At 38.5% G+C, this 288,358-nt stretch overlaps 5 protein-coding genes across 14 annotated transcripts; 4 read left to right on the top strand and 1 right to left on the bottom strand.

Moving 5' to 3' along the window:
• The first annotated feature begins 155,747 nt into the window (after nt 1-155,747).
• On the top strand, nt 155,748-165,789 carry FRG1 (FSHD region gene 1). The gene is made up of 9 exons (XM_076336349.1): nt 155,748-155,872; nt 156,244-156,311; nt 158,110-158,232; nt 159,163-159,220; nt 159,405-159,519; nt 159,859-159,963; nt 160,746-160,837; nt 161,879-161,989; nt 162,893-165,789. The coding sequence occupies exons 1-9, from the start codon at nt 155,787-155,789 to the stop codon at nt 162,927-162,929; spliced, it is 795 nt and encodes a 264-aa protein (XP_076192464.1). The 5' UTR covers nt 155,748-155,786; the 3' UTR covers nt 162,930-165,789.
• Nucleotides 165,790-168,911: 3,122 nt separating this feature from the next.
• ASAH1 (N-acylsphingosine amidohydrolase 1) lies at nt 168,912-186,791 on the top strand. The gene is made up of 14 exons (XM_076336348.1): nt 168,912-169,029; nt 174,084-174,130; nt 174,321-174,411; nt 175,614-175,700; nt 176,683-176,761; nt 177,687-177,761; nt 178,572-178,617; nt 180,050-180,194; nt 181,391-181,445; nt 181,650-181,731; nt 182,328-182,459; nt 182,693-182,816; nt 183,363-183,419; nt 184,123-186,791. The coding sequence occupies exons 1-14, from the start codon at nt 168,952-168,954 to the stop codon at nt 184,210-184,212; spliced, it is 1,188 nt and encodes a 395-aa protein (XP_076192463.1). The 5' UTR covers nt 168,912-168,951; the 3' UTR covers nt 184,213-186,791.
• Nucleotides 186,792-197,544: 10,753 nt separating this feature from the next.
• LOC143159477 (general transcription factor IIE subunit 1-like) lies at nt 197,545-201,112 on the top strand. The gene is made up of 4 exons (XM_076336347.1): nt 197,545-198,007; nt 199,372-199,573; nt 200,088-200,314; nt 200,718-201,112. Exons 1-4 carry the CDS (start codon nt 197,560-197,562, stop codon nt 201,110-201,112), a joined length of 1,272 nt encoding a protein of 423 aa, XP_076192462.1. The 5' UTR covers nt 197,545-197,559.
• Nucleotides 201,113-202,750: 1,638 nt separating this feature from the next.
• On the bottom strand, nt 202,751-249,451 carry PCM1 (pericentriolar material 1). Of its 10 annotated transcripts, none has more exons than XM_076336337.1 (40): nt 249,376-249,451; nt 244,191-244,308; nt 243,340-243,585; nt 241,965-242,237; nt 241,227-241,397; nt 240,939-241,055; nt 237,384-237,561; nt 235,248-235,357; nt 234,607-234,823; nt 233,173-233,371; nt 232,703-232,879; nt 231,803-231,960; nt 231,357-231,571; nt 229,562-229,716; nt 229,351-229,480; nt 227,433-227,567; nt 225,691-225,881; nt 224,913-225,110; nt 223,747-223,969; nt 223,480-223,625; nt 222,331-222,524; nt 220,957-221,131; nt 219,909-220,267; nt 219,204-219,362; nt 218,344-218,400; nt 217,014-217,186; nt 216,802-216,930; nt 216,088-216,208; nt 215,632-215,769; nt 215,255-215,388; nt 214,020-214,154; nt 213,276-213,473; nt 210,875-210,934; nt 208,931-209,069; nt 208,086-208,231; nt 207,058-207,133; nt 205,800-206,050; nt 205,486-205,578; nt 205,251-205,374; nt 202,751-204,009 (listed from the first exon to the last, which is right to left on the bottom strand). In XM_076336337.1, the coding sequence occupies exons 2-40, from the start codon at nt 244,284-244,286 to the stop codon at nt 203,984-203,986; spliced, it is 6,222 nt and encodes a 2,073-aa protein (XP_076192452.1). In that variant the 5' UTR covers nt 244,287-244,308; nt 249,376-249,451; the 3' UTR covers nt 202,751-203,983. The 10 variants fall into 10 exon arrangements, with proteins under 10 accessions (XP_076192452.1, XP_076192451.1, XP_076192455.1 ...); XM_076336336.1 differs by lacking the exon at nt 249,376-249,451 and adding an exon at nt 249,125-249,368; XM_076336340.1 differs by lacking the exons at nt 210,875-210,934; nt 249,376-249,451 and adding an exon at nt 249,125-249,368.
• Nucleotides 249,452-260,214: 10,763 nt separating this feature from the next.
• Nucleotides 260,215-281,474, top strand: FGL1 (fibrinogen like 1). Its single transcript, XM_076336335.1, has 8 exons — nt 260,215-260,270; nt 265,246-265,321; nt 270,703-270,883; nt 273,362-273,521; nt 275,569-275,666; nt 276,619-276,707; nt 277,279-277,466; nt 281,249-281,474. The coding sequence occupies exons 2-8, from the start codon at nt 265,256-265,258 to the stop codon at nt 281,406-281,408; spliced, it is 942 nt and encodes a 313-aa protein (XP_076192450.1). The 5' UTR covers nt 260,215-260,270; nt 265,246-265,255; the 3' UTR covers nt 281,409-281,474.
• The last annotated feature ends 6,884 nt before the right edge of the window (nt 281,475-288,358 follow it).

Genomic DNA, 288,358 nt, shown 5'->3' with positions numbered 1-288,358 from the left:
AAGGAGAGGTTGGCTGACAGGGGACCTTAGTAACAACCTTTCAAGTCTAAGTTAAAGGGACTGAACTAATCTCTCCTGATTTCCCTGAAATTATGCAGTGGCAAGCAGATTCCAAATTTTATAATACCCAGGATGTTAGTTAGCATTATACTCTTGCTACATTATATGCTGGGGTTGGAAAAAAGTGCCTTAATATGTATTTAAAAAAAACCCTAATCTATTTTCCAGGAACTGTAGAGTAAATTGTACCTGCTTCACAAAATCTTTACTGTTTCCTCCTCTTCTGTTGCAAGATTATTTCCTAAATGTAATAGCTGAGATTTTAATGCAATTATTTTTTCTTTATGATAACCTAAAATGCACTAATGTAAAAATGATACAGATCTTTCTTTTTATTGGGCAGTTAGTGGAAACTTTTACTACTTGCTCATCATTTCCAGTCCTAGCTTTTTTAACTGAATCATAGCACTATGAAGAAATGGGTCTAACTTTACCTATAAAGTTCCAGAATCCTTTAATTAAAACCCACTATTCTGATGTCTGCTAGATATACAGGGCATGTTTCAACCCTGGAAAATACAAAGGAGCAGGAAAGATCATGTCCTGGTTTCGGCTGGGATAGAGTTAATTTTCTTCCTAGTAGCTGGTACAGTGCTGTGTTTTGGATTTAGGATGAGAATAATGTTGATAACACACCGATGTTTTAGTTGTTGCTAAGCAGTGTTTATACTAAGTCAGGGACTTTTCAGCTTCCCATACTCTGCCAGCGAGAAGGTGCACAAGAAGCTGGGAGGGGGCACAGCCAGGACAGCTGACCCAAAATGGCCAAAGGGATATTCCATATCATATGATATCATGCTCAGTACGTAAGCTGGGGGGAGTTGGCCGGGGGGGGGGCAGCGATTGCTGCCTGGGGACTGGCTGGGTGTCAGTCACCAGGCGGTGAACAATTGCATCACTTGGGGTTTTTTGGGGAGGTTTGTTCCTCTCTCTCTCTCTCCCTCTCGTTGTTTTACTTTTCATTACAATTTATTATTATTAATAATAATCATAATAATTTTATTTTAAGTATTAAACTGTTCTTATCTCAACCCACGAGTTTTCTTACTTTTGCTCTTCCGATTCTCTCCCCCATCCCACGGGGGGGGGGGGGAGAGGTGTGAGCGAGCGGCTCTGTGGTGCTTAGTTGCCAAGTGGGATTAAATCACGACAGATCTCCCCATTGGTTGATTAATAAATGACTGGGACAAGCTGCCTTCACAAATGCAGAGGGGTTTTCCTGTCTTTCTGCTTTAGAAGAAAGGAAAGAAGGAGAAAAGCAAAGATTTCACCACCCTTTGAATTTCAACATTCTCCAGTGTCACGGGCTTTCTTGCTGTCCTGGTCTTTTTACTTCTAACTGCGGCAAAGATGGGGAAGGAGCAGGCTCGATGGCTGATCACTCATTAGGGTGGTATTCACCACCCCATGAACTTCCCTGCATACTCAGGAGGCCTGGAAGCCTTCTGGGAGCTTTCTGAGACCTCAGAGATTTTCCCATTCTCTTTTTGCATGAAACTCAGGCAATCTGCATTTTCGCTAGAGATCATCAGTGACCACATCATAGATGCGAACATGACAGCCAGGACATTCACCCAAAACACAGAGAACAAGGTTCATCGCTGATCTAGCATAGACAAGGTGAGGACTCAAACTTGCTTTTCTCAGGCTTTATGCAAGCATCCTGCCCATTGGAATACTGGACAGAGCAATAGTTAGTGCTCTTTTTTTTTTTTAATAGAAAATCTGCAATAAACCTCAGAATTGCTTCTAAGACAAGTTTATTCAAAAATTGTATGATCTTGCATAATAGTAAGAAATTTTCAACCAGAAGCCATTTCATCAATCACAACAGAATTCCCACCTGTGTACCAGCAAAAGCTTACCTCTGCTTGCTAAGAGAAGCCACTGCCTTCATGCAAAAATGCATTTTACATGAGCTGATACGTTCAAGCAAAATATGGGAAAAACAGTGTTCATTAACATATCCAAAGACTGTTTAAATGAACTCTTATTAGAGATGCATCAAATTCTGGACAACTTCTATCTAGCACATTTGGTCATACTTTTTTATTCTTGGATTATCATACCCATGGCAAGACTCTTCCATTCGTGCCAACAACAGCTTTATCTTTGACCAGCTCTCCCATCCTGGATGGAAACCACTACTGACATAAACATCTGGTTAGAACTGGGTTCTCTTTAAGTCACAAAACTGCAGGTAGATATTATAAAATAAATTTGGAAAACTGTGATTTTTATACTTCCATCAGAATGTTGCAATTATTCCAGGTCTGATTTAATTGATTTAATATTCAATTACACGTGTGATGGTGATTATGTGATGTAATTCAACACCCAGAATATAGTACACTTGGAATATTTTCCCAGTTCTCTCAACTCATATCGGAACCTTGGGTAATATATCTGTGCTCCTTGTGTTTGCCATAGTGGTAATTAGCACTTGTAAACATATTTGAAAAGAAAAATTTAAATTCTTAAATAAATACATAGCAGCAGGGATTATAGCTATCTTTCACCTTCAATTCAATAAAAATTAACTTCAAAATAGAACCCCTGTATGACTGTGGACTTTATTTACTCCAATACAAATTTCAAAGACAAAAATGAAAGAATCTCTAATGTCTTTTTTTGGAAGTTGGCAGTAGAGGAGATGCTGTGGTTACAATCTATCTTTTAATAGGAATAGATTTGTTTAAGCAGTAGTATTTGATGACATCAGAAAGCAATTAAGCAAAATTCACTGATAAAAACATGCTTATCTTTCATTTACACTTGCAGGTAAAAAAACAAATTTGTATCTGAATTCATATAAAGAGATTTCACATCACGGAAGTCTGTCTATCAAGTTTAACTATTTTAAATTTTACCTCTATCTATCATTCTCCCTCTTCAACTAATCAATAACTCATGGTTTCACTGAAGATTTTAGCGTGTAGCATTTGGATTTTAATCACTCATACTTTGCTGACTGGAAGCTTTTATTCACCCATACAAAATGAATAACCTCTATAGACTTAGAAAAACACATTTAAATTAAATAAAACTTACAATCAAAATAGTCTTGCTAGTTTAAACCCTTGATTTAAACTAAATAAAATAATTGGCCAACTGTTGAGCACTCTGGGACTTTGTTAGTCTAAAACATGTTTTACAGTGAAAAAAAGTCTTGTTACATTGCTCAAGATCTGAATACAACTGTTCCAAACCTTGGAGAATATTCAATAGGTGTAAGGGCAGCAGCATCTGGCAGAAGACCGCAGATTTACTGCATATACTATGCACCATTTTTTTAGCATTCTCAAAACTCTTAAAAAAATCTTTATTCCATTATCCCCGTTTCATAGATGCAGGGAGAAATAAGCACAGAAAGATCTGAGACGCTGAATCAACATCAGATCTGGGAATATCCATCCTGTAGACATGTTTCTTGACCAAGGCCCACCACCACCAGTATATTCCAACCCATGAAATGGAATAAAACATGAAGTGAACATAATTATCTTTACATAGGCACTACCAGGATTTTTAAAACTGGAAGAAGAAAATACTTTATATTTCTCAGCTAACAATTGTCCTGTAGATTAAAGATAAACAGAAGTCTATCAAGTCTATCAAGTTTTAACTATTCTAAATCTAATCTCTTCCTATTTTTCTCCCTCTTCAACTAAAGAATAACTCAACTGTTTCAGTGAAGATTTTACAGAATGTAGCACTTGGATTTTAGACACTCATATTTTCCTGAGTACAACATTTAGCACTCTACCCCATGACTGTCATTGGAGAGCAAAAATGAGTCAGCATGCCTAGTTTATCCTTCTGTTGCTGTGATATCCTATATATAAACCGTAAGTTTCTGCTGTTTGCTAGGCAAACACCATTACATCCAGTGCAGATATCATCCTACCACGCAATGCAGAGTTTTGGAAAGTCGTCTTCTTTATGGCACGCTGTAGAACCCAGCCCTTAGGTTTTTTCCTATGTACGGATGGGCTTGATGTTTGCAAACAGTGGACAACGCTTAAAGAATATTTAACTTTTAAACATTCTTAGCCTATGAATGAGAACGTTTAGCAACATCTCATTACTTAATCAAGAAGGGACTTCTTTTTTAATAAAGGAGAGACTTCTCTGCTCTTCAGAAAATTGTAATTTCTCAGTTTCCTCCTGTAAAATGAAGATGATGATTCTTGCCTGCAGCTACTGTGAGTATAATGGGATACTTCTGAAGCCCGTAATAAAAAATGGCACCACTAGCTTCTGTAGAACTACCTGAACGCATAAAACCTTGAAAACTGGTAGCAACAGGATAAATTTTGTTCACCACGACTTACATAAGACTAAGCTGCGCTGCGTGTCCTTGCATGCACACACACTGTATCAGAAGGAATTTCTAATGTCCACAAAGTGTCTGAAATTTTACACTGCTTTCCACATTAACCAAACTGAAGTCTAGGCTAAGCAAAATTTCTCTGCTAGAACCAATGAAACTGCATTCTTTCATTTTGGTATGAAATTTACTCTGCAATACTGAATAGTACCGTGCATGTAGTATTCTGATAAAACATGCCAGAACTGCTTTCAATTAATTTCATTTTAATTTCACTAAACTAAGATAATCCACAGAAGCCCTAAATCTGATATCATAATGGTATAAATCAGAAGTTATTCTACTCAAGTCAGGGAGCTGGTGCAAAACCAGAATAAGTTAGATCAGAATCAGGACCACCAGATGTTTATTATCATCGAGAGGCTTATGACACACAGTCCAAACTAGTCTAAACTATTAGCAATTCTAAGTATTGGGCAGTGCTATAACTTTTTCATATTTATAGTTCTATTCAGACCTGGGTATAATTTTCAGATGAGTACCCAAGTGAGGAACCATATTTTAGTGAAATAAAGCAAATAAAGCAAGCTAATGTAAAGTGTTAGCCACCTGCTTGTTGAGAAATTATAAATCACAATACTTACAAGAAAAATTTATTCCTTTACAGATGGTAACTTCTTCCAATAAATGAGTGGGAAAGTTGAGATCTTAAGCATCTATGCCTAAAAGCAAAATGAGATAAATCCCCTTCATCTGTTCCTGTACTGTGATAGGAAATACACAGGTATGTGTTTGGGAAGGCAGCCTTGCATTGTCACAAATGTATGATTTTCCCCAGCTGGGCAGACACTTTTAACGCTATCTTGTAAGAACATGTATTATTACAGAAGATGTTCTTTTCAGCTAAGTTGACATTTCAGAGCATTTAATAAATCGAGCTGTAAACGCAATGTCATTCCAGCCAGAAGTCATTCTTATGATTATTTCCATACTAAAATTTTTTGGTGAATATGTATTTTCATTAGTTAGGGAAAGCAGCCAACAATTGTTAGGGAAATGAAATAAGGATGCCTGAATGAGACATTTCCCAATGAAATCAATGTAGGAAACTGTTCTGGTGGCTGGAGATCCTCGTGTTGAAGTAGAAAGTAAACCTCTTCAGACTGCAGGAGTTCTGGAAAGCTGGCACTATCCAACAACTTGTGCAAATGTGAACATTTAACCTGCTGTTCCTAAAACTGACTCCAAGATTCATGCAGAGCACAGTTGTCAAGTGACCACTGATGACATTAAACAATCCTTTTCAAAAGAACATTGCTGCTATGGGTAGATGAAAGGAACAGCAAGCCTGCAATAGCATCACCCAGCATCTCAGAAATAGCAAATTTCAGTTACAGCGTCACTGCAGCTCCTGATTACTGGTAGCGTGCTTTACATGTGGCTTCAGTAACTAAGTTGTCTCTCTTGTATATTTGCTTCAGTGAACCAAAAAAAACAAATAGGCTAGAAATTATAGAACAGTAAAATGCAACGATCTTGCTTTCATTTAAATCAATGAGAACAGATAGCCTAGTGGTACTTGGTAATACAAAGCCTCAATTCCAGCTTCTTAATTTTAGTTTTTCACAGTAAAAGATGAACACGAAAACCTTAATGTAAATTACATTTTCATGTTTAACAAAACAACTGATGACGATTTTGTTATATTGGGTTGGGTTTTCCTGTGCCTAATAAGGTCCTAGGTCAAAACAGCTCCTGTTTTCCTCCGGTGTGGATTCTCTGTTGTTTAACGAGGGCTCAGTTGCAGCCTTCCCCCAGCTCAGACAGCATCTTTTTCTTCTACCCAAGACCACATTTTCACAGAACTTGTAGGGACTTAGTATCTTTGAAACACCTCCACTACTGTCATATTAGATTGAAGCTAAGAAATGGGATCATAATTTTTTAGGTCAGGAAGAAAGACAAATAAACAGTATGACTGATACTTCCATATGAGAGCTTTGTACTGAACATTTCTTAGCCCACTTGTTCACATTAAAAACACACTAAATTTCTCCCAAGTACTTCTTCTCAATATCCACATAAACTCAGTTCCTTTGTTATCAGTTTTCGTTGCTCATGTGCCTTAAAGAGCGTTCCCATCTGGCATCATCCTCAGATTTCTCATTTAAATGGGAATACGTACACCTACAACACATGTTGCAGCACCTGTAGTAAGATGAATACTCTCCACTAACTGAGAGAATCTGAAACTACTACAGAAATAATTTTCTGAGAATTCTGAATAAAATTTCATAATCTGTAAATCAAATGGCTATTTTTTTATCTGCCATTTTTTATCAATTATTTTGATCTTGAGGCTTTACTTGTTCAGTCAAGTAACAATTCAAACCAAGCCAACACTGAATGTACCAAAGAAGTGTTTCAGGTATCAGGAATGTGCTTTTCATTTGTATCTATCTCCCACTTTCCCCATGTATCAAACCTTGGTATGTATAACAGTGGTCTCAGAGAGCACTTGGATCCTTTCCAGTTGAACTCAATGAGGAGACAGAAGTCTAGGAGCACACCTAGTGCACTCTCACCCATGGAACAGGCTTGAGTTAATTTGATCTAAGACTGCTGAAATGTGTATAGCATAAATGTCAGATCCTCAAGATCAATTCTTCTGCTCTATAGACCTCCTCCTATTGCATTGCTCTACTTGTTGTTGTAGACTGTCCCAGTTACATAGAGTAATACTCTGGACAGAACTACGGGCAAACAACTTCAGACAGTTGACCTTAATTTGTGTATAGAAAACATTCTGTCTAGGCAGGAAACAAATCTTTCCAGTGATCCATTGTCATAGGCACCTCTGCCAGGAACAGAGTTTATGAGAAACACATTGAGCGTTCTCTTCAACCACTCACAGAAGGCTGCAAGGGCTCTTTCATTGACTACAATGGATTTTGGATCGAGGCTTTAAAAGCTAAGAGCACATAAGCATCTGTTTGCGCATACAAAGTTCTCTGCGGGCCTAACAATTTAGCCATACAATCACACTGATGACTTCTCTGACAGATTTGATGCTTCTACCATAAACTGTTTTTGATTAGTGGGACTAGACATTACAGCCCACAGACAAAGGGATCTATTACAATTAGGCTGGGGTAAATTATTAGCATTTCATATTCTGAAAGCCATCTTCATACAGTGCTTTTTTAGCTCTCAGAACAATCTTTTCCACAGGCATGAGACATTGGAATTTTAATGCCTAATAAATTCTGTGAAATATAGCAGTGCTCTGCAATACGCAAGCTTTAGACAGCCGATGTATTTAGACTGGCTGGCCACTTCCACGTGTTTCCCACCCATCCGGCTGATCGCACAGAAACAGGAGTGGAATACCAACCAAGCCAGATAACTGAAGACACTTCAAGTCTTACAACACACTGCCGAATACTCAGAATACCTTCGCAACTCGATCAGTCTGCCTTACATGGCGCATGACAACAGAACGCAGTGGCTCCCTCAAGCAGCCAGTACAGTATGAACCCACTATCAAAGCAAGAATCATTATGTGAGCTCCTCAAGCACGAAGCCATGCCCACTGCAGAATGATTCTGTGTTCTTTGGATACTGCTGCTAGAATTCTGCACCATCGTGGATGTCAGCAGAGCTATCTGAGGTGCAAATAAATTTAGGGTCTGGCCTTAGTCACCTTATTTCCTTTCAAATAATTGATCTTACATCTGTGTACTTACTTCTACTTACAGAGACAGGATGAATTTTTAAATCTACATTTAATTCATGCAAAATCATCCCCTAAGGTCCATGAATACTTGGAGAATCTTTTACAACTCTTTGCAACTTTGGCTTTAATGTTAAAACAAGATTGATGCTGCATGCCTCCTTGCAAAACAGCAGCATCAGCCAAATACACAAAAATGCTCACTTATGGAAAATGCAATAATTTTTAATGCAATTTCTAGCCATCGCCAATTTCTTCTGCAGTCCCCAGTAATAGGGAATATGAAGCCTTTTCTTGATGTTACTGCAGATCTTTCCTCACATAAACTCTTATCATCTGTCACTAGTGAAAAATGCACAAGCAGGAAAAGATAATGCAAATACTAAAACGCTGTCAGTTAAAACGTTTGAGAGTGCATGCTTCGGGATGATGAAAAAGCCCCTTTTGTATTGAAACTTAAGTGGTAATGTTCTAACTGGAACAAGAACAATATTTTTAATCTGTGCTTGAAAGATCAAATTAAATCTGCTGCAGTCAACCTTGGTAGGGCTGTATCTATCAGAGATGACTTTTTTTTTTTTTTTATGAGAAAGCTACCACTCCAAAGCTACTGGATACTCATTTGTCTGGTTTTCTGTAGACATTCAGGGAGCTAGGGCAATCATTTCTAGCTCAAAAGAACATCACAAAATACTAGGAGATCAAGAGAAAAAAAGATGTCTTGATAAACAGTCCATGATTTTCTTGAACAGAGTCAGATTTCAACAACAGAATTTCAAACACAAACTAGTCACAAGTTCACAGTACTTTTACGATAATGTATCAGTGCATTATCTCACATCTTTCAGTTAGTTACAGTCCTACCAGCAACATCACTGCAGTATTTCTGGCGCCATGGCTGTTTCCACTACAAATTCCCTATTTTACAGGCATTAAAACTCAAGTATTTGGAATCCCATAAGCTTGAAACTTATTCTACAAGCTGTCAACTCAAATGCAATACATATTTTTCCTCCCAAAAAAATTTAATTTAAATTGGTTCCACCATTTTTCTTTATAGAATCTAGAGAAGGGCATGAAATGAACATTTGACAGCTACTAAGAAAATACGTGTTCTCAGAGAAGCCAAAGAAATCACAGCACTTAATTCACCGGCTGCTAGCTGTTTACTGCAATCTGCTTTTAAATATGCTAGCAAAAACGTGAAATATGTGTTATTTTTGCTTTACACAACAATTATGAACATTTATATTAAACATCATTCAAATTTCCTGAGGTAGTAAAAAGAGGTATTTGAATTCTAACATTTTTATGCATCTTCAATATATGTAAAGTGTCTGCTGAATACAAGGGGAAATATACCAATAATTCCAATGAGCTAAGAGAAGTGTGAAAAAATGCAGAACTATAGTACACATCACGAAGTGAGATGTTCACAGCAGCCTGGTGTTCAAACCCCTCTGAATTTAACACCCAACTCCCTTAAAATTCTCAGCCAACAATGCTGGGGAAGGTCATGTGAAAAGACAAGGGCCAAAAAGAAAGAGACAGAAAGACAAAAAAGAATGAACCATATAAGAATAATCAGAAAGCAGGACCTGCTTCAAAAAGAGTGAGCTAGCCCCAAAGAGGATACAGAGAATCCAGCAGAGGCCAAGGCCATCGATCTCTCAGTGACTGTGGAAGTTTCTCTCCATTCTTGTTATTCCTGAAATTATAAGATCAATATTTTCCTCATCGGGTCCAAGCAACAAAGATTATTCATGCTGTGGAGAGACAAAAAATTATTTTTTTCTGCTGGTATTCAAAGAAGCTAGGGAAAATGTACAAAACACCTGATCCATTGACCACTTAAGTCAATAGGAAGACTTCCATTTGAGGTCCAAAGTGGCTTCCTACTTCAGATATGCAAGATGAATTTTGTCATGTTTAGACAGATAAGTGACTTTTTAGATTACAACTATCATGTGTTTTCATATCAACCTTACCAGCTGCAACAGGGAAAACCTGAACAGTCTCATAACAGATATATACCATTTCTTTACCGCTTTTCATTCTTCCCAGAGTTGCTCAAATACAGAAATCCAAATGTCCTTAGCATGCCCAGTGCTTGATGAAAGGGATTTTAAAGCAACAAAAAAAAGTTTATTAGAGGTACCTTACCTCTTGATATAGCCAAGTTATTCTCATTCCTTTGAAAAGAAACTATGCCTAAGACATCACTTGCAACACCATAATGGAAATTCATTGCTTAGATCTTAACTCTCTGTGACACATCCAGAGTGTCAAACAATGGAACACACTGAATTTGCGAACAGCATTAGTCATCCTTACCTCTGATTCTGCTTTTTCCAGCAAAACGTTTTTAACACAGAAATTGTCCCTCAGTTCTCTTAGAAGATAATCAAATAACTAAAATTCTCTTTCAAAATTCCAGTCTCATTACATCCATACGTGGTATTTGTCTCTTTGGACCATTTCTAAATCCAACATCATTAACACCGCAAACTGATTACTAGAATGTCTAAAAGCATGTGGGGAGTTATTTTTGAAGCTTAAAGAATAGGGCTACATTTCAGAAAAAAATTGCAAGCATTTCACTGAAATACTATTTGTCATCATCAAAACATGAAACTTCAGAGAGTGTACTATGTATAAAGAGCAGAGCAAGAACACTGCACTGAAAAATTAATGAAAGTGAAACAGATTGTTTTATTTCTAATTAGGAGCTGTGGCTGACTAGAACAGGAAGGTTTCACTGAAGATTCACTACAGGGAATTCTGTTACATTGCTTTTCTTGGAAATATTTCTAAGATCAAGGATGCAATACCCTGGAAATTAATAGAACAGGAAAAGAGGAAAGAAAGGGGAGGTTTCAGTGGCTCTTCACACAAAAGGCTGACAATAAAAAAACAGGCCTGCTTGGGTTATTAAATCATTGCTTGGTGAAAGTGCAGTATTATAAATGCTATAAAGCACAGGGAATGTGGTCATTCAGTTCAGATTTAACTAATTTTCTTTGCATTCTGTGGGAAACAATGCTTGATACAGACTGTTAATATGTTTTATTGAAGGTTTTGCCCTAGGACTTCAGCTAAGGTAAACTCACTGGAAGGAGGGAAAAGGGATTCTAACTCCTCTAGCCAAGACCTATAGATAAAACAGTTCTCCAAAAGTAAGCTATGCCATCCAGGAGTGGAGCTGGCTGGAGTAATCTAACTTTGGAGGCATACAGTGTAGATGACTACATCTGAGGCAGTCATTCAAGTCTTCCTTTCTATGACATGAAGAGGCACAATTCATCAGACCTAACCTAGACATCCTAGGACAAGGATGAGATGTGTGCCATGCCAAGGCCCATAGTAGCTAGCTAAAATGTAAAAGTATTCATCAATATATGCAGATTACCACCATTCCTGGTGTCCACAAAAAACAAATCAGATCACTCTGCATGCTGCAAAGAGGCTTCCTGTAATATTTTTTACAAAGAGCCCTGTACAGTATATCCATAGCTGTTTCTTATCTCATTGTACCCTGAGGGTCTGAAAAAAAGCCAACGAAAGTTGCTGAAAAACTCCCATTGGTTTCTGAAATAACAGGATGCAGCTCTTAATCATCAGTTCTGGAGCATGATGAAAGAGAAGAACCTGCACAGAGAGATGTAACAGCTATCAGCTAGCATCCTCAGTAGAGAAAGAAACCTGTTTGCATTTATCTAGTTCTTCCAAGGATATCAGTGCATGAGTTTACAAAGGACAAGTAAACTACAGAGCTATGTTAAGACATAGGTACCTAGCAAATCAATAGCACGGTCAGAAATCTAACTCAAGAGAAATATCTTATTTCCCTTCCCATGACCACCAATTTATAACAGCATAGGTAGTTGCAGAATAGTTTCTGAAACTACATCAAAATATGTGTTGTGAGGGATGACTGTCAAGCTCATAGAATCTAGATACATGAATCAAAAAATTGTGCTTGTCTTCCTACTTCTGCCTCTAACTATGGGTTACGTTATATTCCCCCCTCCATATTTTTGTTTCTCCATCTGCAAGATGGTGACTTCCTTCCCCCACCATCTATAACACTGCTTAATTTACAGCTGTAAAGTGCTTTGAGACCCTTGCATGAAAGTATAGGGAAACATAAAGTACTCTTGTTTCTAAGCTTATCATTACTATGAAACAAAATAGCTATTTCGAAGCCATACTGGGAATGTGTTATTTTAATTTTGACTGCTTTGACATTGTGCTGTGTTTCCATTCTAGAGTCTTTATGGGATTTACCAAATTCTCTATTTATAAGGCTATGCTTTCAGGTTAGTAGCGACATGAGATAACAGACTTCTTACAATTATTGTGGAGAAGGGAAAGGATTAAATCTGACTGCTCGTTTTATATCTCAGCAAGGATGGAGAAAGCGAAGAAAAAGAAATTGCAAGGCTCTTCCGTACTTTCTGTGGAGAGATGCCTCTTATGGAAAAGCAGAGTTTCTGGGTGCTCATCTCTACTGAATTGAAGCCATATCATTGCAGCCTCCATTTTAATTCCTAAGAAGGGCAAAATAAGAGAGAGGTTAGCAAAATGAGAATTTAAACTTAGCCAAATATTTCCTTTGGTTTTGAGGCCAAGAAATTTCTGAAGTTTATTTCTCTTTCTTTCACAGAAGAGAATTTAGAGCTCAGACACACTGACTGGAATGGAAGAGTAATCAGTCAGAAAGAACAAATAAATTTTGTGTCTGCCTCTGTTAGTGGGGAAAATAATTGAAAGCATGACTGCTTATGCGGTTCCTCTACAACTTCAAAAGTGTACAAAATCACAGAAAAGGGAATGCCATCTGTTTGTTGTTAGGGTCATGTCTTTTATTTTCCTACTTACACTCCCACTGAAAGCAATGAGAAGTTTTCAGTCCTCCGTAATGAAAATGACATAACTTCATTTTCTCTCTTACATTCAGGTTACAGTAGGCTTTATTATGCATCTTCCTCTCCTCCTGAGTAAGTTTAAGTCTTTGTTAACTAGCACCTTTGAACATTATCTATAAAATAGAACAAAAGTGGCAAAAAATGGTCACCACCTTCTAAGAGAAGGAATGTGACCATAAGGATAAATAGTGGACCTCCCTCAGGTCTGAATGTTTGCATCGAGAAGATTATTAAAAGCAAAGCCACTGCAATAACAGAATGCGCCCTTGGCATAATGAAAGCAAGATGTAAAAATGTGTTGGTGAGAAGGGCAGCTTTGAAGCAGCTGCAGCCCAAGCTCTGTAATAATATCCGAAGGAGGATATGCTGGTAATGGAAGTGTGCCTTGTCTAACTTCAACTATTCATCTCAAGGGGCGATTTACAAGGTGATAAAAGGTTCCAAGCTGCAAAAGGTACTTTAGGCAGTTAAAAAGCAGCTTTTTATGATCATTTCTTCTGTACAGTACACGTTGTTTCATTAATCAAATGCTTATTCTATTAAAACACCAACTCTTTTAGCTGGTAGGACAACAAGTTTTACTACCATGAAATGGCATTAAAAGCCACAGACTTCCCAGCTAAGCCTTTGTAATGATTCTAACACAGCCCAAGTGTGGCTGTCTCCAGCAGGATACCTGAATGGCACGTCTGCCCTGCTTCACTCCTTGGCAAGTTTCTTGGCATGCTTCAGTTCTCAAGGCCACGTCGCCCTTTCCAAGGAAGAAAGCACACAGGGCACACGTGTACTCCCTAAACCAGACCAAAACAGGCGGCTCACATCAAATATGACTCTGTCAGCATTAAGTTGCTCATTAAATGAGCATTAAAAGCCAAGCACGGCTGCGGCAAAGGGAAAGCTTCCATTCACAAAGACGACCATTGCAATGCTTTAAAAATATCAGCTTTTTCATCTCCTAGAGGCCCGAAATCCAACACTCACAAGGAGAGTTGTAGATCTGGGGACCTGGTGTGTGAACCAAAATAAATAAATAAACATTTTAAAAAACTTTTGTCAGCTCTCTTTTTAGTCCTTGAAAGAGCCTTCCCAAATCAAGGGTGCCACAGACCACCGGCTAGGACACTCCATTGGTTTTCTACTCCCTAAATCATCAGATTACTAAAGAAAGGAAAGCGATTCTTTGTTTTGTAAATCTAGCCCAAAAATTGAAAGCATTTAGATTCCTACATCCTCTTCCACCAAAGAAATCATTAAGTGTAACTCAGACAGGCAGACAAAACCGCAGTACAGTCTCCCAATCATACTCATAAACTTTTCAGTCGACTTAGGCATGGAAAATATCCTCTATGTTAAGCAGGAAAGTAGAATGAAACAACAGATACTTGGAGTCCACATAGTTGGACTTAGAGAGTGGGATGGAGGGGATGGGGAAAAGACCTGGTTGTTTATTTGCACAGCAACCACAGTGACCAACAGGCAATTTAAACTCGCATTTTAATGAACTTAAAATGTTAAAATAGTAACTATACTAATAAAGGAGAAAAAATGAATCATGGTAATACAGCAGCTGCCAGAGGCTTATAAATCTAAATCCTCATGAAATTAACTTTAAATGAAATCAGTGTAGATACATTATAAAATACACACTGGTAAAGTAATTTAAATTTACCAATTACCCACTGCATGTTTCAGGGGTACTGCTGAAGTTCAGGTTGTTTTGGTAAAATGTATAACCAGAATCCTGTAAATGTTTGTGCAGGTTAAAAATAAGTCAAAATAAATATGTTTCAGAAAATATATCGTATTATAATAGCATTAATAAAATGTAAAGGAATGAACATCAGATATTTAAATATTCCAATATGTTAAATACCAAATCAACATCCTAACACAAGACAAACAGATTTTTCTATTTAGATAAACAAAAATAGTGACAAACATTTTCTTGTTTTTCTGTGAAGTGGTAGTTTCCGTATCAGTACGGAACAATCACATCTTATTACAAGTTCAAATCCACCCACGGCGGGTGGATTATCAACAACATTTCAACCAAAACTACTGTGGGAAAGCTACACTTAGTGTTACCTTACTTAGCTTTGGAGAATCCTTTTGAAGTTTGTAAATTACTATTTTGCTCTGTTGTCTGACAATACAGCAGGAGACTCGCAGTAAAACATGCTATTCATCACTCTGTGTAACTTGCTTAATTTGTGTGTGAAAGCAATCTGTGTCACAGTAAGAGGCAAGGTGTCATAACTGCTGCTCAGGATTCAAAAGGATTAACTTATACCACAGGGAGGTGGTTACAAGGGAATTCTTTCAAAAGCACAATTAGCGGCTGAAAAAAAGGCTATACTCTTTTAATACAAACTGATACAACCCTAAAGGTATTTGGCCAGATATAGAGTGCAGAGCCTGACCTAGATAAGCCTTGATGAAACTAAGTGGCTACTGCATTATAGTACCCATCAAAACAACCAGCCAGCAGGTCAGCCTTCCTGCCCGCACAATGCACCCAACTTCCCGTTTTAGTCGATGACCAGTGGTCAAGTCATTATGGAAGGCAGCTCTCTTCCCTCAGCCCAGCCAGCACATGCAGTTATCCTGAAGGCTGCAGTCTTTCACTGCCAGCTACACTTCCTCCTGATTTCTCTACAGCGTAGTACAGTGGAAATTCTCACCAGCTCTTCCCGTAGCCAGGTACACAACCTTGGACATCTGAGATACAGCATAGACCTTTCTGCACATTCTCCCAAAAAATGACAGATGCACTCAGAAGCACAGGAAGAAGTTGTTCATTTCTGGCCATGTTTCAAACCACAAGTCACTCTCAATTTTCTGGAAAGCAGAATAGAAAACACCAGTACATCACTTTCACCTCACTGAACACTAACTGTTACCTTGGGGCAGGCTTTCCTCTTACTACTCACATTTTTGCAAAGAACTCCAGAAGATTACCAAACTCCACGCACCATGAGTATTCAGTTGACTGTCAATTGTTCTAGCTAGACTTCTCCTGGGCAAGGTTCATTACGTATCAGGAAACATGGAGAGAGTTTGAAGTCTATCCTCACCTCTCAGATCACTAGCCACAGGTGTCTCCACTTTCCAAATCAATTTTGCAGAGGTACAACTGAAGCAGTAAGCATAGTCACTAGGACCTCCAGCAGAAGTCCTCTGAAATAAAGTCCTAGAACCACAGCAAAGCTATCTCATCTCTCATGGCTTTGGGGAATCATTGAGTAGCTTAAATAAATACCATCACTGAAAAGTCTAGGAAGAAGAATGGAAGAACATTCAATCAAATACTGGCAGTATCTACTTTGCAAGGGCAAGAGAGGTAATTTAAGTTCTTATGTCTGGACCCTTTAAGCATATTAGTCATATAGTGCTTTCAGAAAGTTTGAACACTATAGCTGCTCCTTGAACCTTGGGTTTCAAAAGGTAGGTGCCCATTTTGGAAACGTCACCAAAAATATTCCCCTTACCCCACACGTTTTATTCTCAGAAAGAGTCTATAAGGTTGGGTTGCTATCTGAAAGCAGCTGTTCTGTATTATTTTTAAAAATAAAGATATAAATAAACCCTTTCTTAAACAAAATTTGGTATTTTCTTCTTGTGCTGTCCTGAGAAATACTTCATAATAACAACTTAGAAGTAGAATTTTTCACACATTTCTTCCTGATGGATTATTAGGAAAGAAGGCAGAGTCAAAAATCAGTATCTAGCCCAGTTTCTTCTAGCCCTTGCTGTATATGTCTTTGCCTGCACAAGGTACTGGTTGCAGTGATCTGGAAGGAGCTGACTGCTTATATTCATGTTTAAAATCAATTTTAGCATGAAATACATGAGATCAGCCAAAGAAAATGTTTAGTAGCATTAAAACAATCATTTACATTTACATTTCGCCAATCTGTTAACGGCTGTACTAACTAAATGTTAAAAAAAGCCTCTTATTTCTGCAGAGTCAACAGCTCTCTGCTTTCTCAGGAATATTTCAGAGCCATAAATTGTGTCTTGTTTTTGCCCAGGTACACAAATGGTAAAAGGCTACTGCATAGCAAATTACAGACTCATCACTGCTTTCAATTTCTCTTCAACTCTTATACTGCCAGTAACTCAGGGGGCAAAGGTGACACAAGCCTATCTTACGAGCCTCAAATACAGTCGTAACTACTAATTAAATGTAAGTTAAATTAATCCAACTGAATCACTCTTTGACTTAAACATAATGTAAGGGGAAATTATAAGCTCAGGCTGTTTCACTATGGTTCCTGATTGGTTCATGTAAAGTGAATAAACAGAAAGCAGAAGCATCCCCTTTTCATAACAAACTTAAAAAATACTATAAATGGAACTAGTGACTAGATCCTTCATATCCAGTCTCAGCAGAAAGAATATTTGAGACACAATTTGAAATCCATTCACAGTTCCATATGTTCATGACCTTCTGCTCAAACTGGAAAGTTCAGTAAACCACAAGTGAAGTTGCACAGCTGGCAATCCGGCAGGGTCGCTTTTTGTTTTTTCATTAATCAGCAGGCTGGCCCCCTTCTGACTCACCTCACTAACCCCTTGAAGCTTTTTTATTTGTAAAGGAATAATTCTTAAAATACTTCTTAATGGGGGTAATTATCTCCAATTTCTACATGTAATTAAACCAAGGAACAGAAGATCTAAGTGACTGCCAGAGGTCATTCAGAAAGCCAAGAAGAAAATATGGTGGCTTTCCTCTGAAGGAGCTGCTTAAATGTTAAAAAATATATGAGCTGAGAGAGAGAACACAAAAATTCCAGAAAAAAAAAAAAAACAATGAGCAGAGTCATGAATTATGATTTGGCAGTAATCAGTCCATGACAGAAACCTTGTCTCTTTTACCCTCATGGTACTTGGGATAAAATACAAAATAATTCAGTGCCAGTCTCCTTGATAAATCTGGCACTAGAAAAGCCCTGAATGCAATATTGTCTAGCAGATGATAAATTTGCTATAAGAAGTACAATGGCATTAAAAATCAGAAGTCCTAATGAGCAAAAAGTTGAACTTTTGTCCACACTTCCTACACCTAAACTTCTATGATTTTTAATCAGAACTTCTTAATGTGACATTAGTATGCAATTAAGTTCTGCTTTTCATTATATGAGATTCTCAAAAGCACAACAACATTCTTCTCTAGGAGCTAAAAGTCAGTTGTTTAAATCTTGCGGTAAGATTGCATTTCCTCTGAAAAATATCTTGAATAAACTTTCAGACTGAATATGATTTTGGATTAGATGCCCTTGAATTTATCAGATATTATAACAGAGGTAGGCTAGCTGGTATGTATGCTACAGTATCTACAGATATTTCATCATATACATTCCTAGGAAGTAAACAGCTAACCAGACGTTATGCCTAAAAAGGCTTTTCTTATTTTAGGAGACAAGTCATACCTGGCCTTAACTTTTATCTTATGCCAGAAACCACCAGAAACATGTCAGAAACAACGCCATCATGACTAGCTATATTGCTACTGCTAAATTAGTAACTTCACAAAATTCACTAAAAGGACAAGGCAATGGAAGACTGTAGGCATTCTGTACCTGCACCTTTTGGAAGTAAAAAATGAACTGGTTTACTCATGAAGGCGGCGGCCTTAACGTATCACAGGACAGTATCACAAGAAAGTAATAAAGAGCAAAGTACTACTCTATAAATACCTACCATGATAAGAAAACGGCAGTTTAGGAACACAGTTTCACTTTGCAGAAATAAAAATACACCCATGTAGTACCACCTGCATGTAAGACGACTGCTACTAATCTGAGGCTACCTCAAAGTTGTGGGGCCAGTACATGCTGTAGCTAACCCCAGGCCTCTGGCCTCCTCTCCCATTGTGACTGGGAATCTTGCACCACAACTCCTTTTCAGATGAGACATCTCAGTACCCTCCCTATGGGACTGAGGGGAGTGGAGGAGGAGGAGGGGACAGAGAATGTCCTTAGTCACCTTTGCTCCAACCTTCATACACCGAGCACCCACCATCCTTCTAAGGAAGTAATGGGAAATGCCAAAAATGCACCTCCCTCCCGGTGGCAGACTGCTGCAGAGGGGCACTTCTGGCGCTCTTCGGTGCCTGCCATCTCCATTGCTCACCCAGCTCCTCAGCTCCCCGACACTGCAGGACCCGCATCTCCCTACCAGTCAGCCTTGTGATCTATTCCAAGCCACAGACAGCAGTTTCATTTTTCACAGAGAATTTCAGAAGCTGGAGCTTTAACTCTGTATCAGAATGAAAAAAGATTTGAAGTAGCAAAATTCTCCACAAAACGGAACGCCCTTTCTCTCCCTTACTGCACTTGAGATGCAAGAAAAAGCTCTCTGCAGAGAAGGAGCAAGAAGAAGGGATCAGTCCTATGCTCTACAGCCACACGCTGTAGAGACTCAGACTGGCACTGACTTTTTCAGCAGTTCCAGAAGTGAGGACACTGGAGTGAGCTGGAGGTTCAGAGATTAAAAGACCACCCATTCCTACAAGATGAATCAGACCAGCAGATAACAAGAATTTGGGGAAGTGAAGTCCAAGCTTTAAACTGCCTAAAAAGTTCCTTTCAGTGGAAAATACAATGGCTTAGCAACCCTAACAAGTAAACAGTACGAGCACTATGTTCACTTTTACACATCCATACGTCATTCCCAATGGTCAGCAATGTTGTACCCAAGTGGAACAGAATTTCTTGTCACCATCTCTACCTGCATCACTGTGACATACTCAAAAGGAAGAAGCATGATAATTATATTAAATAACTGAAAAGAACACAGCCAATTGCGCTTAATGATTTTTTTTATTCGTACATCAGGAAGAATTAATTGAGCTTTCTGTGAATTTAAGGAAGATAAAACACCAAGCAGGGAAAATTACCACTGCATATATGGCAATCATATCAACATCATTTCCACTAGTAAGTGTACTTTTATCCTTATCATACATACCCTGGTTACATAGTAAGTCTCACAATAATGGATACTTTCATTCTGCCTATACAGATATCGACTAAATTCGTGAAGAAAAGAAAGCTCAATAACCAAATATATCTCCTATCTCCCGCAGTGAGACACATTCTGGGGTTTCATAATGAACATGTTGCTTAAATTACTAGACTGTCACTTCTCCCAAAAGATTTGAGGCACTTTTATTGAATTTATTTCTCCAAGTTTGAAAAAGCATTGTAAAATGACTTTCTGGCTCATCAAGCTGTTTTGATAATGGCCAAGGTATTGACTTGACTTAAAGAAAATAGCTTGTGTCTGCACAATGATGGAGAGAATGGTAGAAGGCAGGAGAGCTATAGGAATGTAGGTATTGTCTGGATATATCCATATGAATGGATATAACTCTAGCCCCAGGTCCCATCTCTGACAGTGGCTAGCCTTGGATATGTCCTTTATTTTTCTCTAAAGCTCCACCAGAGACAGACACGTGGTGAGCTGTCACACACAGAAATCTCACCCTACAGATTGAAACTGACTTAAACCTTTGAACTGGAATCATTTCCAAACACTGCTTTTCTAAGAATTACCTATCATTTTGGGTATTCTTATCCATAAACACTCATCCTCCTGCAAATTTATGAGAACTTTTTTTGGTTTAGGAGTTTGGGTTTTTTTCTTCATAGAAGCAATAGTTTTCTCCCACCACCACTACTATATCATTTCTTTCCCCAAGAAAATGGAAACATTTCACCTAAAGCATTTTTTTAATTCCTTTTTTGGGAGAACCTTTATTATTTCATTGTGTGAACTGATACAAATGTGAAACTATCACAAGTTCATTTTACACATTTGTTATATCGTTCCACCTTTGTTTAGGCTACATAGACTCTGTCTACTGGTTTTCACAAGAAGTCTGCCTTTTAACGAGTCCACAACTGTAACAGACTTTCTTGACTGTCAAAGGAAATTGCAGCAACACAATGTGTGTGTGATTCAGGACTTAGTCTGTGTGAAAACAAGTTATGAACACATCTCTCAACTGCAGCATATGGTGTTATGTGAAAAGAAAAATCAACACAAATCAGCAATTACAGCAACACTTCAGAAAGCCTGTGAAAAGAGTGCGCACCTACACAGGGAAACCAAACAACTCATAACCTGATGAGGTTCAAGTTACTTCCCAGAGTCAAACTGAAGGGTAATCATATAGCACTGGCTCATTTCACAGTCAGAATGAGCAACAGACTAATTCCCTCCCGCATGACGAGAGTGTAGCATAGTACTTGCAGAAAGCTTTAAGGTTCAATTTCAGGGGTGGATCAGTTGATAGTGAATCAGGCTCTCATGTAGGAAACCTGAAACAGGAGCTGTCAAACATGAGGGCATTCACAGCCTGTTGCAAGTGTTCAGTCAAGTCTGATTTAGCAGAAAGGTGTCTCTGTGTCATGCAAGAAGAGCTCAAGCTAACCATAAGCTAACCATTTTTTTTCCTAATTCTACCTATCAAACTCTCTCATGCCATCTTCCTATATGGCTCATTTCACTAGTAGAATACAAGGGGGAAAAAAGGGCTAAATTGTGTTCCAAACACTGCAAGAAGGAAGCAGCAAGAACAATGCCCTATAAGATCAATGTCCAATAGTATCTATTAAAGACAGAGAGGCAGGTTTCAATAAAGCCAGAGAGTGATGAGCAGGAGGAAAAGCAAACACCAACTGGGGCTTGTGCAATACAGCAAAACATTACCAAACCAGAAATCTAGACGCACTCCTGGTATGTTAACAACGACCACTTACAAATGCTACTGCCAGCTAGAGTCTTCATATTTAGCTGTATTTCGTTGTTTTCTGAGTTTTGTTTGGAGGGCTACAAAAAGTTGAAGAGTTAATGGACAATCTTACTTTCTAAAATTCTAAATCTTACCATTTTTCTACGTGTCTTACATGTCTATGGACATGTTCTGCAAGCAAAAATGGATGAAATCTGACTTGAGAAATGAAGATAATAAGGGCATAGTTTTCTTATTAATATGAGCCTGAGAAATAAAACAAGATTCAAAGAAAGAATTAAGAGTTGTCTAGCAACTGTAATTTGAGGTGGTTAGCCACTGTGTAAAGTTGAAAGGGTGAATGAATACATAACAAACCACTGCGATATTTCTAACTTTAAACTGGGAATCCAAAAATGTCCAGTGTTACCAAAGCTTTGCATTTCCTCACCAGTACGTACCATACCACAATTGACACTAAATAGCAGGCAGCAAAGTCCTCTCTAGACTCAGTATAGAACAGGCCCTTTGAATCTATATGAACTTTCCACCCCACTCCTCATGGTCCCATAAAGCCCTCATGGTCAATGCGTAAACCCTGGAAGGAAATGATCAAACTTAGATGATAGGAGAGAACTTCAAGATTACTCCTGATCCAAAATGCCTTATAGTAATGAAATTAAGTGTACAAAACCATATTTCAAGCCGCTTGCTTGAAAGCAAAAATGCACTGTATTGCAAGTCCCTCAACATCTCATCCAACAAAATTAAACCAATATCTTCTGTTCCTACCTGGGTTTTTAAGTCACCAAGAATCAACATGAAACTGGAAGCTGATTAGGCCTTTAAACAGCTATGTAACCAAAGAAATCTAGTTAGCCCTGTCTCACTCTTATTGCAACAATCAAAGAGGTTGATACCATGGATTTATCAATGGCTGAGAAGCTTACAGAATAGTATCTACAAAATATCAGAAGTTTTCAATACTTTTACTTGATTTTAGCATTTGAATTTCAACAGAATAAGTAAAACAAGTTATATTTGGTCTTTCCACAGTCCTCTATAGGTTCACAACTCCATATCCACCAATATGACCAAGAATTTACATATAGCTGGAAGGTTCTGGGACTTTGTCTAAAATAACTTCGTACAGAAGAAATTAATGAGTTGAATTCTTCTAACCAAGAAAGTCATAATAAATTAATATATCTAATTAGAACCAACCTCAGTGAGATTACATTAAAATCTCATTTTGTTCTATTAAAAAATTCAATAAAACTGTGCAATTAAATTAGGCAATCAGTAAGAACAAGGAGATTTTCTTGATGTTTCATCTACTTTGTTCGGCTATTAGAAGTCATTTTTAACAGCTTGTTGACAATGCTCCTCTCTTGACAGTGCCACAGGTAGTATCAGATGTCAGCTTTCAAATCTGCTTCGACATATCATCCTTGCATTGCCATTTAGCACATCTGCCTCTGCAGGTAATTGAGTTCTCCTAGGAAGCCCAGTACTTCAGTAGTGTGAGAGATAACAGTTTATATGGTGGAAAAGGGAAAACAAAAGGCATACTGAATTTCAAGCTAAACTGATACAGAGTATGAGACTATAAAAATGTAATTAGAAAGACACAACCTGTTGTAGAAGCTACACAGTCTCAGCTTGTAGATGAGCTCAGAACTACGTGGCTTATATCTGTATGCATTATTTCATTGTCTGCAAGTCTGAAGGATGGTTCACTCTTGCCATCTACTACACTTTAATGCCTACTGGCATTGCTTTCCCATATTGATCTTCAGCAAAAATAGATCTGGCCATACTGAGCAAGAAAAATCTACTAGCCAATTTCCAGCAGCTCTTGCTCAGCACAAAGTGCCATTCAATATGGACTGTGAGGAACTAGAGTAAAACACTTACCACTTTCTATATTTCTTATGTACAAATGACAAACTGCTGTTACAGACATCTCTCTGTTGCACATGTCTAGCTTCTGTACATCTTGGCTTGTTACCTATGCCATCAGAAACATCTTTTCCTGAAGGCTGGTCTCAAACACAGAATCAAGATATTCATTAGTGGACTGATACCAAATGACAGAACTGATCAAGCTGCCACATCACCAGAAAGCTCTGACATTCTGAAAAAAAATCAGTTCTAGTATCAGAAGAAAGAAAAACAGAATTTTCACTTCTACATACAGAAGAGAAATTGCTTTTGTCTCAAAATACACAATGTTTTGGTGCATTCCTTCACATTCTCCAGGAAAGAAAAATTATTCTTTCAATTCATCCACCTTTCTGCAAGGAAACCCAGCAAATGGCTGCTGTGACTCAGACCCCTGTACTGTTTGACTCCAGGAAGACTCACTCAACTGCTCTGGACAGTTTTTAGAATGGGGCTCTACAAGCCTGTTTAAGCAGAGGGGGTTTTTATGCCTCTGTGTCCCACTCTACAGTGCCAAAAGCCTTCTGCTCCCTGTGTTTTCAGGTTCCTAGCTATATGATAGCTTAACTGAGAGCCCAAGGTTCTCCTGTCTTAGAATAGCTCAACTTCTCCAAAATAGGCTATGAAAACCTACTGTTTTCAGTAGCTGATTAACAATGCAACTTCTGTTCAAACACAAGTCCATTCTGCTGAACCATTTCTGCCACACATGAAGGTTTTGATGAAACAGCACCTTGAAAATCCCTATTCAAATTAAGTCAGAGACTGAAGACTGATTTAGGAATGACCTTCAAGACATTAAATAGTCAGGTAGTCTAGTCTTTCATACTTTCCTGGTAAAGACACTCTTCAGGTTGCCTGGTTCCCCAAGTGATCTTTGTTGATTCTCCTTACTGCAGAATGAGGTGTAAGTAGCATTTAATAATAAATAAATGCTATTGTAACAATGTTAAAACATCCTATCTTGACATTTTAGAAATAAACATTGCAAATGTCCCATTTCATAGTGCCTTTCCATTTGAAGTGACTTTGTAGAATATATACAATTACAGTTTTGAAAAGGTGAAATTGAAATTAAGTCAACCTGAAATTATTTGTTCTGTACTCATTTCACCATTCAAAATTTTACAATTTTTTATCCTACCTGCAATGAAGAGGAATGTAAAAAACTTGAAGTCCTTCCCAAAATTGCTTTTCCCCATTTACAGGACTCTCTCTGTGAGCTGAATATGGAGTGGAAAGGAGACTGTTCCTGTGTTGTCTAATCTTCACTTTTAAATGCAAAACAGCCTTTGTGACAAGGCAGCTGTCACTTTTTTTTTTCAGCTACAGAATATTACAGAATGACTCACTATGATCCCTATCTCCCACTCAAACTCCTGGGTGCTTTGCACTTGTTTTGTTCTCTGGTTTTTTGTTTTCCTTAATCTGAAATTCAGTCATTTGGACTGAGAACTGCAGAGTATAAAAAAACATAATGCTTCTGAACTGCATTTTAAAATTTAATGGTGCTTTAGTGCTTCCCTTCAAAGTATGCAGTACACTACAGGGTTCTTAAATCCAAAACCTCAGAAGCTACCACCTTCTTTATCTGCCCAAGAGATTAGCCACCTTCAGGAAAGCAAGAGAAATAGGACCTGTCTCACAAACATATATTGGTACAACTTTTACAACACAGTATTTAAGAGAGACATAAGCCATTCCTGTTCCATCTATCATTCTTGTGCACATGCTACATGTTATTAATTCAGGACCTCTGGGACAGTCCCATAAATCTGTATGGAGTTGAGGGTCTGGGGTGGGGAGGGGTGTTTGGTTTTTGCGGGGTTCGGCGGGGGGGGGGGGTAAGAAGTACTCTGTGATCCAACAAGCCATTGTTGCTCCTTTGGATCTTAACACACATAATACCATTTAAACATATTGTAACAACCTGCATGATAAAGCCACTGCTGCAGCAGTTGTCATTTAGAACATTAATACTGCAGCTGGTTTAAATTTTAAAAATTTAATAAAAGGGCTTTGTCTACATTAAGGAACAGAGGGGAAAAACTTTCTTTTTTTTCCCAATAAAAAGACTGGTAGAAGCACGAAAATAAATTTGAAACAAGCAGAGATGAGCTCTGGAATTCCTAAAACATACAACAAAAGAGCTTCTCAATTTGGGGCCATCTCTGAGAAAACAGAATAAAAACAATCCTGTTTGTAAATATAAAATAAACAGACCTTGTGAGCTTTTTGCATTTTTTTTGTCTCTAAAGGAAAGGCATTGAAAGGTATGATTCACTTGCTAGGGTTCAACCCTCAACATATTTCTGCAATTCTTTCACATAGGAGTTTAAAACTCCAACGTTGGCGAACCCTTTAACCTTTTCAGTAAAAACTGCTTGCAAACTATCACTGAGAATGTTTCCAGAAGGAATAAATCAGTGTATGGGGTGCATGGCTTCCTTCTAGTCTCCCCTTCCTAGACTTCTTTCTCCGCATATTCTAATTTGTCCTTGTCGAATTGTACATCGTTTTCACACGAACCTGAAAAAAAAAAGCCAAACCTGCTGGCTAATTTACAGTACTGCCATTAAAGGAGGCCCCACATGGACTGGGCATCATTAGAAAGTTGTCAAGTGTTCATGGAACAGATTTTGGGTACTGAGGAAATGCTGTTGTTTCTGGTTCCTAAATTAGGTGTATTTGTTACAAAAACAGCAGGAGTAATGATGCCACATCTCCGGTAGATTTATGCTTAATTGTTCCATGATGTTTTAATTGATTTATACTAAATATGCAGAATGAGCTCATCCTCCTCTAGACATCAGAAAATCACATCGAAGGTACTGTTAAGAATGCCATAGCTGCAAGGGAATTTCCCATCTGATTTCACGTCTGAAAAACTGCAAGGAGGAGAACACTCAACCAAGGAGTGAATTTCTAGTGCCTGCTAAGGGATGAACTCTGATGGTAATTTTTCCAATAGCTGAGCTATTCAGAAGTCACTGTCATGTGTGAAGTTTCTGTCATCTAATAAGGACGGAGCTCACACAGCAGTTTTTTTCTCTGTAGGGATACTACTAGTATCTTTTTCATCCTTCTCGTTCTTGTATTAACATATTAATTATCCTTCAGCCAGAAGGGGAACCGATGACCAGACAGCCAGGAACATGGAAAATTCTTTTAATTTCCATGCCTACATTGTTTTCAGTTTTACTGTTCTTTGCTAAACTGAAATGCCACTCAAGTAGCCCAGGTGAAAGCTATAAAAGGGATGGAGATTTTTCTCCTTTTAGAAGATCATTACTAAATTCCCTTGAAAACTATTAAAGCAACTTTTAATTATCTGATGTATTATAATGATTCACTAATGGTATAGAAAAGGTTATCTCATTTTTTCAAGTCTGCAGTCCATGGGACATAAATTCATCTAGGCCAAATATACATTCACTTTTGATTTAAACAAAAACATATATGCAAATCAATTATGTTGCACTTAGTCCATTACTTTGATTATTTCAGCTGGATTAGCTTTTGATACTGGATGATAATCAAGTTATATTTTCATGCCTGACAGATAACCCAGAGAAAAATTGTATCTTGACATTTCAAAGATTTGGAATATTGCCTAGAAATACTATATTAAGTAGCTACGGGACATGTGAAAAGATTAAGGAGTCTAGAATTAATACAAAATCTAACTGAGCAATTTAGAACTACTTTCTGACCTGAAAAGAGAAAAAGAAGAAACTAAACAAGATGGAGATGAACAAAGTCTGGGATTTTCAGATTTAAGACCCTGGAAACAATTGGGCAAATCCAAAGTTCTCTGAATAAGGTGCTGCTGACAGTAAACGTGAGCTTGTGCTGTCTCACACATGGAAAGGCAGAAAAAAATCTATTAATGCGTTTAAGCATTTTTAGGTAACAGGCTTTTCAGCATAGGGAGAGAGATTGCTCAGATAGCTAAGTTTTTCCATTTGAAAAGTCTTCACTTAGTCTATTCTTCCACCTGGCCACACTCAAAAGAAAAGGTCATTTCAATAGATTAATTTATTCACCTACACTTTCTGCTCTCCTCTTTGCCTTTTATTTCTTTTATTATATAAATTTTTATATTTATATAATATTTAATTTATAATAATTTATTTATATATATAATAATATTATAATATATAGTAATTTATTTATAATTATATAAATAATTATTCTATTATTTTCTTTCTTCCCAGGAAATACCTCCTCTGCTGAAGATACGCCAGCATAAAAACCTGAGGCAGATTGAAGAAGCAACTCCAAATCACACATTCTAAGGCAAGAAGGAACTCGTGCAATCATTCATTTTAACCTGCATAAAGCAAACCACAACCTTCCCTAAATTAATATCCATTTCAAGTCCAGCAACTGTGTTTGAATTCAATCTCAGAAAAAAAAAAATCTAAAAAACCCCCTTGATTTTGGAATTTTCATTGGCAGAGAATGCATAGTGGTTCATGGTAAGTATTTCTAATGAAAACTCTGTCTTTAGTTTATTCTCAGTTTTTCTCATTTCAAATTCTAGCCATATGAATTACTATAACTTTCATTGCTAAACTGAAGAGCCTTCCACTACATCACATCTTTTGTACGAAACTGAAGACACTGCATTTGTGATTTCTTTACATCCCACACAACAAAACATTTGTTTACAACTCCTTAATCCATTTCCTAACTCTTCTCTGGACCACCACCATTCTTTAAAATAAGGTTTAAACATCATAATGGAATATATTGTGCTAATAGGTGTTGTATCAAACACAGAAGCAATCTAATCCTCCAAATCTTACTCAGTACTGCTCTCTTTTTAAATTTAGAAACAATTATTTCTAACGAGCTCCTCATTTCACTAAGATTTCTCATGCCTAAAATGATGTCTTCTGTTCTGTATTTACTAATTTCGAAGATACCACCTAAAGAAAATACGTTTTGATAGAAGCAAATGTGTGTATAGTTAGGTATGAAACGTAGGCTGCATCTAACTCCAATCTTTTAATCAAAATAATACCTTTTTTGTGTAAAATATATGTACTGCAAGATATTTTTGTGGACTTGCCAAATTCAGAAGTCATTCCCCAACTCTTCAGATGCCAAAGCCTCTCTTAAGAATCTATTTTCTCTCTCCTTTCTCTCATTTGTCTTCTCCTTTTCCTCAAGCACTTTTTAAAAGAGCTTGTCAAATCTGCTTTATAGCTTAGACAGGGGGAACAAAGGGCAAGAAACATCATTAAGTATCAATCTTCTAGTTTTAACAGCCTGGGTGCAGGGATCTTAAGAGTCCAGGATTCAAAAACATGATCTAATCTAACAGTTATGACTTCCCCTTTTAATTTTTTTTAATGGGGTCTAAAATATATACATGTTTGAAGGGGGAGGGGTGAAAGTTAATCCTGGTTGCCATGTCACTCTACAAATCAAAAGCAAGCAATCCATTACAGATAGTTTTGAGGGCAACAGTACTACAGTGGTATTCCTGATGGATTTAGAAATTATGGTCTGTGGAACTTCACAGGCATTAAGCATGAAAATAAAACCATTAGATCTTCTCAACAAATGCAGTCACTATTGAAGGATATATTTTTTTCTTGCTCGCAGTTGGGTTTTTATTTTTCCAAATTGGAAACACACCACATAGGGGAAGTAATAACATTGCAGTAAAGTATTCAAAGCCCAATTTTTATTCGCATTGATTATCTTTTACATTTTGAAGTATTGCCTTTGTACATCCATCTGTAAATGGTTACGAGATAGGAATTCAAACCCTTTTGTTCATTAAACCATTTTGTGAGAACACTACTTTACTTTTGTTATATCTTTGGGCAAAGTGGAAAAGAAATATGACATGCATGGTTTTTCATTCACCTTCCAAATTCAAAATCTGCATTCCTTTTTCTGATCCCCATGACTCAGAAAAATACATACATTTTTAGTCTGTTTTACCACTATAATATGAAGTGCACACAGAAAAATGCTTCTTCCGATCAGAATTTGAATGGTTTCATGAGTACCTGACCCCGATGTTCTCTATTTTAATCATATCAAAATTACTTGCATGTCCCTAAAAAATAAGAAACCACCTTTTTTAGATGGTGAGTAGATGACAGGCTGCAATAAAGGAGGAGGGATCTTTCCAATAGCGAAAGATATAAAATATAATATTTTATCATAATCATGTTTATGATTCGAAACAGCGTCCATCCATATGTCACATCATATCAAACAAATAAATTGTGATGAAGAGGCGAGAAGGATGACACACCTGATTAACTATTTCTTAAAGGAGAAATGTCTTCTCTTAGGGCATTCATTCCAGATCTAAAGTGCACATCATGATCGTTTGATCATTAATAGTTTTTGACGTTATTTGGAGTGTGATTCAGGCAAAATCTTGTCCTTAGTGAAGTACTAAACTAAGTATTGTATCATTACTACAAAAGATATTTCTGAGTACACATTGGTTTGGTGGGTTTTTTTTTTCTTTTTTGGAACAGCTAGGTGAAAGACAGCTACTTACAGATGTTGGGATGTAGGAATATATACCTAACTTCCTTCATCACATAATGTAAATCCCAGAAAGAAAAAACTTCCCGAAGATAGAGGAAGCTATGCCTTTTTTTGTCAGGTAATTTGTTCTGAGTTTGCATTTGCAGAGACCCTACACAGACATTTCTGCAAAGGATCATTAAGTAAAACGTACAATGAAAAAAACGTGCATTTTACTGTAACAGCTAAAAAGCTAGAGGTAATACTCAAGCTGCCAGTCTATTTCTTGCACATTTGCTGCAGAAGTTCATGTGTTCCCTCACTTACTTACAGGATACTAAAACGAATGCTCTCATGCAGATATTGGTCAACTATCTTTTTAACTGTTCCCTGCTATATCTTTGAGGCTTCATTTTTCAGGGTGCAAAGTGCTCACAGCTGCCATGACTTTCATAGTTACTGCAAACAGGACTATTGCACCCAACAGATTTTATCTAGCTGGTGGAGGATTCTGCTGCAAATGCCAGTTGTAGTTCTTTGATACGGCAATATGCATTGTGGAAAAATAAATAAATAAATAAATAAACAAAATGAAAAGCCTTATCAAAACAGGATGTTTAGCAGAATGGAGAGGATGACAGCAGTAGAAAATACACATCTCGACAAATTACTGGAAGGTACTAATGGGAGAAAGAGGGCAAATAAGAGTCTATATAAAATATGATAAAGCAATGCAACTGATCAATTAACAAACTATTAATGGTCACTGTAGTCTCTTATGGACAAATTCATTCAAATTAGCAGAGTTATACATAAATGACTTGACACATGGACTATCTTATGAGTAATGACTGCAGAATCAGATATTATATTCTTTGGATTTATTTCAATCACTGAGTTGTTACATGGTGAATCATATCTAAACAAGAAAAGAAAGAACCTAAATGTACTTCTGAATCTGCTTGATCTCTTTCACAGAAAAATACCATGACAACTATTTATTCATAAAAGCAATATCAGTCTATAAAAGCTGTTGATAATACAATAATAATTGTTGATAATATTGCTCTAAAACAAAAAGCAAGACGAGGTGACAAAGCAGAAGAAAAAGGAGTTTCCTTAAATAAAATCTGCTTAATAGTTCAATCATTGCAATTTAAATGTAAGATAATCTCCACAAAGGACTCTACTCTGGAAAAATGAACCAACAATTATCATACCCACTGCTGCAACTTGCAGAATCTGACAATGAATACCTGATAAATCATAGATGGAAAATTTCTAAAGGCTTGAAAGAAATTACATTCATACATAATGAAACTCCTGTTGCCATGCTGATACATGAAGTGTTTCTCTCTAGAAATACTATTTTATTTCCATTTTTTCCAAGATTTTCTTACATAATTTAACATATAAAATTTATTTCCTAATAACCATGCTTAAATAAATTATTATTGAGTTACTTTTTATATATATAAGTATGAAACTGGGTTTTCTATTATGAATTAGATTAAAATAGACTGTAAAGATAGCCATAAGAAATGAACACTTTCATAAATTGATTAAATTTCCCTATACAAAATATACAATGTTGCAATCACTTAAAGCCTCTAATTAATTGTTAGATATGTGCATCAGCACGTACCATATGAAATTGAAGCTGTATAGGCTACATGTTGGATTATTTTCAAATAAGTTTCATTAACTACTTGCTCTGATTTTTGCAATGTGTAGCAGCACTGTAGAGTTGTCAAAACAGTGATCATTGAAGGAACATTAAATAATGAGCATTGTCTTTGTATTTTTGGTTAGCACCACTTTCTCTTCTATGTTTATTTTTGGCCATTTCTTATTATCTGCCACTTACCTGATAAAATTATTTTATGCCAGCATCAGAGAAAGTTCATAATTATTAAGAATCTGTTCTTCTATGCAATGGTGTTGACTAAATAGCTCTGCCAAAGTACTTAAATAAGGTGATAAGATTCTATGTTGCCTGAACAGCACGTACTTTATAAAGGTTTTCTTTTGATAATCTAAGGTACATCAAGATAGATGTTTACTCAAGTAAGAGACAGGTTTCCACTTCAGAACAGGACTACCCATCAACAGTACTCGTGTGAAAATAAAAGTAAACTCTTACTGAATCTTTTGTAAGTATTGTGTATTATTTCATGATGTAATCTGGCAGAGTGGAAGACTTTACGATGAGAAAAGCATAAAGGACAGCTATATACTCATGATAAACTACAACTATCATGCACAGTTAACTACACTGAAGGTATATGGCCACAACTTATGCAGGCAGATGCAAAGTGGCGCAGATCTGCAGACAGATCCAAACGAGGTAGCTCAGGCAGTACTGTCACAGCAGTCATAGCAGTAATCATGGCCAGGTGCCAAATAGTTAGTACCTATTCTCTTGATGGGTTTTGTTACATATTTCAAGTTCCGCTGAGGCCATAACTATACAAACTATTACCATCCAGGCTAGTCCATTTACTTCGGATCTGCTTACAATTTCAAGCAATATATTACTTGTAGACACATCCATATTACTTAGAACATAGGAATCACTCTCAGCACGTGATGGGAGTAAAAATTTTCAACCCACTTTTTAGTATTTGAATAGCTGTCATGGTTGTAGGCTCCAGACACATTAGGTTTCTGTACAGGCACCTTCTAAACAATAGGATGCCTGCAACAGACAATTGTTAGCAATAAAACAGTCATCTTCCTAGATCAGTTGCTTCAGCTGCAGGTAGATGTAATGAAAAGTAAGTTACGGGAAAATATAGAAGGAGGGAGTAATTGAGACATTTCCCATATTTGTTGCTGAATTATTTTGACAAAACCCCACAAAACCTAAGAAATTCACTTTTCAAAACTCATTTTTATCTAAGATAGTTTTTTTCCTAAAAGTGCTCAGATTTGAATGCCAAAACTTTAACCAAGCACAATTGCACTGAACTCTAGAAATACTCCATTTTCTCTCAGTCCATTTTTTTCACACAAAATCAAAAATTTTAAGAAATTATCATTTTCTTCCTGGAAAGTATGTTTTCATTAAAGCAAAAAAAGTTTACTACCATATGCATATATAGGTATGTATATATGTGGGTCTTACCTCAAAGACAAATGTTAGTCACCCTGCGTATAATTCACCCACTCATTAAACCCCTTTACAATATTGTAAGAGCTGACATGAGAGCATAAAGAACAATTTAGTGGAAAAGTGCTAAGGTAGTGGCATGGCAGTGGAACTAACAGGCAAAATTCTCTCTACCATGGGAACTGGTACAGAGCCACAGATGTCCAGGAAACCAATGTACCAACATATAAAGTTACACATTAAGTATTTCTATATGTGTTTTATGTAGCTACCAAGTTGTGTTTGTAACATTCAGTAGCCATCCTTAAAACATAATAAAATTGTTCATGGTAATATTAATTCTATGTTTGTGTGGCTGTACGAGGGATGCACAAGTAACTGAGAACAGAAACAGGACAAAAAGGGAAAAAATCTATTTCAGTTACACATGCATAATGTGTAACTGAACTGAATTCTGCCAAGTCAATGGAACAGCATGTGACATAAACCAGTTTAAAATTAGGCCATGAGAATCTATCCAAGTTACAACCTTCCAAAATGTGACCACATATTAAGAGTCTCTATTGCTCATAACATGATATTAGCTCCATAATGCTTTGGTCCTGCTTCATGAACAACGAATGCTTTAAAACTCAACCAAGTAGCAACACTAAATAGGAATAGCAACTCGAGAGATGACCAACTGAACAGATTAAATATACTTTTTAATATCTGTAAAGTTGCACATTGAAAAAGAAATCCTACAAATAAAATAACTGCAAAAATGCACGCTTTATGTGCCTGGTGGCTTTTCAAAGGCTTATATTGTGGTTGCGAGCAGAGCTTTAGTACCTCTGGTGATACTATTATGTTACAGCACCAGTAGATATGGAACATTTGGAGAAGTGGAATTCAAAAGGACTCACTGGTTGGCAGACAGCTATAACCAGAGTTGTTTGGAAATACTATCTTCAAATGAAATGACCTCTATGAACAAGGACCCATAGGCTGAACTTCATTTTGTTATTGTTTTCCTTTTGCATCTTAATACATTTAGTTACTGTAAACTACTAACAATAAGGTATTTCACTGACTGCATTTACAGTAGTTTGGTCTCTCTCCACGTCTGGTTGGACAGATGTGTGTATCCTAAAAACTTACTACCCTGAGAGAGAATGTTTGTTAACATGCACTCAAGGTGAAAGGTGTATTATGGACCATAGCTGGAAGGCACTGGAGCAATACAATGCACCCTAGAATACGAAAGGTAGAACAGACCTGTACCCAATAGCAGTGTATCATATAACATACATGGAAACCTAAGACATATTGAATACAGGCTTCAACACAAACAGCTTTCTTACTAGGATTTCTAAATGTATACACAGGGCCTATGAGCCATTGGGTTAGTGCATACACTGCAACAGCTTTTTTCTGAAACTATACAAAGCCTGAATTTTTAGTTTTGAAAGTACTCGTACGTGCAAGATGACCTCTGTCAGGGTATGTCTGCTCCAAACATACTGGAATGTAGACTTGAGCTATCCCAGTTTGCTTGAAATGGAGCAGCTTTGGCAACGGAAGCATCCAGTCAAAGCAACACATATTTAATCAAGGACTAATATACAGCTGGAAAAGTGAATATCCAGGGTGAGTTATTATAAAATACAATACAAAACTAGAGCAGTAGAAAGTGTGAGAATAAATATATTAAGAGATGCTGAAAATGTATGCAACAAATTTATGTAGATCAAGGCATTCCTTCTTTACTATATCAGTGGTGCCTGGCATGTGATGTGAGCAGCATAGTAATAATTTTATATATATGGTAAATATCTACCATCTGTGTTCTAGACACGAACTGTAAAATGCAGCACAAAACAATTAAAATCAACAGAGACAAAGTTCAGGGTATAGAAAGCTTTTGATCCACAAAAATGACAGATGTTATATTTGAGTGACTGAAGGCCAAAAATATGAGAGCAAGTACAAGTCAGCCTTTAAAAGTGCAGCTCAATCCATATGCCAAAGGGTTATTTGGCACTTTTTTCATATTCCTGGAGACAGAGAAAGAAAAAGAAAAATTTATTTAAAAAAATTAATTAGGTCACAAGCTAACAAAAAGTCAATAACTCTTTCTAATGGATTTCAATAGGTCCTTCCAAGTTCAAGTTCAGAAATTCATAAAAATTTACATTGTATTGTTACCAAAGCACAGCTTTTTCCAGAGTTTTAGGCTAGTGGACAGAAGCTTTCATATTTCACTTTTTCAGAGAAGCATCCCTGAAGTACACCTGTTCTGCAAAAAGTCTCAGGCCTATCATTCTTCAGGCAGCACATGCCATATACTTGTATGGACAAAATGATAAACCATTTCTATGTTATTTTCTGCATATTTTTTTTTTTTTAGGGTTTAAGGTAGTCTTCTTCCAGAACACTGTGTCCCTTCAGCTAGACTTCCTAGCCGCGCACTTCTTCAGTGAATCATGAGCCCTACAGCTTCTTTCAACTACAGCTACTCCTGATCTCATTCTCCCTTCAAAGTCTTCCTGTTGCTGCTCCTGCTGTTGCTACCAGCTATTTCTTTTCCGCTTTCTAAACCTCCCTGACTGTTACTCCAGCTCTACTCTACATTCCACCTCCAACAAATCAGATATAACAGCTTTTCCTTCATCTTAGGACTATTCCTTAGCATGCTCTTTACCAGACGTTAAGATTAATTTTGTTCACTAGTGTATTGGGTTTACTAGTGTACACTGCTAGTGTAATTTTATTCTTCCAGTGTATTGGGTTTACGTGGCTGTATGGTTTATGTTGCTGTTGGCAACAGGGTTACTGCAGGTGTGGCCTCTGTGAAAAAAGACCAAGGATTGCCCCCATGTCGGACAGAGACAGTTCCAAACACCTCCAAAATGGACCCGCCACTGGCCAAAGCTGAGTCGATCGGTGAAGCTGGTGATGCCTCTGTGATAACATATTTAAGAAAGGGTAAAAAAATGCTGGGCAGCAGCTGTGACAGACAGGAGTGAGAATAAAGGTGAGAGAAATAACCCTGCAGACACCAAGGTCAGTGAAGAAGGAGGGGGAGAAGGTGGTCCAGGCATCGGAGCAGAGATTGCCCAGCAGCCCCTGGAGAAGACCATGATGAAGCAGGTTGTCCCTGAAGCCTGTGGAGAGCACCACACCGGAGCAGATACCTACACTGCAGCCCATGGAGGACCACATGCTGGAGCAAGTGGATATGCTCTGAAGGAAGCTGCAGCCCATGGAGGGCCCACGCTGGAGCTGTTTTTTCTTGAAGGACTGTAGCCCATGAACAGGACCCATGCTGGAGCAGAGGAAAAGCATGAGGAGGAAGAAGCAGCAGAGAAACTATTACAGACTGACCCCAACCCCCACTCCCCATCCTCCTGTGCCACTGAGGGAGGGGTTATAGGAGGTAGTTGAGTCAGGAATGAAGGAGTGAAGTTGAGCCTGGGAAGGAGCGCGTGGGGGGAAGGTGTTTTTAGTTTTGTCTTTGTTTCTCACCATCCTACTCTATTTTTAATTGGCAATAAATTAAATTAACTTTCCCCAAGTCGAGCCTGTTTTGCCTGTGACAGTAATTGGAAAGTGATCTCCCTGTCTTTATCTCAGCCCATGAGTTTTTCCATCTTATTTTCTCCTCTGCCCTGTTGAGGAGGGGGAGTTATAGAGCAGTAGGGTAGGTGTCTGGCAGCCAGCCAAGGTCAACCCACCACATCCAGATAATGTTCAGATGCTAGGAACCTCACGAATGCTCAGCTGACTCACTGTACTTTTAGGTATTCATTAATGAAGTAAGCTCTTACCATTAACCAGAACCTAGATGCCAAGCAAAGGTTCTTCAACTGAAACCTAACAACCCTTACAGAAAAACAAAGCTTCCGGAGACGTAAAGTATACAACAGTATTCATAACTATATCCATCCTGAATAAGGACTGTTGACAACTGGTATTATTTATCATTTCCAAACCTATAAAGAATTCTATAGAATTATTAGGTACCATTGCATAATAATAACCAAATTAATATTTTAGATACATCTAGGCACAGGGCAGAAAATAAAGAATACCCCAGGCAAAACAAAACCTTGGAGACTATCACAAAAAATCTTCACTGCAATGAAGAAAGTTCATCCAACTTAAACTTAACCAAGGGAAATATCTTTGTCATGTCTATCCAAAATCAGTTACCTATATTAGCAGAAATACCTAACCTGTTTTTCAGGCATCATTACAGGGTGCGATGAAGGCTTTGGTGAAAGTATATAATCAGATGCCAATTACTAACCAGGATATCTTCAGAAAGGTTACTAATCACACATCCAATGCGAAGAATGACTCAGCTGAAAAGAAGTTACACATTCACCAAGTTAATCCTGTGTTTTATGTGACAATAAGAATTAAACTAAGTCCCAGCATGGTAGGCTAATCGAAAATCATTTTTTGTTTAACAAAGGTACTTTGCTATGTTTTGTGTATCCAATGGATCTCTATATGTGAATTTGTCAGTAAATTTCTCTTCAGATTAGCTGCAAGAGAGCTTTATACATGTATTGTCTCTAAAATACAACTGATTTTTTATCCTTATAAGATCAGATTTCTATTTCATTAGTGTAGAATTCCTGTAGTTAAACAGTCACCATCTCCATGAAATTTACAGCTACAAAAATGCATGTTCTGTGTTTTCAGAATATGAATGTTAACACAGGTTTTATCTTCACTGTCATTTTGCCAGTTTTCATTTCCAGTTTGACTGCATCTTCTTTCAGGAAAGAGCCACACTTACGTATGTTGTATCTCCTTGAATAGCTCACAACACGTTAAAGTAACTTTCACGTCAACTGAATCCTCTCTGAGCTACGTGTCATTATCTACAGTTAACTATGAGAAAATTAAGACCAGAACTTGTAAACACAATTGATAATGAAAAACTATATATCAAATTCAATGATTTATGAAACCACAAAATCTGTGTTAAAATATCATTGCTTCCAGAATGAACTGATGAGACTAAAGGGAAAAATCCAAGTAATCAAATAATTCATAGTTTATTTTGGTTTTGCTACACGCTGCAGTCCAATGCTATATACAACATGATCATCCATTATCTAGAAATCGCTAGTGTGGTCCAGTAAGATGGGATAAAATTGAGGTCCAGATACAGAGTAATCTTATGTTTGGAGGTAAACTGGTTACATACACTGACATGAGAAGACTGTTTTAAGTGGCAACTTCCACAGACAATGTTGCATTGATAATATGCAGAATGAATTTAACTTAGATCAATCACTGGAAAAGTCTCTGAAGTAGATACTGTCTCATTACTGCTAAGACTATTTGAATGAAAGACTATTAGGACAATGCCATGTATAGGCAATAGCAAGCAAATTCCGCACCTTTCTTTGTTTTTCTCATTAAAGGACCAATGTTGATTGCATCAGCATAGGCATGGCGAGTCTAAGCCATCGATACGACTTCCCATATCCTGCACAGATGACTAGCATGTATGCAGTAAGTCTGACGTATTACAGCACAGGTAAAGATTGACTCCAATGTTATATATGGTGGCCTACTGTACAGGACTTTCTGTGCGGTCCCACAAACAGTTTTAGCCCAAAAGAAAAGGAGCAAAAAACTGAAGTGCAGGAATTTGTTATAGCAATTTTGCAACAACATCCAATATACCTTAGAATTCTGGCCTAATTATGTTTCTTTGGATTTCACTGATGCAGGACTCAAATCTACTATGCAATATTCTAGAATAGTAAGAGAGTTTTTGTTGCACCTAACTCCACATTTAAGAATTCAATGTTATGGGCAATTTGAACAGGAAATAATGGCTGCAGGAGAATAATAAGTGCTTCAGGTCTATTATGTTGCTAGGTTAACTTGCCAGGATAAATGGCATCCCTCTTCACCTTCTTCAAAGCTTTGTTTTGCAAAATCATACTAGTTTCTTTGCTTGTAACTCTTGGGCTTCTCCAAAGACAGTCATACAAATTTCACCACATTTGATGAAAAAATTCTCTGCTTTTACTACTGCAAACCCATTGAACAGGTAGACTTTTTTTAATTGGAAGGTGGATGAAACAATGAGTGAAAAATGGGTATAAAATTCTCCAAATCTGAAATGACAGTGTTTGGTCATCACCTCATATCTAAACAAATGTTGGTAAAACCAAAAAGACAGTAATCCAAAATTTGCAACCACATAGTTAAATGTAAATTCATCAAGTCATTGATCAACTATCATTGATTCCTTGATCAATTAATTCACTGATTATTTAAAAATTCTACCGAGAACATTGTAGTCCTGTAAATTCTCTCACCATTCAAAATCCACAAAGAGAAACAAAGTATTTCGTATTTGAATTTTTAACTACTTAAATAGTTAAAATCACAGTACATAAAAAGTTGGAGAACGCAGGCAACACTTTCTGACTTTTGTATGCATTAAGAAACATATTACAGTGCAAAATATTTTAGCTTTCAAAACATCAGCTTTAATTCCTAATCAACTATCTATCATTTGGGATGCTTGTCAATTTGAGGGCTCCTTAAAAATTACTACTCGAAGCAAAAATGGGTTTTGCCACAGATTCAAAAATGGAGAGCTGAGAACCCTAATGTGCAATTATCAGGAAATTCTTTTCACTATAACTAGATGCCTTACCATAAGAAGACCCAAGACCCGATCTTATCATGGCCCCAGCTCCCCAGTGGAGCAGGCACTTAGGAGTTCAGATGAGTTAATGTAAGTGTCTCATTTAGCTGTCATAATAGGTAAAGGGACTAAGTTCAAGAAAGCAAGAATCAGATCTCTTACTATTCAAGGCAGGCAGATCACAGCTCCCCCTATCATCAAGATAGCCATGAGGTACAAGTACAGCCCTCTAGAGTGTTTAGCCCTTTATTCATGGTTTGTGTAAGCTGTTGGAAAGCATGCTAACAATAAAATAGTGCTCATGGTCATGTACAGTAAAGGAGGTGTTCTTATGATTTCACTAACACCCCCTTAATCTAACAACTACTTGTCTCAGCAGGAGGAACGTAATACTGTACTTTACTGGCTACTTTTTCTAAAACTCTTGCTCCTTCCTTTTTTCCTCTTCCTTTGTCCTTATAAATATAAACCCTCCATATGGTGAAGGGACCATTTAAACTGTTCTCATAAATACCAAATGAAATATTTTCACAGACAATAAAAAGCTAGTTGTCTAATCCTTAGTTCTCCAAGTGTTTTCTATTCTCATTCAGCTGTTCCTTAGCTTTTGATGTTGCTGGCTTTTCACCCTCCCCTCTGTGCTAAATTAATGTAAAGATTTTACTTTCATTAGTGTTTTTAAAACATTTTCAAAAACAAACCCATCACTAAGTTTCCTTATCACAGTTCTTCTTTTCATATTATTTTTAAATTGTGAGCACCAAAGATACGGCCCAATCTTCCCAGAGAAACAAAATAACAACCACGGTTAGAAATTAGCTGCACGGGGCTGTTTTCATGGTTTAGCTGGGAGGCAAAATGCCTGTATGGTTTCAGGAATAGTCATGGAATTAAGACCTAGAAACGTGATATTTTGGGACTCCTCCCCTACCAGTTTGTGCTGTGACTACTCTGCACACTACTGCCATTTGTCACCTGCGATCAAGTAGTACAGTTCCACTGAACACCGCATAGAATCTGAGCTACAGACTGACCAACCGATAACAGCGTACGGACATGTGGAGTCCTACACACCCTATCAGTTTGGACAGCACACTGCCATCCTAGCAGTAACCTGTTTCCCAAACACTGTAGGAGAAGATCTACCTGTTTTATGACCAAACTTAGAGTGCATGTGCAGATACACTCTAAGTACAATGAATATGGAATGTACTAGTCTCCATATTTACATAAGGCCACGTGTAAATGCATACAGCTTTTATATATGCCTATGTTTGCAAATCTGCCTATCTGAAACTCTACGTACTCTCTCAGTAAGCTCAAATGACAGCATGACTTTCAAGATAACGAAAGTCATGCCATTTTTTTCTCAAGGGTATGCCAGGCGGGGGGTACCATCATGGTTATCTCTCCAACTAGATAAGAATGTCTGTCCTGGTTTCGACTGAGATAGAGTTAATGTTCTTCCTAGTAGCTGGTACAGTGCTGTGTTTTGGATTTAGGATGAGAATAATGTTGATAACACACCGATGTTTTAGTTGTTGCTGAGCAGTGCTTACACTAGTCAAGGACTTTTCAGCTTCCCATGCTCTACCGACTGAGAAGGCTGGAGGTGCACAAGAAGCTGGGAGGGGGCACAGCCAGGACAGCTGACCCAAACTGGCCAAAGGGACATTCCATACCTCATGCTCAGTACATAAACTGGGGGAAAGCTGGCTGGGGGGCCGCTGCTCGGGGACTGGCTGGGCATCGGTTGGCAGGTGGTGAGCAATTGCATTGTGCATCACTGGTTTTGTATATTCTTTTATCATTATAATTATTATTATTATTATTATTATTTTCCCTTCCTTTTCTTTCCTATTAAACTGTCTTTATCTCAACCCACAAATCTTACTTTTTTTTCCCCGATTCTCTCCCTCATCCCACTGGCAGGGGGAGTGAGCGAACAGCTGTGCGGTGTTTAGCTGCCTGCCAGGTTAATGTCAACAATGACATTTTGACAACAATGTCAAAAAAGCCCGTAAAATCCAGGAGATACTGGGCCTGATCCATATCAGTACTAACAATTTTTGTTACCACACAGGAAAAACTCACAGAAGGGCTGATTTAGTTAATGTCACATTTGAGAAATCCTTCAGAAAAAATAACTACTTAGTCTACAAGGAATTTTCAAAAATTAAGACAAATACATTCAAGAATAATGACTCCCTAATGAAGAGACCCACTTGTCATCAGGTATTCATATTGCTATCAGGTACTTCTCCCGGCTGTAGAAAAATGTGTTCATAGAACTTATGGAGAGAGGAATTCAGATACTAAAAACCGCAACCTGCAACAAGAGGTGAAAACAAACACTGTGTTTCTGTGCCTGAATGCACAGCATGCATGGCATCTCCAATCATTAAGGAGTTTATAATCAAAAACTTTACTATCCAGATGGGAACTGAGGCACAGAGAGACTAAAGCATTTCCTCAAGACTATGCCATAAAGCTGTGAAGAACCGGGAATCAAAAAGGTTCCTTCCAACCTGGTTGAAACCTAAGTTCACATGGTCAGCATGCTACACTGACAGTCTTCCTTGAATCATGCAACTCCTTTATGCAGGAATTTAAGCCAAACACAAATACACTTTATACTCTAAAAAAAGAATTATAGTTTTCAATGATCTCTTCTTCACACAAATACAGAGGTTTGTGCATCTCAAACACCAAAACATGAAACCTCAGCAGCTATCAAAGCAAGGGGGTTTAGTCAGACTTCTTGAATATCATGCATTTGTTTTTATTACAACTCGTATTACTCAACTCTTTGACAAGTTCTGAGAAAAATGTTATCATGAAGGACCATAACCTTGTTTTATGAAGATTCAGCAGCTTTCACATGAATAGCATTCCTGCCATAACAGGACCTAATATTCCTGATTTTCTTATAAAATCAGATAACAAAACCAAGGCCTGTCTTTTTTTAAAGGGAGAGGGAGAAGGTAAAAGCCTACGAGATCTCCCAAGTAACTAGCGATAGGACGAGAGGAAATGGCCTCAAGTTGCGCCAGGGGAGGTTTAGATTGGATGTGAGGAAAAATGTCTTTACTGAAAGAGTGGTTAAACATTGGAACAGGCTGCCCAGGGAAGTGGTTGAGTCCCCATCCCTGGAGGTATTTAAAAGACGTGTAGATGAGGCGCTTAGGGACATGGTGTAGTGGACATGGTGGTGTTGGGTTGGCGGTTGGACTCGATGATCTTAGAGGTCTTTTCCAACCTCAATGATTCTATGATCTGAAGAAAAAAGAATGGCACAATATAATAGGACTATGGCACCTAAAACAATACTGATTCTTTACAAAAGTATAAAGATAATACCTCACAAGGACACTGAAGTGGAGAACCGTGCTTAGCACAAAACATTTTCAATGACGGCAAGAAGGACACAGATAGTTCAATCTGCACGTACCCAAAGAAAGCCTGCAGCCTGACAGAATACCCAAACCTAAAGATATCCTGTCTAAGGAAGATCCATTATCTTCATTCAGGGAAAAGCTTAAATCTTTAAGGACCAATGAGAAGGTGCTGTCTTCGTCCAGTGGTTTGTTATTTCCAGAAGGCAAGGGAGCTGGGGAGGAAGCTGGTTGTTTTAATTTGGTCTGAAAGAATGCAGCAAGACTCTTCCTCAAAATTTATACTTCCTTCTGGTTTCAGCTATGATGGAAATGATATTAAGAAATCCTTAGTGGATAACCTAGTGCTTGTGGTTTGAGTCTTGTCTGGAAGCAGGGATCTGAAAGAAATACAAAACTGAAATATAACGGACAAAACCTGATTTTCTCTGAGGATGCAAGAACATCGTGCCAAGTCCATCTAGCCCAGCACTCTGTCTCTGACAGTGGCCGGTAGCAGATGTAGACAGGAAGGTAAGGACAGAAGCAGCATACAAAAATAGTTCTCTAGAATATTTTTCTCTGATTCATATGATTTGTGTCTTCCAGACTTTCTGAGCCACAGGCAACAGCCTTCATAGATTTTCTTTTCATAAACATATCTAGCCAATTTTTGAACCCTTTAGTATCCCCAAAATCCTGGGACAATAAGCTTTTACAGCTTTACAATGTACTGTGTGAAGTATCACTTTTTGCTTGCTTTGAATCTGCCACTTACAGTTACAATTTCATCCCCTCCAGGTCCTGTATAAAAAAGACAATGAACCCTGTTCCCTGTTCAAATATCTATACCACTTGTGATTTTATACACTTCTACCATCTTCTCCAGAATCTTGGAAAATGGGCGTTTTGTAGAGTATTCAGTAACAAACAAGCAAGCAAACTGGAGGGAGGGAGACAGAAGAACACTATAACTGCTGATTTTATCTGAACGTTTCATCCACAGATCTGCATTAGCTTGCAGTTATTCATCCTGAAAAAGAAGCTGCATTCATTTCTCACACCACACACTGTTAATCTTCTGTAACTATGTACAAACTCGGAACTACATTTGTATAATCAAATTTTCTACTACAGCTGGCATTCTTGCACTCTCCTCCAGCAGCAACTCTTTGAGGAGAGAGAAAGCAAACAGAATCAGAAAAAAAATGGGACTGTAGGAAGAAAAGTATTCTTCGTGTAGGTGATCAAATGGAAAAGTCCTACTGCAGGGTTAATCACATCATCATTCTTTGCCAGAAGAGCAGTCTGTTATCTCTACATAAAAGGATGGTTGCAAGCATACATCTCATAAGAAAGTACTATAAATGGAAGTTAACTGTGACTCAGGTCCAGTTAGCACTCTTGTTGACCTTTTCGAGTAGTTTTTAAACTGTTAATGTGTTAATCAGTCAATGTACTTTCTTTATGCAGATGTATTATAGAAGATTATAGTAAGAGTATGCCTTTTTTTTTTGCTGCGTCGATTCCTTGTCCAGTCCACTGTGCCTGTACAAGAGAGATGATGGCAGAGCAATAAAAACACTGATCATGGACAATGGGAAGGCGAGACTTTTTCTTTCAGCAGCAGTGCTAGTTTATTGCTGGCTGTGAAAAATCGTTAAACAATGGCTGCTGACTGTTGATGGACTAAAACAACTGACCAACATTTGTCTTACATCTAGACTACAAGATCTTTGGTGTAGAGTTTCTTTGTTGGTTTTATACTTAGGGAACATCAGCACAATCAAGTTCAGATTCATGAGCTTAATAACGGTAATAAAAATAAAATTAAAAATAAACTAAATTTGTAGAAGAATGTATGTGCATAGTGCACAGATAATACTAATAATGTTCTTTTTCCATAATATAAATAATCAGAGGACACAATGGATTCCAAACAATTACATGTTGCTGGGTATGACCAGCAAATTTTGGAATACATAAACTAGGTGATATATTTCAGTCTTGCAATTTTCTGAACCTGCAACTCCAGGAGCACCACTAGAGGGCCCACAACTATTTAAAGTTTTATTCTCAATTTTACACTGCACATAACACAGTGAACATAAACTTTCAAAGGGTACGCAGCAGGTTTCTTGAAGATACTGTTAAATTATTTTCACAAAAGTCAGTCTTCAGGAAACGTAGTGCTTAAATGCTAAGACTCAGATCGGCTTAAAACCTGATCAAAAAATGTTACTTTGTTGAGCCGAAACCATTCAGCTGAAATGTTTCAGGTTCAGCATAATTGTGTGTCATTTTCCACGGGACTCACAATGAAGTCACCGCAGACCATCAGAGATGACAAGAGGGACTAAATTTTGGTGCTTCAGGACCTCAAAGGCCACAGGTAATAGCTCAGCTGGACTGCCATAGGGCCAAGGAAGATGGAATCCTGGTGTCTGTGGTTACCCGTGCCCAGAGCCAGCTTTCGGGCTGTTTGCTGCAAAATCTGAAAAGTGCTGGAGTAATTTGGCTCTTAGTGGGCCCACTTGGGAGCTGCAGGGTCTAACACAAGTTTCCTCCTTATTTATTATTTGGAGGAAATTTTGACTTTATGTATGGATGCATATATATGCATATCCCCCACTCCAATTTGGACATAACAAAAATATTGGGGGGGGGGGGGGGGGGGGAGTAAGTATTTGGAAGCCAGAAATACTGATTCTCAACAACCTCTACTAGCATTGTTATTACCATGCTAAAATAAATCTGAACAAGCTAGAAACAGTCAAAACCCCTCTGTTGTAAAGGCAGAACTCCCAAGTTTCTGCACTAAAGCAGATATCCTCAGTTATGTTTAGATATTTCCTCACTTATGAAAAAAACAAGCATCAAAACCCCATTAATGACCAGGCAAGAGAAGTGTCAAGAAAGAGATTGTCCGTAATGTAGCATCTGAACATGAGGAAAATGTTTTACTTCAAAGCTGTCACCATGTTGTATACAGAAGCATAGCTGCCTCTTTTCAAAGCTTAGGGGTTTGTCACCATCATTACCATCATTATTACTGCAGGAGACAGTGAGAATCACAAAAGCTAGCAACAAAAAGAAGTAATCCATCTCTTCCTCCTCTTCCCTGTGAGAATCACGCTGTTTCTGTGAGATAGCTCATAGATGCTGTTGTGGGGCGAAAATTACAATTGATATGGATTTTTTTTTAATCAGAATTAGACAGTCTTGTATAATATTAACCTCTTCCTATGGGTTTTAGTTGGAGTGTAATGTGAGATTCTCTCCACCACCCTTGATTCTCAACATTCCTTTCATGAGAAAGAACAAATTATCTCAGACACAGCAGCAAAGCCAATGCTGACATGTATAGTAAATTGTTGTGAGGAAGTAAGGTGTACTCCTGCGGCCATGCACCTGGAGTGAACAATATGAACACAAAGGATTTCTCTAGGGAAATCACAGAGCTTTGTCTGAACCAGTTTCAGGAAAATAAAAGCGAATCCCTGGTTACAGACTGACTCTTCAGGAGCTGAACAGCCAGCTACTTACAATAGTAGCTTTAGAAAGTGATTTAACAACAGCCAGGCTGGCTCTGATGCTGCCTTTTCAAACTGCAATACAAATCAGTTACAGCTGGCTGAGCATCTTTCCCACCAGGGCTACGAGTACCTCAGATTCACACTCCTGTACAACATCGTCTAGTAATTAAAAGAACATCAGTAAGCTCTGGCTTTTCAAAGGTCTGAAAGGCATACAAAGTATAGAAGTGTTTTCTCTTCATTCCAGAATCCAGTTTTGCATTCCCTAAAGTCAGAAGGAACAATAATCCCTATACAGTCTTCTGGCAAAGTCAGTAGAAATTCCTGTCATTCATTTCAACACAACCAGGATTTCGTATTTTATGTTTACCATTTAAAGACTACCGCCTCGCCTCGGTCGGTAGGAATGGCAGACTGTCAGGCCTCACTTGAAAACTGCTCTAAAGCTAGCTATAACATGTGTCGCAGAAGGAAGAGGGAAGCTTCTGCTAGCTGGAGGCCAGACAAGAGAGAGGTTTTCTCACGAACTGAAGACATGAGCTCATATTCTCTAGCATGTGCCAAAACCAAACTTGGAACTGTGGCATCATTGTCTTTCAGTTTACTTCCATGTTGCTCACTGTTGATGCAAAGTTGTCTCAAAGTAAGCTGTATTGAAAAGGTTCTGTGTATACTTGCCCAAAGATAAAAACTATGCCCTAGGGAGCAAATGCCAAGAGTAAGTGGACTAGCCATAGGAAAAAAAAGAAAGAAAAAAAAAAGGCTTCCAGACTGAAAAGAAACTGAGAAGGTCTAATCAAAAAGATAACTCAACAAACACTAGGAGTCAAGTGAGGAAAAGAAATTGGTTCGTAGGAATGAAGACATGCAAGAGAGAAAGTAGTTACTGGGGTACAAGGAAAATGAGCTTTTGGGGGAAACAGGAAGGGAAAAAAATGAATGAGAACTAGTATAAAGAGAGGCAGAAATGTTGCATTTCATCTTAATCAAAAAGCTGAGAGCTTTTCAGTGGAGTTCACAGGACATGAATGTCTGATTGCTGTAATATTCCTTCTGATATATATTCCTAGCAGGTGCTCCCTGATTATTCAAGGGTAGAGAGTACCCCTCCACTTCTTGCCTGTCTTCTGCAAATAACCAGCCTAACTAAACTATTTTTGTAAATGGAGAAAGTAAATTTTTAATAACATTTGTGAATATCATAATGGAATAAGGCAGTCAATTTTATACTTAAAGCTTTAAGAAGAACAAAACTGTGTTTATCATCAGTAAGTGACACTGTAAATACAATTTGGAAGAGTTTTTAAAAGGCCCTGCAGGTGAAAAATAGCTAAAAAACAAAACAAAACAAAAAAAATCTAGGCTTAGTTAGGCAATCATTACTAATTAAGAAGAACTAATGCACTGATGTATTTCACGATTAAAAAAAAACAAGAAAGAACATTAGGGAAATTTTTGCAGCCACAATATTCAAAGTTCTGGAAAGATTACAAATAAAGAATTCCAATAATCCAATCTTAAATATATGTCAGGAGTGAAAAGTGCCTCTGTCTCATAATAGAGAGAAATACCTACAATCTAGCAAGATTTCAATGATAAAAGGCAGTTCCTTATACATGCAAAAGCACAAGAAACAATCCTCAATCAAAGGTAACCAGTAGATACCTGTTTGCAGTAGAACTGGAGGTCATCAAAGGTTAGAAAAATAGGACTGATATTTCTCAGCAAATTTAAGAAACCAGCTCCATTTTGCCAGTGTTCAGAGGCATCTGATTTTGAAACATTAATGATTTAATGCCTACCAGACAAAAAAAGACACAGAGATGTCACGTTTCAAAGACACTCATAACTATCATCAGCATAAAAATGAAAGTTCACAACATGATGATGAAAAATTGTTCTTGGGGCATAATAATTGGCAAATTGGTACATCAGAGGAAAACAGTACAACTCACCCTATCACAGGGAGATTCCTGGAGAAATTAAAAAATACATGCAAGTGTTGCTCTCCAAGAGACTCCAAACACATGTATAAGACTGTGCCCTGTGTGAGCTTTAACTTGGTGCATCGTTTGGGGTCATGAAAGGTTTCACAAGACTGAAGTGGAAAATGCTTAATTTATCCACAAAATAAGTTCAGGAGGAAAGCTACACAAGCAGTCCTGCCCAGCAGACTGAGAAGGAAAATCACTTCAAAGTAACTGCATAGTGAAAGTGAAGTGAAAGCATAATAGTATTCTACATCACAGCCCTGGGTCTAGGCAATTTGCTTTGTATGCAGCTGGGGGGGTCTATTTGCACAGTAGCACATATCATACTGTTTCTGTTCCCTGAAGCTGTGCCACATGCCACAGCTGGAGCGTGTACTGGAGGATTAGACTCAGTAAAACACTTGGCTGCCCACAGAAATGGCACCAAAACCCCAAATCAGGAGGTTCTCAATAAATAAGCATTGTGGAAGATTACCCAAAAACTCCACCTCGTGCTGTCAGACCTTGCTACAGCTCAAAACACTAAGAAATCAGGCAGAGGTGGGGGGAGTCCAAAATCCAACATCTATCTGAAACTTACTTAGTGAGCTTCACAAATTTTGTATACAGAGGCCTGAATTCTGGCCATGATATTTTATCAAAAAGCATCACAAGGATTCCGCTTTTCTTTTGGTTTTGCTCTTTTTGGTCCCAGATGTGAACGGGTTGCTTCCATCCCATGGACAGCTTTCAGCTGAAGGAACCCAGTCACCTACTTAGTTCTAATTGGTTGGTTGTTTTCCTAAAGTGTGCATAACCTGATGTTGTCCAAATATACAAAATTTCAGCTTTATGAATCAATATCAGAATGGTTAGTAGGTATAGACTTTTAGCAGTTTTGTAGAAACTACTTGATGAGCCTCCTTCAGGCCTTAGAACAATTCTAGCCCTATTTTCTTTTTCTTTCTGAATATATGACCATTACTTTTTGTAGTAAAATGGTGTCCAGCAATTCCATTATGCTTGATAGAAAACAGAGACGTGACAAGGAGGAGAACCTGCTAAAGAAAAATGATAACCGTCATGATAGATTGTTGTAACAGACACAATGGGTGAGCACAGATTGAGAGGAGAAGGTACTGACCTGAGTTTTATAAGAGTCACAGCTTGTCACTGCCCTAACCAATGCAAAACAGAGTTCGTTTGTCAGCATCACTGCAAAAGTAGATTCTCTGGTAAGTAATTTCATAGTAGTAATCCAGTTTTAGCAAAAATCCAGACAAGTTAAGAGGAGAAACTGTGAAAGAAATGTGACTTTTCGTTCAATTATTAAGTTCTTTGATGTCATTTAACCCCTCATTTTGTATGCACTGAAACGGAAACATTTATTTTAAGTAGTATTTTCTCCCCTTTCTCTTTTTAGATCACATCAACAGACTTTTTTGTTCCTCTCTAGGGAAGGCAACCTGCTGCTACTTTTCTGTTAAAAAGTTCACAATATGGAGAAGCATCAGGAACAATTAGCAAAAAATGCTGATGTGAACTCAGCAGAAAGTCTACATAGACTCTCCAAGGAAATCTTTGGAAGCACAAGAGAAAAAGCAGCCAAAAATCCTCTGTCATTTCATGTACTCAGGAAGACTCTTTCAGGAAGTATGCAATAATTTATGGGCAAACTGTGCGTATTGCAAAGAGTCTGTTAAGAGAGCTTCAATGTGAGTGTTTATTTTTCCACTCGGTATTTCCATTATTTGCATAAGCTTCTGCCACCTTGCAGCAAAACCTCCTGTGATGGGCTACATCTGTTGCAGCATGTTGCATGCTGCCCTCCTCCTTCGCCTTCCCCCTGCCTACTGAAGAATCACAAGCCAATATTCCCTATTCTATCCCCAGCCTTCTGCTTACCTGACAGCTCTGAACAGCACGGTCCCCATGCAAACCAGACAAGGTATAGCTCTTGCACACAGGTACATCAAGCAGTAGGCACAGTATGATGATATGTCACTGCAGCCTCTGCTAAAGCAACTGAAACTTCATTAAAAGTCTTTATTCAGCAGAAGGTATTTCCAGGGAGAAGACATTCTTTTCAACAGTTTGTAGCAACGCCAATTCCTGCAGGTCTTCCTGTTCTATAACTTTCATTTGACACTGAAGGTGACTAGATACATTTATATATAGACAGCCAAATAATATCCACTTCCCAGTTTGCAAAGTATGTTTAATAAATATCTATTTTTTAATTAGGATAGGTCACGAAGTAGCTAAAAATAGTTAATGAAACAGCTGAATTTCCTAGAACTTGAATACATTTTCTGCCAGAGTTCATCACTTTCACTAATCTCAAGAGTTTGCTTACTCCACCTCCAAAAATGACCATTTTTGCATAAGGTAATACTCATTGTGAAATAAATATATTGTAATATGGCCATTCGTGACCCCAAAAGCAAGATTAGAGCACCAAATTTTCTGTTTTGAAACAGAAACTATATACACTCTATATAGTGTATACACTCTATACACTATACACTCTATACGCTCAGACCCCTTCTCTCATGCTTATTTCCTTTCATTTGGAAATTTTTCTAAGAACTTTCAATTAAGGTCAGGATAACCCACCTGCTAAGTAAATCACTAAGCAGTGCAAATAAAGCAGTTAAGATCTAACTGTCTCTGATGAAGCCCTAAAAGGAACAGCCCAGATCTGCTAGATTACCTCTTCACCTTCAGAAAGCCTACTGTTTCTTCCATTTAGAAAAAAACATAGATGCTTTAAAAATGGAATTGCCACCAACAAGCATGTCTCATCAAAACTGCATGTATCTGTATATTAAACACAGAGGAGTTATGGTTATCAAAAGAAACTTTGAGGATGCCACCAGCTAAAACTTTGAAACCTTCTTTTGCTCTGGTAATTAGAGAGTCATTCCTACAAACACACGCAGCCCACATTCAGTCTTATGGTAAACCTGTCAATAAAATGGATGAACAGCTGCAGGGTTCAAAAATCACTGTCCAACTACAGTGTTGTGGCAGTACAACTACAGTGCAATCTACCAACTATTTCATAAAGTGCAACTGTTTACGAAGTTTAAAGCTTAATCAAGACATATCAGGAGGAAAATCAGACTATTTCCAAAAGCCAAAGAATGGGATTAGCCTAAAATTTGGGTGAAAAATCATTCTAATGGCATCTTAAAAGAGAGAGATCAGTATTCTGTGAAAACAGTCACTAGGTAATCTGTAAACTACACTTTTCTGACTGGCTACAGGTATCATCATTTGTGGATCATTTCAGATAAAGTGCCCATTAAAACATATATACTCTGTGTGCTAAGATCCAAAAACAGAGAAGCACATAAAGTCATGCACAAATACTTTACCTACACTACCTATAATTATTCACTGTTGTGCCCTCTCTTCTTTTGATAGGTGCAAAACTACATATCAGTTGAGGAGGAGCCTGTAGCCAGATTTATCAGGAAAGGACTGAGGGCCTAAAACGGTTATAATTTCCTCCACTTTCCTCTCTTAGGGCAATACTACAGCCACACAGTCTTCTTGTCCAGCTACACCACAGCTACACCCAGCCCTGAGCTGCTGGAGTCACGACTAAGAGAAACGAATCTTTCAGCTCAGGTGGTAGAAAGTTATTCCTTCAAACACAGAGATGCCTGGCCTTGCTGCAGATGCTTAGCACATAGGCAAAATGATCCTCAAATATTTTGAATTCAAAATCAACAGTTTATGATGCTGTTCCTCCTCTCACCAAAAACACACACAGATGCACAGGGTGTTTTTATTATTATTCCTGATTTCAGTTCATTCTTCAATGATTGAAACTGTGAAAGAGCAGTCATGTCCCCTGAACAAAATTTTACCTCTTTCTCATGTCCTGCCTAAACACTCAGAGGTGTGTGCAAATAGTGCCATCAAAGTATAGCAAGATCCTATCACACTGGAGAGTACCAGAAATGACAGTAATAAAATCATGCTGAACTGTTTTTCCTTCTGATTTTTTTTATGTCTGTAAGAAGTATTGCCCTGTATTTTATATTTGCAATATTAGAAAACACTACCCCCATCTACAAAGCATATGGTTGTGAAGATATTAGCATTTCACTATCTATCCAGGATACAAAAGTAATTTCAAAATGGTAATTAAGCCTTTGAAGATCATCCAATTAGTGTGAAAAAGTACTTTGAACAAATTTGGAGCGCTCTGTCTAAATTGAATTGATATAACACCGTTGAAAATCTCAATTTTTTAAGCTTTGCTACCTGTGTGAACACCACTCTTTTTCTAAATATTTTATGCTGTCTGCACCATCTTCACCAATTACTAGGAGTTGGTTTATGGCTACCCCAGGCTACCTGAGGAGTAGGAGGAAACATACCTAATTAGTTGACTGAAAGTGGCATATCATCAGCTCATGACATATGTCACATGGCAAGTAGGAAGGACTTCTTAATATTGAATACAGTCCAAGTAAGGGAGATTCTTTAAAATGGACATTAGATGGTTTGTTCCAATATCCTTAGGTTCTTCCCACATACAACCATAATAACCTCATTTCAGCCAAAGAGGCAGACTCCCAAGGTTGCTAAAGCTGGGAAGATAAAATGAAGTCTACACATAACAGGTAATGTTCCTTAAGGGGATACAAGCATGAGCTAAAATGAGTGGTTTATAATGGGCATGTTCTTGCCCTGATCAAGCCTTTTCAAACTTGACAAGATTGTGACTGTCTTAGTCCTGCTGGTGAACCATTACTCAAAGGTGTCATGTTGATGTAGTCAATGGGACAATTCACTGAGTTACTGCCCACCACTACGAACTAAATGCCCTTTAGTGAATAAAGGACATCAACAGAGCCGCAATATCCTGCTCTAGAAATGCAGTGATCATATCAGGTACGAAGACTCCTATCAAAGCAGATTCTGCAGTATGTATATTTATGATTTCTTCTCTCTTCTAATCCATACCATTTCGACAGCACATTAAGGATGTCTTCAAAGTTGTATAGATGGAAAATAAACAAAAATAGGCCAAAGTTTAATGGCATTTAAAATGTATCAGTAAAACTGGTCCAATTTTCAGGGTTGTATGTTCACACACAACAGATTTTGAGTTTTCCAGATCAGTTATTTTGCTATTATTTTGCAACTCACGTTAGGATATTGCAAGGTATTTTACACAGGAAAGGTCTCTTCCACTCTTCATTCAGTCAGAATTGGATAGAAGTTCACAATAATCTATAACTGCACTCTCTCCGCTTCATAAAAAGTATTGGACATAGATAAAAACACGACGATTCCTTTTTTTGGGAACAAACACAAAAATGACACATATAGGTTTGCATTGCTGCATTTATACTAATACAAGTTACAGCACCACTGCAACTAGCATCAACAAATGTAACACCAACAATAACAGGCTCCAAAACAACAATCACCACTATAGGTAAGGACTTTCATCAAAAATTTAATGACCCATAATTTTGCCTCTGGACTATAACCACCTAATCAGATGGTTAGTGCTGCTAATAACTGAGCTGTCAGATGTTATCATGTTAAAAATAGCATTCCCACTTGAACTATGATGGTAACACACTAAATTATTTAAGAAATCAGCATAAAGGCATTAGTATAAATGATTTCTGATTAGTGTCAATGCAGTCTGAGACAAAGTTTCAAACACTTCAAATCACTTACAGCTCTTCTTAGCCTTTCCTGTCAGGCATCACATAGTTTATTCCTCTCTGACATTTCTTTACACATATACGTAGTGGCCCACCTTCAAGCACACCTAGTCATAGGGCTGTAATGCTGCTCCTCAGAATAATGTTTTCTGAAGTTGTAGCTCCACTCCACCTACTTATTAATAGTGCCTACTGTTGTATGACTTTTATGACTACAATCATTCTGGAAATGGATGCCTCCAAATGGAAATATCATTTCAAGGTAAGGTGCTAGCATTCAGTTCTGTGACTGTCCACTGCATTTCTTCCCATTTCTCCAGTTTCTCATATAGTTAAACCTCCTGGTTTTGAGTTTGAAAATTAACAGGACTTCTTTCCAGTTGCATTTAATAGGACTGGAGAAAAGAAGGTACTGATGAGGCAAGTTTCATGGCTTTCCAAGAAGGTATCATGTGACCACAGGATGAGCACAAGTGGATTGGAAACTGTTTCAGGTAATTCTGGGTAGCAAACCAGCCCTAACTGATCCAAGGTCAGGACAACATAATTGTAACTTGAAAGTCACCTTCCACCTCTCCAACCCTGTTCCTATCTCCTGCACTGCGTGCTACTTGGCTAGTCAAGCTAAGCTGAACAAAACAAACCCTAGGTTTGTAACTTCCGCATCCCGCAATGCTTCATAACACCTAAGGTGTTATGAACCCTACTAACCATCATCAACAACAAATTAGAGTTCAGAGCTAGATTTACTAGAATCAGGCATTTTACCAGAGAAATCGTAAGACTACTGCACACCATGGAAAAAAGGAAGATAGGATAGATATGAGTAGTAGTTCAAATGGCTTAAAAATAAAACTGAGATACAGTAGTAGTATCTCATAAAAACAGAGTTGTATGGGTAGACGTGTTCCTGCCCTCACAGTACTGTTGTCAGTAGGGCCTACTGTGCTGGTTTTGCCTGGGATAGAGTTAATTTTCTTCATAGATTGGCTATGTTTTGGATTTGTGCTGAAAACAGTGTTGATAACACAGCTATGTTTTAGTTACTGCTGAGCAGTGCTTACACAGAGTCAAGGCCTTTTCTGCTTCTCACACCACCCCACCAGCGAGCAGGCTGGGGGTGCACAAGAAGTTGGGAGGGGACACAGCCGGGAGAGCTGACCCCAACTGACCAAAGGGATATTCCATACCATATGACATCATGCTCAGCAATAAAAGCTGGGGGAAGAAGAAAGAAGAGGCAGACATTTGGAGTGGTGGCGTTTGTCTTCCCAAGTAACCGTTATGCATGATGGAGCCCTGCTTTCCTGAGGATGCTCTAAACACCTGCCTGCCGATGGGAAGTAATGAATTAATTCCTCGTTTTGCTTTGCTTGCGTGCGTGGCTTTTGCTTTAACTTTTAAACTGTTTTTATCTCAATCCATGACTTTTCTTACTTTTACCCTTCTGATTCTCTCCCCCATCCCACCTGGGGGGGAATAAGCAAGCGGCTGTGCGGGGCTTAGTTGCTGGCGGGGGTTAAACCACGATAGCTACATAAACAAACCAGCATATATTTATAGGCAAACTATAGTAACAAAGTGCCTTTAACAAAGGATACTGATCACAGACATGGGGGGCCATCCTCTCCTATTGGGATCTTCTTGAAGTTTAGTGTCTCAAACCAGCAAAATCCCTCCTGACAATGAGAGAGTTGCACATACGCGTGCTGGTTTTGTACCCATAAGGAGCAGAAATCAATCTTTTCTATAAGAACTGGATGTGTATCCACCATTTGTGCCTTTGAAAATCTCTCTTATTTTCATGTAGACAAGAGCTGAAGGATTTGAAAGTCATAATAACCATAAATAATCACAACAAGCATGGTGGGGAATAAGAAAGGGCAAGAGATAACAATAGAGAGAATATTTTTCTTTAGAGGTGATTGCTTGTCAAGTGAGTGTATCATATAATTTGTTTTGTGTCCTTTTTTTTTATAGGGTCTGTTTTTCATTTGTGTTTTAATTGCCAAGAGCAAGATGAGAGGGCTGGACTATAGATTACTTGTAATAATGTTGACAAAGACAACAAGTTTTAATAAGAATGAGAGCAAGTTAGGCATAAAGGAAAGAGGATGTTCAAGAATATGGAGAAGTGTGAAAAAGCACAGGGGAACAGATATATGCACAGCTAAAGAGACAAATACATCAGAAACACACAGTTAAAATGACTGATTCTGCAGTAAGAAGAATCTTGAACAACTTAAAAAAACACCACAACACTGGAATTACACCCTTGGGAACAGAATACATCCTTCAATAAGAATTTCACATCTTCAACAGTAAAAAGGACAAAGCAGTGATATGCCTTCCTGACCATAAACAGCATAGGTTTTCTGCATCCAATGCTCCAGTGCAATTTAAAGGCTTAAATACTATTCCCACTGAAGTTAACAGGAATCTGTAGCATTTAACACCTTGTTAAAGGCTAGCACTGCCAATCAGGATTAGCCCTTAAAGAAAAGAATTTCTCTAATATAATGTGTTTAGTCACTGTAAATACTGCAGTTATTCTCACAAGAGGAAAAGTGGCTGCTATGCCCCCATTAGCTTTTCTCACATAATCCCAATCATAAAGTTAGCCAGAACAGGCAATGCCTAAAAGATTAAAAAAAAAAAAAAAAAAAAAAGTGAAAACTGAACTTCAGCTACCAAAAAACCCTATAAAATATTCATCAGAATTTCTGAGGCAGGAAATACAGCACATCACAGTTAACACAGTGCGGTGCAGATGAATGATATTCAGGGTTTAGATGCACACAGTAATTCATCTGATAGAAAAATGATATTTCCATGCCATAAGTGGCATAAGGCTCCCGTACATCACATGCATCACCTAACAATATTCCTGCTTCACACTTGTTCAAACATTATTCAGAGTCTGACACCCTTACAGGCCACTCTCTGCTGATTTCACTCTTTCCTCACACTGTCAGGTTGCTGCTTCCGTATTTTCACACAGCAAGCCGATGATCCAGTGTTTTCTCTCATGTTCTGGTTAATACACAAGCGATTTTTTTTAAAGCATTCATGTTAGCCAATGGCACTGTAATAACAACCCATTTGGGTCCTTTGCTATAAAACATGTCATACTGTGATTTGAATAATGATCAAACTCAATACCTCTGTGGTAAATTAGATGCTACAAATATTGTTGTACAAGGTAAAGTGACATGAATGCCTCTTTTTGCTGACAGTTGAAAAAAAAACTTGCCTATTAATATAAAAGTGTAAATATGCAAGTAAGAGATCCAGATGAATATTGTCAAATAATACTAGAACAAAAATGAAATCCTCAATGTCTTTCAGTCCATAGTTATATACACTAGTTATACTGGTATCCTGTCTGCAAAATGATGAATGATAAATAACCTAAGAACAAATACACCATAAACACAACTGTCTAAAAAAAGATTACTGTCCATGAAATATGTAACACAGCAATTAGTAAACTGGATAGACATTCAGGAGGAGTTGGCTCACCTGAACATCATTTGTGTGCAGAGTTTATTAAATTGTTATGTAATATTTTATTTTTCATGCATTATTCTTCACACCAGTATCCTAGGTAGTGAGATATAGGTGAGGTTTTAAATTAAAAACTTAATTTGGAGGCACCTCAGCAAAAGTCTCTATTGAATAAATAGGTACCTTCAGAAAGACAAACAAGAAACCTACTATATTATGCTTCCATTATAGAGGTCAGTGGCGTGTTCCTATCTAGAAAACTGTCTAGTTTTCTATTATTTAACCCATATAATACATGTCTATTCAGAAGACCAGGGGATGCAGAATTAGAGATTTACGACCTTCGAAGACCCTGCCCCAATTTCTTTTATTTTACAACCTGAAAAAGGAAAGCAATATGCAACAAATTAGAGAGGACACTAACAAATTAGCGCAGTACTGATCTATATCTTTTTACCCTCAGTATGCAGTAGCTGAAAAATCCATCCCTATCAACTCAGTTGTCATAAAGGGATGATTTCTTTAAGTGTTGTGGCAGAGATGATTCCTTGCTTGCAGGGTTGAATATCCATTGTACCTTGAACTATTCCCTTAACTACAAGTTCTGCTCATAAATCCTGCAGAGTGTCTGAAGAGACAACGCAGTAGTTTGTAAGAGGCCAACCCTGTTCTCTGCCTGTCAAGGAATCCATCAGTTTTGGAGAGGTCGGTGAGAACTAAATAATGTTTGCATTTTTAACATAAAGTGGTTAACTATTAATCATGGGCATGGTTGCACCAATGAAACATTTACAGTATATTTTTTGTTTATAAAGTTTCCCATTTCTGTGCATCTTCCCCAACAAAAAGGAATCAGCAGCATTCACTTTTCAAAAAATAAAGGAGGAAACAGAAAACTCTATTTAGAGAAAAGCATCGAAGACCAAAAAAAGAAATTATGAATAGGTAATAGGAAACAAAGAACCAAGACTGCAGAAATCCTAGCAGAATGTTAACATCCCGACAAACTGAGCCTAATGCTCCACTCACAACTTCAACAAATCTTTGATACATAACAAAAAATATTTTTCATGGAAATGGGGTGTAAAAGAGGAGATGCATAATGTATGAGACAAAAGCAAATTATCTCCATTCCCTAAGGGAATAGCTTTTGTCTCACATGTAGGTCATGCCGGCATTCATATTTTCAGTATTCTTTATAAACCCATTCAAGCACTATAGATTATTATGTCAAACTGGTACACTGGGATTTTTTTATTGCAATTAATATCCCTTGTAAGGAGCTTTGTAGAATGAACTCAAATATCACCAAAAGCAATTAAAATCTATGAGAGATGTGAAATGGAAGGTTAGGTTAGCTAACGGGAAAAGTGGTGTAACATACTTTTCCAGGATATGAGAAGCAGGGCAGAAAATTAACAGAAAATCATACCAGCAAGGCATGAACTTGGAAGAGTGTGAAAACAACAGACAGGATAATAAAAATTGTTCACTGGTAAGAACAAATACATATGAAGCAACCAGAGACAAACCCAAGCTTCTATTTTAGCAATGCTTATTTTAGGATTATTAATAAAATGAAATGAAAGGGGAAAAAAGGAATAATCAAGATTTCAGTAAGTAGAACTCAAACTTCTGGATGTCCAGTTTGAGACACCATGGAGAAGTATACTTTGATACATATGATGCACAAACCTGCAATATTATTTTTAACGTAGATCTGCTTGAAACTCTTCACTGGATATTATTTTGCAGTCTGTTTTAGTCTAAATAACATGAACTGTTAGAGAGATCATGTAATAAGCAAAGATGTGATTAGTTTCAGTCACACAGCTTCATTAGGAAGAGAGGAAATGGCCTCAAGTTGCGCCAGGGGAGGTTTAGATTGGATGTAAGGAAAAATTTCTTTACTGAAAGAGTGGTCAAACATTGGAACAGGCTGCCCAGGGAAGTGGTTGAGTCCCCATCCCTGGAAGTATTTAAAAGACGTGTAGATGAGGCACTTAGGGACATGGTTTAGTGGGTGGTGGTGTTGGGTCGACGGTTGGACTCGATGATCTTAGAGGTCTTTTCCAACCTCAATGATTCTATGATTCTACGCTGGTTTACTTGTGTTTTAAACTCAGAAAAAATACTTTACCTGAAACATATACAGCTATGTAATCAGCACAGATTTTTAAACTCCAATTTCAAAATAGATATGCATGATAGACAGTTTTTGGGGGACTGTTTAAATTGTAGTCCAAGCCATAAATCATCCATCTGGTCATACCAAACAAATGCTGATTTCCCAGACTTTTTATATCATATTGTACCACAATATTTCTTCTGCTTTTTTCACTGCAAAGTTACCTTCTAGAATTACCACATTTCAGTGACACATGTAGGTCCCAACTTCCTCAAGCTGCAAATACCCAGGACCCTTTTTCTAGGCTTAAGTTCCATTTTCAAAAGCCACTCCATTACCTGAATTTAGGCAATTCTCCCCATAAACATAGATGGCAATGGAACTTTAGCACAGAATAGGCACATTTCTTCCCCAACAAGGTGCTTCTGAGCATTTTAGTTGCTTAAGCAACAAAGAATTTTCAGGCCAAACCTGACACACTTTGGATTAAGTAGTGCTAGCATGGAGACAGCTTGATTGCTCTGTAGGATTTAGCAGTAATCATGTGCCTAAACCTCAACGTAGGTTGAGAATTTAGGAGAGCTGGATCTAGCACTATATGTTTATGCACAATGTGCATTCTGGCTAGTAAGTGGGCAGCATGATCTAAGGAAGAGATTACGCACGTATGTGCACCTGCAGTCTTTACTTTGGCATTTCCTAACTTTTCAGGTGTGGACTTCACAGTCTTAATACAGTTCTTTTAATACAGGTGTTTTGTAACCCACATGGAGAAAAAGCTTATTTATCTTTGCTATTTGTATCAATGTAAATTTCTGCTCTATACTAGGCATGAGATTGAATCTCTGATTAAAAGCACAAAATTCATCTAACCCTAAATTACCAAGTGCCATTGATAGCATCCACAAAGATAACAAAACAGCAGTGCTTTTTTGTCTCAATTCACGAAGACACTCTTGAACAGTAACATTTGCTAATGCCAATCCTGGGTCACTATTCCACTCATGAAGACAGATTTCACAACAGCATTTGGTTATCATCAATGCCCTTTCACCCGCTCTCTAAGTCGCCGTTTAAAAAAATTACTTTGATGCCTCTTGCTCATTTCCTTATTTCAACAGACCGCAATCCATTTCTGCCTATAAGATTACCAGTGAGATATCTTCCACAGAAAATGATGGAATTCTTTTCATAAAATAGCCATGTACAGCTACTCTCCATAAAGTACTGAAAGTACTCTATACCACATTTAGTAGATTGATGAATTATCTGTAAATCTCTCACCTCTATCTCCTCTAACATCTGTATTCTATGACACTGCTTATTTTAAACTGGTGAAACCCACACTGTCCACCTTCTCCTTACAAATCAATGGGACTTCTTGCAGAAAAAAAGTGACATTCATATGAGGAAGGCTGTCACAGACCAGCCTTATAAGCAAGCCAATTACAGCAAAATACAAAAACATACAGCTTGCCATGTCACAAATAATAGAATTGTGAAATGCCTTTCATTTTTAATTTATTCAAGTACAACACTTCCATTTAATACATTTGGTTCTGATTGTGTGATAGTACAAACAAAAGGATAGTCCTGTGGCCAAAGAATGGAATTAAGTCAGGAAATGAAGCTAGTTTTGTCCCCAGCTTTATCAATTGCTGTGTGCCAAGACCATTCTGCAGTTTCCCATGACTTCAAAGCAAATTAGGTCTGCTCAGAAGCTCTGAAAATTCAAGCACTTATTTAGGCACTTAGATAGGGCTCTAAAACAAATGATGTGCCCCAAAACCTGCTCTGAGGGTTGCATTCTCATAACTGTTTTGCACTGCAATTTATTACATACATTCTATGATCTGGGTTTTGCTATCATATGCAAATTCTGCATGCAGAATGAAAAAAGAATATGTAACAGATATCTTTGTTGCAGGGTTCTGGAATGTAAATAAAAAATAAGAACTCTCCTGTAAGTATGGATTAAATCCATATGAAGCAAAGAGCAGTTCATTTCACTGTCAGTGCCCCATTTAATGAACTCAGCCTGTTCTGAGCTTCCCGTAAAAGTTGCATTTCTGCCATTCACTGAAAATGATATAAACATTAAAATACGGAAGACTTATACAGCCACTTTTTAAAATTACTTTGCGCCATGTTATCATATGTCAGCCAACTGGATATTATATGTTAATCCAAAGATAAAAGCATGAATGAATGTACAAATGGGTACACAGTTTTCTGATAAACCTTTTTTCCCCTAAATCAATATTGGAATTGTCACTAAACTTTAAAATCTGCATCAGATTTTCAATCCCAGTTCCAACCATGAAATATCCAATAAAGCATCCATTTATGTTTGAAATAATATAAAACTGTTGCAGGATTATTTCACAAAAAGCAATTTTTCCAACTGTTCCCCTTACGTTAAAACTAACTGCAAGACCAGAATGTGTACTGATTTACAGTTCTGAGTTCAAAAGAATTCCTTTGACGCCCACTGATAGTCTCATATTTATAATGGTGTAGCTGAGACTCGAATCTGTCCCTTTGTTTACATGTAGAAAGACAGCCATAGGAGCAAGTGATCAGAATGACTATATTTTCCTCAAAAAGGGCCAGCTGTCAGCTTTCTTGTGCCAGTGTATCAGTGCAAGAATCTGCAGCCAGGGTTTCACAGGACACAGTGCCAATACAATTTAAAAGTGATTAACAAACAACACTATAGTCAGTGTAATTTATTTGGAGAAGGGAAAAAGATGGAAGAGCGCTTATATTTCAAAAGCAAGGATTCAGGCATAAAGAGTTGGCATGCCTCCAGTTTGAGTATTGTAATGAAACTTTCATTTCTATGAAAGTAACAGATTTTTTTATTATTTTAAACACTAACAAGGAACAATAAAAGTTTTTGCCAAAATATTTAAATAGGAGCATGTATAAGACAAAGCATGTAAATCCTTTAAACCTCCATCCTTTAAAAATAGTTGTTTCTTCTTGATACCCCAAGAAATCAAGCAGATACAAGATACAAGAACCAGAGATTTACACTGATGGAGCACAGCAGCAAGCACGGTACAGGGAGCCTATATGCCGGACTAGAAGGAACTCTAATGTAACATGTAACTTTTAGATGCACACATGCATTTCAAAACCTGGATCAGGACATCAGGAGTCACTGAATTTATAGGGCTTCACAAAGAACAGTATAGCCTCTTTGGCAAGCCAGTCATCCACGTTAGCTACTCTTCCCTCATGTTAGCATTATAGCTTATTAACACCAGCTAGAGTATAAAGATGCAGTTGAGACAGAAGAAACAGGAGGTGTGGTAGAGAAAACCTGTTAGTTAAATGCTAGGCCAGGTGATAATGAAGAGCTTAGGATAAGTTTTAATGTTTTGCTATTTAAACTGTCATTAAAGTGAATCTCTAGGATAAGACTACGTTTGGACTATGTACTGTGCAACCATGAGCCACATTTGGTACAGAATGGGAACAGGATGGGCTTACAAATGTACCCTGTCTCTGCTTAACCTCCTCTAGGCTTCAGATGGTTAGCAGTACAATGTGTTCTAATTTTAAAAGATCTGTACTTCAGACACTTTTCAACAGTTTACCACAAAAGCACAGCAAATTTAACAGCGGTTAATAATTTTGCCTAATTTAAGACTTGTCCCATGGCACAAACAAATGGCCAGGCTCTTGACTCTGTAAAATTTATATTCTAAATCAGAATCAAAACAAAATCCAATCTTCTTACCCAAGATACTTATTCTTTCCTTGCTGCCCCTTTCACCAATAAGCGAGAAAAGCATTCATGAAAACAGAAAATCTGCATTAGAATGAACATGAAAATCTACAAATCAAATTCTGTTCTTACTGGTAACATATGCAAGACTTGTGTGTGAAACAATCATATTCATTCATTATTAAACGGTACGCAGCACATATCCCCAGTATATCCCCAAATATCTCAGTGAGCATGGCTTCACACCCATCAGAAAACAGGAATCTTTAAAACACCAGAAAATACAGATAGTAACAACTAATTGGTTGCTGGGGACTTTCAGGTAATTACCCAGGCTTCATGGCATTCAGCACTCAAAAATCTATTGGGTGGGACAGATGGGAGAAAAGCAGAGTCATCATTTTCATTGCTTTTGAAATGAACAGGTCTGAAGTTTCAGGAAGGCAGAATGTTCTAAACAGCACAATATATTCTCTCCTCCAGAATTTCACAACCTCAGGAGAAGTATGTTCAGGTTATATTCCTTGATGACTGACTCCATTATAGCTAATGAATGATGATGGTACTTGCAAAAGTTAAAGTGTACCCAATACTCTTATTTGTGTGAGAGGTAAACAGTTGCAGACAAGAAATTCAGAAGAACTTCCTCTTGCTCTGCTGAAGCATGATAACTTCACTAATTCAGTGTTGGCAACTATTTCTTACTTTGGGACCAAAAAGCGATGCTGTCCAACACTTAACTGCCTGTTGTTTAGTCATAAACACCTGTTAGTATTTACCATCAAAACTTCTTTGAATTGCAATTAAATCCAGATTCGAGCAGGAGATGGGTGGCAAAGTTCAGGTTCCCAAGATTTTACTTTTTTTTTCTTCTGGTAGGCGATATTCTAATTTAAGCTTTTCAGGTCATATGACTGTACACATAGAAAGCTCAAACCTGGATGATGACCAAATTGCACTGCATTAGAAGGTTTGAAAATTCAAGAAATCAAGGTTAGCTGATTTTTAAGATTATGACAGTGCACTAAATTTCTGAATCTGTTTTATCTGTTTTATCATAGTTTTTGCTAACAAGGCCTGTTATTGATTTTTTTAAGGTAGGAGATGGTGGAGGAAAGGGTACACAAAAAATGTGGGAAATGTGACACAATGGTATTTTTCATTCTTAACAATGAACCACTGTTCTCTTTCTTCTATGGCCTATAAATCCAATAATAATACTAAATGCTGCAATGTCTCATAAAGTCCATTATATATCCTGAGGACATTCGAATAGTCACAATGTTTAAATAGACATTCAAATAAAATATGATTTTTAAAATGCTGCTTACCTTCTTCCATTTTTCTCCTTTCTGGCAGGTAGTATGAGCTGAAAATGATCTAACTAGTAAACAAAATTAGATTTCAGTAATTACAGGTGACAATTTTACTCTATTGCCTTTCTAAATGCAAAGGTGAAACCAATTAAATTAAACTGTTAATTCTTTATATAACTAACTTTTATGTGTTTTGTATTGTTTTAACCAATGTTTCCGAATTCTGTTGAGCTATAAAACAGAGACAACCTTAATACACTAAAAGAGATTTAAAGTTTCAGTTTAGGGCTTGGTATGCTAATTAATTAATGCTATTTTCATTCCTTTTAAACCTGTAATGAATGACATGTTAGAGAAAGCAGAGAAAAGGTACACTGCAGAAAGCCTTTGTTATATTTGGTCTGTATTTTAAAAATAAAAGGGAAATAGTTTCCTGGTAACTAGATGCCCCTCAAATTATTATATCAATAAATCTACATTCCTTGGTTTTTCGAGACCTCCCACACTGCCAGACATGCTCATGCTGGAACTTGAAAGACTGAATGAGACCTTGTACTTAGTATGCCTGAAAAGCATAGGCCCGCTGTCCACAGTAATGACTTGCTAGGCCCGAGATTTGTATTCTCGCTGGCAGTACCTACAGAGAGTAGAGGGGGGAGAAACACAGACAGAAGTGGAGAGGAGAGAAGCAGAAGGGGAATCTGCGTGACAGTGTGGAGAGGACACAGGCAGACAGGATCAGTTTTAAAGAAATGGACAAAGATTAGATAATTAGCACAGCCCAATTTTCCTGAGACCTGGAACATAATGCAAGTTTCCTTGCAAGTTTTCCTTGCTCTCAGCAAATACTTGTGAAATCCCAGGGAAAGCATGTGCCTATTATTCTTACTTGAGAGAGCCTAACCCAAAACGAACAATTATATTGCTAGTCCATGAAGCTTCTAGATCCAGAAGTTCTCTCACACTGATGTGCCATCTGGTTCCACACACCAGAATTTCAGGGGGTTCCCACAACTTGTTTTTTGATCACAGAGACAAGTACAAAACACAGCTATCAGAAGCTAAGGCACGCAAGGATAAAGCTTGCCAAGGCAATCTAAATTCAGTCTCATGTCAGTGATTGTTGCAAATGGTCCTTAATTACATGAACACAAACTATTTTTCACTACACCTTTGTCTCAGTTAGGCATTTCTTCAATATCTACCTTTATATATGAAATGCCATATCCTACTACCTTTAAAAATACAATCTCGTGTGTTTTACATTTCTCTGGAATATATAGAACAGACAGTGTCCTATGTATTGTCATTCACACAAAGAAGTTGCTACTCTCCTATCTCTAATGAAGAAAAAAGTGGGAAAAAAGCATTGGTGATACTGATACTACTATAAAACAGTGCCTTAATCCCAAATTCTTATGCAAGTGGCTTTAGAGAAAACTTAACTATCCATTATTTCTGGGCCTCACAGCGCCAGAGGGGTTACATAATGTAGATGATTTTAAGAAATTCATTGCATAATTATTGTGCTTTTGGCATATTTCCTTCTGTGTGCTTCAAATTCTACAGAGCATTTCCAGTGTAATACCATGGCACTCAATGTAATTACGCTGGAAACTATTTTCGCCTTTTTATTTAAATCCATTACAGTGCTTATAATAGGATATTGTATTGGATTCTATTTATTTTTAAACTGCAAACATGAAATAGATGTGAATGTCACACAATAAATGTATCCTTACAAACCTCTGCAAATTGGAACAATTACTGAAATGGCATGTATCTCTTTTTACTCAAGTCTGTGCCAATTGACATTTTTCTTGTTTCGCACTGGAAATTACCTAATGCAGACAATTAAGACCAACTATGGTACCACCATACTCTTTCTGCTAAAAGTATTCTCTCAGCAGCTCATTCTAACCACATTAATAGAAATATTTTGACAACAAGGAGAAATAACAGCCTTGAAAGAGCTGTTATCGAATTTGAATAGCACAGAAAATCCCTAAAATGTTACCTAACTAGATCTAGTCTGTTAATCATGCAGTTAGATCTGTAACAGCAGTCCTTATTTTTCTCTGCTGCATGTGTTGTATAAATAATTGCATTCAAACCAGTGTACATGTAAGGATTCCTAAATCTGGAATAACAATTTATTATAAAACCTATATTTCAGGGCACAAATGTATCATCCCCTGAGCATTCTAGATAGCAAGTCACACATGTACTTGTCACAAGTGCTCTTACCTTGTAAAACATGGCCTTGACTTTAGGGTATTAATTGTACGTAAGATGTGTCCTACTGAGACATTACAAAGCTAACACTTTGGAGGATTACTGCTGGATTAGTCATTTTTTTAAGAGTTGGTCTTTAGGCCACTAAGGTTAAGACTGTAAATCTGACAAGGTACACAGTGCACTTAAAGAGACTTTTTATTCTCAGTTTAAAGAAAAAGTGACTCAGCTATCAGTTTAATACGTGAGAAGCGACGAAAGTAAAACTGTGCTTCTCTTTACTCCCTGAAAGCCCTGGGTGAGATCGTTACTGCACCTATAACCCTTCTTCATTCCACCCTTTATTAGCATTGATCCAACTCTAGAACTACAGCAGCAAGCTGAACCGTCACTCAGCTCACACAGGTTATAACCAGGTCACCCTGACTGCACTGGGGAGGTAGCATGCTCACCTTCTAGAGAGACTACTCATTCATCAACTTTGCCAGCTAATGAATGGATTAACACTGGCAGCAACTAAGAAGGCTGATTTTTTTCCTGATTGGTTATGGTTCAGATGAAAAGATACAATCATGAATATACAGTGGCAGTCCAAAACTATTTGCTCTTCCTGAGCATACAAGACAAAGTAGAAGCTACCATTCAGTACTAATACAGATTGCTTTTCAATATCAATAGGCGACAGAATAATTATATGGAGTAACAAAGAAGGTCAATCTACATACAAGATTAAAACAATAATCATAAGAAGAAGGAAGAAGCACTGAAGAAAGGCTTTCTTCTCAGACTTCACAATGGAACGATTGTCAGCTATGTAAAATTATACCCAACTACTACTACTACTGCCTAAAGGCATCAAAGACAACTATTATGTTGATTTTGTATGTGCCAGAATTTCTTTACATGTCAGTTAGGAAGGCTGCATGACCTTGACACTAGAACAACAAAAGACACTGTGAAATCTGCAGACTCACACTGAAAAGCCTGCTTTGGAGAAATGTCACTTACAGAACCCGAACTGCTCTAAGACACTTGTAAAGACTGATGAATTTCAGCTGTTAAGCTCCTTTTAAAAACAGAGCAATCCTGAAACAGTGATTAAATATGGAGGTCATCTCCTTAGCTACTCTTGTTAGCACTGTAGAGAAAAATGTTGTAAAAGCAATGTTTTATCTTGCTTCTGAAAATTAACCATAAAAATTAAATTATCAACAAAAGGGCATTGTAGCTCTAGGATGCTTCCTATTGAAAGATCTCAAAGCAATTTATAGACATGGATTAATTTAGCCTGGAATCAACTACAAATATATTTCTGACTTACATGAGGAAAACTGAACAATCAGAAAAATCAGCTGAAACGGGTCACAAAGATATTATGAAAGACCTCAGCGTTAACACCCAAATCTTCCAACCTCCTGTCACTAACACAGTTAAAAACCCACCCTTTCTTCTATCAGGTAGCTAAATGATGCCCATTCAGGAGTGTGCAAGAAAATTAAAACATATGTGCCATAGGTGTGGAGTCAGCATACATAGCTTAAAACATTTCTAGTACCTGTGGGAATGCTCTCCTTCACTGCAAGACAGCCTCCACCCTCTCTCAAGGAGCCTAGTGAGTGCTGAGCAAACCACAGAACAACCTCCACAACAGAATACCTGTTCTGTATACAGGGAAGGCTAATTTTAGAGCTCAGGATGCTACGAAAACATTGATTCCTCAACATATGGATTCATAATGTGGTTTTAAATCATACTTTTACCTCTTTCTCTCTCTCTTTCTCTCACAGGCTTGCTATAATGGTATCCCATGTTTATTGATAACTGTAACTATCATAATCAGTGAACAGAACTGTCAGGAGACATTTTTAGCAGGTAAACATCACCCAGTGGATTTCTTCCAGCCTGGTACCATGTATCTGCAGTCATGCTTATTGGGCAGGGTTGACAGGAACTTGAGCTAAGCTCCTGCTATATTAAGGTTATAAAATTTTCGTTGTCTGTCCTTCCAGGTGTTATAGAAAATAGATTGGAGTAATGCTTTGACAACCTAGTTGACATATTCAAAACATATGCCCCAAGGTTCTTAACAAATTGCAAATTTAAGGCTGATCCCAATAGCACTCTCATATTCATATCTCAGGTATGATATTCATATCTGATATTCATCTCTCTCAAACTGAGTAACTCATAATAATATTATTACTGATTGAAAACTTCATACTACTTTATCAAGTGTTAATATGTAACATGTTCTTACTTATAAGAAGGTGGTAAAAGGTTTTGTCTCATTCTCCCAATTTGTTACTTGTTAATTCAGTAATGTACTGGGATTGATTCTAATAAAAATTAATGGGAATATTTCCACTGAGTCAGGAGTCCAGCTAAAGCCAGTAAGGGCCAGATTTCCAAAGTCTGGGAAAAAAGCACTGGATGACTTGTAAAATGGTGGTTGTGCTGCTAAAATGTAAAACATTATTTTAATTCTTGAAGAAAAGAGACCACAAACTATAGCTTTTAAGCCAAAATTGGCCACTTCCCCACTACTCTAATCAAGTGTAAGAGACTGTTATGGGCTGGCTAAATAGACGTGTAGAATTTAAAAACCAGAACACTCACGCTCATATTCAGCTCGGTCTTGCTTCTGTAAAGAAGCCTAGCAAGGAGGTCCAAAGGAGACAGGTGTGAGAGTGGGGTGTGCTACATTCACAGTATTTCTCATACTCTGAAGTGGAATCCGAAGCAGTAAGCCTTGTGTTTGAGTTTTGATATGAAGTTTGATGAAATTCCAATTTTAAAATTATCCTGGCCTGAGCAAATTTTGTTTGTCAAGCCAGCCAGGACTGGCTCAATTTCAAATATTTGGACTCTAACAGAATAACCTCTAAATTGCTCGGATTGTTCTGGGAACAGCTGGCAAGGAAGAGCTTGTGTTCTACCAACACTATCACTGAAAGAATTAGTGTGCATTTCCAGACAGGTGCAAGCAGCTGCACTCACTCGACTTGGATGGAGGTTTTCTTCATCTAGGCACTGAGATGACGCAGTCCAGAAGCTACTTAGTGATATTAGCAAGATGTTAGGCCTAAACTAACATATCCTGCACCCAGCAAGGCTTATTAGCTCAGGCCTAGTGCCGTGTTAAAATAAATTTCTGCTCTCAGATTAAGCTGACTCACAGCACGAGTGGAACAAACTCAGTCCCACCTGCCACCTCCATGGGGATATACAGAGGTGAAAACACCCTCAAGAGAGCCCTTACATGGCAGCAGACAGAATGTAATTAATAGAAGACAATATATAACAAAAAAACCCTTTTTTAATTATCATTGTATGAAAAGTCACAATTAAATTGCAACAAAAAGCTGTATTTAAATCAATCCCCTTTCAGAAATTCTGATAGTGAAAACCAAAAAGAGTTGGCAGATTGCGAATTATCTACATTATTATAATTAAAGGGAGAAAGAGCCCACATCTTCATGCTACAGCAAAAGAGAAGAAAACTTAAGCAAATAAAGCAGAGCTGAGTCAGAAGTGGGTTACTGACAAATTAAAGCTGCTGAAATATGCTTGCTGGAAAACAGGGAAGGGATTAAAAAGCAAACTCCTGTGAAAAATCTGTTATCTTATTCTGGTAAAGCAGAACCAGTTTTAAAGAAGGACTTTCAAATAAGAGGCAAATTGGCAACTTCCTAAGAAAGAAGTGGATAAGCTCTAAGCAGCTTGGTTTATCAAATGGAAATTTGCTTTCAAAAGGGGTACGCCGAAACAGAAATAAGGAAAACAGGGAAGTTTGCCCAGGAGTGAGCCTCCAGCTTATTTGTAGGGAAAACACTGATCAAAGCTTGCCAAAACTAGAGAGTATTTAAGGTCTTGTTAACACAACTGACAAAAATCAAACTTTATTTTCAGCTATTAATAGCAGCCCAAGAGCTACAAGAATCAAGATTTAATCTGAAATAGAAAGAACTGTTTCAAGTAAGTTGATTCTAACTTGAGATTTCATCCTGCTCTTGTTAAATTTAAAAAAAAAAAAAAGCCTCCATCGATTCCTGACACAGTTACAAAATGACAATATACAGTGATAGAGACTTGCTCAAAAGGAGCTCAGGCTTCAGATGTGATCAGATTTGAGCAGTTACACACCACTGTGAGTGAAAAGGTGGAGAAAGAATCTCAGCTGGGGAAAGGAACACATACTATGGCAACTAACATACAATCTTATGCAATCACTGCATGAGACACAGGTCAGTGAAACTATCAGCAAGGGTGCTGTCAGGGAAATCACAAGATAGCACAGAGGAAACTAAATGCACTACTTCTAATTTACTAGGAACGCCCTGCATACACTATCAAGTGTCCATGCAGCAGGTAGGGTAAAGCTTAGTACTACCTGAAAAGGGAACTGCTGCATAGTACCGTGTTCTACGATTCCCAACTTACAGAGCATTGGCCTCCAAGTGTGTTGGAGTCAATGTCACAGTAAATAATGACCAAAAGACATTCTCTGAAAAATTCAAAGAATTACTATAAACAGGAGGGTTTTTTAAGCTATTATTGGAAGTCACATCATTTGCTCCTGTTTCAATTAAGCTTAGGTGATGACACTTTGACTGTTCCTGTGGTATTGCATGGACAAAGGAGAATATTTGACCAGTGCCTGTGCTTTTCTACAGGAGTAATCCTGTACAGAAATAGTCTTCCTACTCTCCCTGCTAAAATTTCAAGTCTCTGCTTTGTCATTAAACTGCATGAATGTTTTCCCATCAGCCTCTACAGTCGCTCTCCACATCTCCTGCTGGAGCTCTTCCACTTTGTACAATTTAATTCAATGCTCCTTGGGCCAGAATGAAGGACATTGATTATAAAGACATGTGAGAAGCAAGAGTAGTAACTGTAACACATATATCATTTATATATAGTGCAGCAGTTCCAACCAGACGGTTTGAAAGAATCTACCTAGAATAAAAAGCCAAGAGCCTGCTAATTGGACATTCGCTTGGGTTGTTAGAAATTGATGTTACACTGAATCTAAGGTGACTTTATCCACTCTGAGCTGTTTAAGCTACCTCTGACCACCTATATTTTGCCTTGAAGTCTGTATTAAAGCTATACATATGACCCATATTGCTCTTCAAAAAGAACTTAAGAATGAGACCTTTTCTGCAGAGCCCAAATTAAGGAGGAAGTCCAATCAAATATATAAATCCACACACTTCCTTTCTGCAATATATGGAGACGTGCTCTGGAGAACTTGCAGATGAGGTGAATTAGCTCTATATGTACAATATCCTCTGCTTATGTTAACCCTTTGAAGAACATGTAGGGGCTGTAAAGAAAGCATTGCAGCAGTTTTAGCTAAAGTTTTTTAACTGACTTCTTGAAGAGACAGGTAATTTATTTGTGAATGATAACCCTTGGCTGAAGTTGGATGAAGAATGCAGACAACAGCATGGCTACTCTTGACTTGGAGAGAAACTACCAGATGCTGAGGAAGAAAAAAAAAATCTCAAAAGCAGCTAAGTTTGTCTCCCATCAGATGTCCATTCACAGATTTTCTGCAATAGCAAAGTAGATCCATGATTTTCTGAAGAACAAGAAGGAAAATAATCTGGACTGAAACTCTCCAATCACTTATATAGTCTGAGCAACACCAGAGAGCTTCAAACCAGCAACTAGTGCCCCCATGACAGAGCCCTCAGGTTTAGTCTATCCTAGTTATGACTGACACTTTTTCCTACACGTAGCTCTTCCAGGAATAGGATCAAAGCCAATCCCAGACGAGAGACATTGGCTATGAAGCAATAAAACTAACTAGAGCACAGAAGAAATGTCACCATCATCTGGAAAAACTGAAGCTTCTAGCCTTGGAAGGGCTGTAACTGTCAAATTTAATGGCTTCACTTAACTTCACATAACGCTTCCTGGTTTACAGTGACAACAACCTGTTAACTTATGTCTTCATCTCAACAAGACTAACTGCCACATTAGCAGCTTAAAGAAAAAGTTGAACCTAACTTTATAGTTACTCTCATCCAAATACATTTCATGCGGGAGAATTCTGGTATGTAAATATATATACATTCACAAAAGGAAACCAAACCGAAGAGAAACAACCAAGGATGTTTTTAATTCTGTTTTTTAGTCTTTGGGTGAAAAAAAAAAAAATACAAGTATCTTGTGTTAGGGTTACTCCAAACACTTTTGCAATAGAAGATTCCTTTTGAGATTTACACCAGTCAGTAAAGCATATTACATGAAAGACATTTTGACCGCAGAAAGACCTCCCTATTCCTAAAATTCTTGACTAATCTTCGGCAAATAACTTAACAAAACAACAGGAGGTACAGCAGGACTGCTGTCCTAAGAGACAAATATTAGCATTTGCAGACATGCATAGTAGGAAACCAAACTGTCAGCTAAGCTGGCACTAGTTTCAATATAAAAGAGGCAAGCGTTATGATGGAGACATAAGACTTGAAGAAACCGCAAGAGTAACCATTCTCATAACAATTCTGCTGTACCAACCTCAGTTAAAACAAAACCAATGAATATTACCTTTTCAAGAGTAAACAAACTTCAGTTATTAGGTATGATGGTGTGCTAACATCCAGGAGATTCCAAGCAGCGGTAAGTCTTCTCACCAGTTAAGCACTCACCTGGTTCTGGAAAAAATAAAAACAAAAATAATCAATCAAATCATCACACAATGCATAACTAAACTATGAAACTAATTCCCACAGGGTATTACAAAGAAAATTAAATATAAAAGGTTTCAAAAAGCAACTAAATAAATTCACCAAAGAAAAAAATACTAAGTGCCATTAATGGCCGTACTCTTTTGGTATGTTAGACTACAGGGAAAAAAGTTAACTTTCAGTTTAGAAAAGGATTTCTTGTCATTACAACGTAGTGTGGTTAGCCACAATATTGAGTAGGTAAAATTGCCCACCTGATGATTCAATCTAATATCATTGCTGGTTCATTGGTTCATTTATTTAATTTTAATTGCGAATCTGATTAATAGTTAAAATACTTACATTTCTTGTTAGTTTAATGAAAAACAAAGTGATTTTAGTTTAATGATATGTTTGGTTTTAATTTTAACTTGCTTGTTACAAGCCACAGAAAGAATGGAGAGGATTTTTTTCCCCTCATTTTCTTTCTGACAGCAACTTGTGTTTGAACTGTGAGTGTGAATAAAATTACTGAATTTATCTAGGTGCCACATAATTTTCAATAAATTAATTTGTTCTTCCTTTACACTCCTGAAAATATCAATACATCTCATGACACACGCACATGAAACTAACTGTAACTAACCACCTCCCTTGGTACTCCCCTGTTGTGTAATGAAACATAGCCCAGGTTGGTTGTGACTGCCTGAATCTCTTATGTTTGCCTAATCATAACTTTTTCTCCATCAAAAATATAACTATTAACAGAAAACAGAACAAAACCAAAATTTGTCAAAAGTTATTTAAAATGGTCTTCATGGTGCAGTTGGTGTTTCTTACATAGAATTACAAAACTTAAAAAAAATCACATTAATAGTGGCCCCTTAAGACACTTTAAAGGTCAGATTATCAATAATGACACACAGACTATCAACAAACCCCAGACTAGACGGAGATACTAGAGTTTTGATTTGGTGATACCAAAGAAATTTTGAGCGTGCCCTGAAGGATGAGTTAACAGAGAAGATACAAAATTCTTTCCATAACCATTTGATATGGTTGTATTTAGCAATATAAGTCCCATTGCATTTGCTGCCAGCAATTATGCTTTTAAAAACAGGGAGACTTCCCCATATTAATTATTTATAGAATTTATCCTGCCACAGTGAAATGTACATCATTCCTTTAATGGTGAACATAAAGTATTTACTTATGTGCATCTCACTGTATTTTATTACATGAGAAAATATCATTCCCTGAAGCCAATATCTAAATTCCATTTCATGTCATTAGTTTTTACATATAGCAGCTAAAGATCAATTAAGTCAGTATATTTTTATTACATTAAATAAACTGGAGAGGTTGAATGATTTTTGTTCATGTTTTCAGTGTTACAATTCATTTCTATTAATTGTCAGTTAAGCTAATTGCTACCTTTGAATCACAGTAGTTAATACTAATATACAAATACTGTTTGGTTGTTGTTTATACTTGCCATAAATTAATTGTCATCAAAATTAACCTCTCTCACTGACACATGATAAATTACAAGAAAGTTGATAGTCTTCTACAGGCTTCAATAAGTTTCCATTCGCTAACCGAACACTCCTATTTAAAAGAGTAAGGCAAATACAACAGCAGCCACAGGTCAGCAACACTTCCTAGCACATGCTATTAAAGTAAATTAATCTGATATTAATCAAATGTTCAAAGTAAAACATCAGTTCAAAGACAACTGAGAAAAGCACCTGCTACTTAGACTCTCCACCTATGGCAGGTATAACATTCAGCCCATGAAACCAACGCTGCAGGCTGCATATGGACCCAGAAACAGTATGTGGCTGGACTAGCATTTAGGCATTAGGCTGTGGAGTCGGCAGTAAGAGGTCAGTGCATTTGTCTGGGGAGACAAAGCCGGTGACTGCACTGAAAATTAGACTATATAAGAGGGATGGGGCTGAACAGTGAGACATGGGCAACTCAGGTGTTTGTGAACTGGCAGTCAGAAGTGGTGGTGACTGGCACAAGTCTTTTGCAACTGCAAGAACTGAACTAAGCTGCAAGAGTAAGAGGGTCCTCTGTGACCAGGCTAAACTGTCAGCCACACAGCAGTACAGAAGCTGACCCACCTTCTTACAGCTATCACACCACGAGACAGTTCAGTCCACTACCTGTCGCCTGGTGTTGGTAGCTCACTCAACTGCATCTCCAATAGACTTCAGGAAATAAATTCTGCCCTCAGTTGCCTAACAGAAATCAGCAGGGTTGCTCAGTTGTAAAAGAAAGAATAATTCATTCCAATAACATGGATTAGGAGCTAAACTTAAACCAGTCTACCTCTACTGATTTCAATTGATTTACACCTGGGATTAATAGGCTATTGATGTTTGCATCTAAGTACACAGACTAGACCATGAGTTTAAGACAAAGCCCACAGTTAGCAAAGAAAGCAGAAACAAAGCAACCTAGCCTGTAGAGCTGAAGAGCAGTGTGATAAAAGTACAATACATCCCAAGCACTGCTGGGGGGGGGGGGGGACACGGACGTGGCGGCATGGGGAAGCCTGATAGAAGAGTCTTAATGAGTTAAACATATTCTAGCTGCTGCCCTGCTTGAGTACGCAATCTTGAACATGTTTCAGTAAGCAAATATTGAAGGATGCAAAGGTGTTTTAACGAAGGGAGGGTAACCGAGGTATAAAACACCATTTAAGAGAGATCTCAGAGCTAGAAATCAAAATCTCTTTCTATTTTTGTGATAATAAATTGGTAAACAGTGTCCTCAAAACCCTTTCTTGTCCTCAAGCTGAACTGAAGCACAGGTCAGTGCTCTAAATTTGGTTTTTGAAGCTATGTTCTTTGGGGTTTTTTCCTGCCCAGTAGACAATTTGCACACTGTCATAGTAAAGAAGTGTTTTCCCTTCTCCATCCATTATATAGTCTGAGACAAAGATTCTACCTTGGTAAGTAAAAAATTGGGATTTGAGTATCTTCAGGCCTATGAAGCACCAAGCTTTTGTCTCCCACATATTGAGCAAATATCCTAACCAAGAGGGTATTATACACAACCTCATCCAATAGTTGCATTTCAGAAAGGCAGCACCCATAGCTATGTTTTGTAAGTGTATGGTCATTTCAAAGTATGTTAGATTTACCTGGAACATTGAGGGACTTAAGCACTAGAAGACTACCACATGCAAGATCCACAAAGAGGGCCTAAGTGATGCACATCTTTCCTTCCTAATTCCAAGAAACTAAGTAGGCTAATTCAAGAGGTAAAGAGGAATGGTACTGTTTTCTCTGTTTCACTTAAACAGAACTGGATTCCCCAGCTAAAACATAGCTCTCTTTAAAATCTCTATATAATAGTGTTTAACATACAATCCACTCATAACTATCACATATGACTCTTGATAGACTAGATAGCTCTCAAGTGCTCACCAATAAAGCTTTTTACAATTAACCCTTCACCAAGAAAAGCTTATCAAGAGTTTGCATATCACAAAATGCAGTTCATTTCTAATTTTTTTCCAAAACCAGTATAAACTCCCATATCCTCAGGTGTAGTACTCAGCACTGCTAGGTGGAAAAATACTTGCAGATCATTCTTAGGCAGTCAGGTCTCTGGAAAACATATTCAGTATTTCAAGCAACTTGATATTTGACGTAGATGAACTTATTGCATATTCAGATTCTCCTTTGAATTCATACTTGCCATTGTAAAACAAGCAAATGTGAATTATAAGACCCTTAAGCAACGTATGCAGAGGATTAATCACGTTGCAGTCTAACCGGGCACTGAATGTCACCATTGCTCCACACAAATACTGTACCATTGAAAGTGCAATTACTAGACTGCAGATAAAGTGAGCCATAAAATGAGAAATCTCATCATATTTGACAGTGCATTGTGAAGCATTCCCCATTAAGGGATGGGAATAAAATGTTTATGAGCTAATTTATTCCAAACATGCTTGTAACTGTCTAGGGTTAGCACTGTTTGATCCAAGAAAAAGGTTATGCTGATTTGAGTGAGAATGACACAAGACCTCAAACTCTGAGCATATACACCAAGTTTGAATTTTTTTTTTTCAAACCAAGACTACATCAGAAATATTACCTGCAGTCAAATCACACAAATTCATTGCTCCCTGGCAGCTAAAAGAAACTCATTGTTTCTCTGCTTGTATTGTTCAAATAACTGGTGTATGTGTATTATTTTATCTTTGTCTTTCCTGCTGTCATATAGAATAGTACTGCCAGGAAAACTGTTCTTCCACACACACCCCTCCAAAAAAGAGGCGGGGGGGTGGGGAGAAGAAATACCAGATCGCACAACATGGATGCGGAAAAAAAAAGAAAAGCTGTTAATATTAAAAAGCTGAAAGACATTACCTTCTGTATTTGACAAAAGCTGTTAGAAAATATCAAGCTCAGTAATAGCAAGTAATAAAAAAATAATGATTTAAAAAAATCTAAAACAGCTGCCAAAATTTAAAGACAGACTGCAAACTGCAGAATGTAAGTCTGGGTAATAATGGTGTAATATAGAATCGAATATCCTTTAAAAACCACAGCTGATCCTTCTGAAAAATAAAATGGAAAGGCTAATAATCCAGTTTAAGTGATAGTCTATTATGTTTGAAAAAGCAATCTTAACTTCCTCAAGGTAATTAAAATTTCCTTCATCTGTCTTAGCTTGAGCAGTTGCCAGTTATATACTTCCAATACAAAGAAGACAGAGCAAACTGTAAACTATAAAGGGTACTGAACTAAAGCTACCCACCAGCACGAAAAACAGCATTAGCCAAACACTCAAACTCATCCCACTCTCACTCTATGTTAATACAGATGCAAAACTACTGAAAGTGAGGCATGAAACAGGGGCACCCATAATCCAAAAGTAGGGGGGTTTGGTCCCTGAAAGAGGGTTGAAGAAAGCAACATAAAATTAAAACTTAATCTTGCCATTCATTAAAGTAGGACACACTGTCTTCTTTTGCATTCCCTCAGCATATAGTGTAATTACAGCTGAGTAAGGATAGCAGGTGGTAAAGCTGGGACTACAACTTTTAGAAAAAAATTACGAGAGCAGGCATATTATTAGTGAGGAATATAGTCTTTCTCCTTTTACTCTGAAATCAGTCAGAGTGACAGCCACTTGTGCCAGCTGAGCGCATCTGGTAACATCTGATCCACCTATTTTAGAGTAGGGGGACAATACTATTCTCACTTACGTAAAGGTAGTAAAAAGTTTTCCAGTTGAAAATTTCTTTCAAGAAATAGGTAGTTTTTTCAAACTCACTGCATCTATATGGTTTTCTGATGCCTCATTCACCCCTCTGGTGTGGTGAGACCACAGCAAGCCCCCATGAACATCCATGTTCCCAGCTGAGTTAACACTGACGTGCAGCCAGGCTTCCGACTTTGCCACAGCCCAGGAACACCGAGAGTCTCTGCAGCAGTTTTATCCCCTGCAGGGAGCTCTAAAAAGTTTCAAGAAAAGGAAAAGGAGATGGTGCTGCCAGTTTTTCTGAGGATTTATAAATTCCTATTCCCAGGGAGGTCTCAAAAATGCATTTTTTCCTTCCCCTTCCGAAAGACTTTTCTTTAACCCTTAGAACATGCGTGTCAGCTCTTGGCCATCTAAAATCCCACTTGTTAAACATGAGGCAAGTGTAGGTTCTCTTTATGTTAAAAACAAGGATGTCTAAGAAGTTCTGACACTCTGACTTCATTCCACAGCGTTTATTTTTACAAGGCATTGTCACATTCAGGAAAATCATGCATTTTAATTTCACAGTCGATTGCTCTTTACTAGAACACTTTTGTCACCGTTAGATCAATCTAAAATATACTGAAAATTCTGAAAATTATAGGACTTATCCTGCCCTAATTCCATCTCGCTGTTTTTATTACTTGCTCTAGCATCTGTGGTAGCAGACTCATAAGCCTGATACGTGCTATTGCATTCTACTCAGAACACCCATTTCTCATAGAAGTGAATTATCAGGTGGAAGACAGGCTTCACTGGTGGAAACTATTGCTTAAACAGATACAGATTATCTATGGAGCAAAAAAAAAGATTTCCCGAGATACCTACTGAAAATTGACAAACTGCATTATGTTCCCACTTAGTGACAACCTCTTCTGCTTTGAAAAGTAGTAAATGTATGCTGTAAAGGTTTATTGTTAAAGCCCTGCAAGTGATTATCTGAAAGAGATCAGGGACATAAAAAAAATTCAGGCATCTGAGGAAGAGAGACCATTACTGTACATAAGCACAAGGATGAATGGGACTGACAAGAGCTAGAGCAAGTGTTAAGCAGAAGAGATTGGGACCTCTAAATATGAAACTAGAGCTAGATAAAGACTAGAGATCATACCTACCTTCTGAGTGAAGGTATTTTTATTGAAAATATTTTTATGAGAATTTTTTTCCCATTCAGGTCATTTATTCTGTTTACCAAAAAGTTGAAGGAGGGAGACAAATATTCTAAGTTTTTTCTACTGCAGTAATTTCTGTTTTGATGGAGAAAGGTACACCATTTTTTCCAGCATACTACTGGATAATACTTATCTATCCACCTACATATCTTTTATGTAGCTCTTGATAAAATAATTGGCAGAATTGTCTCTTCTTTCTTTCAAAATGGAATTCCAGTTTTCTTTACATTCTCAGCTTCCTGAAATATTCACTCTGAAGTCAAAATATTTGTAAGCCATTCAACATCTTCCTCTCAACATAAGGCAAACCAATGCTTAGAAAGATGCAATGGGTTAATACTATTAATTCAGCCCAGTACTACAAACGCCATAATGAGACGTGTTAACCCAGTACTAACCAAATGCATGTTAAATGGGAACCTGTGAACTCAACTGCTCCCCCCGCCCTCAGGTGAAACTGGAGATGAGTTAAGTTTTTGTAATATTAGGCCTGATTATAGACAAGTTATATTTACTTTAAAAAGAGGCTGTGAAAATCTAGTAAGGAAGGGGTTCTCAGGATGCAGTCTGAAGATGAAGCTAGTAACTACTGATTTCTTGATCTGAGTCGTACCTAAGCTATTTCTTCTGTCCCTTCTCCCTGTAACCCTACAGTGCCCAGATTTTTAAGCATTCACAGGGTAGTGCTGCTGCGCCTCTCTGGACATGTCCTGCACTGGGTGTGGTGGAAGCTGAGCAGACTAGGTGATGCAATTCTTCAGCAGTGCCTGGGCTCTGCCTCCCAGGAAAGGCTTGTACTCAAAGGGGTTCTGCTGAAAAAGAAATTCCCTGAGCAATAGCTAAATAGGAATATTTCATTGCCATACTGCAACACTACACACATGCTACGACTACCAATATGGCACTGTTAATGCTTTTTTTTTTTTTTTTTGAAAGTTTACTGCAATGAAAACAGTGGGAAGGGTAGAAATAAAGAGGAGGTGGTTAAAGGGCCACAAGACCTGGAATGATGACAAGCAGGGATGTAAAATAAGGGCAAAGCCAGTCTCAGCCATGATAGGGTTACACTAGGCAGTGAGCATGCAATATAGTGCCTGCAATCAAGCATTCAAATAATCCTGCATCCAATCGGCAAGGCTTGAGCTGAAATGCAACAGCTAAAAAACTCAAGAGGCTTGCCCAATTATCAGATAAGTTAGGTGGTGATCATCCTAAGTGGGAGACATATAGATCTTTCTCTTACTCTAAAAATCTTTCCTCCAAAGTTTTTTAACTTACCTTTGGTATATTAAAGATGTATTGTAGTTATAAACTCCTGATGGAGCTCCTAATTATAGAATCATAGAAAAGTTTGGGTTGGAAGGGACCTCTAAAGGTCATCTAGTCCAACCCCCCTGCCGTGGGCAGGGACATCTTCAACTAGATCAGGTTGCTCAGAGCCCCGTCCAACCTGACCTTGAATGTTTCCAGGGATGGCGCATCCACCACCTCTCTGGGAAACCTGTGCCAGTGTTTCATCACCTGCAGCGTAAAAAATTTCTTCCTTATATCTAGCCTAAATCTACCCCCCTTTAGTTTAAAACCATTCCCCCTTGTCCTGTCACAACAGGCCCTGCTAAAAAGTCTGCCGCCATCTTTCTTATAAGCCCCCTTTAAGTATTGAAAGGCCGCAATAAGGTCTCCCCGAAGCCTTCTCTTCTCCAGGCTGAACAACCCCAACTCTCTCAGCCTTTCTTCATAGGAGAGGTGTTCCATCCCCCTGACCATTTTCGTGGCCCTCTTCTGGACCCGCTCCAACAGGTCGATGTCTTTCCTGTACTGAGGATTCCGGAGCTGGACGCAGTACTCCAGGTGGGGTCTCACCAGAGCAGAGTAGAGGGGCAGAATCACCTCCCTCGACCTGCTGGCCACGCTTCTTTTGATGCAGCCCAGGAGAAGATTGGCCTTCTGGGCTGCAAGTGCACATTGCTGGCTCATGTCCAGCTTTTCATCCACCAGTACCCCCAAGTCCTTCTCGGCAGGGCTGCTCTCAATCCCTTCATCCCCCAGCCTGGATTGATACCAGGGCTTGTCCCGACCCAGATGCAGAACCCTGCACTTGGCCTTGTTAAACCTCATGAGGTTCACATACGCCCACTTCTCGAGCTTGTCCAGGTCCCTCTGGATGGCATCCCGTCCCTCTGGTGTGTTGACGGCACCACTCAGCTTGGTGTCATCTGCAAACTTGCTGAGGGTGCACTCGATCCCACTGTCTATGTCATTAATGAAGGTATTAAACAGTGCTGGTCCCAGTACGGACCCCTGAGGGGCACCACTCATCACCAATCTCCATCTGGACATTGAGCCATTGACTACAACCCTCTGGATGCGACCATCTAACCAATTCCTCACCCACCAAACAGTCCACCCATCAAATCCATACCTTTCCAGTTTAGAGAGAAGGATGTTGTGGGGGACTGTGTCAAAGGCCTTACAGAAGTCCAGACAGACAACATCTGTAGCTCTTCTCTTGTCCACTGATGTAGTCCCTCCATCATAGAAGGCCACTAGGTTAGTCAGGCAGGACTTGCCTTTGGTGAAGCCATGCTGGCTGTCTCAAATCACCTCCTTGTCCTCCATGTGCCTTAGCATAGCTTCCAGGAGGATCTGTTCCATGATCTTGCCAGGCACAGACATGAGACTGACAGGTCGGTAGTTCCCAGGGTCCTCCTTTCTACCTTTTAGAAACAGGTGCAATGTTTCCCTTTTTCCAGTCACCAGGGACTTCACCTGACTGCCATGACTTTTCAAGTATCACAGAGAGTGGCTTGGCAACTACATCAGCCAATTCCTTCAGGACTCTGGGATGCATCTCATCAGGTCCCATAGACCTATGTACGTTCAGGTTCCTCAGGTGGTCATGAACCTGATCTTCTCTTACAGTGAGAGGGACTTTGCTCCCCCAGTCCCTGTCTTGTGGTCCATCCACTTGAGAGGTGTGGGAAGAGAGGTTGCCAGTGAAGACTGAGGCAAAAAAGTTGTTGAGTACCTCTGCCTTCTCCTCATCCGTTGTCACCAGTTTGCCAGTCGTGTTCATTGGGGGGGTACACTTTCTTTGACCTTCCTTTTCTGGCTGACATACCTGTAGCAGTCATTATTATTATTCTTTGCGTCCCTTGCCAAGGTCAGCTCCAGCCATGCCTTGGCCTTCCTGACCCCATCCCTACACAACCAGGCAGCATCCCCATACTCTTCCCAGGATACCTGTCCCTGCTTCCACTGTCTATGAATTTCCTTCTTGCCCTTTAGTTTGACCAGCAGGTCTCGGCTCATCCATGCTGGTCTCTTGCCTTCCTTTCCTGATTTCTTACACCTGGGGATCAAGACCTCTTGTGCTCTATGGAAAGCGTCCTTAAAGATCTGCAAGCTCTGTTCTTGTCCCTTGTCCCTGAGGGCAGTTTCCCAGGGGATCCTATCGACTAACTCCTTGAACAGATATCTCTACCCAATGGGATACAGACTTTTCATTAGCTACCATAAAGTGAAATACTTACCTGATAAAAATTGCATCTACAACAATGAGCTGTGGGGAATAAAAGCCTATATAACTATTTGTTTTTCTGCTCTTCATATTTTGTGTTGGACAAATTGACTTCAAGTTCTTACTTGAGGTTGAAAGTTTATCCTGCAGGTCTCATTGAAGAAGGTGCAAGTTTAGCTCATTTAGCATGCAAGTAAAATAGAAAAACAGCTCGAAAGCTATGCACCACACAAATAAAAAGCTGAAGTTTGGTAAACTGACAGATAGAACTCTCTTATTAATCAGGATAAGACACATGGTTTAAATATTCTGCATACCACATCTGCACCTGCTTTTACTACTGTAAGTTTCTTTCAAAAAAAGAGGAAAGGACCATTCATACTACACACTCTCCTAGATGTATAAAGTTACAAAGCCCAGTTGTTCTTGAAAAAACTCCTTTAAAAAATTAAAATCAAAACCTACCTGTGGAAGTGAAATTCTTTGGATGGTGTGTGGCCTACTCATGTAGAATAAAGAACTCACCTCAAAATAAGCAGTATAAAGCAAAGGTTCATAAATATTTAATGTCTCTTGCGCCCTTTTCTTCTATGCTTTCCCTATATTTAATTCATCTAGTTATTGTATTAACAGTGTGTTTCCTTTTGCTCTTTCCTTCAGTTTAAAATGCAAAAATGAAGATGCTGCAAACTGTTAATTGCCAGATTCTAAGCACAGTGACAAAGTGCATATCCACATATAACATGCAAAGCCTCTAATACTTCAGTACAAGCAAATCATAGATGCGTCAAGAAGTGTTAGGCTGACAGTTGTACAAAGAAACTTATTTTTCTCCCATAAGACAACAACCACATCCTCCACTGATGGCAGGACCAGCAAGAGCAAAATCCATCAAAGCTGAACATGTATAGCATTGCTGACACGAGTACAATTCCTGTTGATGCTGCTGGGAGATCCCGCTGCTCACTGTGGTCTCAATTTTCCAACTGCCTTGCTAGATACTTTTTCTGAAGTACATTTCCTATTTCTGACATCTTCGTCCTTACTAGGTAATGACCCAAATAAAACTGCATAAACAGTCTTAGACAAGAACTAGAAAAGATCTGATTCTTCTCTCAGTACTTTTACGCTGGCTTATTTGTTTTCTTTCTGGTAAAAGTATGAGAAGAATCCTAGGAAAAGGGCGTTGTCTTGTTTTGTTGATTATCAATCTGTGAAGGCTATTTGTGGACTTGGCGAAGTTGAATTAACAAGACCAAAATGTCACCAAATTTCTGAACTACAGACCTCAACCCTTCAAGCTGATCTGCCCAGGCAGATCTTTCCTTCTGTCCCCATTTACATATACGAGTTCATCTAACACTGTAGCAAATAAAGTATTTTAGAAAAGGATCTGGTCAGCACCAACCCTCATGCTATTTTAGATGTCTTTTTTTTTTTTAATGCACATGAGATAATTACTTAATCAGACAATTAACAATTTACCTACAGTTCTTTGACTCTAGCTACAAAATGGATGAGCACAGCAATTTTCCACCCAGTAGTGAAGAGGAACTGAGGACAGTTGCCTATTATTCCCAAACTGAATGTTTAAAATTTAAATTTAATGCAGGCAAAAGAAATCACTGTAAAGGTGACTTAATAAATCTATCATCATGTCCAAGAAAATTTAGCCATTCTAGTAGTTGCTGAATCTCAATAAAAATAATCTAGTGTATTAATATCATCTTATCTTCAAAAAAAAATCCCTCTGGTATTAAATCTTTAGAAACAGTTGACCCCTACATCCATTTTATGGCACAAAGTTTTCCCAACAACAAGTTCAAGATGTATAGCACTTTTTCAAGGCAAGAAATCTCAGGACACTTTTAAAGAAGATGTACCAAAAAAAAAAAAATTTCAACTGTAGTGTACAATGCCAACCTAACAATGAAATGTGAGAATAAGAGAAGTGTTGGGTTATTTGATTTAGAAAATGGCAGTAAGCATAAATATAAGAAAACTAATGATTCATCCAATTTACAGTGGTGATTGGTATGGACTCAGTTTGCAAAAAGGTAAGCGCACAAATTCAGGCTCCAGTTTCAAAAAAGCACGTATTTATAGTAAACAACTGTCATACTCATGCTCATATGCTTGGCTGACTCCGGGCCATAGTTATTTCTGCAGAGAAATCTATTGCAGCACATCTAAAGTAACAAGAAAATAACCTATATATTTCTGACTAAGCTGAACCCACACCAGGCATATGCCAAGCAGAAAACTACCTAAAACAATCAATTGCCAAAAGGAAGTAAAATTATACCCTTCTACTTATTTTGTCTAGAGCCCTTTCTATAGAGCCCTTTCTGCCTCAGGATGTAGAGTAGTAGATACCACTTGCAAGGAAAGCATTTGAGGGAATTCCTTGTGTCTGTAACCAACAAGGAATCTCCTCCATCCTTTGTATTCCCTATAAAAAGGGAATTCCCTGGCAGCAGGAAAGGCAAGGACAACATTTTCAGGGCTTTTCAAACAGAATCCCATCCTACCTCTACTTTTCACCTTCTCCACTTCCCAAGTAGGAATTGCCCCAACCACAACCTTCGTCTTTGGAGACAGCACATTTCAATTTTATTATCGTGTTAAGAAGCCTTGGATGAGGTCTGCAATAGATCTAAAAGTAATTACAGACAACCCAAACCACAAAAAAACAAACCAGCAATACTGGATGATTCAGCACAAGCTGGGAATTTAGGTGAATCCTGGATACTGTGTACAGGCCAAGTAAATTAGTTGATTCATTTTATACAGACTGAGAAAATAGATCATAGAATCATTGAGGTTGGAAAAGACCTCTAAGATCATCGAGTCCAACCGTCAACCCAACACCACCATGCCCACTAAACCATGTCCCTAAGCACCTCATCTACTCGTCTTTTAAATACCTCCAGGGATGGGGACTCCACCACTTCCCTGGGCAGCCTGTTCCAATGTTTCACCACTCTTTCAGTAAAGACATTTTTCCTCACGTCCAATCTAAACCTCCCCTGCCGCAACTTGAGGCCATTTCCTCTCGTCCTATCGCTTGTTACTTTGGAGAAGAGACCGATACCCACCTCGCTACAACCTCCTTTCAGGGAGTTGTAGAGAGCCATGAGGTCTCCCCTCAGCCTCCTTTTCTCCAGGCTGAACAACCCCAGTTCCCTCAGCCGCTCCTCAGAAGACTTGTTCTCCAGACCCCTCACCAGCCTCGTTGCCCTTCTCTGGACACGCTCCAGCACCTCAACGTCCTTCTTGTAGTGAGGGGCCCAAAACTGAACACAGTATTTGAGGTGCGGCCTCACCAGGGCCGAGTACAGGGGCACGATCACTTCCCTACTCCTACTGGCCACACTATTTCTGATACAGGCCAGGATGCCATTGGCCTTCTTGGCCGCCTGGGCACACTGCCGGCTCATGTTCAGCCGGCTGTCGACCAACACCCCCAGGTCCTTCTCTGCTGGGCAGCTTTCCAGCCACTCTTCCCCAAGCCTGTAGCGCTGCATGGGGTTGTTGTGGCCGAAGTGCAGGACCCGGCACTTGTCCTTGTTGAACCTCATACAGTTGGCCTGGGCCCATCGATCCAGCCTGCCCAGGTCCCTCTGCAGAGCCTTCCTACCCTCGAGCAGATCAACACTCCCGCCCAGCTTGGTGTCGTCTGCAAACTTACTGAGGGTGCACTCCATCCCCTCATCCAGATCATCAATAAAGATATTAAACAAGACCGGCCCCAGTACTGAGCCCTGGGGAACACCGCTCGTGACCGGATGCCAACTGGATGTAACTCCATTCACCACAACTCTCTGGGCCCGGCCATCCAGCCAGTTTTTGACCCAGCGCAGAGTCCACCTGTCTAAGCCGTGAGCCGCCAGCTTCTCTAGGAGAATGCTGTGGGAGACAGTGTCAAAGGCCTTGCTGAAGTCGAGGTAGACCACATCCACAGCCTTTCCCTCATCCACTAGGCGGGTCACCTGGTCATAGAAGGAGATCAGGTTGGTCAAGCAGGACCTGCCTTTCATGAATCCGTGCTGGCTAGGCCGGATCCCCTGGTTGTCCCACTCATGCCTTGTGAGCGCCCTCAAGATGAACCGCTCCATAATCTTCCCCGGCACCGAGGTCAGGCTGACAGGCCTGTAGTTCCCCGGATCCTCCTTCCGGCCCTTCTTGTGGATGGGCGTCACATTGGCAAGCCTCCAGTCGTCCGGGACCTCCCCCGTTAACCAGGACTGCTGATAAATGATGGAGACCGGCTTGGCGAGCACCTCCGCCAGCTCCCTCAGCACTCTCGGGTGGATCCCATCCGGCCCCATAGACTTGTGAGTGTCCAGGTGGCATAGCAGGTCATTGACTGCTTCCTCCTGGATTACGGGGGGTTCATCCTGCTCGCCGTCCCTGTCTTCCAGCTCGGGGGGCCGAGTACCCTGAGGATAACTGGTCTGCCTGTTAAAGACTGAGGCAAAGGTGGCATTGAGTACCTCAGCCTTTTCCTCATCCTCAGTGACAATGTTCCCCCTTGCATCCAATAAAGGATGGAGATTCTCCTTGGCTCTCTTCTTGTCATTAATATAGTTGTAAAAACTTTTTTTGTTGTCTCTAACGACAGCGGCCAGATTGCGTTCTAGCTGGGCTTTTGCCTTTCTCATTTCCTCTCTGCATGACCTAACGAGATCCCTGTACTCTTCTTGAGTCGCCTGCCCCTTCTTCCACAAGCGGTAAACTCTCCTTTTTTTCCTGAGTCCCAGCAAGAGCTCCCCGTTCAGCCAGGCCAGTCGTCTTCCCCGCCCGTTCTTCTTACGGCGTACAGGGACAGCCTGCTCCTGCGCCTTTAAGACTTCCTTCTTGAAGATCGTCCAGCCTTCCTGGACCCCTTTGCCCTTCAGGACCGTCTCCCACAGGACTCTCTCAACCAGCGTCCTGAACAGGCCAAAGTCCACCCTCCGGAAGTCCATGGTTGTGGTTTTGCTGCCCCCCCTCCTTACTTCACCAAGAAGCGAGAATTCTATCATTTCATGGTCGCTAAGCCCAAGACGGCCTCCGACCACCACATCTCCCACCAGTCCTTCTCTGTTAGTAAACAGCAGGTCGAGCGAGGCACCTCCCCTAGTAGGCTCACTTACCAGCTGTGTCAGGAAGTTGTCTTCCACACACTCCAGGAACCTCCTAGACTGCTTCCTCTCTGCCGGGTTGTATTTCCAGCAGACGTCCGGGAAGTTGAAGTCCCCCACGAGAACAAGGGCTAGCGATTGAGAGACTTCTGCCAGCCGCTTATAGAACGCTTCATCCGCCCCTTCATCCTGGTTGGGTGGTCTATAACAGACTCCCAGCAGGATATCTGCCTCGTTGGCCTTCCCCCTCATCCTTACCCATAGACACTCAACCGTACCATCATCACAATCGTTGAGCTCTAGACAATCAAAACACTCCCTAACATACAGGGCCACCCCACCGCCTCTCCTTCCTCGCCTGTCCCTTCTGAAGAGTCTGTAGCCATCCATTGCAGCACTCCAGTCATGAGAGTCACCCCACCATGTTTCTGTGAGGGCGACTAAGTCATATCTCTCCCGCTGCACAATGGCTTCCAGCTCCTCCTGCTTGCCGCCCATGCTGCGTGCATTGGTGTATATGCACTTGAGCTGGGCTATCGATTTTGCCCCCGGCATCGGCACGCCACCCCTCGGCTCATCTCTAGCGAGCCTGGCTTTATCCCCTTCCCCCTTCGAACCTAGTTTAAAGCCCTCTCAATGAGCCCTGCCAATTCATGAGCCATGATCCTTTTTCCCTTGTGAGACAGCTGGACTCCGTCTGTCACCAGCAGGCCCGGTGCCATGTAAACCTCCCCATGATCAAAAAAGCCAAAATTCCTCCGATGGCACCAGCCCCTGAGCCACGCGTTGATCAGGTGTGTTTTCCTGCTCCTTTCGGTATCCTTCCCTGCCACTGTAGGGATAGAGGAAAAACACTACCTGTACTCCCGATCCTTCAACCAGTCGCCCCAGTGCCCTGAAGTCCCTTTTGATTGCTGCAGGACTTCTCTCTGCAACCTCGTGTTTTTATGTTCCTGAATGCAGACAAAGCCACACAAGTTATTACTTCAACCCAAGATTTTTTATATGAAAATTGCATACACAATGCAAAGGAGGAAAAAATGGCCCATATCTAACCAAAACTTAATTTGAGGTTTTTGATGGGAGAAAGTGGAAGACAGTTTGAATCTATCAATTCATAACAGAGCTCATGGCTTTAAGCTTTCAAATGCAATTAAGTAACATTTCTCCACAGCAAAATTTAAAGTAAAAGCTGTGTTTGGTCCTTCACAAGGACTGCATCCATTATACTGAGAGCAACTATATTAAAATCACATTTTCCAACTAATTCAATAAGAAGAAAAAATATTAAGACTTTAATGATTACTTCAAGACTTCTTTAAGAACTTTGAAAGTCAAAAAGAACTATACAAAATGTACTATGAATATAAAGCACAAGCACACAGGGCTGAAATAAAAAGGCTGAGATACCAATCAACTAACAATGAAGCAGGAAAAGATCCTATAAATATGCTAAGAGACAAAACCAGAGGAAAATACAGGTTGACTGTTTCACAGGGAAGGCAGGTGAGTTGATGATAAGGAAAAGGTTGACATATCAAATAGCTTTATTCTTTACAAATAAGGTGAATTGTAACCAGATATTTAAAAAGTGAACAGGAGTGTTGGCCAAGTTAGGAAAACAATAGGTTAAGGAATATTTAGATAAATTACATGTACGCTAGTTTGCAAGGCTTGATTGAATTCAGTCTTGAGGACCCAGTGAACCAGCTGAAACAGTCTCTCAAACTTTAATGAATTTTTCTAAAATTCACAGTGGACTGGAAAGTGTCAGGGGACTGGAGAAGGATAATCATGGTACCATCTTTAAGAAGGAGAGAAAGAAGGGACTGGGGAATTGGAGACAGCCTAACTGATTCCTGAAAAGATTCTGGAACATATTATTGAGCAATTTATAAGCACCTCAAGAATAATAAGATGATAAAAAACATATGACAGGGATTTGTCAAGAAAAAAAGCTGTATCAAACCAGCATAATTTATTTCATTGACAGAGTTGCGAGCTAATGGATAACAGGGAAGCGATAGATGTGATACACATTAACATTACTTTTTTTTTTATATTCTCTATGGCAGTCTCATAAGTACGCTAAGAAAATCTGGTCTGGATTAATTCCCTGCAACATGGGAGAACAACTGCTTGAAAAAACTCCCAAGCAGTCTTCAGCGGTTCCGTGTCAAACTGAGAGAGCATTTCAAAGAGACGACAACAACAACCTAAAAAACCTATTTCTAGTCAATGTTTTCATTGATGATCTGAACGACAGGCAACGTGGAAGGTGAAGAACAGGGGAAAATGGAAAATAAAATATTTGCAGACAACAAAGCTTAAAAGTGTTGCAAGCACTTTGAATTCACCTGTATTTTCAGGGCAATTCTGAACATTTGCAGAAATTATTCAAAATCAGAAGCTGAAATTCACGAAGACAGGGGTAACACTGTACTCAGAGTGAAGAAATCCAATGCCTAAATATGAAATTCGGAAGATCTGCCTAAGTTAGGTACTATGGAGAAGAAGCAAATCAACAATGGAAAACACACTGTAAAATAGTGACATTCAGCTTCAAATATATTAACTGTAATTATATCTGTAATATGGGGGTAATTAGTGCACTTTCCTTACTGCTTTGAGCCTTCAGATAGAAAGAATGTGCCCTATCTTGGATAATGAATTTAACAAGGACATACAGCAATTTGAAAGAGTCCAAAAGGAGAGCAACAAAAATACAAACAGGTTTAGAAAAACTGTTATTTGGGATTAAAGCTTGAAAGAGATTGACCTTCTTTGATTTATTCTAGAAAAAGAAAAAGGAAAAGTAGAAGTTTTCAATACTTAGAAGGTTGTTGTAAAACAAATGGCAGTCAACTGTTCTCTATGTTCACTCATAAAGAGAAGAAGATTATTATTTCCATATGAAAAAAGATTAAGCTCAGATGCTAAGGAATATTTCTAGGACATGAGAAGTACCTGAATTGTCTTCACACCTTTCAAGGCAGAGGAAGGAATTGATCCTGTCTGACAAGACAGGATCTAATCAATAAGAGCTCTAAACACTGAGCTATTGTATGAAGGAAGGAGGACGTTGCAAACCTTCTTCACTGACTGTTCTAGTGATCCCAATTAGGAGAGCACATTCAGAGCACATACCATAGAGAAGGAAAGCTTCTTCCAGGGACCAAAGCAGTACAGGCTGTTACTGGGCAGGCTAATGAGCAAAAATTCAGACTCCTGGGAAATTTTAACATAAAAACATAGTCAGTGCATTTTGTCCATGATTAGGCAAGACAGATGAGCAGAGGTTTTGTAATGGAACTTTGAATTAGCCCCTGAAGCACAAACAGGTGGGATTTGGGTGCTTGACATCTTTGGTAAACTTATAGTCCAAGTTGTTTATACAGTCTAATGAACTTTGACATTATGAGCCTGAGCTTGAAAAACTGACATGTTTTTCAAAATAACAGTACATCATCCCTGTTTTCTACAGCCTCATCCATCCATTGAGAGAATGGATAAATAGTGTCAGTATCGACAAGAACTTAAGCCTTCAGCAAACGTATGAACAAATTTACTAGTATTATATATAAAAATCACTGATGTACTTTGGAGGTGAGCCAAAGCTGGATCCTGTGTATGCTATCAGAGTTCTATTTATATTGTCTATTCACAGCAGGTCAGGATCTAGCATAAAGGCAAGTTTGGTAAGACAGACAATAGCATGCAAAAGACAAACCTAGTGTCCAGTAAACCTAACGTCTGCTAAATGGTGAGGGACTGGTGGTTTTTTCTTTCATTACAAATATAAAAGTAAGGTTTGCAGAGACTGGAGTAAATTGCTGTGGAAGAGAAACCATTTGCCTAAATGAATACTGAGACTACAGTTTTTTAATGAAGAAGGAATACACTCCATACTACATTTTTTTCCCCATCACCCTCATCTCATCCCTTGACAATCACATCCTGTTAAAATATTTTAAAGACATGTTTTACCGGCTGGGAAGAAGTTAGGCTTCTGCCCTCACAACTTTCCTTTTCCCCTAGAATGAGAGAAAAGAGTGGCGGTGCTCTCTGGCAAGGAAAGTTAACAATCTGTACAATCTAATAAGATCCCACTGAATGATAATTAACATTACCACATTTGAACTTTAACTTCCCTTGCTTGAAGCAATGACAGTATTCACTGACCTATGCAGAAATCCTGGGGCTGAACTGAATACCACAGTACTCTTGCCCATTAACTTTTGCTGAAGTCCTGAGCCTTACTCTCCTCTCACTTATACCTTAAACTGGTTTGAATCAGAAGTGGTATCTACCAGAATAATATAGTAGCATCAGTGCAAGAGGAGAATTAGACATTTCAGACTTCAGTGCTTCACACTGCCAAAAATCCAGAGCAATATGCTAAGGCTATTGGGAGACAAGAGAGGACTTAGAGGTATTCTAAGTGGTATTTGTTACTCAAATCAGTATGGATCTATAGCTGAAAATCTCTCATTAATGACTATGATGCTTAATATGTCTTTAGGCAGAGATTCAATCCATCTTTTCTATGTTGCTCAAGCCTCTGTTTCTCCCATCTAATAGTTCAATGGTTTCCTAACTTCTGTTATTTATAAGGTTCTATAAAGTGACAGCAGGTACTCCATCTAAACTTAATACAGCTTAAAAGGGAAAGGTTGGTGAGCAAGGGAATCTTTTTCATGTTTCTTCTACCACCAACACTTCCTTGTTTCTGGCAGAGGAAATGTTCCTTCCATTCCAAAGGAAAATTTTCCCATGTGCAATTTTTAATGTTAAAAAAATTATATCTCAGCATATATGTACAGACCAGTGAACAAAATTGCCATGTCTGTCTCCCTTTAATCTCTGGTTGAAGAAATATAACTACCTCTCCTTAATCACATCTCACTTCATGCACTTTTTCCATTTAGTAAGATTTCTTTGTATCTTATTTTTCACTGCAACCCCTACATACTCAGTCAGTTATGCTCTTAGTAGTAAAAGAGATCCCACAAAATCAAGAGAGTAAGTTTTCATTTTAAAGGGTTAAAAAGCCAGATTTTCCACACAAAGCTACCTACAGTTAAATACCAAAGTAATTGATCTAATTTTAGAAACAGTTCCTTTATCTTCAGTGAGTTGTAATGTGACTGCTGCCTCTTACAACACTTCTGAAATACTGTCACATTCACCATGACAGATGTGGGTGATTAGAACCAAGGAATTAACTACATGCAGAAGGGATTGGGAACAGACTGGTTTTGATGGAAAACCTAAAATCTACCAAAACTGGGGGGGTCAGGTAATGTTGTTTAAAAATTACTTTCTGCCAGTAAAAACAAAACTGTAGGAGGTAATTATCTGACTCTATAAAAACACTATGCTTCTTGATTGGACTAACATATGGACTCCACAAGCTCCCTGGACCCAAAAAACAGTAAAACTCTGACCCTGATAGAGTCTGACATCAGTCATCATAGGTGGCGTGGAAAACATTCGCCACATGGAAGAACAAATCCAGAGTTCTAATCCCAAAGGATAACAGAAAATCTTTACTTCCTGCAGAAATGCTTGCCAAAGTACATTCATGTCTTTTCCTCTGGAAAACACAGTAAACATGATTTTTGGTCAATTCTTTTATTAACAAGAAAAAAATCAAAGTAAATCTACACAAGAGAGTATCACAAATGTCTTTCATGCAACAAACTGAGTAGATCTCAAAAAGAAAATGACACGTCTCTAAGCACAAGCAGAATTTGTGTTAAAGGATAGCTTTAAAATTTTATGCTAAAGGATCATTTGTGGAAATCAAAGGTTCCAGTCAACCACAGTGTACACAGGCTGCCCTATAGTGAACGTGCTGTTTGCCACTGCAGTGCCTGCATATTTACTAGTGCCTACAGGGCATGGGCATCACTTTGTATTTCAAGAGCAGCCAAGTTTTTCTACTCACCATAGATTCACGCAGAAAAACAGGACATTGGGAATTATTAATTCATTATAGTATTTGAATGAAGACAAAATTCTCTTACAAAAATATAAGAGCAAGCAGATTAATCAGAGCAGGAAAACAGAGACTGATAAACAGAATTATGACAAGAAACTGCCTCTGCTAAACTGAGCAGAAGAAAGAAGATCAGTTACAACCTGTCACTGTCCCTTTTCCCCAGTCCCTTTTTTCTCTTTCCTTTTTGCAATTAAGTTTATAAAAGCCTTTGTTCTGATGTCACACAACAAAACATAAAGAACTGCAACTTTAAAAATACAGGGATGTAGAATTTTCACCACTGTTTTATTGCTACTCAACAGATCCAATACCATGAGAAAGGATACACCTTTACCACTAATATGCTCCTTATCAGTGCAGTCTGACAACACAAGCATTTACACAAAATCCAGAGTATTTCACCTGCAAACACATGAAAAAAGCCACCAGACCCACATCTCACACACAGTCAGTAATTTGGAATGAGATACCTAATTAATCTTATTTGATTTAATCTTTGTGACAGAGAAATAATGGCCAATTAACCAATGGTGTTTGCTACTCCTTGAAAGCTGCTAGAATGTCCATTCAATGTTGTTTCAATCTCAGAAAAGAGTAAAACAATTTTCATCTGCTGGGATTTTTTCTGTTTACAGTAAGTCTGCTGGCCAACACAGAGTTTTGCACTACGGCACCACATTCATAAAAGAGAAGCAAGCCACGACTCTGCATTTATAACAAGAGTAATTATTAATCTAGGCCTTGTTGTCAGAATACATTTCAATTGATCCCAGCTGTTTACAGGAAAGGAACAGGCAGGTGCTAGAGCTGTATGCCTCTGTTTATGGTAGTAAGCATAATAATGATTTGACAGCAACACTCATCATAATCATTCCTGCCCTGCTGTCACACACATGTATACAACCTGCTAGGAACAAATCCTTATGCAACAGAAAGCTAAATATGATTTGAGTTGTGACTTGTGGGGAATGTAAAATGATTCTTTCGGGAGTTATTAGGTACTACTACCTAATGTCTGACATTTAACATATGTGTGTCCGCATGGTGAGTCAGTCCAAAATCCTCTTTGATCAAAATGAGTACATCTTAAACACTAACTGCATTTTACAAATACTTTAGATCCCTGACCAGTTGCAACAGTGCGATTCACAAACTATCTCCTCTTACAGAAACCTTTCTATGGCGTATTTTTTATAAAAGTATTGACCGGAAGACAGATGCCTTTTAGTGCAATAATATATATGCTGTGTTATATATAGATCCAAAATTGATTGTTTTTCTGTTGGAAGCAATGTCTGTTTCCTGAACTTTCTTTATTTCACCCAGTGCTGTGATAGATGCCTGCAGCACAGTAATCTATATTCTCCTCTTCAATGCTTAACTCTTTCTGTACCACTCACTGTCTTTGACATCAAGGAATTCGTACCACAAGCCTTTGAGATGTGCAATATATTTCAGGAAAGCTGCACTCTTGCATTTTTGTGTAACAAGATGTGTTACTTTTTAAAAGGTATAGAAAATGAGAGAGTATACATGGAGCCGTGATCCTAATAAAGGCCAGTTTCTCTTCTTAGCTAAAAAGCACTGCTTGAGTGGTTGTAGCAATCTGAATTTGAGATAGTTGAACGTTATTTGTGAATAGTTCAACCAATTTTTCTTACGTCTTGCTAACCTATTTATTCATAAGTACATTTTCTTCTGTTAATCAACTTTGAAAGCAGTCAAAAATAGTCATTATACTAACTACTCAGAAACTTTTTTCTTTCTTCCGAATGGAGAACAGGTCACAAATATGTTTCTCTATTCAGCTAGCTCTGCCTTTAATACCCACAACTAACAGGCAGAAATGCGCTGACAGAAATGCAAGAGCCACAAGCCCAGCAGTCCTGCATTGCTTTGCATGTCTAGGCCTTGACAGGCCAGGCTATTTCTGTATTTTATTACCTGTTATTATAGGGTCTTTACATTTGACCTGTAGCTTGCAACTATGAAATGTGGTACATATCAAGGTACACTACGTTATTGAACTTTTAGTACAGTAGAAACAAATGTGACTTAATGCAATAGTTTAATTGCCATTTAAAACAAATGCCAATCTTTTAAGTGATTTAACTAACAGTTGCTTACAAGTAGCAGGTGTTTTGCCTGCAGATGAAAGAAGATAGCAGCCAGTTTCTCCAGAAGCTATAATGTCAACAGTAAAGCTATTGTAGGAAAAAAATATATGAAATTTATTGAATCTGTTATGTTTTATCATAACAGGCAGGGAACTTGCATTACTCTGTGCTCATAAAGAGGTATTTAACTTTATAATGCTATCCCTGTTATTCCTTAATAATGGATCAAATTCAGCATTAACTAAGCCAAATACTGTCATAGGCAGCATTCTCATTCAACTCAGTAGGCTACATCAGAGCCTTCGAGGGGATGCCAAATGGGCGCAAATATCCTTGAACCACAAGAGATAGCACTGCCACTGCTACCAATCAAGAAGCATGACCTGCAGGTCCAAAGCAGCAGTGATGTCTCGAAAAAGCTGGACTAGAGCATCAAGAGACACTCCACGTATCTTTATCTCAGTAAAATAGTGCTTAAGGACAGGGAACAGTCACCAGAAACATAGGTTTGATATAAACTAAGACCCAGCAACAACATATCTTAGAAGTACTTACATTGGGATGACTAAAGATCTGGTTTCAAGAACCAGTTTTCCAATGGGGAGGACAGAGATTGTGGATTTTAATCAGTAGGTGCCTGTAAATAAAAAGTATTTATATCCAGAAGACTTTGCCATACAGAGCAGATAAGTGCCACTAGATCCCCTTTGCATAAAAACACCACTTATGGACATTTTTTTCTGTTCCTGTAGGTCTCCTTTCATGGCGTTAACATCCAAAGCTTCCTTTGCTTTTCTCTTTCTGTGATGTACAGTTGCACTACAGATTTAGGAGCATTAGCAGAGAAGGAAAATGCAAAAAGTCAAGTATCTTGTGCACAAATATCTAGAATAACATAAACACTTCCCCTCTGTAGAGGATATAATTACTGTACCAGTGTTATACTGTAATCAGCAAATGCTTTTGAAGTGACCCACTTCATATTAATGAAAAGCATAGCAAGTACCATTTCCTTACTATTCATATAGTCAACCATAGTCATGCATTTGACTATTTTACATAAAAGCACAGCCACAATACTAAAACACTGTAACAAGCGCCTGCCCATTTATGTCATTATGGCTGCCATTTTTGCAGAACACCGTAACCCCATGGAACTTCATAGCTAGGCAGTAAGAACAGAACTTAGACCTTTCTGCTTAAAGAGCTCCAAGCTGAAGGAGAACTCTGTCAACTTCCAACGTTTGGAGCATTTTAACACAAAGAGACTGAATTATACCCATCTGAACTAATGGCAACCATGCAGGTGTAAATGAAATCCCATCCCCAGGACAGCAGGTGGAAGTTCTGGCTGTGATGTCTGTGGGACTGACCTCTTTTTCTAGTGTGATAAAACTTATCTCCAAGCATCAATTCAAAAAGTTTTGTATTCTGTATTTAACATCACTATAATTAAACCAGAAGCATATAATTTTACAGTTCCTGATTTCACCCTAACGACATGAGAGCCCATTTTGAAGGGAAAAACACAAGCCTGAGCTTTCTGAGTAATAAATATCTTTGTCGACTGTAGCAGGATTAGGGCACTCTAATCAACAATCAGCTCCATTTAACCTGTGTGCCTGTATGGCAAGAAGGAGACACATGCCCAGTTCACTGTATTTATTTAAGTAATTAATAGTTTTGAAAACAAAACATGATCTTTATATGTTTTTAAATTAGAAATACTCCAACATGAGGGACAAAAAATCTTCACCTTTAATTTGTACTTACAAGAGCCATGCATTTTGACTAAAGTCAAAGGCAGACAATCCCAGGTAAACACGGAGAAAGATAAAAGGCCAGTCAGTTGTCATAACAGTTGCAGATCACAAGATGTTAATGGTTGTGATATTTTTCTTAACTACAAGTACATAAAACATTCACATCCTGATGAATCAATTTGTGACCTTTATGCATGGTAAGACAGCTAGTGGAATCTGACCTATTCTTATATGATTTGCCAAAAAACATACGTTTAATAATTAAAAGAAACCACCTATCATTTTATTGGCCTTATATAGGTGTTCTGGCATGTACTCTATTACTAATATATATTAACTATGTATTAATATTACATTAAAAGGAAACTGAGATAAGCTTAGGAGCACACAAATGGATGCCTATACACTAAAATTTAAAATAAAATATAATGTCTAATGAACAACTATAAATGCCTTCTCTGCAATATCTGAAATACTGCCATTATTTGTCCCCAAATCAGAACTAAGGCTTTTATTTTGAGACGGCAATGTGACAGCAGTTTTTCTCCTCCTCCTCCCATCTTGCTGTTCTTTTTCTGTTAACTTTTTTCACCCTCTATCTTTATTGTCTTTAGTCGTGCCCATGGGATCCAAGTTGTAGTGAGTTTTATACTTTGCCTAGAGGACAGAGAGATTTGTGGTCATTCTTATCTAGTCTGATAATGATTTCCAAAGCTTTGGCTGTGTTGCTGAGGAGGCCTTGTCTTCTGCCCTCTCAGGCTTCACCCTTGAGGTTGACAGCTTCATAATTCCTGAGGAACACAGCTGTCAGAAGAGGCTGTAGTCACAAAGAGAGATTCTCCGAGGTAACATGTACCAATTCTATGAAGGACTTTGAAGATTAACACCACGACCTTGAATTTAACGTAGCATCCTGTGAGGAGTCAGAATCGTGAGGCGAGTATCAACATGATGTGCCCTAATGGGCTGGCATTTTGCAAGAAGCAGGATGTTACATTCTGAAATACTTGAAAATTGTTTCAGTCTTCGTCAGAGATACACACTCACAGACTAGAGCTTGCATAGTGCCAAAGTACTCCAGTTCAGAGCGTAGCAAAGCATTTACTCACTTTCTAACGTAAGTATATAAACAGTACTATTAGCATCAATGGCTTAAGTTGTGCTTGGAGGTAAGCTTACACTTAAAAGCTTTGCTGGATTGGCACAGTATCCAGCATTTTTGCAGATTCAAGCAGGCAGAGGGAGTGAGGATAGATTTCCTATTTGATAAACAATTTCTGATCAGTTGTAGGTGAAACAAATGTATTTCTCATTCTGTCATGAGCTCTGTGTGTTAGCAGTTTGAGACTAAAAGATTAATTTCCTAGTTTGCAGAGCAGTTTGACAAACAGGAATAGAATCATTTTGCAGAGGACATACTGGACCCTGCTTTTACTAGCACTTTGTTTGACATGCTAGTGTTCAGCTGAAGGCAGATGTCTTCCATGCAGCGATGGAGATCAGCAGGAAGCCACAGAGTTGGCAGAAGCAAGTCAGACATAAAACTGTAGTCCTGCCGAAAAGACAGCTGCTACACCAGTCATTTCACCACCTACATGTGATGACAGCTCCAACCTCAGCATTTTATGTAATCACAACAAAGCATAAGGAAAGAAGCAATACCATAGTAAAGGTAACAAGCACACAGAGATATCAAGGATTAAAAAAAAAAAAACCACACCACAAAAAAACCCCACCACTGCTCTTTTCTCTGGGGGGTCCATCCTTGAAATGATCTTAACACCATTCCACGACCATAGCCAAGCCCTGACTTCAAAGTGAGCTTGAGATCCACAAATGTAACTAGTGCAGCAGCTTGTCTTGGGTAGAGGCCAGCAGCAAAAGCTATGGGGAAGAGCATAAAAAGGGGAAGTACAGAACGAACTTTCCCCATTGTGCAATTCTACCTCCCAGCAATCACAGTTTGAAGATTTTAGGAGTTGAAGGCTTCATCCAACCGTTGTTTCAAAAATCTTCCATGAACTTGTGCAATGTCCTTTTAAATCCATTTATTCTTCAAAATGCCCTATTCTAGTGCAAAACCTAACTATGGATCATGTGAAAAAAAATCTTATTTTCATTTGTATCAAGTCTGTCCTTTGGCATTGTCAATGGAATGTCCTCTACTTCCTATACTGAGAGAAGCTGATTTTTTTTTCCGTATTGACTTTCCTGTATCTGTACCATTTATGATTTTATATTAACATATTGTCCTCCCAGCTCACCCTTCATCCCATCTGGCTCATTTAGAAGGTGAAAGCTTCAGAATATAGGCAATACTAGGGGTTTTATGAACAGTTCTTTACATTATCTCAGTAAAAATAGTATGTGTTTATTCAACCAGCTATTTTAAGGACACACACTGTTTGATAGCTTCGAGAGGACTTGGTGGACAGGGATGTGGAAGCCGGTTGGTTCATGTATTAGTTTTCTTTCTTGTAAGATTACAGGGAAAAATTCACAACACTGACCAGGATGGTACGACCCTAGACTGTGGGTCTCGACCCAGAGCTCTCTCAGTACTTTAGAAGGATTTAATGCCAAAAGCTATTCTGTTTAGTTCCATGAATTTACTCAAAAGTGTTAGGAGAAAAGGTGTTTGATATGACTAGTTGGAAAGATCATCCTAAATACTAATGATCTGGAAAGAGAAACCTTGAAATACGTGATTGTATCAGCTCTCTTGTGCATGTAACTTCAGATGCAGGCTGGGCAATATTTTGCCTTGAAATTGTGATACATTTAAGGTCCATGTCTAATAATCATTTGCAGCTGAAATACACTTCCCCTTACCAAAGAACATATGATTCTAGCCCTCAAAGATCATGACAGAAGACATTGCTTTAAAATGTATAAAATTTGCCTGAAGAAATATCTTTAAGTATAACATTTAATAACTGCTATGATGAGTCAGATCTAAAAATAAATTCAGAATGTCTAATGCTAAATATTCAGATCTTTGTTTAATCTCAGTAATTTCAGGAGGCATGCGTGAATCTATGGAAGGCCATAGGCCTTGGCTCTCTGTTTCTATATATCCACAGAAACAAATATCAAGACTCTAAATTTTTCCATTTAGATCATGATAGAAGTTTGAATTGTTGCTTTTTCCCTCTACATCTTTTTTATTTCCTTTAACAAGAGATTGCTACAAATTTTTAGTACAAAAATCATCGATAATGCTAGAGACTTATTGTACAACTTATTGACAATAACTGAACAGAGTATTTCAGAGGGAAAACTGATAACAACAGCAACACCGAATCCTTCAAATACTCAAGAAAACACAGACTGATCATGAGTATATTAAAAAATTAGATGATGTAGAATAAATCTCATTTTATACATAGGAATACTATAGACTGGACTTCCAGATTTATCTCATTAGAGGATAGAAATTTTTCTTCAATATACACTAGTTAGCTGGTTAAGTAAAGTGACTTTTTGGAAAAGAAATCTTTAACAGGCATCTTTAACCAAGAAATTGCCTTAAAGTTTATAAATTAATTTACCTCCCAGTAGATCTTGGGATCAAGTCTACCCCAATTTACTAGGAGGCCATATCCATTGCCCAACATGACCAATTGTTTACAAGAGCGAGGCCACTAGTACTAATTAGAAATATTGTATACACAACTTCCCTGCCACTTATATGTGTTGCACACTGTCTTCAACTACTCTGTAAACTATGTAAAGCAAATCACACATCATTTCACCGTTTGCATAACCCTTAACAAAATTTAGTATCTCTACCCTGTTTCCTAGGTCATCAAAAACATTGCCTTTTTCAGAAAGACTAGCAAGCTTATCTGCTTCTTTAGGAAAACCTCAGCATCACTCCACTGTTCCTTCTCCCCCTGCTAAACCAATTGACCTCACTCCCAGGAAAGTTCCGCATCAACCTTTCTTTCCACCTCACTACAGGACGCATCTCACAACACCTGCTGTTTCAAAGACATTTGGCAAGAAAATGGGCAATTGAGGACACAAAAGATTTTTGCACTGAAAGGCTTACCCATGCACAAGAGGTAGTGTATCAGGCAGTCATTTGTGGGGTTTGTGTTTAGAAAATACGAAGGGGTTGTTTATAGAAGCACTTTCTCCTGCAGTGCGGATAAACAGTTATTTCCTCACAGAAGTTTTGTGAAACATCCAGCAAATGCTTTTACAGGCAAGAAAAAGCACTCAAGTTTCCCTAGGCTGTCCTATTTCTAACAAAACCGCTTAGCCAATTCATTTACAGATCATACACCATTCAGTTGCTTTCATCTTCTAATCTCCTGAAATCTGAATATTAATCTGCAAGCAAATTTGGAACAGATATAACATATTTTGAACTTCAGTCACCAAGAAGGATGTTGCCCTGTTAATCTCAAAGGATTGGCATAGCAATTTTACCACATTTTCTAAAAAATCCATACAGATTTAAGGTCGAGCTCTGGATTTAATTGAAGTAACCTTTTGTACAATCTAGCTTTAATGAAGTGCAATGAAGTTAAACTCCACAGGGGCCATTAATCTGAAACACTCCATTAAAACAACTACAAGGGGAGTTTTTAATAAACAGTGTGAACTAATGCCCATGTGGAAAGGTAATTGAGAGGGAACCGGTGTCTGGGCCAGATTGTTATTAAATCCTTATCACAGGTAAAGCTGAAACCCCAAATGGCAAGCTGCCATGTGATTTATAGTGCCCTTCTCTTCCCGGCCTTAAAGAAAAGGCTATGTTTAATAATAAAAAAATCCTGTGACTAAGCTATAAAATAACTGAGCAATTACTTAGAATAATTTATACAGTGCAATACACTGACCTTGCTCTAAGCATAAAATCTACAAAATAACTTCTGTAATAAAACTGTGAACTACTAAAAGGACTAAAGGTTTAACCATTTTTATTGTGCAGAACCTGAGGGTACTATAAATACGTATCACACTCCTAATAGGAGAGCTTAAAAAAAATCATAATTTTTTTAATCTTAAAAAAAGCTTCCCTGAAGTCTGGTAGGGCTTTGCCATATCGCAGGAACGCCTACTGTCCTATTTTAAAACATCTTAGTGGGGCACTAAAGTCCACACTTTCTAGTATTGTATACACTTAGCAGCTGAACCCTATATAAGTCCGGTCTTCCAGGAAACAATGCAAAAAGGGACAGGAGACTGCATCAGAGACCAGTTTGGTTTACAGCAGTATAGGCTATACATCTAAGAAGCAAGAAAATATTGTTATTAAGCTTCTGAAAGGTACGATGAAGAACAGATACTCACTCTGATTTTTTTAGGATGTCTTTGCCCTAACATCTGTAAACAAACTTGTCTAGATGTAGAAAAGTCTTTAATAAAATATCAATATCTATTATTGTTAGTATGACTCTAACAAAATGTGTACAAAAGTCTAGATTCTAGATGAAAACTGAATAAATATATTTAACAACATTTCAGAATCATTTTCTGTGAAAATGATGAATGGAGATTTCTTCAACTCGAAATGATGAAAAGCATGGCATCATAGAGCAAACTGTATCTAGTACATCACTGACTGTCTGTATACTTTTTTCTATGCTTCAAATGTGTGCATTTTCTGTCTAAATGACAGAATTGGGATGTGTTTTGTGACCAGATATACAGAAAGCATGAGAGTGCTACAATGAAAGTTTGCCGAGGTCAAGTATAATCAACAGCAGCTTACTTCAGCTAAAAAGAAAAGTAACCACTTTTATTTTCAGTCTGGCAATAATCCAGGTTATAGCAGATGCCATCCAGAAGGATATAGGCTATGCAGAGCATAACTGAAAGACAGAAATTGTCAACAGGCGCATATCACGCAGGACAAAAAGTTGTTACCTTGATTAATTGGATCTCGGTTAATTTGGCAACGTGCCTAGGGTTGGTGCACTCAGTTATATAGGAGTTGTGTTGCCATCATCACTGTTGCCGGGCACCTCTTCATCCCAAAGTGGTATCTGTGATTTCAGAAAAAAGAAAAGAATCCCAAGAAGGGCAATTGCAACATACAGGTTAAACTACTCAGAAAAAATACGCCTGTCAACTTACTCGCTTAACATGTGCTCTCTTTTTTGACTTTTCGCCAAAACACATCTTAACACTCTGTCATTAGAAGAAATACCGTTCTTTCACACAAGTTCATCTTGTTACTAGGGTGCACATGTATGTTATAAATACTATAAGCAAATCTGCACTTGTTTCTGTTTATTGGCTCCTGGAACGTACAGCCAATAAATACAGTAAATGGAAACTTTGGGTTGTGAAGAAATGACTCCAGTGTTATTTCATGCTTCCTCAGAAGAGGGTGAGTGGTTCCTATGTCTTTATACTTCATTTTAAAAATAGAAATATCATTCAGTTACATCTTGGCAAGTGGACAACTCTGTCATTTTAATATGGGTAAAAGTGAAAGCTCTGTTTAAAAGCCCTGGAAAGCAATGGACTTCAGCACGTGACTAAAGTTAAATATATTACTTAAGTACATTATTAAATAGGGAGGAACTGAAGCGTGTGGTTAAATATTTCGCTGAACTGTGGTGGAGAAAGGACTATTTTCAGCTTCTGCCTTATGATTTTTCCAGTGCTAAATCTCAAGTACAATGAAGCCATTCCAAACAATTAAATGTGCTTAACTGTACTGGTCTCTTTCGTCAGCCAGCTGATGCTTGTATTTCAATGGAGCCACTCCGGTTTGTACCAGCTTAGTACCTGCCTCAACATCTGATTGATTAGGAAGATTCTTACTTAATAAAGTCTAGGAAAAAAAAAATCTATTGAGGCCTTTGAACATGACTGAGCTACATTTCATAGGGAAATGCCCTACAGGATAGGGAGTTTTGATCAAAAGAGCGTATTCCCAAAACAAAATGTTTTTCTTTTCTTGTAATTTCAGAAAATAAAGTTTGAATTTTTTAACTAAAAATAATTCAGTTATTTACAAGTTTTAAGAGACTGGCACAACCAGAAAATATTTCATTTCTCACAAACTGAAGGATTTCAATGTTAAATTTTAAGCTTGCTATTTTTGAAAGGAAAAATCAGAATTCTCTGCCAAGCAGGAAAATGGTTTCTTTCTCAGCTCTCAGTGTTGTCCCCTCACCATGTATTTTCCTTCCGTATTTCTCTACCATGACTCTAAAGAACCTCTGCACCCCTGATACAGCTCTACTCAGTAATGGACAGAGTACCTGGCAGTCCTTGTACTGCTGTCTAGAGAAGGGATCTAAGGAAAACCTGAGCTGTTACTTTTTTGGGGCAGTTGCAAGACTTGTTTGGGATACTGTCAGCAAACATTAAGAATCCTACACTCTCATCCCTAATATTGGCTCCACGTTGCTTTACTACTGGAACATCATCCATTTCGGCACCACTTTCTTGATTAAAAGTTATTGACTAAATCAGTATCTTCTGCCAGTTGTCTTCTTCAAAGGGAAAAATCAAGCTCTTTTCCTAGCTTTGCCTAAATTTCTCCAAAGACATTTCCTAATGGGTATGCGTAGTGTACTCTATCTGTATGGATATATATACACACACACACAAGCCCACTACATCTGTATATACAAAATATCTTTAAAAATAAGTTTCATAATGTTGTCCATGTGTGCATGTATGTATCCATACAAACAAAATATGCAAACACATACATTTCTTTAGCTTTAAAAAGGTATGTTATTTCCTGAGCTTAAAGCAAATACCTACTGAGGAATAACAATGCCTAGTCAGAAATGAGCATACTGAATACTCAGAACAATTTAGATATCTGCTGTTCTGCAGTTGCAGTTTCCTCCCAACACACGCATAATTCTTTACCATATAAAATTCACTGCCCCTTAACACAAGGAAAAAGACCTAAGTTTCAATATAAGCCTGGGTGTCAGGAAGCTCCCAAGACAGATGAATGGAAAAAGTATAAAACTCTTTTCCTCTTACAAAATCCCACTGGTCCATTTCTGAAGGGAGCTTGGCCTCTCCAAAATGGTTAAGTCAAAATATGAAAACACCATCTCATTTTTTGGCAATCTGCAAAATTATTCTTTTAACCCACTTGCAGAACTCAATGTTGTTTTGTTCTAACAGGATGTCCTAGCTGAAGCAAGGCTGGCTCATGCAATTCATCATCTGCAAGCTACTTTCATGAGTGATGGACATATCTTCCAGTTCTGCACTGTCATGTGAAGGAGTCAGATCCTCAGATAAATCCCAACAAAGGATTTCATTGACCTGACAGTATATCTTATGCAGCATAGCTCCAGAAATGTGTAACGCCTGTAAATATGTGCTGGCCAGTAACGCATTTTCAGAATACAATGTACAATGAAAACAGTGAAAAGGTAAGAAAAATAAAGCTTTATCTTTACTGCCCTCTTCAGGCTGTACTAATTTTGGGTTTGTTAAACAACATACTCTTCAGTGCAGCAGCTTCTTACAGCCGTGCTGAAATATTTTGTTTAACCTGTGCATCTTGCCTAAAAGAAGCTGTTTGATTTAGGCTGATAAAGGAGCGTGAATCTATGGGTTTATGAAAATCACAAAACTTTTTGATGGCTTCATTAGGAAACACACTATACGAAGCTATCACAGTTGCAAGTAATTGAGAGATCCACAGTGAAACAAGCTCCTAAGCTTTTTCAGAATAGCAGAAACTTGGTAGCGTTCATATCAAACAGCTGTTCCATAATTTAGAAGCGTTTGTAAAGGGTAGACAGCTGGAATCAAGCATTTAGTAAATGTATAATTTTTCACCTCTTACAAAGTTTACATTTCGTATTAATTTTAACCATGTAGCATAATTTCCTTTTCCAAACAAAAACTTCCAGATACTATTTTTTCCACAGCCTAAGTCCCTCTACTTCTTTAAGTTCTAATTAATACTCATAACTTTTTCCAAATGTAGGTCATCTCCTATTTCTCAAAGTATTGCTTATTCTCTGATCCAGTGGGTTGATGTAGATGGCAAACTACTCTCGACTTGGAACTAATTTCTGAACCATCAATTCACCCAATTTCATAAAAAATAGGTATTCTAAGATTTATATTTTCAATGCCAGGATTATTCTTACTCATTTTCTTGAAAACCATTAGAGCTTTTACTTTTCTGTGGCATTTCAGAATTTGATATTAAAATCCCAACATCAGCCATACAAAAAAATGTAACAGCAAACTATGTCTTGTGCATAAAGATTTTGTCTCTATCATATATAATACCTAGAGCAAAATCCTGTGAGACTTGTCCATTGAATTCAAGAAGACCAGGATTAAACATCCAGCCTCTACTAACACAGCCACACCTTCTGAGATCCAATTCACACTCCAAACATCATCGCTGTATTCTGGCACCAAGTTTCGTATTATAAGCAACAACATGGCCTGTCTTTTCTGTTCACTTTTCCTTAATTCACCCTACATTTATTCTGGCTTTTTGCCAGTAGTTTGGGCTCACAGCTTTAGTTTCTTTTATGATTTACTTTTCTTTCCACCTTACTTTATCTAAATCTCTCTTCCAACATTTCCACCTTCCTTATTCTTCCCTGCCCCTCTGTCGTCATCCTTTTCACTACTTTTCTCTGCCTTTTAAAAAATTTTGTCCTTGTCGCCTTGATTACTCTCGGCATGTAGAGTCTGAGCCTGCTACTTCTGAAGTCAGTAATCTGGGGGAGGATTTGGCCAGTATAAAATGGCCTTGCTCCCTTGAATTTTTTGAGTATGAGGTATGAAATGCACATGTAAAATATCATATATTATCATATTGTTTTCTAATATATACATAATATGGAAATAGCACACATAACATGCTCTTCTAATAATCATAAATATAATTGCGCTTTTGGCATAAACTCTGAATAGTTGGTGCATTTGCTCATAAGTAGTAAGGCCACAAGTGTGGCAAGGATTTGACTTGTGATACACATGACCTTGGGTTTTTGATTATGGTACATTCTTATGAAAGTTGGGGCTTTTTCTGTCACTATTTGGAGGAGGAAAGGGTTAAGAGGTCATAGAAAGGGGGGATTTAGAGAAAGCAAAGGTATTTGGATAAAAACAAACAAGCACACAGTCTCTTCATTGCTTTGTTTGTGTTTTCCAGTATTTCTGTCTATGTAGCCTAGTTATGTTAGACCCTAACCTGAAAAGCATTTAACTTTAAGCATATAAGCAGGATTAATCACATGCTTAAAATTAAGCACATGCTTTGGTTCCTTATTGAACCAAGCCCTATGACCCTCTGACTGACTAAAATGGATTAAAATATAATTGCTTTCATATTTCCATCAAAGACAGATTGTGCAAATAATTACAGGCAGTCAGGCTCCTCAAATCAGATATTTTTTTATACTTGTTCTTTAAGCATGTTCATCACTTTGGTACATCAAATACAGTAACTGAGAAAGAAAATTAGCAGATGAGGCTGAATCAGTTAAAAAGAAAAAAATAATAGTACCTTATAATGTTTGCTAGCTTATCATGTGGTACTTACAGAAAAGAATTTATCATCCACAATGGATATTACCACATGTGCATGTGTTTATACATATCTTAGAGTCACTGCATTTCTCTTTTGCTGTTTTAATTCAGTTTTCAAAATGTGCCAGACAAACAGATACAAATAGGACCTTGTGTGATCTGATTAGGCTAGAATGGAGAGTTTGATTTCTTTCCAAAGTCTTCCAACAGTTGACCTGAAATGCATCAAAGCAACTTCCATCTCTTTTGATTCTATCAAGCTGTCCCAATTTCCTAATTTCACCCCATCCCACAGTTGCCACGTCTTTGAAGTTTATTTGTTGTCCGTGGTTTTTTGCTTTCCAATGATTAATTTAGCAAACACTCAGACTGAGAGTGATTTTGCATTTGGCTGTAATTTATTCTAGCTAAAGATCTACATGCTCAGGAAGGAACACTATATTCTATAATTTAAGCGTGCAGAGATCGATATGATAACATCTTTGGCACCGAGTATTGCAGCAGATCATTAATCACCATATTACTTGATGCTTCTGCAATGTTACTAATTGCAACGTGAACATGTTGTACACAGAAAATTATGAAGACTTTAGTATACTTTGATTGCAGAATAGTGCTAGACCTCATGTGTTGAAAGACTTTATAATCAAGATCGAGATCCTGAAGATTTGAAAGGTTATACTCCCTTTCTAACAAATACTGTGTAATTTATCATTGGTATTGTTTCACACAATCAGTCTCGGTTTAAGAAGAAACAAAGTGAAGTTCATACCAAATACCAAACCAAAAATAATTCACTTTTAATCCCTTTCACCACATGCCTACATAGTCATTAGCTTTGGCTCAAGGTAATGAAATTCATATAAATATTGCTAAATATGTTTTCAAAATTCTGTATTTTTCTTAGAATTTTTTTCTAAATGAAGAGGAATGGGTCAGGGAGAACTGGTAAAGAAATTGTGCATCAGCCACAAAGTATTTCTTTAATATCAAAATTCAGCCTTTGATAACCCTTCTTTTGAGACAGCATTTTGTTTACTTACAAGTCTAAGTAGGACACTAACAGGCAAATCCTTTTCTTTACATCAAACTTCAGGCTTGTCACATGGAAAATAAGGCAAATGTTCCCCAAGAACAGAATTTACATTCAGACCAATCCCCAAACTATAAGTTTGGGCAAGTTGCAGGGCTGCAGGACAACTGCCAGAATGTGGGGGTCTCTGTAATGGCCAATGTGCTCAGGCAGCACCTTGCCGTAATGTCCTCATCTTTACTGAATCCAAAGGGCCACGGTAGGGCCACGCCAATACACAACTTTTGAGATCCTGTCCAACCACATGAGGCCCCAGAAAGTTCTTCTTCCTGGCACTTGGAACTATACTAATCAGGAAATTTGGCACTGAGAGGAGTAGGAGGAATCCCACTTCATAAAACAAAGTGAGCAAAAGGGAAAACTTCCTAAGCAGGAAAATCTCTGACATGCAAAGAAAAGTTTAGCGTTTTTTTAAGCAGGTAATACAGGAAAAGAGACCCAAAAAATGCTATGTATCAGTTCAAAACTGTGTGAAATATTCAGTTACTATTTTGATGAGCACCATATAAAAAAATCATGACTGTCATGTTCTTAACATTGCCATAGCAGTGGCGCGTGTGGTTGTCCTATTATTCTGTCTGATGCAGAATTCAAAGCCATTAATCTATCTTTAATAACTCTATAAAGGTTATTGACATTAGTGGTTCTGATACTAGCACATTTAATGAAGAAAACAATTCCTTTTCAGAAGCAGACATACTTTCACAATGGCCCGTAACTCCTTGTTGACAGACATGAACGTGTCACAAGCTCTAAGCTTTAAATTTTAAGACTTCCCTGTTTCTAGGGCCACGTCTACACAGTGATATGCAGAGATACCAGATCTAGCATCAAATGCATTTATTAGCAGAGTTGACAAGACAGTGTTCAAAGTCTAAATTCTTCAGTTGATCCTAAATCTTGAGGACAAGTAGTTGTTTTCTCTTTGTTTGCTCGTCACCTCCTCTGCTGGTATCTCTGTCATTTCTGGGAATCTAGCCTTACTCTGATGGTAATATTTACAAATGAAATCACAAATGCACGGAAATTTTTCAAGCATAAATTACCCTTTAGTGTCAACAAACTTTCCATTATTCAACTGTAAGCTATGTAATTTATTCTTTTCGGACCTCATGTGCAGTCCAAAGTATAAAATACAGTGTCCTTAAAGTGATGAAGGAAGAATTTCCCCCACTGTGGTAGCAATGACATTGTTGGTGAACTTTTCAACCACAATTATTGCACTACTGGTCACGCCCCTTGAAAAGAAAAAGAGATTAGTGTTTGTCTTTGCCTTATGAAGAACATTTAAAGTCAGTAACATTGGGTTTGGCACACAAACAGCTAATATCTATACTTTTTCATTTCTACAGCACTCTTCGTTAATATCATGAACCACTGTGGAATCATCACTGTAACACGTATTCTTTACCATTTTTATAAGTCACAGTTGTTTTGTGCAAAAGGTTAAGCTTGACACTTGTAGACACCTCATTTTTAAGATGGGAAAACACATTGAAGACATTACCGCCTCCTCTAATCCGCTGACATTCCTAGGTCCCTCTCCCATACTGCCTTTCTTTTTCACGCTTCTCTCCTTCTTCAATTCAGCTTTTGGAGAGAACAAAAAAGAAAATTTTCCATACTTTGACATTAACAAATCTCTCTTAACACCTCACACCTCTTCACTTTCCACTGCTGCTTTTTCCAGCTAAGCTAAATGTCAGTGGGAACTCCTTCCTCTACTTGCTAGATATGCCTTACTGCACTCTTTTTTGATGGCTTAAAGAATAGTCCTTGGCTCAAACGTGACTGATTGCCCATTGCTTTGAAATAATCGGTCATCATCCCTTCCAAGGACCGTCTTCTCACGGCCATTGTATTTCTTTGATCAAATGGTCACTCTAACCAGCTGATTCTTTCTGCAACCTTTCCTATGGCTCCACTAGCAAGACAAACTATTCTGTTCACACACAGCAACTCCCAGAGCTATCTCTGGAATCTCATGCTGTCTGCATTCCAGTTTCTTCATTTGACTTGCAGAAATCTCTTTCTGTAAGTCCAGCTAGCTCCTGGCTGACAAATGAGCCCGATACAGACGCACATTGACAGACACATTTTCGACAGTTTGATTTGCATTTGCAGAAGAGCAAAACTAATCTCTTTTTGTCAAAGACTGTTTTCAACAGAGTAGTCACCATACTGAGAGACATTCAATTGGTATATGTCTACACACGTGACACTCCAAAGGACAGAAAACAGAGTAACACTTGCTGCTTTTGTTACCTCTTACTTATATACTTTGAGTCTCTTGAAAATGCAAACCCATATTCTAAAATAAAGCAGGGCATATAGCACATATAATCTAGGAAAAGATTAAGACCCAAGAGCAAAGATTGGGAAGGAAGCAATCTAACTTGTTCACATTTTAATTGATCTGGCCATTCCAATCATTCAAACTGCCAGTTTGATATCGCACAGGACATTCTGCAACACCCCAACATCCTAAGACAGAAATGTCTGTTCTTTTGCTGGTGTCAAATCCCCTTTTGCTGCTCCCTTCTGCTGCTGTAAGTGACATTTCTGGGAAGCACTGTTCTAGACTAATCTCTTGCAAAACCCATCTGCCTTTCCCCCAAAGAACACTAGTGCTTCCTGCTGCCACTCAGGGGAAAACATGGTAAGAAAAATTTCTCTCCTCCTCAGCTACCTCAGTGCTAAAATGATTGAGGCTCTACTTTTACTCTTATACGCTCTCAGTTTTCTGCATGTCTGGATAGTTGTTAAGATACACAATACTCCCAACTCATTCATATCTTGAGGTCCATCTTTGTCTTATTGTCTACATTAAATTTAGGTATTCAGGCATCTCTAGACTTAAATAAAAGGAAAAGCATTATTAGTGTTATCTAAGTCAACTTCACGTCTTATCTGATTTGGTCTCTAAGCTTCTTTGGAAGTGAGATCTTTCTCTGAGTTTCCTAAGGATTACTCAATGCCAACTGATGTCACTAATAATGAACTAGAAAATGAGCAATCAATTACCTTTCTCACTACATTACTTTTATTTCTATGAAGGGACCAGGAGGTTTGTGTTCAGCAGGAAAAGAGCCACATTCCTTTAGCACAAGCAAAATCCAGCATCTGGAATACTAACTGTATTGCCTGACTTTTAAATCAATATCCTGCATGATTTTAGAGATGATGTATCACTCTTCGTATACAATGGACCATCTAGCCCTTCCATTACCTTTCACTCAGAATAAAAGTAAACTATCTATTTCTTGACACCTGACTAGCCTGAAGATGCACTACTAATAGAGTTTGCTACATTGCACATTGGCTTCCTGCTTTGCAGGGGACAGAACTATTCTCAGTCATATACATTTTATGCCTAGAAACCCAGTAAAAAGATAATCCACTAAAATATGTATGTACATGCAACGTAGCAAAAGAAGTCCAATGTAAACACCAACAGACAGAAATATCAAGTGTCCTTAAAAGGCTAAGGTGAGACTTCCAAAACACACAGGAGGTTTTGTTCATATTAATACTTTTTTTTTAATTTATGACATGCAAATTCCCATTGGTATCTGCACAACTAATTTCATACATAGTTTTTAGCTATGGATCTGATTCCTAAAACACCAGCAGAACAGGAGGCAAAAAAGATCTAATGGCCCTTAGCACATCTGTGCTCTTCTTTTTTTCCTTAAAAAAGAAAAAAAAAGCATTACAAAAGGAAACTTTCGCTGCTGGGTCAAATTTAGGTATATTCATGATTCTGTCATATGTAACAGAGGGGTTAAGCTCAGCAAAAGAAGAGCAAGATTCTCTGCTTGAATCAAATGCAACATTTTTCTAAAGATTCCTAGGTTGCCAATAGGAATACTCACCACCTCTTCAGTTTTGCATAGCTCTATACTCACAGAAATACTCTGGGCATCTCCATGATATATACAATTACACTTACACAAACAGATGAGGGAGAATTTTAAAATGGACATCTGAGGTGAGACAAGACGTGCAGATTGATCACCACAGTCAAAGTGCTAATAAATAAGAACCCTGAGTCAAATGTGCCACTAACAATTCACTGCATCAAAGTGGCGTTGAAGAGGGCTCCTCAGTCTTTCAGAAGACTAAAATACTGCTGATTACACTTAATCCCTCTATTTTCAAGAGCAAACCAAATTGTTGGCTGGTGGCTAAACAATTAAAACTCATGCATCACTTCATATTTAGGAGAAAAAGTCCTGCTATTTCAAAGGATTTTTAAATCCTGATGTTTCAGAAGGACTTAATACCAGAGGTTCCTGTACTTGTATGATGTTATTGAGTGGTGCAAAGTATCACCCACACAATGCTGGGCTTCCAAAACCAACCTGAAATCTCCTAGAGAAAGCAGACTGTCTAACAACACTCTTTAAAATCAAGACTTCTAAAAAAAAAAAAACCAAACCATGAGCGTGCAGATATTGAGGCACTGCTGATGAGTAGTTACTTCTGAAAACTCTATATTTATATGTACTTTTCACGTATATGTGTGCATCTGCATATATGCAAAAAATGTCACATACTTAGTTTCCAGCTGCGGTTTTGCAACTGGCACCAAGTTAAGAACACAAATTTCTCACTGATCTTCTTAAACATGTTGCTCTGAGAAAGAGAACTTACTTAAAAACAAAAAGCTAGTTTTAAATACAAATACTTACAGCTTTTGATACTCCTCAGCTAAATTCTCCTGATCAGATTTTTAAAGGCCTGTTTCTGAATTCTATGTCCTTCAGTTAGTAGAATTCAATATTAGAACAACATCAGTTCTGCTTGAATAAGGAATGCAGAGTAGTTGAACTGCACCAAGAGAGTGTGAAAATTGCCATCAATAAGCACTCAAGAGATGCATCTTAAAACTAAGTCATCTCCACAGAATGTTCTTCGTCTACTAAAGCATACTTTATTTCCCCACTTTTAATGCTACTATACTACAAACCACTGAGAGGTGGTTTACTTTCTATGCTGAAAAATTTATGCAACTCCAGTTGTCCTGTTTAACATTATTTCCTCATACAGACCCCTGTGGTGTCTGTAGGATGAACACTGAAAAATATACAGCAGGCTTATACAGGGGATAGTTGATGACTGGCTTCTGTTATGACCTTTACTTTCTCTTGTGATCTATCACTCAGGAAACAAAAGGTCCTAAGAGGCCTCAGCCATTAAGTATCCTATTGCCCTCTCTTGGAATAGTTGGATTCATAGATACAGATAAGTGACATGAATTGGGTCATCTTCATATTTTTATCCCTTGCATTTCTTTTCATGAGTAAAAATGGCAAGTGTCAGTCCACAAATGCAGCTTGTCCTACTCTTTGCCATGCTTTTGTACATTCCTATTGACAGGCAGAGCATGCAATCAAAATGGTTCCCAAAACTTTTTTGGGTTTTTTTGTTTTTAAAACAAGTCTTTGCCTGTTAGAAATGAGACTAGTAGAATGAATGAAGTATAAGGATGGCAGCAGCTTTACCAAAGATGAATGGCTGAGTGAAATAATCACAGTGTTATGAAGGGGCTCGTATGAGCCGAAACTTGCTTGGGTTTGCATTTGTTCCCCTTTTGAGTTTGTTTTTTAGTTTTCTGTGTAAATTAGCAGAAAATCTCTAAGCAAACCCCCCCAGAAAACTTAGCCATCACAATAATACTGAAAAATGTATTCCCCAGCTTCACTGCAATGCTGGGCCATAGTTATTCGCATGTAACTCAACAGACCTTGACTGTGACATGGTACAGTTCATGTAAGTGGAGCAAAGCCCAGAATCATCTAAATGTTACTTGTTCCCAGGTCTCCTCAGAAACAGAGCCGTAGCATACCAGTAAAGACTAATTTCCACAAGAAGCATAAGTGAGGGGAGTACTTTCCAGTGGTCCTTTTCCAGAAGATGAGGATTAGTCAGCTACTAACAGTGCATGACAATAACTTTGTCCTGTAGAATGACATCAACAAAAGGAGCTTACATAACTCAGAAATAAAGCTTTTACAATAGCCTGTAATAGTAGAGCAGATTTTCAGTTACTGAACAAATCATGTCTGTACTAAAATGACTCCACTTTTGATTCCTTAGTGAACAACTCTGAGCTTGAAATGTATGCTAATGAAATATATAAAGGTATCATGGATGCCCCATTATCCAGAGAAATATAAAATAAATTAATACATGTTCTCAAAAGATGGGGCCAGTGCTTTTGGGTAGTCATTCATCGAGCAAGTGCCCGTTGGGGGGCATTTGGAATTTCATATTTGATGGTACTCCTGCAGTGTTTCATTACTTCTGTTCACTTAATTATGTCTTGTCTAAATGATCACTTTAATTTTTTATAGTACCAGATTCTGTTAAAAGAAGCCAGTCATGCAATACTAAAGGCATACAGCTTTATAGCTCCAAGCAGCCGTTAAAAGGAGTGGAATCCCTCTGGACCTCAGTGGAGATTTCAGTGGGCACAAGTGCAACGAAATGTTATCAATTTTGCCTTACTTTTATACAGAACAGGTGTCTCACTGTAGAATATTCCTACAGGTGCTGAGAGAAGATGAACCATACAGACAAGACAACTATTTCACTTTCGAACAATTGCATTAGGCAGTATAGACACAGTTTTGGCACAGCTTGTGTTGCTTTTTCAGTGTTACTGGCAACTTCCTGGAAAAACAAAATCTAGGATTAACTCTTTTCCTGTGTATTTATCTGGGTACATTATATGTCAGTGAAGAGCCACACTTACAAAACATAACCTCCTAGCAGATATGGCCTAAAGAAATAGAGCATTATGATCACAAAACACTTGAAATAATCTCTATATTTTTTCTTCCCCTCAACTGAAAACAGTTGTGGCGGTGGGAGGGTCAAGTTTTTACTTATGTGCTCAACCACATAGGAAGATCTGTCTGCTGGTTCACAGAACATTTTTTTCCACATATAAGAGGATGAAAATTAAAATCCAAAGAGCCCAGATGCACGAGTTGAAATTCCAATCCCACTGCATGATCATTTTGTCCACTGATTTCAGTGAAGACAAAGTTTTACATGGAGTTTATAAAGCTCCAGCCTGTCCACCTTCCTCCATAACACTTGCCATGGAACTTTGCAGCCAAATTCTTGCATCAAGACCATAATCATTATTCAGTCAAGTACGCAAGGGGGTGTGAGGGCAACAGAATAAAGGAAATAGATATTCAGCAAACCTCCACAGCGTATGCAATTCAGAGACATTAATAAGCACAGCGGTGTGGAAAAGTTCAGCAGACCTGTTCCTGCCTCCTCCTCAGCAGTCAATGCTCTCTCTGTGGACCACAGGCACTCTTCTTCTACCATTTGCTAGGAGTGGGAGAATTATTCTGAGCCAGTACTCCAGTGGGAAAGGAGTGTTTGACTGAAAACAATGCTGGTCCTGGGGCTCTCACAGGAAACCTCCAGCACAAAGTCCTGGACAGGCATCAAAGCGTTCAGTCTGTCATACAATTTTTTTCATTTTCATTTGTTTCAATCAAAGGCTGCATTAGTAGAACTCCGATCGTAAAATCCAGTACGACAAGGCCGTCTCTTTTAAAGAATTCATATGCTTCAGGGCTTAAATCCAAACTATAACAGTGTGAATAATGTGAGTATGGTGGTAACCAGTCCAACAGAATACTCGCCCAGAAATTGAGTTATCTCTGCCTCTGTGTTTCCTTCACAAGATTTTTAGGGGAATTCAAATACTACAATTTTTGCAAGTCCTTACTCTAAAAAAACCCTTTGTCTTGTAATTGTAAAACAAATACTGTGTACTTTATAGGTCTTTAATTTTCTTTAATGCTTTGGCCCCTGAGATGGACTTTAAAAGTTATTTGAATTCAACTACTTTTGTAATGAGGATGCACAGTACAAGTAAACTTACTGCTGTAACAACAAGGAACTGTAGTTAACAAATGTTGTCACCTCTCCCTCTATCTGCATTGTGTGTATCAATTTCCTAAGCTCACCTTTTCCTGTTCTGCAAGGGCATGAAGGACCTCTTGATTTTAAAAAAAAAAACAAAACAAAAAAAACCAAAAAACAACAGTCTGTGATTTCTGTTATTTTCAGTAAAGCGTTGTGGGTGGGCAGGACAGTTTGCATATCCTATTGTGGTTTTTTTTGTATACACTTTTTACACCTAACCTTCATATTTTTTTTCAGATGGGAAATTCTAAGCTGGGAAGTCTTACACAATAAGCAAAAAATGAGTAGAGAAAAAGTGCTCTAGTGTCTAAAAAATATTGTCACTAAATCTCCACTTGTTTTTTCAGACTCCCCTGCAAATAACCTCCTCATTTATGTATGCCAACAATGAGTGAAAAGGTCAGTACACTGCAGAAACACTACTTGTGAAGAACAGCTGTCGTAGCCTAGCTTGTGAAGTCATCTCTGGTTGCTTGACTTTCAAGAAGCATTACAAAAATCTTAGAACCAGCTTCAAAAGTGCAGTCACTGCACTGTGCAGCTTTCTGACAATTCCTGCTCTGGCTCTATTTTTACATTAAAGAAACTCAGAAGAAAAAAAAATGCTGTGGTTGGGAAAAAAAAAATCCAAACCACTGTCACTTAGGTAGTTACATTTAGCAGCTTTTCAAGGCTTTGATCACCTGCCACCTGCCTGAAGGTGATATATGGTTAAACATTCCCAGCCAAAAGCAGTTCCTGGGAAGAAGATATTATCATTACAAGAGTAGCAAAGGGGATTGATCATAATGCAGTACATTGAACTATACCTCTGAGACTTCAGATTTTCTTCCCCAATACACAGACAACCATAAAAATCTATTCTCATTGTTTTTAATGACTTTTAGCCAACTTAGAATTTTTTTTTTTTTTTTAACTAAGATTTCCAAGATTTGGATGTGCAGTAAGAGAAAAAGAATTACAAGTAAATACTAGAGAAAGCTTTAGAAAAAAATTAAACCAGTAACTACAAGCAGCTGAATATCTACAAAGACATAGAGCTACTAAAACTTGATGGAAAGTGATCATCAGACTTAATTTTCAGAGCAACAAGGGCTCAAACTAACACAGATAAAAGGGTAAAATCCTGATCCAAAGCACAATGGTGTCAAAGGAAAGACTGACCAAGCTCTAATGTCCGTGGGCAAAGATCAGACTAGGGGATGGGTTGGGGTTCAGGGGATGGATAAAAGAAATAAATTACCGAAGTGTCAGCTAGAGCATGAATTGGGATCTCATCAGCTATTCTGCAGTAATTGCCCCAGTGGAAAGTATTTGCTCCCTATAGCAAATGTAAAATAACTTGCCTGTGCTCCAGTGATGAGCAATTTACTTACGTTCACTTCAGGTATCTAAGAAAGGCATATAAACACTTGCCGTGACACAAAAGATACGCTGCAAACTCACACCTGGTCTACCATATATTAACCTACTTAAATAGCCACACCGTTCCTTTCCAACATATTGTTTGTCCTCACTATCACAAGCAAAGCAGAGAATTCTAACAACATGTCGATAGCTGCCACGGGACTTCTGACTTAACCAAGGTAGACGTTCGCATGCTAACCATCATTACAGTAGTTAGGGGCAAAATTCATTGACTGAAAGTAGCATAAGATTTTTTTACATAGTCGGTTCTGACTCTCACTTGCCTTCGTACTGATATCTGAAAGTGCCTTTTTCCCTCTTCCTCACTGAAAGCCTAGCTTGGAATATTGAGTATGCACTAGTCAGAGAAGTTTGGTCAGCCAGCGTCTGGAGAAGAACCTCACTTTCCTCCTTATGGACAGTTTTGCATGGTGTCCTGCCGTGGATTCAGTTGTAGAGGGGCAAAAAACCTTCAGAATTTCCTTTAGCATGTACCGTTAGTTATTTTTGTTCACAGGGAGATAGTGTCACAGACATGAATCCCAGTGGAACTGAGTTTGAAGCTCCAGAAGCACCCCTCACTTAATGTTTGGGAACAAATCCCAAACTGCTTGTGAACAAAATAACTTAAACTACACTCTCATATAGGCATACAGTCCCACTCTCAATCCCTGAAAATCAGGAATAAGTTCCCAAATATCACCTATGTACCAGGAATACCTGCCTGAGAGGTAGTTGTATTTTATGTGATGATGAATCACATCAGTGACAGGAAAAATCTGGAATCTTACTTTAATTCTAACTCAAGGAAGTCAAGTAAATCACGTGCAAGGAATGATAAACAGATTTCAAGATTCAGATTAATATGCCATCACAGCTCTGGATACTCAGCAGATTACTATGCTACTTCAATTTACCAAATAGTTTTAATTAAGAGAAAAGGAAAGTTCAACTACATTCTCAAAACCAACAGAGGAAAAAGTGATTCCCTCTTGACTCCAGATATGAATATCCCTGAGGTATCAGTACCGGCACTTATCAGTATAGGGCTGAACCCAGATCAGCAAACGTCTAGTACCCTTCCTGTGCAGATGTTGGTATTCCTGAAGTTATTTCCCTGGACTATGAGATGAGAAAAGAAATAAGGAAATGGGACCACTCTTACAGAGAACCACAGACCCCCTTGCACAATGTCAAAAGACTCTTCACCATGGCAAATTCTCATGTCACACTTTTTTAAAGATTATATTTCAATATTTCTGCATGTGAATTATATACACACAATCCCACCAAACTATTGGATTACTAAAAATCAATTTACTATGGGATTACTTAAATACCATACTATGTATCCAGTGACTAACTGCACATAGTGTGTGTGATGTTCTGACTTGAGTGAGCTCAGCTCAAAAGGCACCTGCACAAAGCTTTTCAAAGCAACTGCAATAAATTTTACTGGATGTGGGAAACCTTATAAAAATTAAATAATGTCATGCTTTATAAGCATTTCATTCAATGTGACTAAACACATGGATAGCATTGAGGATGATATTTAACTTTTTCCATGTGCAGATTTAATACCGCACAAAAATTTGAGTCCCCTATTGCTAATTTTCCACCATGTGGTAACTATTTAGTTGTTTTTTAAACGTTACTGAATTACAGAGTTGAATTACAGAGCACAGCAACTACCAGTGGGTGTTGGGTGCATGTATGTCCCTCTGGCTTAGCACAGGGTCACATATACTGGCATTAAATCATGACAGTATTCCTATGGCAGTACTAGTTAGGTTAACACAGGAATGAACATGCTAGTCTGCAAAATCACACGCTTATGTACTTCTAAAAATAGAGAATATTAACGTCAGATTTGATTGATGCGACTCCATCAGGTGCCTGTCATTTGTAGTACATCTGTGACACCAGAGTTATATATGATGCTGGTGGAAAGCCCTGTTAGCATACATAGCTCAATGAAATCAAGTTAGACTAATTTATACAGCTGTGCAGGTCCAGATGTAAACTAAGAAGTGTCCATGAAAGTTGAGGTTAGAAGCATTCACAACATGGAAATCATGGAAAAAGTATGTTTTTCAGCTTCTCTCACAGGTTAGTTTACAACCTTAATGACTCTTTTTGGAGAGAAAAGCACTTTTACAGACCCACTGCAAACCACCACAGGAGAAAGAGAAACTATCACCACGAACACTTCATTCTTTCAGTCCCTGTGATGAAGATCATTCATTTCTAGTGAGTGAGTGCAACAGATCTTTGTTGTCTTTAAAAGTGCAACATCTTTTAAAATTTAACTAAAGATTTTTTTTGTCTACATGATATACTGATGTACATCACCGCTGTGGTATCTGAACACGTTCCTCAAAAGCAGGAAAGGATCTGCCAAATCTTATGCACCCCAAAATTGTGTACAAATATACTGCATTACTACAAGCTTTATGGAGCATTAGCAACTCTCTTAAAGCATCCAAATTCCTATTTCCTTAACTAGTTTATTTCTTTACTTAGCACATCCTTGGTGGTGTTTGAGATAACACTCACAGCAACACAACAGACCATAATAATAACAGTATTGATAAGAATGGAACAAAGAGTCCAATTCCTAGCAATGTGAGCATGAAGATTTTTGTTATTCTTTTTAGAAGAGTCAGTGGTAATTAACGCAGCCTTAGCCAGGTTTAATTAATTCTCTGCTAGTCATTGTCTCTCAGTATTGAGGGGAGCAAAGATTTCTCTCTCAGTTTCTACTACCCAATGTTTGTAAACACATACATAGTAAAAGACTGAGTAGATAGTTAAGAATACATCCCAGTCATCTACCATTGTATTCTCTCTAGCCCTATTACAAAGATATTGTACGTACAGCACAATCTACCTAAGGTGGTAAAGGGAGCAAGGTGTGAACTTACTACCTTATACACTACCAGTTCCAACGTATATCCGCCCAAACCCTCTGTATTATTATTATTATTATTATTAAGAACAGTAAAAGGCAGAGGAATGGATGGAAGTAGACCCTCCCCTGGAAAATGACAACTGAGATGAAAGTTGGTGGAATTGCAAAGAAGGAATGAAGAAAAAAGGTATGGGGGATACCTGGGGGGGGGGGGGGGGAGGCAAAACCAGAAGGGGCAGAAAGATCATCGAAGAAGTATCCATTCTTATGATTCCCATAATAAATTTCTGTTCAAGACATTGTATAAAGTACTGAATCCACTTCCGTGCATCTGTTCAGTAAGGTCTGTATTCTGGAGAGTTTTATGATAGAAAAATCACTACTTTTGTCTCAGGACACAAAGGCGCTCAATTTCAAAATACACGTTAATTCTCAGAAAATCCTTTGTACTGAGACCCTTGAATCATGTCCCTGGCCTTGTAGCAGTAACTTCCCATGTGCATTTTGCTGGAGAATATTATGTATATTAACAGCCTTTTGATATGCATTTCCATACATTTTTAGCTCTTGTATTTAAATGTTACTGTATTTTACTTAGCATTTTTGTTTACAGAAGAAACCTTGCAACTATTAAATTTCATATAAACTATTAGAAGATTCAGACAGCATCAGTCTGGCCTTTCTGCTTTTTTTGTGCTTGATATCAGACATAAACAGTACCTTCCCTGGCTAACTATTTTTTTGGCATGAGGCAAATCCAAGACCACAGCATTTTTAAAATATTAATTAGATATTACAACTACAACTGTGTCGACAATCAGCAGTACTTACTCTTCTTTTGTTAATAATGGCAAGCTCCCAGGAGCTCATTAACAATCCTCATCTAGACAATCATTTAAGCATCATGTCTGATGAACAGGATATGGGTCAGTGAATTAGCAAGTAGTCTCACTAAGACATCACTCTACAGTTACAGCATGGCTTGTCAGGCCAAGTCCAAAATGAATGTACATGGAACCTCCAATTGCCTCTTCCTCAAAAAGCAAGTTGTTCTTTCACCTGTTGTTTCCACTATGGGCACTAGACCCTCCACTCTACTCCATCAGCCTGAAGTGTTTCAAAATTTCACAAAATATAGGAAAAAGGACTACATAGCATGCATTTATTAATAAGTAGTTTCTGTAGAGAGAGGCTTATTTTTCAATACATACATAAGAATGTTCATAGTAGGTCTTATCTAACTGTAATGGTTGAAAACCTTAAAATAGCTCTCACAAAAGGACAGACCTTCTGTATGTTACTTGCATTACAATACAAAAGCAGTTCATTAGTACCTAAAGAATTACATCTCTGCAGGAGGTTAATACCACTCTCTTTCTGCTGTTGGCATGATAATCTTCCCCAGGACTTCAAAGCTCCTCCTAGCATCCTGTGGAGGACAAAGCTTGTTGTAGGTGAAGGGAACTGAGTGTTTCTACGTTGTTCTACCATTTCTTTTGTTTGGAAATTTAAAAGACATTGTTGTAGAAAGCTACCTAATAAATCTATCATTTGTTATATTATGTTCTATATATATCTATCTTTCATTAAGTAGAGGCCAAAAGGCCAAAAGTACAGATTTGTGTGTGCCCATCACTGCAGAAGAACAGAAAAAAGAAGCACAATGATGTAGTCTCTCCCACGGAGAACAACATTGTCATGTGCCTTAAATTAAAAAACAAAGCATTTCAAAACCAATCTCGGAGATCAGTTTAGAGTGCAGACATCATAACACCTAACCCAGAGAAACTAATGTCTTTCCTGCAACTTTCTGCATGTATCTTACTATTTTCTGCCTTCTGTATGTAAATATTTGCCAGTTCAATTAATATTGTAAAGTTATTTTCATCATAACTGAGAAGGCAGACATGTATTCTCTCATTTCAAATTGCCATCTCTTAAAGACTGCATTGATGGCAAGGGGTTTAGAGATTCTGAGCTCCAAGATGACACATAACTTCTTACTGCAACTGCAATTAGACTGTAAGACAGCAAAGAAATGCTAGTGGAGCCAACTTATCTCTGTATGAGAAAAGCTTTTCTCTGTCTCCCTGAGCACATTAGAATACCAGGCATCAATATTTATTCATGGGAGAAGGAGGAGGAAGAAGCAGGAGCACCTGCAATCAGGTATAGTGCAGATAACAGATGCTGGGCAAACTACAAAGGAATGCTACTGATGCAGTGGGAGTAGACAGCCAGACCTTTGATAGCCTCACCATCTAGCACTGAGCCAAAACACCCAACCATGCTGAACAACATGCTAGCTGGAACCAAACTCACATTGATCCAGTGCAAAGGTGAAAAGATGGTGCAGTAGCTTCACAGTGACGCTATGCTACTTATGCTCCTGTGGTTTTATTTCATCTGGTTGAGCTGTTATTTTTCTCACCAAACATCTGTGTGTCATCTCTGCCTCTGCTTATGGATCAACACTGGTATAGTGTTGTTATGGGAGCACTCAGAGTGAAATTAGATACTGAGCTCCTGAACATCCTTCTTAAATCATTTCCTGGCATTACTGGATGAGCTGCCTACAATACAGATCTAATGCCAAAAGCAGCTACTGCTTTCTGTTTTATGTTGCTCTGATACCTGTCAGGGAAGAGAGCAAGCAGGCACTTATAGCTGCTGGTAACTACCTCAAAATACTTGCTGGGGAAATAAGATTAACCACAGGTATCAAAAGTAGAATGACAAGAATCTTGTATACATAAGCATGCATATCAATACACAGAATGGAAGATTAACCTAAATCTGAAACTTTCTTCACTATCTCTATTTCAGTCTTAGAATCTATTTTATCCATACGGATGATTTCATAAATAAATTTGTCCCCAATGCCCAACAAATTAGCATCGTTGTATACCCATGTCTGTCCAGACACAGGGTATAGGATAATCTCTGCACATCAGCTACTGAACTTGTTACCAAAAATTGCACTGAGCCAATTTCTATCAACTCCCATCCAAATCCAAGCCTTAATCTTCAACAGAAATGAAAACATTCCATTTTACTTCTATTCCCAGACCTACCTGTGGTTTGAGACAAACAGAAGAGAAAAGCAGGGGGTAAGGAAAAGTGCTGCAAAAGGGAAAGGGGGAGGAGAGGAGAGGAGAGGAGAGGAGAGGAGAGGAGAGGAGAGGAGAGGAGAGGAGAGGAGAGGAGAGGAGAGGAGAGGAGAGGAGAGGAGAGGAGAGGAGAGGAGAGGAGAGGAGAGGAGAGGAGAGGAGAGGAGAGGAGAGGAGAGGAGAGGAGAGGAGAGGAGAGGAGAGGAGAGGAGAGGAGAGGAGAGGAGAGGAGAGGAGAGGAGGGGAGGGGAGAGGAGGGGAGAGGAGGGGAGAGGAGGGGAGGGGAGGGGAGGGGAGGGGAGGGGAGGGGAGGGGAGGGGAGGGGAGGGGAGGGGAGGGGAGGGGAGGGGAGGGGAGGGGAGGGGGAGAGGGAGAGGGAGAGGGAGAGGGAGAGGGAGAGGGAGAGGGGAGGAGAATAAATGCCTTTCCCCACCGAAATTATCTTTTGCCAAAGGAAAACAAGGAGAGATTATAACTGTGGGAACAATTGGTCTTGTCAACAAGGGTTGTCAGATAACAGCTTTGGACTTGTTTAAAGTACCATAGATGAGAAATCTAGATGTTTGCATTGTTCTGAGGAAGAAAAAGCAGTGAAGAGAAGTGTTTAAGTGTCCCTGACATATAAAACTAAACTCTGCAGTTTAAAGACAGATTGCTTTGATTCCTAGTGGCATTACCCTGCCACTTTTAAAGATCAGAGGGGCTTGTGAAGCTGTGCGAGTGTTGGCATATTCACCACATACGAAAACTGACTGTAAAGCAAAAATAAAGATGAACACTGAATTGTTGAGTGTAACAGGAATACTGCCTCTGTCCCTGTTTAGATGGACTGAAGACTTAGAACAGGGAAGTGAACAATAAAAAGCTGAGCTTGCTCATAATTCATATCTGATTTTTTTTTCCTACAGGCTGCTGCTGCATCGGTACTCTGTTACTCACCCTCTCGTGTGTTGTCAATCCTTATGCACCCATAAAGTGGTGGGAAACAGGTGAGAAGATTAACAAAACATGGGACACAATACAAATCAGTTAGGGAGGAGCTAAGAAACCAAGGGTAAAACTTGCTTTGAAAACTAGGAATACTACAGGGAAATAGAAGTTCTTCTTGGCTATTTTTCTTCTGCAATATCCCATTACCCTCTACTGAAAGTAGATCCTGTGTTACATTTCTGTCTACTACATCACTGCACTTTTACCACCAGATTTCTCTACTTATAACACACATTGCTCACCGAGTATATTCCCATTATCCTCCTGATATGTGCCATCTATAGAGCAAACTAAAATGGATTTCATTGTCTATCATCACTTTACAGAAAAAAAAGTATCTCAAAAACAATTACGTAAGTCAGTTTCTCTACAGCACAGCTAAATAGGAGGTCCCTTTGGAACTGAACAGCTTTCTCAACATTAAAAAGGATGAAGCTTTAAGTTATGGTCAAAGTTACAAGGCCACTGTGACATTTAAGCAGCTTTCCCTCACATTGGACCTGTACATAAATAAGTGCTCTTCATTCCCAGTGCTTTCAGTTTTCAAGCCTCGGGTATTGATGTAGATTCAGAAAATCTAGTATCAATGGTGACGTTGGATTTGACACAAAAAAAAACAGTTTAAACATCCATAAATATGAAAAAAGGATGCATGAACCCACCAAAACCAAAATGTTTTGAGGATTTTGTACGTAGCATTCCTAAAATTTGCAAGAATTCATTAACTTTCAAAACACTCCTAATCCAGGGGAAATGTAAAAGAATGTAATACAGCTAGCACAAGCAGGGCTGAACTCTTAAGGACTTGCACAAATTAAGGAAACAAGCTTCATTGCCATGGCATGGCCTGTTTCACACACATCACCACCCTGCTAAAACAGAACATGCATGGCTGAGAAAGCTCTTATCCCTGTAAGAGGGTACTCAGGAATGCAACAGTGCATCACAAGTATATAAAACACATCTCAACAGAAAGTCATATATATACAACTAGTTTTTATACATGTGAATGTTGATACATGCTATGCTACAAGTACAAATATCCCTATAGCAGTGTAATTTTTTAACAAGTGTTTTAATAGAAAAATATTTCTGTAATTATTAAATGTAATTGTATGTGCATATATGGTATGTGTAATACTCACACACACACTATTACTCAGAACTTTCTCCATCTTGCTTTTTTACAATTGGACCACTAGAGCCATCTATCTGCTCCTATTTCAATACTAACCTCAACACACTTTCCTCCCAGAAGCCTTCCAGCAAAGATGCTTGGGGATTATATGAACAGACCTCCTTTCCAATCTTTTTTTAAACTGAGAATTTGTTTGAATGAAATTTTCACAAGAAGAAAAAAAATAAAACCAAAGTTGTTTAGGTGAACACAGGTGGATTTTGGTGTTGCAGAGTGTTCTTAATATTTCTTATTTCTTGCAAAAGTACTCGGATATGTTTTCAGTGTGATAAATACCATTATACTGATTGCTTCACCTCCTCTCCACATACTAGCTTATGCTCATTTAAACTATAGCTATTATTCATGTGTTCACAGAATACAAAGCTCTCTAAGGGCTCCACCTGGAAGCAGCAGTTACACCAGCTTCCCTGACAATTTCCACTTCTATAAAAACACCCAGTGGAAGCACTGGGTATCCAGTCATTGTCTCCCTGTATCTTCATATTGGAAACACATCTTCATATGTTATGAAGGAACATCTTCATATGTTAGGAAACATTTCTTTACCGAGAGGGTGGTCAAACACTGGAACAAGCTTCCTAGAGAGGTGGTTGATGCCCCACTCCTGTCAGTGTTTAAGACACATTTGGACAATGTCCTTAATAACATGCTTTAACTTTTGGTCAGCCTTGAAGCAGTCAGTCAGTTGGACTAGATGATCATTGTAGGTCCCTTCCAACTGAACTATTCTATTCTAGTCATAATTCAAGGAGCAGACCTCATCCTGCTTTCTTCCCTTTTCCATTTAGCTACCTCTGCAGCTTTTTCTTCTCTAAGTCAAGCACAGTTTGGAAAGGAGTTACACTAGGCAAAGAAAAGGACCCTTTTGCTCTGGTTAAATAAATAAATAAATAAATAAAACTGTCTCCCCCTCCATGTTTCTCATGTGCAATCTTAAACTGGTAAAGAGTTTGTATCAAATCATTCCCTGTACGTATTTACAGGATGTGGATGTATGCATGCACTTACAGGCACATGCACATTGCTGTGCTACACATTTAAAAGCAGTGCCTCAACCTAAATGAGAGAACTTGTCTTTTGTTTGCTTCCTGAGTCAAGTAGCAAATTATGCCTAAGAAAAAAATAACAGGGTGTAGCAGTAGGCTGCTGTGAAAATGAATAAATCAGAAGCAATCACTGCTTTAGCTCGGTTTCTCAAGTGCTGCTTTTTAAGTGATCTTTGAAAGATTTGGATAGCTCGAATAGCCTTTCTCTGATCACAGGGGATGAAGCTCAGTCTACTTTGCACGAAGCTTAAGTAGCAGAAATTCTTTGATGTACCAAGAGGAGGTGTGGAGCACCTGGGATAAAGGGGAGAAGGCCTTCACAGAGCTAGTTGTTATCAGGCTGTGATCCATACTATTACCCTTTATACAGGTACTGTTCATTCTCTAATTACCACAGGATAAATTGCTGTGCAAACTTAAAGTGGCTGACAGCAGCTACACAGTATCTGTCCATTATTAACGCAGCCATACCCCAAGATCCATGTTATTCAGCTGATCTCCTAGCGACAAAATAAAGTTGCCTTACACAAGCTTCAAGCTACAATCGTAACAGCTTGTCTGTGTGCCTACACTTACAAAATATTGCCCCTTTTTTTGTTTGTTTTCAGAGACACTCAGCTGTGGAAGCACAGAGTCCACAGCCCTCCTGTGGCCTATTGCATTGCCTATGCAGCTTCCTCAAATGGCTTAATTATGTACCCTTGGGAGATTTTAACATCAATTAACTCAAACTGTTCTACAAAAGTAAACAATGGACAAAATCCTGTTTGTATTACTCAGTTTAGAATACTTGTTACTGAATGAGTGGTGAGAGTGTATTTTCCAGGCCCTTTTGTGCCTGATTCACATCAGTCACATCCAAAGATGAGTTGATACAGGCCCCAGTAGCAGAATTGTAGCTTGGTGATCAAGATGCAGCAGTTCATGCGTTTAACTCTGAAAAGCCTTTTATCAATTTCTGTCTGTTGGCCCAGAGCTGATCATCAAACAAAGCAAGCAGGATTTGGCCCACGGTGTGCTCCATTTTGAAAGCACACAGCTGGGATTGCCAGCATAAGCAAATGTTGGCAATGTTTAACTCTGACAGGGATGCTCTGTTACATATGCTATGGGACTGTCCAAATCCCTGGCAGAAAATAAAGTGCCAGTGTTTAAGTAACCAAAGATTTAGAAATTCCACATTTGTTTATTTTAGAAGCTCTAACTGTACTCCCAAGGATAGCTACAGCACTAGAAGGTTGTTCTGAGGATGATTCATTGCCAAAAGAGAAACGCTTATCAAATAGAAATCAGCAAGAGACAAGTTCTCAGATTCATTGCAAGAATTAGCTCTGAACTGGAATATTTAGTCTTTAAAGGAAATCTCCTTCCATCCACAGTCCTGGATCGCTTTTATTAAAGACTGAACCTTCCTCACTTTATCACCTAAGTATCTGCTGGTACTGGCTGTAAATCAGGAACTCGGAAGAGAAGCTGAATCTATATCATGTTTACCGTGGCTTGCTTGTCTTCATTTGTTTAAATCGCCTTCTATAACAGATTTGCTGAAATTGGTCCAGGAATACTGAAGTGTAACAAATTTATGTATATTTGACAAAGTGGGCTGCAACTAGATGAAAGTTATGAACAATAACCCCAACAAATAAAACCTCTTCCTTTGTATTTATCTTTCACAAGCTCACATAAACACCTGCCCTCTTTTCTGCACCTCATAGCACTCCAGAGCAGAAGAAAGTTAAGACTGAACCAGCACGGTCTAGTTACTTAACTTCTGATGAGTACAAACATTCAATCTTTAGAATTGATTTATTTCTAAACGCTCGTTCTTCCCCATTTAATTTTCTGACAGAAGTTACCCGTAGGTTAACAGAAAAGTAAAGCTGGAGTAGTCAGCTGCAGAATACCGAGCTGCAGGATTTTTACTGTAAATGCAATTTCAAAGACAAGTCTTTTGCACAAGCTCCCTTTCCATTCTTTTCTAACATTTTTTCTTGTCTTTAATTGCTTTCAGCAATATTCTAATGTAATGAATTTTTCTCAATTGATATTCAAGATTTAGTGCCCACTGAAGAAAAAAATTGCAATAAATGCAAATAATGCACCTTGTCTAGGCCAGGACTCCTGCTCAGGAATCATCATGTGACAGTATGTACAGCTGTAAGGCACATCTGTATTTCTAGTTCATCTTGCATGGGACCAAAGCACCAGATCTTCACAAATCATACCATGTTTTTATACTTCTCAGCTGCAGCAACTTCATTTTCCGAATTCCATCATTTCTAGCTACATTTCTTTCCAACTTTAATGTCCTGGTCAATCTATTCTTAACAGTAATCCCTCTCTTTAACTGTTACTGTGTCTACATGTTTCTCTATAGGGTGTATAGCATCCTATTTGTCATTAACTACTCTCAGTTATTATATTCAAGCTCTCATTAATTTATCTGCTTACCTCCAAAACCAAAGGAACTTCTGTTCTGAAATTGCAAACTTTGTTCAAGCCTTCCCACCTCCCACTGTAATCAGGAGCCAAACTCTCATCACTTTTCTGTTAAGTTCCACAAGGTGCCTCCTAACACAAGAGGAGACGTGACTTTCCCAAGAGCTTGAAGTCTTTGCCAGCAACACTAGAAGAACTGTATTTTCTCTTCTTAAAAGTGAAAACAACTATTCAGTTACTAGACAGACAGTGTGAAATGGCTTTCCCATTCTCAAGGTTTTGAGGATGTCAGCTTTATCATTGCTCCTGAATCTGAATGGAATTTTTTAAAAATGCAAAAATATATTCAACTGAAAATCTGAAAGATAATTGTTTCAGGTTAAATGAAATACAGTGCTTTGATTAAAACCACTTTAAAAGGTTTGATTTTTTTAATAAAGTTATTCAAATTCTAAATTTGAAGACCCAAGTCAGTTTCCACCCAAGCTTCTTTTCTCTTGCTTCTACAGATGAGGCAGTACAATGCCAAGCCCTTTCCTTGGAGTGACAAAACCCACTAGTATACTGCCAAGTAGCTGCGAGATATCTCTGCTGGCAAGTCAACTGTAAAACCATATAGGATCGTTGACAACTGCCCAAGAACTTACAAATATTCTTTTTATAGTACACACACTGAACTTTCAAAGTAATTGAACAAATTATGATTCTTCTCTCTTGGCCTCCTTACTATTTCTGCCCTTTCTGCCTAACTGTTTTAATCATTTCTGGCTTACTCCTAACATGATCCAAAAAGCTATAATGCTTGTTTACTTTGAATCTCCAGTGCAGGCATCAGATATATTTCCAAAGTTAGCTCCCTAAGTAATTCACATGCATTTCTCTTTACAAATACAATCACACCTACATCTGGAGATCACTAAGCTGAAGAAGGTAAAATAACATGGTATATATTATAAATACATATAGATTAAGGCAAACAGTATTTCACCTCTTTTTCTAGTTGTCATCAGGTACATCAGCCTGGTAATGACAACTGCAGAAATATTTGCCAAAAAGGAACATGCATGGATGTCACGAGTTATCCTGTCTGAGGACACCTCGAACGTCTGATGGCATTAGCACCATCAGGATCACTTTCATTTTCCTGGTATGGTAGAAATTTGTGTGCATGTGTATGTACACATGGCTATGTATAACTGGGATCTAAAATTATAAAAGAACTATTCCAAACTGTGAAACTTCCTTTTTAATCCTATCAGATTTTAAATTATTCCTATGATATATCTCACAACAAGTATTTCCACAACTTTTAGGCAAAACTGCAAACTTTGCACCAAAACGGAGCAGACAAATAAGTTACTAAGGTTCCTTAGTAACTCATTATTCACACAGATCCATGCCTTTGCTAACCCAAATGGTGACATATGAACTCTATATCTTGCACATTTTAGTTGCAACAGTGATTTGCATTCTACGGTCATCAATGTAAGTCAATGCCTAATCTGTTCTCAGATGCTCTAAGTTTTCCATACTGAAATCAGAGTTGTAAAACTAGTATTTTTCAGATATTTCTAATTCCCTGCAATCGTTTTCGGAATATGTTTAAAAAAGTATGAAACAACTGTATGCAGTAATTAGTACTTAAGGCACCTTTTATAACCATCTGTTGAAAACACTTCCTGATTTCTGTCACTGTGCACTACACACTCATATTTTGCAGCTATTTCACCTGGATGTTTTAATTCCATCAAAAAAAAACCTTCCCCCCCTAACAAAATCTTCACTTTCAGCAAATGTCTAAGCTGAGTCTCAGGGTAGCCTCAAAATCTGCAACTGCATTTTCAACACAAAAATATAGCAATAATGTGTCAAGTTGATGACAAGCTAATGATAAAGCCCCTATTAAACTGGCTTCCTAGAAGAGTGATATCAGAAAGGAACTTCAGTGCAGCAGTATTTGTCACTGCATCCCCCATGCAGAAATCTGAACTAAAGGAGTGCCTGTCTTCCCTTGATTTGCCTGGGAGTTACGTAAATAAATTTCTTCATTGGTTGTTTGCTAGGTTGCCCATACAACAGGAGGAGAATGTTAGATGTCTCAGAATATGATCCCAAATGAGCAGCCTGGTAAGTAAGTTATTTCAAGCTAATAAAGAAATTCTAAGAAAAGAGGGTATTTATTTATTTATTTATTTATTTATTCCTTTCCAGGAATCCTCTGGAGTGCTACCCTTTCTTCTCTAGCGAGCTACAGCTTTAGACAGAAGACATGGCAAATTCTCTACCTTTGAAAAGCTGTGTCCCAGCTATCAGAGAGGACTCTGGTCCTCTGATTTGGTCAGCAGTAGTTCTAACACATGGAATTAACTTGGGATTAGCTTCCAGAAAACACAATTAAAATAAATTTAAAAAAAAAAGGCTAATATTAATTTTCCTTCCTGGGACTAGAAGTTTCACTTAAAATTAAAGCTCAGATTGTAATGACTCCTAAAGCTGGAAATTTAGGAAAAATACCAGACATGATAAGAGTTAGAAATGCTGTGTCAGTCTCAAAAACCTTTCTACCTCACCTCATCTCTCTGAGCACATGGGTGGCCTACGGCTGCCTGAAGAGATCAAGGGCTGACCTAGAGTGTGTGCTGACATGACCAACCTATTAGGGACTGAAGATAAAAGTAGAATACTAGGAATTGATGACAGAATTTGCTCTAATCACTTCCACCTACCTCGATAAAAGAGCAAAGGAAATACGTCTGTCTCAACCATTCAACTTGGGGAAAACTGACTTGTTAGAGGAAAAAAATCTGCAAAATAATGCTTTCAAACATCTGTTAAAAGCCTCTTAATATATCTATGTATGTCTTCAGTTATTTCACCTGAAGGTTAGAGAGAGAAGTAACCAGTGATTTCTTGGTTTGGTACCTAAGCACAAGAAAAGCCTGAAAGATAAAAATGATACTTGAACTCTATAGTTCAGGTTCACAAATCATTCTGAAAAATAAACTGTTGCCCAAACATTTCAGTTGATTCCCACGACTGAAAAAACAGACGTGTCGTAAGATAGCAGAGAGCTTGAAGAGCTTTTGGGGGTAGTCCTCCTAAGAATACCAACTATTCCCTTTAACTCAGAATTTGTATACTTAGTACTGCTGCATGCAAAGCAATTTTTAAACTAGAGTTTACTTAAAGTAGATAAGAGACCAAAGCCATGTGTTTCAAACTGTTAGGACTCCTAAGTATGATAACTGACTTACCAAACAGAGCTTATCCAAATGACAGTGTGCAATCCTCACTGTTTGCCTGTATTAGTTTTAAGTGCCTTCTAATACCGTCTTCAAAACACGTATTACCAAAAGGACAAAAATAAAATTACTTTCGATCTGCAATATGTCTGGGAAAATACATATTACATACTGTGTTTGTGTGCACACTTGCAGTGGTCTCAGCTGTTCCCCATCTACAAAACAAGTTACCAGGAGGGGAATGGAACTTCATTTGCAAAGTAATAGCTTTCAAATGAAGAGAACTCAAGTCCTTCATCATCTTACTACTGCTGTATGTTTAAGTGCCACACACTCCAACAGCACAATACAGAGAGAGAGATCCCAGACTTGAAGGGACTACAAATTGTGAAGCAATTTCTGACAGTGCTACATAAAATAGCTCATCACAACTACTCCTGTGTACAAACAAACAAAAACCACCTGTATTTTTTGCCAGGAAAGAAAAGAATGGAGATTGGTTAATGCCAAAAATTGTTTGTAGAAATAAGGACCAGGGAAAGTATTTAATTTTCTTACTTCTCTAATAATGTTCAGTAATCCAGCATATTGCCTTTTTAACACCTTTTTCAAGAGCTACTCTAACACAGCATGTTTTCTTCGATGTTAATGGGACTACTTCAATTTATGCCAGATTCTTTTCTACCATTAACATTCCCAAGAGCACATTTCATTGCCAGTATAGAAACTAGGAATGGGTGGCAAAGTTTAAGACAGAGGACCATATTAACAGCTTAATTATTTTAATTCTTGGTTTTCACATTGGTAGCATCAACAAAACTCAGGAAGCTCTAGAGAGGACACTTATGTATTTCAGCTGCCTTTTTTGTTTGGTTTTCAGGCTATTATTCCAAGTTGCTTTGGTTTTATTTCAGGTGTCAGAGGCCTGAGGAGCTGTTCCTATCTTGGTTTTACATAGCAAGGGGTGGCCTCTGTTGACAAGAAACCAGGGGCTGCCCCTGTTGTGGACAGAGCCAGCTCCAAACCGGACCCACCACAGGACACAGCTGAGGACATGCGCCAAGCTGGGGACACCTCTGCGATAACCTATTTAAGAAAGGATAAAAAAAGTTGCACAGTAGTTGTGAGACAGAGGAGTGAGAAAAAAATCCTGTAGACACCAAGGTCAGCAGAGAAGGAGGGAGAAAAGGTGCTCCAGGTGCTGAGGCAGAGCTGTGCGGAAGACCATGGTGAAGCAGAAATTCCCTGCAGCCCATGAAGAGCACCACAGTAAAGCAGGTAGCTCCTGCAGCCCATGAAGGACCACACCACAGCCCGTGGAGGACCCCACACTGCAGCAGGCAGATGTACCCTGAACAAAGCTGTAGCCCATGAACTCATGCTGGAGCAGGCACCTGGCAGGAACTGCGGCCTGTGAGGTACTCAGGCTGGAGCAATCTCTTCCTGAAGGACTGTAGCCCATGGGAGGGAAAAGTATGAGGATGAAGGAGCTGCAGAGACAATCTATGTTGGACTGACCACAACCCCCCAGTTCCCCATTCCTCTGCATCACTCGGGGTAGGGAGTAGGTAGAAGAGTCAGGAATGAAGGAATGAAGTTGAGCCTGGCAAGGAGAGGGGGGCGGGGGGAAAGTGTTTTTAGTTTTGTCTTTGTTTCTTACCATCCCACTCTATTTTTAATTGGCAATAAATTAAATTAACTTTCTCCAAGTCAAGTCTGTTTTGCCCGTGATAGTAATGGGTAAATGATCTCCCTGTCTTTATCTCAACCCACAAGCTCTTCCATCTTATTTTCTTCCCCTGTCCTGTTGAGAAAGTGGAGTGAAAGAGCAGCTGGGTGGGCATCTGGCAGTCACCCAAGGTCAACCTGCTGCAGGTCCTTAGGTACTTTTACAGACTGGGTTTCTTGGGACACTTCACCACCATGGACCCTTCTTTTCCTATTAGCAGTAGAGATTAACCCCCAAAATGGCACTTACTGCATATTCCTTAGACACACCATATTCTTTCATTCATACGATCATAGAATAGTTTGGGTTGGAAGGGACCTCTAAAGGTCATCTAGTCCAACCCCCCTGCCGTGGGCAGGGACATCTTCAACTAGATCAGGTTGCTCAGAGCCCCGTCCAACCTGACCTTGAATGTTTCCAGGGATGGCGCATCCACCACCTCTCTGGGAAACCTGTGCCAGTGTTTCACCACCCGCAGCGTAAAAAATTTCTTCCTTATATCTAGCCTAAATCTACCCCCCTTTAGTTTAAAACCATTCCCCCTTGTCCTGTCACAACAGGCCCTGCTCAAAAGTTTGCTGCCATCTTTTTTATAAGCCCCCTTTAAGTACTGATAGGCTGCAATAAGGTCTCCCCGCAGCCTTCTCTTCTCCAGGCTGAACAACCCCAACTCTCTCAGCCTTTCTTCATAGGAGAGGTGTTCCATCCCCCTGATCATTTTCGTGGCCCTCTTCTGGACCCGCTCCAACAGGTCGATGTCTTTCCTGTGCTGAGGATTCCGGAGCTGGACGCAGTACTCCAGGTGGGGTCTCACCAGAGCAGAGGGGCAGAATCCCCTCCCTCGACCTGCTGGCCAAGCTTCTTTTGATGCAGCCCAGGAGAAGATTGGCCTTCTGGGCTGCAAGTGCACATTGCTGGCCCATGTCCAGCTTTTCATCCACCAGTACCCCCAAGTCCTGCTCGGCAGGGCTGCTCTCAATCCCTTCATCCCCCAGCCTGTATTGATACCGGGGGTTGCCCCGACCCAGATGCAGGACCCTGCACTTGGCCTTGTTAAACCTCATGAGGTTCACACAGGCCCACTTCTCGAGCTTGTCCAGGTCCCTCTGGATGGCATCCTGTCCCTCTGGCGTGTCGACCGCACCACTCAGCTTGGTGTCATCTGCAAACTTGCTGAGGGTGCACTCGATCCCGCTGTCTATGTCATTGATGAAGATATTAAATAGTACCGGTCCCAATACAGACCCCTGCGCGACGCCACTCGTCACCAACCTCCATCTGGACATTGAGCCATTGACCACTACCCTCTGGATGCGACCATCTAACCAATTCCTCACCCACCGGACAGTCCACCCATCAAATCCATACCTCTCCAGCTTAGAAAGAAAGATGTTGTGGGGGACCGTGTCAGAGGCCTTACAAAGGCCCAGATAGACGACATCTGTAGCTCTTCCCTTGTCCACTGATGTAGTCATTCCATCATAGAAGGCCACTAGGTTAGTCAGGCAGGACTTGCCCTTGGTGAAGCCACGCTGGCTGTCTCGAATCACCTCCCTGTCCTCCATGTGCCTTAGCATAGCTTCTAGGAGGATCTGTTCCATGATCTTGCCAGGCACAGACGTGAGACTGACTGGCCTGTAGTTCTCTGGGTCTTCCCTTTTTCCCTTTTTAAAAATGGGGGTTATGTTTCCCCTGGCATAGATACTAGATACTTCTATTTGGAACCTATTCAGCATTTACCTTGATTTACATCATTTGACAAACATTTTTTCCCATGTAGCTTTACCTATAATTATACATAAGCTACACACAGCTGCATCATCATCGAACATGTTTGTTACATTTACTGCTTACTTTGAGGGGACAAAATAGTGAGCATCTGAAATTTCATCCAAATCTTTAAGTAATTTCTGTAACTGGATACAGATGACCTATGGATATATGGATTTTTCGCATCTGCATCAAAAATTTTAGAAGGTGTTTTATTTGTATCAAATCCACATTCCAAGTGTTTGTGATTTGGTTATAACCAAGAAAATCTCTTTGCATCTTCCCATTGTCTATTCAGAATTTATTACACAGTAAGAGATGACATTTTAAATAATAAACTACTAGAGCTGGGACAATTAAATTTCTGCTATACCTATTTTGCTTTCTGAAGAAGTCAAATGTTATAGCATATTCAAAACCATACATGTAGATGTTACCAGATCAAAATGATACTGCTGATTAAACTGTGAAAACAACAGAACAAATCTGTAATGCCCAACAGCCTAACTGTCTTCTTGTACTGATTTGGAAAACAAAATGAGATATTTCTCTGTCAAAATTCTCATCAGAATCATATATGTGAACACAAATGGGGAAATTAATTACCCAGGGTCATTAAGTTCATTCCCTTAATACCATGGGTGTCCCACCCAGGAATGCCTTTTATAAAAGCAGCTAGTTGTTCTTCTAATTTCCACTTACATTTATTACTGTACACTTTATCACCACCTATTCTGATCACAACTTTACTTTACATAATTCTTCTTTTCTGCTTACCACCTGATATATTCATAGAAAACTATAAAATCCCCCTTTCAGCCTTCATTCTGATAAGCTAAACAAGCCAAGCCCTTTCACTTTTTTCTTATGTCCTCCATTTTCATCATTATTCTAATAGCAATTCTTTGCACTTGTTCAATTTTCATTTTCTCTTTATTGAATACGAGTGACCAGAACTGCACACAGTGTTTCAAGGTAAGGCCTCTTCAGGAACCCCACAGCGATATTCATCCTTTCCTATCTTTCCTGCATATATTTTGATTGATAGACTGGGAATTTATCTTTTTTTCTTTCTTTTTTTACATTAGCAATACTTTTCAAGTTAACAACTTCTTTCTCTAATTTAAGCCATCATTTATTAGGTGTTACTATATCAAATTCTGTAATGAAATCCAAATAGATGAGCTCTGATACATCACCTTCATTTAGAAAATGTAGTACCAAATCAAAGAAAGTAGTAACATTATTTTTGTGCACTCTACCTTTCAAAAACCACTGTAGCATTTTAATCCCATTTTAATTCACATCTTTTAGTTGCACTTCTGTCTGTAGGCTTGAAGGCAATTGTGGACAGTTTTACTGACCTGCAGTTTTCATGATGACTTTTGCCTGCTTCTCAAATACTTCATCATTTTTAACTCTGCTGGCCTCTGGAACACCAAACACTTTGCTTTGTTTAAAATATTTGCTACTGAAGCTACAACGGTTCTCAGAATTCTGAGATGGAAATTATCTCATCAATCCCACTTGAGTGTACTAACAACTTGAATTTCTAGCCTGTTTACAGGCACTGCAATTTACATGCTGTCCTTCCATTATCCCTCTCACCTCAGTGTCACTATTTTTATTGAGAAAACATGCAGTAGTTCTGGGGTGCTAGACCTACATTATCCATTATGTACACCCGTATAAGTCTTCATCTTCTTTCCCTTAATTTTTTAATTCTCTCCAAGGTGCTTATTCATCCAGCTAAATGTCTGAGTTTTTTCCTCCTAGTTGGGATAAATTTTCCCAATACATTTAGCAATTTACAAGCATTCTCCATATTCAAGTTCCTGAGCTCTGGGGTTGTTTAGTCTGGAGAAAAGGAGGCTGAGGGGAGACCTTATTGCTCTCTACAACCACCTGAAAGGAGGTTGTTGCGAGGTGGGTGTCGGTCTCTTCTCCCAAGTAACAAGTGATAGGACAAGAGGAAACAGCCTCAAGTTGCACCAGGGGAGGTTTAGATTGGATAGTAGGAAAAATTTCTTCACCAAAAGGATTCTCAAGCATTGGAACGGGCTGCCCAGGGAAGTGGTTGAGTCACCATCCCTGGCGGTATTTAAAAGATGTGTAGATGTGGTGCTTAGGGACATGGTTTAGTGGTGGACTTGGCAGTGCTAGGTTAACGGTTGGACTCAATGATCTTAAGGGTCTTTTCCAACCTAAATGATTCTATGATTCTATAGGTGAATGTACTATGTATTTTCTGTTTGAAATTGAAAAAACCACCATTATTCTTCCACTGAATTTAAACTAAATCTACCAATGACCACTTAATCCAGTTACTTTCTCTGACTTCCTGTTTTATAGTCACAGAATTGTTTAGGCCAGAAGGGATCTCTTGAGATCCAGCCCCTTGAGTCCAGCCCCCATGCTCAAGCAGGACCAGCTAGAGCAGGTTGCCCAGGACCACAATGCCCTCTTACTCAATGAAAAGTAAGTTAAAATAACACAATGTCTTATTGTTTCTGTGCCATCAGGCAGCAAAAACATCCTGGAATGCAAGTACTAATAAAAGATACTATAAATCTCACTTTTATTAATGTTTACTAGTATTAGTCACAGCTAAAAAAATGTCCAGTCCCTGGAGTCTCTAGCCAAACAGCTACTCTACCAACAGCATAGTGAAAAGCATCTGTGCTGCATCTAAAATCCTATCAGTATGTTTGGGGCTTTGCAAAAGCACAGTCACTGCAAGACATATCCAAACTAACTGAAACTTAACTTACTCTCCAGTTCAGCAACAGAGGAGAGCAGAGTAAGGTGCAAATGCAGGTAAATACTCAGGCAGTCAACCTGTTAGGAGTTGTAGTCATGGCAGTAAGTCTGATACAGACAAACCCAGGATCAACACAGACAATGTAAATTTGATATCCAGTCTTAATATGTATCTACCTGCTGGAGAGAGCAGAACTGATCAAATGGATGACTGCTTCTCAATCTACTGCATCACATTTGAAGCCATAGCTGCTCCTAAGATATTCTTTCAAAAATACACAGGCTCCATTGAGTCCTTCTTATTGTAAAGCAAGTCATACAGACAGGGTTATTTAAGATAGCATCAAAGATTGTTTTTTTTATTTTTGTACTAGTAGTCAGAAATCATGTGAAAAAAAAACTTTTTTGTGTGTTGGTGCATTAGTTCTCTAAACCTTAATTAAAAACAAAGTTTTGATTTTTCTATTTGAAACAGAAGATGGTTTGTACCTTCACGTACATGTGTGTCTGTGTATAGAGATACACACATGCACACACTCATTCCGTTCCCTCCCCACAAGCCTAGCATCATACAGAATACAAAAGAAACTGGGAGGGAAGAAACCCAAAACTTTCTCCTGCTGCTGTGCTGGCTTTGACAGGGTTAAGTGAGTGCTCCTCATATTGTACATTTGTACTGCTGGTTCAGATAAATGGGTTTCATTTTATTGTTTACTTGTACTTGATAAGGTTCTTGGATTGATTCCGGTGGCTCACAATGCCTTCCAGGCACAGGATGTTATTCTTACTACTGCATCCAATGCCTTTCACAACACAGTGGTTTTCTCTAAGGCAGGCACTGTGAAACTAAAATATCAGCAAAATCAGTTTCTCCGTTTTTGTAAAATGAAGGAAATTCTGTGAAAAGAAATAAATTCTGTGCCAGCACAATAACCATAACAACCAGACATATCAAGAGAGCTGGAAAAAAATTATTATTTTTTCCCTCTTCTATCAGTGTTGGACAATATGAAGGCACTGTGGAATCTATGATTCACCTTGTTAACTCACAGCTAGAAAAGTATCTAAACATGTTGTTTCAAATCACAGAAGCTGCTCTTACAGAGCAGGCAAGTATTTTTTAACCAAATCAATTAGCAGCAGCAGCAGCAACTCAGGTTCCTATAAGTGAAAGAGTATGTCTCTCTCCTCATTCATCTTCATCTCAAATACAGTTAATACTAATGTCCGGTGAACTCCAAAAGGATTTGCATGACTTTGCACTGGGAAATACAGTGAATCTGATTATTTCAACAGAAGACTAAAATCAAGATTTTTTGCATCACTTCCTCACCTTGTCACTGACTTGCATAGTCTCAAAATATCCACATATCTCTGTATACCTTCACCTTGAGTACCACCTGTAATAAGACGGATACTAACATCTAGTTACCTAACAGAAATGCCAGCAACATTCCTCACCAATAATAAACTATTTTAAGAACTTCATTTTTTAATTAATTCAAAGAAGCCAGAGAACTCATTTTTTATCCACACAGTCTGGTGATTGTTTTGAACCTCCAAGACTTGGCCCATCTTTTTGGAGCACATGGATAGTCTTATTAGAATAGCAACGCACAGTATTTCTGCTTATGATCTTATCAAGAAACTGAAGAAGTCATTAAAATAACTGAAGTTTTAAGGTATTTTCCTGTTTTCTGTGTGGATTTGGAGAATACTTTACCTACATGAGTTTGTCCCCAGGCTTCAGAACTAGAGAACCAGCTCTGGTTTTTATACATATACCCTGGACAAAATCTGCTAGGACTATTTTAAACTTCTCCTGACGTTTTCTTGAATCTCATCCAGCTCTTTCCTCCATGTTAGCCTGCTGTAAATTGGAGCTTTGGGACTGGATGCACAAAAGAACTCCCACGTTACAATAGCAATTGCATTACAACACCTGTCTCGCATCCTGCCTTCCTAAGGAATCCTGCCCCACGGAAAGCACCCAAGGTCTAACTGCAGAAGTGGTCAACGCTGACAACAATATCTGCAGCCCCTTCATCTGCCACAGCTACCTTTACCAGAGCTTACCGATCTTGTAGCATAGGGAACAGAGCATGATTTGATGTGTTATCTCCTTGGCTTCCACAACTCAGTAGCCTGTATGCTCACATAATGTTAAGGAGATGGTTGTTAAAGTCAGTGCTCTCATCTGTGAGCTATGTCTCACAGTAACTGCTAGAGGAGCACTAGGGTAATCACAGCAAGTATGACAGAGATCACCAATCAGAACCTTTACTAACCTAAGAGTAGTATTTACTAGGACTAAACACACTGCCCAGAGAGCTCATAACCTGGTGAGTAGGAAATGCCAGAGGTGTTTCCAATTCTCCCTTTCTTCAGAAGTTACATCCTCCCTCCCTCCCTCAAGGTCCATGGAGGCAACTAGCCCCGGTGAGGATTCACACCTCTGCATCCTCTATATGTATATAGAACAGACAGTAGTAATCGGTTCTCCTCAAATCAAATTGATATTAGTTTTTCTAGGCAAACTGTAATAGCATCATATGGAAAAAATGAAAGCCCTACTCAGAACACTCTTGTCACTAGGCCTCAAATCCTGCAACCAGGATCAGACAAAGCAGGGTATCAAATCCTGGTCTCTGACATACTGGATGATCACTGAAGTGGTATGATAAAAAGGTGAAGGATGTTTGGGTCAAGGGATTTATGTTAAGCGTGCTAGTTTAGAAACATCAAAAAAACCACCTCTTTGGCTTACCATAGAGCAATATGTTCAGCACCATCTTCCTACATTCAGAGGCAGTTCTCTTATACTCGTGAGGAATTTTACACCTGTGCCTGAGCCTTCCTTTCAAATTAGCTGCTCATCAACTCTATTACTAAACAAACATGAAGCAGCTGTAGCTCTCAGACTATGATTAAAATTAAACCCTTCAAATCCAGCCTAGCTTAGAGAACCTCTGTACAGTTGTTCTCAATTGATTAACTCCAACTGGCTTACTACTAAAACTAATCTATTAATTTAACAATCTGAAAAGAGCTTCAAATAAAGCATTTCACATAAAGGGGATCCAAATGATACTTCAAGTAAAACACAAAAAGATGATTCCACTAAAATGCTTTAAGAAAAATAAATAATTTCTAGTTTTAAATTGCCTTTTTTTGCCTTAGAGCAGTTAAACCATGGATTGTTTTATTGATTCAACATTCATTGTTTTGCTTTGCACAACACTGGAAAAACAGAATGCTGCCATAATTGGTCTTCTAAGGGAGGTAACGGGAGAACTACAAACCAATCAGCCCACTATCAGCTGCATGCACCACCTGTAGCAAAATACCGAGTGCTTACCAGACAGCTGGGTTCCAACTAGGCTACAGAATAGGTTTTCGATCTGAACTTTCCAGAATACATACCCTCTCTGTGCAACCAATGAAATAAAGGAAAAGGCAAATAGGACTGATCCACAGGTCTGCATTATCCTGTTTAATCATGATGTGATGCATAAAATTATAGAGCTAGAAAGTTAGCTACACAGGAGGCAAACGAGTCTTCTGCATGAACTCTCAAAACATTTCAGGAAACACTTCTTTGCCTTTACAACTTCTCTTTAAGCAAGAGAAAATACGAATCTACATGAGGACTTCTCTGCTGCTAGCTGCAACTCATAAATATGAGCAATACTAATCCAATCATATACTCTCCTCTTCCTTGTTTCTATTTTAGGTTGAAAGGTTTTACCTCAAGATCCATGTCATTTTTACTGGTATGACTAAAGGGCTGAATCCTCTCCATGTAATATTCTAGTTAAATTACCGGTATTTCATTGGAACCTAAACAGTCCCATAAATGCACCTTCATTAGTATTCTCACCACTACGTTCTCCACCTGCTCACCCACTTCAGCATCTAAAATCTGCCAATATCTTCCCCACAAGATGGAGCTGGGTGTGGATTCACTTTGACAGTCTGTTTCCATCCCCACCTGTCCATCACATCCTATGGTACATGCAAAGTACATAACCTCTCAAAAAGAAACTCACAATACCATTTAACAGTTATGAGATAATAGCCTGAGGCACTGCATGATCCCAGCACTAGGGATCTGTCTCTGAGCCAAATGGTCATGTCATAGTCTCCAAAAACTGGAACACAATTGAGGAAATGGCCTGATTCAGTTCTCAGGATTGTAACAGATTTAAAAGCCACGCCAAATTAATGTTAAAAAATAAAACAGAGAGATGTCTGTAGCTCTTTTATGGGAGATGGGAAGAGATAAAAGGCAAAACTTCTGTGGGTTGAGTATGTTTCAGGGATGAATGAATGCACCATACAGCATGCAGCCTGTGTAGGGAAACTTACTACCCTTCAGGAGGAGGAAGAAACAGGAGACCCCAAGGATCTGACCCTTCAGACATCACCCGAGAGGATGGCTACATTGCATTTCTCATGCCAAGAGCAGACCACAACCCCAGCAGTAGCCAAAACCACGTCACCAATCCAGCCAGGATTATTCCCTAGCCTCTGCAGGAAGACACCTTGTGGAGGCATAAGACAGTACTATGCATCCAGACAAAACAAGCACTCTGTCACCAACATCAAAGGAGGCATTTGAAAAAACAGCTGCCTCCAGCTGCTCTTTCTCTTTCCACTAGAAGGGACTCACAGGTAACCTTTAGGAAACCACATCACCTCCAGATGACTTTCAACTGAATCACACTCCCACACTGATATGCCCCTCTGTGAAGGTATCACTGGTACAAAGGCTTAAACTTAATTTATTCTGAAGTTCACAAACTTCAGAGGAGAGCAGAGTAACATGCAAAAGCTGGTGAACACTCAAGCAGTCAACCTGTTAGAAGTTGTAGTCACGGCAGTAAATCTGATACAGACAAACCCAGGATCAACACAGACAATGTAGATTTAATATCCAGTCTTAATATGTATCTACCTGCTGGAGAGAGCAGAACGGATCAAATGGATGATTGCTTCTCAGTCTAGCATCACATTTGAAGCCATAGCTGCTTATAAGATGTTCTTTCAAAAATACACGTTGCTGGCGCCAAGTCTGGGGAGTCTTGTCACATGCCTCCACATGCAGGAGAGGAAACAAGAGGTGGCATCTGCAAATATTCTTAGCATCTCTTATCAGCACCCCAAGATGCAGAGGGAGAAAAGATCTGGCACCTTCAGGTCAGAGGAGTGAGATAGTTGCTAGGTAAAGCAAGGAAGGGGGTTTCACACAGCATCCAGGAGCCTGACAGCTCTCTTTCCATTTTTCCCTTTTTAGAGTTGTCACTGCCATTTGGTGGACAAATGCTCTATTTGCATGCATGGGTACAGGTAAGCTGGGTCTTACACCCCTACAAACCCTTGATTTTTAATAACTATATTGCCTTGGACTCATGTTGACTCCACAGGGTGCTTTTGTTTCTCATTGCCTTTAACAGTCAGGTCACAATGTGGTCAGTGTTTATGTTTGTTGTCTTCCTGTGAGTAATCTGTCTCAGGCCATAACCCAAGCATGACATAGGAGTACAGTAAGTCTGAACTGATGCTGAAGCTTTCCAGACTGCTGTAGTAAACTGCCGTGAATAGTGTTTCAAACAATATTTGAAAATATTATGTGGTTGTGAACCTTGACTATTATACACTGCTACCAAGAAGGGCTGTCCTTTACACACTCCGTCAGCCCCTGAGAAGAAGCCTGACCTATGCATAAACATCCTCTCTTCTTTTTAATGTCCCAGCACAGCAGAGGAGCGCTGAAGGACTATTAAGTGGCCCAGCTTGCAAGGCTTACTTCTTGTTTCACATCACAAGACTACCAACATCATTTTTACACTAAAAAACCTGCTCTACTTCAACAACATGACCATGTTCCCTGAATTTCATGCCATTTGCAAAAAAAAAAAAAAAGAACCATTGTTCTTTTATTTTTTCCACTCTAATTTCAGCCAGCTGCAATTGCCATCCTCTCACATCCTGTCCCTGGGTGAGGGAGGCTCTGCACTCACTGGGACAGTCTGTTTGCCTTGCTCAGAACAGAGGGAATCTCCCTGTCTCCAGGGGAAAATGAGGTGTATGGCTATGGTGTGCATAGCCTACATATCTGACCATAGATCCATAGATTGCCCATTGCTACTGCTGAGGCCCTGGGCAATATGGTATTTCTTTTAACTAGACTGCTTGTGACTTTCCACTAGGTACTGGAGAAAAATGCATGTCCCATTCATGGATCTAGCAGAGCTAGACATTTTGTACCTCCGAGATATGGCAATTCTGGACACCTCAGGCAGTGATGAAACTTGAGCTGGATCTTGGGCATCTGCAAAAAAGACCACAGCAACAATGGACCTTACCAATGCTGAATTATTCCCCTGGAGACCAATGTAACCAGATCCAAGACTGATCCCTACCCACCACAGGACTAAACACCTGAAGCAGGTCTAGGAGAATTTCAGGTCTAGTGCTCTGGACCAGTTACAGCAGATCCTCACACACACCCCTAGGGACTTCACCCCCCAAACAGGCCAAAGAACAGTATGGATATGGCTCAGTGCTCCATTAAGAAGTTAATTGTATAAATTACACCCCATCTATTGCACATGCCAGAAACTCTGCCTGGATTATTCCCTAGGATGCCGCTCCAGCCAGACAGTACTCTGGGATGCACTGAAACACCTTAGCCTGTCTCACAGAATTCACCTTTTAAGATCTAAACCAGATCATGCCTTGTCACAACATAGTTTCATGAAGCTGTGACAGCAAAAAGACTATTTTTATCTTTGGCAAATTGTATTTGAGATTTTCAGGAGCAGGAGAGACCCCTGCAGCAAAATAAAGCTTAATTGGGAAAAAATATTTTGTGCTGCACCTAGACTGTAAGAAAAGCATTGACGTACACTGAGGGTATGTTGTGGGGAAAACAGCCTGAAAGCAGTTCAATGTTCAATGTTCCCTCTCCCTTTCTCTCAGGATCAGAATATGGGAAGATCAGCAGTTTCAACTCCCACTCACTTACCTGCTGTCACAGGACGCAAGCCAACAGATGTTGCCAACTCAAAGCACTCAGCAATCATCAGTCAGGCTAAAAAACTCACAATATTGGATTTAAAAGCAGTATTTTAAAGAAACAATAGATGTAGTCTTCTTTTGTTCTGCCTTTCAAATTTTTAAACCCTTACAATCAGCTTTTATGTCTCTTCTTCATAACCACGAGGGACAGGAATTCTGGATTGCATTGTATTTTTTCAGCGGAAGCTAAAAATCTGACATCATTCATTCATTCAAGTTACTGAAGCTTTAAAAAAAAAAAATCAAGCTGCATTAGGATGGTGAATGCTGTCATCTCTGGCTGCCATATTTCAAAACAGTTTCCATATACTGTGCTATGGGTTAGAAACTTTATTTCCTAATGTCAAGAAGGAGGGGATGACTGTAAACTCAGAACCTGTTTTGTTCTGCTTGTGCTGCTTTTAGAAAGCATAACACAAAAAGCTGGGCAAACCAGACTTACTAGATGTGATGGGCAAAATTAAAAACAAAAGTACAACGAGATATTGATGATAGCCCTGATTAAGGCAAAAATCAGGAAGTTCTACATTTGCCTTTCATCTCTTTAACTGCTTCAAAATCTAATAAATACTGTCATCATTTGGAGGCTCTCTGGATGAAAAAACAAGTAGGACAGCCTGAGTCAGACCCTCACAAATGAGCAGGAGTTAAGTATATTTATTTATCTTTTATTTTTGGCCCAAGAGGAGGGAAAAAAACCCACAAGTGGAACCACCGTCACTTATGGTTTACATATTTACAAGGAAGTGAGTGGACAGGGATAATGAACAGCTCAGAATTCCCTCCAGAGCAAAAAGCTTTTTCTATCTTTGCCTAGACTACACCTATTCTATATGCAATCGTCTACAGGTCTCCGTTCCACCTCCACAATTGCTAAGTCCATACAAAAGCATTTTTACAACACATCCACTGCCACCGCATTAGTAAAAATTGCCTTTTTGTGGAAGAGCATCTGCATTCAGTACAAATTACACAGAATCAGGAGCTATGGAGGATAAGAGAGGAAAATCACTTAGAATGGCTCTTCAAATTCAAATGGGCAATGAAAACAATCATAGCAGGTAAATGCTCCAGTCCTGTTAGGAAAAAAAAAATGCAGAAAGAAATTATATGGCAATCCTGGGGGAGAGGAAACATAATTTAAAAAGAAAAAGTGTACAGTTTTATGGCCAGGAGGACAGCAGCACTGAAAATGAACACCCTGCCACAGATTCATTCTCCTTTTAAGTCCTGCCAATTCATATCTCCATTGAAATTATAAAGGACACCCATGTAGTCTCAGAGGACATGGAGTAAGAAAAATATATAGCCCAAAGGGAAGTCACATACTTTTGCAGAGGGATGGGGGGGAGCTTGCCCTTGGTAAGCCACTTCTCGGAAGGAATGCTGTGAAGGCAAGTACACCCTTCCTAGACCATGCAAAATCACCTGTTTATTTCTTACTAAGTCACAGAAGAAATACAAAACGGAAGAAACCTTTTTTGAAACACTCAATTAAAAAAAAGCACTTGTTAGGAACTGTATTTAAATTAAACTTGATTATAGGCTAACAAAGAACAACCACAACAGTGCTACATACACATGAAACAGCAAATCTTTCCCCATGGATCCTGTGGCTTTCCTAATGAGATAAACAAACTCAACTATGTATAACAAGGGAAACGAGGCTCACTAGAGACAAGAAAAAAGTGTGTCCCAGAGTGGGAAAAGTCTGCATATGAACACAAAGCATAAAGCAGGTAACTTGCCACAAAAATCCTGTCGTGTTTAATTTATAGTTGAGTCTGCATTTGCCATACAGTACCAGTAAATAAGGGAGGGGGTTTTCAACTACATTTGCATCAAACATGCTAGCTATTTGTCAGGAAACATCAAAAAACATCAAATACACTCAACTTACAGAATCAAATTTCCATCCCATAAAATCTGAAATTACAGTATATAGCAATATGTTGCTTCTTAAGCACTGGAAGTAATGCAGTTTGATTTTTCATTCATTAGCGTCCTATGATTTACTAGGAGCTTTTCCTCACAGGCTCCTTTCTGCTTGAGGGTTCTCTCCTATCTCTAGTAAGATGGGAGTTCATATTGCAACCCTTCCCTCCATCAGGGAAGTTATAGGTCTTTTTCCTACTTACCCCAAAAGTTTCAGAACTCACCAGAGTTCAATTATTGTTGCGACCTCCACCTATCTGTTAAATTGGAACAAAACTGGATAGTTAAAAAAATATTGATAAAGAAACATAGATTAATAGGCAGAGAGAAAAATGTGTTCATACACATACAAAAAATGTCCTTAGTACAGCAGGGTAAAAATCAGAGCAATTAGTGGAAAAGAATAACAGAATTTGAAGTACACATGATAAGGCATTTGGGATGACAAGCAGAAACCAGAAGGCCTGAGCCCAAGTAAACACCACACAGAGTTGGCATCTGCATGAGACCACTGTACATTCATGGCTGCCTTTTCATTTCTCTCTTGCATTCCCTCAGTGTCCAGCAGAAAGGGATTTTGGTAAGTGCTCTGTCCCCCATTGCCAAACTGTAGAGCAGGGTCTCAATATATGGAGAAGCAGATATTGAGAAGGTCTGGCCAGCTAGAACTTTGCCACAATAACTTTACAGAGCAACAGCAGAGGAAAGTGAGGGAGTGATCAGGCAAGACAGATGAAGCTGAGAAGCCACAACCAACACAGGGTCTCTGAACCAGGGATGCTGAGGACTGGGGAGGCCTGAGCTGGGGCTCCATCCTGCCCCTGACAGGCTGAGAAACCCTTCCTATTTTCCAAATACTCTAACTACTGTACCATAAGCTGAGTAGTAGAAATGCCATTTTGAGAATATTTGCTTATCTGTGCTAAAAATCTAACACTAACATTTTAGGTTTTAAAAAAGGTATTTTCAGGTCACATTTAAAATGTAGAAGTTATAATAAAAGCATTTTCAGCATGCAGTATTAAAAATGCCAAGAATCAAATTAGCTTTTTATTTACATCTGTTATGTCACTGTGGTATGCATCATCATGTCCTGGGGATGCTTCAACACTCTCACACAACTGCTGCTGAGCATTATGAGAAACCACCGCAACATTTCAGTGTATGTACTTTGTCCCACTAGGGAAAAATTAAAATACAGTTGCTCTGGTTCTAACTCACATCAGATTTCACTCCTTCTGTAAATGAGTAAACAAAACTATATCAATCTTGGCTGTTACATCAGTCAGCAGCTTAGACATTTCACAAGGGCCCCATACTTATAAATGAAAGCAAAAAAAAAAGCATATAAACTATCTGTCAACTCTGCTATCAAGAGAGCTAATTCAAGTTTCTCTGGTTTGGGGAGGTATTTCTATATTTCCTAACATAAATAAACAAGACAGAAGAAAACTCCAAAGTGCGCAAGTTTTGGTCCAGACTCTTATGACATTAGGCTATACCCATGGATGCTCAGCCCTCCACTTTCATCAATCCCGAGTGTCTATAGGAAACATTGTTTGTAATGATCCCCTTCAAACTTGAATGATGAAAGTGCACATTTTGCAAATGACACCTCAGCCAATCTGCCCCATCTGCATGAGAGACGGCAAATGATTTCACTCTTTAGGCATTCAAAATAAAATGCACATGCGGCAAATTCCAAGCTGGCAGGAAAATCCAGTCATTAAAAAAGTGATTTGTTTTCTACATTTGCAAACACAAAGGCTCAATTTATTTCCATTGCCATAAAGAAAATGAACTGTTACTATTTTTTTAAACAATCATAGCTAGCACATTTTGGAAATGTTTTAATTTCAAAAATACTAACTAGAAAATTAGAGTTTAAATAGCTTTTCTAAAGTGGTACCATTTTAGATACAGTTTTCTGATTGATGGCATTGCTTTGCCCTGCGGGAAAAGGTTTTACTGTCTTTGTGTACACTGTAGCAATGCCTGTTTGTTCCTGGAGTCACTAAATTAAAGAAGAAACCTAAACTATGTGAATTTTAAACAAAATTATATTAATTAACAGGAAGATATATTTTACATTATGGGAGCCTGAAAAAAATCTACATTTCTTTTAAAATTAGAAATTTATGGTCTCTGTCCGTCTTTCCCTCTTTCTCTTCATAATGGGGAAAACAGAATAGCAAATAAAGAAAGTAGCAAACATAATTGATATAGCCCCATCCTAAGAAAGCTTATAAACATGCTTAACTTTACACAGAATGAGTTGCTTAATTGAATTCACTGGGACTATTCCCAATGCAAAAATGTAAGCATGTGTGTAATTCTTTCCAGGATCAGGATATGTAAGGGTGATCTGTAATGAAAATACAACTACTCATTTTTTTCAAATTTCTTAATCTGCATTTATTTTTGTGGCTATAGCAACATCTGGTGGACAAACAGCAAAATATAAAGCCTGTGCACGTCCACCATGATATAAATATATGTATTTTAAAATACAAACTGTTTTTACTTGCTTTTGTTCTTTAAAAGTTAACAAGAAAAAACAACAATGTAACTTAGATAATTCTTAATAACTTTAAAGTTATTACGTCTCTTATAAAATGCTTTATATTCTTAACCATAAGTGGTCAAGGCATCTTTGTTTCATAACATACTAAAATACTACCTTTTCTTCTCCCATCTTACCTCTCAGGCAAGTGCTTCTATACTTAGAATCATTAAGGTTGGAAAAGACCTCTAAGATCATCGAGTCCAGCAACTTCGAAGTGCTGGTCATGGTGTATCAACGTATACTGACCCACTTTGACAAGAGTATACAAATACCCCACAAATGCTAAGGTTGCACAGTTAAGGAGTCAAAAAATAAGATCTATCACAAATAAAGTTGTAGAGTTAAGAAAACAATAAAGAACCCCTGCAGATTTGCTCTCCACAGAATCAAAGCCTAAAAAGAACTCAAAATAAAACCCCAAAATAACGAAAACACTGAAGGGCAAGTTAGCATACAGGGGTGGCTGAGTGATCAGCATGCTGACAGGCATTCTTTTTGCTTCACTCATTTCCTCTGTGCTTTCTTCTAATTCCTACATAATTGCTCTCTCATTTTTCACATTCCCTTTCCTAAAATTCCTGCTTTATAGGCACATCTGTTTAGAACCAGCAAAAAAGTATTTAATGATAAAATGAGAGTCAAATACAATTATAACTATATTTGCTAAAATTGCTTAATGCTGAGGTTAGCTTGAATTAATTTCCAAAGGGCTGGAGACATGAGAATGTAGAACAAAATATGAATATATTGACTAAAATGTTTTAACAGTGAACAAGCCATTGTATCTACCACCAAAAACAAGGAAGCAAACTAAGGAACAACCATTCTATTATTGGTTGTAAAATTCTAAGACAGCATCAAAAGGTTTCTAGAAGAAGTCAGGCAATAATCTCTAGAAATGTGAGAACAGAAAACAGAAGGTACTTGAGGGCGAGGCTGAAATCAATGGATGGATTGCTAGTAGTCTGGCTAGGTATCTCCATCCTGTATTTGGAAATCTGGATCTTCTTTGGTCCTTCACATACAGTAAGATGTGCAGGACCTTCACAACCTGACTGAACACAAGACTGCTAACACAGTACTTCCCTGATAGCAGCTCCATGCAGAGATCAGAAGTGGTCAGCAAGCTGTCCATCATTGCCTGCAGCTTTCTGTACTGCCTATTTTTTCAGCTTTTACTGGAAGAACTAATTGCAAGATGCAAGTTCCCAGGACTGGTAAGTCAATAAATCAATAAAGTCACACACTGCCTACTACAGCAACATACTGCTTCAAGTTATCCACTTCCCAAACACTGATCAAGGAGATGACTGTCCGGCAAACTGCAACAGATGAAGACACCAGCAGGAAAGTAGCATGCCAGAGACACAAAAAAAGTATTCTGAATTTACACGCACCAGCAGCTTGATTCAAGTATTGCTTTTGCTGACAAGCCCATGCCTCCTCCCAACCACCTTCTCCCCAAAGCTCCAAAATGGGGGACTTGCCAAAAACTCCTCAAAGTCCATTACTGTTGCTTTCATTTTACATGGCAGGTATAACCACTCCAGCTTCACAGGTAAAAATATGGGGTTAGTCATGCTAGGCATGTAGATAGAAATTGAAAGCATTTTGGTGAGAAGTGACAGGGTCCTGGATCCAGTCAAAGTACCTGTGGAAGACACCTGCAGTCATCCACAAACCCCAGGGTCATTCATTGGGACATTACACATGCAGAGTTTTATCACCTGGCCATGATTTCAGTGATTTTAAAGGCCTTGACATAACGATGTATAAGACTCTCATTTCTTCCTTGTAGAAGGTACCTTTGAGGTGCTGAGAACTTGCAAGCATAGATAGGCAATAAAATCAGAAACCAAAAGGAAGCAATCCAATGCAAGCATCTCTGTATGTGTACATGTAAGACAAGATTTGATAGGGATGGTATCTTTCATTTGACCAGCCAATATAATCAGCAGACAACCTTTTGGGCACAAACCCCCTTCCATTAGTGTGAAGTAGAAACAACAGACTAGAAGACTAAACACAAACTACAAATTACTGCTCTAATTAGGAGTCTAATCACACATGCTAATAGGGCCGTTCCCCAAAGAAGACACAGTAGCAGTACCTGTTGAGAAGGTGGTAAATTAACCCTGTGAGAAGAAGGTGGTTATACCCCTAGGGGAACGCCTGAGGTAGATTTTACTCTGTGGAATACCAAGTGGCTAACAGGATGGGAAAAATAACCATAAACCTCATTTTGCCCCTAGTTTGGTGCGCTTGGTTGACTTACGAGCTTCATTCCCCCAACTTGTCTTCATGGGCTTCCCTTGAAGCTTTTGTTCCTGCATCAGCATGGCCTGGTGCCTGGCCCTCACATAATGCCGCCCTCGCCATCACCACCGCCACTTAGCCACTCAGGCAAGGCCTGCTGCCTTTGCAGAGAGAACAGGCCCAAGGGCTCTGCTGTGTGCCCATTAGACATGCTTTTAAATACACACATGAACAGGTTGCTATCGCATGCCAGAGAGGAAGCTGGAGGCTCTTCGGTCCTTAGCACTAGGGGTCTGCAGACCTGCAAAGCGCTAGAGCAACCAGCGGAGCCAAGCCAGACTTGGAAGGGGAAGGTGCAGGCAGACACGCTCTTAAACGTAATTTTAAACTTTCCTCGTTTTCCCCCTCCAATTCTGTATCCAGGGCCCGCTACGTGCGACGAGAAAACGGGGGGCAGATGCTGTCGCGCTCGTCGCTGCCCACAGCGCGTGCGCCCGCGCAGCGCCTACGCGCCCTCACAGGCGGGCAGCGGGCGCATGCTCCGGAAATAGCGGAACGAGGGCGGGAGGGAAGGTTGTCGCTCCGGGGCTTCCGTCCGCCCGGCGGGGCGTGGTCGGATGTGTCCTTCCGTGCTTCCCGACATGGCGGAGTATTCCTGCGTTAAGTCCACCAAGCTCGTCCTCAAAGGGGCGAAAGAGAAAAGGTGAGGAGTGGGCTGCCTGCCGCCACCGCCCCTGCCCCGGGCTCACCGCCCCGGCCGCTACGGCGGATGCCGTGCTGCCAGCTCGGCGGTGCCTGGGGCCGGGAACCCCGGCCGGGCTCCCCCCGCTGCGTTGGGGTCGCGTCGGAGGCTGGATTGGGGTGAGGCCAGGCCAGGCCGTCCCGCTCCTCCGGCTGCGGGTATGCCTGGGCACGCCGGCCAGGGCAGGGGTTTTCGGGTTGTCAGCCCCTTGCTCCCGGCGGTTGTCAGTGACCCGCTCCTGTAGGGCTTGGGAGCGAGGCCGTATGAGAGGGCTCGCTGTGGAAGGGCCGGGTCGGAGGCACGTTCTTACTTTTTTATATCGCCCTTTGCAGCAAGAAAAAGCACAAGGAGAAGAAAAGGAAAAGGGAAGAGGATGCGGCAGAGCAACTTGATATTGTTGGTGAGCTGCTTTTGGGGAATTACGTGACAGTGTGGAAACTCTAGGGGACAGCAGAAGCTGAAGAGATTGTTACAGGACTTTGTAAGCTAAGTGTAGTCCCTGTAGAGACTTACAATTGTTTGTCACAACATGTTATTTGTGTGTTGGGATCTTCCTAGACTCCAGATGGAACTTCAGACGTCAGTGGGATGGATTTTCTACCTTTTAGCTAAAGTATGCTCTTACATAATCTCAAACTACTTATCAGTTTGGATTTTTTATTTTTTTTTCCCCAATGGTATTTGCTTCAGGAGGAGAGACTTTTTAGCACTGTAATGCTGTTATTTAATGAGTGCATTTCTGTGTAAATAACTTGCATCTTCTGTTACTGTTACTTTGAAAATTAGCGGTTGGGTCACCTGTGCTTTCTGTTCTTACTCTGCCACTAGTTACTTTCTGACTGTGTTCTTTAGTTCACTCAAACCTTCGATCCTTTCAAAAGGAAAAGAGTCTCGGTTAGTTTGTTTATTTGTTTTTAATTTGACGTACTTACTTGACCGCTGTGATGTGTTCACATTATAAATTTGCTACTGTTAATTGAAACTGACGACACAAACATTAACCAGTAACAAAATATAACTTTACTTTTTCCTTTTTCATAAAATAGAAGGATCAAAGTATGTATGGTCATGAGCAGTAACTTGATAGACTGTTACCCTTCGGCGCTGTCATGTCCTTGATTGATCACAGTTCACTTCACAAACAAAAACAGCTAAAAAAGAACCACAAAGTCATGAGAGATGCAGATGTATACTGTAGCACAGCACACATTACAGGATAAATGTCATTTTTTTATCATGTGTATATAGGCATAAGCTAAAGCAGTGCAAGGGGAAGTCATCCTTGTTCCTGTGTTAAAACAAATTATGATATATGAGAAAATGGGCTGTTGTGTCTTACACTAGAAGAATGTTACAGATGTTCTACATTCTTTAGCCAGATTTCAAAAAAGAGGGAGAGATTTGGAAAAACCGTACATTGACCTGTGAGCCCTGACTATATAGGACAAGACAATTAGCTCCATATGTTGTATAAAGATAGGGGAAGATTATTTCTGCTCAAGGCAGATTGACTTGCCAAATTTACCATGTGGGAAAAAACCATCATATTCAGATTAATTAAAAATAGTTATTATCTTAATCGGGTAGAAAATATTTGTAAGACAGTATACCAGAAGAAAATTTTACTGTTTAAAAAATATAAACATCATAATTCTAATTCATGGCGCGTGGGTAGGGCTACTTTTAACTTTGGTAGAATTCTGTGGGGCTCAAACATTCAAACACAGATTGGCTTCAGCAACTGAAGTCTAAGAATTACAGCTCACATGAGGTAATTTAACAGCAAGATGAGATAGTTTATCTGTTTCTGTTGTGTTGGAGAATCTAATAATTGGATATGATCCCAAAACTGCAGGAGGCTGGTCCAGAGGAAAAAAAAAATACCTTCCTCGCAAGGTGTATCTTTGCTGGATCAGCTGAATGGATCAACTTCCTCTATGGACTAACACAAAGAAGGGATGAAGTGCAGGAGCCTGTGACTAGGGATGGCAGGGTGGGTAGAACAGCAGGACTTCGTTTCAGCAGCAACACCATTAAATTGGCCCTGTAGTATAAAATAATGCACAAAGATCTTGAGATAGCAATAGTATCTTTAGAATTTCAAATCTCAGAGAAGACACAGAAATATCATCTCTTGAACTACTGTAATCAGAAGTTGTAATTACTCTATTATAAACTGTCATGGTTTTGTATTTTAGGAAACTGGTGGGCTATCAGTAATTTCGGTGAAATTACAGGAACTATAGCTATAGAAATGGATAAAGGAGCTTACATCCATGCCCTCGACAATGGCTTGTTTACGCTTGGAGCACCACATAAAGGTTTGTTTCAGGAAATTTGGAAGTAAGCAGTTCTAGTAATGACAGGCATAAAAGTAGCATCACTTAAAGGCAAGCAGTTTTACAGCTAAAAGCAGTTTTATTACAAATAATGCAATAATCCTAGCCGTAGCATGCAGATGACTTAAACCTAATGACTACCAATCAGTTTCACTTACCTAGTTTCTTGCTGGTTTATGTGTACAATAAATTGAACTGCCTTGGAGATGATCACCTGTTAAAGGCCATACCGCTTACTGGATAAAAAGCAGTGTAAATTTTATTAAAACCTATAAAAACTTTATGGTGTCAGTTGAAGAGTGAAACTCGAGGCAGATGAGTTTCAAGGCTTATTGCTGCGTCCTCGTCTTAATATACTTGTTTTGTTGCTGCACAAGTGGGCTACTAATGTGGCAGGATAATTAGCTAGTCCTTACTTTGAATTTGAGGGCCATCAGTCAGACAAGGACTGTTCCAGAACCCTGACAGTGTTTCACCTCCAAGGTGACATCAAAGCAACGATGGCAGTATTATCTCATTTTGGTTTTAAGGGATGGAGAGGCTAGTAGCTTTTAGGATACTGAGTTGTGCTACCATAGCTGAACCATTTGTTATGGAAAAATAACATTACAAGGAGATTAAGGTTTTCTGAGCCACCTGGAGAATTACAAAGCATTCTCAACTGTAAATTTCTTTACACAAGAATTGTCTTTATTTTGTCTTGTTTTAAGCACTCTAAATACATGAACGTAAATGAGCACCTGCACTGCTTTTTTAAAAGTGAATATTCAGAAAAGGAATTTTTAAAGAAATAAAGCATTGCAGCTTTCCATAGTATTTTGCAGTGGCCGTTTAATTCTTATTGAAACTGCACTATTAACAGGTTAAAATATTGTATGTTTAATACTAACTAATGGAAAAATCTTTCCTCAGATGATGAAGGCCCTAGTCCTCCTGAACAGTTTACAGCAGTAAAGTTGTCTGATACAAGGTAAGTACTATAACAAAATGTTACAAGTTTTGATACTTGTTATCTTTGTTTCTGGTGTGAATACCTGTTTTAATATTCTCTTGAAATACATTGCCTACTAATAATGTGTTTGTGATGTGTTGGATATTATGAATTGCTTGAATTAAAAACATTCTTTATTGTTTTCCTGCATTTTCTCTTTCAGGATTGCTCTGAAGTCTGGTTATGGCAAATACCTTGGTATAAATTCAGATGGACTTGTTGTTGGACGTTCAGATGCAATAGGATCAAGAGAGCAATGGGAACCTGTCTTCCAAGATGTAAGTTGCTTGGAATAATTCATCTGCTGTTCCTAGCATTTGACTGTATTTTGAGTTAATCTATATTGAAGTTCTTTGTCTGTACAGTAAAAGCCTTTTGCAATCTCTTCCATATTGTAACTTCTAATCTTCTGTTTTCCCAACTGCTGCGTTTTGGCAGCCGTAAGCATCTTAAGAATGAAGGAGCCAGCAAGTCTGCTGACTACCTATTGAAATGTCAATACATAAAAGAATAAAACGCATTTACAGAATTTTCTGGTGTATTATAGAGGACGAATGTTACGAATCAGAGTTTGTATATAATCCTTTTACTAACAATATGTGATATTATTTCTGCAGAAGAAAATGGCATTACTAGCAGCAAATAGCCGTTTTATTAGATGTAATGAAGAGGGAGACATAGAAGCCAAAAGCAAAACTGCGGGGGAAGAAGAAATGATAAAGGTAATCTATAACTTCTACAATTAATACAGGATTGGCACGGATATTCAAATAATCAGGTGTCTGTGTGCTACAATCTACTGTTAATACATTTATAATAGTTTTCTATAAGCTGTCAAGTGATTTGGCCGCAAGAAAGGCAAATGAGCTCCAGGGCTGCATAAGCTGAGATACTTCCAGTAGAGATAGGAAGCTATTTTGCCACTACAGAAGGGCAAGACGTTGGGGGGCAAGACAGTCTATGTGATATTCCAGATAGTTCTGAGTAGCTTGGTACAGGAGAGATGAATTACGACTGAAGCAGGGACAGAGAAGCGTTTACCAGAATGATGCAGAAGGGGACATCTTTTAAGTAATAGAATGTAAAAAGACTACCTTGACTTCATCTGGATATGGAAAATACACGTGCCTCCAGATAGATAGATGTCTACTAGTCAGAGCAGTAATAATTTTAAGTCAGTCTCTGAAAAAGGCATTTTACCCCTGCTAAAACTGTCATGGTGCTTCTTTGAGATGAAGGTGATTATGTCTTACAGTAGTATCAAGGATTCCACTTAATATTTCCCATACTTAAGACAGCTCTTGCTTTTATTGCAGTTGTCTCCAGTTGCAAATTAACCAGTTTGAAAGCTGTGAACTTAAAAGGTCACTGTGACTCTCATTCTCTTATGAGGGGTATATTGTCATCTTTAACCTGAAACTTCTGGTTGTGTTAACCAAAAAAAAAAAAAAAAGGCATTTTCTGTTTTGTAGTTGGTTTTTTTTTTTTCCCTCTCAATGACTAGATTCGTACTTGTGCTGAAAGAGAAGCGAAGAAGAAAGATGATGTTCCACAAGAAGACAAAGGAAATGTTAAACAGTGTGAAATCAATTATGTGTACGTAGTTTAGAGCTGTTAACAGGCTCAAGTATCTTTTTTTGCTTTTCTTTTGGGGCCGCCTTTGGTGGAAGGGCCAAACTCCCACCCAGCCTTTCACTCGCTTTCCCCTCAGCAGGGCAAGGGAAGAAAATAAGTTGAGAAAGCTCATGGGTCAAGATAAAGACAGGGAGATTGCGTACCAGTTACCGTCACAGGCAAAACAGACTCAACTTGTGGAAAATGAATTAAGTTTATTGCCCATTAAAGTAGATTTGGTAGTGAGAAACAAAGACAAAAATTCAAAACACCATCTTTGCTTTCCCCATCTCCCAAGCTCAGCTTCACTCCAGACTCCTCTACCTGGTCCCCCAAGCAGGATGGGGGTATGGGTCAATACATAGTGGATTCTCTCTGCCACTCTTTCCTCTCCCACTTTTCCCCTGCTCTGGCACGGTCCCCTCCACGGGCTAGAGGGGAATATCTGCTCCAGCGCCTGAAGCACCTCCTCCCCCTCCTTCTCTGTCCTTGATATTCACACTGCCATTTTGCACTTTTTTTTTTCCTCTCTTCTCCTCTGCCTGTGTGGCCTTTTGCCCCTTCTTAAATATGTTTTCACAGAGGTGCCACCAGCTTTGCTGATGGACTTGGCTGTGTCCTGCAGTCAGTCCGTTGTGGAGCCAGCATGGGGCAGCCCCTGGCCTTTTCTCACAGAGGTGTCCCTGCAGCTCCCCCACTACCAGCATCTTGCCACCTACACCTACTCTTTCGCTCCCTGACTTGTCATGCTAGTAGTTGAAGAAGGGGCTCTTTAGAACTTGTAACCACGTCATGCTAATCATGCAGGGGCTCATTCCTGCTTAGACTGCCAAAGAAAAATGGAATAGTTTTCACCTACAAAAGTCTTAGTGCAGTATTTGATACTGTGATGGTTTGCTGGATTTTATTAGGCCAGTTGTCTACTGTGTAATAGAAGTCAATATTCTTATCACAGGCGGTGTTTTATTTGAACACAAAACTAAAGAAGTTACACTTTTTACATTTTTTTCTTCCCCCTTACAGAAAGAAATTCCAAAGTTTTCAAGACAAAAAGCTTAAAATAAGCAAAGAAGATACAAAAGCCCTCAGAAAAGCCAGGAAAGAAGGCACTTTTCATGAAATGCTGCTTGACAGGTACTTCAAAGTACAAGAAATAATGTACTGATTTAAAAACTACTGGGAGATGGAATTACAGTAAACCTAGGGTATAAAAGAGAGCTAGATTTTAGGGAGATGGAGTGTTGAGCATTTCCTCTCTGGTCAGTGTTCTGCCTGAGTTCTGGGGTTGGCACTTTTTTTTTGTTCTGAATTTTCACTTCTTTAGTTGAAGATTGCAGGTTTGGATTTACCCAGAAATGAATTCTTTTGGAAATCTTTAACTAGGTTGTTCAGTTTGTTTAGTACAGAGGAGTTGAGGGATGAATCTTTTTAATCACAAAGATTAAGCTAATTTTTGACATTTTCAATACCTATGGCACCAGAATATTTTGGAGAGGGGAAGGCTGCATTTTAAAGAGAAATAGCATTTATTAAGAATAGTCTTCATGTTATCTAGTGGGAATTCCCCCCCCCTCCCCCCCCCCCCCGAGCTAAGACTATAGAAACTGTCTTGAATTTTTAAAACATTTTGTATCGGTATACAGTATAAATACTTGCATTAATTCAGTGGGTGGAATGCAGAAGACTATTTATGATAATTGCAAGTGATGTGAGAACACTCCTGGGCCATCACAGGTTGAGTATCAGTTTCAAATCACACTGAATCTGAATTGCATTCTGCAGGGTGGACAAAACGCAATTCATGATGATTTGAAGGGAAAGACAAGGTTAACTTTAGACATTGCAGTTCTAGCTCCTTAAGAAAACAAAGTTAATTAACAACTCCAAAGTGTTGTTATGCTTTTATATGTGCTTTGAAGCAAAGTTTAAGAAAAATTGTTTTCAATGCTTCCTTAATGGTTTGAGGCAGATAAAACACACAGATGTAATCGTATTTGGTCTTAATCTAAATCTTGTTTCATTACTCTTTCCATATAGGAGAGCGAAAGTGAAAGCAGATAGATACTGCAAATGACAACCAGCTGGTCCATTTTCTTCTGCATCTCTGATGATAGGGTCAAATTGAAAACAAGAGTAAAATGTTTTATAATTATTTTTTATTGAAGGTGTTTTGCTGATGTTTTTATTACGTTATTTTTAAAGGATCACCCGAGAGCTATAATTAAGCATCAAACTAATGTCATCTTTCAGTAATGAATACTGTTAAGTTTACTCTAAAACTACATGCTATTGAAATAGTGAGATAATTATTTAACGGAAAAGAAATTGACCCACTGAATCTTCCAAGGTTGATGAAAGGAACCTGAACTTGGAGACAGGGCAGAAGAGAACGACGATGAAGTTTGAAAGTAAAATATGGTTGACACATTGAACCATTAAGAAATATGTAACTGTATTGAACAAGAAGAAATAATTGAAAATGCATGTCTTACAACACATCATACCAGATCCTGAGTAGGACATCTGTGGAGCCATTCTACCCTGCATCAGGTGAGGACTGGGCCAGAATATTCAGGCTTCATAAAACAATGTTCAAAACAGACCCACTGTTCAGGTTGATAAATGGCATAATCCGTATGCTGGAGAGAGTGTTGACAAGTCACAAGAACCCTATTAAAAATGAAAATGCAGGTGCTTCATAAGAAGAGGGGATGACTCTTTTGTGTTAGCAGGCCGCTTATTTTACAAGAGGGGAAAAACTGATTTTGCAAACTTGCTGGTTTCTCTACAGCATGGACTTTAATTTCTTTAATAAAACAGCAGAGACTTTTCTTAAGGTCATAGTATAATATGCATTCCTGGTATCTTACATAAAAGATGGTTACCCGTGTCTGTTCTGATTACCAAGAAGCTATTCAGTAACATCATCTCCATAGGAACTACCTCAGTCAGAACAATTGCTTACTCTCTCCGCAGCTTCTGTAATCTGCGTCATAAAGATTACTTGGTAACAATGTTGAGGATTTTTATGGTAATAATTTGAATTGTCTCTATGGAGCTTCTCCTAGCTGTCAGTTTGAACAGCACACGTGGTACAAAACTGTAAGTTCATGCAAGATAACGATGTGTCTAAAAAGAGCACAAGAACAGACCAATAAAGTCTAGTCAGTAACGGCAATTTATATTGGTCTAATTTCATAGGCAGTTGGGCTTGCAGAAGGAGCATGAAGAATTTAAGTATGTCATAATTGTTTAAACTCTCTATTGACTTTTCAGCATGAAAACAAATTATAGCTGGTTAGGGAAGGCTAGCTGTGGTTAGCAATAAAAGCATTTCTTTCTCAAAGAATTTAGAAAAATACAGCTATAGCCCACACATTTTATGGAACCAAAAGAAGAAAATCTCCATGGACTGGGCACATTCATGATGTAACATAGGGATTCTTAGAAACTCATTTGTTTCTAGAAAAGCAAACAAAAATCCAAACCTTTCTCTGATGGCATTTTTAAGCTTTTCATACCCAGCTCTATCCTGCTGAGTACAAAGATTTTTGCCACGGGGCTTTTCCCTCTAAGGTGGTAGAATTTATTTGTTTTATACCTGTTAAACCCACTATTCATTTAATACCTATTTTACAAGAATAGGCACACTCACTAGTTCCTTGTATGAATATCTATTTTGGAATGAGTGCCTTTTCTTTCCACTTTAGCTTCTTCTCTTGAGGGAGATACTAAATGAGAAATCAAAATGCCCCCTCTGGGGAGCTGGTTTGTGCAACTACATTGGGACAGTTGTGCTTGTAACTTTCTTATACAGACAAATCCTTGGAGATCTTCCTGTCATTCCAGCTGCTCCGTAAGATTTTGTATTTTAATGCTGATAGAAGTTATAACAATGCTGAGAAATTAAACAAAAGCAAGGTCTACACGGAATGAAAAAGTAAAATTAAATTATCAAATGAGAATTTATTTTCCCCTCAGTTTTCAGAGGTACAAAAGATCCCCTTGGTAGCTGGTTTTTTGAACTTAAATGATCTTCTAGAGAATTGTCTTTTCCCCTATATCTCTCCGATTATTGCATTTCAGGAAATACTGTTAACCAAAATGTAATAGTATCACATGGTCACGTAAACTCATCAAATGCTTGACCTTTTTACCAGTATCAAGTCCAAAGCTTCATTTTAAAGTTTTCAATGATTTTATTTCTAGTTCTAGTACAAAACTTTATTTGAATTTACTCTAAGCTTACCACATAACTTTCAGTCATTCCTGCTATCTTTGTTTCCTATCAGTTTCTATTAACCATGCATTCTTTCAAATCAAGCAATTGCTGGGAATATCAGTGTTTGTAGTGAGACTCTGCATTAAAACATTTTCAAAAAGAAACTATAATTAGCAGAACTTATTTTTTTATTCTAATCTTGTAAGTAACTCCAGAATTACATTAGAAATCCCTCGCACATCAATAACCAGTTATAAAATCTTAACTGTATCACCTGTGAATATTTGCCTTGTATTAAGGGATTGGCTCAGAGAAAAAATAACGGTTTACCAAGTACTAATGGCAGGCTGTATTTGCCATATAGCTTAAGTCCTGGGAGACAGACTGTACAATCACATAGTCCAGAGAGAAAGCTCCCTGGCATTTAGCGGTCTTGAGAGAGAATAGTTGGCTTCTCTAGGGAACTCTGTGTATAACCCAATTGCTCTCAAATAAAAATAGACACCCTCTCAATCAAAGACAGCCATGTAGGCACAACGTGCGGCTAGCTTTTTACCAATAGCAGAAATGGTCAAGCAGATGAAACTGACTGTATACGTAGCTTGGAGGCTTTTGAATCGCAGTGTCTATCCATATGCTCTGTGACTCCATTTTTGTAAAGGAGAGGGTTATGCTGCCTTTTCCATGGTGAATAAAGACCATATTTTGAGTTCCTGTATTGTTGGAAAAGATGCATTGCGCGTGTCCAGGAGGTCTGACGGAAGTGTGAGCACTGAATTTGCAGGGAGAAGGCCAAAAGCTAGAAATAAGTAGATGATTGCTGGTAAATGCTCCTGGCCAGAGTCTGAGGAATTCTTGGATGAAAATGCAGCATAGCTGTGGGTTGTGCCATCACAGAGAAAAAATGTAATTCATTTTTCCCAGAGCTCCTCAGTTTGGTCTAGGACTGCGGATTAGGGCTCATCAAATAGTTCTGGTTGAGGTACCACGCTACCTGTCCCTCCCCAGAAATGTAAGTAACCTGATGTACAACTGTTGCAACATCATGGACCTGGAAGTGGCCTACTGCCAAAACTTCCCAGAAACACTGGGAAAGAGGCAGCGCCACAAGGAGCAGGCTGTGGGCCAGAGTAATTATTGGGCAGTTCATTGCAGGTGTCATTGATCTACAATCACTGTGAATCTTAAACGCATCTGAAGTGAATGCTGATGGTTGAATTAGACTGATGTTACAGCATCTGTTTCTCCTTTCAAGAATATATTGTTTAAATAAAATCCTGTCTGGTAGAACTCATAAAAATGATTACTCAAACACAGATGCAGCTGGAAGCAGAAATCTGCTATGCTGGCGGAAAGGGTGCTGAAAGGACTACTCAGAATCTGAAGAAGAGCCTGAGAATTACCCGTGGAAAGGAATTTTCCATTTCACATTTATCAATGTAAATAGGACAATGCAAGGTGTAGGCGCTGTAAATAGCTGTAAGTGATAGCAAAGGCAAAACGGAACTGAGAGGCATGTTTGTTACAGAGCTAGGAAGAAGCGAAGGAAAAAGAAATGTCGGAGCACATGAAATGAGACTGTCCCAAGTAGAAGAGGAAGTACTGGATTTGGCAAGGGACTTGCAGCCCTGCAGGAATGGGGATAGCGTAGTAGCGACGGGGTTGCCCTTTGTGGCAGGACTAATGGTACACTAGATTCTTGCTAAAAAATGTGTCCTGAGGAATACATGGAAGCAGAGGTCTGGGCAATTCACTGGAATTTTACTCCCAGGAAAGGACCTCAAAAAGTATGACGAAACAGTGAAGATCAGTATGTGCATTAAACTGTTGCTATAAGGAGTCCATTGGGATATTTTCCCTTTTGAGGTATTCGTGAGGTCTTCTTGGCGAACTACGTCCTGGCAGTAGTGTTAGCACAAAGAGCTTTAACTGAAACAGAAAAGGGGAAGTAATTTGTGCAGCCTTTACTTCTGGAGGAACAGATCTGGGGAGTGATAATACAGTACTGGATAGATGGGTGTGAGAAAGCAGAAGGGTGGACATGAAGTACTAGGTATCAGTGACACCAGCTGTCAGGTAGTACAGTTAACGAGTAAACTGCACATCTTAAGAAGCTTTTTTCTTCTGACTTAACTTAGATTTTTGAAAACTGACAGAAGAAACCTAGGCAACAAAATGGAGGACCTAAAGTACTGGTGTGGAGCCTGGAGACGAGGTGTTCTGATAGGAACGCAGCAGAATAGCCATAGTCAGAGAAACACATGGACTGAAAGATGTTAACTATTCCTTAAACTTAGAATTTCTTTACTGGTGAAAGAACTAAATCAAAAGTACAAAGAGGCTTCAAAAAAGTAAGTTGTGAATGTGTAATGTGACCATGGCATAATTTTGTCTTCAGAGCATTCAGAAAGAGTTTTTCATTTTCCAAAGTTGTTGTTTATTTTCTACTGTTAAAGATGTCCTAAAGATAGTAAAGCACCTAAAAACTGTCCGCTCCAGAAACTAAATCTGAGCAAAAGGGGCTGCAGATGTTTAGAAAATAATAGGACCAACTTAATCTGGCTATTTCTTACCGTAGACCATAATAGTATATTCAGGTACCTGCAAGTAAATACAGAATTATTGTCTTACAAGTGTTTGTTGTCAACCAAACAAAATTGGCTGGGTCCTGTAGAAACTGCCCGATTTCCTATTTGTGAAAGACGCCCCCACGAAAATCAGAAGATTCTCCCATTACGCTGTAATTTTCCTCATTTCTTAAATCTCCTGATTGGTTCTGTATCTTCTTCCACCAGTGCTTAAGGCTTTTCTGCCTTGGTCTCTAAACCTCTGTGCAATTCTAAGCTTACATTCTGAGCCGATTCCTTCCTACACACGGCTGCACGCCCTCCCTTTGCCCAAGGCTTTCACACCTTACAATGCATTTCTTTTATCCTTTCCTGTTTCTTAATTTCTGCAGTGCCATACAGCTTTCCAATCAACTGTCTGCCAAGGACTTCCCTTCTTGCCACCCCCGGTTTGTTTTATAAGAGAGTTAACTGCGCAGCCAATTAAGTTATGATATCAAAGACCGTATTCCTTCTTTTCTGTGTGCCTAAAACCATGTGACATGTCTCAAGCACTGCATAAAGCACAAGACACAAGCTAAACCACAGGTATCCTTGAAGGTTTTTAATATTTATTCGTGGTGCTTCCAACAACTGTTGCTAACATACGCACTCATACGTTCGCTTGCTCACACTAAAATTACACCTTTTTATTGTATTTATTTATTGTATTTGGAGTATGCATCTTTTTCTGCTGCTGGCTTGTACGTGATACCACAACAAATACACCATTTACGTACAGTAGTGAATAAATAATAGGCAACGTGCTTGGACTGGTGGATCTCATACCCTGTATTTCTCATTAGACTGTCTCTCCAGTTGTCCGTTTCCTGCACTCTTAAGCAGGCAAGATGGAGAAAACTCCTTCTTCCTAAAGAAGGTGCCTGCCTTGCATCTCTCATTACCATAAAACCTGCCTAAAATCTCCCAATGACAGAGAGTAATTAAAAATCACAATATTTACGAAGTGAAAACCGGTGCCACGGGTTTGCTCTTAGCGTTGCTGAAGAGAGGCGATTTTATTTCAGGTTTTCCTGTGCGGAACTTCCCTTTTTTGGAAGTATGACCGAAAGTCAATGCCTCTGCTTTATTAAAAATAAAAAGGAGGGCCGGGGCGGCGGCGGCAGGGCCGGGGCGGCGGCGGCAGATCCCTGCCGCCGCCGCCCCGGCCCTGCCGCCGCCGCCGCCTCCCTCCTCTGACAGGCGGGGCGGGGCGGTGTCATGTGGGCCGCCACACCGGGAAGCGCCTTGCCGAGCCGGGAAGGAGGATGGCGGGCCGGGGCCGGGCGCCGCTGTCGCCCGTGGCGCTGCTCGTCGTGGCGCAGCTCGTCTGGGCGCCGGACCCGGTGAGCCTGGAGACGCGGGGGGGAAGGGGACGGCGCGGATCGGATAGCCCCCGGCCCTCTCTGGGGGAGGTGGAGGGGTGGGATGCGGCCGGCCCCGCCCGAGGGGCTGGGGGGCTCCGGCGGGCCGGGTGGGTGTGGGGAGAGCTGGCCGCTGCCGCGCTTCCCCACGCAGGAGGCCAGGCGTGCCTTTACATTCACGCGTGCGAATTTAAGGTAGCGTCTCGCTGCCCTCACGGACTTCGTAACTTTTAAATGGCTCCTCTGGCAACCGGCGCGGCCGTGGCTGCGGTTACAAGTCTTGGTGTTTATCCGGTGTGTTTTACAACTCCTTGCTCATTCCTGCATTCAGTTTCATATACATCTATAACGTAAATATTGTAACGTTGCACCAAAGCAATGATTTTCAAAAGGAGGGTCAAGAAGGGCTTGCTAAAACTACATATGCTTTTGAATCTGCTTAGTGTATTTGCTATAGCTTCACCCACGGGGAGAAGTGTAGAGCGGGTGGGGTTGGGTTGTCAGTTTTTGTGGTTGTTTTTTTTTAACTGAATAGGTGAAGTATTTAACTTTTGGTGGAATTGTGAAGTCAGTGGGGGGGAGTTACTCGGAACAGGCTGGCTTCCATCTCCTGGGCACGTAAACAGCTGTTCTTGCTTCCTGATGTATTTTTTATTCCCGAAGCAGCGAAGCACTCTTATCTCTTCAGTTTCTGAATCTCCTCATCCCCTGTGAAGAGGACAGGGTTTTAAATATCTCTGGATTTCAAAATATTCTTTTGCAATATATTTTCAAATATTTTGGGAACATACTACTTCCTATATTCTTTTGTGTTTGCTCTAAGACTTTTCCTAGCAAATTAAATTGATTTCAGGAAAATGAGTATGGGTTTTGGGAGAGGGGAGAACTGCAGGAAAGGCTTTGGAGGCCTGTGGACATCTGGATGAGCCATGTTCCCTTAGTGTCCTGACTACACAGGAGTAGGCCCTCTTCTCTTCTGTGCACCCAATCCCATCCTCCCCCCCAAGAGCAGCTTCCCAGTACTATAAGCCAGCTCCAGCTTAAAACACCTTCAGAATTTTAGCCAAAAGCTTTCTGGGGTGAGGAGTGGGGGAGAAAGTGCCAGCTATCAGCAAAGTCTATGATTAGAGCTTGATTTTGCATTTGATTGCACTCGCTACATCTTCACACTTGCACAGTGTCCACTGGGTGTCCAGGTTGCAGGTTGTGCTGCTGTGCAGCCAGATATCAGGCTTGGATATTTTATTTTCGGTTGAGATGCTGGGATGCATCATTTGCTGAAGAATGAACAATGATTGTTGTCTTCCTATGTACAGCTTGTTGGGTTCATTTCTTTTCGTTAACAAAGAACATGGAAGCTAAATGCCATGAATTACATCTCAGTGGTGCAGACTAGCAGTCCCTTTAGCTTTCGGTTAGGCCCCCTCAACCAGACTGAACTTCTTTGTCCAAACTGCAATTTAAATTGGCTTGGTCCCCATTTCTTCAGCGCTGCAAGAGTACTCTTAACTTCCATGTTCAGAAAGGTGAACAGCGTTGGGACTGCTGCAGCACGACAGAGTGCTGCATTGGCATCGCCCCCTAAGGGAAGAGGAGCAGAGAGAAAAATGTGTTGGACCACAGAGTTCATAGACGAAAAGATGCAAATATAACAGATTACTTTGTCTGAAAGAGATTGAACGCCATGTCCTTAAACTATGGAATCATATTTCATAGCTCAAAGAGGTAATTTTATATTTATTTTTAAATATGAAGATGAGAAACACTGAATATTAAGGAAGGATGCCAGACATGGTCCACCTCAAAAATATTTTTGAGGGTAATAAAGAAAGTGCTGGCATTCTTTAGCCTGGACAAGCTACATTCAGCCTATTTCATATTAATGAAATTGGGCTAGGTTTTAAAATATTTACTCAGCAGTCGTTAAACAGTGCATTAATTTTCTTTGCTGCAGTGAATAATGACTGTTATTACTTGTTAATAACAGTTAATGACTGTTTTTTTTTTTCCAGGTAGCAATTCATCTTGACAGTTTGCTAGCTATTTGGTTCCTGTTCTGCTCTACGTTTTTTTTCATACAATCCGTCATAATACAAATCTTCTGTGCTACTTCCATTTTTTCTTATTATTCCCGTCTTTCCCCATACCGTGTTCTCTTTCTCCTCCACTGTGTTCTCTTTCTTTTAGCGTTTTGATCCTATGCTGCCACGCATCCATTTTTGTATCATTACGTACATGCAAATTGGAAAGTCAGCAGTACATCAGATAATCAAAATATGCAACCGACTAGTAACAGGCAATTTAAAAAAAAAAAAAAGAGAGCATTTAATCACCATTCAAGAATAGCTGTATTCCTCCTAGAGGTTTCAATACATGTTTGAAAAGCAAATTTATAGTGACAACCTGCTGTTTGGAGCCAGCTTCTGATGGCTCTTTCTAGGAGACCACCTCCGGCTTGTCATGTTGGAAACTCAAGGCAATCCTGTCGTGCTGGAAGGCTTCTCCTGCTTCTCTCAGCATTTATTGTTCCTCTTCCAGTGTCAAGCCTCTGCAGAGGGGAGGATCTCGCTGACCACAGCAGTAACTTCATAGCTGCTTATTTCAGTCTGGTGATAGAAAGCGCCTGGTGGTTTTTCTGTTGCTGTAAGAAAATTCTTTAGGTGTCTTTTTTTCTTTTTACCTCGTCAGAAAAGTTTGCAGTTAGTCTTTAGCTGATTGCAAAAGGTAACAATTTTTTTGTTCCTTGTTACAACTTTGTGTAAAAAAAAACAAAACAGAACACTTCTAGTTTTCTGGTTGTCTTGACATCTTTTTAAATTACTGCTTTTGTGCCAGCATATAATAGTTTACCTAAAGAAACTGTTAATAATCTTGGCTTTCTTCAGATATCTCAGTCAGCGCTAGCAGTTTTGGAAGATGTATGGGTTGTTTTGGGCATTACTGGCTTCTTTAGCTTGCTTTCTACATAGACAGGTGAGAAGTCTAAAATTACTGACATGTTAGGAGGGACCATTTTCTCTGTCCCTTAACTCTTCCTCTAACTGTCGCTTTCCCCATCACTTTTGTGGCTTAGGTTGCAAAGGGCTGGGAAGATAAAAATAGCTTCAAATGTAAGATTAAAATCTCAGGAGAGAGCGTCAGGAGTGACATAACATTTAGCATCTGGAACACCACTTAAAATTCCCTGAAATCAGTTTGCATGGTCGCCATTGTTTCCTCTGTATGCATGGGCTATACTGACAGATCAACTCAATTTTCATCCATTTCGGATAATTTTTTGTAACAGGCTTTATCTGCCAAGAAGCATATTTTGACAGCAGATATTTCCTGGAGGTCCAAATCTGTGCATCCATTGCAGTAGGATGTATATGTCATGTCACTTTTTCTGATTGATTTTAGTATTGCAGGATGGAAAATTTCACAAGACAATTGCATTAATACTGTTAAGTATTTGCTTGGCTTTGCACAAAGCCTCTGACTTTTGTTGCCTAATTAGTCATCTGATATCCTCCCCTACCCTCCTTGTTTTGAAACTTCCTCATTTTGAAAATTAAATGGCCTCTTGTGTTTGACTTTTTGTTCCAGCTATGCAAAGGCTATAACTGCACCGCAGTGAAATCTAGGAAACACATAGCTGCTGGTCCTATACCTTCATCTCGTGCGTAGGAAAACCAAAATTCATCTCATGCTTTCTCCCAGCTACTGGAAACAATACAAAAAGAAAACACATGATAACTCACAGAAACCAATCCCACTTTAAAATTCCTGTTTCTAGTTGTAACAAATTATGCCAGTGTTTAAAGTCCGTGGCATTGTGTAAGACATTGTGTTTTCTAGATTAATGCATTAAAAACAGATAATGTGATTAGCCCAAAGAGAACATGGACGTTAGTTAGATTCTTTGTCCCAGATACGTAGCTGCTAGAGATCTTGTCTCAGTTTTTACTGGAGCCAGAATGCATTATAAGGACACACTGGTAAAGTAATCTAATTAGTACAGCCAAATAAATATTGGAAATCGAGGATGGGGTTGGGGGGAGCGGGGAAGTGGTGGAAGGATCCCTACATACTTTTGTTTCTGTTCTGTCTCCCAAACACTTGTGCTTTGGGAGCCTTTGTATGGAGTCCCAGAATAGCATGTGTACTTTTCCTTTTTCCTAGTGGGACGTACTGTGCTCTTAGGAGCTTACTGATCTGCTCAGATAGCTCAGAGACCAAATCTGGTCTGCTCTCAACTGGCTTGAAGCACAAGTGCAGCTAGCAGGCATTTGCTTGTATTTCACTGGGTAAAACATGCAATTATAATACATAATTAAACATATGTATATGCATACGTTTACAAGGGAAAACACCTTTGCATTCACTTTGAGTATGCCTAAATATAGTTCTCAAACTTCCATTTGTAACTAGCCATGCTTACAGGACTAAAGGTAACTAGTTTTTAGTTATATTCCTGAAATGTGCCCCTCATAATATTTAGCACCAGCTCAGCAGCACTTTTCCACACCAAGTAAAAAGTCATGCCATATAGCACATTCCTCCGGCTGAGTAATTTGCCCGAAGTTCAGCATTCTTTCTCTGCTCCAGCTACACAATGAAGCTTAACACTAAGCATAATTATGAATGACGCTATAAAACGAGATTATGAATTGAACGAACAGAACAAACTGGTCCATACTGAGATTTAAGGTTTCTGAACTTGTCTAAAGAATATGGTTTTGAAGTGCTCTTCATTGAATCACACTGAGTAAAAATGGGTTTGTGTATTTATCATGAACTTGTGCTTCCCTTGGACTACATTCGGCAAGTTGTCTGAAGGTCTGTCAGACAGCACAGGGAAGCTGCTGTTTGTCCCCTACCTCTTGTATTCTCCTCTGCACCCTTTCCAAAGTCCCAAGACTTTCTCTTCCTTTATTATCAAATCGTCATGAATTGAATTAGCTGACTAGTCCTAAATTCAAAACTAAGTAAGTCTGCTAGAATAATAAAATGTTTTAGCAAAGGAGCTAAATAGTAACGTGTCACTGTCTTTACAGTATGGAGAAGAGTGCAGGAGTAAAACATACCCTCCTTCAGGACCAACGTAAGTAATCTGATTCAACTTGTCTAACAAATTACAGAAAAGTAGTGATTTGCAAGTCTTAACAGGTTTTTTTTGTAACTTGTTCCTGTTGCAGATCTAGAAAATGCTAGTTACAGGTGGGAAGCACCTGTTTTGTCAAATGTTTTTTCAAAGCCTTCTTTAAAGTTGAACTCTGGTACTTATCTTTCAGGTTCAAAGGGAATGTACCCACATATGTCATAAATCTGGATTTACCTCCCAGCAAAAGATGGGATAACTTGGTGCAGGACAAAAAGACAGAGGTATGAAATGCAGAGCTTGCTTTGAAGCTTAGCAGGTATAAAACTAGCACGTGGCCTTTTATTTTGAAAAAAGGTTTGGAAAGGAATACCTGTGCTAAAATTCTCTGAAAGGGATAATATCTCTAGTTGACTTCTTTAATATTATTCTAGACTAAAATAATTGCTTGAGTCAAACTTTTTTGGCACTGATGTTTGGGATGTAGAGGAATAAAAAACGGTGCAGCATAAAGAAGGCTTTCATTTGTCAAAGCTCTTTAGTCATGAAGTAATACAGAACAAAGGGGGAGGAGTACACCAAAGGGACAGCCTCAGTAAACTGAAGTGAAACTGAGGCAGCATCCCTTCTCCTCCGCACATCCCTGCTTCTCTTAAAACACTGCATGAGATGATGAAATGGCGAGGGGGAAATGAAGAACTTCCTGCCCTTTTCAGGGATGCTGGTTGCAGCACTGGTGTTTACATAGCAGAAATAATTTTTAAAATACTCCAGCCTATTTCAAACTACTTAAACAGCTGTTCTGCTGAAGGTTGCTGAAAATTCAATTCAGTAATGCTTAATTTCTCAAAAAAGGACAGGGATTTTTGCTATATCCCTGCTGACTTTGACCTTTCAACTCTGAAAGCCATACAAATTCTACTTACACCGTAATACTTCTTTTAAAAGTCTCATTTAAGCCAGTGGGCACTGGAAGCTTCAGGTTGCACCTTAAATTCTGAAGGTTTTTTGTACTTTGGAGTTAGATCAGATAGAGTGGAACTCTATTTGTGGCCATTCACATGTCGCAAATGGAAAGCATGTACTTTTATAAGAAATTTATTGAGTCTTTTTGGCTTCAAGAACACCAGTGCTTAAGCAAAGAGCTTTTAATTAACATTTTTAAAGATAGAAGAGGGCAGAGTATTAAAATGGGATCAAAGGAGCAGAAGACGAGGATGGCTTTTTCCTGTAATTCGTTTTCTCTGGTAGAGGGACATGTCAGAGCTAATCTAGAAAGTTATTTGAATAAAGCTTGAAGAGTGACTCTTTAATGGGGAGTTGGGTGTGTTTTTCTCACCGAGAATACCACAGTTAGCACTTTCTTTAAATACATATTTTTTCAACAAAATGTTTTTTTGAAAAGTATGTGAAGGAGTTCTGTTAGTATTCTAGCAATTCTTATGCTCAAGATCTTCTATTCAATAAAAGCCTTTGTTCTTTTTAGCTGAAGACTGTGGTCCAGACTATTAAAGATATAGCAAATACCTTCTTCCCCAGCGGCAAAGTTGTTGACATAGTGGATAACAAAATAGTAAGTATTTTCAGCTTAACTATTTTATTACTGTATGCTCTGACTACTAGAATTATAATGCTACTAAATTTGGCAATTAAGAACTTTACAAGTGATAATTCTTCCACTTCCAGAACACAAATGCTGTTTTGAAGAGTTACTCTGAAGTTTTGCCTTCTTGCCTACTCTGGGTTACTGTGAAACCATCAAACCTAAAATGCATGTGTTTCTTCCTCCTCTAATTTTTTCTAAGATCTTTTTGAATTTGGATTAGTCATGCTAGACATATATGCTACTGACTTAGTCACTGTAGCAAAACAAATCACTGAAATTCTTTGCCACATTCAACTCCTTTTAAACAGTAGAATAAAATCAGGTTTTGAAAACTGTAATAAATGTCTGATTACAGGGGCAACTTTGACCAGGCCTCATCTTAAAAAATAATTCAGTTCTGATTACAATAGACTTTAGCATAGAATCAGGACAGGGGAAAACAGTGTAGTGCTAGAGACAGCACAAGGTCAAATCTGTCCCCCGTCTTTATTTACAGCAGCCTTCTGTCATGCTGGCCACACTTCATTTGTATCCCTGTGTGCCTGAGTGGGGTTGACATAAAGGTAGCATATACAGGTGGTCATACCAATGTGTGAAAGTTAGGGATTCCCTTAAACACTGACATCAAGCTCAGTTCCAGTTGAACTCTTAACATTTAAGAGTCCTGCTTCACTCTGTTCTGTCTATTGCTGCTAACGATAATTAACATACTGTGCTAATCTCCATTGCTCATATGTCAATATTTTGATAAGTAATAGTTTTTACTTTCCCTAAGTATGTACTTGTCTTCCAAGTACTCCACAAACATACTCAAGTTCTACAGGCTGCAGAGGAATTAAATACTCAATTTAATAGTTGTGAGAAGGATGTACCTATTGGGGAGAGGTTTGTTTTAAGTAACAAAATAGTGTTAATTTACACAAACAACATACAAAACTTTTCCTTTCAGGCTCATCTGACGGCCACACTTCCTTATCCTTTCAATGAAGAACTCCAAGGGATTGCAAATTCATCTGGGATTCCTTTGGGTAATAGTTTCCAACACTGTATTAATGTAGTGGAAAACTAGGAATCCAGACTCATTTAAAATTAGTATGTGTACCAATCTGCAGTATAGTTGTAGTCATCTGTGACTTTAACAAATAAATTACTCTGTAGGTAAAGCAATAAATTGCATCTCACACTAAATGAAAACAGTATTTTAGAGGAGAATGGCAATACATCACATAAGCCTTTCATCAGCCTGGGGCTTCTCTGTAGAGCTGTAGCTTCTCACTCCTGAGTTTTGGGAACTGGAGCAAGTCTCAGCTCCTGTGCACCAAAATGTGGGGGAATCCTTGATTCTCGTTGATTTCCCATTCAGCTGTGTGTCTGCTGTTGACATAGCAAGAAGGCAAGGCTCAGTTTCATGCTGTGCTTTCTTTCCTTTGTGATCCTTGCCACATCCTCCTGCCTTCCTTCCACACCTCCTGCAAAAGAATGCAATTCCAGGTGAGAAGCAGACACTGAATTCTTCCAGAATTGAGACAGAGAAGGTCCATAGATCTGCTTCCACTGCTTCCCTCATACGGGAGCAGTACACCTGGTGCTAGTCAGCAGCTTTTATATGGGAATAGTGGTACATACAGCAGCTTTCTTCTTTAAAGTGAATTTTATAGCTTGTTTTGAAGTTTCCAGAGGAGGAAGTAGCAATGACTGTCAGCTTTCTGTACGGTAAGGCAGAAGGCCAAAGGATTCTGATCCTTCTGTTTGCCTTTCAGGAAGCTCTTGATTTTGCTGAACTGGTCGTTTCAAAGTTCAAATGAGATTTAAACAAGTTCTAAGAACTTGAGAAATAAGAACTAAGAGAAATATTGTAGAATGCTGAACTTTTCAGTATGCTTTTTTCTAACCAATTTTTTCTGTTCATGGCAAAAGTTTCAAACTATTAAACTTTGTTTCTTTTTGTTCTAGGGGAAATTGTTATTTTTAACATCTTTTATGAAATTTTTACTGTATGTACATCAATAGTGGCAGAAGATAAAACAGGTAATGCAACCCAGAATAGCGTTAACGGTTTTCTCTTATGTAGGAGAGGGTCCACCTCAATTATACAAACATAGATAGTCCTTCTCAACTGCAGGCAAGAAGGTCTAGTAGAAGAGACTAAAAGCAATGGTAATAAAAAGATATTCCTTGAGAAGGGAATAAGAGATCACAGGTGTCTTAGGTTAAAAAAAAGGAAAAAATACTTGCAAAGATGGTTTGGTTTTGGTTTTGTTGGGGCTTTTTTGTGGTTGGTTTTATTTTTATTTTGTTAATAGGTGGCATTTGTTTTTCTAGGGGAAAGAAACACCAGCCAGACACCTGATACTTTCTCAGTGCCATGAGGGATTCATTTTGCATCTAGTTTCTAGCTATCACATATGTATGGTGCTAGAGAAAATGGATAGTCTGTTTTAAGAAAAGAGACTCTTTCATTTTCTTACTCAGTTCTGCAGCCCTTGTCTGCACCTGTTCCAGCTTAGGAAATTTCTGAGGGATTCTCAGAGGGCTTACAAACGTCTCACTTTTAGAGGAAGCTCAAGGTATTACCATTGCATTAAGATAACGTGGAAAGCATCTGAGGCTGAGATGGACAGCAGTTTACAAGATTACTTGATTTCAATTATGGCAAAACACTTCTCTGATCCAAAAAAACCCCACCATTTTTCTGCGCTTATGAAAAGGGCAACTAGACAATGGTATTTTCCCTGCTTACTTTCCCAAGTATTTTTCCTGCTTACTCATTTCCTGGTTTTCTAAGCTGAAATTTATGCCTCTTTCTTTAGAAAATTTTATTTATTTATTGTTATGTAGGGAAGCTGTACCATGCCAGAAACCTGGATTTTGGACTCTTTCTCGGGTAAGTACCTAAACTTGTGCCTTTTTTTTTTTTTTTTAAACCCAAATTAAAAGCTAGCTGATCCTGAAATTTCGACATGCATTCTTTGAGTCTAAGTGATGAATTGGATGTTGTTAAGACCGTGACAAGTAATTCGGCATTGCATGTTCTGAAAAAAGGCTAAAACAAACAAAAGGATTGTTCTGCTGATCTTACGTCAAACTATTCCGAGCTTGTCAGGAATGACTTTGTAAAACAGTTGTGTTCGGTGTTACTTAGTGTTTTCTCAGCTCCAGTTAAAACTGTCTCGAACCAAAGAACGGTCCATGTAACCTTATCTCTGAGGCGCAGTATATCTTACTCTTTACGTGATGGGACAGAAGCATCAATTTCAGTGTATGCAGTGAAATGTGGATTGGATTGGGGCTTGGTTTTGTGGTTGGTTTTTTTCCAAGTTATCCCCCTAGTTACTGTACTGGGCTCTACTGGCACTTCCCATCATTCATCATTTCTACTCAGAAGCCAGTGATTTGTATTCCACTGATCTAACATTACCATTCATTCGGATACAAACTCTGTTGCTCAGCACTGGATTCTCTTTTAGTTCTCATTGCATATCTTGTGATCAGGTAGTTCAGTGTTTGCTTTTATTATCCCAGTATATTTTACAATGTCACTCATCCAGATGACTCTCAATGCCCAGGTGAAATTTAAATGTCCATCTTCATTAAAATTCTTACCTGCCTATCAAAAACTCAAATGTTGTCAACTGTGACTCTACCTGTCCCTTGGTTTGGCTTGTGTTGAACTTCTCCCACTTGTCAGAAATACTGAAAATTAAGGCAACTTTCAAAGCTGTTCCCAGAACCTAGATTGTTTCCAGAGAATTTAAGGGTCTGTTAAGTGTTCTTTAGCACCCTCTTGCCTACAAACTGTTCTGGCTTATCTTACAAACTAGAATTGGGACTTCCCTTCATGTAGAGCAAATCCAGTAGTATGTGGTTTGTTTTCTCCCTTTGAAAAGTAAGAATTTGAGGGAACTGGCTCACAGGCCTGTGAACATGTGTTCACAAGCTACAGCTGCTTTCAGGATACAGTAGGTTTGGTGTCACAGGCAGTACCCGTAGCGGCCTCCCTTTGCCAACAGGAATAGAACAAAGTTATGGTGTGTGTTCAAAACAAACCAGCTGTAACAGTGGGGCTGTTTAATACTGACTAGTGCATATGCTCGTGGTTCAAATAAAACCTGGTTCTTTTCACTGACTGCCTATGCATTTAGACTGCCTGGTTGTCCCTTGCTGGTGCTGCTCAGGTAACTACTCAGCAGTGGTGTTGGCTGACATGAGTAAAATCAGAGGACAGGCATCACACACAGGAAATCTGCACGCTGTGAAGGGAAGTTTTAAAAGCTACCGAGGGAGGGAAGTTTCAAATGCTGTACCGTCTGCCGCAGGTGGGATGTTAAAAATAATTCCTGGACTTTAACTCGGGAACTGAAGCCTACAGTGGTAAACTTGGACTTCCAGAGAAACAACAAGACAGTATTCAAGTCTACAAATTTTGCAGGATACATAGGCATGGTGTCTGGAGTCAAACCGGTAAGTATGGGGAGGAGGGCTTGTCAATTTGTTAATAACGCTTCAGACTTTCCTTTAAAATGTAAATTTTCCTGCTTTCATCTTCTGCCTTGGGATATTTTTTAATAAATGATCTCTTAATTGTTCTGGTACACAGTATAGCTATTTGAAGAAAGGTAAAAGAAAACAGTGCTGCACTCCTCCTTGTAAAAGGATATTGCCTAAATGAAATATTCACGTTTGGACAATTCTTAAAAATAATGTTGAATTCTGAATACGAACAGGAGTGCATACCAAGTGCTCAAGTGGTTGGAGTTTCTCGCTAGCAAATATATACTGCTGTAATCCCAGAGGTGAAACGGCATACTTCTGCTATTTTAATTCTTTCTCCAGTCTTTTTTGGAAAAGGAGTCCTACACCGCAAGATTTTTTTTTTTAATAGGCACCTGAAATCTGTGGTTTATCTACATCTTAAAAAACAGCAGTACAGAACTACACCAGGGTCTCCAGCTTACCACAGCTCCTCCTTTTCTACACGCTCTGCCTTTATCCTCTATTATAGGTGGCCCTTTTCATAGTAGAGCATTTCTGGCATAAATCCCTGCATTGTACTCATTTATTTTTGTCTTCTGGTCAAATAAATTGGGAAGAGTCCGTTCTGAAAATGATCCAGTGTAGCTGAATTCCACTTTCCTCTGAAAGACACTAGTTGGAGAGGACTAGGATTTGAGTTTGAATTGCATGTTGCAAGTAGTGCGGATTGAATTGTGTACAGCTGCATGCCCATGTGAACAGCAATAACATATCAGGGTGTACTTAGCACTGGGACTTAAAAATCTGCCTTCAAACTGGAATAGTATCCAGAGGTCTGAGAAGAAGGTTACATACAGCAGGGGAAGGAAAACTGGTAATTCAGTGATGCAACGGGGACCAAGAGCGAAATGGCCACAGGCTTGACTTGCTTAGCATAAAAGCATGGTTTGCTGGATTGCTGTGCCAGGTCAGAAAACTATGAATTATCATTTCTATTTACTCAAGCAGTGATAAATTAGGTTCTTCTCCTCATGGGCTTGATCTTGCAGCCCATTACTGAAAGGGGAAGAGTCTAACAAACAAGAAGCTCCACTGGCATGTAAATTGCAATGCTGCCTCTTGTTTATTACTGGTATTAAATGGGCTGGCGATGGATGAAGGTTGACTTGTTTAATGCTTTTCAGGACTTGTTCACTCTGACAATGAATGAGCGTTTCAGTCTTGATGGTGGTTATGTTGGTGAGTAATGCTCATTTCTCATTATTTCTGTGCAAGTTGTAAAGACGATGGGCATACCAGTTACCTTAATAAACAGGCACACAAACGGTGAAAAGATTTCAGATGAGTAAGATAAAACACAGTTCATTTTAAAGGCTGTGAAAGTTAAAATAGCATGAGTGAACCTTCTGAAAACAAATTATTGTAACCAGTGATATTTTTCAGGAATCTTCGAATGGTTTCTTGGTAGAAGAGATGGTATGTGGATGGGCTTTCTTACAAGAACAGTATTAGAGAATGCCACAAGGTATTCCCCCCACCTAAATATTCTGCTGCTTTAATCTGCTTTGCTTTCAGCTGGCATGAATACTGTAGATGTATGCTTAGTATCTAATGATACAGATATCTTCCTAGAAGCCTTAACATTAGGTAGTTCTGGGTTTGCTGGTACTCTGGTGGGGAGGGAGGCATCACACACTATCCCTTAAAACTCCTCAAATTGTTTTCTCAGATTTTTTTTTCCCTAATGAACCTATTGGTATCGGAATGCGTAACAGCATTTTGCATCAAACCACATCCAACAGGTAGTAGTATATTACAGGAAAGCTCTCATGCAGTAAATGAATTAGGTGGAGTATGACACAGCATGTCATCATTTTATTCCTGTTTTAAATGTAGAAAAAGTGCAAAGAGCACCTCTCAACAACCATACTTTAAGTACAAAGTGAGTGGAGGAGCTTTGCTTAAATGTGTTCCTTCCTTGTGATACAGTCTCCTCATATGTGCATGAAAGGGGAAGAAAGGTGTAACTACGCAAACTTCTTCTGGGTCTGTGAAACTCATTCTTCAGTACTTGAACCGTTCATAGCGTTTAATAGTCCGACACTACTTTGTTATCTGCAGTTACCAGGATGCAAAAGACAAACTGGCAAAAACAAGACTGCTGGCTCCGGCTTACTTTATACTGGGTGGAAAAAATTCTGGAGAAGGGTGTGTGATAACTCGTTCCAGGACAGCTACTCTGGATATCTGGGAGTGAGTATGCTTGACCTGACACCTGACCCAGCCTTCCAGAAGAGGACAGGTTCCACCAATATTTGTGTCCTATGTTTCTTGTGACTTCTGTTGTGCAAGAACTCACTTCTTCAGCATCACTGAAAAATACCACAGCAAGCCTAAAAAAAAATCCAGCTGTGTATAGTATATACTATATATGTACTAACTATATACTTAGAGAAGCAAAACACAAACATACACCTCTTTTCCAGCCTTGATATCAAGAAAGGCACGTGGTACGTGTTAGAAACAAACTACGATCGCTGGAAGCCTCCGCTAATCTTGGATAATCGTAGAACACCTGCAATGAAATGCCTGAACCAGACAACGCAAGAGGTAAACATCCTCCCGATACCTCATCTTGCTGTTCTGAAGCTCCCGCGTTACAGTACTGATCTGACAGCCAGGAGCATTCAGGGCATTTGCAAGCACAGCTGTAATGACAGAAGTGGCTAATGGTTTTGTGACAGTTTGTCTGTGCTTCTGGGTAATAAAGTACCAGGTGGCTCTTTACACAAATGTTTTTTAGTTTTAGGCTTTCTCTTCATCTAGGTGGGTTTCCTGCAAGCATTTTCTGCAGCTGCATATGCAGGGGGATAAACCTGGAGATACTTTGAGAGAGATTGTCATTGTTTCCTCAGCTGTTTTATCACCAGTGAAATTCAAACACACATGGTCAGGCAGCAAACGCTGGCACTCAAGTGTCCCATGGTGTACTGAGATCTGCTCTGCTCAAGTTTTTGCAACCCATGTTCTTCTAGTATCAAGATGTACTCTTAAAGCTTTATCTTATTATCTAATTGAGCAGTGAAAAGTTACAATTGTCAGCATTTACACTAACAGGTTAATGGCCATTAACATCAATGTCTTATTTTCTTTCAGAACATCTCCTTACCAACAATTTATGATGTTCTCTCCACAAAGCCTGTCCTCAATAAGGTGATGCTTCTATATTTGCAGAAAGTTGGGGGTGGGGGGGTGGGGGGGTGGTAGGGGGGTGGGCAGGCAGACCACTAACTACTGTACATCTAAGGAGGAGGTCACAGTGGTACATTCAGGGTTTTTTTAGGTGAAGACGTGCACGTAAAAACAAATTCCACGTTACTTTGTAAAAAGCAAAATGTAATTGCTGGAATAGCTGTTTTCCAAAAGCCCTACAGTTTTAAAGCTCCGAGCAGCCTGAGCCCTTTCCTCATAGCTGGCTCTGGTTTGAGGCAGCATTTGCACTACAGACATATTAATAACCTTTCTAACCTGAATTAACCTGTGATACATGTCCTTATAAGTAGCATGAAATAAATTAATACACCTCATGGTTTACACATACTACAGTCGCATTCTTCTTGCAACAGAAGATGTTTTAGTCTGAACTTGAGGTTTTGGTGGTTTTTTTTAAAAAAAAAAGGGGGTGAGAAGAGTTTTTGATTGAGAAATTTAGTTACTATATTCATTAGAGGCAGCATTCTTGGCTGAGGACACAAGCCGTTCATACTTACATGTTGACTAAATAAGATAAATGCTCATTTTAGTTGAACTGTTCAGCTAGTATCAGAGACAGTTTTCCACTAATAACTGTAATGAGGCTTTCTCTTTTTTTTTTCCCCTTCCTTTTTTCTTCTTCTTCCTCCCACCTGCCTATTAGCTGACTGTGTGCACAACGCTGATGGAGGTGTATAACGGTCATACAGAGACTTACCTGCGGGAATGCCCAGATCCCTGTAGTCCTTGGTAGTCCTGAACCTTTCCTACATTGGAAGCTGCTCATCTGAATTGGAGGTCCTCCAAGAAAAAATACTTCTGGAAAAAGATTCCTGAGCCTAACTCTTTTTCTTCAGAAATCTAATGGCTATATAGAAATTTCAATGAGCTTTTAACAATGGAGGACCCTATCTAACATTGGACTTTCTTGCTTTCTGATCAGCAGTTCTGCTGATGAGAAATGTATACTAATGTATGTCTGGTTTGATTTCAGCCATTTCTACCAAATGAGTTCAGCAGTTAGCTCTAGATCTCCTCAGTCTTGACAGTATTCTTGGTTTGGTTTCTTGTTGGTTTGTGGGTTTGTTATTTTTTGTTGTTTGGTTGGGGGTTTTTTAGATTAAAATACTCCTAAAGCACACATGAGTTAAAATGGCACCTACCAAGCATGAAAAAGAATTGGGTATTAGAAGGCTGTCTGGGACAGTACAGTTCTTAAGTGCTTAGGAAAGAATAACAGATGAATTGCTAGTGTTCTGGTCCAATATGAGGATATGTCTAAGATGCCCTATTACAAAATAACCTACCAAGTGTCATATCTAGTCACAGAAACAAGGTCTTAAGGTAATAATCAGAAACAAGATCTGAGCCAGAAAATGTCTTTCCACTGATTTATAGATCTTTTGCTGAAGCTCTTTCTTGGCCTGTTAACAAATTTTTTTTAATACCTATTTTTCTGTTGTCTCAAAAAAATAAATACTAATACAATAAATATTCTTAAGAACTACTTTCTTTGACCACAGTACACATGCACTGATTCCATACCTCAGTGGAAGTCACCGTGCATGTTACATATCACATGGCAGAAAGGGCATTCACTTCCAAATAGACTGATTCTAACAGTGTCTGAAAAACTGATTTCTTTCTTAAACGGACAGTTAAAGCTATTACTGTAATGGGAAGTAGCCAACTACTAATAGTGGTTGGGTTGTTTGAGGGGATTTTGGTTGGTTGGTTTTTGGAAAGTCGGGGAGGGAAGCCAAGTCAGACTACACCACTGGCCGGAATTCAAATTAAGAGAGTAAAGGTCCTTTAGAAATAGAGAGACGTACAGGAAGCAGATGATGTAGAAGGCAGTAGTTTTAGCTGCGTCACTGGCTGCGTTGCTGGGACTAGTTTCCAGTGGCAACTCTTGTGTTTTGTAACATGCAAAGAGAAGACGCTGGAGACTAAGCTTAGGGGCTGGTATGGTGGTTCACTTGTATCTTTTCTTAACCACCCTAGGAAAGAGGTGCTATTCATATTCCCATTGAGCCGTGGATTTAAAGCTGCCACTGGTGTGAGGGAAGTGTTTGCTGTCTTTTCGGTGTCTGCAGAGACAGCATTGCGTGAGGCATTCTAACTAAAACCTGCAAGTTCGGGACATCCACTCACAGTAGGTTTCTTGATAACTGGGACATGCAGAACAGTATTAGTGTAGTGCAGAAGTTCAGAACAGAGGATATGACAGTTTTCTGTTCCAAACAGTAAAGGCTACGCTAAGATTTCTTTTTTAATAATTGCAAATTTAACGCTAAGATGTCTACAGAAGGGGAAACAAGTTACTGCCCATAAATGTGAGATGCAAAGTCAACTTTCATCCAAGTATGACTGGCTAAGTTTTATTTAGTATTGCTTCCTTTTCTAAAAGAAATATTAAAAGATAACCTTTAATCATCCCTTGTTTCAGTAACTAGGTTACCAGCTTACAGCAAACTAACAGCTCTCCCTCCATCAACACTAGGAGAAGCAGGGACAAAAGGAATGCTATTTGCCAAATAACTTTAGCAGCTGATAAAGAAACATGGCTTCTGGTTGAAGACAATTATATTCCAGGCCTTAGAACACTGCCTGTAGTAGCGCAGCAAGAAGCAGTTGAAAGGGGTGTAAAGCACTGACACATTGAGAGCACATGGAAATCAGCATCCCACTCTTTAAACTGACGTTAAAAACAGGGCTAGTCTAGTTGTACGTCTGATTTTTTTTAACTGAAGTATGCAAGCAGAAGCACGCTAGCATGATTGTACTACCAGAGTCCATTTTTAATCCCAATCATGAATATTGAACCTACGTAAACCAAAATCAACATAGCAGCATGCTTTAGATTAGGGAAAAATGCATGTATAGTATGAAATGCAGCTTCTGGGACATTTGATTCATATAAAACAGTTAAACCAAGTCAAATGTTACAGCCTGTACCGTGAAGGGCACATCATACACTGCTGAGTTTGCACCTTAATCTGGTCAGGGGTTGTTCAGATTTATTTGGAATTAGTTGCATAACAACCATAATCAAATTACTTCGTCATTTAAAAATAAGCAGTAAGTTTACTTGCTTAATGAGTCCTGTCCCACTTTAGCATATGTGGAGCAAGGCAGTGCGGACTATTTAGAGTCATTAACTAATGAGATTTCAGTACTTCCCTTGTGCAAGACAGTCCACATTTCCACACTGGAAATTGCTTTACAATTGCAAAAGCACAGCTAAATCCCATGGATGTCTGTCCAGACCCTGAGTGCCTATGCCTGCTATTGACTAAAATAAAGCTATCTAAAAATTAAAACCCCCAACAACTGTCTTACTGTGTCTGCCTTAATATAGAAAAAGTGATGAATGTGATTAATTGCCTATTGATTTAACCTTCATCTGTCAACTCTGAAAGCACTTGTGCTGAAGGTTTTCTCAAGCCCGACAAAAAGTTTAATTTGCTCTTGTTACAGATAGACACAGCTATTTTTAACATCAGTTTACTGCCTCCCCCCTGCTGCTGCCGCCCTAGGCATTGTCATGGAAGCTGAGACCGTTTCACTGAAGAAAAGCATACAACCACTTGCAACTTTGGGATTTAATTTAGCTGCTTTTTTCTTTATTTTTTAAAACGGACACAGCGAAAATGGGTATGTTTCTTCATTTGCTGTACACATAGTTGAGGTGCCTCACAAACACTGAGAGGGTGGTCTGGTTTGGTTTTTTTAGGTTTGTTTTTTCCCCAGGTCAAGTAAGCAGCCATATGTATTTTCTCTTTTAAGTTTAAGTAAGAGATTTACACAGCTTTCCTAGTTCTGTTGTGAAAAATCATCAAATGGGTGCAAAAAAAAAAAAAGCAACAAGACAAACATACTTGTTTATTATTACTGCATAGTCTGGTTCTATGAAGAACAGCCTCAGTATTTTAGCTTCCAGCAGATTTTTACTGTTAATGTAAATACAAAGAGTTAATCCAATTTATTCTGAACTTGATTAAATAAGGCATTACAGGAAAGACAAAGCATTTGCTTGGGCGCTGGCATTTAAATGCAAAAAATGTCAGTTTGCCAAGAAAATTTTACACCTCTACAACTTAAGAAACCCACGCGGTGAAGCCCCGTACCATTTCAGAGGAAGGAAGAATGGCATGTCCCATGTCAGGAAGCAAAGTGTTGGCAGCTGGTGAGGAGAGGAGAATCCAGCAAAGGAATTTGATTCTACCAAAATCAAGCAGTACTTTTGGGACACACATGCAAGTGAGTTTGCATTAGAGCCAGTTACGAGTTAAGGCTTTGCTTAGAAGGAAAACTCCAGAGCAGCGCCCGCAGATGTCCTGGAAAGTATCTGCAAGGAAAGCAGCAAGAGTAAATAGAAGACTTGAGCTGGTGCGAGCAGGCACGATGGACTGTAGACTGACAGGGAGCAGCTGAGAGCTTTAGGCAGGCACCACAACTAACAACAAAATACTCCTCCCTCCCAGCACAAACACCTGTGCCACCTTCACACAGCCAGCTCTTCGGGCTACAGGCGGAAGGAGAAAGAAAGAAATGCGAACAAAAAGTGCAAAAGCTTGGATTTCACCTTAGTGGCAACAGGCGGCAAATGACCTGCTTGTGCCACGGATCATGGACTCTCTTCTGCTTTTGGAGGAGCAGACGTGTTGGTAAGAAAGGCACACCCAAGCTCTCCGAGCAGCAAAACCTCTCATCCTTTGCACCAAAAGAACAAGATGAGCCAGAAAGAATAATGCTTAATCAAAGCGGTGCCAGAAACCACAATTTGCCCGGGGAAGAAATCTCCAGGTATTTATGCATTTTATAAGAAGCTGCTTTTGACTGTTAAGAGTCTGGAAACACAACATACCAATTGGCCCAATACTGTGATTGAGAAGAAAGCAGACCATGCAGTTGTTCCCTACCAGTTTTTCAGAGCATCATAACTTGTGGTACCAAAGATTTTAAAGGTCTTCTGTAGCTCAGCCTGCTCCCACACTCTGTTACTTAGAAGAGAGGACAATAATTATGAAGGAGTTAGTCTGTTTACATACTGAGAAGCACTGTACTCGGGAAACTTTCTGACCTACAGTGAATCAGCTCTGAATTATATTAATTGTATATGGGACAACCTCTCTCAGTCTAATTTGTTTTGCAAAGTTTGTTTTCCTAGCTCAAGGGTTATGCACGAGCAATAGAAGAATCCCAGCAGTGAGGCTGCCTCTGTTGGGTATTCTGTATTTAAGGTGACTCCAGTTATAAGGCTTGCTTGAGGTTTTCCACTATTAGTCTTGTCTTTCTTTTAATCTTGCTAAGCTTTCTCTATTAGGCAGATACCCAATGTAGAAAAAAATTCATCCCTAGACTTTTCCCTCTTTATATTTCAATGAAAATGATTCATCTCTTTAAGAAAGATAAACAAAAAAAATTTTTTTGTCTACAGTAAAAAAAAAAAATCACGAGCATTGAGTTGTAGCAAAGTGCTGAAGTGCTATCTTGTTGTTAAAGTGGAGCTTTAATTCAGGTACCTGGAGGTGTTTGGATTAGACATAACCTTTTCTCAGGCTACACCCACCATCTGAATTACACCAGTATTTAAACCTTTGAGTAGTTACGTATAATTTGCATCAACTTGGTTCCCAAAATGCTACATCTGCATTCCTGCAAGAGGTGTACATGCACCATGCCCTGAGAGCTGGAAACAGTTCTGTTAAGATAGCCACGTCCAGCTGCAGAAGGTGTGCCTTCTGCATGAACCGGGTGGGAGAAAGAAGTGACTGAGATGGAGAGGGGGAAACAGGGAGGGGGAAAAAAAAAAAAAAGAGGAGCAGGAGCCAGAGTGTCAGAGGAAAGAGAAGTAAAACGGAATAGGAAGGCAGCCAGGAGTGGCAGGCTATGAAGATCTAGCAACTGCAGTATACTCCTCTACTGACCCCATTACTCCCTAAATTAAGCATTCCTTTGCTGTCATCTGAAACCCCCCAAGCAAAATCTGCCTCCCCAACCACAGCAGCCTACATGGTTAGTAACTGCTGTTACCACATTTTTTCAGTTCATGCTGAGAGACAGTAGATCTAAACTGATCCTCTAAGAAAAAAACATTGAAATTAAAAATACATATCATCCCAAGCAACCGTTCTTTAGATTTAAAAGCAAGATAAATTACATTAAAAGTATACTAAGGCTGCAAAGCATCCAGAAGCCAACAAGCGTAGCAGCCACTCATTCCCCTTCCTTTTTGGATGGGAGACAGTCTCTCTGTATGATTCCAAAACTCCTTTTACAGAGACCCCTTGTTTCACTCACTGCACTGGACAGGCTGCGTTCTTGTGATGAATGAGGATGGCATAATAAAGGAGAAAGGCTTCTGCTTTGGTCCAGCTTTCAAGACAGTAAATAAGATAATGCCTTGCAGGAAAAAGGATGGTGTTACTGACCAGGCAGGTCTAAGTACCTGCTGGGACAACTGAATTCTCTCCCCATTTCTGCCAGGTGCGGCACAGGCAACCCAGCAGGTTGTGTTGCTGGGTTGTATCACCCTATCTGTGATACCAACGGTCATGGTTTGGAAGTACTAATCACAACTGCAACCAAGACGGAGGGAGCTATGCTGCGATCACATAAAGTACTATAAAATGTATCCTATTTTTTTTACATCTCAGCTCAGGTTCCTAAAATTATCTGGCAATCTCGGTTTCAAATTCTGTACCTCAGAGCTCCATATGTAACACAGGCACGATATCCTCTATATTTCTAGATATCGGGACGATTACAACATGAACTAATCCGAAGAGAGGTCTAAAGCCCTCAAACCAAGTTGATTTAGTTCGATACCACCATGCCTTCAAGGATCATGGAATTAAGTAATACAGGGAGAGCACCATAGAAAACTGGTAAGAAAACAAATCATCTCAATGCAAGGTTTGGATTGTTCACAAAATCAGCAGGGCTCAGGGCCACGCACTGAGTGCTGAGCATTAACACCTCGCGTGTTGGCTGAGGCAGAGACTTTGTGAAAGGGCCAGCATGGGGAAAAAGAGGAGAGATGCGATTGTGCGATTAGGAGCCCTGCGTGTACAGGGAGCAGGTTACATATGCGCACTTCCTATGATCCTTGTGTTTTCTTATTTTGCAGTGCTTGAATGTACAAGCTAGACAGCTAAAGGTTTTATTTTTTAAACTGAGGGCTTGGTATCAGTTGGTGTGGAGAATGTAAGATACAGCAGAATGTAGCTGCCATGTGCCTGTCCAGGGAAAGGCAGAGCAGCAGCTGTTGGGCCTGGAGAGGACAATAAGGCAACTTAGAACAGCTCCCATTTGCCCAAGGTGGACATCACAACCTCCCACCCGGCCATCTACACCAACCGCTGCTCTGCCAACAGGTAAAACATACTGCATTTGCTCTGTGAGGATCTTGATTACACCTTTGCCCCCCATAGCGGCAACCCACTAGTTTTCTCCTTCAACCTCTGATCAGACTCCGTATTTATTTCTCCCACCTGAGACTGCTCAGTTGATTATCTGCCTCCTTTTCATCAAGTAGCCTGTGAGTGCAGCGCATGCCCATACCGTTCGAGATAATGGGTTTGAAACGAAGCCAGGTGACTTTGCCTATCCCGATCTCAAGCTCACGCTTTCAATAACGTCTCTGTTACACAACATCGCAACAACTTACCGGCACGAATCCTGCTTCCCACGGCCCTTGGAGCCAGGGCTACCTGCAGTCAGAAATACCTGCTCAAACCACACTTTCTTTTTCTTTTTGGCTTTTGATTTTCGCTCCTGCTCTGAGCGTGCAGTACAAAGGCAGCACAGCATGAGCCCATACAGAATTGCCTCCCAGCCGCCAGACACCTGGCTGAGCAGTACCTTTGCCACATGGAGATTTACCTCTGCTACGTGGAGGTTAACTGTCTTTACCAAACAACCCTGGTGCTGCCAGCTGCAGCTTGCACGGGTGCCTGTGATTTCCTGTTTCTGAAAGCAGTGATACCAGCCAGACCATCGCTCTCCTTAATTTAGAAAGCTGCTTCGTGTTTTCTTGTGATCTGGTTCCACACCACCACATGCAGGCTGAGGACTGTCACATGAATAAGAGCGCTGAGGTTACACGGCACTTTCCCTGTTCAAAACAGTCGGTGAGGAAACCCACGGGTATTATTCATTGTAAACGTTTCCCACAGACTAAACCCAACAGGTACCAGCAAGTAGTCTTGCTCTTTTGCATTTTCTAGTGTAACGCAACAACAAAGGAGCATACTCAAGAACCTCTATATGGAATGAGGTATATCTGCTTAATTTTACCTGTGTGAACATTTTAAATTTGCAGTTGAAGGTTTATGTCAGTTATACTTCGCGGTTGTGGGTATCCGCTGAATAGTTTATTTAATGGAACAAAAAAGAGCAGTAGCAGGGTTTTTCCCAGCATAAGGCATGAAACCGATCCCTGCTACTATAAATCACAAGCAAGAGCAGATGTAATCTCAGGGATTTTTTTTATAGTCACCTGTTCCTGCAGTTTCTGAACTGCAGTCTCAAACCCTTGAAGTATTTTGACATCTAAATTCTTGCTACAGCTACCAAAGTATGAGGTTTCTTTTCTGGTACTGAATATTTCTCAGAGGCACTACCTTCTGTAGTGATGTTTACAGATGCCAATCCCACAACCTCTCCTATGCAGACAAGCTCCCGCACCTTTGGGGCTCTCCGTGGGCCCGTGTGCCAGGTAAGTTGGAAAGTCAGAGTTCCAGCAGCAAACGGCAGTAAGGAAAGCACAATACATGCTGCAACACGTACCAAGAAGACCTAAGTCACATCACTACAAAACACCAGCCTCCACTGTGCACATATAAAAAAACACATGAAAGACACATGGATTTGAGATGGAATACAGTGATTGCAATCCTAATAGAATTCAGCTTTTTAACCCTGGACCGTACAGTGTCTGGCAACCTGATTTCTACGTTGTTTTTAAACACAGATGTTTAACCCACGAAAGGAAATAATAGTATTCATAACTTTATCTTCTAGAGAAATACAGTGAAAAATTGCTTTTTGTTTCCTTTTGAAGACATAAACCACCTAAAAAGATTAATAAGTAAAAATGCAAAAACTAGTAAACATATTAATTCCAACTTTTTTCTTTGCAAGATATTCAAGTTTCCAGGTTTGTTTGGTTATGAAAGTTTCTAAACACAAATTATATAAATTACCTATACTAAATATTTGGTTTGCAACAACAACAAAAAGAGTTTATTATTATGTTACTTTTAGTCTTCCAAAGTCATGCTAATGGAAACACTAATCAAAGATTGCAGTCATTTGCATTTACAGTCCTTGCCTGTTGTAGATAGATTTCATTGAGCAATAAGATTTATAACTTTGTCATGATGCAATGTATATAAGGCTGAATTCATTCAGTTGCTAATGAAATGTGCAACTTGCTCCAGCTGGGTGATAATTAGGGCTTATCACTGATAGGTCTAGGAAAAGGCTGGGAAATACTTCAGCTTGTTTTGCAGTTACTTTGAGCTCTCAGGAAAGGAGCGATTCTTCTGTGAGATCAGCCTGAAGTTTTTCTGCCTATCCGAGAGCGGTAATGATAAGGTTTTTAACTTATTTGCAAATGATATGGTTATATGAAGTCTGACAAAAGACTACTTTAATAAATTTTTTCTGGTTTAGTGTCTTTTAAAGTGTGAGATGGGTAGTTTGCCTTCTCAGACAGCTCAAGTAAAATGTTAATTAAGCAACTGGCTTCAGAGAAACCTTGCAGAACTTGCTCTGTATGATGTCTGTTAACTTGAAATTCTGCTTTTGGTAGTTGCCTGCCAGCACAACAAGCAACTCTGTGTAGGTTTCCCAAAGCAAAAAGAGGATCCTAAAGGTAGTTCCTGCTTATGGGGAAAACAAAGCGTTGCACTCCTCTCTCTTTAATGAAGATTGTAATGGCTCTGTATTAACTGTAAGAAGCAGGGCCTCTCAGGCGTCCGAGTTACTAATCAATCTTAATCAAAGTAATAAGAAGGTAGCTCCCACGCTCATAAAAATAAGTACTTTAAAAGCAGCTAAAGGTAGAAGCTAGACTGTGACTTGTAAGATATCTTGTCCGTACATGCTATCAGCCGGAAAAAGGAAAAAAAAATCTACATGAGTAGCAAAATACCTGTCTCCTTAATGCAGACTGTAGCTCAGCTGCAGAGCAGATTCCTGTTTAAAGCCCTTCTCTCTCTACAGGGAGCTGCTCCTCTTCCTCCTCCTTTCCTTGATAAGGGTGGTCTGGAGCTCCTCTTAAAGAACTGCTGCCTGTGAACTACATAACAGCTTTTAAAAATCAACAGTTTTCCCAAATTGCAAGACTTCAGATTTGGCAATTACAAGATGGAGAGGCTTTTCAAAATGAACTGGAGAAATGCAACCTCAAATATACCAAAGCACTGTAGAGAAAGCTTCCCCCTGAATTTTGATTTTATGTAGTTTTTATTATAAAATACATACAGTTTTGGTTCTTTTGTGGCTTAAAGGAACACTTCTCGAGGGGTTTGTATTTTCCATGAATGTTCTTTATTCAGGGCAAATTTAGCCATTTTTGTAAAAGAAAGCCATTTCCTTTTACATTTAATCAAAGGTTTGCATATCTAAATTTCCACTGCAAATGGATGGTGGATTCTACGGATTTGTTGTTGAAAAAAGCTTTTCACTCTTCTCCCAGTATATATTCATGATATTTACACTGTGTGTATGTATGGGGCATTCTGTTGTGTGGGTGTGGTGGGGTTTTGATTTGGGGTTTGGTGCTTTTTTTCTTTCCCTGAATACTTTATATGGTTGTAAGACTCTGGACCTGAAGAGCTTTTAACATCAAAGCGCTCGGAAGCACTTCAGCGCAGTCCAGACTTCCTAGCACTTCAGAATACTGCTTGCTTTAGAGATGCAAGTACGCAATGCATGTCTGGGAGAAGGAGTCATCCAGAAAATTGATAGGTCAGCAAACCTCAAGCTTACAGTTCAGGTCCTACTTCTTCCTCAATGACGTTATCTACTTATCACACTCCCTTTGAAATTACTTCATTCTGTATTTGACTTAGGGTAAGAAAAAACAGTCATGAGACCTGCTCCTAATGCAAGTCCTTTAAGTGTCAGGGTTCTGCCCCCATTAGCCAAGGACTAGATGCAGAAGTGGTTTTGTTCTTTTTTTTAATAGATGCCACAATCCAACTGGCATTCATGTAAAACTAATCCACACAGAGGACACCTCAGCCCTTTCTGAGATGCTGGCCCAGAGTAATGCACGTAACTGGAACCGTATCCCATATGGATGCTGGGGCTGCACTTAGCGCTCCTCAGTGGGGCTGGACTGGGCTACAGAAATATGTGATGGCTGCTTTCCTTTGGGCCTGTACTGGAGGCTACCGTGCCTGTGTTCTGGGGGCTACTTGCCCACAGTGTAGAAGGACAAGGCTCAGTGCTCTCCAGAGCCTGAGGAGACTCAAAGCCATGCTCCTGACCTCTGGAGATGGGGCTGGCTGAGGACGCTGTCTGTCCTTCCTTCCTGCTGAGTATAAGCCACTGCACAGAAAGAAATTCCAAATTTGTGAGGCCAGAAAGAGGAAGAAAGATGAGTCTTTAGCATAAGTTAGTGTATTTTTCTGTGGAAGAAGTTTGATGTTTGTGCTCCAGAAATCTTGTGGTTTATGCTCAAGTGCCCCTGGGGTTAAAACGCTGGAGAGTAGATGTGGGAATCCAGCCTGTAGCCCTGGGTCAAAAGCAGTAAATCTAAGCTGTCCTGCACACTGGTAGCTTCTCTGCTGTCTGAAGCTTCTCGGCTATTCGCAATATATAGAGCATCTCGCCTGCATACCCTTATCCTGTCTTCAAAGGAAAGCCTACTCAGCTCTAAGAGCAAAGAGCCCTTGCTGCAGATGGGGAAAAGAAAATTGCCTGCTGAGCGCAGCTGGGGCACGCACATGGTCGAGTGGCTCAAGGATAGCCACTGTGCTCACTAACCTGTTATCCAATAGGTCTGCATGTGGTTTTATCTGGCAGAAAATGCACTGGCAACTTGAGGTAGCTCATCCATTGAGGAAAGAGGTGGAGATGGGGCTGCAGTCAAAAAGATTTTATTAAGCTCCTATTCTCTTTTCAGCAGATAGAGTTCCTGAGTCTTGACTAGAGTATGTCCCTGTCCCAGCACAGACGCATCTGCGCGCATGTACACAGACAGTGTGTCAAACCCTTGCTAGGGCTTGACTGGCAGCAAGAACAGATTTACTTTCTGGGAGACTTGGTTGAACACAAGCTCAAGGTCCTGTGCTTTCCCGCCTGGGGAAGGGAATATTGTCTGTCTAGTCATGCAATGAGCTACGCTGCCCTGCTAACACATGATAGTCAGGAGCACTGTTTAGTTAAGCCTCTTTTGAGGATGAGGGCAAAGGAGACGTGAAAGAGTAAAACTATAATAGTAATAATAATAAAAAAATGGCTTCTTCCTCGAGGCTTTTGTGAAAAATCACGGAAATGCTCCTATAGCCTGAGGAGGACTGTCAAGGAACTGACTGACATTCCTAAAGCTTTGCTCCTTACTATGGTTAAATTTAACTCTCTTGGAACAGAACAGAAGAATTTAGGTTGGACAAGACCTCTGGAGGCCATCTGGTCCAACCCTTGCGTATGGCACAACTAATCTCAAAGTAAGGTCAGGCTGCTCAGGCTTTTGTCCAGTTGAAGTACAGAGGCTCAACCTCCTCCCCGGGCAGCCAATTCCAGTGTTCCCCCATTCTTCCTGTGGGAAATTTAGGTCAGTGTGGTGCCATTGCCTTGGGGGTTTCCAGCCTCAGACCAGCAGGTTTACGTTTGGTTTAGGTTAACCAAATGTAGTGCTTCCCCTGTGAGATGCAAATACAATTATGGCTCACCTACTAGGCTACTGCAAATAGGTTTTGTTCGTTTAACTAGATTTCTGATGAAGGTCACCTGGAAGATCACATAGAGCTATAATATGCAATTACCTGGGCTTGAGCAAGGTGCCCCTCAGCGGTGGATGCCGGTGCCAGTGCCGGCAACGTATTGTGTCGTAACATGCTGCCCCACTACCCGCCCACCTTCTGATCCAGTGGCTACACCAGCACTATTTGGCTGCATGTTGCATGGTTCTCCGCAAAGCAATCTGGCTAGAGGCTGCGGTATCAAAGGAAGGAAATGAGATGTGGCTTTATTGAAACATACCTCAATTTTTTTCCTTCTCCCTCCACTTTTTACAAATAAGAAACAATTAGGACAGTTGGAGTGATTAAAATTAGTTACATTCTAGTTAATGGAATTAGGAATTGGTTATTGCCAGCAGTCCTATTTCTATAGGGGAGAAGAGTACTAAGGAAGAAAATGTTCTGCTACAAATGTTCCCTGGTGATTTAGTGTGGTGAAACAAGCAGGCAGAGCCCCCAACACCCTGTGCTGAGTGAGGACAGTACCAGACAAGAGGGAGCATCCTGCGCCCCAGCTTTGATAGGCCTTTGATCACAGCAGCCAGCAGGAAAAACATGAAGAGCAAGCTAAAAGGTGCTCAAACACCTCTTGTGGCTTTGCCACAAGGGGAGATACAGTCTCATCTATTTACATATTGTTACGAATTAAGCTAAAGATTTCTTGCCCAGCTTGTGTCCTGAGCTTTACTTTTGAAGGCATATAGTGTTCACTTCAGATCTTACTTGGCTGGCTGCGAATGAAAACAGATACTTCAGGCAGACCTAGACATGCAAGTTAACTGTGCTGTCTTCTGCAAAGAGGATTATTATGAACTTTCTGTAACCCGTTTTCCTAGATATCTTCTGTGGGTTTTTACACAAGAGGACATGAATATTTTAGGTGTAATCATCGTACCTGAGGATTAGGTAATCTTTGATATCTATCGATACCTTCCCCATCGCCAGGTGCAGGTTACGGATTTTACATTAATCTATTCAGTGAAGACTCTTGCAGAAGTGCAGCACGGCAAATAACCTGCTTTATACCTGCCTGTGAGCTCTAAGAAAGGGTCGCTACAGCTCACCTCCCTTCTGTTTGTTGTACAGCACTTCTCTTTCTGACAGTGATTCAGCTCCTGATGGAAGAGCAAAACGTTATCACAGAGGTGCCGGCAGCCCTAAAGCGCCTGGCCAAATATATAGTGCGTGGTTTCTATGGAGTAGAGTACTCCCTGGCCCTCGATATACTGATCCGCTACCCCTGCGTGAAAGAGGATGACTTGTTACAGTTGCTCAAGTACGAACGTAAACAACTCCGTACTGTCCTCAACACGCTCAAGGCAGACAAGTTTGTGAAGCTGCGTATGCGAGTTGAAACAGGGCCTAACGGGAAGAGCACAAGGCACAATTACTATTACATCAATTACAAGGTGCTGGTGGATGTGATAAAATACAAACTGGATCACGTACGCCGGAAAATAGAAGCGGATGAGCGGGATTCAACTACCAGGTCCTCTTTTAAATGCCCATCTTGCTCCAGCACTTACACGGACCTGGAAGTCAATCAGCTCTTTGATGTATTTACAGGTATGTTGCTTATATTGCTTATTTGCTCTTACCTTAAGGAATAACTCTTGGCACAGGAGCCAATTTTGTGCTAACTCTGCCATAAAAGCACGTTTGTTAGGACGTACTTGTTTGCTGGTGGACAAGGGCCTGGGACAGGAGAAGCTGGGAGGTGAGGGTAAGAGAAAAAGCTGTCTCTGTATAACAGGCCGAGCAAGAGGAAGAATAATCTTGAATATAAGAGCTGGGGCTGGGAATCAGATTCAGGCCTCAGTTTTGCTAGGAAGATGACGTTTAACCCGGTTCAAGATTGCTCATCCAAGTCTTGTGACTCCCGCTTCCTCATATGGAAATGAGAATACAGTACTCCTTTTACTCCATTTTGAATTTGTTAGTTAATCCATTTGTGTGTTCAGTTCTTCTGATGGAAGAGTTGGACAAGCTGGATAAAGCTGTTTGCAGCCACCTACTGTAGTAAGCGTATTGCAGCTCGGCAGCAGAGGAGGCGTTCTGTCACTCCTGTGCTGGAAACAGGGAAGTTCAAGCTCCTCCCCAGGGCAACGCGACACATCCGTAGCAGAAGTGGCATCGGAGCTTGCAGGTTTCTATTCTCTAAAATCAAATAACTAAATAGAGAGTACTCTTTCAAAATGAGTTAAAATGGCGTCATATTGCAATACATTACTTGAAGCGCAGCTACTGTGTTAACGTCTGGGTCATGGCATCTGCAAAGGATGCCAGAGCCAGGGAGAATGAACTTCACTCTGTGCGACTAACTTGAAATGTCAAAGGTGAAGTTAGTGTACTGCCAGTTAGCAAAAATCACCCCTTTGTTCTAAATGGAGGGACTTTGTCAAGTTACTGAAATGCAAACATTGAGGCTGGTGATACGTTTTGATAGAATATGCTTTAATATTTTTTTTAAGACATAAATATAGGTTTTTAGCATATGCTTTGACTCTAAATGAGCCTCTTTTGAACTTTAGAACTCTGAACAACTAAAACCAGATGCTATTTATGCTTGCAAATGTTTTTTCCTTACACTATGAACTAAGAAAAAGATGAGATCAGAGAAGGAAAAAAACCAAACCTTAACCATCTGATGACACTGTGTGTAGCCAACTTAACTTTTTCCCCCAATATAGACATTTCTTTCTTGCATAGCAAGTGTGTGAGTATCAGTCCTTCTCCAAAAAAAAAAAAAAGAAAAAAAAATTGGCTTACATCTATAACTTGAGTTCCCCTAGTTAATGTGAACAAACGGATAAAGTTTAGTGAAGTCAGAACACTTTGGTAATTGTCCAGGCTGTGGATTTCTTAACAAGGTACTGCTGATCTTTAGCATCCTATGAACATGAGACTTTCCAATTTGGATCACGTTGCAGAGACTTTCCGCTGCACTTACTGCAACACTGAAGTAGAGGAAGATGCCTCAGCACTTCCTAAGCGTGACGCTCGAACCTTGCTAGCAAAATTCAATGAGCAGATTGAACCTATCTTTGTGCTACTGCGTGAGACTGAAGATATTGTTCTGCCATATGACTTGCTGGAGCCTCAGCCAACAGAAATACCAGAATTATCAGAAAGGTATAAACACACCCTGGAACTTCTGATCAATGCAAAAGCCCCCAACAACTTCCCAGTTACAAAATCTTTGACATACTGAACTTGCAGCCTACCTTCTACTCCATTCTGCTTTGTTCAGTACCGTCAGCTGCTTAATGACGAAGCCTGTAATATCTAAGACATTCTAAATTAGTTATGCATTTATAGTTTTATTTTTGCTATCTTTTTTAAGAATTAATTTTCCAGACTTCTCCTTCAGCTAATGTTCATAGCCCTTTCTGTGAGACAGTAACGTTTCTCTACCGGTGTGCTTCATCCAGAGATGCACTACTGAAGAGACCATGCAAAAATCAGTGGTTCAGAATCACTTGCCTCTGAGATGAGGTAATGGGGAATGCAAATTGTTTTAATGTAGAGCACTTGTTAAAGCTAGTCTGCTGACAAAACATGTTTTTTTTTTTTCTTTTTTTTGAATGGGAACTGGGGGGTTCTTGCCTGAATTTAACCTGTCCAAAATGGGTGATGTTTCATTCAGCTTTGATCAGAAGGCAGGTTCAAGTGTGCTGGAATCCTGCAGCCGACCTGAAAAATGGTCCAACAGAAGTTCCTCTTTTGGCAATATGTACACCCAAAACTTAGTTATTGATGTCCAAGACTCTGAACCCAAGAAGAAAACAAGAGAAAAAGCAACTAAAGAGCAACCTATTTGGATGTCTCAGAGCACCGTGGAAGGAGCGACAACAGCCACCACCAATAGTGTTGGTAAGTTTTAAGCATTGGCAAATACTGAAATTCAGCAGCCTTACTGCATTGAAATATAGCTTTCCTATTGAAATGTAGGGAGCTTGGTTTAGAATATAGAGTAATGCTTCAATTCTGCACCAGTGGCTATCAGATCTTAGTTTCTAAAAACTACTCTTTAGACTGACTTAGGTAGTGTTCCTAAAGCCAGAAGTCAGGTACCAGGTCCTGAAATTTTTGGCTCTAACCATGCAGTAGCATTAATGGCAATCTTTAAAGTGGACAGCTCTTGCAAATGCCTGCACTTTCAAAAGAATTCTGAAGTGTGGGTAAAAAAGAACCAGAGTAGGAAAAATCATTTATGTAGGATGCTTGTGGTAATTGTAAATTATTGATAGCTCTAACACTTAGTATTGTGTATTAGGAGTAAATGCTTCTGAAGAAACTAAAGAAAGTGTTAAAGAAACCGTCACCGATAATGAAATCATCAAGACTCTTCTGATCCATGAATCCAAGTCATCATCTAGCACAGACCAGGCTCCTGCTGTCAAAAGCAAATTACCTGAATTGGGCAGTGATACTAGTGAGTCTGAAGAAGATGCCAAGCACTCAAGAAGAGCAGGAATGAAAGTAGCAGGCAGCAACTTTGAACAAGAGGAGGAGCAGGAAACACAAGGTCCTATTTTAATGGTAAATGGTCAGCCTCGTTCATATGCTGAAATTAGTGAAAATCCAGAGCTTGTGTCTCTCATGACAACTGAAGAGAGAGAAGCTTATATAAAAGTAGGACAAGAAATGTTCCAGTCTGTCTTTGAATAAATACTACTGTATGAATATGCAAACTTGTATAGAATGGGTGAAGGCTTCTTTTGAAATAAGACAGTTTATTAGTTTAACTTCCATTCTTCAAAGTTTACCACTGAAGGGTTAAGTTTTCTTTGAACTCCTTGCTGTTATGCAAGATAGTAATCCTGTAGTAGGTAACTCCAGTTCAAAATACTAGCATTGCAGCAAAAGTTACTATGGGTTTTCTATTATCTTAATGCTTAGACTTTGTGAATGCTGTAATTAGTTTCGGAGCATGAATCATTTTAAGTTACAATGGGATATAATGATCAGAGTAAAATAAAGTTTCAAAAGCAATGTTGCAATCTATTGTAAGAAATCAACTATTCCACCTTCCTCCCAGAAGTAGCAGATATTTCCAGTAGTGAAAGTGAGTCAAACTCCAACGTGATTTAGTTTCACTCTGTACCACTGTGTTCTATTTTTTGTTAGGTCGCTACACAACAGTAACAGACAGGTCTTATACAGCAACCTCCCTTTAAGGGAAGAGCTGTTACTAAATTGTGTTAGTTATAGAAGAGAACCAGCTATGGCCTCTTAACTTTCATCTTAAAAATAATTACCTGAATTCTTTGTACTCACTGCTCTATAGAACTGTCTCTGAAGTGATGAACTGTGCAATGGATAGTGGACAGTAAAATATAACATTCATTTTGGTCCAGATTGGTAAGGAAGCAAGCAATGTATCAAGCAGAAGACACTGCTATCTCATTCACACACTCTCCTGTAATCGTTTTAAGCCAGATCTTGTCTACTACCATTGAAAGACACATTCTACTTGAACTGAACTATATGAGTAGAAGGACTGGCTTCAGAATACAAGATACAGCTTAGCTTCTTCAGCAATTCTACTACTGGAGCAATAGATGATGAAAGTAGACCACAGGGGCACAAACTGAAACACAGGAGGTTCCCTCTGAATGTTAGGAAATGCTTTTTTACTGCAAGGGTGATTGAGCTCTGGCACAGGCTGCCCAGAGAGGTTGTAGAGGCTCCCACGTTGGAAATTATCAAAAGCCTCCTAGGCAGCCAGCTCTATGTGGTCCTGCTTGAGCAGGGGGTTGACCTCCAGCAATCCCTTCCAACCTCAACCCTTCTGTGATTCTCTGAATTAAGGGTAGAGAGAAAGTATAACCAAAGTAGTACCATTTCAATGCATTGTTCATACACACGATTCCAGGGAAAGAATTCAGGAATGGTGTGTGCTCATGCTCTTTCTTGAGCTTAGAGTTTAATGATTTACCATATAAACTAGACTTGTCTCAAATATGCACAAATCATCTTGTTCTACTTTATGAAAATGCCCTCTTTAAGGTCTACTGAATGATTCTTGTGTCAAGTTAGTGATTAAAAAGCTTTCATTTGTTTCATTTTCACAGGTTCACCTTTATCACAAATGTATTTCCTCTGTCCTCAAAATTGTAAAGTTTTTTCTGCATGCAGTATTACCATGAGTTTAAAGCCTGCACAGTAACTAAACTGTCTTCAAACCTTTTAATATACTTTTGCTTTTACAATCATACCTCTCATCTCCAATCTGCCATTTCAAAATTCACTCATAAAACCTGGAGAGACTCAAAACAAACCAAAAGAAAAAAAAAGAAATCACAGTAGAATCACACTCTCATTTTATTCAAACTTCAGGCATATTTAGGCTTCACTGTCACTAGACTGTCTCCCACCGCATATAGCCATATTATTATACTAACCCCAAACGGAAGACAACCCTGAATTTAAGATGACCATTGCTTTTTAACTACTTTGAGAACAGCCTTGTCTTTAAAGTAAGCAGGACCTCCATAATGCAGCAGATACGCTGAATAAGCTATTTCAAGCTCAATTTTATGACTTGCTGTTACTAGCAACTCAGATCTAAAAAAGTAAAGAAAATTTTTGTTCTGGTTCGAGTTTTCTAATCTGCTTTTCTACAGTCCTAATTCCACCTTTGCCATGAGACTTCAGTAGGTGCTGACTTTAACGGTTTGGGGTTTTTTAAACATTAACTTTAATTTCCTAAATTTCTTCTTTTCTACAGGAAAACTCTTCACGAAGTCAAATACTTTAGGAACAGATTCTACAGGCTTTCAATTGCAGCAATATTAAGTGTTACATGTGAAAGGATACTAAAATTTTCAGACAGGTTTATCAGTTTGCACATTGAAAGTGCAAAACAGAAAATGTAGAAAAATACAGATTGGTTCTGTAGTTAACTGTTGAACCAGAGTATTTACTTCACCTCAGATAAATGTGCTGATAGAAATTAATTCCACAGGCCATGAACATGAATTTTTTTTTTTTTTTACAGACCAGCTATACATAGGCTATAAAGGCAACACATAGGTATGTACTGTGTCCACACCTCATATTTATAGAAGATGGAGAAACTTCGTGGGACAAGAGTCTCTTGTCCCAGGTAAGTCAGCAGTGTTTCTCTGAAGAGGAGTAACAAACTGCTACAAGCATGCCAACACTAAGGTCAGTTTACTTCCAACAACAAACTCTGCATACCATTTTGTAAGCCAGAGGAAAATTTTTCAAAGACAAATTTACAGACAGATCCAAACTTTATTTAAAACTACAATTTTAAAATTACTAAACAAGTCACAATAAAAAATAAAAAAGATTAAGACAGAAAAAGAACAGTGCAGCAAAACTGAATAGAAGAGGATTCAGTTCCAGCTGTTCAAACTGCCACAGGCAGAAGTTAGCATACCTATCCTAAGAGGCAGTGTGCCAAAAATTTTACATTTTTATATACTTCCAGAATTCTGGGAAATTAGTGCTGATCCTCCATATGCATTTGTACACATGGAGTTTATAAATGCAGGTATCTTCAGGTTATTCTCACGCACTTTGAGCTCCAAAAGTTTCTGTAAAATAAGAATATATTCATTACTGTCTAACAGCTACAAGGCATCAAACACAGCTCTTGACTACATTTCCACTCCTTGTAAGTATCCATTATAAAGCACCTTGATGAAATATTTCATCCTCACCTTTTTTTCACAAGCATTTTGAGCCATGGCTTACTTGACCAGCTACAGCCATTCCCCATACACAGATGAAGAACGGCTTAGTTGCTAGCTACCAATTTTGTGTCGCATGGCATGGCATTCTTAGCCACTGTTCCCACACCAAGCACATGCATCAGTATTCACCAAACTGACACGACAGAGTTCTGCTAGCATAGCTATGACAAGCAGGTGGTGAGGGGCAGTGAATGAAATGGAAGGAAAGATGCACCTTCCTTCACGCTCTATTCTGGAAAGTCCTATGCTGTCACTACAGCTGCATTAAAAAAAAAAAAGCATTTTCATCAGCTTATATTGTTTGAGGAACTGGAACTAGCTACACTAGGAAAAAACTACTACCATCAGAAAAAACAGTTCATGCATTTATATATGCCATTAACTACACCTTCCACTGGAGAACTACAAGCCTAACAATAGAACAGAAGCCTCTAACACCATAACTTGTGTCACAATATCAACATTATATTAAAAAAAGAAAAGTTTCTTTGACCTGCATTACCGTTAAGTTTTTGTAGCTGCATAAATACTGTTTCATGAAAGTGACAAATCTTTATCGCAGTCACTATCACTGGAAGTTTTTTCTACCTCATGGTATGCTTCACATGAAAAATAATTTTCTTTTCCCTGAAGAGATATTTTACTATTCTGAAGAGTCTCTTAAACTTTTCTATTTAGAAAAACACTGAGCAGTCTGTCAGCAAATTGTATTGAGCATTATTAAATCAGATAACAGCAATTAGAATTTACAATATTATTAAACCCAAGCTTGTGTAACAAGAAACAAAAATACTATTCTATCCCATTTTAATAAGTTTCAAACCCATTAAGTTATAACATGCATTTTACATATGTTAATTTTTATGACTTTATTAGCCACGGAATCTAACAGAAGTATATAGGAGGGACATGGAAGGCAGAATCCCTTCATATCAATACATCGTTTTCAAATGCAACAAAGGATATTCTTTCAGCACCATGATAACTGCTTACTTTAAGCAGTGATAACAAGCTATTTAAATTCTAGGCCATTCTAGAGTGTTTTCCCAATAGGTGTAGAGGATTTAGAAAATAATCTTTACCAGGTTCTTTCAAAGTTTGGGCATCTCCTACTAATTCTTGATCTTTAGCTCCACCTCCATCCAGTAATTCATCAGACAAACTGTTGGTTTGGGCCTCTGTTGCCATTTTCTTCATTAAATCTGCCTTTGTAACAGATAAAGCAAAACTCAAAAGTTCTGGATAATTCTTATTGCTGTCTAATTAAGACATTTAGGGTGTGTGCTTCTAAACACCCCACAAACAATAGCAAAATACCTCTGAATATACTGCAAGTTTAAGGGGCAAGTCTTCAACTTTCACGAAGTCATCTTCATCAGATTTTTGACTTACATTTCCAGAACCACCTTCCTGTTAAATAAAAACAGTGGCATTTAAGAGAACAGTGCTACTTTGTTTTATTTTCACTCCAAAACTAGATTTTTTTACTATTATAATAAAGTACATAAAAAACCAATGCCCATATCAAATTTGCAGATGAAAACTGAACAGGACTGGAAACTAGAAGTAACACTGAAATAGAAAAAAGCTTCTCATTTCTCTTGGATGTATCTTAACTGAAATATACGCACGTATTCATTCACTAACACAGGTGACTCCGTATCAGGGCTGCCAGCCATGGAGCTTTCAGAACTTGCAGCAGATTTGTTTCCTACACACACTGTATCTAGTGTTTGAGTTTCATTTACTGGTAAAGAAGAGCTTGATTCTTCTGTTTTCATACTGGCTGTTATAAAGGATTCTGGGGTATTGACTGTTAAAGGTGGCGTATTCTCCATGACATTGAGGTAACGAGGCAAAATTGTAGCTGCATCTTGTTCACCTAAAACCACAAAACTACATTTTAACTCGGTAGAGACAGTAAAAGATTCTGAGTGTAAAAAATCCCAGATTATTATTTTTTTTTTACAAATTATGATCCAAAGCTACAAATGAGCAATGAAAGTAAATTATAGTCTCTTAGATCAACACAAAGCTGATTGAAATAAAACATCAGTTATTTGTACTCTTATACACGTGAGTATCAGCAATTATCACAAGACAGTATGTGACAAAGATTTCTGACTTGATACGGCTTTTTTTTAAAAAAACCAAAACAACAACTTCCAAAACTGTATGACCTGCTGTAAAATATTCATTCTAGGTATAAGAAGATATAATACAGAACAACAAATTCCTTAACATTTTGCCACGTTCTTGTGGCAACACAGGATCTACTCAAATACTGCTTTTAGTTTATGAAAAAAGACCAAGAACAAAACCAGAATTTACAACAGAAAAACACAGGAAAAGAAGGTGGTAACAACAGTTAGATTAGAAGTAACATTCATACCACCCGCTAGCGTTTCTGTCTTTTGACAGAAAATGACTTCTCAATTCATACAATACAGCATTACTCACAGAAATAAATCTTTAAAATATAAAGTGATTTCAATTGCTAGTAAATGGTAGTAGCAGAAAAAGCAAGTATTAGACAAATCTAAACATCTAAATCAAAATACTGTAACAGACAAATTAACTCTGCTACAGTTGTGTGCCAAGGGCTGCAACAATCAACTGAAATTCATGCTATTGTCAAGCATCAAAACCACATCTACCTAGGTAAGAATATTCCAGGTCTCCTCTTCAAAGGTTTGCTGTGTCTATATCAACACAGATGTATCTAGTCAACTGATATGGTTACATGAAAAAAACAGCCCAGTAAACTCTTGCAAGTTTGATCATCTTCCTCTTTATTACATATATCGCAGGCACTGTCCAAGATAATTCTCACAGTGTGGAAATTCACATAGAAGTGTTAATCTCTCAGTTACTGCATACCAGGCTTACCTTTAACGTTAACAGATTCTTGTTCTGATGACAAAACCTCACTGCTTTTTGTCTTACTCAGTTCTTGGTTTGAAGTCTATTGGGGAAGGTGAAAACAAGTTAGAACAAATTCTACTATCAGCTTCATAGCTTATTGGCTAATTTACTCTTCCATGCTAACCAGAAACACACTGTACACTTGCTCCATGTTTTTGTCTTTTCACTAGTTTGCAATAAAGACAGCAAGTTCTACTCTCTATTCCATGAGCTAGTCAACAACACTTTAAGAAACCATTAACACTGATGTGTGTGTTTTATCTGAACATTTCATTTTCTTTTCACTATAGTAGTTCCCAGGTAAACTCTTTGGTTCCACTGAAAAGATCTATTGTTTTAGCCTTTAAAGTCAAATGTTCCAGTTACATCCTTGCCTGATGTTAATAGCTGTTGAGTAAACCAAAGTTTCAAAAGTCAATCTTATTTACTGAAATGTAAAGAACTGACAAGTCTCCAGAACCAGGTCACACACATCCAAATGTTTTTAAGGAAACTAACAGTGAAATGACAATACCAGCCAATAACATTTCACCGTTGTTCTAGAAAAAAAATATTATATGATAGAGGAAAGACAAATCAAAGACATACTAGAATACAAGAGTCAATGCCTTCTGCAAAGGAAAGCCCAATTAGAACTTGATGTCAGCAAACACAGAGGAAGAACCAGTTAACGGTTTGAAACATGATGCTTTTTTGAAAGTTTGTTTTCTACTGCAGCTTAACATTTTCTCTCTCTGATAGCAGATTTAAACATTAGTTTTGTCTGTGTCCATCTGTCCATTTTGGCACCAGTTATACCAATAATAAATTCAGGTGGGGAATGCTACATTTTGTATGTACCGGCTATTGCTTTCAGGTAATTTCTTGTATCGTTCTTCTACTTCCATTAGTATGAAAACAATGCAACAAGAAAAACTGAGGTACATACAAATATGTACTAAAAAGCTGTGCACTGGCTTCGGTTTGTTCTGCATTTACAACTTCGGTGATACCTGTTCATTTTCAGTTGTTTCACTGCTGGCTTGTAGTGATGTCTGCACATCAACAGGTCCTTCCTCAAATTCTATTTCTTCATCTTCATTCTCATCTTCTCCACTGCCATAGTTAGTCAGAGCTTGGGTTTCTGCTTTTGATAAACCTGAAGGCAAATCAATGCAAAACCACCTCCATATTGGATTTACATATTGACAGAGCCTGACAGAGTAAAAGCCAGGCTGCAAAATCCAAATCCCTTTTGGGAATTTACTGCAATGATCAGTTATAACTCTTACTTCAAACCATTCTTCGAAATTAAGATATAGTGATGACTTAACTTTCAAAGATCCATATGCTCCACATAAGCTGTATTACGAACAAACACCACTGTGTTGGTGTGAAATAGCTAAGTTATTAAACGAGGTGGTGTGAATAATGTAAACATAAGGGAAACCAAGCCATGAGTATCCAAGCTTAAGTAGAAGCATATTAAAAAAATACCATCGTTTAAATGAAAAACTGCATAAAATTTCAGCAGCTTTCACATCATTCAGGTTAAAGGTTGAGAAACTTCAAGTTTAGCTGAGACAGGATACGTAACTTAAACAATGAATCTGATTCTAACGTGTTTTTACAGATCTACTGATTACAAAGAGAAAAAGCTCCTCTAAATGGAATATTTAACCCTTGACACAATACTAGTAAATACAGTACTGGAAAACTTTTACTGGAAAAGACCTGACTAGAAAATCTGTGAGAGAAGGTGTTACACAGCAGTACTTCATGCAAATCCTGTTGTAAAATTAGTTGGTCAAAACTACAGTGAAAGCACTGAATAATGAGCTATATAAAAATCACTTACTTATTGCCACTGGACCACTTTCACTTTCCTCATCTTCCTCTTGATCAGATGCATCAGACCTAATACTTCCAGGAACTCCATTACCATCGTACATTTCTGAGTCCTGTACTTGCTTGACAGTTTCAGTCTCATCCTTGTCCTAGGAAAACAAGGAATACTGTGCAATTTCATGTTTGTTTATCTAAAGATTAAGTTATGGTTTCTACATCAAGGAGTCACCTTTGTTTCTCAAAAATAAAAATTTACAGACTAAAAATTAATGTTTAAGTAGTCCTTAAGGTCTTGAAATGAATACTGCAAAGCTACTCCTGAAACAGAGCATCAGAACCTACTAGAAGAGATCACGCACTGTTCAGACATTGCTATCAAGGTCTTTATCTGAAAAGGTTCACACTGATCAGCATGCTAGCTTAAAAAAAAAAAATTCTTTAAATTAGGTTTGTCATTATCAAGAGGAAGACAGACACACCTGCATTATTACCTTCTAGCGACTTCCCTGCTTCTCCTAAATGATCTCTAGCAAAAATTAAGAATATTCCTAACTGCAGCTTCTCATTTCTTCAGCAATAGCTACTCAGCAGTTTCTCTGCTGAATGATTTGCTAAATACCTTGAGTGAGAAAATTCTGATCAGACTATATGAACCCCAAGTAAAACCCCAAGTTTGGGTCCAAATCTTGAAAGGACTCTTCTACCCTACAGCAACCGTAACAAGTGACATACAGCTTACCACTTTTACTTCCAAAGCAGTGTGACAGAAGCTCTAAGCCCTAGAAGAAAGCACTGACTCTATGCCCACACATATGCCTATGCCCATTTAGGAAAGCACTCAACATTCTACTTAGTACATTACCTGTATCTTTCCCTTGGTTGGTAAAAGCTGAACATTCCAGCAGAAAATACAAAACTTCATATACAACCCCCCTCCTCAAACACAATGATTTTAGTGGTTTTCAAAACCAACTTAAAGAGAAAAGGGAGAAGTTTTCGGCACTAACATTTAATACTCAAGACTTTGACTCTGAGGACCTCAAATACCACATGCTCCAACTCAGAACATCTGCCTTCTCCTTAAGATGAAAAGTAAAACAACTTACTCCATACCATTAAAAAAGAAAATGTTAATTGCTAAAAATAGTTAAGCACCATCTCTATTTACTGTCCTTGTTATTTAATTCTTCAACGAATAACTACATTCTCAATGCTCTGAGCTGAGAATACAGGCAACAGCCCCAGACCAAATCCCACAGTTAACACCTTCAGAACAGGTCTTTTCTTTTTTCTTTAAAATACAGAAAATGAATACTAAAAGGAAAAGCAAGATCCCACCCCGAAGCTGCTCAGCAAGTATCACAAATTATTCCATTTCAGTTGCGTAGCATTCAACATAAACTTTGCTCTTTTTAGACTTCCAAATTGTCAGTCCTAAAGCAAAGGTCATTTTACGTAAAGGTCACCAACAATCAACAAAAAACAGCCAAACCACCAAAAGCATCTTTAATACTATCTTTGTTGATCTGAATGCACTTCTTGAAAGGTAACAAGATAATGTTTTATAAGAAATCAAACAGTCTTTATGCTGGTAATGGCTCTGCAGTAGAAACAGGAAAAAAAACAAGAGCAACCGAGGAACTGATATCCAAGTCATGTTTACTGAATGCATGTAATAACAAAGACTTATTGATGAAGGCAGATTTTTTGGTATTCGTTTCCCAGACCGTCAACTCAAATTAAAAAAGGGAAATTATAATTTACTTTGTTACTTTGATAAAGTAAATCACTGAAAATAACAGAGAGGAGCTAAAACCCATGACGTTTAATAAATTTATAAACATTAGGAAATGGGCTGCTTATAGATACTGGATTTATATGACAGAAAACAGTAAGACTAAGTGATCCATGAAATTAACTGAGGAATAAAGACAGTTGAGAAGCATAAACATACTTTGTCCTCATCGACATCTTCAGCAAATGAACAAACATCCACCTGGAGACCTTTTTTTGCCTAGAAGAAACACAAACTGTCTTCAATTCTAAACTGAAATAACTTTGAAATACTGAACCAAACTAGGGCTTCATGAAAGCCTGGTTGAAATGCCAGTCTTACCAAGAACTGCTATCTCAAAACAGCAGTAAGCCAGAGAGACTTCTATACTACGAGAGATGTTTACACAGACATCTTCTAAATTTTAGAGTTGCAAAACATTACAAGAAACTGTGCCAACCCTTTTTATTTAAACAATTATGTTTACATGGGCTAATTCTCCAGTCTGTGGTTGAATCATATTTAACATATAGAACTAGATATACCAGCTCTGATCAAGACAGAGCGCTGTGTTTTTCAGCATGGAATCTAAAATCAGTTCGCTTACTGGACTCAAGACAGCCACAAAATCGAGCAAGATCAGACGTGCCTGCATCACGATCCCAGATCTGAAAGCTGTGAGAAGACCATATAGAGATAATTGTGCGGGTCTGTACAAAGTAACCAGGACCTACCAGTTCTGGCTCATCTCTGGCTCTGTTGAGTCTGAACTGCTGCCACAGCAACAAGGCAACCATTGACTTTAACCCTAATTCTGTCTTCCAGGAGAGGAGAAGTAGTGCCAGATCTAATTTGGCTGCATGCATTCTCATAGCAGTGTATGAACCAATCCTTTATGTAACAAAGACCCAATGAGCAACTTCGGATAAAATAGGATGGCATGTCCAAATCCTTCTGGATTCAGTATTTCTTTGGCCTCTTTACAAGGCACTCCGCAGTCTCTCTCACACTAGCCATATTACTGGGGTATCTAAGTTGAACTATCTTGAAACGTAGCTGATGATATGCCTAAAACTACTTACAGGACTTTATAGTTTGACAGATTCACAAAATATCTTCTGTTGACATTTTAAAATAAGAATGACTTAAGGGTTTGCTTTGGTATTTGTGTTGCTAAAAGAAAGCAAGCTGAAAGGACACTTAAGTCATAACTATACTATACAAGAAGAAACATCGAAGTAGATACTTGACTGATTTAAATACATGAACATGATCTGTTTTAGTGTTTGTTTTGTAAACAGTTCATATAACTAAAAAAAAAAAGGCTATGTTCCTAAGAACTGCGATACTAAAATTAAAAATGGCGATGCAACCAACGTCTTTAATAACGTAAATGGTGTGAAAACCAAACAAAACTTGTTTTGTTAGAGCAGAATAGGTACTACAATCTCATATATGAACTTTTCAGAGGTATTTTACACTCCCAAGTCTAGAAAGTAATACTTTCTACATAGGCCAACAAGTCAACTATTTGATGACTTCATAGGACTTATTCAAGTTAAGTAAAGATGGTACCCAACTAAGCTACTGCAAGGAAAGCTGTAGGCATAACTGGAGAGATGATGAACTGGGATCCCCATATGTCAAAATATTTAGCTGGGATACAGTTAAATTTCTTCGTAGTAGCTGGTATAGAGCTATGTTTTGGATTTGTGCTGAAAACAGCGTTGATAATACAGGGATGTTTTCGTTATTGCTGAGCAGTGCTTGCACAGAGTCAAGGCCTTTTCTGCTTCTCACACCACCCCACCAGCGAGCAGGCTGGGGGTGCACAAGAAGCTGGGAGGGGACACAGCCGGGACAGCTGACCCCAACTGACCAAAGGGATATTCCACACCATATGACGTCATGCTCAGCATGTAAAGCTGGGGAAAGAAGAAGGAAGGGGGGGACAGAGTGGTGGCGTTTGTCTTCCCAAGTAACTGTTATTCATGATGGAGCCCTGCTTTCCTGGGGATGGCTGAACACCTGCCTGCCCATGGGAAGTAGCGAATGAATTCCTTGCTTTGCTTTGCTTTGCTTGCACGCGCAGCTTTTGCTTTACCTGTTAAGCTGTCTTTATCTCAACCCGTGAGTTTTCTCACTTTCACCCTTCTGATTCTCTCCCCCATCCCACCAGGGGCAGAGTGAGCGAGCAGCTGTGTGGTGCTTAGCTGCTGGCTGGGGTTAAACCACTACAACTACTCAATGGCCCCAGATGTTAATACTATTTCAACACTTGACTATTCCCTCCTATGTGCACATATAACCATTGAAACACATTTCCTCTGAATTACCAACAAAAAAGGCCCCACAATTAGGTATCTGTAACAGACACTCATCTATAATACAGGACATCTCCCTCACTGAGGAAAACTAGTTCATGCTTCTACACAAGCACCACTGTTACTACACAGCACTAATATGAAAAAAAACCCATATATACAATGTACGAACTAAGGTAATCAAAGTAGTTTAGGAAATGCAGATATTTAGGAAACTCAGAAAAGCTACATTTTTCAAAAAATATAATAAAACAAACCTCTTTAGCATAAGACTGTATCACTTCAGTAGTTTCTATTTTTCTTTTACATCTCTGCTTTACAGAAATACTGTTGTTGTCCAAGTCTTGCATGAGTTTAAAAAAGGCCAATTCATTAAATAACACTTCAGAGATCTCCACAAGAAGATCCTCCCCACAATCTTTTAATTTTCTACCAGCAAATTTCGCCAGTGAATCCTGTGAAGAGAAATAATTCTTCAGTTTTTGAAACAGACTTTCAAACTTCAAAGACTATTTGTCATAGTCCTAATAACTCAAAATTAGTTAGGTATATAATAGCTTGTACTTTTTAAAAAATATGGTTTAGTGTCTTAAACAGATTTTAAGTAGAATCTCCAGCCACATAACACAGAACTTATCAAGTTACTGATTTAACTCTATGCTCGTAGAAAAAAAAAAAAAGAATAAAGAAAAGAGCAGCCTATTGATTTTCAGGAATTTACACAAAATGTCCACGAAGAGCATCACCAGAGCTCTCCTTGAAGTCAGCCACAGGCAGGAGATACACCTCTCATTATCTGGCAGTGATGGAAACTAAGTTCTGTGCATGGTAAAGCTTTGATTTTAGGAAACAAGGTAATACCTCATTGCAGTATCAAAGCTGAAGGAGAACAGCGGCTATGGTATTGAAGTTGTAAAATGTAACTTCAGGGAAGCTGGTTTATCTGTTGCTCATTATCCAAGTTGCAATAGTGTGCAAAACAACACTGAAAAACTACTAACCTGAAGTATACTGCCAAGCTGCTTATGAAAGAACTTCACAAATTCTTTACTTTCATCGTTTTGTTGGGTAAGCGTCAAGACCATACGTCTTACTGATGTCAGTAATTGAGAGGAGCATACTTCATCCATGTGTTCCTAAACAAGTATCACAGAATGAGCTTAGTTACCACTTTAAAAAAAGAAAAAAATTAGCCATCAACTCAAATACTGAAATTCATTTATAAAAAAAAAATCACCTGTCCACTGAAGGAACAGCACTCCATGAACAGGTCCTAACCCACCTCGCAAAACAAACTAACTGGAACACAGTCATAGCAGATACTGTACTTCATTGACTGATTGGCCATGACACACAAAGCTTTATCTCACTTTTCCAATGCATTAGTACATGCTATCTTTTAATGCTTGGACAAACTAAGAATCTTCATATGTTGTGGTTGTGTAGTCAAGTGTATTAAAGTATATGTTAAGGTATCTACTGTTGTAAGCTTCCTTAAAATTGCAAACAAAACAGAAGTCTTCAGGCACTGAGACTGTGGCGTGTCAACAATATACACAGTTTTTAAAACTACTATCAACCAAGTACCTTATTAAACAAACCTAAGCTTGTATATTGGGCATACTATAAAAGGGAACAGGGAGATGACTTAAGCATCTTACAACTCAATCTTCTCTGCTCTTTAACCTTGCAAAGAATGAACTGTGACTATTTCTCCTTCTTTAAAGTAGTACACATTTCTCCTCTGTATTCACAGAAGTTTACAAGCTCTCAACAACTTTAAAGATACTTGTAAACAGGAGAAAATAATGCTAAAAATCAACAACTCGGAGCTATTCAAAAATATCTCAAGTTACATCGTATGTAACAGTTTTAATCAAAATCATCTCAGTTCTTTGCTGGAAGGCAGCAAATATTTCAGAAGTACATTCTCAAACATTTCTATTTGATTTGCTCAGCTCCAAAGAAATCTGTATTCTTCTTGATGTCAAGTCCACCAGCCCTATGCAATCTAGAAACCTTATCATTTCTTTCTCCTATTAAAAACTCCACAGAATCTTTCTGTTGAAGTATTTAATTCTTACTTCAACCTTAGCAAGGCCTGCAACTTAACACATATTTATTGGCAGCTGTTGCTAAAATGCAAGTTACCCATTTTAAATAATGTTCTTCAATGCAATTATGCCAGTCCTTTTCCTATTCTCCTAATTCACACATTATTGAAAAGAGTTCTTACCTTCAGAAAAGGAATGACCTCTTTCATAATTGCTTTAATCTGCCGGTCAAGCTGCTGAGTATCTATACGAGGACATGGAACAGCTGAAACTTCATTTGACTGTGGCACAGGAAGACATTCACTAGTACTTGGACCTCGTTAAAAAAAAAAACAACATTTAAGTCATTCAACATTACTATTAAAGAAATACGATTTTCAAAACCATGTATTTTCCTTTTTTAAAAATAAATCATATTTACTTCAGTATGTAAAGATCCTTTGAAACTTTGCTAAGTTTTCAATGTAAATGAAGAAAACAAGCCAGCCAGTTAGATGAGTCTTGATAGTTAGAATAATTATTTTCTAAAACTAAGCAAAATATGTATATATGTGCATACCTTCTAATTTAGCAGCAGAAGCACCCTGAAAATTACTAGAGCAGCCCTCAGAGTCAAGGGTACTTTCAGCTTCAATTTTCATACGCTCATATTCCCTCATCCTAGCCAAAGCTTGATCTAAGTGAATCACTGTGTTGCCTATATTTAGAATAAAAACACCTTTTAATCTAAATAAAAAGTTTTCAATTGATAGACAAGTAAACAATGATAAAAATTAATTCAAAGCCACAAGTTTTGAAATCTACATATAGCTGTAGTTGAGTTATAATATTTTATTACACACTTTGATCAACTCAAAGTGTTTCACAAGTGGCTAATTTCTCTAAATGTTGTTTTACAAAACATGATTACAGACTAAAAATCAAAGAACAATACACTATTTAAGTGTAGGCAATTGCAGGCATTTTAGGAGGGAGGGAGTAACACTTACAACATTGTAAATCACATCATTCTTACCAAGGTCATCAGTGGCAAAGGGTTCAAAGTTTGAAGATGTAGACATAGTACTCCCATTGTCTGCATCATTTTGTTCACAATCTTGACATGCTTCCGTAGAAAAATTCTTGCCAAAAGTTTCCTAAAAAACACCAAACAACTGAATGCAAAGCAGGAATGCACCATCCTTTCACAGATGTGTCAACAAGCCAGCAATTCTTTTCAGCCACATGCAGTGGTATCAAGACTTGTCACCAGGCTGCCTGACTGAGGAACAACCCTACTTTCAGGATATAAATCTATCAGGTGATTCTACCATGTTTGTTTCAAATATTTCAACAACAAAACACGTAAGAAACTGTACAGAGGCATTGGTGATTTCTTAAATACAAAAAAAAGCAAAAATTTTTGGGGAATCTTGAGATTAGTACTTGCTCTGACCTTACTCACAAGAGGATTTCATCTCTTTTTGAGTACCGATTTTTGATTTATGCCCCTCTCCATGTTCTATTCCTCCCTGACACATCACTCATTTCCAGCACCAAGAATCCTACCATATTTAATCACTTTTGCATTAAGATTCTCTTGCATTTCTTTGTTTAGAAAAGTCTGTATAAGTTGATATTAATTTTAGAAAAATTCAATTGTTAGTATATTTCAGTACACAAGCATGCATGTAAATTGAAAAGATAGGAAAAGTTGAGAGTAAACTAGCTTCTGAACTTGAAAACTTACATCATCTGTAGAAGCAAGGCTTTCACTGGGAGTGAGTTCAGAATTTGATGCCATCCATGTTGCAGAATTCAGTGATTTTGTGCACTTTGCTTTTTCGTTGTTCTCAGATAAATGTCTGGTGACTATATCCTGGAAAAGATCATAAATCTAGACTGTAAAAAAGGATCAAGATTTGTTTGATTCATACACAAGATAAAAAATTTTGTGCATACCTGTAAAGCATATAGAGCCCTTTGCCTCAGGTAATCCGTATTTAGCAGCTGAAGCTCATGGAAAAGTTCAATAAGAAAGTGGGGACGAGACTCATTTTGAGAAATAAGAGTTGCCACTTCAGAATAAATTGTGTCTCGCAAAGCTTCAAACATAGAAAGATCACTACCAGTTTCTGTAGAAAAAAAGGAACTCGTTAAGTCCTTGACATGCATCCAGTTGAAAGACAAGTGCCCATTAGGTATGCAAGTTACAGGTACATGAATTATATCTCAATCATTGTAGATTCCATTATATAGCTGCTTTCTTAAAGCTTACTCATTTCCTGAAGGGCAGCAAAGATTTAAACATTCTGAAATAATACTTTATGCAATCCTTTATATACGAAATAAAATACAAAGCATTCATAGGAATAATTTTCTTTACAATTCTAAACAATACCTTTAGAAAGTATTCTTTATTAAAGAGAATCTTGCACACACCACAATGTTCCTTTCAGAATAGATATTCAACACTGAAAATGGAGTTTTAAGATATTTCAAACGAGATAGCCAAAGGTCTCAAGTTTATATAATACAAGTAGTCCACACTTTTGCAACACAAGCAACAACATTAAGAAAGCTCTAAACTGAATTCAAGAAAGCCACTCCTTCCCACACCTCCCACACAAGCATAAATCCTACATTCTCATACAAGTCTAATATCACTTCTGAGACTCACATAAAACCTCTTACCCTTAAGCCCTATTACATATGTATGAGAAGACAATGTGTTCCCTAGTAAGTCTCCCCTTCCTTTGAAAATTAAGGATTATCCTTGCATCACAAGAGTTATATTATTACATACATATTTTGGCACGTGTTGAATGGAAAAAAAGTTGAATTTGGAAAACTCAGCTTAGTTTAACAGATGCATATTTGTTAGTATTCAAGTTAATGAAGTTATTAGCAGTACAGAAAATGTTACTGTGCAAACTGATTATCTGCAAATAGTTTTTTTTAAGCATAGAGGCAAGCTTTTTCAACCTTTAATAAGCCACCAGAAATTGCTTCCCTCCCCATTAATAAAATGTAATAGTAGCTTTTGAACATACTAAAAATGCCTACTGAAATTAGTTTTTTGTTGTAGTATCTACCTGAGTATTTTCCACTTGTAATTGTGACTAACCAAGAACACAAACACATTCTCCACCATTATAGTTCATTTATAGAGAAGGTGCTGCAATAGTACCAATTTTGAACATCTGCTAAACAGTCTGAGTTATAGGACCAAAGCTAAGAGAGGAAAAAAAAAAAATAGGACATTGTTGAAGCTAAGCAGTGAATGCATTACCTGGCGCTTCAATGCATGCATTTCTGTTAGACTGCTGCAGAATTCTCCTAGCATGCGCTGTAGGAAAGTGGGGATAGACAGTGATAAACACAAAAACGCGCACCAGAAATAAAGACAGGGTCTATACAAAACAGCAGGAGGAAGACTGCTTAGTCATCCAAACCACATCAAAGCTGCTTATTGTGAGAACTTGACTGGTAAAACTTTATTACGTATACCAATAAACAGCTCTTAGTGTGGACACAGCTACATTGACAAAGCTGTACATCGTGCTACAATGACTAAAATTTCTGCATCTTTCAAACAAAACAAAAGTACTGGCAGAACCTAAAAAGACACAGAAGAGAATATTTTTATGATCTAGACGCAAGAAAAGCAGTGCAGATGGCAAAAATGTAAAGGTTTATGTGATGTTATAAGATTGAATTTGAATGATATTTGATAGAGTTCCTTTAAACATAAATAGAAAGAAAACATGTATGCAGTACAGGATGTAGTTTAAACACTAAACAAAGTTTCATCTGTCGTGCAGTTACTTTCCATAAAAACACCAACAAATGGGTGAGGTTTTTTGTTGGCTAGGTTTTTGTTTGGTTTAGAGTAACAGGTTTGTTTTAAATTATTTGAATCAAGTACCTAATCTACAGAAAACACCCAAAAGCAACCAATACCCAACTTTTTACACACTTTTATGTTTACAGCATCCGTAGAAATTAAAAATCAAAATCTACATGCTAAAAATACAGTATTGTCGTCTTGTCATAATACACTGCTTTTAAATAATACAGTAGCAACTAAGTATGGAGGTCCTTTACTCAGAGAAGTTCACAAAATAATTACTGACATTCAGAAAAGAATACCTGAAGACATTTCTGTAGATCTACTGTACTTAATTATTTTTTCCAGCTGTTCCCGATTTCTTTTGCTGAACACCTTTGCACGAACAACCTCTTCAGAGTGCCTGCTTTTATTGCTCTTGCAGGGTTCACACACACTAGAAGCACTTGCACTTTCATAACCTTATGGGAGGGAATGAAAAGGAAGAAATAAAAAAAATAGCTTACAAGACGTTTTATTACTTTTAAAAATTCGTTCGAGGGCAATCTCAAAGATACAAAACACCAGTGATGTTTCCTAGCCAAAAATTTTTCTCTGTACTCTGAAGCCATACAGTAGCACTAAATCCTCAGTGACTGCAACAGTACTATACATGCTAGTACTGTCCCTCTCATCTCATTCAGTATTTTACTGAAGCACATCTTTCAGCAAGTCATCTAGTTTGAACATGAAGACATAATGAAGAGGAAGATTCTCCTGGAGGCTTATTCCAAATCTTAGTGTATCTGCATCCACTATCCATTCGAATCATGATGTCCTAATCAGTTATGCTTTTTATTTACTGAAATACTAAAAAACCTTACGTACATTATGTAAAATGACTTCGTATTTCAGTAACTTATTTTCATTATTATAAATACCATTTACGGAGAGTAAATTCTCTGGAATGTAACGATTATCATCCAAGCTGAGTTTGCCATGATATCTAAGATTACTTTACAACCTACCAATATTTTTAATTCTGCCTTTTAGCTGAGAAGAACTCTTCCTCTTATTCTTCGATTTGGGTGTTTTATCTTTTGATGCCAAGCTTGCTTGTGCTGATGCTTTTCTAGATTTAAATGTCTTTGTCACAGTAGTTGGGTCTACTGGATCAGGCATGCTACTAAAACTCTCCAAAGACTCTTCATCAAACTCTCTTCTCCTGCTCTTATCAGTTTGATTTTTATGACTGGAAGCAATGTTTTGTACTGAAACTGCAAAACCTGCTTTCAGCTGAGACTGATCATCTTTTTTCACTTCATGGCTATCATTAAGCCAAGTTGATCTTTCTTCTATTTCCTCTTCAGGTTGTCTATCGCTCCTTCTGTCAGAAAGAAGGAAAGAAACACACACCACAATATATCATAACCTAGTCTCTCAGGTAGAACAGCTTGTATTACCAGGCAAATAGCTTTATCCATAATGCAAGTTATCTGCCCTAGTTACTTAGTCATCAACTGAACACTGAAGAAAAAAAAAAAATCTAGTGAGAACCCTTCCAAATGGAAAATAGAAGGCATCTGAAGAAAATCACATTTATCACTGATTTCAACCTCAATATACTTATGCAGCTATTGCTGTGCTCAAATAGTACTATAGGACAAAACATTTCTTAAAACAACATTTATTACCAACTATGGTAGCATTAGAAAATAAGCATTCACTGAAATTATAACCTTTAGTTATTCAAACAGCTCGGTTTCAAAAAACATGGAAATGAGATCTTCCTTCACTTACGAAGTGTATCACAAAACCACTCCAACACTGTATTTGATCTTCATGAAATATCCATGAAATGATACGTCAGTTAATATACAGAAAAGTAGAACACTTTAGTGAAAAAAGTAAAGAAATTAAACTGGAAACTGCAGAAGTAAAGCTCATCTTGTAATTCTATTATATACCTGGAAGATAAATTCCCTTAAAGAATGACAAATTCCCACAAGCCCCAAAATAGGGAGGAGAGAGGGAGGAAAAATGATTAAAGGAGAGTCACACTGTGACATTAAATACCTTTGTTTTTCTGCTCCATTAGAGGAACTGCTTTCAAAAGGTTTGGGGAATGCCATATACTCAGTTTTCCCAGAAGCATTATGATCTAGAAGATGCTGCTGCTCGCTGCTGTGTGGGGAAATATTGTGTGCAAAATCTCCAAAACCAGAAGGGAACACTGGATTATAGTTAATACCTACAAAGTAAACGAGAGTCAGAAGATACAACCTCATTTATCTGTGTGATAAAAGTAAAGTTTGAGACACATAGTGTGGCAACATAAAACTATGAAGCAAAAATACAGTGGGGAAGTAAGCAAAGACTGTTTTCATCCTCAAAGCACTGCAATAATTGGAATTTATCTTAAATGCAGGTTTTGAACATTACTGGATACTACACATGCCGCTACAATCCCATCAGTGGGGAGATGAAGGTACTTCAAGAAACCCAATAAAGAGCTCCTTCAAGTGAAGGTAAAAATGACATCAGTTCCAAAAAACGCAGAGTTCTGTCTGCATGAAGACTTTATCAGTACTTCAATTACCATCAAACTGACAAGAAAATACCAACGGTACAAGTATTAATAGGGCCAAAGAAGTTATAAATTCATAATACTTATTTTAACTTTAGAATCTTTATAGTAGTGGCAAATTGAACATAACTATTCTTCTATGTGCAGGTTCCATGTAATTTAAAATACATCCTTAAACAGAAAACAGACTTTAGAATCTGAGAGCTACAATCTAGGTCTATGCCTGTTTCCTGGTTTCCTGAAAAGGCTGAAATAATATTATTAAGACAGCTTTACCAACTTCTAATGACACAGTAAAATACCTACATTTTTCTCTATTTCAAATTCAACAGTAAAAGTAGATTTGGTAATGAGATTAGGAACACTGCACCGAAGTCAACAGTTACTCTACACCTCTGATGGGAACAAAAATTAGTAACACACTCCATTTACAGGCATTTCAAACAAAAATGAGTGCTGGAAGTTAAATAATTACCAAGTGCCACCTTAAAATTAGAGGGTTCACTTAGTCAGAACACTATTAAATGACTGCTGAAAGTATGTAAAAGCTTCAAACTTTCCTTTTCACATGTTGGATGAGGAACATTTAAAATGTTCACTTTATGGAGTGGGTATTTTTGACTGTAACTTCTTATTGAGAAAGTCTTGCTTTTCATACTGAAGTCAAAATATACAATTGTTCAGCAATAAACATTAACAAATTTTTGCTAGGATAATATGGACTCATTCAAGTACTGTTTAAGACCATTTCAATATAAAGGAAAAGTCAGAGTTTCAGCAAGTTCACATTAAGATTTCAATTAAATGAGGGAACGGAAATTTTTGAAATTCGTATTACTTTTCATACCTGTAATAATACTCACCTGGAGCAAATGAAGAAAAATTAGTAAATCCTGGTACATTAAACAGGTTCACAGGTTGTGTAGGAAAGCTGAACGGACAGAAAACAGGAGATGGAGGCGGTGGCGCACTACTGCCGCTCTCCTTTCTTGATGGCTTCTCTTGACACTGTTGTTGTTCTTGCTGGCGCATAAGATCATTTAACATTTGTTTCAACCTTGAAAACAAGGAAAAATAAGCACTTGGGGAAAAAAAAAGAATGCTAAGGAAAAGCTGTAAATTTATACACAAGTAATTTGAGATTTATATTATTTCACCTGCCTCATGTAATGTACGTAAAGAACTGCTCCATTTAGCTATTAAAAAAAAAACCTCAAGGAAAAAACCCAACTTGTATTTAATCCTGAGTGACAGACAGGAACGGTTTTAAAATCAACCACTCTGTACTAGTGGTCCTGTTTACAGAAGTTAACCTTGCAAGCACGACAAAAAAAGGACTAGATACTAAAAAAAATAAGCAGGCTGAAAAGGAAACTTACAAATAGAAACAACCGGAGATAAAAAATACTTGCAGAAGTGGCATTAAAACTACTTTAAAAATATTATATAGGAGGCCAGTAACTATAATCACTTATCAAATACAAAGCAGAGATTAAAAGCTTGAACTTTCATGCAATGAATTAAAATGACTATTACATCTTTTTCTAAAAAAGATCATTGTTTAGAAGGTAAAAGTAGGACATACAAATGGAGCGTAAGCCTAAGTTCTGACTGACAACACTAAGAAACGACAAAAAGCTTTTCCACCATCTTTCCATAACCATTAGAATCCAGAATCTTGCCAGGTAGTCTAGCAAAGACTACAGACATAAAAGCATATTCAAAGAAAGCAAGTCTAAACTAAAAAAGCCAAATAAATCTATCGCAAGAGATTTTTGGAAGAGATGCCAACTTTTGGTTCTCTTCACAAAACAGCCATCTCAAAGGCGTTAAAGCAGTGGTGAAAAAAATAACCAAAAATGCTGTATTTAATTTCAAAAGCTTGTAATCACCTCAGAAGTTCAACAGTCTCATATTTAACCATTATCTGTAATCTTTTATTCACATAACCATGTTCTCTGTTACTGAAGCGTTTCAAATTCCACAGCCAAACACTAGTACGGCCCACAAACCTTTGCACGTTATTCTGCTGCCAAGTCAGTTGAGTGTAACACTGGTTCAACTGATGCATAATAAGATGTACTTGTGAAGATGCAACATTATTGGGCATCATACTGTAAGGGCCCGTAAGCAAAGTCTGTAGAAGACAAGAGAGAGTCTGTGGAAAGAAAATACATGACAGTGACCACATTACCAAAACCAGAAGTTTTTGCTGGAAAGATTTAGAGAAAAAAAAAAGACAAAGCAAGAACAGCAAAATAACTTCTCTTCATATCTACCTGCTGATCCTGCATCAAAGTTTGACAAATGCTGACACTAAATTCATGCTGTTTCTTCAACTGATTGATCTGCTCTTGCCATTGTTCCTTTTCTTCCACATACGAAAGTTCGGACATCCACCGAAGGTTTTCCTGACGTCGCATACTTATGTTTTGCTGTTGCCTGGCCTTAGACAATGGACGATAATTCCCATCTGCTGAAAGAGGACGGCAATTTTTCCACCTGGGTGAGGAAAGAAAGGAAGAATGAGGACAAAAGTTGACATTTCAAACAACTTCTTCTAATGATACTCCCATTATTCAAATTAAAGTTTTAGTTGTACATCAACAACTCACTTGGCAGAGGCCATTTCAGCATGCCAGCTAATCACCCATGCTATTTTGTCAATCCAACATTATCCTAAACAAATGGAAAATAATAGCCACCCAACTAACAACCACTGTCAAAAAAGAATTGCTAAGGATGTTTCTGGATCTTGTTTTTAGTATTGTCCATTACTGATATATAATACGTACTCAGATGAAAACAGAAGCCACCAACATAATACACTAAGAATTAACAGGTCCAGCTCCTGACTAGAAGGCTACCATCTACTAAAATTATTTTGGTATCAAAAACAGAGGAAATCAATTGAAGAGATATACATTACTTTTAACATGGCATTCTCATTTAGTCACACAAAGCTTATTAAGGAAATCAGTCAGGTAAGCAAGAGTTAGAAATATTCATGTTAATTAAAAAATCTAGTAAGAAATAGTTTGCAAAGCTGCAAAAGCCAACAATTTGAAAGCAAAAATTTCAGTTAGTTTAATTCTCTGAATTACTTTTTTTGAAGAGAATGATCAGTATCACAGCAAAAAATTCATATAGGTTATCTTTTAAGCTGATTAAAACAACATGGGAACATAAGGAGCTACCGCAACACAACTGGAGAGCTCAAAGGCAGACAGTTAATATGACTGAAAACAGAAGAAATAATCAAGTTAGTTATACACATTGCAGCTACAGACTCAGACAAGAAAGCGCCACTGCACACAGCTCCCTAGCAAGCAGAAAGAAATTTCACTTTGTTGTAAAAGGATGCCTTTTAGTTAATGCAATGCTTCTTCCACCCCTTCCAAAAAATACTCTGATAAGCATCAGATCAACAAGAAATGCCACTAACCTATCCTTTTTTTCTTTAACAAAATATGCATTTTCTGGTATGTTGTTATTGGGATAAATAGAGAAACTGTCATTCAAACTTGACGCATCTTCTTCCTCTTCTTCTGCCTGACCAACTCCATCAGAGAGATAACCGTCTTCATCTCCATCCTCTTCATCTAGCGCACACTGGCTAGAACCTCCCCAGGTAGCCATTGTCCTAGTGAACATTGGAGGGGAAAAAAAAAAAAAAGAAAAAAGGAAAGAAAAAAGAAAAAAATCAAAAAAGAGGGGTGTTTGGGAAGAGAGGAGTACTTTTTTTTTTTAAGTTTATGACAAATTATTAAAACAACCTGCTGACAACTACAAGTCTGTCTATCTTCAATTAATTAAGCTGCACCAAAATTAATTTAAACAATGCAAAATGAAACTAGTATTCTTCTGATACTGGGGCAGTTAAATAAAATCACTTACTGTTTTGGAAAATTATTACTTTACTATTGTTATAAATGGTGTAGAGATGAAGAATAATTACTCTGAGCATTTGGCATTTTCCACACATTCTTCCCTCCTTAGGTGACTTTTCACCATTTATAGAGCAGGGGAGACTAAATATGCTGGGAAGACCCGTAAAACTGGCAAGTTGCCAACTAAGTAATTTTAGAAGTAAGATTGATTTACTGCTCTGTTGTATCATCACATTCAGTGCCCAGATGAAAACAGGAAACTGCCCCAAGACTGACATCTCGCTAAACAACAGAAGCACCCGCTGACTAACACAGAGTGACTCGTGTTCTTACTTTTCAGTCCTACTCTGCTGTGGAGTACGCTGAGCTTCTGATCCTTCACTTTTAACAGATGCAGCAACAGTAGATATTGTTTCTGCGAGCTCTCTCCTCCTCTGATGTTCAGCCATTAAAGCTTCAAGTTGCTTTCTTCTCTGTCGCAATTCTTCTCTTAAGATCTCATGTCTTCTCATCTCAGACCATAACTGTTTGCAGTAAAATGGAAGACATCAGAATATAAACAAAATAAATACAATCTAAACTAAAGCACGTGAAAATTGCAGTATTTGGTACTACACCAATACCTTTTTGTTCAGGCATTGGTATTATACTGTAACTGAAGCCACACCACAGAAAGCTGCAAAATACATCCCATATTAACTATTTATCCCAAAACCTGCAAAATCTAAGAAGGTAATTAAACATCACAGGACAGAAATTTTTAAGAAAAACAGCACATTTCCCTCAGCACTGTTTTTTTTCACATAATTTATGCATTATTAGTTAGCTCTTTAAGTAGTATGACAGAATATTACCCTCTGGAAAAATCTGAAAATTGTGCCAAGTACTTCTCTGATAACAAAGTAGAGGATACAACAAAAAAGATTTTCTGCAACATGCAGAAACTTCAAGTTGCAGTTTATGTTTGAACAAGGCTTAATGAAGCCATGATTTACAAAGAAGTGCACATAAAGGGAAAGGTACAGGTAGAAAGAGAATTTTATCTACCTTAAATTAGATACAGTGAAAGCATAAATGGCAAGATACTTTTAAAAACACATAAATAGCATAACACAATAGCATAACATACAAAAACAATTGTTTAAGTGAACCAGACTTGAAAACGCAGACTTACGAGAGACAGGCAAGTGACAATGTACTCAAGCCTGAAAGCAACTGAACTAGTTGGTGGTGCTGGAGCTAAGAAGTTTTCCAACAGAAATCCATACATATTTTGATAATTAATAACCCAACCTGTTTGTAGAGTGTTAGCAATTGCATCAGCACATTCATTTTAGAGACAGTTTCTTTTTAGCAGGAAGAATTCAGACCTTTTATTTAGTAAAAAGAGACAAGTTGTCCTATAATACTTATTTGGAAGATGCCAAAGTTCTGAAATGCTCTTCTTGGAGAAGGAAAATTTGGCTTTTAATGACAACAACAGTACAGGCATTGCCCAATCAGCCTCATCTGAACTGTTAAAGGAAAATTTACAAGAATGCTGATGCAACTCAGAGAGAAAGTCTATTAAAGAAGGTATTGCAGATATTTGTTTCTGATGTCTAGTCTAGCCAGGAAACACTTTTCATCACATATCCCTCCACCCCTACAAATGCTAGCATAATTTTCAGAAAGACTAAGTAATATCCAGATCATTATTTGAGACATGAATTTTGGGGGAAAAGGGGAAGGAAGATGCATAGAAGATAAACTAAGTTTCACATCCTGCCATCATTTTCTTCATGGATGACTTGCCTGTGGTATACACTATCAAATGTACACAATAAAAATTCAAAATTCATTCAACTTCCACATTAGTATTTGGCAACAACAGCTATATTTGGGGGAAGATCTCTCGCCAGTTCAGGTCAACACTTACTTCTTTCCAGAAATGAAACAAAGAAGTTATACACACTTTGTTAAAATGGCTACTACTCCACTCCCCATCCCAAGTACTCAAAAATGTGTCCAAGTTACGTAGAACTTTTTTCATTTTAAACCTTTTTTTAAGTCACAGAATATCAAGTATGAAATACCTCATTGCCTACTGGTACAGATTCATCAAATTCAAGTAAAGGCTTGTCAGCTGTGTTACACTCATTCATGGCCGGAGTTGAGGTTGCTGGTGAAGTCTGCCTATTTGCTGGGCAGTTACTCAGGCCAGCTGACAACTGAAAGAAAGCAAAATGGCAAAATAGATTAGGTTTCTGAAACTTACCTGCTGTTAAAATCCAACACAGTTCTGGCTTTATGAGATAGAACTAGTATTCAGTGAAAAGGGATTTTTGAATCAAGGCTAAATACTTATTTCAGAACTTAGCCAGGAATCAAAAAAACATATATAGTATTATATGGTATCAGGTTTGTGTGGCAAGGTTTTGGTAGTGGGGGGCTACAAGGGTGGCTTCTGTGAGAAGCTGCTAGAAGCTTCCCCTATGTCAGACAGAGCCAATGCCAGCCAGCTCCAAGACAGACCTGCCGCTGGCCAAGGCCGAGCCAATCGGCAACGGTGGTAGCACGTCTGTGATAACGTACTTAAGAACAGGGAACAGCAATTGCAGCTGGAGAGCTGAGTGAGAACATGAGAGAGAAACAACTCTGCAGACACCAAGGTCAGTGAAGAAGGACGGGGAGAAAGTGCTCCAGGCACCAGAGCAGAGATTCCCCTACAGCCTGTGGTGAAGACCATGGTGAGGCAGGCTGTCCCCCTGCAGCCCGTGGAGGTTAACGGTGGAGCAGATATCCACCTGCAGCCTGTGGAGGACCCCACGCCAGGGCAGGTGAATGCGCCCAAAGGAGGCTGTGACCCTGTGGAGAGCCCACGCTGGAGCAGGCTCCTGGCAGGACCCATGGAGAGAGAGGAGCCCACGCTAGAGCAGGTTTGCTGGTAGGACTTGTGACCCTGCAGGGGACCCACGCTGGAACAGTCTGTTCCTGAAGGACTGCACCCTGTGGAAAGGGCCCATGTTGGAGAAGTTCGTGGAGAACTGTCTCCCACGGGAGGGACCCCACGTTGGAGCAGGGGAAGAGTGTGAGGAGTCCTCCCCCTGAGGAGGAAGGAGCGGCAGAAACGTGTGGTGAACTGACTGCAACACCCATTCCCCGTCCCCCTGCAACACTGGGTGGGGAGGAGGTAGAGAATTTGGGACTAAAGTTAAGCCTGGGAAAAAGGAAGGGGTGGGGGGAAGGTGTTTTAAGATTTTTTTTTTTCCTCATTATCCTACTTGGTTTTGATTGGTAATAAATTAAACTAATTTTCCCCAAGGCGAGTCTGTTTTGCCCATGATGGTAGTTGGTGAGTGATCTCTCCCTCTTCTTATCTCGACCCACAAGCCTTTCATTATATTTTTCTCTCCGCGGGTCCAGCTGAGGAGGGGGAGTGATAGAGCAGCTTTGGTGGGCACCTGGCATCCAGCCAGGGTCAACCCACCACATATATAATGCTGTAGATGTACAGTATTGATAATTTACTACTCACTTCATAGAAAAAAGTTCATCTTCAAAGAGTATGAGAAACAGTACAGCACTGTGCAGTTAAGTTTGAATACAACAAAGTGTTGATCATGCTTACAAGACAATACTGTTTCAAAATACCAGACCCTGTAAATGACTACTAAGAGGAGTGAAGATGCAGTGACTAGCAGGTATGGACAGACAAATTTCAGGCTAAAAATAAGATAGAAGGTTCTCTATCTCTGAAGACTTTAAATCAAGGCTTTTGAGGGCAAACTACAGTGAAATTAGAGCTTGATACAGCAATCACTGAGCAAGAACCTACAGTGGAATGAGATAACCAGAGCTCTTCTCTAGGCTTAGAAGTCCAGCTGCTTACAGTACACAAGTATTACCAATTTAAAGTTTTTTCCAATTTTTATAGTGAAAAAATGGTGTGAAAGATATTTTATGTTTCATTGCTCAACTGCTTAAGAAAGTGAAGAAATACATTCTACCTACTTGAAGGTCAGGACAAGCTTTCTGTAACACTTGAATTTTTTCTTGAATTTCAATGAGTTTTCGTCTTTCTTCTTGTAACTGCTTAAGCTCCCGTTGCTGCTGCTGAAGTTTAGCTTCATAGAACTTCTCTCTGTGTAAATAAGTTATCCACATATTATCTGGCAAGAAGTTGCCTAAAGCTTGATTCTACTATCCTTTGAGAAAGGCATACCTTGCTTTTTCATTCAGTCCTACATCTTTTTGTAACTTGTTGGTACTAGCTCGGACGTTGTTTGGTTGTTGCTTTGTCTCTTCCATCTCACCCAAAAACAAGTCACCAGTATTAGATGCATTTGCAATTGCTACTTGAGGTTCTGGATCATCATCCTATAAGGATGTCAGAAAGGCAGTTAGACTGTTTTCAAGTTGATACATAAAATGTAACAAGTTTAGTTTGTCAAACTAATTCTTTAAAACTAAAGAGTCTGACAGCTTTAGTTCAGATCATAAACTGAGAAGTCATCACCTTCAGGGCATCGTGACTTTAAGATAAATTAAGTTAATGAGAGATTTTAAAGTTATAAAGCTCACACTATTGAAATTTCCACTATAAATGCAGGATAACTTGTCTCATTCTGGAAGCATAAACCACTTGAATTGTATTTTGTGCCTACGACTGTGCAGAGAGAAACATACAGGCATATCAAGAAACAAAGGAGGAGGCAAAAAGAGGAATAGGAGACTGAGGTGAACAAGATTCCTTAATTACTGTAGTCACGAAGTTAAATATTACTATTAAGAGCTTAAAATAAAACCAAAACTACTCTTGAAAGTTAAATCTGATATATTTTAGAAACAGTCTTCTACATCGTTCTCTATTCCACTTTTCTTATTTTCATCATTATTTTCAGTTCTCAAATTGAAAATATTAAAGCTGTAGCCACTGCTTCTTTTGTTTTCCAACATGATTGTTCTTAATACAGAACCTGCTGAACAGGAGGGATCATCATCAGTGACCAAGTATGACACAGCTACGCAGACCTACGGTGCCATTACTGAGTACATACAGATACAAGCCTTGTAAATATGAAGGAAAGATTGAAGACATGCCATTAATTAGGTTATTTATTAAGGAAGCTGCTGTATCATCTCTAATTCTGATTTATACCACCATACAGTTAACAACTCTATAGTGATGATTAAAAACAAGCCTGATCCATATGCTGAGAAATTTCTGATAGCAGTATAATCTTGAAATAACAATATAGTGTTTATACTGTTGCTATTGTAAAACGTATGTTCTAAATGAGATTGATTTTAGAGTTCTCACATAAAGCCTTCACATTTCTGATACACCTGTGTGTATTAAAGTATGCAGACATTACATCAGATGATGCTCAAATGTGAGCATTCTGTAGGGACATTAGATACATGAAAATATGGTTTTAATAAACATCACTAGATTAGCATGAGATATTCTAAATTAAAACCGCTGTCAATTCATAGCTGGCCCTCAAGATTCTAAAAAACCAAAAAAAACAGAAACATCCCCCCCAAACCCAAAGCAAATTACCCCAACTCGAGCATGTTGCAACATCTGAAGATTTTAATTGAAAACAATTTTTCCTCACTGATTGAATGATGCTGCAAAACTCTAGATTCAAAAACTAAAACTGATGAACATTCATTATAAGCTTAAAAATGTAGATCAATATTATTTAAAAAATACTAAACTTCTTGGTTCATCTTTTGTAATCCAGTGCTAAGGTTAAATATTAAGGCCATTCTTCTGTTAGATTAGCATCCCCAAAGAAAATTCCAGATTTGAACTTCAGAAGTACCACCCTTGACTTCAGAAAAAAAAAAAACAAACCAAAAAAACCAAAACGGTATCTCTTTTTCCCAGCCTGAAAATGAGCATTTTAAATGTTACACTAAGCAGAGTGTTTTTTCCCTATTAAAAGTTATACATTACGTGACATAACGAATGCTACATTTTTGTACACAGATTTATATTCATAAAATACCTGCACCATAGCAGCAAGGTTTTGTAACTGCCTAAGTTTCTGTTTTGCAGCTATAAGCCTATTGATCTTCTGCTCAAACTCAGCGTCTCCAGCAGCATCACCCAGGCTGCTTCTGTGACTAGATATGGAATCTTCACTAACTCGATCTTCTTCCACTTCATCATCTTCACCTTGGGGTAGGTCGATATCTTTGTCATCCTCCCTATTATGACAGTCTGGAGGCAGGTAGAGGAGGAAACAAAACAGTACCAATGACACATTATTTAACTTCTGAAGTCTACTGTAATTACTGGACATTAGAAAAAGATCAGCTTAATGACTGAAAATTGAACAAAATTAAGCAAAATTGAACGTTTTGCTCATCAAACAAGGTTCTCCCAAATTCTGTGCAGCTATCAGAATTGTTTGCACTAAGACTTAAAATTATAGAAGATTTTAGAACATACCTAGAGTAGAAGACATTTTTAGAGTCCTTATATTAGCAGCAGATCGGTTATTTATTTCACAGTCTGTATTAAGATGTCTTCCATCTCTGTTATTAGTTCCACACTGTACATTTGAGTTGCTATTTATTTCACTCCAACTACCGATTCCTTGAGGGTTTCTAGGGTAAAATGCATTACTCATGTTAACTTTTTGAGAACTGGTATCAACAGAATTTTACTTCAGCCATTTTATTAACTGGCTTTTATGGGAATGTGTCCTGACCCTTTTAAAACAAACAAACAAACCCTCAACCCCATATAAAATCAGTCCAGACATTTGGAATTTCTTAATATCCATCTCTCCAATAGATTTTTTTTATTTTTTTAAGCAATCAGAAGCAGCTATGAATTATCGCCTGCTAGGTCTACAACAATCCAAGAGGCTTTCAAGGTATATGTCTATATTATAGAAGCTTTATATGATTCATAGCTAAATTAGTATTCATTTCTGCACAGTGAAGATCCTCGATGCACACAGTTGCCCTGTTAGACTATAGCTCCAAATGCCTCTCTAAACTGAAGTTTGTTTTCATTCCTGTTCTCTAGTCTAGGCCTGTTAACCTTCTAGTGGAATTCCATACACAATTCAGTGCTTAAACCCAAAGGAATTACAGATTTTGAAGTCTCTTATAGTGATTTTCTAAATTTCCAACCTAATCCACATTTGCTATACAACTAAGTTACCAAGCACAAGATTATTATTAATCATCTGTATAAGAAAGCTACTTCAAAATAAAAATTTTGGAAAGTTAATCTAATCACAGAATTAATTTACTTCTGGTTGACTGAAATAATGTATTGCTTCAGGAAACCTGTAACAACCTAGCTACAAAGATTTAAGATGACAAAAAATATGACAACCTAATATTTGTAACAGGCTGTGGATCCTCACGTTCAGAATCACTTTCCGATTCTTCTGTTTCTTCCTCTTCCTTCGTGTTTTCGTTCACAGCATCTGTCATCATATCAGATGTTTGCTCATAGTAGTGAACTAACTCGCGTAACTCATTCAGCCTCTTACGAACTTCATTTAGCTTCCTGAAGAGAAAAAAAGAATATGCTGTGTTTTGTCATAGTAATCAAATCTATGTAGAGTTGAAAAAAATATATATAATTTATAGTTCTTAAAGTTTACTGCCATTTTCCTAGCTGTAAGAACCTTCTGCTTGAAGCTCTGACTCATTTAACTGTCTTGGACCATTTACTAAATGGTCTATAATACTAAATCAAGTAGATTAGAATATGAAATGGTTTCTTAACACAGAACTTATTAAAAAAGTAACACTCAAAATCACTAAAGCACATTATGAAAAAAATTAAAGAACTTTTACTGAAGCTTTTCTGTTGGATTTAGATTGTCCTCCTCTTCACTCTCATTCTGAGAAACTTGGGAATCAGGAGGATAGGGAGCAGATGCCAGGCTATTTGATTCGCCATTCACAACAGTTACTATGCCTACAGGACCAGAAGCAGCTGAAGTTGTACTTCTTTGATCAATACTCCTTTGAGGAGAACCTGAAGCAGGAAGAACTACAGAAAAGAAATAAAGCTCGTAAGAACAACTTGTAAAAAGCAACCTGCTTAACTGAATTATATTAAAATGTAACTACAGAAAATATTACCAACATACAAAACAGCAGTTAATAACTTTTCTTAGAAGAATAAAAGCTTTTGTCTTAAGTATCATGGCATGCAATGCCAATAGGCAGAGAGTAATAAGTAGCTTTGGTAAACAAGACTTCAGTCAGTTCCTTTTAGCTTTATCGAACTTCAGAAATGGAAGCTTTCATGCTGCGAATCTGCCCAAAGAGTTATTTTAAGGGTTTATTTACGGCTGAATTGCTTTTTTTGAAATTTAACATTTCAACATGGTAAAAAGAAAAAAATCCTATCGATATTTTTCCTCTGCTAAGCTCTTTTGTCCATATGCTGTAGAATGTAGATGTGAGATATGTTTGCTTTTTCCAGCTACATGAAATCATATCCAGGTACGTTCATACTATATGCATTAAGTACATGTAGAAAGACGGGGGTATAGTAATGTAACTATTAAATCAGTCTGCCTTTCTCCAGGAGCATGCTTCAAGTGCCTCATTTTTTTATGTAAACCAGAATACGCTGTGATCACCCCTCAGAAGTTTCCAGCTATAGGACAAACTTCACCAGCACAAAAGTATTTCTAGAAATAGAAAGTGATAGCAGCAAGTAGGCCCACATCAAGACTTTAAGAAGAAAAACCCATCTAAGGAACAGGCCAAAACTCTAGTCCATTCAGACAGTTAAGTATGGTCTATGGTATGGCCATATGATCAATGTCCCTGCAAGTAGTGCATGAGGAAGTCTTTTGACAGCAGGCAAGCAAACCCCATAATGCCATATAGCTACTAACATCTGAAGTGCCAAGTACATAAATACAGACATACTGTGATAAAAATACAGAAAGTTCAAGTTCATGTGGTACACTCCACAAGTCAGATGTGTCACAGACAATCCTTGAAGAAAAAAATCCCATCATCACATCCTCACATTAGTCAACTTTGATGATGTTATAAACCAAAGTGATACTAGCAAAACCACTCATCATTACTTGCAGAGCTCTCCATTAAGCCAGAAACTTATACAGCATTAAAAACCGTTTACATAGTATTACCCCAGCACAGCTTTATCACCTGCATTTTCATTAAGTTGAAAGACCATGTTACAAACATGCACATTAAAAAACGTTGTGTTCTTGAAAAGATACAATTCTGCCCATATTTACTTACAGGAGGAGTTATTTAGATGTTGGTCACGAAGTGTATGAAGTTCTCCTAACAGTTTGTCCATTTTTTGCTTTTTACCCTGCAACATTCGCATCTTGTTAAAAAGCTGCGCCTTCTCATCAGACAGGTGTTCAGTCATTGAAGAGTTTCTGCTTTGTGAAATCTCTCTGGTAAGTGAAAGACTTTCTGCTTGCCTTCTATTGTCTGGCACAGACTGCGTCTAAAAAGAGTAATTTCATTTTATTCAGAGTACCATGAAAAAAGCCAAATAAATTGTAAGAAACAAAAAGCCCTCTTATAGGCTTGCTAGGCTCAACACAAGAACAAAGAACATTATAAAGGGAAACTGATACTGAAAACACCCTCATGATATCCCAATTATATATTGAGTTAATATATAATTATACTGCAATATAGAAACTACTTCTCTGGACTTTCATGGAAAACTGAGACAGAAAGAATAGATCAGTCACCTCACAGCTCTTAAGAGCACAAAGACGCTGAGCTTTCAAGTTTGGGGGAACCATAATTACTCCACTAGCAAATGCACACAAATAAGCAAGACAAACATTTAACTGCACTGTTCAAAAGAATAAGAAAAACGGACAATGGCAAAACTTATACAGTGCAATCCAAGGACTGACCTGAGAATCATGAAGTTGGTTGTGAAAGCGCTGAATTAAGTCATTCAATTCTTCGTTCAGTTCTGATGTAAGGCTTACTCCTGAAACACTACCTGTAGTCTCTGTTACAACTGGGCATACAGAAGAAGGAGGAAAAAATATAAATACTTTTCCACAGAGATGAAATAAAGGCTATTTGATGAAAATGTTTGGTTTAACAAGAACATCAATATACTGCACCTCTTAAAATACAGCAATTATTTTTAATGTTGTGTTCTTTCCACCAACTTTACTGTTGAAAGGTTACTTCCATTACAGAAATACTAACAAGCCAACTCACAGCTCCTTTGTGAAGAACCATACAAAAAGACTTCGTAAGTCTGTTCTGTGTTTTGCTAAAAAGGTCAGACCTTGAAAACAACAAAGTTGCTTTCCATCAACCCACCAAAGGGTTGATGGAAACACTTTGCTTGTTAGAAACAAAATTGTTATTAGTATAGCCAAACTAGGAACAGTGCATGTAATTTTACCTCCTTAAAATAATAAATTAATAGGACACCAAGCTTTCATCTTGGTATAAATTGTAATCTTTACAGCTGCAAACAGTGTCTTGGGGGTTTGTCCTTCAAAAAGCTTTATGAGAGGAATACATTAAAAAGAAAGCTTTTTCCCCTCCCTGAAAGCTCAAACAGTACTAAGCTATGGAACTGGCTGTTGAGAGATCCAAATAACTTTTTTTTTCCCCCAAACATGAATCAACACTGAATCAATATGAAAGAAGAGAAAGCAGATTCCATGACAGGTCTACTGCTGTGGAGCAGATAGAAGAAAAGCAATTACTGAAAACCATTTAAGAAACAAGGAAACACCTTTTGAAGGCCATTATTTCTCTTGCTCCTGTGGTAGCTTTTGAAAAGCTTTTTTTTTTTTTTTTTTTACCTACCAACTTCTCTGCTTCTCTTCCTACACTAAAATCTAGAGTTTTCTTAACTAGTTCCACCTTCTTTCCTATAGTCTATCAAATCAAGGACAGGAGAAAAAGCAGAAAGAGAAGCTCAGAGCAAGGAACCTTAAAGGCAGACTTTTTGTAAAATGTAGGAACCAATGCTTATATTTCTACAAATTAAGCCATTTTAAATACAAAAACTAACTGTAATAAGAACTGCTATCCCATATACCCTCTAATCAAGCCCAACAGCAACTCTTATGGGGAAGAGTCATGGAACAGTAACACAGACTGAATCTGAACTTGCTCAGTGCAAAAATGTCATTCCCTACGGACTGCACACATAACTGTACCCCATTTCCAAAGAAAACTGAACAGGATTTAGGGAGGGGTGGGGGGCAGGATGAGTTTCCAACAATGAAATGATAATTCACATGTCATCAGTGCACAAATCAAGGACGTATCTCCCTTTTAAGATTGAACTCTTGAGAAAACAACTCTGCTGACAACCTTTAAGCAGATATCAAAAAGAAGTCTCTGTCCCAAAGATAATTTTTGAAAACTTGGGAATATACGAAAACTATTTAGAAAAATGCTTTTAAACTGAAGGTTATAACATAATGGTGGTGCTCTATTCATAACCATGCCCCCAATTTACATGCCATAGAATTTCAGAGTTCTAGTTTCATATTTACTTATGTAACTGCTTTAGCAACTTCCTCCTTTCTTTTTTTGGATAAACCATTAGTCTACCAATGGCTATTAAACTGTCAAGCAACCAGCCCACCCCCCCAAAAATCCCATGAAAAAGCAAACAAAAACTCAAACTACCAACTGCCTATAGCCAGAAGATGCAGAAAGGGAGAGAACACTCTGTATGCCCCCCTCCAACTCTTTCCTTCAAAGGCCTGGTACAATGATGGAGATGAGAGGCAGACTCCTAATTTGACACGGTAGTCCAATTCTTAGGAGAAAACCCCACACTTTTAGGATTGTACAAGTAAACTACAGAAATCAGCTGTGTGGTTTTTAACTGACACATCTTTTTACAATGTTACATTGTCAACTCTTTTCAGAAATAGAAGCCTTGCAGTCAAATTTTTAAAAAGTGCATTATAAAAAAAAAATTTTAATGTGTATTCCGTAATTCCAGCTTTAATCATTCAAACAGCATGCTAACATGCTATCAAAGATACCATCACTGCACATACCAGAATCATCCATGACAGCAATTGCTTGCTCTGCTTTATGCTGCAAAGCAAGAAGAGCTGCCTGTCTTCCTTGAAGAGCCTTCAATTGCTCCTGCTGTTGTAGCATCCTTTTCAATAAATCATGCTGCTTCTTCAAGTTCTCCAACTCCTCTTTAGCTTCCTGTTGAGGATCTCTGGCCTGCAAGATATGGAAGAACATTACCATAATCATGACTATTTATTTGTTGAGTACTAGTGACAGAAGTGTCAAAACAAGCAGGACTTTAATAGAATCAAACAGCCTGGTTAGTGTAAAACGGTGAAAATGAAACAGCTTCACCTTTCCGGTAGTCCTTTTCAGCCTAAAAATTTTAGGCATCCAGTAGGGAGAAGCCTGTACCACCAAGACATGCTTACCACTCCTGGGGGTTAAGTTTTCTTTAGAAATCCGGTCAGCCACCCTAACACGTCCCAAAGATTAACCCAAGCATCCCTCTGTCTTTTGAATCATAAAGGAGGGCATTAAGCTATAAGACTGGTAAAGCTAAGCAAGGTAAGGCATAGTATCGTGGAACTACACATAATACAAGATCTAGATTGATTTACTGGCCTAAAATATCTAAATTTTCAGCAGAATGTTTTGGGCAGTTATTCTCTAACCTGTAATGTGTTTAGTTTGCTGTATTTATGCCATAGATACTAGAATAGACCAGATTTAGGTAAACCGATTTCAAAATAAAAACATGCACAGAACCCCCTCTATACCATGTTTTCAAACACGTGGAAATAGATCTGAAGGAATGAAAGCATGCTGGGCAGTTAAAATACATTAAAACTAAGTTATTTTCTTCATTCTATCCTAATTAAAAGCTGGAGATTTGCCTCAAAACTTTTATTCAAGGATTGTCAGCAAATTAAGTATTTTAATGAGACATCCACAGTTAAGATCCTGATCCTGTTTGAAGTTGGATTATTGCACTATGCAGATGAAACCATGGAAAAATTTGCCTCCTTTTTGTTAGGAGTTGACAAGTATTTAAAAAGAACATTACTAACTTAAAAGTATCATCATCTCTCCACAGAGTGCTGAGTTCCTGTAGTACAAAATTCTCTCAATCCAAAAATTCCGCACCAAATGTCAGAATAGAAGCAGGCATCTTATTAACCAGTTCTGGGTGCCCAGGAATGCTCAACTTTCCAGCAGAGAAAGGAGAACACATCCAGAATTCTAAACTTCTCAAAGAAGTGTCACTAAAACATGTACTGGAACTGACACCGATCATTCCTGTTAAATTTTCATCTTGTATATAAAAAGGAGAGTAGAGGCAAAATAAGAGTACACAATGAAATCAACACAGGAAGGAACGAGGGGAAGAAAGGGAAAAAGGGGATGCGTCTCAGTCTCGCTCAGCTATTAAATAATCCAAGCTTTATCTAAAGTACCAGATTTGCTTGAGTTCATTAAAATCACCTAACAAATTTGTCAAGCTTAGTTCTACATTTAGGCTAAGCTTGACAAGACATTTAAGCCTTTTATTTTATGGAAAAAAAAAAAATCCAACTTAGACTTTTTTTTTTTAAATCAGAGTAAGAGACAAAGCTGTAGAAAAGCTGGTAACAGAAAACAAAAGACGTTTTAGACTCCAAGCCCCTTAGTATTCCCCCTTCCAATCAAATATTTATATAAACAGCTATACAAAAACATCTGTGGAACAAGTTAAGGCTACTATTCTCTAATCTATTTTCTCTATATAGTACTAGCTTAGATTTGCATTGGCAGACTATTGGTGTAAACATGACAAGTGTCTGAAAGTCACATTTACAATATGTTTTCCCAGAAAGAGAACAGCAAAACTGGAAGGATCACCTACATAAAATCAGAACACCTGCTGTACAGCATTACATGTAGTACTTTCTCTGTCAATGTTGACACTTCAGAAGAGAAAGTTGTCAAACATCTCTAAAGAAAAAAAACTCTAGGCAGAGAAGATTCATTCAATGAAAAGACAGCTGGATACAGATAAGCAGGCCAAATGGGAATATTCACTGTAAGTAACAAATACATCTGAAGCAGTTAACAGGAGGGAGAAAAATAAATAAAGATCAGCATTTATAAACCCTATTTGAGGCTAAAATAATATTTTGAAGTGTACCTTTGAAGGCAATCCATGTTCTTGGCTATTAATCCTACAAGGCCAGATTTCCCTGGCATTCACAGCAGCTCTGTCACTTTTCCCTTTAGGGCTTGCTGTAACATCAATGTCTGTAACCTGTTCTTGTGAAGCTGAATTCCCTAGTTTGTCCTCAATGCGGGGCCGAATGCTCAAACTAAAAGATACCTCCTTTATTAAATAGTTTAGTATGTTAGATTTTGAACACGTGCTCCAACTTAGCATGCATTTTTAAGTTACAAACCTACCCACTTGTATCTTGTCAAATAATGAAAACTACTATAAAACAAAATCTACTACAGAGCAAAGACATTTTTAGTCATTCTTAGAATTTTCATAACAATAAGGCTCCATATAGCAATCAACCTTGTAAGATTAGAAGTATTCATTCTGCATGTAATATATTCAAGCTGCATGTAAAGAGAAATTAGATGCAAAATGAAGAGCCAAACATAAAACTAAAACCCATTTTGCAAAGATGAAGAAAAAAGCAAGTTTACATGCATACTTCTTAAAAACCGTACTGCTCTTCCGCATTTTCCAATTTTTTTTAAGTTTAAAGTACATCTTCCATGTCTATCACTTTATTTCTTTACAGGGACAGAAAGAGTTCTTACAAAGCTAAAAATAAAACATTAAGAAGTTTTTGTGATTAACTGCTGTTTTACTTCTAAGCATGTAAATTCTCCTCATCTGTAGAACATTCAGAGTAGTAACTGGCTAAAAGAATACCAGCTCTCTAGTACTTTTCCTCAGTATAGTAGTATTGGAAGATGTAAAATGTAAGTTGTTGTTAAAATGCTTTTGTATCTACTACAAGAATTGTTTACCACATTAATATAAAGGCTTTTATGAATAGAAAGGAAGATTGTCTGTATATCTCAGAACTAAATTCAGAATACATTTTCTAAAAGGTGCTCATCTCTCCAAAAAAAGGAGAGAAACTTCTGTGTTACGTCAATACTTCATTATTAGAAAGATGCTTGGGCCACGGCCCACTAATGACTCATTTCCAACCCTCTCCTCACCCAACACCAGCAAGTTTTCCCCACTAACAGAAACATAGATGAAAAATTGTATAGAAAACTATTCCTTCCTACATCAATCCAGTGCATGCTCTGCCAAAGTAAACTTCTAACTCTTCATTCTACTTTGAAGAAAGACTAAATATTTTAAAAAACTAATCAAGATACATTGTTGTTGTAAAAGAACCATTAATTTCCCCCCCCCACATTAAAAAAAAAAATTAAAAAATATCCACACATGCATGAACAACTCCTGAACAGAGTGTTTGGAGATTTACTATTTTTTAATTGAACTGCAGATTATGACACTATCACAACAATCATGACAAAAACAAAACAGTCTTCATTTCTAGCACCTTAATTACTAAAAGGCAGCTTACCGTGGTATCTGAAGCCTCAGACTGCACATCAATGTTTAGCGATGTGCTCTCACCTACAGAACCAGATCCCACAGCTGAATCTATAGTCCGAACATCATCCTCCTCATTTTCTCTAGCCTGAAATATTTCATTGGCATAAATCAAAAGCTATATAAGGGGGCAGTAAAAATGAATTATGGAAGCTACTTATCAAAACCAACACCCCCAGTAGCACGATCAAAACATCAATGATCAACTCCTAAAAAAGCTTACAGTGCAGAAACAAATATATTATGTTCTCAAACTTACAAGCATCTTTTGCAAAAATTTCAGATAGGATTTCTCCTGCTCTTTAAGGTGATCTATAAGGTGTGATAAACGCTCAACATTGGCCGATCTTTCATTTTTCTCTACAAGATCATCCCGCATGGAGCTGGCCTTAGCAATATAGTCGCGAATTTGAACTAGTCTGCTCACAATCTGTAAAGACACTGAAATTACTGAAAGCATTCAGCTACAGCTTTAACGTATTTAATGCACAAGACATGGTGATAGCAACAGCAGAGTAGTAATTAAAGGGGTGACATACTAGTACTTTCAATGCTATAAGTACACTTCTGCAAGTGGTTAAAAGTCAACAGCTTTTATAAGGATAGATTTATGCATGCGTGAAGTTGCAAGGCTGAAGCACGGGGCTTCTGTCAACATTGGCTAAAACAGAATGAGCTCATTAACATATGAAAATATTAAACTGTGAGAGTATTTTCTGGAACTGTGTAAGAGAGAACCACTCTCTAAGATGAAAATTAATACTGCTTCTGTTACCAATAAGCAGATTCCTAAAGAACAATACCTAAAGAACCAAGATTAAGCTTGGTTTCACATTTTCCTCAAGTTGCCTTTTAAATCAGTGGGAAGATAAGCACTTCCAATAGATTTAACAGTTACACTTTTCGGAAATTTAGAAAGACGCACTGAAAAGTAACAAGGTAATTACAACCTTTCTAAGAGTCAATATTCTGTAGACTTTATAGGCTATGTAAATACCTGGCTACTATCCAAAGCTAGTTCTCCCCTTCCATCTTCTTGAGCAGAGACTTGACAATTTTGCAAGAAATCCTTGCTTAGAGCAGCTCCAAACAACTCTTTACATTGCACTGATACCCCACTTTCCTTTTTTTGGGAACCTGAGGCAGGATCTTTGCTTTTGTTAGTGTTTATCTGCAGTGACAGGAAGTTGAATGGTTTTTTGTTTTCATTAAGTTGACGTTTGTTGTTAGCAGCCGTTGCCCTGCCTTGAGAATCACTTCCAATGCTTCTCTAAAAACAAACAAACAAAAGAACAATTGCTTTATTTTTTTCCTCCAATATATTCTCAACACTGATTAGTTTCACTGCTTGGATTACCAGTTCTGCAGTATTATTAGACTGATCTTAAAGTTACTTTATTAGTCACTTACTAGCCAAAAGCTAAAGACAGCACCAGTGATTTCTGCCATATCATTTTCAGAAAGCAAGCCCACCCTCCCAGAACAGCTGAGAAGCAAAAGGGTTCTGCAGTTCCCCAGAGCTTAGTTCCTCATCCTTGCTGTGGCCTCCACCTTACTATAGTGAAAGGCATCCTACTTCCTCAGGTACATTTGAGAAAATAACAACAATAAAAAAGCAACATATTGACTTGCAGAATATGATACCTCATAACTTCAGCTTTTCTTTAGAACCTTCTGAATAGCAACTTGTTGCCGTAACACACATTTGGGGAGGAAGTTATGCCCAGTCTTTATATTCTAAGTCAAAGCAATGAATCGCATTTGAAAGAATCTTCACAACCCAAACAAGTTAACAACAAACTTTGGCAAAGATTAACAAGCCTCTATTCTGAAACTGTTAGCACAAATTAATGCATTGTTTTGGACAAGGGAAGGATGAATGTGTCATATTCCCAAAGAAGCAGTTATGGCTCAAGAATTCGTGCCATACATTTCTCTACACTCTACTGAGGAGCAGTTTTTAATGCTACTCTTCTGCTTAATCCAGAAGGATTAACAATGTTCAGAATCACAAACTGGCACTTCAAGAACAGACTTTCAAAATAAGGTAACAGGTATTTTCAAGTGGCAGACAAGTATGATGAGTAAGAAATACTGACTTGAAGACACAGGAATTTGTTCATGACTGAGAGGAAGAAAGTGAAGACAGTTAGCATACTCTCAAGCATAGGAAAGCCATGGTCCTGAACTTCCCATAAGTTTCTCCATTTCAAAATGAGAATTTTGATTTGGCTCCCATGGTACCTATAAGCTTTTTTTTTTTTACCTTAATTACTTATGAAAACTTTCTTTATTTATCTGCCAAATTATTAAGAGATAGCTGAATAAATTTTGTAGTCACATTTATAGTGGGAGCTAGTATTCACACAAACCTGATCCAGATCACTGAAGTTTATTCTTTGTTTAAGCTTTTCCAGTTCAGCCTGCTCTGGAACAGACATCTGGGTCATATATCGAGCATGAGGAAAACTATGAGGAGTTCTGGTCTTCCGTCGTCCCATTCCAGGTGAGGATTCTGGAGATATATCATTAGTAAGCCTCGTTTCAGCTTCCCCACCAACCTTTTTCTTGTTTTTTTCTGAAGATCTGTTTGCTTTCTTCTGTTGACTTCCCCAGTCCTTAAGGGGAAGGAGAGGGAAGAAAAAGGTCATATTTATTATCCACACAGATAAAAAGTAAATGTTTGAATTGAGTGAAAGAGAGTTTACTTCCATTTTATAAGTAAAAATGAAAAGCAGTATCAAAATATACACTAAGTTTTCTAGAGTAAATGTCATATTACATAATATAATTTTCTCCACTGCATAAATTAAAAATAGCTTGTCAGGAAATTTCTAAATCATTTCATCCTACAATGCATTAAATTAATTTCAAATGAAGCTAAAATTGTATTTTTCTTCTTTGCTGAAGACTCTTCAGCAGTTTAGAACCTTTAAAATTAGAGTTTTCACTTTCATGACACCTACAACGCTTTTGCGTCTAGCTACTTTATTCACCCAAAGCACTTCCCATAAATACATCTACAGACTTCACAACCTCTGAAATACACTCATTGCTTGCTTACATCTACCTCAATTATTTTTATTGTTTTTGCTGATACTTACCTGTAAAGCTGTACTGACAAGGCTTAGGGGTTTGCATTGTTACCTGTCACTAACAGAATCTACCTGGTAATTTTAACGTACAGCATAAAATGGCAACTGAAAGATAAGACTAGTTATACCGTGTTGTTCAGCCGGTCATCAAGGCTCTCATTGCTCCAGCTAGGCAAGTCCTGATCATTCATGCCTTCTTCAAAGGGACCACCTCCTGTTGCCATGACAAGCAATCAATAAAAAAATCTAAAAGAAATAGTTGAAAGAAATGTGCTGTATTAAAATCAGTTTATGTAGAATATTTTAAAGATTCATAACCTGAGATGACAACTACATATTCGTTATAAAATGCAAACACAAGGCTATTTAGGAAACCAAAACCCCTGTTTACTAAACCGTGTTACTACAAATGTAGGGGTGAGAACACCACAGGTACTGGCATTAAAAATTGAACAAGAAGTAGTTGTGGGTTTGGGTCTTTTTTTTTTGGGTCTTTTTTTTTTTTAAATCCTTGCTCTTAGAAAGTAAAGAATTTTTTTTTTTTTTGAGGCTCCCAATTTTCTTCACTTTAAAACACACTATACAGTGCTTGGAAAGACTGCTTTGTGATTCATAAAGCCTGCACTTTCAGGTCCAGGGTGGCGTCTATTTGATACAATAAGTGACTTTGGAGACCTAGTGTGTCAAACTTTCACATTTATTTCAATACTAAGATGTTGACAGCAGAGCACTGGAGGGGGTACTTGATACAATACATGGAAAATAGACATCAATAAAAGGATTTTTACTTTCTTTACTACAGGTTAAGTTATTTAAGCAGTGAATGCTGTACAACTCACATTATAGTTTCTAGCAAAACCAAACAAAATAATTTGGGTTTCCTAGAGCTTTGCTGCTCTCTAATAGTGTCATTCTGTGCAGTATAAAGCAATCTATATGTTAAAACTTTTCATTTTCACTTCTAGTTTGATATTCGTAATAAAAAAGTTGTTAAAGCTGAAAGATCAGAAACAAAGTGTTCCTTTATAGCAGTAAAATTAGATTAGCCTGTTCAAAAAGGTGAAGAATATCTAACTGTATATACTCTCAGGCTGCAATAAAAACTGTGTAGCCTAAGTGCTGCTGGCACAGTTCCACTGCACAAAGCTACAAACTTTTTCTTTATAACAGCTAGGAAGTTCCGTTACAGATTTAGAAGAAAAAGAGTCTTCCAGAGAATTACTTTTTCCAACTAGTTTTAACCGCTATGTTAGGACACGATCCTAGCTTTATCTTTAACTGAAAAAAAATCAAAAAGGACCATTTATTTCTAAACATTTTACTGCAATCTATCTACTATTAATTTTCACACCAAGATTTCACAGAGTGCAGGTGAAGAAATCACCTAAAACTCAAGATTAAGAAGGATGTAAGAAGTAGTTGTTTGTTTTTTTAAATAATCAGTTCCAGAAAAAAAATTATTAATCCTGAACTAAGTTTAAAAGTTGTACTAGTACACCTATCTTGCTTAGGTATGGTACTCAATCAGAATCACACAGTACAGCCCTCTCAGTAAGTGCACTTGCACAAAGCAGTATTTTCATGCAAACACAACCTATTACTATTCCATTAAGGAAATGGGATCTACCAGGTATGCTCATTATACCATAACCACATCTCCACTTGGCAGTGTACCAACCTAAGTCACGCTAACACAGTGTCATGGTTTAACCCCAGCCAGCAACTAAGCACCACACAGCCACTTGCTCACCTGCTCCCCCTCCCCCAGTGGGATGGGGGAGAGAATCAGAAGAGTAAAAGCGAGAAAACTCACGGGTTGAGATAAAGACAGTTTAATAAGTAAAGCAAAAGCTGCACATGCAAGTAAAGCAAAACAAGGAATTCATTCACTACTTCCCATCGGCAGGCAGGTGTTCAGCCATCCCCAGGAAAGCAGGGCTCTATCACGCATAATGGTTACTTGGGAAGACAAATGCCACCACTCCGAATGTCCCTCCCCTTCCTTCTTTCCCCAGCTTTACATGCTGAGCATGACATCATATGGTATGGAATATCCCTTTGGTCAGTTGGGGTCAGCTGTCCCAGCTGTGTCCCCTCCCAGCTTCTTGTGCACCCCCAGCCTACTTGCTGGTGGGGTGGTGTGAGAAGCAGAAAAGGCCTTGACTCTGTGCAAGCACTGCTCAGCAATAACGAAAACATTCCTGTGTTATCAACGCTCTTTCCAGCACAAGTCCAAAACAGCCCCATATTAGCTCCTATGAAGAAAATTAACTCTATCCCAGCCAAAACCAGCACACATAGTTAGGAGTAATTAAACTTCTGCATCTCACAATCAGACTCATAACACACGTATAATTAGGTGCCTGCTACTTTGGGAACTGGCAGATCTGTGCCCTACTGTCCTTGCACATTCATACTCCCTTCGTTGTCCCAACAGAAGTGTCCACTAGGCCATGCAATCAGAGGGTACCATGTAAAAACTAGCGAGCCAACAAACAAAAACGAAATTAAAAAAACATGAGCTCTCAACTGGATAAGCTCTCTGATCTGGCTAACCTTATGACTATATAAGAACTATCTGTAGGCTCAAGGAAGGCAAATAAAAGCCATGTCATCAGGAGGAGCGAAACTCAGGCAGATCAACTGTAAAATGACACCTTCTGTGCAACTTTCACCCAGGTGAACTGTCAGATTTATTTAGAAAATAAGAACACAATGCCCCTTCACATTTCCCTTGTTTTCATGCAGAAGCACAAGCATCCTATGAAAAATTGACAGGGAAGCTCTTGTGCCAACTCAAGGTAAATTTGACAAGCATTCAAAACAAATGCATAGTTATCAGTTTAGCTTATTTTAGAAAACAGCTATGTTTTGTAAGAACTTTCTTCCGTTACAGATAAACCGTTCAGCTTTGTAGATGTGCAAGACCAACATTTCAACTGGCACTCTATCCTGACCGATGCCACTAAGCATAATGAGTTCATCTTTACAAGATTAGAGGCCATTTGGGTTTACAGTCCAATTCAGTAAGGTGTTTCACCAGCATGTTATATAATTCTACTAAAACTGTAGCAAAACAAGTTTTTCCCTACCTTCCACTGTAAAAACAAGAAGTGGCAGCATTCATCTTTACGTAATACAGATAACTATTCACATTTATTTCATTTAAAATTTTCACAAACGCTATCTTCAACTATCTTTTCCGTAGGAGTCTCTGATTAAGTAAATGTAAATTCACTGACATAGATGGAACATTCTGAATAATATTCTCAAACAAGGACAGTAAGCATATACCTATGCACCCTAATAAATACAGCTCAAAAATAACAATATCCTGATTACTTCCAGCAAGCGGATTTTAAAGTGTTCTAACAGACCTGTGCCCTTCCCAGAGAGCAAGTTTCTAAACATTCATGTTATAGTCTTTGGTATTTCCAAATGAGTTATATTCAAGTGAGCTTAAGATCACAGAGCTATGGTGATATTTTATCCCTTCAACTCAGTTAAAAAACACAAAGAGGTTCAGCCAGCTTTTTTCTTAGAGGTGAAACTCTCCCATTAGAAGCTGTGTTTTTCACTTCCCCACACACACTTCACGAATTTGTATTTTTTTTCTTACTCTTCATTTTACTAGCTATTTCCAGAAGAAATCCTCTTATAAAAGCTTTGGTATCCTCCCGTTATGCTATTTCTGCATCCAGCAACCCATTACCAATCTCAGCTTCTTGCACATTATAGAATCTGTATAAAAGCTCTATTTGAGCATGTACATACTGCCTTACAACATTTACTAGGGACTTGAAAGAAAAAAAAAAAAGACTTTCAAGTATATTTTCTACAGAAATAACTTGATACATGTTTTGACTATAATCTTACATGTTAAGATTGTAGTCAAAACATATTTTGTACATGTAACAGCAATGTGCAAATTGCTCAGAAGTATCACTACAAAACATGCTAACAAACCAAAGACACATATTTTAAAAGGCTTTTTTATCTACAGCGGAGTTGTTTTTGACTTTTTTTTTCCTATAGCATTCATCTGAACTGCAAGAGCTCTGAAAAGCACTTAATCCTGCACATAGAAAGTTTTGAAAATTAAAAATCAAATGAAAAACAAAAAGTTGTAAAAAGCCATCATAGCGCCGTAAAGACTGAAAATGGGATCAAAGATTTCTTTAAGTTTAGCTTTTTAAGACACGTGCTCCTCACTGAGCATTAATTTAGCATTAACTCATTAAATGCCTACAGAGTAGTGCCAACCATACAACATCATCAAACAGGAGCAGACAACGAGGCAAGTCTTCTCTCGTCGCACCGGACAGCCCTCACACTAGCAATGCGCTAGAACTGCAAACCCAAACAGCCGGACCAAGGGAGGGATGCCCAGCACCACCAGCCTGCAGAGCCGGGGCCGAGCCGCGCACCTCAGCCCTCCCCGGCGCCCCGCAGGCTGCCGTCCCGACCCGGTCCGCTTTCACGGCGGGCCGCCGAGCCCAGGCCCGGCGGGTCTCGTCGCCGCCAAGGGAGCCGGCAGATCGAGCGATCCCCCGGCGGCTCTGCCCGGCGAGCCGCTGCGTGAGGCAGGCGAAGCGCTCCCCGGGCCGGGGGCGGTCAGGAGGCGCGCGGAAAGCCCGCTCCTTCACGGCGCCAAAACCCGGGGCGGTGGGGGGGGTGGTAGGCGGGCTCTGCTCGAAGCGCCTCAGGCAAAAGCGCGGCCGTTGCCACTGCTCCGCCGGCGTCTCCTCGGAGAGCGGGTAACGCACCCTGCCCCGGGGAGCGACCCGCCCAACCTGCTGGCACCGCAAGGCTTCGCTGGGCCTGGCGGTCCCCGTCCCCGCCGCCGCGCCGGCCGCCTCCTCCCCGCCGCGCCGGGCAGCGAGCCTAATCCCCTCTCCTCGCCGGCCGGGCGCCCACCCACGCGGGCCCGCCGGGGCGCAAAGGCCGCGCCAGGCAGCCCTGCCCCACCAGCGGCGGCCCCCGCCTCTCTCTCCCCGCGCTCCGCTGCCAGCGAGAGAAGGGGGGCAGCCCGCCGCGCGAGGGAGAAGAGAGGGCGGCTCACCCCGCGGCAGAGGGGAGGTCAGCCAGGCCTGGTTTCTCCTCCACCGCCGTTCGCTGCCCGCGGGGCCCGAGCTGCCCGGCCGAGCGTTTCGCCTTCCGGCAGCGGAGCAGAGCAGCGGCTTCGCTTCGCTCAACGTCGCGGAACAGCGCTGGCGGAGGGACTCACGGCCCTGCCTCAACGGCCTCCGCCGCCATCTTGGCCGCCACTCCGCCAGAGGTGCGGGAGGCGGACCCCAGCGGACGGATACACACCGTTACCTAGTAACCTCCGCCCAGCGATGCCCTTCCGCGCTGCGCAAGCACCGCCCGCCCCGGGCCACGTGACAGCAGGGCGGCCATTCCCGCCCTTCTAGGCGCCCGCTGGGAGAGGATCCCTGCGCACGGCCGCGGCAGTCGGAGGCGACTGAAACTCCAAATCCCAGCATGCGCTGCGGGTTCGCGCCTCTCCGGCCGGGGGGCAGTGCCTCCTGGGACCGGTAGTTTTCTAGTCAGGGCACCGCCCAGCCACGTGACAGGATTCGCGCGTGTCCGCCGCTGGCCTGAGGCGGGGTGCGAAGCGTCGGGCTCGTTTTGCTCGTAAAATAAAATACGAAAACGGTGATGAACTCTATAAATGACTTTACCTGACTGGAAAACTAGTAAAATCACGGCGAAACCCTGAGCGTGGATGAGGATCAGAGCCTGTCCTCCTTTGGAGCTGTATCAACTTGCAGAGCCTGTTTCTGTCTGGGTTTGGTCTCCTGTAAGAAGTCGCAGCTGAAAATGCAGCGGTGAAAAGGTGGAAATCATTGTCGTCTATTCTACCTTTTTTCCTTCTTTTTCTGTAATGCCGTTATTCGTGTTTTGCTACTTGTAGTTTACAGATTTCGGTTCTTTAAACTTTCCTTTGGAAAAAAACCAGAAAACAATAGAAGAATTTGGCGTGTAAAAAAATAGTTGTGCGTAATAGTCGTGCTGTGCTTTATTGTTATACTCTGATCACCCGGCTGTTCCAGGCAGATAAACTTGTCTTTAGCAGAAGTTCTTGTTGTTAGTCCTCAGGAGAATGGACTCCCATAATATACTAAGGATTTTCAATTTCTGTTTCAGTAAAGCTGATACAATTTATATTTCTTTCGTTTGAGGGGATTGTCCCTCATTGTCAGAATGGGAAAAACGAGTTACCATTTTCAGCATTTCCATTACGCTGAGTTTCTAAAGCAGAAGCATTAAATATTTACATAGGCCTCACAATTCATCCTGGGCGAGAAACGTTCAACTGGTACTACATGGAAATGTAGTTAAACCACCATCTCTCCCATATTAGTACTTACACCAGTGTATTTTGCGCCACCAAAAATAAATGACACATGAATCCTTTTCAATGACACATTAATCTATCTGTAATTTAGAAAAGGAACTAAATGATTGGAAAATCTGTGAAATAAAAATGCTGCAATAAAAATATCGTTTTCTCCAGCAGATGCCCCAGTGTCAAAGGAATAGTTCTGGACAATACATAGTGCGTGAAAGAGGTGAGCATAAGACTGCCTGTTACAGCAGCATTTTTCTCCCATTTCTACCATGGGCTACATGACTGTATATCCATAACTGAAATCGCTTTAAAAAGAATCTGCAACAACTTGACGGAAGCCCTCTATGTAACGACTATATATTATTCATCTATATTGCAATTCTGCAGCTAATAAAGAAGTTCATTTATCAGCTTTTTTTAATTACCCTTTTAACTAATGTCCTTTTATCCTGGCTTCAGGAACCATGTCTGGATATTCAGCACGATATCGGCAGTGTTGCTGTTGGCAAGACGCTTTATATTGTCACAGTGGCATACCTCCCACTGCCCAGCAGGGGGAGGCAGAATTTAAGAGAAAATAGTGCCTTAATACAATGACTATCATTATTTTTGTTGCTGTAGTTTATTCTTAAAATACAGCTCCCTCATTCCTATCGTTTCCTGCAGGAAGAAAAAAATCTTACATAAAAATATACTACACTGTTAAGGAAAAACAATAAATTAAATAGATTTTAGTATGTTTTAGTAACAATGTCTTTACTGTAGTCCCCTATATGTCATAACTGAATATTTTCCAGGATGTCATATATTGGTAGTATGTCTCTCATAGGAGCTTACAGCATCATTACTCTGATTCCTGCTTGACATTTGCAAGATGATTTTTGTCTTCTTTTTATTTTCTGTCCCTCTTCTGGAATCGTCTGCAAACGTTCTTTTTTTTTTTTTTTTTTTTAAAAAAGTGCTCCAAAGAAATAAAACAGTACCAGCTCCTCAGAGCCATTTTTCATTGGGGATGGGGACTGAAAAAGGATACAGTAAGCATTAAGGAATCATGGATTGCGCTGCAAGAAGCATTATTATTTCCAGTAGGTTGTTCTCCACTGCTGTTATAAAATAACATCTCGGGATTTGGGAATGACTGTGAGCCAAAGCTAATATGGCTTAAAGAATGTCTTGTTAATTAAAAAAAAAAAATCTTTTGGGGGAAGTCCTATATCAACGTTAATGAGCCTCTAGATTGACAGTAACTAATTCCTCCTACAAAGATCTCTGTTATAAGTGCTTCCATCAGCAGACATGCTAATGAATGCACCCTCACAGAAACTGAATGGATTATCTTTGAGATAGCCCAATTTAATTAGGATTGAAAGTTATGTCAGAGACATGTGATGATTTTTTCCTTGCGCATCTGCTGGCTGTATCTTGTTAATTTTACTTTATTATTCCAGAGAGAAAGGAAAGAAAGCAAACAAAATACAGACATGTAAGGACTAGAGACAAGAAGTGAAGAATTAAAGTTTTACTGAGGCGGAGGAGATGTGAGGAGTAGTTGGGGAGAGAGATTTTTAAAGGCCCTGAAACAAAGGCAGTAATTAATAAGGCATTTGGTTCAAATAGTAATTGTCCACTTTTTTTCTGATTTTGTGACAAAGAGGTTTTTGCTGCAAAAATGAAACTGGCCAAAAATGATTAGTCTACCGTAATATGGCTACACAGTGACTATCAGACTACTATACTAAAGGTAGTTTTTCTTTCTTTGCGTAACATTAGATTGGAAAGATCTTTTAAGGCAATAACAAAGAGTTTTGAGTTTATTTATATAGGAAGATAAAGTGTCCACTTATCCCTGTGGGGTCTGATAATTAAGCAGGTGTAGGGCAGAGGCACAGGCATTTAAGACCCCAAAGCCAAGCGTTAGGCTGGTCAAGGATTAGCCAATTCACTACCAGTGAAGAAGAAAGCAATTTTTGATGATCCACTGAAGGATAATAGCCATCAGAAGCAATAAAAGAAAGAAGAATAATTGGGAGATAGGTGTTAGCTAACCTGGTCAGACCCCAGAAAAGCGCCTGAATCTCAGCTGAAGAATGGACAGGATCCTTGTTGTAAGCCTTCCCCACCCCTACAGGTGTGGGGAAAGTAATCCTCTTGATACTGCTGTTATCTCACCAGTCTGTGATTTTTGCTGTTATATGCACTCGAGGTATTACATTCTAGTAAAATATTAGTGACTGGTATCAAACCTAGTGCTAAAAAGCGATGGGAGGGAGCCACAAGGCATAACCAGTTTTGTTTTATTAAGCATGCTTATTTCACACAACCAAAACGCATCAGGAGCACCACTGTTGCCCTGCCTAGAAGCCCTAGGACCACATTTTTCTCATTGTCCCCTTTGAAGTCAGGCTCCGTTAAAGCCTATTTTGAAAACCATTTTAAAAGAGGTCTCTATAGCAGAGAAGTTAGCAAGGTCCTGAGTAGTATTTCACTCTTAAGAAATTAAGATCCAGTTTCACAATGAACCTACAAATACAATACTTAATCTGGATGTCTCTCTTTGTTTGTTGTTTAGTTCAACATTATATTTGATACACTGTACTCTTAGTTATATAGTCTCATCTATTTAATTTCTTTCTATTTCCAGTCCAGTAACAACATCTTCAGTTTATTCCTTGTACAAAAGCAATCCAAGAAGAAACAAAATACTTTGGTTGTTCTGAAATGACAGATTTGAGTTAAACAGGCATATCTGCAGATTCCTTAGAAAAGTGAGTAGGAAGAACCTTTAATTCGTAGTATCTTGGATGGTTGTTCTGTATCATGATATTGTCTAGCCAATTCCACATTATTTACATTTCTGGAGTCACAATCTAAATATGTGCTACACTGAGGCAAAAATAAATTTAAAAACTGAGCAGGAGAAAGATAAAATGATTACATAGCTTAGAAATACCACATAAATTTCTCCCTCTGAATTGAATCAAAGAACAAGAATATGAAAGAAATAAGCAATCCCACCACACGTTATAAAGAAAAGTTTGGAACCAACTCATGCTTCTCTGCCTAGCCCCAATTTTTTTTTTTCCATTTTGCAATTAAATAATTTATTTTTTATTTTCCTTGGTTCTGAGTGTATAGAATGAAAGATACTATACAACTATTTGAGAGTTCATTCTAAGAGGAAAAGGTTGTAGATACTTCCTACTTTTTTCTTTTGTAGTTGGAAACTAAAATGTATCTGATAGCAGTCATTCCTGCATGTTCATAACTAAGTGCTTTCTCTATACTGTATGGCTTCAGTTAATCTTGAAAACATATCAGCATTAAGATAGTTAGCATATAAAAGCTACAGTGAATTCTTCAAAGCCACCTAATTTTTATTTTCATATGTGTTCATATTTCTTTAAATGGAAAAAAATCTGCCAAAGTTGTAGGTCATTTTATAGCCACTATACAGTTTGATAGTGAACATCTGATCCAGAAAAATAAAAAAATGCTAATAATTACATGGCTTTATGTTCATCATCTAGTATGTGTTGACTTTTTATAAAAAAGTTGTCATAAGGAGTTCCATTGTAGCTACACAGGGTTGATTAATTTTATGATATACTGCGTTTCATCCTCTGGCAATAATGTTTTTGAAATAGATATGTGCTATTCTGATACAGGAGGTTTTGCAAATATAGAAGTACTGAGTAAAGTATGATGACCTGGCATGTCTAATGACTCTCTCCTCCCCCCCCCCCCCCCCGCAAGGATTTAAATTAGAGTAACTTTGATGTGTTTTAAATAACTTTGTAATCTAAATCTTTCTGTCACATTTCTAATAAAATTGCTTTTGTGGTTCCTTTTTCTTTTTTTCTGATGGTAAGAGGGGTAGTAGAGACCTGGTGCTAAGTGGTTTCAGTTATACTATTGATTTAAGAGTTGGTGCAGATGGATAACAACACTAAATTGATAAATACCAAGGAAGAGAGATTAGTTGATGCACCTTTACAAAAGATTACATACTTTTTACAAGGTAGAATATAGGAGAAGGATGTCTTTAGAGAGAACAAAAGGAAAACTGGGGCCAGCAGGAAGCTTCATGGGGAAAGGAGGCAGTCAGGAGAAGGCAGGGTATGTAAGCTGTTCTTGTGAGTAAGGCAGAAGATTATGGACCATGTTCTTTTCCTGGCTCTCGCAGGAAGATCTTGAGCAAGTCACTTGTCTGCCATATATATTTCCTCACAACATAGCTTAATTCATGTTTGTTATGAACTTGGGGTTAATGAATAGAAGACAAACACCAGCAATGGAACTTATTGTGATAATTTTTTTAAAAAATTACTCTAGGCCTTCACCAAATCCACCATTTTTCTATATTCTGCAAAGGAGTTGTGTACAGATGTAGATGTTTGTTAGATCTTTAGCTTCTGTGATGTGTTCCATCTATGCTAGTAATTGCTGTCTTTGCTACTGTCTATTGAGAAAGATAGGAGGGACTGCTCATTTTATATTTCTAATAAGAATTGGGGGGGGTTGCCATATTTGGAGTGTGATAAAATAATGTCTAAATATGTTGAATTTGCTGATCTTATCATCCATGACAATGAAGGTGTGTTGCTGATTTCTGTGTCATATCTGAAATGACAGATTTTGAAATGACTGAAATGACTAAATTATGCACCTGTTTCTTAGAATACTACCTAAAAATGAGGTGAATTATTTAAAAACTGGATTTTATTGTTGCATATTATATCCATACACCAAAAAATAAAGTGCATTCATTCTGTCATTTCAGAATAAGTAGGAAGTTCTTTTCTGCTTATCTCTTGGCCTTATCAGGGAATTACATTTATTGCCCTAACACTTCAACTTCATCATGCAATTACGCAAGTTTTAGAGATCTGTTATTCATATGGTTCAGGTTGCAGTCATAGTCTGTGGTCGCTCTGTGCAATGTAATTATATAGTAGGTGAAATCTTCATATATAGATAGACTTCTGTATTTTTGGCATAATTTGCTTCTACCACTGCTTTTGTTAGGATTGTGGCAAGCATTTTGAAGACAGCGTGTTAAAAGAATCAAGAACTTCAAAACTTTCTGAAGTTTCTTATTTGTCCAAAAGTAAGCAAAATATTGGCTTGTAGTACTCTAACTCATCCAACATTGAAAAAGTAAAATATTACTAATAAATTGTATGAGAGAGATGGCTAACTGTCACGCATAAGCAAGGGCACAATATTCCTTAAAGGAATAGGCAAGTGAAACATTAATGTCCTTTGTCTGCTTGAAAGACTGAAGCCTGTGGTGGATCATGTACACTAACGTAGCTTGCCTGAAGACTACTGCAGTGACACGGGATATTACCTCATGGAACTATGCATGTCAGTGGAATGAAAGAAGCAGAAAACTGAAATACAGGAAGAAGGCAACAATGTCCTAGAGAGAGACAAAAAAATCAGTAACCCTCAGAAAAAGGTAGTACTGAGTAAGTGGAGAATTGGAATAGTGAACAATGATGCTGCTTCCTTTTGTTGATTTCTGTTGTGTTCCTGTGTATAACAGGACTTCTTCATACGCTTCCCTGTGAATAACCGGGATCGCGTCAAGGAGGTCCATCATCAATATCTCATGAACTTTAGGGACTTGTACTGCCAAAAGCATGTCACTTTAATTTGATCTTGTTTTGTAGCTATTTTAACACTTTGGTGCAAGCTTCTTGTATATAAATGAGACAGTCCACGGAAGAGAGTTGCTGTCATTTGACTAAGTAGGACTCATGTTAAACTGATACAGATTATTCCAAATCCTGAAATGCCAAATTCCTTTAGTAAGAAGGAACCTTGAGAATCTATTAATGCAGAAGTACGACATACTTTGTTTTTCGATATGTGTCTCCAAATAAACATAAAATATTAACAGCTAATAACTATATTTAACTTTCAAAAGCTTAGTGGATATAATTTTTTACAGCAATCCTAACTGTTGACTAAATCCAGTGTAGCTTTTTGATAATTTTATTCTCTTGAATATGTGGGCCACCTCTTATGTAAATACAGTTGAAGTGAACTGTTGAACAATCTAAAGTAACTCCACTCAAGCAGATAGAGTTGTACTCGCTTTCATCAGTAGTCTGCCCTGGAACGTTGGAAGCCATTTAACATGTCAGTCAGCTATGCAAACACCCACAGCATTATGTGTGTGAAGCTCTTAGGTAATGCTTTTATTTGTGGAATACACTTACAATGGGAAGATATAATAGTATTCTGGTAACTGGCACATTGTCAGTTACGATAACTGCTTAACCGGATTTTCTTGTAAACATACCATGCAATTCTTAAGTCAGTCTATAAAAAAAAAATACACTTACTTTTGGAAAGGAGGCTACCTTTAAAAACATGGAGATACAGAGATTTTTAGTCATAAAGCTGAGTTTGGCTTATCTTTGATTTCAGCTCTGTTCTGTTTCAGTAACAAAATATTATTATGGAAGTAACACATTGCTACTATTTTATATGTTAAAAAATAAAAAACCCAAAGTCAAATTTACTCAGACATCATAATTTTGATGGAGTTAGTCAGGTTGGGTTTTTGTGTGGGTTTTTGGTTGGGTCGTGTCCTCCCCCCCCCCCCCCCCCCCCCCCCCCCCGAAAAAAGCCTAGTGTCTAAGTTAACGAAACCAAACAGCATATTCCATTTAAAAGTATTTTCAATTTATTATTGCTACTGTTTAGCATATGCAAAAGACCATTTAATTATCATCTTGTTGGATATACAATGCTGAATGCACATTTTCAAATATGTGATTTCAGCCAATCCTAAATGGAGTCCAGTACATGTTTTCTATTTTACCCTTAGCATTACACAAACTAAAACAATGCAGAGAAGAGCATAAACAAATTAATTTGTAACAGATGGAATGAAAGTACATTTTGACAAATGCAGAGTTACCATGCTGTGGTATACAATCTTTGACCCTTCCATATTTCTACGTGACAGCTGAAGGTGATTTAAAACTTTCCTGGATAAAAATCATACACATGAGAAAAAGTAAAGCTTTATATTTTATAAATGGTACTTAACACCTGCGTTACAGCTTATCAGGGAAAAAATGGTGGTTCCTTGTACTATGAAAGCTTCTTGTGTGCTTGCAACTTCTTTTGAGTCTGAATGATAAAAGGATGATCTTATGAACGCATTATCTTGTGTTTGCTGATCATAGAATCATAGAATGGTTTGGGTTGGAAGGGACCTTAAAGATCATCTAGTTCCAACCCCCCTGCCATGGGCAGGGACACCTTCCACTAGACCAGGTTGCTCAGAGCCCCGTCCAACCTGGCCTTGAACACTTCCAGGGAGGGGGCATCCACCACCTCTCTGGGCAACCTGTTCCAGTATCTCACCACCCTCACAGTAAAGAATTTCTTCCTAATATCTAATCTAAATCTACCCTCTTTCAGATTAAAACTGTTACCCCTCGTCCTATCACTACACTCCCTCCCCATGTATAAAGAGTCCCTCCCCATCTTTCCTGTAGGCCCCCTTTAAGTACTGGAAGGCCTCCCCGGAGCCTTCTCTTCTCCAGGCTGAACAATCCCAACTCTCTCAGCCTGTCTTCATAGGAGAGGTTCTCCAGCCCTCTGATCATCTTCGTGGCCCTCTTCTGGACTCGCTCCAACAGGCCCATGTCTTTCTTATGTTGGGGGCCCCAGAGCTGGATGCAGTACTCCAGGTGGGGTCTCACCAGAGTGGAGCAGAGGGCAGAATCACCTCCCTCGACCTGCTGGCCACGCTTCTTTTGATGCAGCCCAGGATGCAGTTGGTTTTCTGGGCTGCGAGCACACATCGCCGGCTCATATTTAGTTTTTCATCCACCAAGTGCTTCTCTGCGGGTCTGCTCTCAAGCTGCTCATGGCCCAGCCTGTATCCATATCTGGGATTGCCCAAAGCTGTTAAACTTCTGTCAGATAAAATGTCTGGGGACGTACTTGTCTGAAAGTGCTAATATAATGGGAACAAAGACCACTTGTGCTAGCTATTTCTTTTAAACATCCGCAAAAGATATGATGGGTTTAATACAACTGACTGTTTTTACCTTGCTTATAGGAAGTAATAAACGACTTAGTGTAGAAGTGGGGAACAGCATTTTATCCTTTATACCTTCTTTTGTCAAAAAACTGATAAAAGAGTGATTAATGATCCTGGCCATATTTTGCTTCACTTCTGTGCATACTGTCCCAAGAGCAGCAAATCTGAATAAGATTTGTGTCAACAGCCAGATCTTTACTGGCTGCGTTAAGGTCTATGACATCTGCCAGTTTTCAGTATTGGATGCATCCAACAGGTCTAAGAAAGACCTTTCTCTCTTCCTTTTGTGCGTATATGACTTCTGTTTGTATACTCTTTGAGAGCCTTCTATTTAGTATGTTTATTCTTGCAAAATCATTCTGATGTTGGGTAGCCTATAGACTTCTTGAATAACACAAATCTCTGACCTGATGCTGCTTATAATTCTTGTTTAACTGAACCACAGCCATATATTTTAGCCATTTAGTTTTTGTTTAAAGACTTCAAGTGATGGAGAATCTACTTGTAACCCTCAATAAATTGTTTAAATGGTTAATAAATCTGAGTTTGAAATGCCATGCCTTTTTTCCACTTTCTAAATTCAGAGCTTACCCACTGAGTAACAATCAGTTAAGAGTTAAGAGTCACGCTATGAACAGGTATCATCTCCCTCCTTGCAAAAGTCATTAGTCATAGTAAGATTCCCAGTAAAAATGACTTGCTGAATGATTTTGAATATTTGAATGATTCTTAGAGTAGGCTACTCATGAGAAATTTATTGCAATTATTAAATATTTGAAGTTCAGAATATGAAGTTAATTAGTTGATGTAATGTAATTAGTAAAAAGAAATACTGCCAGGTAAACAGATTCCAAATAATACACCAGAAATTATTCAGAGGAAGTGTGCAACAAGTGTTAGTCTTCAAAAGGAAGTTGATGGTGTGAATATTTATATTGTGGAATGTAAAACCCCTTTTACTGCTTTTGTTCAATATTTCCTTAAGAGTTCGCATCTTCCAGAAGTACTCCTTTAAGCATACGCATTTATTGAACTTTTTGGGAAGAGCCAACATAGAAGGAGGACAAACACTCTAAACAAATTGCATTTTAAAACATTCTTTGATGTATTCATCTGGCTCTAAAAAGCTTATATAGAAAGTGATTTTGTCTAACCAAGTCACTGAGATCACGTGCTTCTGAGTGCCTTCCAATTTAGCTAAAAAATACTGACTTACATCAAACAAGATTCTTTGTCCTTTTTTTCTTGTTCTCTTTGGCTTTGTCTGTACTATGTTACTTTTTTGGTGTTTTGGGGTTTTTTTTTAGCAGGTTTTTTTTATTTTATTTTATCACCTCTAACATGTAATTTCTAGTCCGAGTGATTATGTTTTATTTCTAAATCAGTGGAGTCGGTCATGCTCTCTATATACCTCTGAAGCCTAAGAGATTTAGGCTCTGATTCAGGGAAGCACAGAGTATATAGCTGAATAGGATGCTGAGAGCAATTTCCTGGATCAGAGCAGTGAAAGGGAATGGATGATCCTTTGTTATTTTTGGTCTATTTTTGTTTCCTAAGTGTTGTTTTAGACACAGAATTACTGTCTTCTTCTTATGTTGCAATTCAGTCTTGATAACTGCAACTTTCTCAGTAACATTCCTGCACAGTGACTCATAGCAGATGTAAGCCTCAACTCTACAGAATTTAATAGCAAAAACAATCCCAGCCTGGGAAGGGCTCTGGAATTCTTTGCATCAGCTTAAGAAGATTTAACAACTTTTGAGTTCTGTCCAGAGGGTAAAGGTAAACATTTTAGGTACCTGTGAGGGAAGAAGGAAGAATTTGGGGTAATTGCTATAGTTATGGTTTAAGAGTAATATGTTTTTGAAGGTCATATAACTGGTGCAATGTTGCTAATGATGTATGAATGTTTTAGCAGGATCTAGCTATTTTGCTACAATATCTAGTTAGTTAATAAACCTCATTCAAATCTGTAGTTTCTAAATTTATAATAGCATATGGCTGTATGAACAAGGCTGCTTTTTAAGCCTAAAAGTAGATCAAATCATGAATTATTGTCCATTTTTCAGATGAGGAAAATGGGGCAATTTTTGTAACACTACCTAATTAAAACAAAGCAGAGTTTTATGCATGAGTTTAATCGTTAAAACCAGTTCAAATTTTAAGAAAGCAAACAAAAATCTTTCAAGTAATTAGCTGTCCTTTTGGCAGATTCTCTCATTATTATTGTATTTAGTAGCAATGCAATTCTTATTGACACTGTACAAACAGAAATAGGCATCTGAATTCCATCTAGTTTGCTGTCTCCAGAATTGAAGAACAAGAAAACAGGCTGACAGTTCAAAATTTTCATAGCACAGAGTTTCTCTAATGTCATCAAATCTATTTAGTAACTTCTTATTGGAAGACTTGGAAAAACATCGAATTTAGGGGAAATTTGAACATAGGATTGATTGTCTGAGTAGTCTGTGAAGAAAGCCCAGGCAGAGAGAAGGAAAAAAGTACCTTTCTGGAATTTTTATGCCATAGCTTTGGAGAAATCTTTCTGCACAGCTGTGCAAGTGTATATTCCAGGTGTAATCTTTGAATAGCAAATGAGTAATCTTACATGGATAAAATTTCAAGGATTCACAAGAGTTGCCCTGAAGCTTCAATTTTATTAAAACAGAAAGTGATTCTTTTTTTAGCTAACTGTTAAGGGCTTGTGTTTGCAACTTGAAAATATCACACTAAGTTTTTCTCACTCTAATATGATGTGTGATAATTAATCCATGTCTACTGTCTGAGATTAAGATTTTCCTGGAAAGGGATCTCCCCTGCACAAATCTGTTTTTTTTGTTTTTGTTAAACCAACACAGGTGTTATAACGAAAGTCTTGGAAGTCTCTCAGCACTTGTTAACTCTTTGGGTTCACTAGCATTAACAACACAAAAATATTTGCTAAGTTACGCAATTGTTTTCATCTGTGACATGGATTAAGATTTGTAATTTTTTTGCAGTTTTTTGGAGTGAATGTTTTTCAATGCATTATGTGTGAATATTTATCAGCGGTTGTATTCTCTCCCTACATTTTTAATTATTTTACCCTCCACATACATTTCTGGATAGTGCATTTTAAATAGCTATATAACAACCAGGGTAAATATTTAAATGAGTGGAGAAATTAGTTTAAGAAACTGACTTTAAAAGCAGTCTTCCTAGAGCAAGATTTTAAGCTTCCCTTGAACAGAACTTTAGCTTTACGTATTACCAAAAAGCATGGATGTACACTTTCAGAGAACTGTTACTAATACAACCTTTTCTGAAAGTTTTTGTAGAAATGTGGAAAACTAAGTAAACAGTTACCCACATTAATTCCAAGACTGAACCTGTTGATTCAGTTAGTGTATGCAAAGCTCTTTGAACATATATGGGGCTTGACCCTGTTTACCACTTTTCTTATCACTGTAGGGTTGACCACTCAGTGAATCTCATGTCACTGCCACTGTGGGATCAGATAAACTGCGTGAGTTTATACCTGCTGAGAAATTAGCTCAAAGGTACAAGGTACTGCCCCTTCCAGGATCAGCATTGCTCACTGTCCTCTACCTTATCTGGGTCTCCCTGCTGGGCAGTGACAGAAGCAGAGAAACACCGTTAGGTCAGCCATTTCCTTTCAGAGCTTGAGTTTTCATGTCTCTTCCTAGTCGTCTTGACCTTTCTCCTTTTTTGGGAGGACAACAGCACAAAGATTTTGGTGCCCTATTTCAGGTCCACTCTGTGTTCTTTTTCCTGTGTCCTCTCTGTTTCAATGTCTTCCCTGCTTCTGACTGACAGGTCTGCCAAATGGAGCTCTTGGTTTCTCCCTCTTTATACGCCACTTAATTCTCTTACGATCATAGTGAGCTCATATTGTGAGTGACTACAGGATCAATAATCCATCTTGGGTTTACTGTCCAACTTCCATTCTTAAAAATTAAACTCCAGGATTAAAATATCTTGAGCAATCTATTTAAATCATCACATTTAGAATTTTATTTATGAGACTATTCCTATATTTCAGTATGTCTTTTGAGCATATCTTAGTTCAGTGTTCAAGCTGATACACACAAAGTTGTCTTCCAAGTGCAGCCCTTATGAAGTTCGCCACAACAGGAACATGCTTGAGAAAGAGACACTCTTTAAATAGAAAGGTGACTTCATCTGAAGATGACAAACCAAGCCAACTGCACACACTACACTCCTCAGCGCTTCATTCCTTTTGTGCAGTTTGCTCATAGTAGCTCACACATGCTGTCAGGGACATGATCTGCCTTGATTGTACCGGATAGTCTTCTATTTTTTTTCCCCCCCTAACAAATTTCTCTGAACAGTATGCAAGATTTACTTCATAGTCTTTTTAAAAAAAATAAGAATACTGTCGTTGTAAAGCTGTGCAACCCTTTTAAGATTGATTGCGGTATTCAGGCATTCACAGTCAGTGAAATCATGATAGAACAGTTTGAATATTAAGAGTAATGTGAGGGAGAACAGTGTGCTTTTATAATGAAAATAAGAAAGAATGAAGCATAACAGTTAAATATGAATCTTTCAGTGAAAAAAATATAGTCCCTTCTCTCCTAGAAAACATATTTAAGATATGCATGGAGTCGGGACAGCAGTTATCAGAGACAGACCATTTGCAGGTTGTCCAGATCCCTAATGTACTCTTTGGTCACTCCTCTCCCACAACAGACAGTGTCATTGCAATAGATGGCAACAGCTGCTTTCAAAACAGTAGTGCCTGCAATAGCCATAATTACTACTGTCATAAGGTGAAAGTACATGTTTTATCATGGCAGAAACCTCTGAAATCCAAATTAATAACAGAATTCAATGCCAGGCAATTCTTGCAGATTTCCCCCCACCCTCCTTTTTTAAGCCTAAAATTCATAGGATTCACCACTTCAAACAGTAGCAGAACTTGTTGCATTGAATTATGGTAAAGTTTCTAATTCAAATGATATAACATTTATGTAGTTAGCATGAAGACCAACTTACAACTTAAAATTCAGAAATTTTATGGCATAGAATAACTTAGCCTAAGTTTTGCAGTTCACACTTTCTACTCAAGAAATATTTTATAGGTCATTTTTAATGGATTCCTTTGGTATCCTTAGAGATAGACATCAGCTTAGTATAGTGCTTTGCAGCTTAATGGTAGGTGTTGCATATGTCCAAAATGCTTAAAAAAACCTTCTGAGGTGTCTGTAACATGAGTCAATGGGTACAGAGTACCCTCAACACCTTGTGTCTGCATCAGTCCAGTGCAGGAAGTGGTATAATGAGCTTTATACAGATATACGTGGGCCTCACAACTCTATGCTTTCAAATATGATGCTTTCAAACCAGTAGAACTCAGAATGCAAAATAAAAAAAATGGTGCTTAAATAAGATAACTATAATTTAAAAAAGCATCCTAAGTATTTTATAGGTAGGTGTTGAAAACGTGAAATTTGGCTGGGCTGTAATTTGTACTCTTGCATGAGGTTTTCAGAGGTTGGTGAAAATAAAGTTGGACTTGTCCAATTTTACAAGAACTTAAAAACATACTTCACATAAGCACCTTGCTTATCTTTGTACAGTAAAAAGCACAGTCTGCCAAAGTTCCACTGGTGTTTTATATTAATTCCTGTAGAAACATGAGTGGAAATTTCCATAAAGTTGGTGTTTCAGTAAGCACATGCTGACATTGAATCATTAATCTCTATTATAGGTCTTATGCTTTGTCTAACCACAAATGTTTTAACATGTAGTTAGCTGATTTACTTTAATAAGTAGAAAAAGCAGAGTGGACACATATTTTGGTTTAAACAGGCGTTAGCATATGCTAAATGAAAATATTTTTAAGTTAAAAAAAAAAGAAACATTCCTCAGTTGATAGCTTGCAGCAGTTTAACTAATCAATTTAGAATTGGTTCATGTATAATCTTTAGAATTGGTTCATGTATAATCTATGTAAATATTTCAGTAATTGGAGGCCTTGGTTTCTCATCTGTGAGCTGAAAAGCATACATCTACCTTACAGAAAATCGTGAAGTTATATCAGCTAATGTTTGCAAGGCAAACATTGAGTTACAATGGTGATTGTTTTGGCATATGAAATAATTTTCATATGAAATAATGGGATTTAAAATGCTATGGGTCATACAGTACAAAATATGCATAGCTACCAGTTGAAAGATGTCATCCTTGTCACCGTTAGAACAAAAGCTGGTAAGTATGCATTTTTCCCAAAAATTACTCTGCAACAGTAAAATTGTCTCCATCTTCTCCTGGCACACAAAAGTTGCACAAATCTTTAGTTCAAGGGCAACTAGCCTAACTCAGATTTTAATTACTTCAATGTAACAGAGAGCTTTCTCCCAACTTTAATGGACCAACAAGGAATATTGCCCTGCTTTTCAGAGCATTTTAAACTGTTATTTTGCTTTTGTCTTGTTTCACAATAACATACATGGGTTTGAATCTTGAATAGCTGTCCTAAAATACACAGAGAGCTCTGATACAAAGTGGCCTAAAAGGATAAATTCTGTTTTTACTGGGTTTTGGAGTTTTACTTGATCAGACTATTTTAGACACTTGTAATGAAGCCTAAATATACATTATCTTTACAATCTATAAGAAAATGATTATTGGTTAAATAGATTATTTTGAATAAAGTTTAAGATGTCAGGTGTAAATATTTAGTTTTAATGTTTAAGTTAACTAGTATTTAATTTGTTCTTCTACTTCACAGCTTCCAAAGGATGAAGATTTTGATAATGATTGATTTTGTCCTTGCAGCTAGCTTGATGGATGCCATTGGCAGCTCTGTAAGTTCTAGTAATTAAATTTGGCTATAGAGTTCCTTCTAAATATTTCATACCTTGTCCTCCATAGTGCTTACAATGTCTCTCAGCTACATGGGATGGCAGAGCCTTTGATGGAAAAGATTAGAATTCAGAACAAAACTGAAAGACTGGGGAAATAACCTCAAGTGATGTTCAGTGGGGACAAGTTTCTGATAAGAAAAGAGGAAACAAATGCATAAATATACAATGGAGGGTAAATGACTGGGCAATAGCACTGAAGAAGGTAATCCAGTCAGTTTGTTACTGGATCCGACATGAAATAGGAGGTGATAGGATACCTTTGCTAAAAAAGGTATCATACGATGCATTAACAGGCACATTGTACAGAAGGCACACAAGACAGTTATACTACCATTCAGGGGTAATGCTAACTCAGAATAACACCTTTAGTTTTGAGCAGCATACTTATAGAAAGGCAAAACCCAGGAACTCCTAAAGCGGTGGCTGCAGCAGTAGTATTTCTGGTCATTGACACTCAGGATGAAGAATGTTTCTATCCTTTTTGGTGGCTGCTGAATTTACAACTAGGTGAGCATCATTGTTTGTGGCTTACATTATCTTACGGAAGCCTTTTGTTCAGATAAGTACTTCTACAGGGGCAGAACAGGAAGGATCTGCCTCTGTAATCACTTCTGCTCAGTGGAGAAAAATATTGCTAATTTTTATAGAAGCCTACTGAGAAAAAGGCATTACAATGAAACACGTCTGCTTTCTGTTGATTTTTCATTTGGAATATTACGGGCTTTAGCTGACCCTGTGACTAAAAACTGGGAACATTCTGAAATTTATCTCTAAGTTTTCACATTTTAATCTCATTAAAACACTAATCTCAATAGAGATTTTTTGGAGCTCATTTAAATTCTAAAAATATAGGAAATAACACCGAGTAAAAATTTTGTATTTTTATAGTTTTCATAAAGTATTCTGAGTCTAATTTATAGCATCAATTTTAATGGAAGGTCACTAGCTGCTAAATAATTCACACAGTAATGAAATAAATATTGTGAATGCACATTAATTGCAGCAGCTGGTTAAATATGGGACCACATGTCCAAGAGCAGAGCTGTCAGCAGTTGTTAGATAATTGCTTCTCAATGTGTAGCACAAACAGTTGCTTCACTGAAACAGACAGAACAGGTTATGTTCAGTCTGGTTTCAATCAGTGGGCACTACTGTCCACTGGAGACAGGCGCAATCAAATTCACATTTTTTTTGAGTATTTCAACATTGTAATAGTTTAACTTCGGTCCATATCTAACAAAAGAAATAGCAATATGTTATAGCTGCTGACTCTTATAACCCTAGGTTACATTTTGCTTCTATATTACTCTAGCTGTGCACTGGTTTAATCCCAATGATTTTAAAAGAGTTATCCTGTGAAAAAGTGTAGTAGTACATTAAAAGAGCAGTCTGGTCAAAAAATCTAAAAAGATCTAAAAGATCGAAAAAGATCTAAAAGCCATATTGATCCACCCTGAAGTTACACAGCTAACTTGTGATTGTCCCATGGGAAAAATAGGTGTGGAATTCCAAATATGAGAATTGTGGTTTTGCTGTGCAGCAGCAAAGTATGATGGGATTTGTCTGGAGTTGACAGAAAGAGACGTCAATGAGGAGGCTGGAGTCAGGGAGAGAAAGCAAAGTATCAGATACCAGTACTTTTCATATGTATGTTACTTTCAAAACTCTTTCTGCTCAGTCATTTCTTTCTTATGGTGTAGTTATTCAGTATGGCTGGTGATTTCTTGATTGCCACTTACTATTTACCAGCACTGTGAGCTTAAATCCTTTTCATCAGGAAATTGCTATGTGTAATGTAGATATATTACTGTTCACCCCATAATGATTGTATTGTCTGTAAAGCAAATAACAATCAGCTCGGTGTTAGTTTTTCATTTTAATGAAATAATTCACAATTTTTAAGTAAACAAAAAGAAAAGATCAATTTAAAATGCAAAGTTAAGAATAATACTTAGAGACATAGCCTGCTGCAGACTTGTGTTTAATTTGATTCAAAGGAAAGAACCTTTTATGGTGATATATGAAGTAGTGTCATACTGAATTTAGATACCAAGTTTTTCTAAGGTACGATAATATTTTTGAGAAGTTCTGTACTTTTACTATATGATTTAATCACAGTAGGAGAATGGCTTTTAGCAGTATGAATAGGTGAAGTGATAGATGCATTTTCCCTAGTGAAATGTGTGAAAGAAACACACTTAGCTGCCTGTCCTTAAATGCGCAGACTCCTCTGTCCAGAACTGAAAGTGGCTCTTCATGGCTCAGACCTTGCCACCTGTTAAAGAGATTACCCACCCGAAGTCTTGCCTATGAAATTGCAAGGGCCTGGTGACAGGGGCCACTGTTTCCAGGATCACCCAGGTCTTTCCTAAGGTATTTTACCACGTTCTCCAAGGTTGCGAGTACTGAGTTCAGGCTGATACAGGCTAACCTTCTCAATAAACAAACACTGCAGTAAAACTGGTAAGTGTGGCATGGTGGCTCCTTCATCACTCTTAACTTAATGTGATTAGGATTAATATTTGGTCTGACTGTTAACATGGTTTTTTTGACAGCTTTACTTCTATAGTTAGCATTAGCTTGTCAGGGTGAGCCTGGAAATATATTTTTTTTATTATTTATTCACTCTTTCTCAACCCACCTATGCAGCTCTCCGGTTCTCTGTAATTTTCTGTATGTACTTGGGACTAGTCTGAGAATTTGCTGTCAAGGAAGTCTCTTCTGAATTTCCCAGTTCAACTCAGTTTTTGTGAAGGGTTTATATAAAGCTGCAGATAACAAGTTGAGACAACCACCCTGGAAAGACTGCATAATAGTGCATCCTTTCTTTGTAATATGCAACATGTCACACATTAACCAGTGCTTATGGTCAAATAACATCCCTCTAAGCCACCGTAGCAAGTTTGTCTCTGTGCACATATTTTAAGTATTTTCTTCTCTCGTTTCCTGCTAGAAGAAAAGGAGGGTATGCTATAGCTGTCAACAACTGAAAAAGATTTTCAAGGGAGTATTCTTAAATAAGATGGGACTCTAGGGATATTAGGTCATTGGCTGCTTTGTTTATTCTTCTAAAAATTTTAGTGTTTGTTAATGATGCCTCTCACTTTACAGCTCCTCCTTGTGGTCAAGCATCTTAATGGCTTCTCAGGACCTGGTAGCAAGCAGACAGTTGGAGCCTGCAGACACACCTGCTGTCAAAGCAGCCTGACATTGGCAGCCCTAACCCAGAGAGGCAGTTGAACCTTTTGCGCTCGAACAGGTCACTGACAAACTGCCTAGTCCTGCCACATGTATATTCCCCATTCTTTTATTCCACTACGTATATTAGATTGCAGTTAAGTATGAATTAAAGCAAGCATCTGATACACTTCAGAAATACTTAAAGCGGAGACCTATATTCAGGATTGTTCTGCAAAGTCAGCATGGCTGATCATCAAATTTTTCAGTGTGACTAAACATTGCAGGCAAATGGAACATGATGGCTAGGAACCATTTTACTGAACTCGTGGACATAGATTCTTTTATCTTCAAATACTCTCTTGAAATGTCTCTAGTTCATTTGTCTATTTGTTGAAAGTTAATTGCATCGTCTCTAGTGAAAAAGGAATGGCGCCTGGACACCTGCAACATTTATTTCTATCAGAAATAACAGGTCATAGTCATGACATGATTTATATGGATGTTCCTTGACAGTAGCAGAAGTTCCTCTGCTTTTTAACTAGTACCTCAAATTAATTATGAAAAAAATCTGCATGTAGTAGACTCATAAAATGCAGATTCTAATTAATACTGTTAGTTCACGAAGTCTGTTCTTGGAGTTGTGGTGAATGGTACTGCAAGGAAGTCAGTCTAACCAGAACTGTTTGTGCTGCGTAGAAACTTACAGAATGGTATCAGCTTTTCAGATAGAAGAAAACAAAAAAAATCACTGCAGCAAGAAAGTGACAAGAAACGTTTTGGTGGGACTTTTCATGGAAAATAGGTGAAGCCTGAGCCTGATACAAATGAAAGTATGCGGATGCCACTGGAGGTGCACATCAGTATGCTCGTTCAGATCTCTCTATAGTTCAATGTGACAGGGCAATGTTCTGAGATACCAGCTCTTCCATACGGATGACAAATGTTACAGGTCTACCTCCTTAGCTCATGTAAATAATGTTGCCCTATGATAAGGTTGCACAAATTTAGAACTACTGCATATTTGATCTTGCATATCAGATGTCCAAAAGGTTGCCCTCTGATTTTGCTTTTACAGTGCTAGTTGTGCTCTTGTGCAAGCACCATAGCTACTAAACTCTGTTTGCTCATATGAAATTGCAGACACAATGTTACTGATGCAAAACCTTATGTCACGTTTGTAAAATGTATCATAAAACCCCAAAGGCTTTTTTCCCCATGTTGAAATCAAATTTGTTTAATATCTATTTGGAACTGTACAGGCTGGTTTAATTTAAGCTCCCTAGATTGGGTTCAGTTCACTTTGGCTATTTTACCATAGTCATTAATCTAAAAACAATTATTTATTGCTCTGCGTACATTCAGCATGTCAGAATTTGGAACGGTTATTCCAGCTTTCTTGTCACGTATCCATATTTGCACCAGGGTGAAATGAGTGCTAGGTATCACCATATCAGAATCACCACATTTCTCACTCACTCTGCATGGCAAAATTAAGTGTACAAGTCACAGCACAATATTGACTTTAAGTTTTTAACTTTTATTTTTCATGCATATTCACAGCTTCTTAGGGACTATTTATTTTAGCATGCCAAAAATGAGCTTGAAACTTTACAATATTTATGTTGGCAATGTTAAGATTCTTATCATAAGAAGTATGTAATCTAAAAGCATTTGAAAAATGCACAATGAAGTTGAAAACATATCAGTGCGGACTGTATTTCTTTAAAACTCTGAAATTTTAGAACCTTCACAATGTTAGTCGCAGGCCTCACTGGATAGTAAATCTCTGTACATGGCAGGTGATAGAGAATAAGCAATCTTTATGATAGGGTCTGTACTACAGTGTTTTTCCCTAAAGTCCCCTCTGCATGTTTGCAGTGGGAGCTGGTAGTTATAGCCACTAAAGAGAAGGTCTCTTTGCAAAGCAGGTATATGTTTGCACACTCTGTAATATATGAAATAATTTTAAATAGAGGTAGCAATTGAGGTGGAAGTCAACATAGTGTCTGTAGGAAATTGTGACCAAAATGTTTTATTCAAGTTAAATTTTATTTATGGTTTGTTTGGTTGTTTTTTTGTGTCACATGTTAAACATGACAAAAAATTGTTGATTTTACAATAAGGTATGTTTTCCTCTCTAGGATCTACAGAACTGTTTTCAAGAGCAGATACGACTTCAGGGCCAGGTGAGGCTTCTGGAACATCGTGTGAAACAGCATCAGTTAAAAATTATACAGCTTTTAGAGAAGAAAGAGATTCAGTACAGTGACAGAGGAGATGAGAACAGTGTCATTGACTTGGGAGGAAAAAGACAGTATTCAGGTTAGAAACGAAGCTATTCTTTTCATTTCCATTCATTGTAATAATACCCAGAAGCTTTAGCACAATTGGGCCCATTGACTTATTGTTTTAAAAGCTCACAGAAAATTGCTTGTTTAAAACACAGTGTTCAGCTTTTACCTAGGCCTGCTGCCGCAGGGAAAAATTGTTCATGTCACACGGTATAAATCAAATCAGGATTGAAGCAGTTTATTGGTTTATTAATAGCATATAATTAAAAAACAATCCGTGAACAATAAATTCAGAATAAATATATCAGCAATACAACAGGTAAAAGCCAATAATAGACATTCACAAAACATTAATAAGCAGTTACAGATTTCTGAGCACCCTTCTTTGACTAATCTCAAAAAGTTCTAACTCACAGGGTCAGTTCACATTCACACATTCACAGGGTTGCATGGGTTACAAGCACACACCGACTCTGTTCCAATCTGTAAAGTGCCTGAGACATCCATATTTACATGCATAATCCTGGCATAATGACATCTGCGTCTCACTTTAATAATATTCTGTGTGTTACACCATTTTGACCGAGTTAGGTTCAGCTCAGGACATCACAGCTTCTAAAATACTGGTTTTAAGTTGTTTTTGTAATCTCACCAGCATTCTGGTGGTGATCCGGTCCCTCTGCAGTGGAAGAAGGCTAAGTGTGTTAGCCTGTAGTAGCTGGAGTGAGGCCCAAACTCTTAAAATAACAAAACACCATCCAAACCAATAGTTGGATTGAAAATACAATCTGGGGGTCTGATTCTTGGACGGTCTTCGTTTCTAGTTGTCCAGTGCTAGACAGTCTAAACTTCTATAAATTTTAATCGCCTTGTTTGAATATACTTGTAGTGTTTATGCTGCTGGAAGAAATCACAACATAACAAGGCATCAAATATAATAAAGCACCATTAAAATGAAATTAAAAGCAGTTGTAAGCCTGACTTTAAATTTTAGCTGTATATTTATTTATGTATTAAGCATCCTGGAATACTTTTTTTTATTATTATGGCTGACTCATTTGTTACTGGAAAAGATTATTAAAACCACATTTAGCTGAAAGGTATTTGTCCTTTCTCAGCCTATGTCCCAGTTTATTTTCTTAAAATGTGATTCTAAATAACAGATCGAAGTTGTTCCGGTTTCTGATGATTTTTTTTCCCCATTATTTTTTCACTTTCCTTATAGCCTGGAAAATGCTTTTCCCTATTGATACTGCATTATTTCATTCAAACTGCTGTAGCATTTGAATGTCAACAGAGCTGGATAATTTGGGGTTAGATAGTGAGGGAGAAATTCCACACTATATACACATGCTAAAAATTAAAATATGCTTAAGTGTTTTGCTAACCTACTAAGAAAATAATGGACAAGAAAAGCTATTTTCTATATGCCAGTGAAACATTCTCTAGAAAGACAACTTAGCTGTTATTTAAATCATGTTTTCTATTAGAGTTTATTCAAATCCTGGCATAGCTATTTGTTTTCAGTATAAAGTGTTTATTTTCTATGTCTAATCTTCACTGACACCTTCACTGAGAAGAAATGTAATAGTTCAGAAAGTTCCAAACTGGCCTGGAAGGTTCAGCCAACATGTTCATAAATGTTTCAGGGAATATCTTACAGTTAATCAGCCCTACCTTCGCCAGGAAAAACAGAAATGTTGAAAATTATACGTCTTTCCTGTATGACTGCTTGATGGTAGATTACATATAAACAAAGAACTCCTTTCATTTCTTAACTCCTAGAGGAAAAAAGATAAGATTATACAATTACATTGCTGTTATATTTTCATGAGCTCTGAATTTTGTCATTGCTGTAAATGCTGATTAGCCACTAACACCAATGGAGACCAGACTGTAAATGGTATCAAGCCGAAGTGGTATCATTTTACACATACATTGCACTTTTTGGGGGTAGTCTTCTATATATTTTTGCTCCTGTTTGGTACAAGGGGCAAGAGTATCAGGTCCAGCAATTGTTTCCTTTTTCTAACACTGGTGGTTCCATACTCCTTGTTTTTGGCAGTTCTCCTGTGGACTTTCTGGACATAGAAGTACATGTTTGTTTTTAAATGTTGCTGTGTGTTTTATATGTAGAGAAGTTATATGATTGTAACAGGATTCTAATGTGGATTATATCGTTGTAAATTAAAAGTGACACCACTTAAACCAGAGGAGTTATTTTGCTAGTCAAATGAAAACAAAATGATAGTATTTTATGGTGGAAAACAGATTCTTTTAAAGAAATGTCAAAATAGTTACAGCTCAATAAAGTTTTAAAGCAACACAAATACAAGAAAATGCCCAAAAGTAATAAAAACTTGTTTGCAGAGGTGTTTCCTTTGTATTAGCCTGCTTCATATGTGACTCTCATATGACGTGACTTGACTTCTATTATTGCCTTGATTTCTGATTTTGCCAGTAAGTATAGGACTGAAAAAACTGTGTCTAATGAATGTTTTGTGAACAGATTGTGCAGAAATCTACAATGACGGCCATAAGCAAAGTGGATTTTATAAGATGAAACCTATCCAGAGTCCTACTGAATTCCTTGCCTTCTGTGACATGTCTGAAGGGGGTGGTTGGACTGTTTTTCAGAGACGTTCTGATGGCAGCCAGAATTTTGATAGGTAGGTACTAGACTTAGTCATTAAAATTGGAAACAAAGGGGAGAAACATTAAACCAGATGGAGCTAAGTTAAATCTATAACTTTAGAATTATATGAGTATGTTGTTATTCTGGGAGACATCTCTTCTAGTCTTTCTCTGACAGCTTGTGCATTTTACATGACAACACTTCAATGTCACATGCATTAACAATTGTTGGAGCAAAAACTCTTAATGACAAGTAAAGGACTACCTTGTCTTTTGCAAATAGTAAAAATCTAAAAAAGTATAAATGTAAGCAATCTGCTTGAACTGAAATACCATCAGCAAACAAATATGAGAGAAACCCACCACAGAGTAATCTGTAGCTCATGGTAAAATGCCTCCAGGAAAGATAAGATGGGTGAGAACTTGATTTGTGGACACCTAATCCCCTTGCCTTTGCCAAGACTCAAGCATTTTTTGGGAAATGTCTAGAAGTGAAATTTTTGGTGCTGTGAGACTTGAATTTAAAAAACCACAAATATTTACAGATATTAGAAGAAAGAAGAAGGTTTTTAGAACCTCCGCTTTGCCCAATTTGCTTTTCACGTATCTGCATCCTTCTGTGGATTTGTGTCTTACCTCTTACAATTCCTGTAACTAACTTTACAGTACCCTTATGAAATAGAGAAGCAATCCCCAGAGAGAATGAAAAACTGCAATCCAGCTAAGAAAACTTTGCTATTCTTATTTTATAACATATGCTCAGACAAGCTGCAGAAGCAATCTGTAGCAGTTTACAATTGTTACTACCACACACCACCCATTCTTCTCCCTTGCTAGAGACTACCAGCTACTTAAGTCACAGAGGCTGCTTTCTCTTATGACTGCCTGTCCACAGCCTAATACTTTCACCCATTGGTTGAAGTATGGTTGCTTCTCCTCAAGGAAATGAAGTATGTTTGCTTCTCATCAAGGAAATAGATCATACTTTTGTCCCCATTAGAACATGTCATGAAACCAAAACCACTGAGAAAGAGTTTCAAAGCCACTGTAGACAGGGAAAAGATTCAGTGCTTTCAGACTACATATTAATTCTTGAAACTATGCACCAATATGAGTTCAAAAATTGTTAGAATCAGTCAATAAGTCACAGCTGGAAACAGCTAGCTAATACCTCAATTTACAAAATTATATATCCAGCTGCAGGATTTTCACAGCTTAATCAAATCACAGAAAATAAAGAAACAATGCTTGCAATACACCTACACATTCACTTAGATCCCCTGGATTTAACTAGGAAAAATGTTTTCACTTTGGGTAACTTGTGCTATACCAGATTGGAGCTAATGTGTTTTCTTCTGGTCTTAAAATCTGTTAATCTTAAACCACTTTGAATGTACCTCTTAGGACTACTCTTTGGACTGGGATTCAGTGACCAGTGTAGTGTGGGATTCAGCCTTTAACATGTGAAAAATAGAAATAATTCTGTGAAGATCAACAATGTAAATAAGATAATAAAGTCTAAAATATGTTTTTATTAATGTTCCCATATATAATGAACCTACAAAGAGTTTAGCAGGGGACTACCAAGATGATCAAGGGCTGGACCACTTGCCCTATGAGGACAGGCTAAGGTTTGTTCAGCTTGCAGAAGAGGTGGCTTCAGCAGAACCTAATAGTAGCCTGCCTGTACCTACAAGGTGGTCACTAAGAAAACAGAGCTGTTTGAGAGCTTGTTGAGTAAACAGGCTCTTCACAGTGGTGTCTGGTGGGAGGATGAGAGGCGACATACGTAAGTTGAAACAAGAGAGGTTCAGACTGGATATAAGGAAAAACTTTCTCACTGTGAGAATAGTCAGCAGGTTGCCCAAAGAGGATGTGCAGTCTCCATCCTTGGAGGTTTTCAAGACCTGAGCAACCTGGTCTGATCTCATGGCTGACCCTGCTTGGAGCAGGACATTGGACTAGATTACTTCGTGAGGTTCCTTCCAATTTGAATTATTCCGTGGTCTATGATTGTATGATAAAATAAACATCCAAGCAAACTTGCTTTTTTGATAAATTAGTAGTTTATACTCTTTTCAGAGTCTGGACTGACTATGAAGAAGGCTTTGGAAATTTTGTTCTGACAAATGGCGAATATTGGCTTGGAAATAAAAAACTTCATTATTTGACTAATCAAGGTAAGATTTGTATTGTAACAATAGTCTTCTCTTGTTTCTGTTTCTTTGCTGTTTCAGGGCCGTTTTTTGTTACCCTTTTTGTTAGCATAAATCCTGCATTCTGTTGTTAGTCTGCATGGACTTCTCCAAGTTTCAGGACAAAACACATTTGAATATATGTTTTCTAACAAAAGGTTCAAAACTGTCATTGGGCCAATGGCATGCAGGGAGCACCTGCAAAACAGGGAACTGTAGACAGGACTACACCTTAAAATAATTGTCTCTACCCATTTCACAGCATCACTGACAGTCCAGAGTCAGGTAGTATGCTGTACCAATTCATTTAGTCAGGGCTTTACATGGCTGCATAGGCTATTACATGAAGGTAAATCTAGGCCTGTCCTCTTGATTAGGCTAGTCTTAGAAAGCTATTTCCATCCTTCTAATAGTCACTCAATCTAAGATAACTTCTGCTTTGCTGTAGAATGCTGCACATACAAACCTTACCCATTGACCTAGCCAGCTAATTTGTATGGAAATCAATGCCACCAGGATGTGGTCCTAATTTAACTCTTTTATCTTCAGAATATAAAAATATGATTTTCTCAGGTGTATGCTTATTGATTGATTCTCACTATCCTTTCATTACCACCTCAAATACCTTACTAAAATATAAAGCCCATAAGGCCATTTTTTTTAAGATTTTTTTTGTCTACACTTGAAAATCTGTATTGGAATAATTCTAAAATTTTCTGAGCTTAATCAGGTGAATAAAGACAAAGAATAGCAAGATATGCTTCAATATGCATAAAGAAAGAAGATAAAAACCCATAAAATATGCTGTGATGATACAGATAAGATTCATGATGAAAACATAATTAGTATTTTAATCTTCTACTATATAATAGTCTGTTCTGAAAAGTAGTGAGATAGGCTAGTTTAACCAAAATAATTTGTGTTGTTGTTTCTTAAGGGAACTATACTTTAAGAATTGATCTAACTGATTTTGAAGGAGAACGGCGTTTTGCACAATATGCAAGATTCAGAGTTGCAGGTGAAGAGGTAATAAAATAGTAAATAATGACTAGAGGTTTTCATGAAAATGTGGATTCTGTAGACAGACAATAAACATACAAATTCCCTAATTTTCATAAAGGTTTGTGTAGAACCTTATCATCATATTTTATTTCTTACAAATGCTTGGAATTTTCAAATATGTAATAATAGTGGTTTACATTGATACATCAATTTCACACTTTCTGTAAGAGGTATGAATCATTTTGTTTAGCAGCCATGGATAAAAGCAGTTTTTCTATTTTTGTTGATATTACCAACAATAATGGTACATGATGTTCTGGTTTGTTAATATGTACTGCAAACTAACTCTAATATTGTTTTTATTATGTCATTTATACATAAGGTTATTGACAAATTTTACCCCTGGTAAGCATCTTTACACCCCTTCATTATCTAGTACACAGTGTTTAAGTGGCATGACATTTCTGAGCATAAAAATAGTAGCAAATGTAACAGATTAGTTTCCTCTCTGTGGTTTCACTCTCTGACATGCTAAAGGTTAAAGACATATTGGATTACTTTTTTTTTCCCCCCCTTTCTTCACATTTTTCGTTAGCATTCTTATGAGATGAGCTGTGGTGAATACTCTGGCACAGCTGGTGATTCCCTTACTGGTGGATTTCATCCTGAAGTAAAATGGTGGGCTGATCATCGAGGAATGAAATTCAGTACTAGAGACAGGGACAATGACAACTATGAAGGGAACTGTGCCGCAGAGGAAAAGGCTGGCTGGTGGTTTAACAGGTGTGTTGATTTTATATCAGTATTGTCAACTATTCTGCTCCATGTGTATTCATACAATAATAACATATGGTAGAAGATAGGATTGGCATTGTTTATTATATTTGAAATCTGCCCTTGACCCCTACCAGAGATCTCAGTGCTGGTAAGACTGAGACTCACCTTAGAAGGGACAGCACCTACCGCACAGCTCAAGCTGGTCTGTGGTAATGGTATTCGCCATAGGCTTTGGTTGTCTTTGTTATCAGATAGTAAGGAGAAGATAATTCTGCCCCTTTAAGGTAACCAGTTTTTACACAAGTAGGTCATGTAGAGTTTGCAGATGTATCCCTGTTGTACTTCATTCTTGCATTTCTCCTGCGTTGCACTAGACCAGATGTGGCAGTACTGCAGAATATCTGATAAGTTAAGCTAGTGCCAGGTTATTAAGCCTCACTTTTTTCACCTCAGTTCACAGCATCTCACTCCTGTTATTCCTTCTATATCAAGATGGGAATGTGTCCACTCAGTTTCTGTCAGTGAGCATGGCTGGACTGAGAGGAAGATCTTTTTAAATACGGTTCAGTGAAAGAATTTTAAAATCCTACTTAGATACAAAATACCAATTCAAAAAGAAAGGATAAAACTGGTAGCCTTAGCACTGTCTGTATAGGCAGCTATGTTATTTCCCTTAATTAATGAGATAAATATAGCCATGAAGAGAAACTATGCAATCTAGAGAGGTTTAAAATACAACTCAGGGAAGCATACTACTCTCTCACTGTGATCTCAGTTCACTTGGCAAGAGCTGCCAGGCTGGATCAATTCCATTGTTTCTCTCTGTTTTGTCATCCTTTGTTCCTCTTTTTTTAACTCCTCATTTTCCAAATTCTGTTGCCATAAGTAGTCTGTGACCAGCTTAGCTGATATGATGTAGCTATTAACTCAATGTTTCACAATTAATTACTTATTTTAATACATTTTAATATATTTGCATGGCTAGTGGGTCGAAAGAATGTTTGAGACATACGGAAAAAAATCACATGTAGACAAAGGTTTTTTGCAGTTCTCACGAAAGCTAAGATATAAAAGGGAAAGCCAACTGTGTTGGAGATCCTTTTCCCATGAAATCAGAACTTTTGTGGGTTTAGAGGAATATCTAGACCTCAAGTAGCATAAAACTCTGATACCATGCCATGGAGTTCATTAAGAGTGAATCACCAATCACTTTTAGTCAAGCGCATACATTTTTTGTCTTTTAAAAACTTTTTTTTTTAATATTGGATTGGTCTGGACAAAAGAATGACCTCTTTGCAAAAGTAGCTGTACGGCAGAACTTGACAGTTATTAATACCTTGTAGTTGGTGCTACATAACTACTAAAGATAGCTGACTCCTACCAGACTAGTTCCTATTATGGCTGTGTAGCTCATGCTCTTAAAGTGGCAGTCTATCTGGATAATGAAAATGAGTTACTAGTAGTGTTACAAGTACCACTGCCTTGCTACTGACTTTTTTTATGTTAAGCCTAACATAAAACTGAATACTGCAAAATACTAGAAAACTTCAGTATCCTTAAATCCTACCCAAAAGAACAAGACTGGCAGAGAAAGGAAAGCACTCAGAACATGTATTTTTCATGCACAGATTAGCAAACATAGAAGGAATTAGCGTTCTTGGCTGGTTTGTATAGGAGCTCCCAGGTATGAAGGAATTTTTTATGGACAGCTCTATGCCATCTGGGCTAATGAAATACAGAAACGCCCAGATAATGTGAATACCAAGGGATGTGACACAAGTGAGGCCACATGGAAGTAGCTCATATCTAGTTTAAAGCCACTGGTCTTGCTCTAGCTCAGCACTTGTTATCCTGGACTTCTGCAGAAAATGGCCTCTGTATTCTCTTGTAAGCAAAGCTTTAGGAGATATTTTCAGCTTGGACACAAATCCATGGAGCTGGGTTCACTCTGGTACTACACCCAGGTCATAAGCTTTCCTGCATCCAGGGCATTGCAAAGGTCAGTAGGTTCATAACTGGTAAAAGCAGAGCTAACAAGTCTAGTTGGACATGAGCTTATTCTCCCCCCAGGACTCCCAGTTTTAGTTACACCATTCATGGATGATCACAGTGGATCTGCCAGGCACCAAGTTGGGGCCACAGATCTCAGTAACTCAGGCTTCCTGCATCACCAATCATCTTGGAGACAGCTACATCCATGTGGGGCTGTATTGGAGTCAGTGAGTCCAGGCAGAATTCAAACAGTTCTTCAGGGAACCAACTCCATCTCTCCGCATCTGTCATACAGTTAATATATAATTCAGATAAAATGTCCAGAGATAATTGAGAGTTGACTGTACTTTTGAAACTATTGCAGTGCGGTTTTTTACTTTAAAAATTAGCCTATCGGAAAGAAAGGAGGAACATAGGCTAACTTTAAGGTGTTTATTGACTTGTGAATAATGAATGTTGCTTCAGAATATCATATCAGTAATCACATGCCAGTTGTTTCTTTAGTATGTCCAGTTATTTCAGCAATTACGATCCTTCTAATGAAATCTGTGTTTTGATTCAAAGTAGACAGAGTGCCTGCTCAACGCAGAATTTGTATGGCTAGAAAGATTTTATCAGCTCTGATACAAATTTGTCATTCTCAAAAACAAAGTCACTTTTGATATCTGCAGTTTATAAGATTTCAGCCAACACATTACCAAAATTGAGCTTAAAAATTCTAAGCAATGAATAAGCATATATTTATGAGAATTCTCCTATGAGGCTTTTATCACAGTTTTTATTTCAGTTCTCAAAAACAGTTGTTAATGAAGTGTAAGCAAAGCCAAAGAGGCTAAGATTTGCCAGTAATAATACCCATAAGGTTCATTTGGACTGTTTTCTGTTTGCATATTTTCTGAAGTCTGCTTTTGAAATCCATCATGGTGTTCGACAGCTAGATATTAACAGCACTTATAACAAAATACTGAATTGGCAGATAAACCAAGCTGATTCATTACAATGTGCTGCAGAAGAAACAACCGTTTTGCTCTCCATATGGTCACATAAGGATCTAAACTTCTTTCTTGTAGAAACCAAATGAGTATCAAGGTTGTGCTGGTACCTATTCAAGCCTTTTGGGTTTTGCTGGGGGGGGGGTGTGTGTGTTTGTTTGTTTGTTTCAACCACTGTATTTGATAAGCTGTAACAGCATTTCTGCTTCAGTGTGTTAAAGAACCAAAAAAAGAATGTTCTTTATATAGTCAAATAAAACGCCAGCTCCGATGATCCAGTGAATTGGCATACATATGTTTAATAAGCTGTCAGATTTAATCTATTTGTAAATAGAAGTCCACAGCTGACTAGGCAAACTGATGGTGGTATTCAGGTTTTGTCATACGAAACACCATTTGGGGTAACTGTAAAACTTACGAGGGCCTACTCTGGAACAACAAAAAGCAGCACAGTATTTCTTACCCAGTTTTGCTTGGTGTATGCCCTGCTGCCACACGTGACCTGAACAACTCTGGAATAATTCTCCACTGAAACAGATTAGCAGGCAAAACTCAGAGAGCTAGTAATGTCAGAAAACGTGTGGAAAGAACAAAAAGAACTTTTGTTTCAAAGAAGCTAAGAGCAGTTGTGCTCTAATAAAACTTATTTTTTAGGCACACTGAAGTCGACAAATGCAAATTTTTGCAGCTGTCAAACTGGGCTGTTACCAACACGGCAAAATTTTTGACTGGGACACAAACTACAAGTGCTTGCAACTTTTCGACAGGAGGCCTTATTTATGTTTTCCTTTACTTTTCCACCAGGTGTCACTCTGCCAACTTGAACGGTTTGTACTACAAAGGCCCCTATACTGCAAAGACAGACAACGGGATTGTTTGGTACACTTGGCATGGGTGGTGGTATTCTCTGAAATCCGTTGTCATGAAGGTCAGACCAGCAGACTTTGAACCTAATATTGTTTAAGTATTTTATTAAGACGATTTATCTAGTTAATCTTTTAGCAAATCAATCCAAATTAAAACATATGGGCAGATTTTTGCTTCTCATCTATGCATATATAAATCTGGAATAATTCCTCCGCAACCAGTAGTTTTATGATATGTAAATGAGGAGACAAGCTAGCCTGTGAATCTGTAGATGCACATACTAGTGCTAATATGCGTACAGGATTTTTTTAAAAAGGCAGGCATTCACCTAGGAATAAGGGCATCTTCATCAACATGGAGAATTTTTGGCTTCTGCAGTAACTACAAATCCTTTCACCTTTTAAAAAAACACCCAGTATTGTCACTGTGTTGTCTCAAAAATGAAAGCGAATTCTACGTATTACAACAAAAAAATTATTTCAATACAAGCATAAGGCTGGTTTACTCAGTGGATGGAATATACTTTCTTTGGAATGATTCAAGGCTTTAGAATTGAGTTGCCTGTAAATTCCTCTGATTTATTTGTTGCATGTGTTGTGTACATAGCATACATAAAAAGTATAAAGAATGAGGCAGGGAACTGAAGGAAGAGAAGGGATGCTACCAGGCTAGAATCAATTGAATCCAGCATACAGAAGTGGATTGTCTGTTGTTGCTGAAGCATTTCTAGGGCTGGTCCCATCATTTCAATCTACCATTTTTAGATGGTCTGTAATTATGCCTTTCTTCTTCTTGGTAACCATTATGCCTGACTTTTTTTTGGTAACAAAACCTGGACTTAAATTTATTGACATTTGGAGTTTACCAAAAGGCTAAATAACAAAAGCTGCAACTAATTTTAATGTGAGCTATGCTTTGAACATAGACTATCATAATGCATGTGTAGGTGGAAGTGTATTTCATGTGCAACTAAAATCTGGCAATTTAGAGGTTCTTAGTGCTTGACTCTAAATCTTTACTTTCTTCATGTATCTCTTAGTCTCAACAACTCTCCAAATGTGAATTCCCTGTTCAGTCACTTCAAAGTCGTTCTGCTTCTAAGTCTATTATCTTCTCCTTTTCTTATGTCCTTGTCTTGGCTCCCTGGGCTTTCCCCCTTCTCAAGCTGCAGATCCACGTTTTTCTTGAACAAGAAAAATCGTAAGAGAGACTCTGCCTACCCCTGGCTTTTGTGCCTAGCACCACAATAGACTCTAATAGCCAGTAACAACAAGAATCTCTGATTGGTGCTTGCTGCCATGGAGAAGATAGGAACACTCTCTAGAAAGCTATTTGATGCAATGTAATCCATTTCTGCTGAGCAGATGCAAATGAAGATTTTAAAAAACACATGGATCTGAGCCAAACTTGGGCACTTTTATTTCCCTGCTTTCCTAAAATAATTTTGCTTTTGTGGTTGGACTGCCAGTCTCTCTCCCTCTGTCCAAACAGAGTTTTTGAACCTGGCAGCCACTTTCAGTCAAGCTTATTAGCATAATTGAACCTAACTTTTGGCAATCTATTAGTCAATTTATAACTACATTGATATGAATACAGGTGAGCTGAATGGTAACTCCCTGCATGGCCATTTTTCCTTCCGTTTCCATCCTCCAAAACCAAAAGTTTGCCAAGAATCCTTGAAAGAATTGCATGGAATAAGGGAGGGAGGATGTGTAGAACAACTTGGGGGGAAAGAGAGGTTCATATGAAACCATCTCATGCAATAAAATCAATCAGATTACACCTAAACAAAAAAAGCGCATTAAGTAGAGGAAAAAACGGGCTTCAGGCAGCTAAAAAGAACATACAATACAGATATTCAGTATTCAACATTAAAACAGAACATCTGATATGTATTTTTATCCAATTTTATTACAGAATTTAAAATGGGTTTCTGTGTAACTATGAGCAGGTCTATAGGTATGGGTCATTAATAATACAATGGAAGTTTTGGAGTAGTTTAAAAAGATGTTTTAAGTACAGTATTTCCCATCATGATTTTCAAATTCTTTTGCTACTCTAAGAGGAGAAGGATTTAATTCTTTGCAAAAACATGGATGACGTTATGTAGAAATTGTAAAATCACCCTTAGTTTTTCACAGGAAAATGGAAAGATTAGCTCATGTATTTGGACAGTATCGAGACAGCTCATATTCCACATAATTTAAATAAAAGACATGGAGGATTTAAGTACAGCAAAATTGCATCTCTAGCACACAAAAAAGACTCAACATGTAGAGATTGTGCTCATAAAATCTGTATTAATTTTTTTGTTTGCTGCAGCATAAATCCATCCTCTTTACTTATGAGAGTGCTAATGAAATCTTTCAGCTGAGTTAGGATGCTTTTGTCATATTCTGATGTAAAATTTGACTCCCTTTCTCTATTGGAAATCATAAAATGAAGGAGGATCAAATCTTTCTTTGTACGTCTTACAATGCATTTATATGTTTATTTGAACTGAATGTTCTTCAGAACAAGGACTTTGATATCCTAGCTGTCTGAAAAGCATCTAGCGTATTGGTAGCAATATGCAAATACAGTATTTAATTCCACCATCTTTCTATGGCCTTTCTTTGTGTAATAAATCTTTTTGGCCACATGAAAAATGTGAAAGTGTTGTAATTCAAAACGGTCATATAATTGTTCTCAAATAAACAAACCCTTTATTTTCAAAAGGCAAGTTTAAATAGCTACTGGAAAAGAGAGTACAGCTTGGAAGAGAATTATTTTCTCTGCCTGGCCTGGCCTGTTTGCATTAATTTATTTCCTCAATAGGTATGAACATGTTCTAAGGTAGTCTTTATTCTTACAAGATAGCAGAACAAAGGCCATTTTATTTGTTCAGGCATTAGACAGAACAACATAGTAACTCCAAATAGCTGAAAATGAATACATACCATTTGATATAAATCATATAACCCAACAGAAGAAGAATAAGAATCAAGGAAATAACAAGGAAAATGGTTTTTTCAGTCATCATTTAATAAAGCACATAATGATAGCTACCAGCAACGTGTAGTCAAAAATGGTTCTTGTTGTAATATTTGTTCAAGGGAAAGAGCTTTATGTTTTCAGTTGTCTATTTCCATTTTCTTCCATTTTGGAGATTAAAAGAATGGAAACCACAAGCCCAGGTGAATTAAATGAGCAGTAAAAGAGCCTTATATGCTACAACATTTGTTTTCCCTAGAATGTCTAGTATACATTGACATGTAGCTGGGGTACTGCAATCTGGCCTACTGCTTTCCAGCGGAGACTCTTCTCTTCAGCTTTACTGCCTAGCTAGAGCCTACCTCTCCCTACCATTCCCAAAACTGTTACTCCTGACACCAATTCTTGAACCCTTTTTGTAAGGATAACATTTTGTTCTGTCAAAGCTACTTCTCTTCACTGTTAGCAAAATGGTATACCCAGAAAGGGGAACCGAACCACAGCTTGCCAGGTCTGTGAACGTTCCTATCATGTTCCTTTAGTTTACTCCTCATTAGCTCAAAAAGAATGAAAATGCAGCTTTTTATACCTTCTTTTTTCTTTTCTTCAGTAGTAGGTGCTCTTTGGCAGTTTTCAAAGAGGTGGAAAGAGCAGAAAAAGTATCCAGGAAAGTATTCTCTATCTAAATTTTCAAAAATTTCTGCTTATTTCTGTCTTGTTTTTTTAAATTGTCTATTAAGAGGTCAACTTAGAAAGCAAAAAATGGAGCTATTCAAAACCAGGAGGTACTTTGAAATGAATATGAGCATATGCTTGCTGTTTTCTCAGGGCAGGTCTGAGAACTGGGAAATCGGCAAGGTTTCAAGCATTCAGCCAAAATACGTATGCAATATATGCTCAGAGGGAGAAAAGTTACCATTTTCTGTTGGTTCAAGTGTTTGTTCAAAGAGAATGTAAAACTTGACAGTGATAGTGGCTCCTTGATGCTTAATTAGTTTTTTTTAAATACATAGTGTTCACCCAAAAATCATCTTTTCCAAGTACCTGAGGGCCATCTTAACCTTTGTTTAGTGTAGGATGAAATCCAGCCTGTCATCGCTATATATTCAGTTAACTAAGACAGCTCCTCTTAATCCTACCCTAACGCTAATTAGATTGCATCAGAAACATAGTGTTGATATCCAAACATTGATTAAACCACCCTGGGGCCAAATTAGTTTGTTTGCTTGTAGAAGAACCAAAATACAGCCTTTGCAAAAAAAACCTTGTAGCTCACTTTTTTCTGCCTTTCCTCAGCAACTCGTAAATACCTGTGTATAAGTTTCTTTTACCTGTCTCCTATAGAATCTGAGCTTCCTTCCTTGCTTCTTTTCTTCCCTTCTTAATGACAGTCAGATCTTCAATCTTAGAATCATAGAATCATAGAATCATTGAGGTTGGAAAAGACCTCTAAGATCATCAAGTCCAAACATCGACCTAACACCACCACCCACTAAACCATGTCCCTAAGGGCCTCATCTGCTCGTCTTTTAAATACCTCCAGGGATGGGGACTCCACCACTTCCCTGGGCAGCCTGTTCCAATGTTTAACCACTCTTTCAGTAAAGACATTTTTCCATACATCCAATCTAAACCTCCCCTGGCGCAACTTGAGGCCATTTCCTCTCGTCCTATTGCTAGTTACTTGGGAGAAGAGACCGACACCCACCTGGCTACAACCTCCTTTCAGGTAGTTGTAGAGAGCGATGAGGTCTCCCCTGAGCCTCCTTTTCTCCAGGCTAAACAGTCCCAGTTCCCTCAGCCGCTCCTCAGAAGACTTGTTCTCCAGACCCCTCACCAGCCTCGTTGCCCTTCTCTGGACACGCTCCAGCACCTCGACGTCCTTCTTGTAGTGAGGGGCCCAAAACTGAACACAGTATTCGAGGTGCGGCCTCACCAGTGCCGAGTACGGGGGCACGATCACTTCCCTGCTCCTGCTGGCCACACTATTTCTGATACAGGCCAGGATGCCATTGGCCTTCTTGGCCGCCTGGGCACACTGCCGGCTCATGTTCAGCCGGCTGTCAACCAGCACCTCCAGGTCCTTTTCCGCCGGGCAGCTTTCCAGCCACTCTTCCCCAAGCCTGTAGCGCTGCATGGGGTTGTTGTGGCCAAAGTGCAGGACCCGGCACTTGGCCTTGTTGAACCTCATACAGTTGGTCTGGGCCCATCGATCCAGCCTGTCCAGGTCCCTCTGCAGGGCCTTCCTACCCTCGAGCAGATCAACACTCCCGCCCAACTTGGTGTCGTCTGCAAACTTACTGAGGGTGCACTCGATCCCCTCATCCAGATCATCGATAAAGGTATTAAACAAGACCGGCCCCAAAACTGAGCCCTGGGGAACACAATCTTGCCCATTAAGTCGTGGTTTGCATACCTGTGAATGCCTGGCTTAAGGAACCTGGCTAGCTCTGAGGTTCTGCAGAAGCTGAGCAAAGGCTCCAAGGAGCTAAATGGTGTACTTAAGGCACCTAAAATGGCAGTTGGGTCTCTAAATCTATTGTGAGAATCAGTGTCCAACCTAGTTTATAAACAGATTGGATTGAATTATTGTAACGAATATATCACCCAACACTGTGGGCAGGAAGATAAGCAGATTCCTCTTAGAAGTATATGGTTCTCAGAAATTATTACCTGAATTGCAATACATCCAGTTTTGTTGTCCTGCCAAAAGGTCGCTAGTAATTTTCAATCCATGGTCTCCCATGTAATTGCAAAATTACATTTCCACAGGAGCCACTGGGCTGGCACTTTGTGCAGCATGATAGGTCATATTAAATTAGCTAAACACAGACAAGTGACATATGAGCATTCTGGCTTTTATGTTAGTGATATCCTGCACTAGATGGTGCTCTGTACTTGTATTTTCTTAGGCAATACCACATTTGTAAACAATGTTTCTCCTGATTAAGTTGATTATTAAATGATAGAAAACAAGTAAAAAATGATTAAGTGAATGTAGTCCTTAACTCACTTTTGAAATCATACGAGAGTTCCTAAGGTTACCTAAACCCTGTAGAAATTCACAGCAACTAATTATCTTGAGGTATGGCACATTTAGGCAGTTAAATTGTGGTCTCTTCAATTTAAAAAGCCTTGCATTACAACAGTAGTTCGTATCTTCTACTGAGTAGCAAACAGAAACAAAACTGTACAAGTTCCAAACACTACCTGAACTAACATACCTGCACTACTGTATTCCTGCTATGATTCCTCTACTGCTCTTCCCTGATGTGATCTCTTTCTATTTTTCACATCTCAACTACCCTGAAATTCAAGGGAACTTTACTGGAGTGAGGCCAATCTTTATATCATAACACAAATAATACAGCATTTGAATGTTTCTCGTGATCAGGAAACAGATTTTGTGAACACTTGTGGCACCAGCAGGATGAAATAAGTGCTTGTGCCATAGTGAATTCATTGCAGGGAGAGCAGGAAATCCATCTCCTGCCAAGATGCCATACACCCATCTGGGAAAAGCACTCTCCCTGAAATCGGTGGGTTATTCATGTGGTACTCAGCAAATGTAAAATGCATGCTGCATACAATTGCTAGAAAGTCTTGCAAGTCTCACTCTATGGGCTACTATCTAAGTTTTAATTATTAACACTTGCAAGAGGTACAAACATTTTATCTTGTGATGAAGGGGATTTTAATGGTTGTAATGCATCTCCTTTTTCTTATTTTCTAATAACTTTGAATAACTCATTTTAAATAGCCCATGGAAGTTTTTGAAATAAAGCTAATACAAATTGTTCCAGTCCTCTGTCACTGAATCCTCTCTACCTCTGTTATGCAGCATGCTTAATTAAAAATCTCAGCACAGTTCTCATCTATTCCTCTTAATGACTCTTCCTAACAAGAAACCTTAACAGCTTCTGAGTTGATTTCACTATCCCTCTGACTCTGTAAAGAAAAAAAGACAACAGAAAAATCACACCCATCTGGAAGAACACAAGTCACTCTTAAGCTAAAATTTCTAAGCAAAAAGTTCTAGAGTATTGAAGGAAGGGAAGGGCTTCCTTTTTATGT

Source organism: Aptenodytes patagonicus, chromosome 4 (assembly GCF_965638725.1).
Source record: "Aptenodytes patagonicus chromosome 4, bAptPat1.pri.cur, whole genome shotgun sequence".
Classification (NCBI taxonomy): Eukaryota; Metazoa; Chordata; class Aves; order Sphenisciformes; family Spheniscidae; genus Aptenodytes; species Aptenodytes patagonicus.
Note: the sequence above shows the minus strand (reverse complement) of the source record. Positions and strands in the feature narration are given on the sequence as shown.

Bases quoted from the DNA above. Each gene is read 5' to 3' on its own strand.
- FRG1 (XM_076336349.1), top strand. From the start codon at position 155,787: ATGTGTCCTTCCGTGCTTCCCGACATGGCGGAGTATTCCTGCGTTAAG. The intron at 159,221-159,404 runs GTAAGTACTATA...TTTCTCTTTCAG, and splicing joins GTAAAGTTGTCTGATACAAG to GATTGCTCTGAAGTCTGGTT. The intron at 161,990-162,892 runs GTACTTCAAAGT...CTTTCCATATAG, and splicing joins CATGAAATGCTGCTTGACAG to GAGAGCGAAAGTGAAAGCAG.
- ASAH1 (XM_076336348.1), top strand. From the start codon at position 168,952: ATGGCGGGCCGGGGCCGGGCGCCGCTGTCGCCCGTGGCGCTGCTCGTC. The intron at 174,131-174,320 runs GTAAGTAATCTG...CTTATCTTTCAG, and splicing joins TACCCTCCTTCAGGACCAAC to GTTCAAAGGGAATGTACCCA. The intron at 176,762-177,686 runs GTAATAGTTTCC...TTTTTGTTCTAG, and splicing joins TTCATCTGGGATTCCTTTGG to GGGAAATTGTTATTTTTAAC.
- FGL1 (XM_076336335.1), top strand. From the start codon at position 265,256: ATGAAGATTTTGATAATGATTGATTTTGTCCTTGCAGCTAGCTTGATG. The intron at 265,322-270,702 runs GTAAGTTCTAGT...TTTCCTCTCTAG, and splicing joins TGGATGCCATTGGCAGCTCT to GATCTACAGAACTGTTTTCA. The intron at 276,708-277,278 runs GTAATAAAATAG...ATTTTTCGTTAG, and splicing joins TCAGAGTTGCAGGTGAAGAG to CATTCTTATGAGATGAGCTG.
- LOC143159477 (XM_076336347.1), top strand. From the start codon at position 197,560: ATGGAAGAGCAAAACGTTATCACAGAGGTGCCGGCAGCCCTAAAGCGC. The intron at 198,008-199,371 runs GTATGTTGCTTA...ATCACGTTGCAG, and splicing joins GCTCTTTGATGTATTTACAG to AGACTTTCCGCTGCACTTAC. The intron at 199,574-200,087 runs GTATAAACACAC...TGTTTCATTCAG, and splicing joins ATACCAGAATTATCAGAAAG to CTTTGATCAGAAGGCAGGTT.
- PCM1 (XM_076336337.1), bottom strand. From the start codon at position 244,286: ATGGCAACAGGAGGTGGTCCCTTTGAAGAAGGCATGAATGATCAGGAC. The intron at 216,931-217,013 runs GTATGCACAAAA...GATCTTTTCCAG, and splicing joins GGGCTCTATATGCTTTACAG to GATATAGTCACCAGACATTT. The intron at 216,209-216,801 runs GTAAGTTTTCAA...GGTGTTTTTTAG, and splicing joins GCCTTGCTTCTACAGATGAT to GAAACTTTTGGCAAGAATTT.